General features: G+C 40.5%; 15 protein-coding genes across 40 annotated transcripts; 7 read left to right on the top strand and 8 right to left on the bottom strand.

Annotated features, from left to right (window-relative positions):
* Positions 1–14,436: 14,436 nt before the first annotated feature.
* On the bottom strand, positions 14,437–20,080 carry ube2v2 (ubiquitin-conjugating enzyme E2 variant 2). Its single transcript, XM_072441647.1, has 4 exons — positions 19,996–20,080; positions 17,028–17,173; positions 15,536–15,661; positions 14,437–15,208 (listed from the first exon to the last, which is right to left on the bottom strand). The coding sequence occupies exons 1-4, from the start codon at positions 20,033–20,035 to the stop codon at positions 15,062–15,064; spliced, it is 459 nt and encodes a 152-aa protein (XP_072297748.1). The 5' UTR covers positions 20,036–20,080; the 3' UTR covers positions 14,437–15,061.
* Positions 20,081–20,485: 405 nt separating this feature from the next.
* On the bottom strand, positions 20,486–29,474 carry mcm4 (minichromosome maintenance complex component 4). The gene is made up of 17 exons (XM_072441644.1): positions 29,378–29,474; positions 28,529–28,600; positions 28,260–28,418; positions 25,648–25,811; positions 25,468–25,569; positions 25,261–25,356; positions 25,086–25,181; positions 24,432–24,570; positions 24,016–24,236; positions 23,756–23,876; positions 22,971–23,230; positions 22,158–22,523; positions 21,956–22,083; positions 21,473–21,680; positions 21,139–21,367; positions 20,920–21,053; positions 20,486–20,854 (listed from the first exon to the last, which is right to left on the bottom strand). Exons 2-17 carry the CDS (start codon positions 28,587–28,589, stop codon positions 20,759–20,761), a joined length of 2,580 nt encoding a protein of 859 aa, XP_072297745.1. The 5' UTR covers positions 28,590–28,600; positions 29,378–29,474; the 3' UTR covers positions 20,486–20,758.
* A 1,804-nt stretch (positions 29,475–31,278) lies between these two features.
* Positions 31,279–32,647, top strand: cebpd (CCAAT enhancer binding protein delta). Its single transcript, XM_072441646.1, has one exon. The coding sequence runs from the start codon at positions 31,462–31,464 to the stop codon at positions 32,323–32,325; it is 864 nt and encodes a 287-aa protein (XP_072297747.1). The 5' UTR covers positions 31,279–31,461; the 3' UTR covers positions 32,326–32,647.
* Positions 32,390–65,129, bottom strand: spidr (scaffold protein involved in DNA repair). 2 transcript variants are annotated; one of them, XM_072441642.1, is made up of 20 exons: positions 64,944–65,129; positions 64,503–64,661; positions 64,365–64,428; positions 64,082–64,273; positions 63,878–64,020; positions 60,862–61,070; positions 60,505–60,599; positions 58,024–58,243; positions 49,413–49,611; positions 48,605–48,828; positions 43,851–44,009; positions 39,880–39,967; positions 37,136–37,276; positions 36,981–37,040; positions 35,950–36,148; positions 34,971–35,123; positions 34,087–34,174; positions 33,898–34,012; positions 33,636–33,692; positions 32,390–33,144 (listed from the first exon to the last, which is right to left on the bottom strand). In XM_072441642.1, exons 1-20 carry the CDS (start codon positions 64,956–64,958, stop codon positions 33,025–33,027), a joined length of 2,700 nt encoding a protein of 899 aa, XP_072297743.1. In that variant the 5' UTR covers positions 64,959–65,129; the 3' UTR covers positions 32,390–33,024. The 2 variants fall into 2 exon arrangements, with proteins under 2 accessions (XP_072297743.1, XP_072297744.1); XM_072441643.1 differs by having other exon boundaries at positions 35,950–36,145.
* A 536-nt stretch (positions 65,130–65,665) lies between these two features.
* Positions 65,666–76,952, bottom strand: mapre2 (microtubule-associated protein, RP/EB family, member 2). 3 transcript variants are annotated; one of them, XM_072441640.1, is made up of 8 exons: positions 76,844–76,921; positions 72,390–72,551; positions 70,511–70,638; positions 69,707–69,852; positions 69,416–69,632; positions 69,194–69,342; positions 68,506–68,664; positions 65,666–66,816 (listed from the first exon to the last, which is right to left on the bottom strand). In XM_072441640.1, exons 2-8 carry the CDS (start codon positions 72,509–72,511, stop codon positions 66,721–66,723), a joined length of 1,017 nt encoding a protein of 338 aa, XP_072297741.1. In that variant the 5' UTR covers positions 72,512–72,551; positions 76,844–76,921; the 3' UTR covers positions 65,666–66,720. The 3 variants fall into 3 exon arrangements, with proteins under 3 accessions (XP_072297741.1, XP_072297742.1, XP_072297740.1); XM_072441641.1 differs by lacking the exon at positions 72,390–72,551 and having other exon boundaries at positions 76,844–76,952; XM_072441639.1 differs by lacking the exon at positions 76,844–76,921 and having other exon boundaries at positions 72,390–72,657.
* A 630-nt stretch (positions 76,953–77,582) lies between these two features.
* Positions 77,583–98,726, bottom strand: dtna (dystrobrevin, alpha). Of its 10 annotated transcripts, XM_072441655.1 has the most exons (23): positions 98,498–98,726; positions 92,773–92,840; positions 92,049–92,129; positions 91,758–91,971; positions 91,109–91,194; positions 90,584–90,738; positions 89,677–89,782; positions 88,735–88,901; positions 87,329–87,453; positions 86,944–86,952; positions 86,007–86,090; positions 85,757–85,822; positions 84,515–84,610; positions 83,410–83,494; positions 82,992–83,086; positions 82,033–82,146; positions 81,640–81,736; positions 80,894–80,917; positions 80,198–80,357; positions 80,044–80,133; positions 79,873–79,969; positions 79,157–79,268; positions 77,583–79,064 (listed from the first exon to the last, which is right to left on the bottom strand). In XM_072441655.1, exons 2-23 carry the CDS (start codon positions 92,837–92,839, stop codon positions 79,047–79,049), a joined length of 2,148 nt encoding a protein of 715 aa, XP_072297756.1. In that variant the 5' UTR covers position 92,840; positions 98,498–98,726; the 3' UTR covers positions 77,583–79,046. The 10 variants fall into 10 exon arrangements, with proteins under 10 accessions (XP_072297756.1, XP_072297758.1, XP_072297755.1 ...); XM_072441657.1 differs by lacking the exon at positions 85,757–85,822; XM_072441654.1 differs by lacking the exon at positions 86,944–86,952 and having other exon boundaries at positions 85,757–85,834.
* A 925-nt stretch (positions 98,727–99,651) lies between these two features.
* ccdc178 (coiled-coil domain containing 178) lies at positions 99,652–114,589 on the top strand. The gene is made up of 20 exons (XM_072440488.1): positions 99,652–99,799; positions 99,995–100,130; positions 101,043–101,179; positions 101,262–101,320; positions 101,402–101,481; positions 101,563–101,766; positions 102,129–102,349; positions 102,434–102,576; positions 102,648–102,801; positions 102,871–102,966; positions 103,055–103,191; positions 103,318–103,501; positions 103,620–103,682; positions 103,897–104,025; positions 104,108–104,221; positions 104,351–104,496; positions 104,788–104,947; positions 107,983–108,132; positions 110,960–111,094; positions 113,682–114,589. The coding sequence occupies exons 2-20, from the start codon at positions 100,070–100,072 to the stop codon at positions 113,808–113,810; spliced, it is 2,502 nt and encodes an 833-aa protein (XP_072296589.1). The 5' UTR covers positions 99,652–99,799; positions 99,995–100,069; the 3' UTR covers positions 113,811–114,589.
* Positions 114,590–115,156: 567 nt separating this feature from the next.
* klhl14 (kelch-like family member 14) lies at positions 115,157–133,468 on the top strand. Of its 3 annotated transcripts, XM_072441636.1 has the most exons (11): positions 115,157–115,539; positions 115,937–115,999; positions 117,615–117,875; positions 124,244–125,140; positions 126,842–126,963; positions 130,885–130,974; positions 131,313–131,391; positions 131,486–131,676; positions 131,867–132,025; positions 132,655–132,812; positions 133,020–133,468. In XM_072441636.1, the coding sequence occupies exons 3-11, from the start codon at positions 117,793–117,795 to the stop codon at positions 133,158–133,160; spliced, it is 1,920 nt and encodes a 639-aa protein (XP_072297737.1). In that variant the 5' UTR covers positions 115,157–115,539; positions 115,937–115,999; positions 117,615–117,792; the 3' UTR covers positions 133,161–133,468. The 3 variants fall into 3 exon arrangements, with proteins under 3 accessions (XP_072297737.1, XP_072297738.1, XP_072297739.1); XM_072441637.1 differs by lacking the exons at positions 115,157–115,539; positions 115,937–115,999; positions 117,615–117,875 and adding an exon at positions 122,942–123,380; XM_072441638.1 differs by lacking the exons at positions 115,157–115,539; positions 115,937–115,999; positions 117,615–117,875 and adding an exon at positions 123,942–124,142.
* A 7,724-nt stretch (positions 133,469–141,192) lies between these two features.
* On the top strand, positions 141,193–221,875 carry LOC140356588 (voltage-dependent R-type calcium channel subunit alpha-1E-like). 5 transcript variants are annotated; one of them, XM_072441652.1, is made up of 50 exons: positions 141,193–141,330; positions 145,103–145,323; positions 161,617–161,834; positions 173,550–173,819; positions 180,154–180,259; positions 180,335–180,474; positions 189,982–190,085; positions 191,282–191,440; positions 192,625–192,815; positions 192,891–192,994; positions 193,077–193,192; positions 194,901–194,954; positions 195,187–195,270; positions 195,824–196,033; positions 196,108–196,220; positions 196,575–196,687; positions 196,759–196,890; positions 197,498–197,567; positions 197,899–198,016; positions 198,164–198,231; positions 198,307–198,341; positions 199,802–200,542; positions 200,741–201,009; positions 205,905–206,067; positions 206,141–206,270; positions 206,544–206,603; positions 206,690–206,796; positions 207,185–207,196; positions 208,771–208,867; positions 209,856–210,016; positions 210,210–210,347; positions 213,316–213,517; positions 213,597–213,761; positions 214,985–215,095; positions 215,175–215,255; positions 215,517–215,636; positions 216,394–216,459; positions 216,547–216,638; positions 216,709–216,883; positions 216,972–217,099; positions 217,859–217,955; positions 218,029–218,134; positions 218,194–218,301; positions 218,372–218,472; positions 218,727–218,833; positions 218,918–219,008; positions 219,483–219,584; positions 220,043–220,181; positions 220,257–220,390; positions 221,228–221,875. In XM_072441652.1, exons 2-50 carry the CDS (start codon positions 145,138–145,140, stop codon positions 221,711–221,713), a joined length of 7,080 nt encoding a protein of 2,359 aa, XP_072297753.1. In that variant the 5' UTR covers positions 141,193–141,330; positions 145,103–145,137; the 3' UTR covers positions 221,714–221,875. The 5 variants fall into 5 exon arrangements, with proteins under 5 accessions (XP_072297753.1, XP_072297751.1, XP_072297750.1 ...); XM_072441650.1 differs by having other exon boundaries at positions 198,307–198,374; positions 220,046–220,181; XM_072441649.1 differs by having other exon boundaries at positions 198,307–198,374; positions 221,228–221,874.
* On the bottom strand, positions 187,055–234,173 carry rpe65a (retinoid isomerohydrolase RPE65 a). 2 transcript variants are annotated; one of them, XM_072441667.1, is made up of 14 exons: positions 233,968–234,145; positions 233,760–233,842; positions 233,476–233,626; positions 233,047–233,154; positions 232,767–232,908; positions 232,538–232,685; positions 232,326–232,407; positions 231,679–231,811; positions 231,461–231,600; positions 231,261–231,390; positions 230,946–231,060; positions 229,101–229,195; positions 228,884–228,995; positions 228,208–228,495 (listed from the first exon to the last, which is right to left on the bottom strand). In XM_072441667.1, the coding sequence occupies exons 1-14, from the start codon at positions 233,976–233,978 to the stop codon at positions 228,350–228,352; spliced, it is 1,596 nt and encodes a 531-aa protein (XP_072297768.1). In that variant the 5' UTR covers positions 233,979–234,145; the 3' UTR covers positions 228,208–228,349. The 2 variants fall into 2 exon arrangements, with proteins under 2 accessions (XP_072297767.1, XP_072297768.1); XM_072441666.1 differs by lacking the exons at positions 228,208–228,495; positions 228,884–228,995; positions 229,101–229,195; ... (4 more) ...; positions 232,326–232,407; positions 232,538–232,685 and adding an exon at positions 187,055–187,071 and having other exon boundaries at positions 232,753–232,908; positions 233,968–234,173.
* LOC140356594 (RING finger protein 11-like) lies at positions 223,330–225,588 on the top strand. The gene is made up of 3 exons (XM_072441668.1): positions 223,330–223,899; positions 224,533–224,702; positions 225,361–225,588. Exons 1-3 carry the CDS (start codon positions 223,777–223,779, stop codon positions 225,530–225,532), a joined length of 465 nt encoding a protein of 154 aa, XP_072297769.1. The 5' UTR covers positions 223,330–223,776; the 3' UTR covers positions 225,533–225,588.
* A 1,524-nt stretch (positions 234,174–235,697) lies between the features above and the next one.
* On the top strand, positions 235,698–241,478 carry LOC140356579 (serine/arginine-rich splicing factor 11-like). Of its 7 annotated transcripts, none has more exons than XM_072441634.1 (11): positions 235,698–236,016; positions 236,574–236,707; positions 238,330–238,442; positions 239,426–239,544; positions 239,623–239,756; positions 239,828–239,906; positions 239,989–240,099; positions 240,178–240,264; positions 240,341–240,394; positions 240,494–240,662; positions 240,940–241,478. In XM_072441634.1, exons 1-11 carry the CDS (start codon positions 235,895–235,897, stop codon positions 241,120–241,122), a joined length of 1,305 nt encoding a protein of 434 aa, XP_072297735.1. In that variant the 5' UTR covers positions 235,698–235,894; the 3' UTR covers positions 241,123–241,478. The 7 variants fall into 7 exon arrangements, with proteins under 7 accessions (XP_072297735.1, XP_072297730.1, XP_072297734.1 ...); XM_072441629.1 differs by having other exon boundaries at positions 240,341–240,424; XM_072441633.1 differs by having other exon boundaries at positions 240,338–240,394.
* Positions 241,479–242,318: 840 nt separating this feature from the next.
* Positions 242,319–262,054, bottom strand: LOC140356591 (ankyrin repeat domain-containing protein 13C-like). The gene is made up of 13 exons (XM_072441665.1): positions 261,209–262,054; positions 260,642–260,683; positions 260,069–260,173; positions 257,982–258,067; positions 257,709–257,754; positions 257,562–257,628; positions 256,356–256,500; positions 256,135–256,266; positions 253,509–253,670; positions 246,874–246,953; positions 246,315–246,413; positions 244,650–244,750; positions 242,319–243,991 (listed from the first exon to the last, which is right to left on the bottom strand). The coding sequence occupies exons 1-13, from the start codon at positions 261,603–261,605 to the stop codon at positions 243,861–243,863; spliced, it is 1,593 nt and encodes a 530-aa protein (XP_072297766.1). The 5' UTR covers positions 261,606–262,054; the 3' UTR covers positions 242,319–243,860.
* A 384-nt stretch (positions 262,055–262,438) lies between these two features.
* On the top strand, positions 262,439–263,593 carry znf830 (zinc finger protein 830). The gene has a single exon (XM_072441627.1). The coding sequence runs from the start codon at positions 262,496–262,498 to the stop codon at positions 263,510–263,512; it is 1,017 nt and encodes a 338-aa protein (XP_072297728.1). The 5' UTR covers positions 262,439–262,495; the 3' UTR covers positions 263,513–263,593.
* Positions 263,594–264,168: 575 nt separating this feature from the next.
* On the bottom strand, positions 264,169–270,164 carry efcab14 (EF-hand calcium binding domain 14). The gene is made up of 11 exons (XM_072441626.1): positions 269,900–270,164; positions 269,473–269,781; positions 268,787–268,935; positions 268,551–268,696; positions 267,825–267,923; positions 267,633–267,743; positions 266,353–266,517; positions 266,186–266,273; positions 265,987–266,112; positions 264,907–265,332; positions 264,169–264,846 (listed from the first exon to the last, which is right to left on the bottom strand). Exons 2-10 carry the CDS (start codon positions 269,646–269,648, stop codon positions 265,160–265,162), a joined length of 1,233 nt encoding a protein of 410 aa, XP_072297727.1. The 5' UTR covers positions 269,649–269,781; positions 269,900–270,164; the 3' UTR covers positions 264,169–264,846; positions 264,907–265,159.
* Positions 270,165–287,473: the final 17,309 nt, after the last annotated feature.

The following is a 287,473-nucleotide window of genomic DNA, read 5'->3' as shown; positions in this document are numbered from 1 at the left end:
CCATTGAGCCGTGAGCCTGACAGGACGTGACACACTTCTCTCGACAATTAAGGACGACAAAAGACGGCAATTGACGCGACTGACGTGCAGAGTGCAGCGGCTGAGTGGCATCCTCACACTCGCATCAAACAAAATGGCCAATTATGAGGGATGCAAAGAGACGGGCCGCTGAAATGTTTTATTCAGAGGGAAGCAGCTTGTTCTGTGCTGAGGCTGACACTGCGACATGATGGGGAAATGTGCGTCCCGGGCTCTTTACTGTAAGTGCCGGTGAATGTTATGGTTGGGAAATGTTGGTGGTGACAGGATGGAAGCGTTTTGGAGGTTTTGAATTAGTAAAACATTGTCATTTTCTGTGCTAATGGCTTGTTTGGGTCTCATTGATGGAGGAGGCTATTCCGTCCACTCACTCTTTGCCCCTATTTATGGTTAAAACCTTCTTGTCCAATGAATAAATAAAGATAAATTAAACGAAAAAGGTAAGTCTGGGTTACACTTTTGGCTGGGATCGTCTTGGCCTTTTGCAAACAGCTCATGGTGATAATCGGAGCGCATTCTCTAAACATAAATCCAAATAATCCTACACCGAGTTATTGCTCTTCGCGTGACCAGTCTTGCCTCTTCAGAAGGGAACTAATCAGCCTGACATCTTTTTAGTTATGCATAATTATCCACGTAATGTATCCATCTTTACTCCTCTTGTGTGCAACCGCCATGAATCAGATTATGATCACGCTCCAACTGCTTTCACCTCAAAAGCAAAATCTCTTTCCTTCTTTAGTTGTGGGTTATATGTTTTAAACCTTTGAGTCATGAAGAGTGATTGAAAAGTTCTTGGACTAGTGCCGAGGCCTTGGGTGTGAGCTCTTGATAATGGTGTTGTCATATTAAAAGTCCGATGCTGTCTGATCTGGCGTCTCCCTAGCGGCTTTACTGGCCTTAGCAGAGGAACACACACAGCCTGCGTTTGGCATTTGCTCGCTCTGAACAGCAGCTTTGTCTATATTAATAATAATATTACCGATGGCACCGGAGGAAAGCAGGATTAGAGCTGGCGGAACTGGACGAGGAGGAGTCGCTGTTTGGCTGGTATACGTGTGGGATTTGCCTCCACTTTCTTTAAACGTCGCAAATGGGAAGCCAAAAATCTTTTTTCATTTAAGAGCAATTAAGTGGATCCCAGAATGACTGGCTCCAGCGTGCCGCCTGCTTTTATTAGCCATTTCCTCTGCCTCACGCCAACACACGGAGCGCTCACTTTTCCCTCACAAAGCCACTTTTCCAAAACCAGAATCGCGCAGGGACCACCGTGATTAAGTGCGAGCCAGTGCTTCCCTAAACAAGCTCGACATTACAGACCCCCCTCCTCAGTGGATCCGTCCCAGGCTTGTGTTCCAACATTTATGTGCAGTAATTAAAAACATCCAGCCGTAATTTAATAGTTCTCACCAAGTAGAGACACCAAGTCTACCCCAGTTTTTTTCCAGTCCACTTTGTATAAATAACCTGGAATGTGGTGCGTACACACAGATTCTGACATATTTTCCCTCCGAGTTCTTCAGTGAGGCCCCTGTTCTATCATTTTGACCCGAAATTGGAGAGATTGTGAAATGACATGACTTTGAAAAATCTCTGTCGTAGATAAAACGAGCCATACATCACCGGGCTGACGGTAGATCCAAATCATAGTTTGCTCCGTACTTTCGACTGTCACTCATAGGTTCTGGAGTCTAAATGCAACAACCTGAAGGGACGCAATAATGGTAGTGTGTGAAGTGCATGTAAATAGCCTGGAGACACAACCATCTCCGCCGCTGCTGCTGCTGCTGCTGAAGACATGTGTTTTCAATCTGTGCGTTCTCACAGTCAGGCGGACCCATTTATTTGTGCCACTGTAAACATATGGGCACTCCGCAGCTCGGTACGGGTGATTAGCATGCTCTCAAAAGCGCTTGTATTGTCTGGAGCTGAATATGATGACAAAATGTATCGCGTTAGAATACTACGAGGGCCGAGGATCAAAAGGTGGTGGTGAAATGTTGTGTTGTGTCCATGAAAGCTTGTGGTGACCTCAATCTTATATCTAACAATCAGAATGCTAAAATGTTCCACAGAATGACACTTCATTGATCTATTTCCATATAGATACGTTTTTCAAACAAACAAACAAAAAACACCCATGATGAATAAATGCAAAGATGAATATTATAAACAAAGCGATGGAGAAAAGCAGGTGATGGAAAAGTTATATATATAATCAGATATATATATATATATTTTTTTTTTTTTTTAGGAATGTCTTGAAAAGTTAATGGCAAAAGGTTTGGATAAACAATACAATGTCCATGTAAGTATTTTGCAAATTTACATTTTTTTGAAATTTTGTGAAAATTAAAAATTTGGGACAAAAGACTAAAGTTAATATCAAATCGTATTCTGTTTATTTTTCATTTTTATTAGAGTCCTTGGAACGGTTTAACATTTTTTAATCAGCTCTCACATTTATAAAACAATGGACAATGTGTAATTAATAAAGCTTTGAACTGAAATGAATGACTTGTTTTCATGTGTCAAGGTTGGCTTGACTTTGTTTGGTGGTTTGAACATTCACATCAGATGGAGATAAAGTGGAATTACTAAATTACAAATGAATATTTTCACAACAGTTTCACTTTTAAATATAGTCACTTGGAAACTTTGTACAGTGCGTCTGGAAAGTACTCACTGTGTAACGCTGATGCTGCCAAACTAGAAACTACTGCTAACTTTTACTCAAATTAAATACAAAAAAACAATATGAACATTAAAGTAAAGAGCACCTGTTTGTTTTTATTTCATAGATGAGGCTAGTTTTTTTTTTTAATGTTTATTTTAATATCCAATACATCTCAGAATTAGCGTGTTGAGTCGAGCCTCGTCTGGATGAAAGTTGAAGTCTCCAATGAAAGTGCTGAAAATACATCCAGCAGCCTTGTGCAGACCAATAGCTGGGTTTCAGATGACATCACAACATTCCATAGGCCAAAATTATTCAATACAGATGGGGGAAGCTGAAATGAATGTAGTTTGTGTGCAGATTTTTGTAGTTACATAGTAAGCATAAAAATCTCTAGCGCAAGTCTTTCTTATCTCAAACGCGCCTATTATCACCCTTTCTCGAACCTCCCCAAACTTCAGCATTTCATTTATTTATTTTTTTGTTTGATTGGCCTATATTATTTCACAATCAGGACAAGGTAAAGGTCAGGATTAGAGTTAAGTTTACTTTATTTAGTCAAACGTATGGCCTTGGAACGCTGAGCTCCAATCTCGCCCCGCATCTCTTATCTCATGTCAACACAGACGTCTCTATCGGTGAAATTATTCTCCTCAACACGTTTAACACTCGTTTTTGAAGGTTTGAAGGTCCAAAAACGTTTATCAAATCTCAAAACAGCCACTCCCGCTTTTGATAACCAGCAGTACGGATGGAAACTGTAGAGTTCACCCTGCACAAACCAACTTGTTACCGCTCTCCAAGTCTGCTAGCCTTCATATGTAGCTCGTTGGCCAACTTCAGGCTTAGATTTGCCTTGTCATTCTGGCCACGTAGCACTCGGCGAGCATGTCAAATGTTATGAAGAGGAGGTAATGCCCACTGGAGAACTGCTCCACCAGAATAAATGAGATTGAACAGCACATGCATAAAACCAAATCAATGAAGCATCGCTATAAAACTGATAATCCCTGGACCTCATCTCCTCCACTGCCCATTTGATCTGGCGTATCGATTCGAGGCAGTTTTTTTTCCGTTGGAGCGTGCACAGATTGGCTATTCAAAGCAGCTCAAAACAGGAGAATTGCCAATCAGTCTCGCACTCTCTTTATCAATTAAATTAGCTTTCAGTGCCAAACGCTCCTTCTTTTGCTGTTGTTGTCGTGTCACTTTTAAAGGCGGTTGGCAGCGAACTGAAAAGGTGCATTTACCGCCACCTACCGCAGTTGTAGGTCTTCAAAGTATGTGTTTTACGCCATACCGTTAAACAAAAAAATTAACAACCAAGTGAAAGAGGGAGAAGGAGAGCAAGAGAGAGAGAAAGAACGAGGTTTGTTCTGCTCTTCCCTGCATGCGCTTTAGGATCGCTCCCCTAGAATATGGTCTCACTATTGTCCTCAATAGAATGTTAATGTAGGATTAGGCACAAGTGATGTTGGAGGAGATGTGAAGGTTTGTGAAGCACCGACAAATCATGAACCTAAGAATGTTACAAGCTCATTTATAACAGGAAGTCTGGTTGGATACAATTGCAAAATAGGCTATTGGGGTAAGTTCTGTGTAGTGGTAAAAGTAGTAGTAGTAGTAGTAGTAGTAGTAGTAGTAGTAGTAGTAGTAGTAGTAGTAGTAGTAGTAGTAGTAGTAGTAGTAGTAGTAGGAGAACATTAGTCAGTGTGGGTGAATGGGTGAATATGATATGATCTCACAGTTTTTTTACTGCTAAAAAATCCTCCAAGTGCCAATATGTGGAAGAATCCATTGCCATGGAGACAAGCAGGTATGGACCCTCAACTGGAAAAAGCCACATGACAGACTTCTTTCACAATTTTATTTATTTATTTTTATTACTCTCATTGGAAAACCCAATGAGAGTCTTTTTTGTGGGTACAATGTTAAAAACAAAATACAACTTAAACAAACATAGGATATCCAAATAAATACTGATAAAACATCCAATAAAACAATCATTAAAATGAACAAATACATAAAAACACACAGATACACTATGAGATAAAAATCATGTAAAACAAGACCATTGGCTTTGTGGATAGTCCCAACAAGTGCTTTAAAAGCATTAAAAGGCGTAAAATAATTGACTTTAAATAGTCTTTGTGTTTTGTTCCACAGGCAGGGAGCAAAGTGACTCTTTTCCTGACTCGGTGTTGAAAAATGTCCTGAGACCTCGAGCGGTGAATACTTGATCTGATATTCAACATACTTATACTGATAATTAAGGAAAAGAGCCTTATAAACAAACTAAAACCCATATAAACAAACTATATGTATATATATATATATATGGGGAGCTACTGGGAGGAGAGTAATGGGTAGCTTTGAACGACAGGTCAGAGATCTTATACAAATAAACACCTTTATTCCTTCCTTAATGCACATAATCTGTCCCTGCACTTGATGAAATGTTCTGTATTGATGTCGTAGCTGTTCCATTGTAGAACTCAACGCTACTTCCTCTCCATTTGTATTTTTATTCTGAACTTGATTTCCTACAAACTGCACAGATACTATTCCACCAAACCAAGTAATAATCAGAAAAACATGAATATGCACTTTAATAATTACCTGTTGGTGTGAGACAGCACTTTGTCCCTTTTATTGACATGAGGTGGTAATTAATGTGGCATCTAGAAAGTGTTTATATCCAGAGTGTCAATAAATAATGTCATCTGATCAAGTAAACGTCCCGTTCTCTGCACTGTGGACTTGGTTTTTACATTTCAGAAACTGTGGCATCTTAAACTTTTTCACTCCACTGCAAATAGCTCCACTTTGGCGTAACAGTCTGTATCCATAGGTTATGATTATGCAAATGTGGCAGCTTAACGCGCTGCTAAACTTTTCACGACTCACCTTGTGGGACTTTCTTACCTACTCACCGCTCAAAATGTAAAACTGTCATCTCATTTCTCTACGGGTGCAAAAACCTATAATTTTTTCTACATTTTGGTTCTATTTTTAAAGTCATGACAGTCGGAGAGGGGGAAACAAATGGCTCCGCTCAGGAAGACAGACATTGTGCCCTGACTGGCCATAAAGCAGACAAAGCTTTTTACAGTATCCACACACACACCAGGCGACCTCTGACCCCGGGGGTAAAGGTGAGCAGAGAGGGGGCGGGGCCTGGTTCCAGCAGTCTGCCGGACTCTCAGACGGCCGGCCCGGACACTGCATTCCTTCCCAGCTTAGATCATGGTGCATCTTTTAGGACGGTCCTCCTCTGGTTCTCTATTCAACTCAGAAATGTGGCTGTTTGGCCTGCAAATATTTGATGAAAGCCGTGTTTGAGGGAACGTCTGAAAAATGTGTGCCGGTCTAAATAAACCCAACATCATCGTGTTTCAGGGATTTTTGTGGTTTGTCGTCACTGTGTCTGTGTCTGTTATTGTCATGTTGTTGATAACCATTACCCAATCATTACTACCAAGTGTCAATCTCTTTTTCAAATGACAGTAACAATTTTATGTTCGATATGGGTTCATTAGGTTTAGAGTTGACTTAAAATTTCCATATCCACTTTATCTTTATTGCACATTTTATAAACAAAGCCATTTCCAAAGTGCTGCATGGGCATAAAATCATATAAAACAGCAAAAGACTGCGGACTGTCTTCAATTCAACATGATGTAAAACTCCATCAGTGGAAACCATACATGGATACTTGTGTAATGTATTTTTGGCCGCAGTAAATAAGAAAACGTTAAAGAGCAGATGGAAGACAGGGACGGAGCCGACTGTCAAGGACTGGACTGAAATAACTTTGGACATTTACAAATTGGAAAGACATACTTTTGCAGTGAATCTGAACATTTACACAACGAGACACATTTCAGACTTTCTTTTTACTACTACTTTTTGTTTTTATTCAGTTTTACTATGCACAAAAACAAGAAAAACAACAGAAGTGCTCAATTTGGTTTCACTAGTCTTAAAACATTTTGATAAAACCGTAAAGAAGCAATAAATGAAAAACAAAAAAACAAACACATGTATATAAATGTCAAATTTAAATTTACGAGGTCAACAAAGCTATTTAATTACCTTTCAGTGAGTAGTAATCTGTGTATAGAGTTAACTATAGAGTTATATGTTTTAGTTCAAATGTACTTCCTTGTGACTCTCTTCCATCATTACTGGAGTTTATCGTGATCATATTATAGGATTCTTTCTAATAAGTGCAACTCACCTCAACTTTCATGACATCATTTAGTGCAATCAATCTTCAGTATGCGCTTTTAAACCCCGAGTTTGTCATTAATTCCTGGTTCGGTTTTGGCTTTTTTTCTCTTTGGTTTCTCCAGCGGTGTCATGTCAGTGAGTGCGAGTTAAACTTCAAAAAACACAAAACCCCAAAACCCCGAGTGAGGTCCTGAGTCAGCAGAAAAGCCAGACTTCACTTCACCAGACTGAGAGACAATCTGTCCGAGAAGGAACCAGGACCAAGGCCAGAGCTTTCAGGATACAGACCCAGCCAAGGACAATGCAGGAGAATGACATTTAAGTTAAGTTGTATCCAACACAGTTGTACGGCAGCTTTCATCACGATTCAACAAACATTTCACATTTGTCAAATATTTCTGTGTTTTTGGTGTAACGTAATATGGTTAATGTGAATGGTATCGATAGAAAAGTCATAGATTTATAGCACTTTTATGGTCTAATTACTAAACACCTCCGTCACGTACTTCAGTTTTAAGGCGAGACATGAATATAGAAGAAAAACTTACATTTAGAGAAAATAATTTAACTTTTTCTGTAGTTTACTCACAAAAAGAAAGAAAAAAAGGAAACTGATCCTGTTTAGTATTTTCATGTAAATTTAAGGTATTTTACATGTAAAACTAGCACATATTTGGGACATATGAAACTGAAAACTGAGATGAACCAGGTTTAATATTCTTTCTTCTTTTTGTTGACATATTAGATCCAAAAATATACACAGAGAGGTCTTGAATATCTTATTTAGTATTCTTGTTAAGTTGATCTGGCTGAAAATTGGCCTAAAAATGGACATTTTACCTTATTTTTGGCGTAGAAAAAAAATACATTTTAAAAGAATTCTGGCTGATCTTTCTGTCTCTAAGGGAGAAAAATGCATTTGAAGTTACAATGTCCCATATAAATCTTGGATGAAAGTAGATTAAATGAATTTCTTGAACATCTTTAGGTGCAGAGTGGGCAATGTTGTCGTTTCCAAGTGAACGCTTTTATGTTGAGAGCGCAAACTGACAATAAAAGTATCACCCATTAACAGAAAATTCCCAAGTAATAAGTTTCTAGGTGAACACATTAAAACTGAGGAGCCTGTAGCTATTTACTTTTGAGACAAGTAATTATTTCCTACTTTAAGCGAGGCACTGGCAGCTGGTGTAAATATACATGGTTGCAAATATAAGCTTGTGATGCAACTCAGGGATCTGCTCCTTTTTAGTAGTATTTGTTGGCCACGTCTGATTTGGTATTCATGATTTCCCAGGACAAAGGGAGAGAGGAAAAGAAAAATAAACAGCAGCAACAAACATGAAGTGAGAAATGATGCAGCCAGAACTGTCCAAGTCAAGTATTTTCTATCACAGCAAGGTCAGAGCCTCCACAGCACCACTGAGTCATCCCACCCACTCATAGAAATCAGGAGAATACCAATCATAACAGTGCCAAAATAAGCAGAATCACCTTAGCGTTTTGGAGCTTCCACGTCCGCAAACGCACCTAAAAAAGGAGGATATTTGGACAGAAAAAGGTTGACTACCACGATGGAAAGTCCTCAAAGCAAACAGGCAAACACTGTTCACAAGGATGAAACAAAAGTGAACAAATGTAGCCCCAGGAGTAGAGTAGTGTGGTAGTGCTGGTTCTAAGCTGCTGTGTAAGGAATAGAAGGCCCGTTACATAGAAATAACATGGGGATTTGTGAGGGGAGGGTGACCCCTAGTGGACAGAGAGGGATATGGAGTGGAAGACGACAGTTTGGGGTGATAAATGGGAGCAAAGATGGTAGAATTGGAGCATCTAAAATAAAAACATACTGTCTCAATGTTACCTGTTTGTCTGAAGCAAAATATACAGCCATTTGTACACAGAATGCATCTGCAAAGGACAAAATATCATAGCTTTTTATTGTGAAATCCTGTAATTTAGACCTCTGCAAACATGTTAAGAAATTGTTGTTGGCCTATTAGTTTATTCATTCATCTTTTTTAAGTTGTTTACAATGTGCACATAGAGTATACTGCAAATTCACTCCTTTCTACTGTACAATAACTGTGTTTACTTACCCTTAGCTCCTCTTGCATAGGCCTTAGTATATATTTACTGTGGATATATGTTTTATTTTATTTATTTGCTTGACTCAAATTGCTATTTTTGTTTGTTTAAATTGTGGTACCACTTTTTTATCTGGTTGTTGTATTGCAGTGTGTGTGTAACTGTGTAATTTCCCTTGTGGATCAATAACGTTTGTCTGAGTCTAATTGCCATATGTGTCAGAAAAATACCAATTACATTTTTTGTCCCTGAAATCATGCATCGATTATGGAGAACGCCCATACATTTTCTGGAATAAGAATGGTGAGATGGTGCACGCTTGACTTTGCTTCTTTGTGGCATAATGCATTTTTGATGAGCCGTAACTGCATTACAAATATTAAAGATGCACTACGCAACTTTTCGGCTTGTCTCCATGAATAGAAATATGATATGGTTTTGACTTGAATGTTCCACAGTACGGCATTCAACTTTCGCAGGTTAGAAAGTCACAGGGCAGTTGAGAAGTAATGTTTTTCATTGATTTGATTTAGCAATTAAACCGTAAAAGTGAATAAAGTCTAGAGGATTATGCTTAATGCTCCACTGTGGAACAATCCTGGCAAAGCAATAACACGTTTATGGTTAAATGTAGGTAGCTGACAGTCAACTGTATTTTAAAGGAGCATTTAAACTTTTGGGGAAGGAGCCACAGCCTGCTCGTCTCCATGGAGATATTATTGGGTTTTTTGGCTAATTCTGGAATATTTACAGAAATGCTAATTAATATGCACTGTCCCTGAACAAAATAAATCTATGCCTTGTATTGATTCAATTGAGGTTTAAATATGCTACAATAATACCCTGTAAAACCTCCCTTCTTACTGTGAGTGCGCTCGCCTCGCCACAGCTCATTTATAAAGTGTTACGCACGCAACTTTCCATGTTACGTTTGTGATCTGTATAAAGACAACTTGAACATAGAAATGAGCGGTCCCGTCCAAAAAACTTTGCTCATCAGGGTTTTCAGAGTCTAAAGGACGTTTTTGAAGTTTGTGTTTTGTCTGTACATACACTATTATTAAGAATTCTATGTAAAGTTTTATAAATGAGACCCCAGACTTGTAACTTGATCCGGTGGGGTTACCTGCTTCTCTCTGATCTTCAAGGAGACAAAAAGGTGTTGGGCGTTATACCAGAAACGTGACATAGTGCACCTTTAAAAGTAGCTTGTAGTATTTAGTTATAGGATGTAGCTCAAACACTTAAAGAATAATTCTGAACTCATGTGATTGCGTATTGCACCAGATCTGATCTCATTGTGTAATGATGTAAGTGCGGGCGATGGGCCATACTATGACCATATTGTAAGTAAGTAAATTTATTTCTATAGCACCTTTCACAGACAGAGGTCACAAAGTGCTTCACAAAACACAGAATAAAACAATAAAAACACAAAAAAATTACAGTGAACAATACATATACAACAATATACAGTAAAATCAGTCCGTAAAACAAGTGCATTTAAAAGGCTTGACTAAATAAAAGGGTTTTAAGCTGACCCTTAAAAGCAATAACTGAGTCCAGTGACCGTAAGGAGAACGGAAGATCGTTCCAGAGTCTGGGGGCAACAGCCTGGAAGGATCTGTCTCCTCTGGTCCGAAAACGGGTGCGAGGAACCAACAACAGTTTCTGATCCAAGGACCTTAGTGAGCGAGAGGGAGCGTATGGTTTAATCAGATCGCTGATGTACGATGGGACCTGACCATTTAAAGCTCTAAAAGTTAAAACAAGAATTTTAAACAGTATCCGGTAGGAGACCGGCTCCAGTGAAGGGCTTTGAGAATGGGTGAAATGTGGGCCCTTCTATTTGTGCGGGTTAAGATCCTCGCTGCAGAGTTTTGGACCAGCTGCAGACGAGAGAGTTCCTTCTTGTTAAGACAGGAAAACAAACTGTTACAATAGTCTAAACGTGAAGACACAAATGCATGAATTATAAGTTCCAGGTCATTTTGAGACACTATTTTCCTGAGCTTAGAGATTTTCCTCAACTGAAAGAAACAGTTCCTCGTCAACAGCTTAGAGTGGTGCTCTAAAGACATGTCTTTGTCAAAGACAACACCCACGTTTCTAAGACTTGGTTTAGAAGTCTGACCTAAAACACCCAAGTACTGGTTTATCCCTGTAATGGCATCATCAGGGGCAATAATCAGAGTTTCTGTTTTGTCAGTATTTAGCTGCAACGAGTTTTGACTCAGCCATTGTTTTATTTGCACTAAACAACTGACCAAGGAGTTCAGCTTCTGGATCTCAGAAGGTTTAAAAGAGCAATAGAGCTGAATATCGTCAGCGAACAGGTGATAGGACACATCACTAAACTCTTTAATGATCATTCCCAGGGGAATTATATAAAGCAGAAATAGGACGGGACCCAAGACGGAGCCCTGAGGAACTCCACACAACAGATCAGCTGAGTCGGACATTATTTGGTTTGCAGCAACACTAAAGCTCCGACCGGATAAATATGAGGAAAACCAATGAAGAACTGACCCCGACAGTCCAATCAGGTCCCTCAGTCTGTTCAACAGGATATGATGGTCGACAGTGTCAAAGGCTGCAGACAGATCCAACAGAACTAAAACAGTGCATTTCCCAGAATCAGCAGACATCATAATGTCACTGGACACTTTCAACAATGCGGTTTCCGTAGAATGATGTTTGCGGAAACCAGATTGAAAAGAGTCGTGAATGTCTGACTGATCAAGGAAATCTGACAATTGTTCAGAGACCACCTTCTCTAGGATCTTGGACATGAACGGGAGCTTTGATATGGGTCTGAAACTTTTGGGGTCTGTCGGGTCCAAGTTAGTTTTTTTCAGTAAAGGCTCAACTATGGCATGTTTAAATGGACCAGAAAACACACCAGTAGAAAGAGAGAGATTTACCATTTTGGTAACCCAGGGGCCAATAACATCAAACACTTTGAGGAAGAGCCTGCAGGGAAGGGCATCTGATGTACAAGAGGAGGGTTTCATCTTGGTCACCAGAGCTGAGATGTCTCCTAGAGTGACAGGCTTAAAAGAAGACCAGTTTTGGGAAACAGGCTCCACAGAAACAGGTTTATCAGACAATGGGAGTGGGATTTGGTCTTTGATCATCTTGATCTTATCGATAAAGAACCTGAGGAATTCATTGCTGTCAGCTTTGCAGGAAACAGGAGTCACTGCAGCTGAAGGACAAACAATAGAATTTATAGTGTCAAACAACACTGTGGGGTTTTTCTTGTTGGATGTTATTAGCTGACGGAAGTAATCAGATCTGGAACTTTCCATCATTTCATTGTAAGATGACACAAGATCTCTGAGGTGTAACCTATGGACCTCAAGACTAGAGGTTTTCCACAGACGCTCAGTTTTCCGACATAGTCTCTTTAGGTTTAGGATATCTTCATTTATCCAAGGACAAGCTTTTTTCTGTGATGACACAGTGGATTTTACAGGTGCCACCTGATCTAAAATTGATAAACATTGGCTGTTAAAGGAATTAATTAAACTGTCCACATCAAGACAATTCATAAACAAATGAGGATCAAACATAGCAGAAAATTGGACGGCTGTATTTGCAGTGACGTATTGTATATTGTGACATATTGTGAAATTAGCAATAATCCATTTACAGACAAGGTATAAAAATAACCACCATATTGAGTGTTAGCAGCAGCAGGTGTGACATTTTGTAATTTTACATGTAGCGCTTAATCACAAGCGTTTCATATGATTAATTTCACCCCCAAATGTTATGTCCCGGGGAAATACAGTCACTTTTTCACATGCGGTAGAAAAAATAATATATAACTCAACTGTACTGTTGTTATTGGACTGCTTTTTTTTTTAATGAGAAAGCTGTGAAAATGTATACTCACGTTTTTAATTGTTTTAAGATGCTACAATGATTCGTAGCAAACAATAAATTAAACTACAGTATTTATCAAGGACAGTGTACATTTCAGAACTTTTAATTCGACTCGTCTTACTCTCAAGAGCACACTCCTAGGACAATGCATATTTTATAGTCATTTTTATACTTTATTAGTATATCAAGTTTAATTAGGCATCAAGCGTCAAGTCTTTTTTCTGGCTGGTTGTCTTGTTCGATCTACTTCTTTCTACAGAGACTCTACTGTAACTGTGATGAATGGGACAGGGTCAAAAGGTCAACTGGAGAGGCAGGTCCAGTTCATCAGTCTCCTTTAGCCTTGAACACTTCAGACGACACAAAAGTTGGACCGAATCAGCAACAATCCACTATATTTCAATGTAAATGTGGCTTTCTATAGACGCAACATATACACAACATACTTATAAGTGTGTGGATGCTTCAATTTTTGTAAATCAGATCATTTTTTAATCATATTTGAATAGTTTAATGAAGCAAGTAATAAAGCATCTAACATTATTTTAAAGGGCTGTTACAAAGCAATATTTACTTACATTTGGCCTGTCCAAAATGTGTTATTTAAACTGCAAACATGTTTTTTCAAACAACAAATTGAGAAAAATTTTAATTAAATAAAAGAAACAGATTTTTAGTTGTTTGGCAAATTTGTCCTCTTAAAATAGCTACTATATTGTATTTACACTCTCCAAAATGAGTTTAAATGATTAATGTGTGTAATAAAAGGCCTTTGTTGTATTGTATTTTTACTACTGCAGCATAATGTAATGAAATCTGCATGTTTCTCATATAAATGGATGAATTTACCGGTGTAACTTCTGCATAGGCCGGCCACAGTAATTACTATATATAACCCAGAGATGTATTGGTTTAATAGAAAATGCTTGTTTTGTTCTTAGTGGATTTTCTCTTTTCAGTACAAGCAGTGACAACGACAGGAATGTTAAGACACGAGAATTACTAAGAAATATATGCCATTACTGTTCGAAGAGTAAAACTACAGCATGCTTCTTTACATTATACACTTAAAATGAGCCGTTTGTCCTTGACTCAAACTAAACGCACTAAAACGTTGTTTGGTCACAAGACAGATGAAGCGTAGGTAAATCCCCTTTAAAATCCCATTTGTCGTAATTAACTTATGAATAATCAAACAGATGAGGAGGCATCAAAAGGTCATGTCTCAGGTGGAATGGTGCTTCTCGTTTTCCCTGTGGAGTCTCCAAAATGTAACAAAGATTTACTGATAAACAAGTCAAATAAAGGAAAGACGAGGGTGGTTTTAAAAATAATAAAATAAAGGCATTTGGATTGGATTATTCCAGATTGTGACAAGGGTCAAGGTCAGGCTAAGACTACTCACAAACGAATGCGTGACAGAGTGACGTGTGCATGATTGTCCACTAAGAGGGCGCCCCCTAGTGGACCAACCAGCAGGTGCAAGGTCAAGAAAATAGACTCAAGATTGATGGTTTTGCAGAGTGACTTTAATTTCAGAAAATTCATATACCTGTCATTTCCACTTGAATTTAAATGCAATTGTTTTTGAGAACAAAACAGGCTTCAACGTCTGTTACAAGTCAAAGAGCTGCAGAACAGAACGAATTGGTGTCAAATACAGATATAATAATATATATTTATTTAAAAAGAAAATCTCATACCGTGTGACACTACTTTTAGACTACAGCCACTGCTTCAGCATCTGCATGATATTTTGAAATGAACCTGCTATATTGAACTAACAAACTCAACATGGCTTCTCTGACTAGATATTAGTTACATGCCTTTCTTGTCGTAAAACTAGGATTATTTGGGAGGAGTCGGGTACAACCTCTGCGTGGTGTCATGCTTCCCACTTCCAGCCCACTCAAACACAAAGCAGCCGTTCACATCTTTTGTTAAAGGCCGTGGGCTTGTAGCCTTTCTATCGGGGGCCGTTTTTTAAATAATATGAGCTATGTACGAAGAAAAAGTCCAATGTCGCTCTTGCGGACGTTGATACTGTTGATTTGCGAAGTGAGCCTCTTGATGTTTTTACACAAAATTTCTAAGAGTAAGGTTTTTAAGACAGAGGGTCAAAACAATCCATTATGATTAAGTGCTGTAGCATTGTCCTTCTGGAGGCTGTGGAAGCTTCATGTTCTCTTTGGACATCATTAGACGCCTTAGCTCTTGAAGAATAATTTTAATACTATAAGAATTCTGCCATTTGGCTAAGATTGGTATGCTACGTGAGTCCACCTGCAAGACAGCAGAGAAAACACCTTATCAGTCATGGTGACAGCGGCAGACACTGACTTATTGCACATCACACAGGCCTGTCACTTAAGTGCACCAGTTACAAATATTAGACTGCACAACTTTATATAATGGCATTTAGAACATGCAAGAGAAAACGGCAATGCTGCAATATAGTTTGGAAAAAGATCATCACTTTAGAAGATCATGTGATATGTAATTATAACATTTCAAAGTGTACTTCAAATTCATTGTTGTGTTGTATTAGAGAGATTTTGAATAAAGGACAAAAAGACACAATAGTAATCAGAACAAGCAACAGTTACTTACTGATCCGTTTGAATTATTTATCCCATTCATGCTAATTTTAGTTTCAAATCTAACAGTTGGGGCTGTGTCTGGGTATCCAGGTCCGCACTCCACCTTCAGGCTGTATATTCTGTTCTCATAATTGGTCTGAAACAAAGAAGAAAAACAGGGGTGTTTAGATGGAGATACAAATGATTTGTAATATATATCTCTGAGATCTTCTACATCAGCGTGACAGGAGTGAGCACAATAACACTCCAAGCAGGATCACACGGGCTACTTCCTGCACAAAGTCACTGCTGTAGTTCAAACTATGCCGTCATAAACGTGATTCTCCCAAACAAATTAGGATAAAACATGCTGTATACAACTTACTTACTTATGTCTACAAAAAAGTGGACAGGCCAAAAGAACATGGCTTATGGAGTTAAAGGTTATTATAATTATTAGTTGATTCACTGAGGGTGTGTGTGAATATAATCGCACGCACACAAACTAATGTGTTTTTCACACTGTCACTGTTAGGCCGATGTGAAAGCTCTGGATCTGACAGCACTGCACTTGAGCCTGTGTACACCAGAGTCACAGTCTGAAGCACATTAAACCACCACCTGTTTAAAACGCTCTCAGAGCTGCTCTTCCCACACTGTGGAGCGGGGCGAGTGGAGTGCGAAAGCCGACGACCTCAAGACGACCGACTTCCACGGCCCAGTCCGTGGTAATGGTAAAAGTGCTGGAGTTTGATCATAAAAGTGCTTGGATCATGTATATATTTGTTTGAATGGGCACTGCAGAGCTGCTGTTTGAAACCTGTGCCTGTCGTCATGGAAATACGTGTAGCGGTCAGCTGATCGCCTCTTACAGCGTTTGGGGTGAATCATGAGAGCTGCATGTGAACAGCACCGACCCAAAAGTAAAGTAAATTGAAACTAAATCTCGTGTACACGTGTGCCGCTCCTCAGAGCGCTCCAACATGTGTGAAAACAGGTCTACAAAACTGTACAGAATCAGCTATAGATTTGAGACAGGCTTGTGAATGGTCCAGTGATATGTGTCCTCCACTTTGTTGTAACAATTGTAAATTACTTTGGATGAATTCATATATTGTAATATGCCGCGCTGCCCAACCACTCTAACACTTTACTTCCACATATCCATCTTTTGCTTCCACGAGCACAAAATGTGACACAGTAATGTTGAATATTGCAATAACAATACATCATCATACTTGACTCTAGAGTAGGTGATACGGCCTAAAACTCTTATCATGCATAACATTTGCCTTAACACTACACTGCACGGCAATATAACAGGCTAAATATGATACTGATGATGCAATATTTCCCAACCATGGCCTGTAAAAACAAGCTCGACGGGACTCTCCTCGGAGTAAATCTGCAAACACCTGGCCTTTAGTTTCATAACATTTACTTAAGCATATGTGGTGCAGTTTAGTGTAATGTGGCCACCTGTGTTGTGCCTGGTGTACTTTTGTGGCAGTGGTAGTACTCACACGTGGCGGTCCGATGATCATGCCTCTCCACTTGGTCAGGGTCATGTCGTCATCGTCCTCCAGGCCCCAGCTCACTGTGCCATCGCCCTCGCCCTTCTGGCCCTCCTCCAGTTCCTCCAACAAGCGGAAATTGCGTGGGACTTTAACTGATGAAATATAAAGGAAAATACAACATAACATTTTTGCATCGGAAGTTTGGGTTTGAAATAAAGATACAGGAAATAAAGATCTGAAATAAAACAATTTATACAAAGAAAAGTACGAGTAAACATCTTCATGAGTTAAAAGACAAATTAAACAACCCAGTAACTCCAAAAAAGCTCACTCCATGCTTTCTTCAGTGATCCATTAAAATCCTTATTAGAATCTTGAGCGGCACAGTATCAAGTGCAGGTGTCAGTCCAAATGCAAAAGTTTGCTTAAAATAAGGCTGGGCAACATGGCAATAAACATCCTGTGACAATCTGCTATTTTTGTCATATTGTCGAACAGTAATTCAGTCTCAGTTTAATGCAGCTCTACATCAAACACAGACAGTGTTCCCCACCCAAAGCCTCAGTCATGCTCTGACTGAGTGACAAGTAGGTTTTGCCAGTTACAATGAAGTGTGATCTTTCAGGAGAAGCACTTCTTAAAGTCAATTTAAATATACAAAGTGTGCATGAATTGTGATAAAATTGTAATTGTGATCTGGCTCCAAGAATCTGGACTGCCCTGAGCAAAGGGCCCCCGTACTCCAGGAGCCCCCCCCAAAGGACACCCCGAGGGACACGGTCGAAAGTCTTCTCCAGATCCACAAAGCACATGTGGACTGGTTGGGCAAACTCCCATGAACCCTCAAGCACCTGAAGAGTATAGAGCTGGTCCAGTGTTCCACGACCAGGATGAACACCACTCTGCTCCTCCTGAGGTTTTGGTCGGATTCTCTCCTCTCCAGTACCCTGGAATAGACCTTACTGGCTGAATTCCCTCTGTAGTTGGAACACACCCTCCAGTGAGAGACCTGTTCCCAACCTGAACGCGACACTCTCATTCACTGGGGTGAACTCCAACACGTGGCAGCTGATCTGTGGGGTTATAAGCACACCAGCTCGCCACCTCTCCCTGCGGGCAACACCAGAGAAGTGGAGCGTCCTGCTCCTCTCAGGGAGATGGGTTCCAGAGCTCAAACTGTGCGTGGAGGTGAGGCCGACTATATCCAGTCGGTACCCCTCAACCTCCCACCCAAGCTCAGGCTCTTTCCCCGCCAGCGAGGTGACGTTCCATTTTTATGAATTATGGTCAAACACAAGTGTGTCTGAAATATTGGTTCTAAATTAAGTCTAGTTTGTTTTGTTGACTAGAACAGCTCAGTCGTTAGTGTATAGTCTAGAAAGTTCTTATAACACTAGAGACTGGGGCTGAGCATGCCATCACTAAAGTCATCACTCCAGCCGTTAGCGCAGTCATGTGGCATGGATATAAAATGGAATCGGTGTATGGGAAGAGACTTAGCTAAAGCGAAATCAACAACAAGCCTCGGTTCTGCTTTTGTAAGGTATAAACTACCATTTGACCCTCTCGATAGATCAAATGTTGTGGTTTGCATGTCATTTCCATAATTGTTAAAATCCATAAATTAAATAATACTAATATTTTGGTGTGGATTTGTTCAGTTACCGGTAAATACTGTCAAGAACATGCTATGTGAATATTGTCAAAATAAAACTAATACTACTAAAAAGGACTATACAGTATTTTTCTTTCTTTCTTATAAATGATGAGTTATTGAAAAGTAGATTTTGCTTTCCTTTTTGATCTAGGTTAAAGCAAAAGTGGTTTAGTTATCCAGAAGAGGAGAATAAGACATGTTTGGTCAAAAATCGGTTCAAATGTAACCGATCCCATCCAAAGAAAGCTCCCCATAGTTTTAGTAATGTTTAGTAGTAATGACAGTGTCCATGTGTGTGGACTGTGTTACTACAGACATGAGATACAGGTCTAATATATCCGGGGCCGCCGCCACCCCCACAATGTTATACGACCCCTGACCTGATCCATGTCCGTGCAGCTTTAAGTAACAGCAGTGGGAGTTTAAAAGGACAAACCACCACGCGTTACAAGTCTCAAACCAATCTATAAAGGGGAATTTAGCTTGCAGTTTATGTAGCCAAAGTTTAGTTTTATTTTTGCATCATCATCAGCCACATTTCCTGCTGAAGGGGCAGCGGCTCCGTCTATTTACTGAAAGCACGCATGGCCTCCAAAATACCTCTGATTCTTACATTAAATGCACATTATTGTGATGTGCATATAACGTTAGTTTGTTAAGCGTGACGGGGGTGAATTTACGTCATAAAATAGTGTCGTGAATGTGAGCGTTTGCCGCGGCAGTGAGATATATTTGGCCCAAGCATGTCACCCACAATCTGCGGGTTTTCACATATTAACTACCCCCAGTGTCTCGCATGCGATATGATTATTATCAAAAACTTAATTTCAATGATAATGCACTGCAGAGGGGACAGTAGTACTGCACAAGGATGAATGGACAGAGCTAATTTCGCTGCGCTTTATTAGAATATTCTAGTCGCTAACTTAGCCGAGGCTAAAGCTAACGGTAGCTACTGTTGTCTGCGGCCGTTTTGTCCAAACAGAAAATATCACGACATTATTGCAGCCGTGAGACATTTAAGACTATTAATGTGTATGATTTGCTAACGCACGCACGAGCTTTGTTATTCTACCCTCATAATATAGTGGTCCAAACTCGTGTGAGCCGCTACAATGAAGCTAGGCGAGCTAACGCGGGGCTCCAGAAAGCACTGCTGGCTCAAAAAACAGGCTCCCGAGAGAACTGCAATTTGGATCAACTTTCCAAACAGAGTAAACACGACAGCGTTTGTGAGTCTAAATGACAGGCCTGGCGTGGATTCGCCCCCTCACTGCCCTGCTTTCCAAGACTATTTAGACGTGGAGGAATACAGACCTGAGGTGGCCATCTCCTTCTGCGCACAGAGCTGTGACATCAGCGGCGCTCAGACCAAGCCCAGCTCCAGCGGCGCGCGCGACACACGCACGCACGCGCACAGACACACACGCACGCGCACAGACACACGCGCTGAGACACACACAGAGACAGACACAAAGACACAGGCCTAAGAGACAGAGACACACACAGACGCTAACACACACACACACAGAGACAGAGGGCTGATCATTAGTAAAACACACTTCACTCGCCAGTCTGCAGTCTGAACACACAAGACAATCCAGAGTATTTCACTTGTCTTATAAACGGTAGTCAATTAAATGTCTTATGTTATGAACTATGTCAATTGTGTTGTCGTGTAATTGCAAAAAGGAAAGGATCTACTTTATCGACATTACAACTTAATTTCTTGTCAAGCGCTGAGATTTCTTGAGTAGGTCAAGTAAATAATAGTAATTTTGACCAAATCAAACTGGTTGTGCAGCAATTCTTCCACTTTTATTTTATTGCATACATTTATACAATTACTGAACGCAAGTGACACGTCAAAATCCAATTAATTCAAGTGTACTGTTGAAATAAGTACTTAATATACAGTGGCTAGTGCCTGAAAAAGCTTTTTACAATCATATTTAAAGTACCCCTAGAAATGGGTGTTTACAGTAAGACAAATAAACATTCAATGAAATATATACTTTTCTTGACAATGCAATTTCAATATACAACATGGTAGGAAAAAGGAAGCTAGAAACTATCTTTTTTAGGCAAGCAGGCGGACAGTTTTCCCAGTCACGGTCAAATAGTCCTCATCAGCCAGAGCCCGCAGTGCCTCGTCAAACAGCTCCTTGGTGATGGCCTATAGACAATTTAGATTGTGTGAATTGCATGTAGGTTGAAGAAATGGACAGAAAAAGTATTTACCACTTCAGACTGTCCTCGGAGGTCCTCAAGCAGCACATGGTACTTCATGGCTGGGGTCTTTCCTTTGGCTTGGATAAGTTTCTTCAGGGCTTGGGCCACCTCTTCCTTGCGCTTGCGTGCTGTGGCACTCATTCCTGTAACGTGTCAAAATCACACGTAATCAAAATGTATCTTTTCATTTAGTTCTTTGAATCGGTTCATTTGGTCTCAATAGCCGACCTGTTGTAAGGATGGAAATGTCCACAAAGCCGGTCCTGGGATCTGTGGCGGACTGTTTGAGGGCCTCTCTGTGCAGCCTCTTGGCCTCCTCTACGTCGATGGTCTCCACTTTCTCAGAGAAGCGCACTTTGGCGTGGGCTTCTGCCAGTCGAATGAGAGACTCCAGTTGTCTAGGATAAGCAGACACCATGCCACGGCCGCTGCCAATCTTCCTCATGTCCACATAGGCCTGCAAAGACATCCATCAAATCATAAGCTAGAACCAGACGTGGAAGAAACACGCTATAGAATTATTGCTTCATATTTCATTTCAGACTTAAGTGTGTGGACAAACCTCAATCAGAGCCTGGCCGGCCTCCTCACTCAGTCGAGGATTTATGTATATCCGTGCATATGCGATGTAGTCCCTCAGCACGGCCATGTCGAGGTACTCCTCTTCGATCTGCTCCTCACTCTGGTAGTACAGCGACACCAAGTGGTGAGCCAGTCTGCGGTCGTATGCCTCGTCTTGGGGGTCGAGCATCAAGAAGATCAAGTCAAACCTAGAGAGTAAATGTGGTTCTGTCATTCAATAGGGAGAGCTACAAAACGTCGTCAAAAATATTATCCTCAAGTGTCGTTAACTTGAGAAACTGGAGTGAAAATAATTCTTCTGAGCCCACCCAGTTACGAATACACCTAATAATTTATGTTCTTGTTTATTACTACAACTTCCCCAGCCTTCTGTTGTCCCTGTAAAACGTGTTCCCATTATGAAATCCAGGAGAGTCTAATATGAAATGTAGAGTTAACAGCTGCACTGGTTTACAGCCTTTACCTGGACAATAAAGTGTGAGGCAGCTGAATATTCTCAATAGTGGTCTTTTTGGGGTTCCACTGGGATTCCACAGGGTTAGCGGCAGCCAAGACGGCAGTACGGGCGTTCAGCTGACAAATGATACCAGCCTGTAGACAAAAAAACAAACCTTTTAGAAACAATGCTCTTGAATGTGGCGGCGTGGAGGAAAAGTGTGGCCTACCTTGGCAATGGAGAGCGTCTGCTGCTCCATGACCTCGTGCAGCACCGAGCGCGTGCTGTCGCTCATCTTGTCAAACTCGTCAATGCAGCAGATCCCATTGTCGCTCAGAACCAGTGCTCCGGTCTGCAGGACCAGCTGCCTGGTTTCAGGGTCCTTCATCACGTACGCTGTGAGACCCACGGCACTGGAGCCCTTTCCTGAGGTGTACTGGCCGCGCGGCACCAGGTGGTGAACGTACTGGAGTAACTGGGACTTGCTGGTACCAGGGTCTCCACACAGAAGGATGTTAACCTCAGCCCTGAAGTGGCCTCTACCAGTCTGACTGAAGTCTTTGCGTCCGCCGCCAAAAAGCTGCAGCAAAATACCCTAAACATACACGAAACATTCAATTCACAAAAGGACTAACGATAACAAGCCTCACGCATATACACTGTTCGTTCATCAATCTAGGCCTACATGAACTTTGATAACACCGTATAATTGTAGAAAATATATGTTTACAATGGATAGTTCTAAATAACAAAAACATTAACACTCTTTATAAATAATGTTTGTTATGCGTAATGAAGTTGCGTTTTGTTTCCTCCACACACACACACACACTTCAGTAATACCGTTCCTACACATTTTGCTTAAAACACCTGCGTACAGGATTCAAGACAGCCTATGATGCCTTTTACTATATAAAGTTTTGAAAATTGACAGCTGGAAAATTAAAGCAATAAGCAATATGCCGAACCCCAAAATAGGCCGATGAGAGTGCCTTGAACAGCGCTGGCTCGTGTCCATCACCGCCCTCTCTCACACACACACCTTTTTAATGTCCTCATGTTCGTAGATGCTGGGAGCCAGAGCAGAGGAGAGGCGCTCGTACACGTCTGGTTTAGCTGCCAGTTCCTTCAGTGTCTGCACGCGGTCCTCCGTGAACAGCTTCTGCTCGGTGTCCTCGTCCAAACCGTGCAGCCTCTTCTCGTCAGTCTTACGAAAGTGGATGGCGTCTATGTGTGTCTTGTATACGGATTTCACGTTGCTCTGACGCGGGTTCACTCGCATGGGGACTGCCCTGTATACGCCTTTGACAAAGACAAGATTGAGAAGTCAAAGTTAATTCTTAGTCTTTTGCCTCGTTTCAGAATTTCTAAAATTCAAACCTGAAAATAGTAATTGGAATTAATACGATTATTCAGAACAAAACAATAGCGGTCTCCTGAGCAAACTTACATAATTAAGTTTACCTGTACAGTAATATGTTTTAAGTATTCATTCCACATTTTCATGCGCATATATGGCTGGGACATTATATTGTCAGTTTTTTGCATCAGATCATGTGTATCGCAACACTTTAATGACATTTTGTTACTGCTGTGCTTCACTGCTTTTGCAGTAATATGACATGAATGCTGCAGGAGAAAGTACAACCAATTACATGATCTGCCAAACGCCATGACATGATTAATTACTGTAAGACCGGTTTGACTTTAATGCATGAAAAAGTGTGTATTGTTATACCAAATGGAACAACACGGTTCAGCTGAAACATTTAATAGTTTAGAGTTTCTTCACTCCAGGCTGATGCTTCGGCATGTTCAGTTGCTTACCAGTGATGTTGATCCTGTCTCCAGGCTGCACCTTATCCACCAGGTCGTTGTGGGCATACACCACAGTGGTGTGCGGCGTCTGACCCGCAGGCATGTCTTCAGGAGACTCTTGGACTTTAACCTGTTTTGCGGAAGAAGAATAAAAACAACAGATGTCATGACCTCAGTCGTCACATGGCCGATTAGCACATATCATATTCTCAGACTAGGTGTCATTCACTGTAAGCAACCTGCCCCCGCTTCTGCTCCCCAGCTCTCACCATCTGCTTGTCTGAAAAGACTGAGCGGTTGTGAATGAGTGCCAGACTGTGGGTGTTGTTGCAGTGGCGGCACACAGCAGGCTCAGCAATGCGGCCGCGATCCACCTCCACCCGAGTGGTGTAGGCGCACACCTGGCACTGGAAGAAAGCCTCCTGCATCTCAGGGATGAGCTGCGAAGTGCGGATCACCATACCGCTGATGGTGATGAGCTGATCGATGTCTGAATAGCAACATAAGGCAGACAGAAGTGTTACCATGAGGCCTGTAACTCACACTTCACAAAACCAAAAAAAATATTCTCTTAATTCCCATACTGAATATGGAGAAAGGATTTAGCAAATGGTAGCACTAATAGGTGTGATTTCACTTTATTGGCACCTGATAAAAGACCGGCTGGGCTTCTGAACCCACTCACCTTCTGGGTTCAGGCTCCTCATGTTTCTGGTTTTCAGGGCGTTGTAGGGGCGGACTTGAATCTGGAACTCCAAAATAGAATCGGGAAAGCGCTCAAAGAAGAGCTCATTTACGGCCATGTCAAAAGTGGGGATAACTTCCTGTGAACAGACAAAATAAAAGTGTTTAATCCCTGGCAAATCTTGGCTAATCTGGCATCTTCTTGCCCTTATTCGGGGCCGGGTCGCTGATAACCAGATACTAATCAAATCACGAATAATGAAACTACATCCTAGATGACATGGTATATACACTGGGAGAAAATACTATATATATCAAATCTATATCAGGATTAGAATAAGACCACATGGTAACATTAAAGAAACTACTATTGTGCGTCAGAAAATACATTCTAACAATTGTGTTTTCATTCATCATTGTCGTATCCATTTACTACTGCATCATAGTAGTACTAAATTGGTATAATCAAGATTTTTCTTACAAGTGAAAAAAAACAAAAACATCCAGTGTGACTTATAGCTTGACTCGAGAGCAGTTTTTCTTTTGGGCAATAAGAAACACAAGTCATACGTTCAAGTCAAAACAAAAACATCTAGATGGAGACAGACAAGTTGGGAATCCCCAAAAGAAAGTGTATATTAAAAACAATATATACCTGTGGGTAGCTGATAAGCTGCCTGTACAGCTCTGCATCAAAGGTCTGAATATGCAGACAATTCACATTTAACACTGGATCCCCCACAACGCTGATCTATTACAGCAAAAAAGAAATAAGTTACCAACATGCATGAAACAAGAAATAAAGCTGTCTTTACATGTTATTGTTTTACCTCTTCCAGCTTTTGCATGTAAAGAGGCTCACTGAGGTCCAGGCCAGCATTTTCATCTTCAGTAGAGGTTGGGTCAATAAACCTCTGCAAAAATCTCTAAAAAAAAAAAAAAAAAAAAAAAAAAAAAAAAAGGGAAAATTTTCATTCTTTAATTTTGAAATCAATACTAAAAACAATTGAGTCGTAATTTCAAGTTTGGAATCATACCTGGAACTTCTCCTTGCAGGTTCCAACATTGACATCGGTTCCCCAGATGACCACCTTCTGCCCTGTATTGGTCTCACTGCCCACAACAGCGCCCTCTGTGCTCTATACAAAACCAGACAGCGTTTACTTAGCATCTTCTTTGTTAAGATTAAAACGTTGGGTAGATCAAAGTGCACTGACTGGTTCTGACTGCAGATCCACTTGCGGAGCCTTCCTCACAGATCCTAGGTCAGGGCGCTGTCTGGCAGGGGTCCCCCGGACACAGCTGCGTGGAGTGGCATCAGCACGAGAGCTGGGGGTCCCGTACATGAGAGGTGAGCTCATGTCCACTTCATTTGGAGCCACTGTTAGTAGAAAAGCATGACAATTTTAAAAGATGAAATTAAAGATGGTAAAAGGAGTATCTAGAGTTGCAAAGGGGACAAATAATACAAGGCTCTACAATGTGGACTGATTAAAGCTCGTTTCACCCTTGATTGAGGGTGAAATGAGCACCTTTGCATCAACCTCCTGCCAAACATAATATAAAAAGGATTTATAGCAAAAGAAAATTGAATTCAACTAGTTTGAACAAGTTTTAAAAGGCGAGAGTTTTTTAATTTGTTCTTTCACCGATTTTTCTTGGCATTTTTAAAAGGGGAGGACGAAATAAAAATTCAAAATTTTATTTTATTCATATCTCGACCATCCAGAAGTCAGAGTTGAATTTAAAAATAAAATTTTATTGTCTTTGATTCTTAGAATATAGGCCCAACTTCAACCTCTCTACATTATCTACATAATTATAGTCATCAATGCAAGACATTGAAAATAACCCTTATTATACTGCGGTGTACAAAAATACCTTCAATGTCATAAACTAACTGTTTAATGGAAGGTGGAACTCAGTGATCAGACAGAAAGTAGTCCCAGACTGACAGTTTCTCAGAAAATGAATCATCCTGTGAACGAACAAGTTGATTTGATAAACTTTGAGTCTTGACAGGAACACAAAGTGCGCAATGACTGAAAATGTCTTATTGAGCTCGTTTAAATTTGGCGTAGAAATTTATCACACACTCGAGTAGTGGACACGCAGCTTAGATCAACTCATCGGGACAAATAGCGGCCTTACAATTCGATCAGAAGAGAACGTGTGACGCCACAGACGAGCTGGACATGTCCACATGAGGACTTGTGCTACTTAAATGGCAACGACAAATGATATAATCGGTCAAGATGCGTATTCTTCATTTCCTCGTTCGAACACGACGAGTTCAATGAATGCGGCCCTCACACCGCATCCTTCATGTTAATCTACCGGTCGATCTCATGGAATTATGGTCGATCTAGGAAGCCGTGAGTTGCGAGAGTTTTAAAGCTCTCTGGCGTTCTGACGGATTGTGCAGAAATGGTCGGAGATGCTGGTGCAGAATACATTTTTATTTTATTGAGGTTTTGGCCAAAAAAAACTGCGGAAAATCAGCGAAAACAGGAAAAATATATTTTTTAGAATTTCCGTTTTTGAGGTCGGGGGCTCGCAAAACTACTATTAAAAAACTCTCACCTAAGAGTGAATAATTTTCACCACTCATCCAAGTCGATGCTTCATCTGACAAGATTCAGACAACTTTCACTGCCTTATATTTGTCTGAGGGGCCATCTACCGTACTTTTTGGGCTATAGAGCGCTCCCAAAGCATAAACGCGCCAAGAAGATTTACAACAAAACAAACTGTACCTCTACGGGCTGCATCTGTCAATAAACCACAGGTGCAACGTAGTAACATGAGATATTTACACAGAAACTATAAGTGATGCACCGGGTGTCTATTGAAGCGGGAGTCTCGCAGTTCACCCACGGGATGCTGTGCAGAGGGTCTAATTAGACCAATTTCTCAGTGAATATGAGTTGGATTGTAACAAAACTGCATTTTGAAGCTTAAACAGAAAACACATCACAGCTGTCACTATACTGTCCTTGACTCTGTGTGAGCCGATTTACCCGTGTCTTCACATCTGGTTCCCCTGCTCCTGAGCTTGTGCTTAGCGAGTGAGTGTTAGGTTGTAACATGAGATATTTACACAAAAAAACTTGTTCCACGGTAGTGATTCACAGGTTTTCCGCGGGAGTCTTGTTTCAATGCGGCAGGTTCTAAACTGCAGACCGCCGTATATCGCATGTCTGCGCTTCGCGTGTGTCTTTGCGTTCAGCCGTGGCTAGATTCACTTCCTCATTAGACTAATTTCTCAGTGAATTTGAGTCTGATTGTAATAGATATCAAGACGGTGCTCCGCACATCAGGTTCTGTGCCAGGTGGGTAGGAGAAAGGCGTACGTGACGCCAACTGTAATAGGGAAAGAAATCCCGCACATCGTCTTACTTGCAAATAAAAATGTATTAGTAAAGAGGCAACGTTTCGGCAACTGGGCCTTCGTCAGGCAAATGGTTGACGATGGTTGACCCATTTGCCTGACGAAGGCCCAGTTGCCAAAACGTTGCCTCTTTACTAATACATTTTTATTTGCAAGTAACAGTGACAGTGTGCGGGATTTCTTTTCCTATTACAGTTAAGAGTCTGATTGTTTTTTAAGCTTCAAAACGCTGTGCGTTTCATTACAGACAACACGACGTGTCCCCTGGTAAGTGCTAGTGCTTCGTCTACGTCTTCTGCACCGTGTCAAACGCTCGCGCTTCCTGCTGGTGTGACCCCGGTTGCCGCATATTTTTCAGTTTTCATATTTTCTGCTACGATTCATTAAATAGTTTATAGCGGTTTAAAAAAAAGAGGTGGTTTTAAGGACCAGCCGTACCTGAAGGGCGCGGGCTGGAGAACAGTGAGGTGTCCTGAGGGGCCGCTGGACTGAGCACGTCTGTGGCCGGAGAGGTGGGCATGGCCATCAGGTCCCCAGTGGAGGAGTCCTGCCCTCTGCGGCGCTGGGAGAGGGGAGAGATTGGACCCTCACTGCTGGCTGTGATGACAAGAACAAAAAAAAAGCTTTAGAATCAGTTGCTAAAGTTAAGAGTGTGCAAAGGAAATGATATTGAATTCAGAATCAAATGTGAGGTAATTGCTACTTACGAGTGGAAGGGTTGGCATTCCTTCCACGTTTGCGTCCAGGAGTTGAAGTAGGAGAAGACATGGTTGATAATTCTTCAAAAAAATAAATCTAAATTTACTCCATATTGTTAACATAATCAAGGTGATTTATGGTGTTGAAGTTGCAAAGTCCATTGAACGCAGCAAAAAAAAAAAAAAATTAAATCATTTTATGTTTTAATTTTCTTAAATAAATCAACTGGTAAAAAAAATATATCAGTAAAATATGCATAATTTTTTTGTAACCTGTATAGATTTTCCCCACTTAGGATGAATTCATTGAAGGGCTACACATAATTTAGTATAATAGTAAGAAAATTGAACAAATTACACTATGACTATATGTTTTCTCAAAAAATCTCAACTAGGCAAATTAATCACATGAAAATATCAGCAATTGATTATTCCAATTTATTGAAGGACCGCAAAAAAAAAAAATAGGGCAAGAATGTAACAATTTTAATTTCAGATCTACTTTACCAAACTAAATCTGTACACAGGCTTAGCAGCAAAAAATGTCGTCAAACCAAACTTCGTGCAGGATCGTAACAATATTTTGACTCGTATGACTAGTTTGATTAGTATTTAGACTAGAAAACAAGGCTAAAGTGGGTTTCATCTGGACAAAGAGCGATCCGTGCAGTACAACAGCCTCCATAACCTGACATGTGGCATCGGTGAAAACAATTAAACCCGATGATACAAACTTCTACCAGAACCTTTACAGGTTTCCATGGGAACATTACAAGTTTAAAGGCTGTTATATGGACAGATGCATTGGTTTGACAACGGATATGTCTGAAAACTTGATAGAAACAGCATTATTCTTACCTCTGGCTCTGAAGTGTTCCGTCTACAGCAGATATGGCGCGAAACTCCGGGTGACGTTGTTTTCGCGCGGAACTTTGCACCAATCACGGAGCAGAGTTGGACACTACTTCCGGACTACACCATTTCTGTAAGGGGGTTGTGTGAGGGTTCCACAACTTATATTCCAGAGTTTTTTGCATATTTTAGGTTATATGTTTGAATTATGAATCCAGTTGTATTAAAAAGGTTTCAAATTATTGAGTTTTGCCAACAATTTAAAACACATTATTTTTGGAGTCAAGGTTAGAGCGAGCGCTCTTTAAAGTGGTTTGATCCGACTAGACCAACGCTTTCCTTACGTCCATGTTCCCTTAGATAAGAACTAATTTATTTCTGGGTGTATGGAATTGACTTAACAGTAAAGTAAAGTTTAGCTGTCACCTGCTTTTCAGTTGTATGGGAAAAGCAGTTTGACTCCAGACCATTGGGGGTCATGTGTTATGCGAGCCTACATCCCCCAGATTCTGCTTTGTAATGCAAATGAAGTACTACATAATTATGATTTCTATGCAGCGTAATAGCTACCGAGGGATGACCGAGTGTCAAGATGCCTTTCTATATATGTCAACTTGTAAACATGCCAATAAGGTCGAAATGTTTCTTACCAACACTTTAATTAATATAATCTGTATGGAAATAGGCCTATATGTAGAAAGAGGTTCACTGTACAGGTTAGAACGAATGGTCAAAGCATGCACACCATTCAAAATGCATGACTGTGGCCCTCAGAGGCAACTGTTGTTGTGATTTTGGGCCTTACAAAAATAAATTGATTTGATTTTGATTTGATTTGATGATGACTGTTTGCTTGTTTGCAGCACGGAGTTGCAGGGTTGTTAAATAACCACAGAGTGGCGCACTTTTCCACAAAACTCTTTAGTTGAGGGAAAACTACTACAGAACTTTCCAGATGAGGGAAACGGATGCCAGCACATGGTAGGTCTTTTGAGGACAAGAAGGAAAACGTTGGTCTCCATCAACCCCTAATTTTGACACAATTTTAATCTAATACTGTTACTCGTTAAATTTTTTTAATTGTTTATTGCAACAATAACAACCCCTACCCAAAGAGAATGTGCTGGAATAGTAACATTGTATAGAGCACCTGACACATCTTAAAAGCCTTTGATATTTGATCCCAACACTATATTTCAATTGCCCCCTAGAGATATTTCCATTAAAAGACAAGACATATTTGATATAGTGGGCATTTGTCTGTGTAGCATTAGAGAACAATTTGCAGACTATATTTTGTGTGTATACCTACTATCTTTTAGGAACGTCAAATGTGTAACAACTAACTGCAGACACATATCTGCTAAATTAAACAGTATTTACAACAGAAAATATTCAGTGAGAGTGTTCAATTTACACATTGAGAAGATTGAAAGATATAAAATGCCAAGGTAGTTATGGCAGCGTGTGTCCTATTTATAAGTATGTATAATGTTACAATAAGGGCTCCTGTATGTAACAGCAGTGTGGTATAATATGTAGACTATATTATTTATTTACGATTTATTTATTTGTTATTTAGCCTAAATATAATGTTACGGCTACAGCTGTCTTCCCATAAATATACTATGGCCTACCATTTGATCTTCTGCCAATATAATGTCAGATGTGTCAGTACATTTGATCTGAACACCCACGGCCTATGTAAACAACCCAGGGCCATTCATGCTCTCGTAGAAGAGGGTGTCACGCCGGCAGCCCCGCCCCCAAGTGTCCCTAAATGGAACACCACGTGACACCGCCCGGACTTGACTGGCCCGTGAAAGGGAGGTGCGTCTGACGTCAGCACGGGGAAACGATACAAAACACTCCGCGAAAACTTCAGACGTCTCAGAGAAACAAGAGCTCGTGACACGTTTTTTTGACAACCTCCGTGGCACTAAAACCTGACAGTCAAGATCGAGGGCGAAAAAAACGAGAACTTTACAGTGAAAAGAGACGCGGCCGAGACGTGCGTGAACCGTGACATCTCCGGGTGACACTTTTGATCTATTCTCGCTTAAAACCACGTGGACCCGTCACCAGAGTTCATGTGCGACATATACAGCCTGGACTCCCACTGCGTGTCTCCACAATGCAACATGAGTTGGGGGATGGAACCCGCTAACTTCTACGAGAGCGTCAAGCTGAGTGGCCCCCAGCAAGGCGCGTGCAAGCCGGGCATGCGGAGCCAAGCCGAGGCGGGCGAGGACGGCACCATGGCGGAGCTGAGCAACGCGCCCGCCATCTACGACGACGAGAGCGCGATCGACTTCAGCCAGTACATCGAGTCCATGACGGCGGTGCCCAACCTGGAGCTGTGCAACGACGAGCTCTTCCTCGACCTGTTCAACAACGTGAAGCAGGAGAAGGAGTTCTGCGGGATGACGACGACCCCCGCGCTGTCCGGGTACCCCGCGGAGAGGAAGCTGGTCAGCGGGTTGGATAAGGGGATGTTCAGCGCGCCCATCAAGCAGGAGTCCGACTGGAGTGACAGCGACGCGTCCTCCCCGCTGCCGTCCCAGATCGAGCGGTGCGCGCAGACCTCCGTGAGCCTTCCTACGGGACAGCCGACCCCACCCACCACCCCGGAGCCCGTGTCCAGCGCTGTCAGCTCGACCAAGTCCTCTCCGCGGAAAGCGGGGAAGGAGAGGGGCAAGAAGTCAGTGGACAGATACAGCATGGAGTACAGACAGAGGCGAGAGAGGAATAACATTGCCGTGAGAAAAAGCAGGGACAAAGCCAAGAAACGCAACATGGAAATGCAACACAAGATGCTCGAGTTGGGCGCAGAGAATGACAGACTTCACAAAACGATCGAGCAGCTAACGAGAGAGCTCACGGGGCTCCGGGATTTCTTCAAGCAGATCCCGAACTCCTCGGTTGCGGGCTCCATGAGTGTTGAGAGTCGGTGACAAGCAGGAGACTGGCCTCTTCTCTGATGAACTGAGCTTCAGGACACATACCTCAAACAAACACTTTGTTTTACCATCTGTACCAGATGTAATTTAAGCTTACCATAATGGCACTGGAAATACAGTTTATATGATGTTGCTGCCATACTTTTTTTGGGAATATGTGTCTATATTAAATTATTTTACCACTGCATTTACATGTTGATACCTATTATGGTACATGTTTTTTAATTCCAAACTTTGTATGAGCCAGAGCATGATCTTTTATATAGTTTGTATGAAAGCATTTTGTTTATGATCTATAATAAAACAGAACTGCAAACAGAGCACACCGTCCTGGTCTGAGTTTGTACTTTGTGCATGTAGTTGAGCTGAAGCACATACTTACATAACAAGCTGGAGGTGAACTTACACCTTGAGTAGTTAAAATGAGATAAAGGATAACAGTTACAGAGTATTTATTTACAAACAATTTAGTGTACAAATACAGATAGTTGAAGTTTCTGAGAATCGCACAAACACGTGTGCTGCTTTGACAGGCTGCATGCTATTGGTCCACCCTTGGGCTGTCAACTCCTGGTGCACAGGATCACATATCATGAACACAAACAAGACCTTGTCTTCTGCAGCCCTGTTCACTGGAGTGGAGGCCTCCGAGGGGGTAGAGCCCAGTGCACAGATCCTTGGAGCCAAATGGCCTCACAGGCTGATTTCTTCCAGGCCTATCCACAGAGAGGGCTTCCTTGTGATAAGTCGGACATAAGTGTCGAGGGGGCCCAGCTCCTTCCCCAGAATGCTCTCGACATCACATCCTGAGAACTGAAGCAGAACGCACATCAGACCTTAACAGCACTTTCAGCTAAAGTCTCCATGTTCAAATAGTTTAATCCACTGCAGAGAATATTAAGCAGTTTAGTATTAAGTCTCTGACCTTTGACCCTCTCCCCCTGATCAGCAGTGCTATCATAAAAGCTTTCATTTGCACACAGATTATCTTGTGGGGAAAAACCTACCACAGTCCATGTCTTATTACCGGTAAATATACTGTATAAAAGTATATCAGTTTAGTTTGCAATATGTTATACTGTACAATGCCTCGGACATGGCTCAGAGTAGGGGAATTGAATGGCTAGGTATGTTTTCGGGAACTGCTGGAGCTGTGCGCGTGAGCGGCATGACTCAGGGGTGTTATCAGTACAACTCGGACATGTGATTGTTTCAGGGCTCATTGACAGAAGATCAATTCACCCTGCGGTTCAATGAGAGCCTGGTAAAACCCAGCATTACATAAGAAGCAAAAGTAAACTTACCTCTCCCCCTTCCAGTTCAGCCATGTTCAGCAGGGACAAGATTGTCTTTTTCTGAAGCTGTGGGGGAGGCAAAATAATTTAAGACTTATATAAACAGATATTTGGCAGGACATATCTCTCTTATGAAAAGTTTCTACATCTATGTCATCAGTCTTACTACAAATCACAAAATACCACAAAGTTTAAAATGTATGTACAGTTCCAAGTTGTGGACTTTTTTGTAATTGTTAGCAGTCAGTAAGCAGAAAGTAAGTTTTCACACCTTTATTTTTATAGTGGAATCCTTCAATGAGGGTTGATTCAAGATGACTTCAAGTTGAACCTTTGTCTCTGGTTTGTTCAGAATGGATTTACACGAGACACAATGAAACCCTTGACTGAACAAAGAACAATAATGGGGACTTATTACACAGTTCTGGACATGACTATTGAACTAGTTATGAAAACTTACTGAGTCAGCATTTCTAAGTGGTCACTTCCACAGTAGTTGCACGCAGGCCAAGAATAAGCGGTGCTTTCATCCACACCAACTATCACCCCTGGAAACAGTCACAAAGGTTTATGTTAGGTTATTTTAAGATTATTGCACTAAACAAGAGTGTGTAATTCAAAGTGGTATGTGTAAAAATTTACCTAATTTTTTATCTAAGATTGAGCGATAACTGCAACTTGCTTACTTCCTAAGTCAGCTAACAGCAATACTGCGTCTGATAAAGATGCCTGTACATTCCGGTTTCTTTTTTTCTTCTACAGGTTATTTCCAGATCATAATTTTTTTATCAGACTGCAAAAAATTGTTTGTTTTTTCAGCCACCTGACCAAACATGAAGAGCCAGTGGGGCCTAAAGCCACAGTGTTCTTAGAGCGACCTTCTCCTTAAACTTTGACACTGAGCAACAGATGCGGATTATTATCTGTACTTTGGAGGCAGCATTTGCATAATTTACAAAGTCACATGTATAACAGAAATGATCCCAACACACAGATGGACATACAGCGAATCATTGATCAACGGTATGTTTATCATATTCAGAATTGAGGCACATAAACAATTTCCCTTTTTGCCGAGGATTGTGGTCAATTTAATTTGAAAACACTACACACCACCAAGACCTCCTTATGTTTCCATTTTTTGCACAAGGAAAGCCTGGGGATGTAAAATTACAAACAGAACAATGGCTTTAACCCCACATCATGACTACTTCAATGCAGTAGAGGCTGAAAAGTAGTGTTTCTCCTTTAAGACGAGAACACTTTGGTTTTGTTTGAAAGGATTTCCTTCAAATGGAAATAGTTAGATGAAAACTAGGGGGGCTGAGGGTGAGAGCCACTGACCTGAGACCGTGCACAGGGAGCAAGGCGTGACCTCCGAATCCAGGACATCCAGTCGCACAGGTTTACCAAGTGACCCCGAACCGGACTGGACCGTGGGCTCGGTCAGCAAAGGGCAGAGCTCAACGACAGACTGCTCAGCGCATAGAAACACGCCTGCGGTGAAAGGAAAAGGTTTACTTAAACGTGGTACACGAGGTAGATTTCTTCAGAAAGGATGACTCAAAACTGAAATGATAAAATGAATGGGAGAAGAAACCAGTGTTAAAAATAGAAGAGATATTGAGTTTAAAACAATACATACACGGACCAATCAGACTTCAAATAGAATCTGCTGGTCAGGTTTATTAATTATTATTATTATTTTTAACCTCTAACAAAATCAATCATGCATAAAAAAACAATGTTTAAGGTCTTTGCTGAGGGAAATATAGAAATAAAAAGTGCTGAGTTGCACACATGATGATGCTTTAGGCCATGAAGGCTTTTATGATTGTGCACTTTGTCATTTTATTTTGTTTTGCTTTGAATGGCCCAAAAAGCTTATGGACAGATGTTGAAAGATCACACACGGAACCAACTTGAAACTGGACAAGATTGACAGAAACTGGTCTAAATGGAACCTGGGGACAGGTTTTGAAAATTAGCATTTCTGGTTTGTCCAAAGTAATTGTGACGTCCATATCAGATGAAATACTCTATTATTAAATTACTTTAAATGACTGAAAGTTCTGAATGGCATGGCCCAGCTTAATATTAGTGTTTAAGTTTAATGCAGGGGTGATAATTGTATTATTCAAGCAGACAATGTGTTGCTGTACAGATGCTATACACATTATGACAAAAGTTCACAGCCAGTACTTGGCAGTTCTAATCTTATTAAGCTGAAATGTGACGTCAACCCTATAACACAAAACCGAACACTATTTACCAAGACAATAATCAGTTTTTTTTATGACGGTGGGTTCGCAGAAGATATTACCATGTTCTCTGATGACATCTGTGAATGACATGCGACAGGCGCTGGCGTTGTTCAGAGCTTCTAGGACAGAGGAAGTGAGCACACAGGAAGCACTGACGCACAGGGTCACTGTTCGCTTCAGGGGCCCCTCGAGCTGCTCCTCTTGAAGGCTGGGGTCTGTGAGGGCTAACCACATCTCACCCTGGCCTACATTACTCTTCTGAAAAAGAATACAAAGAAAAAATACCTAAATACTCCATATATAGGCCTGATAGTCAGTTGGTAGGCAGGTTCAAACTCAATGGTAGAATATGTGGTTAAAGCGCAGAAGTCTTGACCTGGTTTATGGTTAATACGCAGAGTTGTACATCGTATTGAACAGTAGAGCCCCTATCCAAACACATATGTACAATTGTTGCAAGTTTAAAAGGGGACAACACATGCAACATTTTATTTTATTAGCTTTTAAAAATGTTCATAAATTTGTTCAGTTGTATTTTTGATTATTTCATGCACGTTTGAGTAATCCTGTATTGTCCAAAATGTCTGTTCTCACTTTCCCGTTTCCCCCCGCTGCTCTGTATTTAGTTTGTGTTTTGTTATTTCCAGTAATAACAGCGTGCCCTCCCATAGTTATAAAGGCCCGTGCCCTCAGTCTAAAAAGATGACAACAATTGTGTTACTAATAAAACCAACTGTTGGAGATGTACTTTATTGTTGAGTAAATTGATCTCGTCAACAACACATTCTAGGGCTGTGTTACTAAGTGTAGCTCAGTGAGTGGTTTTAGTATGTGCCAAAGTCCACTGCTGGTTTCTGATAAGTGCTCATAGTTTAAAGGTCCAACCAATCAATGGTAAAAGAGGCCTGCGCCCCAGATAGAGCGATAGGAACATGGGCCTCACCATATCTTATCAGTGTGAGGCTCCAAATTATCTCAGGAGGGATAAAAGATAACATGTGGACTTCACTGAATTTGAATATTCGGGAAAAGGAAAAAACACAAATGTGTGTGCCTGTACATTTATCTATTAGTTTTGCACAAATCATACCTGTGTTATATTATGCAGAACTTTGGCAATGAAACTGCACCGACAGGATTTCAGCTCACTCTGCAAAAAAACAGAAACCCCCCAGAATTTATCATACTGCAAAATGTACAACAAATTATGATTCAAAATGGAATGGGAGAGTCGTATAATTGAACCTGCATGAGTTCTTTCAAAGTTTGCATTGTTGGAGGGAAGTAAAGGGGTGATGCAGACGGGTCCTCACTGGGCTCCACTGAACTCTCCTGACCACAGAGCAAGTAGCAGAAACTCGGAGGTGGACCTGCGGCGCGGCTCTCCTGCAAAAAGAAGCAAAACTATACACATAAACTACATAGAAAGTTTTTATTTAAGACAACGTAAGTTCCATTTTATATATTTTTGTGCTACAAAACGTATGTATCGAAATATAGTAAATTATCATTTCAATCTGCATGTTGTTCTTATGTGTGCAAAAACACTTCATTGTATGACTGAGGAAATGGACAGCGTAAATATGTCTTTGCATTTTCACTTCCTCAAACTGATCTGAAGATTCTGTATGTGCTAATCACTTTGTAATACAGACGTTTAGGTAGCAGGCTATGTTAATGTATGGCAAATCAATAACCGTCAATGCCAATTACCAATTTTCATTCTATAAAGTCTGAATATTTGGAAATTATAACAAAATTAGCCAATGTTTCAAACTGTTGTCAGGGGAACCAAAGAAAACACACATGAACAACTCATGATGTCCTGAGTCTAATAGAGCTCAACACTCCAGCTAACTCTGACGTTTGCCGTGGTTCTGAAAGTACATTTCTCATTCATTTATGCCATGGAGAGTTTGAAAAATATTAAGTTAAAACGCACAATCGAGGCTAAGCAGCTATGCTTTAACTAATGTCCATAACAGTTTTGTTTTTTTACTGTCCAAAGAACACACGTAAAACTTTAAATTTTGCAAATGAGTTTAACAACTAAGCAGGTACTTTTCAGAAACATATTTTAAATACAATTATAGGTCTGGTGCTCATTACTTACCACATAGTAGATTAGCCCAGGCAAGCTTTCAAACATTTACTATACAGTTTTGGGAGGAATCCCTGAGGGAAAAATGAATGGAAAATATACTCCAGAACAGAGCAGTGGATCCCTGTGGAGCTCCATAATGGCACCACAGAAAAAAAAGATGCAGCGAAGTGTATTTTTGAAGACTTTCACTTAAAGATATTTGAAATTTATATTGTTACTGTACATTTACAGGGATGACAACAGATGTGGCCCACATGCACTTAAGTGTATTTTAATAGTCTATTTAAATTGTTAAATGTATTATTATTATTATTATTATTATTATTATTATTATTAAAGAGTTATTTATCTGTATTTTTGACAGCATATTTTTATTTTGCTGCTGTTCCTGTACAGTACAATGCAACAATGAATTTGAAATGTTCAGTGAGTTTCTTTGCAAGTCATCCCCATTTGAGCAATAAGTACATTGTTGTATTCGTTACTGCGTACTAATACAGAATGACATAATACCAGGGGTCTCCAATAAGCGGCCTGCGGGCCAGGTCCGGACCCCAAAGCAATTTGGTATGGCCCACGGCCCAGTTTCTCACAATTAAAAATATATTAATTTAAAATGTTTTACGTTGCTTATGCGACGCACTGTGACTCAACCGCAGTGCTCTGCGCTGCTTTGCGGCAGCTCTTCCACTGGTCACGAAGGGCCAGAGCACCCAGTTCATCTGAAACACTGCTTTGTCAAAGCAGAAACGTATGATAGGAAGTCTGCTCGACAACGGCACCAGAGGACAGCGTGTTTTCCGGGCTTCGTTGCTGGATTGAAAGGCTTGCGTGAGTGCAAGGTACGTCAGACCGCTGTGCATGATGTGTGGATTGTTCCACGGGTAGTGGACCACAGTCTTGTCCTGGGACATGTGCGCTAATTTCTTCATAAATATGTGTCAGATTGTAATAAAACACACACAATTTGACCTCTTAAATACAGAGAACCTGACTAACGAGGTGAAGGGAAGATAAAAATTAATTATTTCTCAGGTGCAGATCTATCTTCACCAGTTAAGTGCTTTCTGGAACTTTTTCCCGTTGTACATTTTCATTACGTTGCATACATTTCAATGCTCAGTTTGGGCTATTTTTAATAGACGTGAAGCGGGTTGAAAAAAATAGGTCAGGAGCTTTTGTCAGAGAACTCTTAAGAACCTGCATGATACTGTGCATGTGGCAGCTGCGTTTGTTCTTATGCACTAAATAGCAAAGTGAGCTTTTTTTGGCAGCTACTTTAGGCTACTATGTTTTTAACATAATTTGAACCAAATGTTCTAATGACATTTATTTTCTAAAATAATACCGTTTTAGACCTGCTTTAGTCCTGCTTCAGACCTGCTTTAGACCTGCTTTAGACCTGCTTTAGTCCTGCTTTAGTCCTGCTTTAGACCTGCTTTAGACCTGCTTTAGACCCGCCTTAGTCCTGCTTTAGTCCTGCTTTAGTCCTGCTTTAGTGCTGCTTTAATCCCGGTTTAGTCCCCCTTTAGTCCCCCTTTAGTCTCGCTTTAGTCCCCCTTTAGACCTGCTTGTTATAGTTTGTTTGTTTCTGGTAGATATGGTTTGTTTAGTTTTGGTTTGAACCTGGTCTTGTCCTAGGTCTGCTTGTCACTAGTCGCGTCAGGTTTATTGCCTGGGTTTTAGTGCTTTTGTCCTGTTTTTAGTCATGTAATAATGTTATATTTTACTTGAATTGTGCCACTGTGAGTTGTTTGTGGATCTTATGGAGATAAATAAACATAAAATTGTGGTGTGATTTTGTAGTCCGGCCCGGACTTTTGCTCCCCTGGAAAGTACAATCGGAGACCCCTGGTATATACCAATACAACTCAACAAAACTTACGTTCTGCAAGCTAGCTGTGCTTCCATGATGTTTCACTGGCACCAAGGGGGGCCAGAGGCTATCAATCAATCCAAAAAGTCGGGCGTGTCTAAGAAAGACATAAAAAAAAGAGAGAACCAAATTAGGAAGGGGGGTAGGGGTGTAGAGGGGCATTTACGTGGGAGCATATGGGGGTGGGAGAGGGAATGTGGTACTGTGGGTGTGGGGGGGTAGAAGAAACTCGTGAACAAGGCCTTTTCTGGGAAGTTTCATTTGAACTGAAACATGAATCTGTTAAGGCAGAGCTCCTTTTCATGTCATTTCGACTGAGCAGAGCAGCAAGCTGGGGCTGGCAGAGAGCATGAAAGACCAGTGCCGTTTAAAAGCAGCTAAAGGGTGGGAATGAGAGCACACCCACTAACTAGAGTAAAACACTGTTAACATACAGAAAAGTTGATCATTTGTGGCTATATTTCTTCTGTTGGAGCACTTTAGTTCAGCAGAAGTATTTTAAAAAAGATTAAACGTTGATCTATATTATAAACATTATTTTGTATCAATAATCTTCTAAATGGAACTATTTCTTTATCACTTTCATGTGTTTTGGGACTACTTTCCTGTTCATAAATATTGGACTGTGATTAATGAGACACTGCAAACGGTCTTCAACATTGACATTCTATTTGATTTTATACATCTAGGACAATAAACACAAACAATGGAAAGAATTGATGGATACCTGTGGAGCTGACTGCTAAAGGGACAGAACTAGACATTATGTTTAATCTTTGGCCAGCTCTATTTCTTATCTGGTCTTGTCCGGTTTGTTTTTTATATGAAAAAAATAAATTTAATTAAATTAAATGAAGAAATTAAAATATATTACATTTTAGACATGTTATAGTCCCTATTCCGTCATGTACTTCATTGCATATCTGTTGGTTTAATGTAGAAGCATGAAAACATAGGTTACCAGTCAGTTTTCTGTTTTGTTTTCCCAGGGCACATGCAGACACCATACCCAAAACAAATATGTGCTTAGGATTTCTTGTCAATAGTCAATAGTATCTGATTTCCCATCTTTTGTTCACATTCAGAGTCGAAAAATCAAGCATGCACAAATATGAATGCATGAATTAACACCCGTTGAAAGCTATGTCTTGGTTCATAGTCTTTTGGGAAAAGTTCTTGTAGAGTTCAGCAGCCATTGTTACTTATTTATCCATGTGGGTGCCGTCATATCAGCCAGCGGTTAACAACCTGTTCGTCAGCCAATAGTGACAGTGTTTCTTTTGTATGAAACTGGTTCTGCAGCCTATTCAAGTATGGGGTGAGCTGAACTGGGATGACAAACTAAAAGGACAGCCTGATTTGTGATTTTAACCCTCTGCTTATATACAAGCGGACAGAAAGTTTAAGAGCATTAACTTGAAAGTTCAACAACTTTCATTTTTAAGCTTTTAACTGATGTAAAAAGGTCTGAAGATAGATGTAAGGATGTGGCAGGAATAATTTGAAAAGCGTTTAAAAGCTGTGGTCTTGCAGTATTATAATCTATGACTAGAGTAGAAAATAACAAATAAATAAAACAAATCTGAAATTTTAATTTATTGCACATAATTTACTTGATGCTTTATTGGGAATTTTAATAAACCTACACACTAACATAAGCAGAACCAATATGTACAGAATGTTTAAATGCTAGTTATGGGAGTGAATGTATAGCTAAAAGTTTAAACTTAGACATGTGGGTGACAGTGGATGAGAAGAGTAAAAGGTCAACTTTTAAACCAAGAGGTTAGCAGTTCAGATCCCGCTCTCTAAGTTCATTCTAGGAACTTGCCTGAACAAAAATGGAAAGGTGATGGTCAGAGGTTAATTATATATCTGTCAGTATGCCACTGGCAGCTGTGGTACTATAACTGGCTCCCTAATGTGACAGAGGAGGAAATGACGTGTGCATGTTGATGTAAAAAGTATATGAATATATATATATATATATATATATATATATATATATATATATATATATATATATATGTATATATATATATATATATATGTATATATATATATATATATATATATATATATATATATATATATATATATATATATATTCATCTCCTTACATTTTGGAAAACCTACAACACGCTTTATACAGGACTTAAGAGTATACATCAGCTTTCATTCTATTCAACTGGCTCAGATCCATGCACGTATTTGCAGCTGGCGTCTGCTTTTTTTATTTGCAGGCCGCACCTTTACAGGTGGAGTATGGTATGAGCTGTGATAAGATTGCAAATAGACACTTCTGAAAAATCCAACTATATCTTTAACCCGACTAACCTAAATAGGAAGTGCAATTGGGAACACTGAAGGTAGAGCATTCATCACGGCGTGGTCCCAGACAACCACCAGACATACTGCAGGCTGCTGTGGCATTGAAAATAACAAGGATGTAAATATGCTCTGGACCGGCCCCCTAAATGTTCCCCAAACGCTCCTATGTCAAGTCTTCTAACCGTTTCTAATCTGGGCTGTCGCCGATGGAAACTCACAAGGGAATCAGAACATGCACCTCAGTGTCCCCTTTCATGTAAACAGAGTGGCACTTTGTGGCAGGCCGGTGTAATCTCCTTCATGTGAGCTGCAAAGTTCTTATTGTATTGTACAGTAAAAGTTGGCAACGCTGCATTAAAAGGGCATTTGAGGATAAGATGAAAGCTATTTATTGGTTAGACAAAGTTCAAATTGGATTCTTGATTCAGATTTAAGCCAGAAAAAGCCAGAAGGAACCAGCATACAGTATCATATCAGGACAGGCATCAAGCAGTCGCCCCACATACAAGAGTAAACTTTATAGTAAGATAAGATAAGATAAGATATTCCTTTATTGTCCACACATGGGGAAATTTCATTGTTGCAACGCAGGTAGATACAGAGGGAAAGGACAGATAACTTATAGGAAGTTTAAAAAACAAACACTCTTAATAGAAGAACTCTTATAAACAAAACTCTTATAAACAAAAACTCCTATAGACAAAACCTCTCATTTCTTAATAAGGAATGGAGGGGAAAAATAAAGATAAAATAAAATAAAAACAGCTAGCGTAAGACAAGATGATACTAATAATAATAATAGTAAAATAAACACTCACTAGTACTAGTAGTAAACTTTATAGTAGTTTCTCCACTTTAGATAAAAGAATATGTCCTGGGACTTTTTCTTAAGGCCGTGGCTGCAGAGCCGCGGCACGGTCAAATGGCCCAGCAGTTTCATGAACCGCGGCACTGCCATATAGCCTCATGGCTAACGCTAACCCTAACCCTAACCCTAACCCAGACCCTAACCATAACCTTAACCCGGCGCGGTCAAATAGCGCAGCAGTTTCAGGAGCCGCGGCACAAAATAACATGGCAGTTTCGGCCACGCGCCGCGGCTCTGTAGACACTCCCTTTTCTTAATGTATTCCTTTTTGTCTTCCAACTGATAAAAGGAAACCATCAAGCTGATGAGCATGTTAAACATAAAAAGAAATCTGTGACCCAATTATTTCCAGTAAAATCAACCAGTTTGGTCTCCAAACCCACAAATAAATAAAATCATTCAAAAGTTTAAAAAATCCATACATGACTTTTATATGGATTCCACCTTTTTATCAATCTTTATTACTGAAAACTCAAATTTGCTCTAGTTATTAAAGACGAGTTGTCAAACCCCAACAAATGCCATAACAGGTGTCAATCAAATCATCCCTGACACCAGCTGTACTGCTCTTTATATTTACAAAAAGAAATCTGATATTCTTCTATGCAGAGCTTGTTTACTCTTATTATTAGAGTAAATCAGACAACATAAGACAAAACTACTCCGCTTCACATAGAGTCCAGCAAATTGTTTGTAGTCCAAAGGTTTCAGAAACGGCTTTAGTTTGAGTTGGGGCTCATTTTAGGTAATGGTAATTAAAATGCTGTGTCTATAGGTTCACCTGTCTCGTGTGACGCGCTGTATCACTTTGATGGTCCTCAGCAGACAGGTTCTCCCCTGCCACATCTGACTATACTTCTGAGGGTCATCTTTGGACGCCAAAAGGTGTAATTGAACCACGCTGAACATCCCATAGCTGTCCTGGACGAGCACACAGAGTCTGGAGGAGGAAGACATATGGAGGTCACGTTAAAGAAGTCAGATTGTGCTTTTGTCTCTCATGTAGTTAGAATGTATGACACATGTGATCATCATTTTATACTTAAATAGCATTTTTCAGAGCAATGGTGTCTTGACTGCAACAGAAGATTATTCACATGCCCGAATCACTCGAAATATAATTGAGTGTGTAAATGAGAAGAGAAAACAATTATCATGGTTAAAAGCTCCCCTTTGCATAATATGTAATATGTATATAACAGTACTGAATATGAGAATGTGGCTACTCTTAAATTTGACTGATGAAATGAATGGGTGGTTACAAGCTGCAAGAAAGATTCAATGAAAGGAAAGTGTAAGAACAGCGTAAAATCAATATGCGCAATATTGTTTAGAAAAGCATTTTTGGTTGTCAAACTTGATGGCTATAAATGTATTTCAACTGAGAATTTCAGGATATCATGAAAAACTTTCAAAGCAGAGACCAGGCATAGTTAAAGCCTCCTAATGCCTGCTGGCTGGTTTGACAGGCTTCGGTTGACAGAATGGACCTTTGGCCTACAGAGTAGTAAACTGTTCAGTATTCCTGCACTCTACTGCACCCAGTGAGTGAGGTACTGCTACAGGCTGCTTTATCTGAATCATTCAAGCCCAGACACAGCCCTGGTTTGACAAGCAACTGCCAAGGAACAGGAGAAGGAAAACAGAGGAGTGAAGGAGGACGGCGCTGTCTGTCCTTCATGCTCGTGCATGCATGCGCACATCCGAGACGTTGGGAAAGTTTGGAGACCGTTTTCAACCACCTGATTGAGTCTATAAGCGTCTTCAGATGGTAAACATGGGTCTGGTCTGAGGTTGTGTAGAGACAAGTCAAAATAAACATGTTTTTTAAGAGACAAGGTTAATATAGTGCAAACAAGTGGTAGTGTGTGCAATTAAAAAATTATAAAAGACTTACACACTGATACAACTAAAAATTATATACTGTAGCATCACATTTTGATGGTTTATTAGAATAGCAGCAATTGGCTTTCAGTAACTATTTTGTTCGAACAGTAGAAATACAAAAAAGCTCAGGGATCATATATAAGTTTGTCCAGGCAAGACTTCAGGCCAAATCCTGGAGAACTCTGAAAGACAAGACAATAGAAATGGCCATAAGCTCTGTAATCGTTCCCCCCGTAGCCTCCGCGGGCCCACTTCCTCAAACAGAACCCTTCTCTTCCACCACCTCTTCCCACTGTCGCAGTTTTGAGGAATTTGTTTTCAAGAGCAAACACAGAATTCTGGGCACCCTAGTGTGCTTCCAGGAACCACAGTCCAGTGAGCCTGCGCAAACACACACACATGCTCCTTTGCACACGGGCTCCACATGCTGTCCTCGCACATGCATATTACTTGGCAACACACTAAGTAAGCAGAGCCACACATTAAGAATACAGAGCAGAGGCCTCATTGGTGGGGGGTGGACAGGCGGGATTCCTTGCTATGCGCTGTCCACCAATCAGTGCAGAGAAAGTGATAAACATGGTTGTAACAGGATCTGCCAGGCACATTGTGTTCTCTGTCTCAGAAAAAAAGTTGCCTCTCCTCACTTCCTGCTAACAGTTTATCTTCTTGTTTATTCTTAAGCCGAATTTACGGGAACTTTGGCGTAAATATCATACTGGCTGATACTGCGCATGTTAACACAGGCTAAACTACAAAAGGATCAAATGGGTTTGCTGTCCAGAGAGTTGACTCACAATACTGGAGAAACAAACTGTGCATGTTATGAAGAGAATGGGGCCAGCGGGTGGAAGCGTAAACTACACTTCACAAATATGCATATGCAAACATGTAAAAGGAGAAACACAATAAGCTGGAGGAGTTTCAAAAGTTGAATGATGTTTCAGAGTATTAACTGCTCTGGAGGGAAAAAAATAATGTCCTGTGCACTTTCACTTTCACAAGTTATCATATTGTACCTATGAATTATATATATTTTTTGCATTATTTTGATAGTGGGATTTAAATAACTAAAGTAACTAGAATTTTTAACATTTATTTTAGACAGTGATAAAACTGTAGATGTTGGTTAGACAGAAAACCATGACACACATATGCGTGCTATATGGATAAAGCAATAGCACAAATGTGATATTCCAAACAGCCTCGACTCTGCCCCACTTCAGTTCTGGACCTGGCGTCGATGGGGACAAACCAAGCGGAGTTGGGGCCGTTTCCGGTGAGGAGCAGCATTTGTTTACAAGCGCCGGCAGCGGTGGTTTGGCAGGAGGAAAGTCTCACGTTTCAGAGGACATTGGGTTGGTCATGGAGCTGGTCAGATGTCAGATCATGTTGGAGCATCTCCCAAAAGCTCCTCCTTGATTTGAGTTACAGAGAGCAACGCCCCCACACTTATTACTCAGCAAACAACAACACAAACAAGCAACCGCTGGAGGGGCAGGTAACTGGAGGTCACTGGGTGGTTTAAATATCCATTTATACTTATGCTATTAATAGATGTAGAATGTACAGCAACATATTGTATGTATTTTTCATTCAAAGAGAAATGACTTGCACAAAAAACAATCTAGGAATTACATTTAAAATAATCCAGTGTTTTCTACAGGTTTCCACCGAGTTAATGGTGTCACCAGCTATTCTTATTTGACAAATTTGATGTAGTATATTCAGAGTAAAATGCCACATCTTGACTTTGAATATAGTTACTTTAGAATGTTTACAAAAATACAACAAGCTAAAATAAACTAGGAAAAATCATTTGTTAAAACACTTTTCAGCTTGTTTAGACTGGAGGCAAACATGAGACTGCAATAGAGCATGACCCTCTGTATTAATGGGACACAAAGTAATCCCATAAACAAGCCTGGAGATATTTGAATTAAAGAAAGAAGAACTGTTAATAGTTCCTTGATTCTGGCAGCAGAGTAAGAGTTCAACACTGGTTAGTCACTTTACAAGATTTGGAAAAGATCATGTTGTCCTTTGGCCCAAACTGTTCCTAGAGAGGCTGGAATCCATTAAGAAATGTTTGTGCCTTTGTGAAACACTGCCATATGTCTCAAGACAATAGAGGAACAGTGTTTGTCACCAAGGGTACAAATAATGAACGTTCACGCTGTAGTTTGTATTTTGGCTTTGTGATATACTTTTGGACGCCTCTGCCAGTTTTTCACATTTAAATTAACGGAAATGTCTTCTTTTGAGGCAATTGTACTGTCACTGCCAAGAGAGAGTTTGAATTGTTTTTCTTTCCCTTTCACTTACAACTGTGGGTGGCAAAACATGTTGAAATGATTACAGAGCAGTGCAGCTTTTAGCAACATTAAGCTAACAGATACAGATAAAGTGTTTAAGTGATCAGAACGGTTTAACTTTAAGCTCTGCCGAAGGGGACAGTCAGACGTATAGACATATTATAGTTTTGTCTACCATTTAGTTATAATCTATGACTTGTGGATCATCAGTTCAACACAAATCTACAAATCTACATATGTCCGGTTGAAAACTGCAGCGCTGACCTCCGCCTGTCCATTTGTGATGCGTCATCAAAAAGCCATGACAACAAAGCACTGGCACAGATTAAGAAAAAATATGTTGGAGAACAAAGTAAAGATCAGTAGGCATCTATGAGGGGAATTAAGCAATCGTGGAGTATAGGCCGCCTAAATGAAGTCTAATAAAGTCTAAAGAATAAAGTCTGGCGGTAATGTAACACTTGGATACCAGCCGCCATAAAACACCAAAGAAGAAGAAGAAGCAGGAGGAGATGTAGGAGAATAGAGATTACTCAAACAAGCAAATCACGCAAACTCACCGAATCCTGATGTACTGTTTACATTGCAGGTGAGAAGATCAATATAGTGACTCAATATGAATATTTGGGAATTGTTCGAGATTCTAATCTTGCATTTAAGGAACATGAAAGTTACCCAGATAGTGAAGCTACATTTTAAAATGTTTAGCTATATCTGGCAGAGTATAAATCAAGAACCTGCTAAATACTTTTTAAGGCTATGAAAAGGCAGCCCAATAATAATTAAAAAATAAATAAAATGGTCACCTTAAATTATGTTCTTTTAAAATCCTATATGAGCTTGCACCAACACCACTCTCTAATACTTTCTTTAGCCAAAGCAGCTGCTCGACCAATAATCTAGTCGTCCTCCTGAAAAAGTGCCTTGAGCCCACCTGCATTTTCACATACACAACGCTGGTACACACAGAACTTTCAAAAATATGTTGAAATCATGGTTACTTGACAAGCCTGTGACCATAGTTAAGCATCCTGTTTCCCTCTGCTGCTCTTGCGCTGCATCTTCCTGTGCAGAATGCTGTACGTCCGCTTGTATGTGGACTCCTAATTGTTCATAATTTAACAATTTTTACTCATCTTAATTGTAATGTACAGTATACAGTGTAATGTTTTGTATACCGTACTGCTGCATTTTTGCATCTTGCCTGGGACTACAGTTGGAAATTAGCTTTATAGCCAATACTTGCTATTATTATTGTTACTGTGTGCATTTTCTGAAGACTAAAGAACTGCTCTGGCACGACATGGGCAGCAGGAAGTCGTCTTGTGCCCACCTGGTTCGCTTTTCCGCAGCTGGTGGAACAGTGGAGGACTTGATTCTGTGTTTGAGGACAGACCCAGAGCAGGAGTCCGGTACTGGGATGGAGTAAATCCTCTGAACCACCACCTCCACGAGCTGCCCCACACTGCCTGCCTGCCCCAGGGCCTCTATGGCGTCTAAGAGAGACTGGCAATGGCCTGGTCCAGTGATGGAGTCCCCAATGGCAAGATGGATGTCCTGGAAGGGAACAGTGGGGCATTAAACAAAAACACACAAATAAAACGACAAATACAAAAAAGGTTGATTGAGCCACATTTGCAAAAGCATTATTTTTGTTACATTAAACCTGTGATTACTTACTGGAAACATAAGACCAGTAGTGAAAATGTTTTTTTTTAGGTATTTAGAATATTGTGACATGAGTTGGAATGAAAAACGTCATTATTATTATTATTATTACTACAGTATAGTACATTTACAGGTACTTATTAACTTAACTGCTTTGAATCTAAAAGGTGTATCATTTCTTAAGTAAACAGCTAAATAATACGGATTAAAACCTTCAGCTATAAGACCAATACTACTTTATACAAACTTAACATTATTGTCTACTTATATTTTAGTGTACCTCCTGAAAATACTGGCTACCTCTGCTCTATCCCAAAATGTAGCCTAAAAATAACGTTTATGAACTTGTACATATGTAACTCTCAGAACCTGTTCAAAAACATAGTAACTACTGACAGTGATACATTATGTGAAAAGTAAAATCTGAGCATGATTTACTGCACAAATATGACATTGAAGAATAATCATTATACCCGTTTATTATTGTGCCCCTCAGTTGTCGTGCGCACCTCCAGCTGCCCAAAAACATTATCAAGAGAATATGGCGTGCGTTTCAGTGCAGTTAAGCTGGGCAAAGATGTGATGGCTGATTCAGAAGACGAGGAGACTTTCTGGCTGAAGTGAGTATTCAGGATAATATCATAGTCGACGCCTTCTACGGAGAGACTTTGCCTGCAAAAGAAAAACAAAAAACAAATTCTTGTTCAGAAAAATAAAACATAAAGTAAGGCCGCAGTTATTTTATTACTTGGTTTACGGATTTTTAAATTAAATATATTGCACATGCGGACGAAATATAAATATAATCTCAATTTGCCCAAAACGCACCACGGGAGGAGGAGTTTGGCGAGAAATTGCTTCACGCGCTCTTATCTTTTGACTTAAAGGTGGTATGGAAGATTTTTTTCAGCAATTTTTTTATCATATTTCCTCGTGGCGTGGATAAATCATTTGTCCTGCCACGTATCAATCATAAAACGCACCTACCGCTCACCTGCAGCCGCGTCAGGCTCGTCCCCACGTTTCCGCGTGCCTAAGCGCATGGATCTATCATAATATAGTTCCCTCAGTGTACGGGGCAAAATGAAGACGGAGAAAGACAGTTCGAGCTGACGCAGAAGTGAACAGAAATCTACGGGAGACGAGCGATGCGATGTGATCCGTTGCGCTAATAAACAAACGCACGTGTGTGTTGTATCAGTCCGCACGGGGGAGTGCGCATGCGCACTTCCGCCTGCGTTCTCAAATCGCCAAAAAAATCGTCCATACCGCCTATAATACCGCTTTTTACATTTAATCTAATGCTATTTTGCGTTGTCGGCAGTGCTTTATAATTTTTTTTTATAATAATTTGTTTTATTAATATTGTAGAAATCAATAATCTAAGTGTGGCGGATCCGTAAACCAAGTAATAAAATAACTAAGGCCTAATTGGAATAACACATTTTGTACTAACCATGTTCTAAGGTTTATAAGCGGTCTTCATACTGGGTTAGGTTTATAAATGGAACGGATCGTACAACTATGAGGTGACCAGATCAATGTCCATCTTTGGTATGCGAGTTTGGAAGCGGAGTTGGGACTGTTAGTACATGGACGGGAGACGCTGGGAACACCAGGTGCTAGAGTGGCGTAGCAGTGGCTCTAGTCCAAAATGTCATTATGCCCTCAGGCAAGACACTTCACCCACCCTGCCAAGAGTCTATTACACGGTGGGTGGGAGGGTGGCTGAGTGAGTAAATGGTGGTGGTCAGAGGAGCTGATGATGCAGATGTACAGCTTCACTTCAGTTAGTCTAGAGCAGCTGTAGCTTACCATCACCAGGTATGGGGATGAATAATGTACACAAATTGTAAATACATTTCTGGAAGTGGTATATAACACTAACGGATTATCATGTTATTATCAAATGAAGCAGAATGACAGATGTGTCCTGAGAAATTCCCATAATTGCAATTTTACTTACTACCATGCCATTTCTATCCATTTACCATTTTATAGTTAATGTCAAGTAAGATGTGGATTCAGTCAAATACATAGACAAAAGTTTACATTTTGAGTTTTTTCATGCATCAACTATCCAATCAACAAATCGAGCCACCTACTGGATAACTGCTGCATGAGTGTGGACAAACCCAACAACCATGGAAAGACAAATCCCATGGTCATGGATGTCAGTGTGGCTTTGTGCAGTAGTCACTCACTCCCATCATCAATACAAGATCAACTGGTGAAAAGAAACACATCTTTTCATATTGCAGAAGCTTATTGGAACTATGCCACAGCCAATGTGTGCTGTAATCAAAGCTAAAGTCAAAATATTAGCCAAATATTAGAGCGTGTGAGCCTTTTTTTCGAGTGGTGACTTTTTAGATTTAGTTGTGATTGTATTGCTAGTTTGCTTGTTACAGCTATTACTATGGGTAAAACTCTAGTGTGATAAAGCATGAAAAAGTGCTTGTTTTATTGACCAAAGAACAGGAATTAAGCTTTTCACTGTAAATGGAAGGGGTGAGGCTGGCAGTTAGAATGTCACCGGCAGATAAGATGTGTACCACCTCCGCAACTAGTACCACCAAGCACTAAAATGTTTACCTCCTCCATCTAAACTCATGGCTGATCATAGATACATGTTCCACATACTTGAAAAGGCTACACTTCAGCTTTGCACAGCTCAATTTTAGATAGTTTCCTAACGTGACATCAAGTGCGGAAAATATCTTCACGCCTACAAAAATCAAACAAGCCACAAGTTTGCTGAAAAGGCCCAGTTTTGTCTGACCTTAAATGCTCTTACGGTTTTCTTTGGTTTAGTAGTACATGGATTAAATTACAGCCTTATGTGGGCGGGCACGAACATTTCCAGAGAAATTACACTTCGGGAATGTAGAGGTGTTTATTTACTGCTACGGGTAGTTTTGGGCCAAATCTCACAGTAAAAGAACTACAAAAACGCCTGTAAATTATACTATGGTGGTGACTATGTGTAATATTTTCCACATGTGACAGATGCGTTGTATAATACGATGGCCTGACTCACAGTTAAACCCACTACTAAACAAACTATTAAACTAGTCCCAGCCTGCCTCAGACGTAGGTAGCTGATAAAAGCCCCTTTAAATACTTACGAGAAATACGAGAACATTTCTTAGTACTTCGTATGCCCAAAATATAGTACAATTCCAGCAGTTACTCGGTCATTCATTTAATTTAATTTGTTCTTTTTTTTCTTTTTCTTTTATATGTGAATGTACAAAAAGTAATACATTCCACATTAAGAACTAGGGGTGTCTGTGCCAAAATATCGTGATACCAACTTTGGTGATACAGTATCGATAGTGTGGGCTGCTGTATCGATATATCGCCATGAGTCACTTTTCAAAGTTCCCAAATTATTTTGTAACGGCGCTACAATTGTGTTGCTGGTTTAAAGAAACACAACCATTACACAAAACATTTTGACTGTCTTGATGATTAAAATGGGTGTATTTCATTTTGGGTTTGTGCAGGTCGTGGTTTAATAAAGAAATGTTGTTCAAATGTATTGGGTCCTTTAAAAAATAGAGATATATCATAGAATATCATGAGCAATATGCCTATTTTCACATGTATCGCAAAATCATGATAATATCGTATCGTGAGCCGTGAGCCGTGTATTGCATTGAATCGTGAGGGACCCAGTGATTCCCAGCACTATTAAGAACAGGAGTAGGATAAAGACCAAGTCATTCAACCCATACTCCATTCTTCACACAATAGACATAAATATAGATGGCCACTTGTAATTAACTTAAAAAGAAAGACAATAGATGGCTAATACAATTAGATTTTTTTTTTAATTATATTGAAATAAAATACACATTTGTTTAAGTGTAGGTCTTGCAAAAGGCAACTTACAATCAAATGTCCTTTCTTCTCACTTATTATTTGTAGTTTAAAATTATAACAATTGAAAAGAATAATATGTTTGTTTAATTTGTCATTATTCCAAACCACTTCCCGAACTCCTGTCTGATGACTGTACTGTGCAAAGAGTATTACAGTTTGACTAACAACAGTATGAATCGACCATATTCAGGACAAACGTGTTGTTTATTTTGCGACTAAGATGACTCAGTCAATCAACGAACCATTATCATAGGTTCAAATTTGAAAGAAATCCATCAATCAAATGCATTTCAGTTTGATACTAATAGAGTATATTAGCAAACGACAAGACGTGCCGATAACGTTTTATTTATTTCAATGAGCTCATCAGATTTGGGAATGAGTGACATGACAGCTAGAACGCCCTTTGTTACATGACGGGTTAGTGTTGCCAATAAAAGTATAATTTGCAAATATATTTCAAACAAGCATATTAGTCCTATTAAGTGTCCTCCTAATCCTATAGTTTAGAGCTGTACAAACATGTTCGTAATTGCATCAAATTATTATACGAGTTGTATCCATGTTTTTTCTCAACTGTTTAAAATGTGCACTCTGAACAAAACTCCACTATTAAAAACACCATACGCAATTTTATCTAAATCCTTTTTTCAGTTTTTTCCCCCAAAATCTTTCAGTCCCATTGTGGAACCTATTTTGAATTATACCTGGTTTTATTAAGAGCAAATTTGATCATTTTATCATTTTACTGACAGAAAATGTAGTTTTAGTAACCATACTAGTAACAACAGCTTTACTAGTGTCCCTCAGTTTATAATATGTTACTTATTAAACAGGCCGGCAGTATATGAGACTATAACGGGTCAAGAATTAACTTCAGGAACTTACATGTCACACAGATTTCTCATTACAAAATGCTGAGGCAACACATTATATAGAAAATGCATTCAGCTGGTTTTGAGTGACTGTAAAAACCCTAAACAAATGTGTGCGCTTGTCTGAACAAACTATCAATTAGTCATAGAAGAGATACAAATCAGCAATCAGTCCAGCTATAGTAAAATGCTATTGGGGCAGAACATTGTGTTCAAAGGAGCAGGCAGAGGGCAGGAACAGGAAGTGAACAGGTGAGTGGGCAGCAGTCATCACAGGTACAAGGAGTGGCTGCGCCGCCTGCGTCACAGCTCGCAAGTGAATAATCCATTTAAGCATTTCCGCCTGAACATGCACCCACTCAGAACAGCGTGGGACGGGGGCGGAGCCAGCCTACTCACTGCCTAAATTACGAAGGAACTTAACCCCTCAGGTGTCGCGGCGGAAGAGGAAACAGAGGAATTTCACTCTACGCAAACAAGCTCATCATTCTGTGTTTTTCCAGTTTAGGCCCGGAAGTGAATTTAATGTACAAATGTGTCATCAAAGTACAGTGCGTTTTGTAGATTATATTTTAAAATCAACGCTTGCAAACAAATAGTTTTAAACATAATCCATCTTGTATTCTTTATTTTACAATTAAAGTTCTTGGAAAAAGCAGGATCAGGATTGGGTGACAACCTGTGCCTCTCGTAATACTTTAAAGATTTAATTTAAAGAATGTCCCACTTTTTCACACATTTCTTGGGTGCATTGACTTTCAGGGTTACAACATGGTGGCACCTATGCTATTTCAATCCCTCTATGTGCTTTAAAGTTTACAATACTGAAAATAATGTGGCGTTAATGCAGTAATTAATGCCACATTTTGAAATTCAAAAACATGTCCCTCTTGTTCTACAGTTTGAGGTGGTAACACTAGCACCTGCTGAAGTTGAGAGGGCAAACCACCACGTACCACTTACCACTCGGGCTGTGCTCAATATATCGATATCGTGATATATCGTGGTACGCTTAAACAACATAAAGTCATTAGAAATTGCCGAGTTACACTTCTGAATCAACAGACAGCAGAAACTAGGCCGAGTCTGAGGATCTGATGTAACTTCATCATAGGACAGTTGTATTCTGATATTAAGAACAGTGAAATGAAATTCTAATGCATTTTGTTATTCTACTATCATTTTAGTAACATTTTAACACTGGTTTTAAGGGATATCGTGAATCAGGACGTGTATCGTATCGTTTACCCTGTATCGGGATATGTATTGTATCGTGAGGTACGAGGCAATACACTTACCACTTACCACTGCTTAGGATTTCCAATTAAGCAATGATTTATGCATCCTCAAGCCTGACTGATGCTGTTTATTTACACCAAAGCTCCTTTCCCTCCACAGACCTGTGTTTTGGACTGAGGTTGTGGTACTTTCTCTACAAAGCAAGCCACAGGGCAATTACCATTGTATTGTAGAAAACATCCTTTCATTCTCATGCCTTTGAACAAATAGAAATATATAACTGAGTGTGTGTGTGTGTGTGCCTGCATTTGACCAGCCTCACAATAAGGAAACAGTAGTAAAATGAGTGGAGAGTAGTGTGTGCGGTTTTAACAATCGTTCCCAGCGTTTCCCTCAATAAAGCCTTATCTGTTTCACTGCAACGTTAACTGTAATACATATGTAATGTGTTTGCCTGCGACCGTGCGTTCAAGGAACAAGGCTGTGCTTCTTGTGTGCGTAGCAGGGGGTGTTTGAGTATAAAACATAACAAGAAGACACACTCCAAGATACTGTCTACAAGCATGTGTTTTCAATCTATGCTCCCTGCACACACTGCTCCCAAACTCTCCAGAAAATGATCCTAGTGGGTTTTTTCCATGGATTGCTGGAAATGACCTAACAACTGCCAGGAAGAGGAATGTGAAGCATTCCCTGGAGCAGTGGCTGACGTCAGAGCTCTTGAGGAGGCCCCTGTTCTAGGATCTTCCAGCGCTCGCTCCAGTCAAACTCCCAACAGCTGGACTCATCTGCTGCGCTCTCTGACTCCAAAACAACCCCCCCCCCCTCTCCCGTCCAACGCCCCTCTGCTCTGTTTGAACTGAGAGCTGCACATACAGGAACGGAACTACTACGACGGCAATAAAGCCATGCTGACGAATGCACGGGGTGATTATATATGAAGTTACTATGCCGTGACACGATGGTGACCAGGAACGTCAAATATTTTAGGGTCATATTTGTGATTTGTTTATTTTACTTCTGTTTAACTGGACAAATAAACAAAATTATAACTGTTGATATTGGTAGGTGTTAGTGTTGTCACTATACTAATATTTCAAACTCAAATTCAAATTTTTATTTTAAGAGATAAACTTGATGCTCTTATTCAATAGAATTCAATTTTCAACACTAAATAATTCTGATAAAGCCCAAGATTGCCCAAGATTGCCCATTTAATCTGATTTTTTCTTAGTGTTGATACTTGCTCAAATGAGTATGTAATTCAATTTCAAGTTTAGTATTGATTAGACCAGGGGTGTCAAACTCATTGTGGCCGAACGTGACGTAAAAAATAAAACAATAAAAACTATAAGAAAGATAAGAAGATAGCTTTATATAGCCTAGTAATAGTGATATGTGGACAGTGTTGCACAAATCTGCAGCAGGTGAAAGACTGAGTCCATATTCATGCAGCAGGAGCAGGAACAGGAACATGACTATTCTTTTTTAAAAGCTGGAGGTAAAATGAGTAAAAATTAGTTTTGGGGACTTGTAATAAAGCAAAAATGTCCAGGCGGAATCTGTATAAAAGTCCTATTAATTTTTCATTTTATTTTAGTGACATTTTTCACTTGTGGGTTTGGATTACAGACTGACCCTGACGCTTCCCAGAATGATGGATTTGCCTGGAAATACAGCTTTATCTTTATGTACAGCTTTAGAGTTCCCTTTTATATTATAGTGGATAAAATTAAATAAATAAAGAAAAGGTCCAGTGTCCCACGCGTAGGAGGAGAAAGAGGTTAATATGTTCGGCGGGCCAGATTAGAACGTCTGGGGGGCCAGATCCGGCTAGATTTTTTTTAATACTTTGACCAACTGACGTATGAACTTATCTACTTTTAATTTTAATTCAAGACGCTACATTTGGCCTTTTATCCGGTTAACGCCAAATGACCCCGTTATCACACTATTTGACTCAGTAGAATGCGTAGTGCTGTTCCCTGAAAGTCAATATGTTGAATCATATTTGAAGATACAAAGTTCATATAATTGAAATACCTAACTGAAAAAAATCGTCAAACAGAGTCAAATCCTTGCTTCAAATGCAGGAAAGGAAAGGAAGTTGAAGTGGCTAATATGTTGTTTTTTTAATAATTCAGATAGCACATGTTTTACAGCGAGACTAAATTGTAGAATAAATGATGAATCCCCCTTGACACACGATGACAGATTCTGGAGCCGCGTGCTCGAGATGTCAAACCATGATTCACTCGACACCTTCGGCATGTGAGCCCCAAAATGCCCTCATTTAGGGACGTGTGACGAGACAGAAAATTGCAGGCTTATGTTTCTACCATTTTGTTAAAAATGTTGAGGCACGTGCAGTTAACCGAGGCCGATTATATGATGGGAGAATAATACTTTTTCATACTTCAAGGGCTTTAAAATGCCTGGTAAACAAACACAACACACAGGAACATGTAGTATAGCCTGGGACTTTGTTTATCACTGATGGAGAAGCCAATCAGAGACTCTCACATAATCCCTGTATTCAAACAAACATGGCGGCTTGCAAAGACATGTTTGAAATGGAACGAATAAAAACCACACGGAGCAATGAGAAACGGCACGGGATTCTGTTGATTGACAGGTAAAACACTACATGATGCTGCTAATCAGAGAGAGAAGTCACTGATTTAGTTGTAAACGATACGTAGATATTTGGGAGGCAATGTATTCCAGATACGGGAAACAAATTGCAAATAAACAACTGACATGGCGGGTGAAATGAGTCGGATGACGAGTAGTGCAGTCACGATACTAAAACCTCAATTTCTATACCACAATCACAGCACAAAACCCCATTTTTTTAGAATATCATACATTAGATATAGTTACATAACAGGATATAATTTTTAACTCAAAATACTTGTTGTTTTTGTCAAATATTATCATGTGGTATAGATCAAGAACACTAAAACTATCCAGGAGGCCTCATTTTGTCCAATTTATGTGATTCTTTTCAACATCAATATTTGTTCAAGTGAGTATCTAGTTTATTATGTCTGAGGAGCCCTGAATTCATGCTGTAGCTTACCACGGCGGGTAAATGTGGATGACGTCTTTTGGGAGTGGGTTAAGCTGGGCCGCGGTTTCCTTATTGAATAACACCAGTAATGGGGCCCTTTCTTCGGAGGGGCCCTGGTCGTCGCGGTGGCCCTCTGCGGGGGGGCTGTAGTGCTCACATCGCACCAGTCGCATGCTGCACTCCTCTTGGGCCTCCAGAACCTCCAAGACCAGCACCCCGGGCCGGTCCACTGCAAGCACACACACACACACAAACAAACAAACACACACACCTCCATCAGCAACGACGTCAAAGCTCATGTTTGTGTGTGTTTGAGAGGTTTGCGTGGTGCGTTTGAGAGAGGTTTGCGTTGTGCGTTTGAGAGAGGTTTGCGTGGTGCGTGAGAGAGGTTTGCGTGGTGCGTGAGAGAGGTTTGCGTTGTGCGTTTGGGAGAGGTTTGCGTGGTGCGTGAGAGGTTTGCGTGGTGCGTGAGAGAGGTTTGCGTTGTGCGTTTGGGAGAGGTTTGCGTGGTGCGTGAGAGGTTTGCGTGGTGTGTGAGAGAGGTTTGCGTTGTGCGTTTGGGAGAGGTTTGCGTGGTGCGTGAGAGGTTTGCGTGGTGTGTGAGAGAGGTTTGCGTTGTGCGTTTGGGAGAGGTTTGCGTGGTGCGTGAGAGGTTTGCGTGGTGTGTGAGAGAGGTTTGCATGGTGCGTTTGGGAGAGGTTTGCGTGGTGCGTGAGAGAGGTTTGCATGGTGCGTTTGGGAGAGGTTTGCGTGGTGCGTGAGAGAGGTTTGCATGGTGCGTTTGGGAGAGGTTTGCGTGGTGCGTGAGAGGTTTGCGTGGTGTGTGAGAGGTTTGCGTGGTGTGTGAGAGAGGTTTGCGTTGTGCGTTTGGGAGAGGTTTGCGTGGTGCGTGAGAGGTTTGCGTGGTGTGTGAGAGAGGTTTGCATGGTGCGTTTGGGAGAGGTTTGCGTGGTGCGTGAGAGAGGTTTGCGTTGTGCGTTTGGGAGAGGTTTGCGTGGTGCGTGAGAGGTTTGCGTGGTGTGTGAGAGAGGTTTGCATGGTGCGTTTGGGAGAGGTTTGCGTGGTGCGTGAGAGAGGTTTGCGTTGTGCGTTTGGGAGAGGTTTGCGTGGTGCGTGAGAGAGGTTTGCGTAGTGCGTTTGAGAGAGGTTTGTGTTGTGCATTTCAGAGGTTTGTGTTGTGCATTTCAGAGGTTTGTATTGTGTATTTCAGAGGTTTGAGTTGTGCATTTCAGAGGTTTGTGTTGTGCATTTCAGAGGTTTGTGTTGTGCATTTCAGAGGTTTGTATTGTGAATTTCAGAGGTTTGTGTGGCGTGTTCGAGAGTCAGTGTACAGATTGTAACCATGTGCTTTAATTCCCCGTAGAGCTCATTAAATCGTAGAAGGAGAGTATTTTTCACTTTTTGAAGAGCTGGACGTGAAACAGTCATTCTCTGTCGTATGCAAAAAGACTTGGGGGTATTTTGTTTGGTTAACTACGCATTTGGCACACGAAATAAAGTTTGAGATGAGCAAATCAAAGCAATACCCCAGAGAAATAAATCTAACTATGATAAGGAAACAATTTGGCAGTACTTTTTAAAAAAATATTTTCATCAGGTCTGTACTCAGTGCGGTGCAGAATTATTCTTGTTGACGATACACAAAAGAACCCTGAGGGACTATTTTAATATGACATCATAAATCATTGTTTAAGACCTATTGAATCTGAAAATTGTATAGCGATGCATTTTGACATGACTGCTTGTGGGAAAAGATTATTTGCATGTTATAGCTTTGCATTTCAAAAGCCTTTTTTTTTTTTACAACAAACAAAAAAACAGGGCATAATAATAATAATAATAATAATAACTATTGTCCAAGGTTTTACCAGAAATTTAATACATTTAATTAATTTCTTAAATAAATAACTAGATATAATTGAATCTGAAATAACATAGGCATGTTTTAGCTATTGAACAGGTCTTATTGTTTAGAAGAAATAAAAGAATGGTTGATATTATAACTTCACTGTGATTTGATGATTAAAGTGCCTTAACAATTAAAATGTCACTAAAAATGAACTGCTATTCGAGCTACACGGGGCTCATTCACTTTCATCAACTCATAACATCACGGTCATTCCGTCATTTATTTCTAGCGGAAAATATTGCTAAATCAAAACAGTAGTAGAAATACAATAAGAATAACTTGGCGAATGTAAATCGTGGGCGCGTGAAAGAGCGAGGTTGCATCACACCTCTAAAGATGAAAAATTAATAATTAGGTTAATAAATACACACCAATTCAAACTGAAACTGAAAGAAACATTGCTAACATGTCATATTTTAGCCTCTGAGGTACACGCGTACGACGGTAAACCACAGAAATAGAACTAGGTGATCTGCATCCTGTCACTTTTTGCCGCTTCTGACCTCTGCTGTGGAACGAGTTGACAATTGCTCTATGCATTTGTAAATCACGTTTCATTGCTAGTGGTGTGCTTGTATCACCTGTTGTGGCATCAGATACAGACTTGTGTCTCCAGAAGCTTATGGCGGACTTCTGCCTGCACTGTAGTCGCTGAAGCCTCTCTGCCAAGCCCCCGCTGCGGACCAAAATAAAAGGCAAATTCAATGTTTTAACTACACAGACACCAGTGGGAGAAAGCATGTTTTGATCAGATTATGGATCGACGTAGAGTCTGGAGAAGTCAATGACATTTGACACCCACACGATGCGAGCAGGTGTCCCTTTTAACAGTACTACACAGTGGAAATACTGAAACAAAGTGTGTGTGTCGCTTGGCTGTGACAGTTTGGTGTCTGTGTTTGATCGATGTCGCCCAATATTTCAAGACATCTTCCGACCTTTGAAACTTCCTCCTCTTCTTGGCGGAGTCCTCGGGGGTCTTGGACTGCTTTTCTGTGACTTTCTGTGGTGTCTGCAGCAGTGCCTGAGCAGATCTGACCAAGCGGCTCAGCGACCTCTCCCGACCATCGCTGCAGTCAGCTGTATTGAAGGTCACCGTGTCGCTGGCATCGTCGGACTCGTAGCCGGATATTTCCAGCTCCAGCGGCTGTAAATTGTAAAAAGTGTTACAGAATTAAATAGAAAAAGAGAATCAACGTTATTTTGTCTAATTCAACCATTTTATTTTTTATTCATTTGATTCCATAATATATATATATATATATTTTTAAAGCAACAGTGTGAAAAGGTATAAAACAGAAAAAGTATAACTAATGATTTTCCAAATTAATGCTCTTCTCACAGAGTTCAGAAAAGTTTTGCGTTACAATCATTTCATAAATCTTTTTGGCCTTGATTAAAACATTTAAAAAAGGTCCACTATGTGACTTTTCTGGTGACCGATTCCATGTCCATAAAAACAAGAAGGTGACGACGCCAGACAACTTACAGGTCAGCTCGGTGGAGAGGCGAGCTCACTCACCTTAAGAATGCATGTCAAAGTAGTTAAGTCAAAGTTGTTTTCGCAATAGTATAATCCTCTAAAATGCAAAGAAATGTGACTAGAAAAGTATAAACAATTAGATATCTACACTCAACATAACTTAACAAAAACGCTTTTATCCAATTCATTTAAACCATCCATGGCGTTTGAAATGACTTTGTTCATGTGGGATTATACTAAATACTATAAAAATGTAGTGATTAGTAAATAAAGTAATAAAGTACATGATTCAGAGTACAAAACATCCAGCGGCTGAGTGATTAAAACCGTAGATATCACAACAATGCAGTCTTTTTGCTGTCTCACTGAAGCACACCTCAGGGACTCTGCACTCATGGAAAAATCCCAACGAGGCGAGCTCCGGTCATGTGCAGGCAGGACCAGCATACCGACCTGGCTGTGAGAGACAACACGCTCCGCTCTATCTGAATCAACTTGACCCTGCTAGGCCACGTGCCAGCAAACGTCACACTGCAACACACTGGAAAGAGAGAGGGACAGAACGAGGGGAGGAACACTATGTCCCTGGCGTGGTCTCAAAAATGTTTTTAGCAGCTCAGAGGAATTGTAACAACACAGTCAAGTCCTAGAGTATATTCTGGGACAAGCAGTAGTAAAAAAAGACGATTATACTTCCGTCCTGTTGACAAGGCCTTCTCCACCACAACCTTGGGTCAACTTTTCGCCAATGTTCAGTGGTCACTTTTTTGTCCTGAGACAGAGTGCGCCGCCTATCTGCAATCTGCGCCAGTACAACAACACCATGATCTGGCAGCACATTGTGTGTGAGTCAGACTCCATTTATCAGAAGTAGTGAAGTCAAACTGTTGCCTGCTCAGTCCGGTTTGATTTGATGACGAGCAGATTCAGTCATTGTGGTTTTGAAGTTTGTTTTAGTTGGCAATTCCAAAATAAGAAAAAAAAATTGTATACATAGATGTACAAGTTTTTTCCCCCCCAATAGAAAGGTTAACACACTGCTGCGATAACAACGGAAGTCAAAATAAGTTTAAATATTACTGCTCAACATAATAAAGAGAAGAGATTTTATTTTGTTGTGACCACAAGCCTCAATTCATGTCATGTGAAATCTCAACCCCAGAATGCTGACTTAAATCTGACAAAAGGAAGTGGAGTGTCTACATGCTTCCGCTCGTATCGCACTTAAAACTCAAATAACAACTATTAAATATCCACTAACTGTAATATGTTAATATGTATAATATGTTATATGTTCAGTAACATGTAACATGTAATGAACACTTAACATTCAATTTGACATTAACAAAACCTTTTCATTCATGATGAAAAACCACGACATTGTGCACATCACATATTAATCTAACTGATCAATTACAAACAGCAATGTCCAGTGATGTGTGCAGAGTTACACCTCACCAGCTCAGCTCCTTCACCACTCCTTCCCCATTCTCCCCATGTTTGCCCTGCCTTTGGCAAACAATTTCTGAATGACTTCTGAGAAGGAAGAGTTAAAACAGCCCTGATTCAGCCATTTACAATGCAGTGTAAAGAGGCAATGGGACTTTATTGACATCAAACAGTGATTTCTAGTTACAGGACAGAACCTGGCTATGACTTAATTATACAAACTTTTTTAATTACCGGTAATTAAAACTTTATATTTTAATCAAACATAAACCCAATGCAGATCTAAATTGATATAGAAATCTCCAGAGTCATATCAAAGATGGTAAAAAAATAAGAAACAATGTAATGATAAACAGCTCCGGTGAGCAAGTCTGTATTTTGGGTCAACTTTTTTGAAAACAAAAAAAGAGCTAAATCAGACTCCTGACCAAAATACTATAAAAACAAATCGCTGATTTAGTAGCTGTAGCTGAAGAATATTTTATTACAGTGATCTAAACTGCCTGTTCCTTCACAGTCACATCAACCTCAGCATGTGAACTTTGAAACGTGGGGTAGGTTCAAACTCTTCAGTCTAAAATACTTTGGTGCTGCAAAGCTCCATCCAGTTTTAACAATGACAGAAGGGCTAAAAACATCAACATCATTAACTAGACCAGTAGAATCCACAACATATTACTGTTAGGACCAGTGTGAATACAGGCAAACCTTTGACTACACTGCAGCAGGCAGTAACTTTAGGTCAAACGCAGCTCAGTTATGTTCTCAAAGTACTTTGACGCCATCTAGTGGTTGCAGGCCTAGTCACAACCAAGGCGCGAGGACAGGAACACATTAAACTAACTTGGCATTCATTAATTTTATAGTCTTAATCAGTGCTATTCATTTTGAGGCTGGGTCTATTCCTGATGGCCTGTAAATACTGGATACATCTATAAGACCAATCAGCATTGAAACCACAAAACAACCACATGTAATGAAACCTTCTGATTCATAATAAACAGAACATAAATAATACTTACATTAGTTGGGTTAGGAGCGGTCTCTCCCAGTGTTTCATCCGACACATTTGAGTCACAGTCAGAAATGAGTTGCCCACTATCCCTTTCCCCTTCTTCCTCTGATTGAATGATGTCACTGTCCGTGTCAATAACGGGAGACTCTTCTGCAAGAAAAACATGGTTATAGTGGTTATAAACTAAAAACTGTACTCAAAATGTATTTACCATTATTGTCAGTGAGCAGGTTCAGAGCGCTGGTGTATGACTGAAATGGAGCAACAGCCCTTGTAGATTTCAACGACCGTTTTTTAGGAACAACTTTTAAAACATGTTGCTGTTTGGTCTCATCCTCAGACTTGTCGCTGTCGCTCCATGCAATGTGCAATGGCTCTTCACCGTCTTCAGTAACACATGAGCCTGTGTAAAAGAAATATATATTGCAATGTTATGGGTTGTCCTATGCTTTTTGAGTAAATCTGACATGCATTGAAAGAGAACACTGTGTCACCTAAAGCAAGAGCCTGAGGCAGCTTTCTGATTGCAGATAAAGTCCTTCCTGATGGTTTGGGCTTCTGTAACAAATGGGTTACATACATGTCATGGTGAAGTCAAAGGAGAACAGAGCAGAGATCAATATTCTGTTTACCTTTATGACTGGAATATCCAAAAAACTATCTCCACACTTTCCCCAACTCTTGTCTGAAGATGTTACTGAAAGTGCAGTGTCCTTCGAACCTTTCTGCACACTGTGGTTTACTTCATCCGGAAAGAAAACGCACTTAATGTCCTTGGAGTATTTTTTCCTCTGTAATTAAAAAAAAACAGTAAGGGACGCGTTGCTCCAAGAACGTACTGACTGACCAAACTTTCGCAATCACACCACAAAGCACACAAAGAAAGTTAACTGTTATCGTCAGCAGCGTTTGTGACAAATATTAGACAGATGCTTTTGATTGTGGTTGTTGTTGTTGTTATAAGTATTATTGTTTAACATGGCTTTACATGCACACAACTTTAATAAACATGCATTCGGTTCAATTGGCACAGAGTTTGCTAGCGAATTACGCAAGGTCTTACATGATCTTACCTTCCTTGCGGACATGGTGGAGCTTTTTTCAAAACTACAGTGTACATTAAAACTACACCGTGTCAAAATGTACACTTTGATTGAACATTTTAAGGGCCACGATCCATGAGTGACCGGGATGCTAACGTGGGATACCGCGCTAACGTGAACTGACTGGAGTAGCGTGTGTGGGAAATATTTCTTCAACACGCTTATGTTGCGAAAGGAAGTTGTCATAATAAACCAAAATTACAAATTGTGGCATGCAAATCAAAATGGAGGCGTTGTCGCAACATAATTACTCTCATAATTATTACATGTGTCTCCAGCAACTAACTTGAAAGTGCTGTGTTCAGTTTTCCGAGTGCCTGTAAATGTAACATATTTTAAACAGCTGATGCTAACAGAGCTAATGCTAACAGTAATTACATGGAATTTACAATGGTGTCAATGGCCAATTTATTATAGGTAAAATTAAAGTAATTTGTTTTTGATGTCCCAATTTGATGAACAGGTTAATTTATATAAGGGACACATCCTATTAAAACCTACAGCAGCAGAATTACTTCTAATAACCTGTTATTATCGCCATCTTGCGGTTTAGTGCGGTATGAGCGTTTTCCGCACGTCACCTGGATGATGGAAATGTTGATACAAACAACACTCCATTGAACTCAAACCTTTTATTACAGCCCAACCATCCAAATCTCAACATATTTCAATCACGTAAAACAAAGGCTCACTTAACATATGTTTTTTATTAAATATGTAAAAAGCAGGTCAAGTTATTCACAAATAAAATGCAAACATGCAACACATTTTTTGGGGAATGCATGAGAGTGGGACATAAAAAAAAACATTTACCATTCATTAATTATTGACAGTACAAGTTTACATTCCTTATCCTTTACACATGTATGACTTAAGTATTACGGTGCATTGACCAGTTCAATATTAGTAAATGCAATAATAAGAATAGATATACTATGGGGGAAAATGTGGCAACGTATTCAATGTACTGTTGAATAAAACGGTTTAAAAAAAACAGATGAGATTAGCTTTTAACCTCACTAGACGCTGCATTGTAAGAAAAAACAAACCAGAATGTATATTTATCGTACCAATATACATTTTCCACTTTACAGGGCATGAGTAACATTAAGCACAAAGATTACTGGAAGTTCTGTAAATTGTGAGGAAAGGCATTAATCATACACAGATGGCATTTTACTATACATTTTCCTATAGTTTAATGACTGCATTTTCTTCCTTCATGAAGATGTCTTGTTAAGTTAAGTCGCACTAATCCTAAGTCTTAATAATAAATACAGACAAAATGGACAGATTGTTCAGAACTGGAATCAACTATCAGTGCAATAAATGGAGGGAGCTTAAATAAGAGTTGCTATGAGCTTTACTTATTGCATTGTCTGACTATTTACGATGACTTTGAAATAAAACAAATAAAAATACGAAGTTAACACATGGGTAAAAAGCTACCCATCTAAAACTGCAGCATCACAACTAGGATTTGAATTCATTTATCCACACAATCCCCTGGAAACGTGCGATGATCTGAGCTCGTTTGCTGCTGGGGGGGGTCACTTGCCGCCACAGTGTTCACCAAAAGTCACAAAAACACGGAACGGTTGAGTTGAGGGTACAAAATTGTGATGGTGTTTCTACGCCGATTGCTTCGTGTGCTCAGTCTTTGAGATGAAAACAAAACCATGTGGAAAATTAAAATCCTTGTTAGTTCTCACAGATTTGAAAGGTGGTGTGATTGTGGGGGTGACAGTCAGTATTCGTCTTGTTCTTCTTGCTGATCATCTGGGACCTGATGTGCATGGTGGTCCTCGTCATGGCCGTCACCCTCTGCCAGCTCACCGCCCTCCTAAAAATGGAAACAAATTGAATGTGAGCACTACAGAGTCAGTGGGAAATTAGATACAAAGAAGGTTTTCTTGCACAAACCCACAGTCTATCCTCATGATTTTGCCACGAAAATGTGATTTTTTGATTACAAACTCTGGGAAACTAATCAAGCTACCACAGCTATTTGGGTAATAAATTAAATAGGATCCAGCGATTTCCATTATTGTTTATACCTTTGATTACATTTATAGTATTGTAGTTTTGCAGAGCTTCTGTTCACAGGATCCACAACACTTGAGCAGATTCAGGAGGAGTTTTGAACCATCCTCCAGATCTAACATGATTGATGCCCTTTTCCAGGCGCATTCTAAAAACGTTTAGTCAACTTAAAAGTCATAATTTGAATATTTTGCAGTTCACCAACACCATAGTTTAGTAGACATTAATTTAAAAAGTAAAAAAATATTGTTGATGGATGGAACAACAATGGTTAAAATGTAATCAATTGGATTATGGGCTTTATAATGAATTCATTACAGTTAATTTGACTTAAATCAAGTAGTAAAAAATTACTTGTTATAGATGAAGATATTGAGTTTTTCTTCATTGGCTCAAGCCATTCCATGGAATGGAATGCGACGATTCTTTGTTCTTGCCTTGTTTCTTATTATTATTTTTATTCATGGTTTTTGATTCATTTTGCCACAAGTCGGGCATTTTTGACCCCCTGAACATTGATGAATGTCACACATGGGGACATAGACGCGATCGGCTCGGCCCGAACTTGAATAAAATGGAGGTTGCAAGAACGCCCGTCGCAACAGTGCAGACTAGTTCAAAAAAGAAAAAACATGAAACTCTTAATCTTTGGCCTACGCACATGAAACTTGGGACAGTGATAGAGCTACCTTTGATGAGTAAAACGCACCTGGCAGCATCGCTCTATGATAAACAGGAAGTCAGCCATGTCGAATCAAAGTGGCGCAGCCATGTTTGACTTTTTTTCAAAATCGTACTAAAGACATTGAATTTGAATAAATATTCAAAACAATTGACATTCCTTACGGTCTCTGCGTAACACGCCCTTAAAAAAGGCTTAATTTCCTGTTTTTTCAAGGACAAGTCACGCCTAATGGAATTGATCTACGGAGCTCATATTTCACTCACTAATGCATTTTATGGTCTGAGTGGAAATAAATAATACCCATGTAACAAATTTACTCTATACCGCCCCCTACCCATTGTGTGAAAAACTCAACATTGTCTGATTAACCCAGGGTTATATTCTCCTCGAGACGGCATGAAAAAAAGTGCATTACAGATATTGTGTATTTTCACAATTGGCCAGCAGGGGCACAATTATTGCCTTCACTTCCTCTTCCTCTTTTATTTTGATGGAACATTTCCTCTCGTGCCGTGGTCTTAGCATTAGCGTTAGCATCAGCATCAGCATTAGCGGTGGGTCTCTGTTGCTAGGTGACGGCGGTACAGGGAGGAAGGGGTCTAAAGAATGAAGTCTAAAGAATGTTGTTTTATGGCGGTTGGTATCCAAGTGTTACATGACTGATGTGATCCTAAAGCTCTAGTCCCTCTCTTGTCCCGTTTTTTTTTTTTTTTTTAAACAAACAAAAATAGTTAAGAGGTTGCAAGGGTATTTGCTTCCATTTGTCATTGATGGCAGTATAAATGACAAGTACTGTAGACGCACCTGCTCATCTGCAGCATACAGGACCTCCATTAACTGGTCCACAAAAGGGGCGTTTTCTTCTGCCTGTTCTTGGCATAGCTGCTCCACCGCTCGCAGTCGACCAAAGTAGTAATCCCGTTCCTTTTCCACTCCTTCTAATGCCAACTTTAATGTGTTCACCTGAAACAAAGGACAAGAAGTTTACATGATAAACATGATACAAAGTTCAAGCAACATGCAAATATTGAGGTTTGCAAATAAGATAAGAGTATAGATCCAAATGTCTTGAGACTTTGTGTGATTTGATAGTTTGAAACTGATTACTATAGAAATTAGAAACTTATTTGGTCACAAGGTACATTTTAACAAACTATTCCTACGACAGATTGCATTCATAAGATGATAAGTGGTTGCACTTAAATAAACGTCTTACTAGATATTACATAATCTGGTTAAGAATTTTCAACAGCAGCTGTTAAAGATGCCAAAATACAGATGACAGAAGTTGTCAGATGTTATTTGCTTGCTATATTTAAGGCTTTAGAAATGAATAAAAGAAATAATTAGATGCCCAAAACTACTCCAGTAAAAGTACCATTCCTCAGAACACGGTTGATGTCCCTCTCTTTGACTCAATCATATTCAAATAAAGTCTGAACATATTATATAAAACATACATATATATAGATATATAGAGTATAATTTGTACCTGATCTGTGAGCTGTATGACCTGTGCTTCCAGTTCTTTTTCTCCTTTAGCAGTTGTAAATGCTGCTGCTGTGGGGGTCCTTTTGGCTGATGATGGTCTAGATGTTGGTGTAGTAGATTTTGGGGTTGTTGAACTCATTCTTGATGCTCCTGAAACAAGATCAATAGAGTGTTATATATTTTTCACAGTTGACCTTCTGGTGATGCTAAAGTGACACTGTACCTGCAGTGGGGGAGCTCGCTGCATGAAGGGACTTTTTGGGCAGGTTGAAGATCTGCTCTCCCGGGTCCGGGGGAGGGAGTGCATCCTGCCCCTGCCTCGCTTCCTTGGGGTCATACTCTTTTCCGTCATAATTAGCATCAAAGAATTTTTTAAACCACTGGATAAAATCAAGATTGTCCTGAAATCTTCCCTTTACCAGTTTCTCCACAGGAATTATCTATAAAACAAAGCATAGGTCAATTACATAAGCACACTTCTTTACGGAGAGAAAAGCGTGTTTTAAAAACTCACCTTATCCACATTCATCTTTTTAAAAGATTGTTGCAATACTTTGAAGTTGTGAATGTACTCGTGCTCAAATTTAGCTTGAAACTTGACTTTTTTAAGACCGATGCATCCAGGAAAGAGCATGTCCATGAACTGACAATAGGCGGCCCCTAAAAAGCACGAAATGACAAATGTATGAATCATAATGAAACGCAACAAGCAAGAGCCAGACAAGCCAAATTTATGCCACGCTTATAGTCAGAGTGAGACATTACAGAGGTCATAGTGAGAATTTATGATCTAGTTCAGTGGTCCCCAAACTGTGCTACGGTACTTAATCCAGAAGGTCCATTTTGTCTTAATTTGATTACATTTTTTATCATTTGAAGCTCCCGAACTGTTTCATAATGTCTGCAGCGTCCACAGATAGTTTGTGTGCTAGGATATGAGATGCACAATTGGTCATTGCGGTCTCACGGGATGCGAGACTAAAAAGAGTTTGGGAACCACTGATCTAGTTTTCAAGGTGCTCCGACAAAAATAGTCATGAATAACTCATTAAGATTCAATTACTGAATGTATCCCATGTAAAGGAAGCAACATTTCCTAAGACTATTTAAAAAAAAACATGTGCGCAAAAAGTAGGCTGCGTTATCTAAGCAGGGAGTAGTTGAAATTGGATTACATGGTTACAGCAGGAGAACACGGCAGGCTTCAACTTTATTTTTAGATAACTCTGGCAAGGAGGTGTGCGCGTTCCCACAGGTTGTTTATGCCGTTATACACCAGATACTACTAGCTTTATCCGATTTATCAAAAAGTTCTCACCTGAGGACAACTGTTCCACTTTAGTGTAGTTTAGACAGACCAGATCATTGACCCAGGCAATGATATCATGCCTGCTCATAGTCTCCTGGGTTATTGAGGTAGAATAAACGTTGACCGCCATCCCCCAGCTGCAACAGACAAATCAAAACATAGTTGCAACAATAAATTCTCTCATATTCCAAATGCATCCAAATGAGACTCATCTTTTTTATTAAGGCCACAGGACCAGGACTTGTTCAGTTATGTTGTGAATGTGTTGTTTCAAATGCCAAAGTGAAATGTAATAGGCTACAATGTGCTGGATAATGAAGTCAACAATGTTTCATACGGCTGTCACAAACGGTTCTCACGATGAAACTCTTTAACCGGTTACTGACTTGTCACTGCAGCGGACCGTGTTGTTTTGGGTGACTACGGCAAAGCATCAAGTTTCCGGTCTCATCATGGCGGCATATTTTATTTATTAAAGAACAGTAACATTAGATACATGAACTCCTTTCAAAATGATATTATGGATTATGACTTTTGACCCTTTCACAACCGTACGGACCATTGCATGAGCTCAAACCTAAGTATATTGTGACTGACTATTGACACTTTGCTGTGACCTCTCGCTGGAGGGGAACTGCAAGTATTTCTGTGGAGGATAGTTCCACTGTAGCCACGGTGACACAAACACAGCCCCATACAGTTTTCGATGGTCTGAAATCTCAAGAAAATAAAAAATAAATGATTTCAACGATACATTTTCAGGAGCCTGGGATCAATCCAAGCATGTATAGTCCGGTGAGTAAAAACAGTTGGCTAATGCTAGCTAGCTTGACTCTAAAGTTATTTGAAAAGGACTTGTTTAACAGCACAAAATCAGTTAATCTGTTGTAGTTTCAACCAAGTCAGCAGTTTATGGTCAGATTGTGTTGAAACCAAGCTCAGACTTTAAAAGTAACAGAGCTTCAGACAGAGCAGTGCCTCCAGTTAGCTTCACAAACGTTTAATGACACTTTCCTTTCCACGTGATTCATTTAGTAGGCCTATCCATGACATTCAGAATGATGAATTAGAACAGTTTCCCATTAACCATTTAAAAATAACAAATCTTTTGAATGGGGGGGGGGGAGAAAGTCCTCAAAATGAGAATTATTGTTGCATTTCAGATTCATCTTCTAGGTTTTCTCAGATTTAACCCTGGATAAAACGCCCTCGGTGTTAATAATGGGGTCGTGCAGCAGGAGGGAGGCTCGTCTGAATGATTCTGTGCGACAGGAGGAAGGAAACTGGGCCATCCTCTGCTCCCATGTCAACAAAGCGGATGTGCGCCGTTAGCAGGCTTTGTTAGCCCGGAGACAAGCGGCCGACACCGGTGGGCAGGCTCCGGGACCGGACCCCGGGCCTCGTCCACGCGCCTCACAGTATAAATGTGGTCTTGAACATATTCTACGCGGTATTTCAGGGCTCGTGTCACAAACGGAAGATGCTAGACGCGGGGACGAGGGGCCGAGGGCGTTGAATCCCCCCGAATGAACCAGCGGGACTCGGAGCGGTGTGACGTGCGGTTACTTCTGTGCGCGCCGCTGATTCACGGCACAGTTTTAGGAACATGACATCGCCGCTAGCGCCACAAGGGCGTGAGTGTGGCCGGTAACGGCAGCGGGAGGAGACATGATGCCCAGTAATACTAACGGTAAAGAGGAGCTGTGAGCCGTGAAGGGGCGACATGACAGTGGGCTGAGCGCGGGGCTGGACACGGGGCTGGACACGGAGACATCGCAGCTGGGTGCAAAGCTACACCGACACAAGCGGCTAAAAGAGGGCAGTGTCTGCTTCTGTGCAACGGGCTCCGTCCTAGAGTCATTTCAATGCGGCATGTTCGCGTATTTACCTGTACGTGCGCTCGCCCCGCACTGTGTTTTTCCTGTACGGAATGATGTTGGTGCCGTTGTCCTGCACGATGTCGTTGTTATTCTCTCCATTTGGGGAAAGGGCTTGGGTGGGACCGGGCATTTGGGCCGCTATAATGGTGAACAGACAGTCTGTTCTGTCTCTGACCGGGAAACAAAAACAAAGCAGCGATGCAAAGGCTAAGAACGTGCCGCACCTCAGGACTCGGGAGCTCCGGCGCTTATTCTTCACAAATCTCTAATGACGCGGCCGTACCCGGGACCACGTGACCGATGGGGCTGGCTGCTTGTTCCTTATGGAGGTGTTTGAGGAGGAAGGACGCCAAATTATATTGATCAAATAGATTGTAACAGCCTAATCAGTGTCTTACTCAATGCAGAAAGCCTTTTGAGCGGCAGTGTAAATCCCCGTAACAACAGCCATAATCAGGCTTGATCAAGGAAAAGCAGCCCACCCAGCCAATCCTCAATGCGCATGCAGAAGAAGATGGCACTTATGAGATTATATTTAGACTCCGTTTGATTACCAAACATGCCATTAAGAACTGGTAAAACGTCGATTTTGTCCTATGCACATTGCCCCCATTTGAACACCTGAATAACACATATATTACAATCTAATAGTTTAGTAGCCAAAGGCTAGGGTCCCTTAATTATTGTAAATTAAACTACACGTTTTGAATTTGTTTGATTATTAATTTGACTAGAAATTATTCACTGGAACATCCATTTATATTTCTTGGTTTGGGGTTTGTTCAGTGTTTGAGGAGTCAGCTTTCACTTTGTGTAATGTGACCCAGTTCAGATGCTTCATTGACCATTTTAAATGGTTTGGCCCCAAACATTACACTTTTCAAATGTGCTCATTAAAATCGTGTAATTGCTCATCTGACAAGACTGAATGTTTGTTGATGTTAATAAAGGGCAGAGGTTCCTCAAACCTGTCACAGCATGTCTACTTTTAAGACAAGTATGTCTAAAAAGGCACAGATTTGGACTAAGCATATTCTAAAATAAGACTAAACCAGGGGAAGTCGGCTCATAACTGTACTGCAGCATGGTTAGCAATCAAAACAAAGGGCTTGATGAATGATGCTATGGGTATGCAGTAAATGTCATCTTATGTATTTATGATGCAATGGTTTCAAAATGCAGTCTGGTGAAGGAAATAGCATTTTTAGGGCAATCATTTATCGTCTCCATTTTCCAGTTATCTGATCTTTTTCTTGTGGTGTCGTGTAGACTAGAGAATCCTTTAAGTATGAGTCAGATAGTTTCAATCAAACATCTGAAACAAATCAACTTAACCTTAAGCACCGCTGTATTATTGGAAGCAACTACATGTTTGTGAATAAGTAGCCTCGTCATCGTTTCTCACGTTTGATAATATGAAAAAGGCAATAAATTGTAGATTATTGGTGTGAGCTTGCACATAGTCAAGTCTCAATAAATGTGATAAAGCAGGTTCAAACATTCTTCCCTTCACATTAAGTTGGTATTAGAAAATTGAAGCAGTGCTGCCCCCATATGGCCAAGTTGAATATAATTGCTTGATCTTCAGCCAACTCCATTCCGTTAAGTGCTTCAGTAAATTATGTATTATATATTATTGACTAAATATATATAATCTTGATTTAACAATTAGACGTGCAAGTTAAATATTCACAATTTTAAAATAAAAATGTATGCCTATCCTACCTCTCTAACTTTCACTGAAGCTAATTTGGCACAACCATAGAGAATTCCCAGATGTGTCTTTGGCATTTTAGTCACATGTCTTTGGGAGGAGGCGTGGATTGTGACAACCGTTTGGAATATATTTTTTAGGAATGTACAAAATAAACGTATTATTCCTATATGGGAAATAGCCAATAAAGTCTGTATGTGTGTATCTTATTGCCATGAACAGTCAAAAGATAGAATCAAAATAATTGTGCATTTTGATTGTGTAGCAGTTGAAACTTAAGGCTGTAATAAAAATGTCAAGGGCACACATTCCTGCTAAAAGCGTAACCAAGAAGTAAAAACTAGACTCTGGACACAGTCATGTAATGTAACATTCTGGCAATACTGTACTAATAACCCAAAGTGAAACAAAAAATATATAGTATTTTTCCGTAATCAAAGACGTCAGATCTTACAAAATCACAAAAATAAAGTACACTACAACCTAACATTTGTATAGATTAGCTAGCTCCATCTTTATCCGAGTAGGTTTGCTAAAGCAGCTTTGATCGGCTCAAGAAAAATAATAAAGAAGCTATGCTTTTTCCACTGTTTTCCCTTGTATGAGAGGGAAATATCTCAGTATTCAATAAGAGCTGAGGCTGCACTTTAAGGACACAACAATTATGTGGTACAACAATTTGCTTTTACATCTTCAGAGACCCATCTATGGGTTTCAGAAAGATGAAAAATTAGGACTGTTGCCATAGCAATCGACACTTATATATATATATATATATATATATATATATATATATATATATATATATATATATATATATATATATATATATATATATATATACACCCGTAAAATATACCCTCACAACACACTTACATATTTAAATTATTATGTACAATTTTACAAGTGAGCTTGGATATGCATCTCTCCCAAAGTAATGTTCAAACTAAATAAATATATTACAAACAGCAAACTAATGTCGACTAAACCTATTATTCATATATGTTCTCAATATCAAGTTGATACAAAGTATTTGTAAATAATTATGGTTTCCTTTCTTATGAGCTGATTTATGAAATATCAGAGAAACCTTTCTATTTTAGATTAGTGTGTCTCTACATGGTCCCTAAAAATTAAATTATAAACTAAACTAAATAAAAATACAGATCTGAAATCATGAAAATGATATAGGCTAACATTACAGTTTAAGGTGAATTTATAAGTAACCCAATGAACTAATCGTACACTGTCCAAGCAAAAGGCTTGTGAACATACATTCAAATTCACTTAATCTACAATTGTTTATTTCTTCCATACTTAAATGACTGTATGGAAATATACACTTACAAAAGTAACATTAATCCTATTATTTTACTCCAATAGAAGGCTGTTAAAATTGTTAATCCTGCAGACTATCTTGCACCAACAAATCACATTTTTGTTAACTTAAAAATATAAAGAATTCTTTGATCTTGTCAATACAGCTGTAGAGTTGTAGGAGGCGTATAATCTCTTGCTCCCTCCCTGTATACAGAAGTTATTTGAACATAGAGAAAGTCAATACAACCTTAGAAGAACAGGTCTATACAAACAATTCAAGACCAGAACTAATTTAAAGTAACAGTATTTCTCTTAAAGGGGTCAGTATATGGAACAAGCTGGGTGACCAGTAAAAATGTCATATTCAATAGATATCTTCAAAATGAGATATAAAACGTTATTTTTTGAAAACTACAGAACTCTAGAATTATCCATATATATTGTTTGTATAAAGTAATGCATAGAATCTTATGTGTTGTCCTATTGATGCTGACACGCTGCTTTTCTCAGAATTCTGCACTTTCAAGTGAAATAGGCTTAGGTATTATACAATTTGTGTTTTTTTACTTCAACCTGAACCCTTTCGGTCATTTCTCTAGTATGGTTGTTATGTGCATTCTTGTTAAGATGTAAAATTACTGAATAAACCTCTACTACTACTAAATATCATACATAAAATGACAAAAGTGAATTGCAATATTGGGACAGGTTCAATGTTCTTTCCACACTCGACCTACTTTTTACTGAAATAAATTAAAGATGAGGGACATGAAATTGCTGCAGGTGGCCCATTGACCTGTCTGTTCTTGCATTTCTGTGAGCTGAACACTACTTTATGGTACATGCAGCCTACTTTATACAGCATGCCAACTTAAATAAAATAGAAGCAAATGTGCACTGTCTGACATAAAAGGCATCTTATAATGGGTGGAATCTGGATCTTTCTATAAATAGATGAGGGTCCATTTCGGTTCAGTCTGCAATGATAAAAACTATAGAGTGTTTTGTAATGATCAATAGATTTCCATTGTAGTAGAAGCAGTGGTTTTAAATGAGACAGGCTTGCAGTCGTTGCTGTGTGAACCAGATGTGTGCACGCCTATAATCTCATCATGAGTAGCCTAACTAGCTAACTTCAGACAGAATCATACCTCCTTCATAGGACTTGAACCACACTACTTACTGCACAAGAAAGAGCGACACTTAAGGAGTGAAAGAGTACGTGTCGTTCAGGATTATGCTGCTGGCTGATATGGTTAAAGCCAAGACTTTGTCCCAGCAGTGACTGGCGACATATGCCCTGACCCTACAACATCATGCACTGAAACCGGCAGCGACGCAAAAGAGCCGGAAGCCTCGCGTTTCTATCAACAAAATATGATATTTGCATTTGGCTAAAGCATATCTAATTAAGGTTGTGTTACTCACCCGTGAAGTGTCCCTTTTGCAGAATTACAAGATGTCAAAAGAAATGCTTTTCCGGCTGAGTCACCACACCCTCAAACGCCCCTTTGTTCGACTCACAGAATACGCTTTGCTGATTGGTCAGAGTCACGTCACTCTATCTGTTGATTGGCTGAGTGGTGGCAGCTGCTCTATTGGCGACCAATCATGTTTTTGTGCGTTGATCATCCACGATGTTCCGCGTTGAATACCTGTGGTTTCATTTTTATTATTATTTTTTTACCCAGATAATACAGCATTAAAATAATCAATTATTTGTGTTGCATTATTCATGTTTGTTTTAAGTTTTGGATGTGACTTTTCAATTATTTTTTTTCAACAAAAAGAATATCCACGCCAATTACTCCAAATGCTTTTCTCCTTATCAACACTAGAGGTCAGACAAGCACCCTAAATGTTCCTGAAACTGGTTTAACCCAAAAATAATAAATATATAATAATTTAATATATAGGTCTAGTCTTGATCCAAAACAACCTACATAAGAAGGGAATGTGGTACCAAACATGTATTATAATAATAATCTAAGAAACTGTCTTATAATTGGTACTTTACAACAAGTTCTGTCTATGTACACTTAAAAGTGCCAAAACAGAGTTATGTGATGAATTGCAAAAATATCGGTCGAGGGAAATAACTTATAATAAATGTGCAGAGCCAGAGCTTCTGGAGTGTGACGAATAAGGAAATAATACTCCAATAGAGTGGTATTATGTCAACATTTTATTACGCATCACCACCATGCAAAATCACTGCTATGAACTTGCTCAAAAATCAAACAATGTATATTTCACACATTTATGATGTTTCTTTTTTTGAGTGGCTTGTCACTTGCCAAAGTGACTGTGTTTCACACACTCACTATATAATAGGTGTGTAAATGTTATGTGTTTAATTTCATGTGAGCCATAAAGTATTTTATGTTATGTGTAAAAATGGCACTTGAGTCATAATCAAAGCTTAAAGTAAACTTAAAGATCCTTATTTTTCAATGCCTTCTCTGGGGCGATTAGTGTTTCTAAGCACTCAACATAACTAAGTGTACTCAAGTACACTTAGTTATGTCACTTTTACAAAATTTACTTTGGCATATTTTTCAGACACCATATTTTTACTCCTGCTTGAGTAGATGTTTTGGTTACTCTTCCGACTGTGATTAAGTCAACAAGTGACAGAGGTTAACGTTTTAAACATTTGTATAACTTGTACCGCTCCTTCAGACCAATGTGTGTGGTCCATCCTTTGAAAATACCATCTAATGTTTTGTCCTTCCAATTACATTAACTATAAATTATAAATCAGATGTTACATCTAGACAGTTACCCAGTTTCCACAATTACCTCTGTACTGTTACTTTTACATTTCTTGGACCAACAGTTTATATTTCTACTTGAGTAAAATATAATTTTCACCTAAGGGTACTCTTACTTGAGTAAAATGTTTGGCTACTCTACCCACCTCTGTTTCTAACCACAAAGGAAATATGTTTTGTTGAAACCCAAAAGCATCACATCCAGCTTTAGACTAAAGAAGCAGAACATAAAACAAGGAGCAGAGCAGTGTGGGCCACATACTGCAGTGCGACAGGTTGAGAGACGTTTTCCCCAATCCCTCAATCAGCAAAGGCAGAGTGCAATTTTATACAGACATCAAATGAAATCACAAAAGGCCATGATTCAAAATCAAAAATATAAATAAACATTTAGAACACTTAAGAGCAATGGTATAAAATCAGTTGTGAAATCTATTCTGTCTCTATGAAAAGTTACATGAGTATTGCAAGTGTCATAATCTTTGATCTTAGATGGCACATGAAGAAACATCCAGGTTGAATGTGTTCAAACTAACTTTTGCCAATTGGCACTGGCAGTGTTATAATTATAATTACTAACAACTTAACAAAAATTATATTGATTTTTTTTTTTTTTTTAATCCAAATTGTGTGGTTTTATGGCACCTGTGGTATAATAGACAGCTCAGGAGAAATCTCTTTACATCAGCTCACAGTATTAGCTTCAATAGCCTATGTGGTTGGTTAAAAATATATATCTTTACATAAATGTCTTCTATGGTTGGATTCAGCAGTGCTTATCATCATTGCTTTGTATCGATCCAGTGTTATATCCAGTGTCTTGGCTGTTATTGTTGCTTTTCATATTGCAGCCATGGTCATTGCTGCAACGTGACCTGCACAATACAAACACAAAAACATGCAGTAACAATAAGACAATTAAGAATATTTTCAGAATGTACTTTTGTTTACTTAACTTTGCACTCACCATGCATGTTTTGTCTCGTTCCGGTCTGTGCTTCATTAGTTCCCCAAACTTAAGCTGGTCCTCCAGCTGCGCTTCCAGATTGTTCTCGTAACTGTCGGCACCACTGGCAGGTCTTGAAGACAAAATGGCTCGTTTCAAAACATGCACTGACAAGGCATCAACAACTTATGTATGTTTTTGACAGTAAATAAGTAAAAGAAAAGAAAGAATAGGGATTCTTGAAGAGATCCATTATAAACAAACGTTCCACTTTAATAAAACAAGACTATAATGATTCTGTTCATTATGGCCAGTGGTTCTCACCCCCATCGGGTCGCAAAATGATTTCTGGGGGTCCCCAGATGATATGAGAGACAAAATTAAGAGTACGGCTTGACACACTTCAAATCAAGTGGTAAATGGTCGATAAAGTGGTAGATTATTATTTGTTGACTCAAAAACGATATACTCAAAATAAAATCAAACATTAGACATGAGGCTACTTTCTATGTCAGGGATCACTAATGCCAACGATATTGGCATTGGTTATTTTGGGGGTGACTGGAAAAGGTTAAGAACCACTGCAATAGTCATTAACATTACTAGCTCAGATATACAATTTTTTTTCCTGATTTCAGAATTAGAATCAGGAGTCTATTTCCAACCTGGCCAGCAAGATCAGTTCTCACGATATATCCACTAGATGGCGCCAGTACAAAGGGGTCACTTTGGTCTACCTTGGTTTATAATTGAAGAAAGGATCTGAAGACGTTGCAGCCAAAAGTTCACGTCCAAAGTCTGAATCTACTGTGCTCTCTGTCTCAATTCCACCCTCTGTAAGACCAAACAATTGCATCTTATTCACTCCAAAAAAAAGTTTACTTTTTGCTTTTATTTCAATGTATCACCTGAATTCAGCTCTTTAACCAGTGATGACATTGTGTTGGTGATGGAGTCAGCAGCAATGAGCAGATCAGTCCTTAAATTTCGCCTCGGACCTGTGAAAAACATCAGATCTGTTATTGTAAATGTTTTGTTCAGTTGAATTAGCTTGTGTGTTACCTTGAGAGAAAGCCTCCTGTACATCGCCTCCTACACCCATGAGGGAGTCCTGGGGCGTGTGGGTGGGGGTTGTGCAGGTGGAGTCAGACAGAATAGGAGTGGGAATTGATCGACTGATGGTGTGGCTGGGAGAGGAGCGTGGAGAGCCTGGACCCTGAGTCTACAGAGAGAACAGCACATACTTTAACTCAAATGAAATCAGAAAAAGATTTTTTAAATGTTTTAATTATGTATCTACTCTCTGTAACCTATTCAAGGACAACTTAGTGGTTTTCATTTGTAGTGAACAGTGTATTACTGTGCTTTCCAGGGCCGGCCTTGGATGAAGTATGTGTGGGAACACTGACATACTTTAATTATTGAACCAAATTGTTTCTTCAACTGGCTATTTTGTTCAAATTAAGAAGTAGTAATTTATTTTGTTCTCTGAAATTCCAACATGAGCATTTATCTAGGTTTCTCAAAGAAACCATGTTAAATGCATGAAAAATATATATACATTTATACATACCATGCCCAGAGAACTACAACTATTTATTAATACCTAATGTTACATTCCAGTGACATGAAATTATATCATTAGAACATGATTAGTTTAACATTAAACTAAGATGTTATTTTGACTTGCAATGTCCATGCAGAACGTTCAATCTACAAAGCAAGCATTTGTTTAGTTCGTCTGATTTTGAGACTTACAGCCTCCTTCTGTTCCTCTTCAATCTGAAAAATAATGGTTTGTGAAACCAAAACCTCATTGCATTGAGTATTTCTAAAAATCCAATTGTGTTTGCTTCAGGATGTAACAGCAGGTGACTTTCTCATGCATCTTTAATGGATTACTATTGATCCTTTTAGGCTAATTAGATTGATATCTTCCCCACTTAAGCCACATCAGTAAGCAGTGTATACTGGCTTTAAAGACGTCCTGTCTTGTTGACTGCAGATAATATTCTCACACCAGAGGTTACCCATCTCCGTGAGGGGCGGACGCTTTCTCTTGTAAGGTGTGATGATGCGTAATCCTCCAGCTCAGCGTCCTGTTCTTAACTCATCTGTCCAGATCGTTGTCTCGCAGCAGGAGGTCTTTTAACTAACAAGGCTAATCTGCATCATGTATGTTCATTTGTTTCATAAAGGTACGGTATGTATTACATAATTCTATCTAATAGATGGATCTACCTTATGCTCACTAGTACCTTTTTACCCAAGAAGAAAATGTCTTTACTGGTACGTTATAGTAAACTATGTCACAGTCAGCTGTTATAGCCAAAATTATTTTAGGCTAAAACAGATTAACTAGCTCTTAACAAAAAAGAACTCTGTCATATTTATCTTTGCATAAACAACTCATATAACAATGTCTGTTCAGAATAAAGCCTAATTATAAATCAATACACATGAATATTAATGAAGTGAGGTGTGTGTGTGTGTGTGTGTGTTACCTTGAGAAGCATCATTAGTTGCTCTAGCTGCACCATGAGTTCCCTGCGACTCTCCTGCAGTGAAGACATTCTTTGTTCTAGCTCATCTTTGCGTTGCCTGACAGAAAGAACAAGCTGTTTAGTGTTCACAAAAATGTACTTTTACATTGAAAACTAAGATTCAAAAGTAGGTCTCAACCAAAACAATGAACGATATCTGTGTAATCCCTAAGTCGTCCAGGGAGGTTCCATAATACAAAACAAAGAATTTCAACAGGAAAAAACATTTACATTTGTTTTGTGTATCACTGGACGGATTGATTAGGTATTTATCGAGATCAATTGAGAATATGGTAGAGTAAGTTCAAGCAATGTGAAACTGCAGCTCCAAATACCAGTACGTGTGTGTTGTACCTGAGATGTCGTAGCTCAGCCAGAAGGGTGGGGTTCTGCTGACCTCTGTCTAGTGGTGGCTGGGACGCCGCTTCATGCTGAAGACGTAGACGTTGGATTTCTAGGAGGATTTCTCTGAAACACAGGACATTTATTTACTACCACACAGCCTTTCACAGCTCTGAGTTATGGGCTGGGACATAGCTCAGCTGCTTTTGGATTGGAGGGAGGGTAGTTTGCACTTAATAACTGCTGACAATTATGGATGGACAGTTTCTAGTATCGTGCCATGTTACAGTGAGCAAATCATCTATACTTTATACTGCTATACTTAAGTAAGCATATGACATTAAGTATATTTTAGGGCTCCCACAGATTTTCTTTTGAATATATATAATAATGATGGTGGTGATAATAATAATAATAATAATAATAATAATAATAATAATAATAATAATAATAATAATAATAATATTTGGATAGTCAGAATCATTTCCTTAAACGTACAGACTCGAAAAAAATGAAATAATAATAATAAATACTTTATTTGCATATATTGTCTTATCTAGAAGCCTTCAGTCACACATTTTAACCTCTATTTGGATGATAATGTATTTAAAAACTCTCAATATACAATCGGAATAATTATTTGACTCATCAAAAAAATAATTGCTGACTAGTCAACCACTAAAATAATTGTTAGTTGCAGCTCTAGTACATTTAACTACTAAGTCATGAAGTAAAATCTTACAAACAGTGTGACTGACAGTCATGATTGGGTTTATGTTAAGGTCCCTGAACAGCTAGGGAGGCCTAATTAGCATTAAATATTCATAACCCTGTCTTATTTCTCCCCTTACTGTGTTCTTACTTAGTTTACATACAATAAAATACTAATGGGGAAATAATGGGAAAGGTGTTTGGATTGGCTTTTAAAATAAACTGTACAACACAACTGCCACTCGCAGCAGCGGCCTCACCTGTTTTTGCTCTCCAGCTCGGCGATGAGCTGTCTCTGCTGCTTGTTGGCATCCAGAGATCCGGGCAGGTCAGTGGGGACCCGCTGCTGCTGAGCCTGTCGGGGAAAGCAAGCCGGAGAGATCACGTGAGTGGCTGATGTCATCCATCCAGCTTATCTCATATCTCACCAGGAAACAAAAACAGTCAGGTCACCAGCCATCCATCAAGACCCCATCGGGGCAAAGACCGGTTTCCTAGTCTGCCTATAAATGATCTCTACCTGAAAGTCCCTTCTTCATCTCGACAATAACAGGACTGAGAACTCCCTGGGGTGGATATAAATGTTGAAACCTCTTCTATTGTGTGATATATTCCTGGCACTAGACGCAGATGAAAGATGTCATGATAGCGTGTGCAATAATGTAGGTTATATCTCACCGCAGCATCAGCAGCCAGCCTTGCAGCGTAGCGAGCAATGAGGCTGTGTTCCTCGTCTTGGAGGTGGTTACTCCTCTCCAGCAAACTGAACACAAGGAAATTGGAAAGGCACAGTCACTCCTCTGCACGGTACAAAAACAGAATAAGAAATGCAGTTAGTTTCTAGGTGGATAAGCATTAACAGCGGAGATCCTTGCAGATTGTCAAATGAGCAGTTATTATTCTTGTATTGATAATTTGATCATGAGGAGATTGTTATCACTCTACAGAAGTTGATCTCCTACACAGTAAAAATGATGTTTATGCTTTCATGGGAAATGCACTAACTCAGGGTGGTAAAAGTCACACAGCTGCAGAGATAAAACAGATGGTAAACTTTATTTGCAGCACTGCATTTACCGTAAAATAAATGCACAGCGGGATTAGTACTGTACTGTATGAGAAAATACTAATGAAAATGATAGTATGAAGCCAACATTTTATGTAAGTACATGTGTATTACTGGGGCTGGCCCATCACATTATTTCTGTTTTAATTTTAAACACAAAAAAAGCAACAAATTGTGTCCGAATGTAAAAGAAGAGCAATTAAACTACATATTGGCAGCACCAAAATCCATATTTAAAACATATTAATGGCAACCAATACATTTATCTTTGCAGTTTATAATGTTCAAAATACCGGCAAATACAGTAATCTACTCTGTCCTAAACTAAATGAAAAAGATCCTTTCCAACAAATGAGAAACATTATAAACTGCTTAAAAGTTTAGTCCATTTCCTTGGATTTGCTTAGTCTTAAAACACTCAAAATCAAACAATAAGACCAAGAGTGACAGCTCTGATCTGGAAACACACTGACCTCTGAGCTCTGATAAGGTTATATTATTATTATTATAAGATTATATTATTATTGTTTTGACCAGAAAAAGTACAGCAGTTCACAACTATTTGTCAGTGGTTAGCAGATACAAAAAGCAGCATGCAGTATTAAAGCAGAAACCTCTCCAGACTTAGGGTTAGAGTTGCACAGTGAGCATTCAGCAGAGCACATGGTTTCCACTGCTGCTGGCCACACACATCAGCAGCACCACACGCCCACTAACCATGATTTGGGGTTGTTTTGGAGCAGCCTCACATACAGACCAATGAGAACATGTTCATCTGCAAGTCTATCGGCCACATCCAGGTAGTAGTTTAACCTGAAAGAGTGCACCATTCCACAAAGACATCAGACATTGCACAGGTGACGGTGGATGGGTGAGGCGGGTTAAAGGAGGGGGAGACGGGGTAGGTAACACCGGGGACGGGAGAGAAAACGCAGACAAAGGGGCTCGGGGAAGAATGAGCTGAAAGAGAGCTCTTCATGGGTGACTAGAGAGAAACAAGGCCATATTATGTGTGGGAGAGACAGCATCGATAAAGGCTAACAGAATGATTAAGGGCATGCTCAGCACAAGAGGGGAACGACATGCACTGCTTATATTACACAAGCATTAATCACCCGTACTGCATTATTGAAACAACGCTCCCTTTAAGATTGAACTAATTCAATGTAACTATGTAATTATGATAGGTACTGTGTGTTGTTCATATTATTCAGGAGAACTGAAACCACTCAAAACTTAGTTGTCTTTAGGTAGCTCAAATACTGTATAGTTCATGTTGATGAGATATTTCTGAAAATATTGATTGTAATGCATTTTCTGCACTTGCTTTTTAACTCAATAAGACATATACAGGTCACAATAACACATTTTGCAGCAGAAAAATGTCACGATAAACAATGATAATTACCGGCAAACTACTTTATACCACTAACACAATCATCTTTAAGCAGTATAATCCTTTCTAGATGTACAATATTGTTTAAAAACACTAAGTGCAATAAATAAAAAGCCAAGTTAAACACTTTTTTGGACCCTCTACAGCTCAAATCTTATCATTCTGCAATAAAATAACAAATTATCCCAACAAATGCAGACAAAACTTGCACAAAATAGAGATTGAGTCCTAAAATAAATTGTTCCAGATATAATTTACTGAACGATGAGTTGATATAGTAATTATCATGACAGGGCTAGACATATACATTCTAAATATGCTTGATTATTCAATTTAAATCGTACTTATGTTAAGTGGGAGTCTATGTTCAAGGCCTTATTTATAAAGCGATTGCAGCAAACAGACCGTTGCTAGAAACTTCATGCAGTCATAAAGAGCCACAAAGTTCCAGTCAAATAATCTTACTTCTTGCATCCAGAACTTTGTGATACTTTCGACCCGGTTACCTACAGTTATATCCTATACATGCACTTTTTTGTTATTTGTGCACCTGTGTCACTTACCCTCTGCCTTTCAACAGATGGGAGGCAGGCACAGTCAAGGGGTTTCTTTGTTCAACATTATTCCTGCTGTAAGGTAAGCTATATACACTCAGTAAAGGAAAGTACAAAGGCAAAAAACACACAGAAGAAAAGGCTACAAAATGAAGATAGTCTGGTTCACAGAGTCTACAGGGCCGGAGCCTTTAGGGAGCACCCCGAGCTGAAAAGATCTGCTTTCAAATCCAGGACAGTCATTGTTCGGGCGACTCACTTTTTGGTGGAGTAAGGGTTCCCTGATGTAGGCATGGAGTGGGAGAAGGCGTAGTCATTGGGATAATTCACTGGTCTTGGAGGCCTACGTGAAAATATTGCACAATTTAAGGAAAGATAGGAGGTTTTTTTGGTTTATTATATCATGTTTGTGTGAAATGAACAACAATAAACCATGCATTAGGATTGGATGTGTAACATGACAAACAACATAATGGTTATCAGCGTTACAACAATCAACTGTATACAATTTTAAACAATCAAAATGTTAAAAAATCAAGAATGGAGGTGACTGGAGGAAGTTTACCATAACAGACATATCTAAATGCTAATAAAAACAGTGTCCAGATGACTGCAACTGAATCTTTTTCTACACTGGAAAACTCCTGGACGAATGAGGAATTACACCGACCTAAATGCTAATTGTTTTAAGTCTTTATAACAGAAATTTAGGCAAGAATGTTGGCATCCCAGGGTAGAAATGGCAGTTTGCTTATCTTTTAAAGGTTGAAATACATATTTTTAAGTCTCAGCACTGTATTTCAGCTTCATAAAAAGTATAATATATGGTAACGCATGTAATCCTGTGTCTAGCCTAATCTCCTCTTCCATTTTAAATACGCTATAAATGTAAAATACATTTGTAAACGTCTGATATCACTCACGTGTATCAGAGTGGTTCTTATTTACTTGATTTTTCATATTTTGCCCTTTTATGATATTCTGCACATAATCCCAGTTCCTCTATTGAAATATATTCCACTTTACTTTTTCCTGCATTCCAGAATTTAGAATGTATTTATTTACAAACTTTGAAAGAGTCTATAGAATGGGTAATACTAGTCACAGCGTATAGGGCTGGTGTGGTTAGAAAGAATAGAGAGAATATGTTATAGAAGGAATGGAAAGGTTAGGCAAAATAAGCAAATTGCACTCACCATGTATCTCTATTTTCATCAAGGTAGCAAAAAAAAAAGGAAAGTGCTTTTATTGTTTTTGTAGAAAACATATGCCAAATGCATTAGGGAGATACACAAAAAATGTGCATTATAGTATATCACAGTATATTAAAAGGCTATTATGAAAGCTTTTGTTTATCAGACATTACTGTGCAGCAGATGCAGCAAACGTAAATTACAATCACTCCCAGGGCTAGAATTAAGTCGTATTGATCGGTCGCTTCAAATGACTGACTGAAATTACTTCACATCCAGCACAGCCTTAAGGACAATAAACAGCCAGAGGGTAGAAATCAAACACTTACAACCGGAACGAAGAAATGAGAGGCGCTCCATACAGCATGATAGACAGAAACAGACTTACACAATGTGAGCGAGGTTGAGAGGTTTTTCTGGCATTTCGGGAAACAGGGGGTGGAGAGGTTCTCTGCTGGACGCACAGCTGAGAGACTTACTCAGAGCATGGGACAGCTTCTTAGCCGGGGATTTCTAGGAGGATCGAGAAACAGAGAGTCAGAGTCAAGGTACAGAAGTAGCGCTGTGCAGTTAATCGAATTTAAATCAAGGCCGGTCATGATAGCAAATGTTGTTGTGCGATGTTTTGTTCCAGAAAATGTCACGACAAACGATAACATTAAGCTGCGCTGACACAATAACCTGAAAGTGCTAGTAAACCCTTTTGCAAATGAAGCTTGAAACTCAAGAGCTGCAATAAATAAAGCGAATAATGAAGGACTTTCATTTATTAGTCGTATTTTTTAATTATTCAACCCTCTACAGCTGAAACCTAATTCATGTAATACCCAAAAACAACACACAGATACACAGACAAATATTGAGCCCTAAAAATACTGTTCCTTCTTACAATTATTGATGGATAAGTCAATATAGTAATGATTGTGACAGGCCTCGTCATTTCAAATCGACAAAATGTCTTTTAAACAGAGTTCAGGAAAAGCATTAGGTTTGGAGCAGAGTTTAAAGGAATGAACTTGACTATTTAATTGCAAAAGCTAAACGTCTATATTATTTAGGCTCAGAAAATGTACATTGAACACCATTTAATGTGTTAGATGAAATGAAATTGCATTGATCAATATGAGGAACAAACTTGTGAGTAATTTCTCTGTGGTGTAGCTTAGCCCTGCACAGAAGGGAAAAAAGTGTACAATAATATATGCAGTATACAATATATATTATATGTATATATTCAATGCACTTCACAATCCAGTTAAATAATTGTGTGGGTTTGATTTTCCTTGGCCTGGGTTTTAGAATTCAGTATTTCATTCTTGTGTCATGCAATGTAAATGTATTTTAATGCTTTCCTTTTAACTAAACTATGTATGATTAAATGAACCCTGCGACGAGTTGGCCACTGTCCAGGGTGTACCCCGCCTAAGGCCCAAAGTCACTGGGATAGGCTCCAGTCAGCGGTAGAGCTGACTGGTAAAGCGGTAGAAAATAATTGAATGTATGATTAAATATCTATTTTGTTATCGGGTTTCCACAGTGTTTATTAATTTTATCCCGGTCAATCAATATTGAGGGCCTTGAATATAGCCAGAATTTGAATTACACTAATAAGAGACAAATGCCATAATTATTTAAACTGTAATTCCCTCCTGATATGGTTATTTGTATTTTCTCCAGTCGGGGGAGGTAGAATCCATACGTTACACTGCAGCAAATAACCACAACGACTGGTTTACTACGGACACACCCCCTACGCCCCGCCCTCGCTCCCCTCTCCCGCTTGTGTTTCTTTACCCATGATGTGTACTCCTTCATTTGGTGCTGGTTGCTATGGGAACCGCTGGCATGCCCCCTCCAGAAGCAGTCCTGACAGAGCTGGTAATTATGACATTGCTGGCAGCGGTAGCGGAAGCCCATCATGCTCTCGGTGTGGCAGTAGGAGCACTCGACCGGGTGAAAGACTGAGAGACAGAGAGAAAGCAGGGGTCAGACACATAAATATAAATATAAGTATAAATATAAATATAAATATAAATTAATTAAAAAATAATATAAATATAATTAAGCAGGCATTACGTGGGCAGTGTGTTATGGCACTGAGCTGATATTAAAAAAAAAAGAAAAAAACATATATCAACAAGCAATAAGCAAACCAGACAGGGGTTTCCCATTTGTGTCTGAGAATAGTTGGCAAATGTGATACTGTTAGTTTTATACATTTTGAAATAGATATTTTCCACAGTCAATCATATATGAAAACTGCTGTTGTGTAAGGACTTATTTGGGCATATTGCATTTTCCCTCTGTTTAGTTATAAGGAAGCAGTTACAAAAACATTAAGATGCTTGTAAAGTAAGTTCAAATCGCTGTGGAATAATACAAGTGAATCTAAAATGCTCACAAGACACAAGAAAAGTCAGAACCGGTATTGGTGGTGTTTACATTGTCTCAAATTTCACGTAATCCCCAATTCAAACATAAAGAACTACATCAAAGAGTTTCCAAGGAGAAAGAAAGTCTCTCTCTACTTCAACAATGATTATGGAGAAAGAGCGCCATGCTCCGGGTGTGAGGTCCCTGTGGGTGATTTTAGCTGGAGGAGTGGGCATCTGGCAGAGCACTGTCCGTGAGAACTGTGATTCAAGGTTATGATGCAGATCTGCACTTCACAGCCACAGAGCCAGTCTGTGCAAAGTTTCAGCTTTGAGGTGGGAGTTAGTTTGTGTTGCTTCGTACCGTTCTCCACGTTGGTGAGCCGATGCATGAGTGGTAACCAGACCAGACACTGAGGGGGCGGGTCTGACATCAATGTATCCAGGAATGTGTTGAGGGAGACTTTTTTCTGTACAAACAAGGGAAGAGAAAGATCGAAGATTATAAAGCGCTAGGGAGAAAATGTACAATAAAATACAATTTCTATTGCCAAATTCTTATTATACAAAATATCTTAATTTTCCTAGAAGCTATGCTCAAGATAATATCACGCACAGATGCATTATATAAATAAACATAAGTGACAGTAGCTACCAAATTAGTGTTGATTTGTACAGATCATATTTTGTGAATAATGTTAGAAGATCCATCCATCCATCTATCCATCCATACATTTTTTAAGAAAAGAAACAAATCTATGGAGGTTCAGAGGTTAATTTGTGAGTGACAAGAGGGAATATGTTCCTTTATCTACCTCATCTTTATCGCAGGATTCCCAAAAGGCTAATGATTAGTTAACGTAATATAAGACTTAATAACATATCAGTTCCCTTACTTTATGTTTCCACTCGATACAAAGGGAACCCAGAATACATTTTTGTTCCATTACTTTTTCCTTGATAATTTTACTGATGAGAAGAATACTGAAAGAGCAATCTAAAAAGACCACTTGTTTTTTAAAAATCAATAATACTTTTCCATCTAAAATGGTATGAACTGGTCTAAAGGCAGTTAATTTTCCAAATACAGATCCCAGAACGTAATTTAGAGATGTAATTTAATTTGTGTTCATGTGTTCCTCCATTTGCCACTCAAATCCACAGAGACCGAGCTAAATAAATAAAGAAACTACAGAGCAATACACGTACATGTCAAGAGATGCGCAGAAGTTTGAATAAGTCTATTGTGAAGTCGATGTTTACGACCTTACCTGCGGAGAAAAACATGTTCTAACAGCTTGCTCAGTGTAACCAAACGAAGGTCCTTCAAAAACCGCCATTGGCAATTTCAGCGCCTCCCTCAGAAACTGGTCAAACTGTGAGTGCACCATGATTCCGTCTGAGTCTGATATCTGGGAAAAAATATCTGGGAAGAACGCAGGGAGACACAACAAATGAACTAATTGTAACTTGCCACCACAGTCAACTAATTACAGTATAATACAACGCAATTTACTCGGGAAAACAAATCGAGGAAAGCTGTTATTCAAATCATTTGTTATGATACTGCTGGCATGGTGCAACTCCCACAGACTAAGCAGATTATGTAATATGGGCTATCTTAAGAAAAGGGAAAACGACTTCTCCCAGACACACGCAGCCAGGCCTGTTCCCATCTTAAAGACACTACACAGACGCAGCCTTTTAAGAGCGTATGAGAAAAATGTACCAGTATATGTCTTTATGATGATAACTGCAGATAAAGTTGGAATGTTTCTAAAAGTCAAACTTCTTACATCTTAATTTGTCCAGGATTTTCCCTCCACACATGGTTGCCAAGGCCGTCTTCAACACAAAGACAGACATCTTGCCATGGCCCTCCCTAAAGAAAGCAAAAGCAAGTTACATTACAGCCATCGATCTCCTTATCTCTCCATCCCGTCTCCTTTGTCCAATCGTCATTAGTGCCTGTCCCCTAACTGTCTGGTCCCTTTAAATGACCACTTTCACTCTGCATTGGTCTATCTGTGGTTCCGGACACAGCTAAAGGTCAATAGTTCACCTTGCCTTTGTCTAACAAAGAGGGATTTCTTGTTAAGTGACAGCTTTGACTAGAAATAAGGATTAAAGCAGCTGTAAGTGAAATGTTCCTTTGTCAAGACACCAATATCTTTCCACAAACAGCAAATCTACTTCATTATTTTTAGATTTTCAAAGTTAAACAGTCATGTTCATGTTCCTAGACATCTTAACAGACCTTAATATTTATAAATGAAGTGGTTGACGAGTATGCTTAGATCACTGGTTTAGACTGGCATGTATGTTGTTTACAGTATATGTAGTAAAGTATATTTTCATCCTGCTCACACTACATTAGCTCAGGTCACAAACCCAGACGCTACCCTCACACAGGCCGCCGCCGGCGTCACGTGAGCGGTTACTCACGGGTCGTAGGCAGCGAGCAGAAAGTTGAGCAGCAGGCCAATGCACTGGTCCACGCCGATCTGGTGCGTGGTGGGCATGCGCTTGTTCAGCTGGTAGAACATGGTGGACAGAACCACCTCCAGGCGAGCCACGCTCAGCTCGGCGTTCATCTCCATGGAGTTGAGTCCGCTCTCTCGGAAAGCCTCAATGACGTTCCAAATGTCAACCAAGTGCACTGCAGGACACGCGGCGGACTGTGATTTTGTGTGACATTAATGCGCTTTGCTTTGCCTTGCCGTGTGATGTACTCACTGTTGCATTTCTTCTGAACAAATCGCAGTTTGCAAGCTGTTCTGTACGTCGATAACCGAATGGAATCCAGATCTTGCGCCCCTAGGAAATATTTCACACATTTATTATAAGTATTGTAGTGTTTCTGAGGTTGTGTTCTGATGATTGTTTGATGGCAAAAATGCTGATGTTTCTGTCCTTTGCTGCAGAATAGGAACCTGCTGAGTCAGGCCTGGTTATGTGTATTTTAATATTTTCCTGTATAAAAAATAAAATTAAATGAATTATTGAATAAGGTCAGAAACAACTGCAAAAGGTCAATTTTATTTTTGAATAGTTCTCGTCCAATTAGTTGACCGCCTGCTGCTTTCCTGAGAATAAGTAGCGGTGCAATCAAAGAAGCATTATATTACATTTACAGCGTGCCAATTGCAATTGTAAGGCATAAAATGAGTTAGAATACACCGATAAAAATAAAATGTAGCTAGAAAGACTTAATACATCTGTAATATTGAATTAAAAGGAAAAAATGATTAGATTTTCTAAAGTGCCACTGTCTTAGCTATAAGTTATATTTGTGAACATCTGTAAAGGAAAGTGTCTCAAATGTACCTGGACTTTCAGTTACAATGAATCTTCATATGCTTTAAAAGGAGGTCACAAAGTGGTGGTTGTTGTATTTTTATGGTCAGTGAATAAAAGTGCCCGGAGTACATCACAATGAAGCGTGGTCCTGAGCACTTACTCATCTCCACAAACAGTTGCCGTCTATCTGCCATGTTGTCACCGCTCTGCCTGCAGCCCTCAATCATTCTGATGGAGAGGAGAGAAAGACCGTCATTCTGTGCACATCGATATTTAACAACACTCACGGTGAACTCATCATTTGGACATTAAGGAGAGGTACGGTCAAACAATGCAGACCGATGTAGCACTTCGAAAAACACTTCAATTTCTGCCTGCACCTCATCACATTCTAATTGCGGACCTGGAAAGAAAACAAGATTATTGTAAAATTGGGTCAATCTTGACATATCTAACACGGATTCAAGCGGAGAAGAGACAAACGGCATGAAGCACATTCAAGTGCTGCGTGCGACAAAAGCTGCGCTAAGGTATCTGAAAAACTTGAGAGCGAAGGCCCGGACTTTGAAAGGACCAGTGCAGGCGAGAGAACTCTCACACCACGCCTCGCTGCACACTGTCCAAGGCAATCTAATACACCTAGTCATGTGGTTTGTTTCCATGGCAGCAAAGATTCTCGTCGCTCAGTTCGTAAAAACATAATGACCCCCCCACACACACACACCCGGGCAGCCCACACCTTCTACTCCAGACGGTCAAAGTTTGGACACAAACTTTTATGCACATGGATTAATGCCACTTTGAGGGTGAGTGGCTCCAAATAATCATTCACCTGTGATATTTAATAAGACAGTAATGATTACGATGTGAAAATGATTGGTACAAACTGATTCATGTGTATTATGGTGGAGAAACTAAAGTGGTGACAAATTTGGATGAGCGACATAGTGTTGGCCAAGTTTGAATTCACCCTCGTTTTTTGTGTAAAAGTAAATCTTATCTTATTTGTTTCAACCCCACCAGATCATATTGAATTAAAAAGAGACATTCAAGGCAAGGCAAGGCAAGGCAAGGCAAGGCAAGTTTATTTGTAGAGCACATTTCATACACAAGGCAATTCAAAGTGCTTCACACAGCAGGAAAAATGCATTCAAATCACAAAGAAATTACAGAAACAGAAATACAATAAAATTAACTAAATTAAAAATTATCAATCCAACTGATTTTCTAAACTAATAAAATCACAAACAAAAGAGAAGAGTGCAAAGAAAAAATCCTTTCAGTCATATGCGCAGCTAAACAAAACTGTTTTTAGCTTAGATTTGAACATTGTCAGAGTTGAAGCCTGTCTCACATCTTCAGGAAGACTGTTCCAGATTTTAGCTGCATAAAACTGAAATGCAGATTCCCCATGTTTTGTCCTGACTCTGGGCACCAGCAGGAGGCCGGTCCCTGAGGTCCTCAGAGTCCGAGATGGTTCATATGGCACTAACATATCCAAGATGTACTTTGGTGCTAGGCCATGGAGAGACTTGTACACAAGCAGAGCTGCTTTAAAGTCTATTCTCTGAGCCACAGGAGCCAGTGCAGAGACCTGAGAACAGGACTAATGTGATCGTACTTCCTGGTTCTAGTCAGGACCCGAGCAGCAGCGTTCTGGATGTACTGCAGCTGTTTTACAACTCGTTTGGAGAGACCAGTGAGCAGGCCGTTACAGTAGTCTAATCTACTGGAGACAAACGCATGGATAAGTCTCTCTAAATCTGGTTTTGACACTATATTTTTGATTTTGGCAATGTTTTTTAGATGGTAAAAAGCTGCTGATGTTATTGATTTGACGTGGCTATTAAAGTTCAAGTCTGAGTCCATTATTACCCCCAGATTTCTAATTTGGTTTGTAGGTTTTAGAGCGAGACTCTGGAGGTGACCGCTAACACTTTCTCTTTGTTTCTGTGGGCCAAAAACGATTATTTCAGTCTTGTCTGAGTTCAGCTGGAGAAAGTTGTTTTGCATCCACACACTGATCTGTTGGATGCAGTGACAGAGTGAATCGACTGGTCCATAGTCACCTGCCGATAGTGTAACATAGATCTGAGTGTCGTCTGCATAATTGTGATAGGACACATTTTCACTGCGTATCAACTGACCTAACGGCAGCATGTAGAGGTTGAACAGAAGGGGACCCAGGACTGACCCTTGGGGCACTCCACAGGTCAGGGTCATGTGGTCTGAGACACAGCTACCAATTTCAACAAAGTACTTCCTGTCTTCCAGATAGGACCTTAACCAGTTTAGGGCAGTGCCAGTGATGCCCACCCAGTCCTCTAGTCTCTGTAAGAGGATCCCATGATCGACAGTGTCAAAAGCAGCACTCAGATCTAACAGAATTAAGACTGAGGCTTTGCCCGTGTCAGTGTTCAGGCGGATGTCATTTGTCACCTTGACAAGAGCAGTCTCAGTGCTGTGATGAGGTCTAAAACCTGACTGAAAAACATCAAATGAGTTGTTTATTAAGAGGAAATCTGTGAGCTGTTGGTAAACAACCTTTTCAAGGACTTTGCCCAAAAATGGCAGATTAGAGATGGGCCGGTAATGACTCAGTACTGCGGCATCAAGACTGCTCTTCTTTAGGAGAGGCTTTATGACCGCAGTTTTCAAAGACATTGGGAATGTTCCAGATTGAAGCGACATGTTAACTATGTGAGTGAATGGTGCTAACAAACTGTTCAGCACAGACTTTAGAAATTTGGTGGGTAACACATCAAGGCAGCATGTAGATGAACTCAGACTGGTGATGATCTCATGGACAGTTTTGTCAGTTACTGGTGCAAAGTGAGTTAGCTCTAAGTGTCTTGGTGGTTTTAGGGTAATTTTTTGCATTGTGGGATTTATAGCATTTTTAATGCCCTGAACTTTGTCATTAAAGAATAATGCAAACTCATTACACTTGGATGTGGAAATGAGTTCTAACGGCAGCTGAGCTGGAGGGTTTGTTAATCTGTTTACTGTGGCAAACAGGACACGCGAGTTGTTACTGCAGCTTCCAATTATTTCAGAAAAATATCTTTCCCTAGTTCTACATAAGATTAGGTTGTACATGTTCAGCTTTTCTTTGTAAATCTCTTTTTGAACCTGGAGCTTTGACTTGCGCCATTTCCGTTCGGCCCTGCGGCACTCCCTTTTCTGTGCCCTGACCGAATCATCATTTCTCCACGGCGCCTTCTGCTTATTTTTAACCATTTTAGCCTTTATAGGGGCGATGGTGTCCAGAACATTCAAAACACTAGATGTAACAGAGTTCAACAAATCATTTACATTAGAACATGAGACATTTTCAAAGTTTATCATTTCCATAAACAGTGCACCTGTGCCATCACTTATGTGTCTCCTCTGAACAACTGCAGGACCAACCGGAGGTTTGGGAGAAACAGACAGGTCAAAGAAGACACAGAAATGATCAGACAGAGCAACATCGATCACATTAACATTTGAAATATTTACCCCCTTTGTAATTATGAGATCTAGAGTGTGTCCTTTGCTGTGGGTGGGGCCTCTCACATGCTGAGTAAGACTGAAGGTTTCAAGGACAGCATCAAGCTCTTTAGCGTTTCTGTCACAAACATTATCAACATGCACGTTGAAATCACCTGTAATGACCAAACCATCAAAGTCTGTGCATATGACTGAAAGCATCTCAGTAAAATCATCAATAAAACTTTGGCAGTGCTGGGGAGGCTTGTATAAAACAATGAAGAGAATGGATGGAGACCGTTTTAGCTCCATTTTAAAGGATACATACTCAAATGATGAAAACACCCCAAAAGACAACCTGCGGGTAATTATTTCATCTCTAAAGACAGCACAGACTCCACCCCCTTTTTTGTTTTCTCGTGTTTCAGATTCAAACTTAAAGTTGGGTGGAGCAGATTCTATCAGAACTACATTTCCTGTGTTTTTGTCAAGCCATGTTTCAGTTAAAAACATAAAATCAAGATTATAAGAAGAAATAAAATTATTAATTAAGCAGCCGACACAAAAAACACACACAAATAAACCCAAACAAACAGAAAACGGCCAATGTAAAATAATCATAAACATGCAAATTCACACGAGGCCCCGGACAACTACAAGAATATATATATAAGAAAATGAAAATATGTTTACAGCCACACACAACAGGCACAGATTTATAGATTCACACTGGCATCCACTCGTCACAGGCAGACAGGTGCTGAGTGCCAGCTATGTCACCTTCTGCTCCTTGTTTTCATAATCTCCAATCACTAAGAATGGTGCAATCTTTTTGGACAAATGAGGCCATATTAAACCAGATACAAACTGTGCAGGTGTAGAGCAAAATAAGGCTTTAAACAGACTGTACAGCATCTTAGTTGTGTTGACTGGCACATATCGGAGTAAGCTAGGCAAATCCTCCTTTTTTATCCACAACACAATATTATCACAACTAAAACACAAATAATTGAGTCTGTCAGTGTATACCTGAATTTAAAAGTTGTCGCCTCAGATACAGTGTGGGCCGGCTCTATCTTTAACCACAAATGTGAAGGCCCCACATTCTTGTCCAGCTTTACAGGCGCTCTATAGTTGCAGACTCCAAACCCCATTCCGGGCAAGTTCCCAGCAAACATCACCTTTCTTTTGTGGCACAATCTTACAAACTGAACATACTTTGCATTTCCAAATAAAGAAGATAAGCAAAGGTTTAACAGTTCAGACTTACTTTATCAGCTGGCTCAAGTGCTTTTTCTTTACACCTTATTAATGTTATGGTTCTCCTCCACACTACAACATACTAGTGGACAGAGCGAGTGATGCATGTCCTTGTAGCCGTGCTCGGGGAGAGGGGAGCAGATTGTCATTTAACATTTGCAAACACAAGCACTTACTTGAATTACAGTGCAATCTGTGTTCGCCGGGCCCGCTACACTACACGGCAGCTGTTGGCACTGATTGGCCCAGGTTATTTTTACATCCCGGGACTATAAACACCACTGGCATGTGAATCGCAGGCCCCTGACAGGATAAAAAAACAAAACATGCAGCGTAAAGTTTAAAGTCAATGAGTTGTGGCTTAGTTGTAGCACATTCGGAGTGGGATATTCCACTTCCTGTCATCTGTACCTCCGGTGAGTGGCGTCTGCAGCCCTTGTCTCCAGTTCATTGCCATGGTTTCAGGTGCAAAAAGGCCAACACTGTGAGGGTCTGGTGTTAAATAAGGACTTGGACGGCATTTTTACAAGTAAGACTGTTAAACTGCTATGAACACAGGATAAAATGTGCCACAGAAAAACAATACGACGTAGCCATGTGACATAAAGTTTAGATTAAGTTTAAATAATGTTGTTTTTGTTGTCAGTCACTATTGAGTTGTGATCGATTACAGAATTGTCCAGATTGTGGCATCTTAACAATAATAAAAGATAAAAAATGAACGTTATTAACAAGAAGTTGATGCAAAATGAACAAATCAAATAATAGTAACAAAACCATTGAAATTATGGACATTTTTATATTGACAAAGAAGTTGTCCTAAAACACATGAACTAGGCTTACACATGAACAACTGCTGGAGCTGTAGTGAGAGTGAGATGGGCAACAGGCAGAGCATGGCACCAGCTTTGCCCTGGCATCACCTGCCACTCACAGAGACACCTGTGAGGACCACAGACAAAGCGCTCCCTGTTCCTGAATACCTGCTGCCCGCATAAACCACCACTCCTGCTTTATTCTCATCCCGCATTAGCTTTTCTCCTTGTAACTTGATCTCTAAACTCTTTTTCTCCTGACTGACAAAGTAGGTTGAGGTCGGCAGCCTCCACAGCAGCTGCAGCAGTTGTATTGTAGCGCACTTGCACAAGACTTACCACTATTTATTCCGAGACTTGTCATGCAACATCGCTGGTTTTTCCTCCTCTCCGTCCAGAAAGCAGACCACAAGCAGCTCCAAACCCGGCCGTGTGATCAGGATGTCTTTGGTGTTCGCTGCTGCATCGTGTCGCGCTCCTGCCAGAGCCTGGTGTTGTGGAAATGTTCGGTTAGCGCACTGAGCGGCGCAGAAGCGCACAGCCTCAGTCTGCCTCCAGTGTGTGGCCTTTGAGGTGACGTAATGCGGAGACTGTTCACTTGCGTCAGTCCGCAACGGCTGCAAAAGAGAAAGGAGAAAACAACCCTGTCAACACAACAACAAATACAAACATATGCTTCACATATGCTGACATATACTATGTCACTGTGATTGTGCTCTGTTCATTGCAATAATGGAAAGAAGAATTAGAAAAAAAGAAAGTGGATATTCAGAAATAACTGCAGTGCAATGATGCAGGTGCAAAGAATGTGGATTTAAAATTTGATTGTAAATAAGAGAAAATTAGACGGAAATGCTCAGAAATCATGCAGTAACGTATGAGTTAGTGTTCACCATTAGGCCTCTACATGATGGGATAGGCTATCACAGTAGTATTATGTTAACAATGGCATAAAACATTAAACATGTACTAACTACCACTACATTATATAAAATCAGCTTCAAGATAGCAAAGATACTAATGAGCCATGTGATTGGGGCTTAAAAATGAACATGTTTAGCCAGTTAAATGGGCTTTACAACATGGTTTACTTGAATTTGACAAAAAGGGCGTGGGAGCAGAGTAATATAATTATTTGTAGCTAATGTCTTCTTATTGCATTCACTTGGGGACTCTTACCCCATGAGCTCACCTCCGCACATCTCCGACTGTCAGTGAACGCACCTCCGCACAAATGCGCGGTCTTTCCCAGTGCCCCTGAACGCACCTCTGCAGTCACAGCACGAGCGCAGCCCCTTGTTGCCAGGCGACCACCTCTGAACATTGACAGGACTTTAGTTTGAGTCATTCGTCCCAAAAACTTTTCCAAAAAGGCCGCTTTTCCAGGACCACGTGGTGTTTTAGCACAAGAAAGAGTTCGGCTAAAACTCAAGAAGAAGAAACAAAAGTCTAACGTCAATCACAGGTGCACTACAGGAGAAAGTGGATGCCATTTTTCGCTTTCACTTCCCTCCATGACAACGACCCCCTTTAGCTCATTAATAAGTAATAAGCAAACATAATTAAACCTGAACCTGTCGTTGGCCAAAGGAACATGCGCATATGTGTGAAGGCATCAGCTCCAAGTCCAGATGATGTTAGGTAAGTAAACAAACCTGACTAAAATGTAGGTGTTTGTTAAGATTTACACTTATTTACACTTTGCAGCAGCAGTTCTGTTGTCATTATGTTGTGCACTAATGTTATACCGTTACACCTTATAGAAATATTGTATTGAACAAGTGAAATTACCTCGGAAATTACACACAACTTCTACTTTTTCACTTTGTGTTTTAGCCTTGGCAAAGTGAAGACTGCTTTTACTTCATTTGTGGAGGACTCAAAAGGCGTTAAGGCTAAAAAGGTTTGACAATGCCAGATATTGAACCTCTCAGATTTCCATCAAGAGAAGAGAGACGACCTGCTCAACCAGGTAAACATCATTTAATACATGAAATAACCTCTTAGCGTTTCCACTTTGACCTTTCATTAGCTAGTATCAAGCTAAGTTACTTGTAACGTTGCATAGTATTTAAGAAAAAACATTGGATTTTTGTCTAACTAAGATGTTTATAGAAACCCGAATACAAATGTTTGAAAATGTTTTCTTCTTTAAATACTTCAACTCTTTATCCTCTTTAAGCTATTTATGAAGCTATTCCACTTCTTGGCCACATGGGGGCGCACTTCACAAAGAGCTGCCAAACAGGCCTATTCTGTAGCCTACGTTCAAAGTTTGAAGTGATGTGCAAAGAATCCTGATTTTGGATTCTTTAACCTGTTTTAATCACAATAAAAACGTCGTAAAATGTACAATGACTAAATAGCATTACACATAAAATAAAATAAACTACCGTAGGTTACAGAGCTCAGCATTGCAAAAAATGCACAAACAAATGTCATTAGAATTCAAAGATATGCTCTTGTTAGCCCGTATAGTATAATATGTGTTTGTTTTTCACTTGTGAAAAGTTGTTGCTGTCGCATGTGTGCTTTTTAACGTTTGCCAGCCAGATGGCGTCATTCCACCACCAAGAACGATACCCTTGGGCTTGTCTTGAAATGTTCAAATTAGTGCTCTGCTTTCTCACTGATGCTTTCAATAAATTGCAATATGCAGAGAATCACAAACATATTTTTACAGCCAAATGAGTTTTAGTAATTACTTTGCTAAATAAAATGAAAAAGTAAGCTTTAGCTTGTTCCAACTAATGCTTATTCTATTCCGCAGTACTGTATGTATGCCTTGTCAGACAGCAACTTCTGTCTTTAATCCCACACATTCAGTGAAGGGCATATTTTGTATCTGTTTACTTACAAGTTTTGTTTGATTTTCTCTTTGAAGATCAAGTTGATCTTCAGGGAGCCTGTTCTGGTCGACGCCGCACCTGTGCTCTGCTCAACAGTCCCTCGCCATGTGTGAACAGTGCTATTCAACATATTCAAGAGCTGAGAGCCAAAGTGGACAAATGGTTTCAACAGGTTAGTCGACAGAACATCATGGAGTTGTATAGAGACGTGTCCTTTTACATGATACATTCTGATAACAACTCCTTCTAAAAAGCCAGGGAAGTACCATTCCCAAAAGGACCAGGACAAACACCCATATGGTCAGAATCTACGGTGTGTGCACAAAATGTACTTGTTCATATTATCTGTGTCTGGTTTAATCCTTGATGTTCATCACTTTTTGGTTTTTTTAAGTTTTCAACCTGGAGATTCAGACAGTGAATCAGTCATGTCCACTGAGTTAATAATTGAAGGCATTGGACTGACACCAAGAGGTGAATTTATAACAGACTTTTAATGTTTTAACGGATCAAAAACAATGCAATTATATTTAATTAACTTGTTTTACTGTCTAGAAAGCTCCTCATCATCACCACTACTCAAGAAAATAAATGATGTCCTCAGAGAGGTTGTGTATCTGATAGAGCGTTTGGAGGCAGATCGACAGTATGCAGAGGAAGCTTTGCTTGTTGAAAAGAGAAGAAAGACGTTTTTGGAAAATAAATTTGACAGTATTTCTTTGTGGATGCAGCAGGAGCATTCATCTGTTGTCCAAAAAGGTCAGTGACAATAGGAAAATAGGAAAAGTCTATGGATGATGCTCTCCCATTCCTTAATGGGTACTGAACTAATATGGAATTAATATGATTTAAATATTAAAATATTCCAAATTATATACTTGTTAAGGATACAAAAAGAATACATTGTGCAGACAAATTTGTCCATTCTTATTTTTTCTTCCTCTTGTTGTGCATTTGTGCAATCTTATCAACGAATGGCTTGAGGTGGGGTGCAACCAGTCTGTTACACCCTGCTTTTTCACATTCACTCAGTTTGGGCAATTTAAAATATGGTTTGGTTGTGTTAAATGTTCATAATGAAATAAAAATACCCCTACATAAAATAATATGTTTCTCTTCAGAGCATGAGGCTTGCCTTAGAGACATCACTGAACTGAAGTGGCAGCTGCGGTTTGAAAAGGACAGACTTGACCAGCTCCAGGAGACACTGGCTCAGAGTGAGATGAAGAAGCAGCGCTTACATGAAGACATAATCTTCTGCAAAGAACAAATTCCTATTGTGAAGGACAACATGGACTTCCAGAGAAGCCTCATAGTTCAAATCAATACGGAACAAAAAGAGGTCACTGCATCGTGCTCTCCAGACTAAAATATACAGTAAACTATGTATTTCATTTTCTATTTCATGCATTTTCTGATAAAACAGGCTGACAAATGTTGCTTGGAGAAACGTGAAAATCTCGCCATGGTTGAGAAACAGTACAATGACACCAAGCATCTTGTTGAAAATGAGAGGAACTCCATGGAATTTGAACTGTTGTCTATGAGAGATCAGTTAGCAAACAGAAAGTGAGTATCAACGTAAGCTTTTTGATTGATTGTATGGTATGGTCTTTTGCTATTTATATCATTGCTTTTAGGGGCGATCTAGAGAAGTTCTTAGCAGTGCAAAAAGCAGTTGATGCTGAAATAAGGGAAGCTAAAGAATCCCTGGCTCAAACTAAGGAAACATGCACAACTGCATGTTATGATATCACAAAGTTAACAGGAGTAGAGAAAACCTGTCAAGATGAGGCGAGTATTGTATCATACATTATAAATACGACATATATTATACGTGCTATAATATAGTGTCCAATGCAGATTTTAAAAATAAAGACCCAAAGCGAAGAGGAGATGAAAAAAACTGAAATGTTACAGACAAAAATAAGCTCACTGATGGAGGATATTGACAAAGCTGTAAGTATGGTGTTTGTGGTGCAATTTGCGGACTTTTCAAAGCTGAATGTGTGTGTGTGTGTGTGCGTGTGTGTTTGTGTATCTATAGAGACTCAGTGGAGAGGCAGAAGTCTCTCTCACCACAGACCAGCTCGTATCTGCAGGTAATGCTTTTAATGCTCTTCGTGATGAAAACTTGGAAAGCGAGGAAAAGATAGAAAACTACAAGTCCAACATTTCTGAAAGGTACAACATATTCTAATCTCTGACATGGCCCAGTCTTGTACATGCATGAGCAGAGCAGTCTTACTAAAATATCTTGTTGGTGGTTTAAGTGTGTTTACTCATAGTTTTCCATGTAATTCCTATCAGCAAGAAAGCAATAAAGCAGATGTGCGAGGAAAGGAAACAGATGCTCCAGAAAATCACCGACAATGACGAGCAGTGGGAAAGGGCCAAGGAGGAAGTGACCCTGGTTGTAGCGCAGCACTGTGCCACCCAGACTAAGCTGGAGGAGCAGGAACAGCTCACCTTCATGGAAGAAGAAAAGGCCAGGGTCAGAGGAAACATATGTACACGTTTTATGTAGACACTGCATGAGGCGCTCTCCGGGAGAGAACTGTGACACTCCAGCTGCTGCGTGTCACTTACTGTCCTCTGTCCTTTATATGCAGAAAGTTATCCAAAGCCTCAAGAAAGAGCTGCTAAATCAAATAACTGCGATGGAAAACATTAAGGTACAAAAAAAGATTTAACATATATAACAAATGTATTTAATTATTGAACCCCTTAAGATTTACTCATGTAACTCGTGAGAGATATTCAGTCTACAAGAATTAACAGAATAAGCATAGTACATCTTGGTTTCATATTATTAATTAACTCAGTAATATGTCATTGATTGGTTTTGCAGAAATGTCTTACTCAGTTTAATCCGTGTATCTTCATTAGGCTCAATGTGCAAGTATCAAAAGTGAAACGTACCATCGTCAAAGAGGCGTAGAACAAACCAACCTCAAACTTCAGAGAGAATTCGAAGCGGCTTCATCTGCAGTGAAATCCTTAGAATCTCGTACCAAAGTATTTAACATCCCTCCACTTTTAGTCATTTTTCAGCGGTTCTGACAATCTGAAAATCCTCTATTGTTTCTTTTTTTTTAAGGAATTAAAGGCACTGATCAGACAGATGGACGACGTGGAGAATGAGCACAGAAAAACTTTGGACAACCTCAACAAAGAGAACTTAGTGAAACAAGGACAATTACAAGCTGCTAAGGTCAGTACAATTATGACATAAGTGATACCAGCGTGCATCTCGTTGTCTTGTCACAGGACGTGATTGGGATGTGGTTCATTCTTATTGAATCGCTTTAGTTGAATAAATAATCTGTCCTGTTGATCTCAGGATTTACACGCCGCTACAATAAAAAGATATGACAGCGACGTGGACAGGATCAGCAAACTCATGAAACAAAGTCGAGAGTTCCACCAAGCTTCTGATCAAATAGAAACAGAATTGGAGACAATGCCAGCGGTCATTGAAGAACTTGAGTGAGGTTTTTTAATAAATAATGTGCCTTAGTACTGTAAGTTTGTGCCTTCTAAATATTTTGTAAATCAGCTTTCTATACTTTTGATGTACAGTACATACATTTGCATAATTTAGTATCCTTTCTGTCAAATTTAGAAAGAAACCCAGTCGATTATTTGATTCCCCTTAATAGCTTTCCTACAGTAGCTTGTAAGACATTTGAATACCATTTGTATCACGTTCTTATGGTACATTTCAGCTCACTATTTAATGTAGAGGAACTATCTCTCACATCTTTGCATTTTTTTCAGGAGTGTTTTTGCTGTGGTAGAATTCAAAAACAAATCAGCTGCTCTCATAATGAACACCTTGCAGTCTGATATTAATAACTGCTTACAACGAACACAGCGATCCATGCAGGTGCACACTGCTCATGTTACAGCAAGGAAAAAGAAAATGGAAGACACCCAGGTAACAAAATAACAACCTGACATTAATGTTGTTCACTGTAAATCTGGCAACCCATGACTTTCCTTTCCTCAGCCGCTCCGAACTCAGAAAGCGTCTCTGAAAAATATTGCATTGTATGTTTGTTTGTGGATTAGTGTCAGCACATTGCCTGTCACAATACTTTCCCTTAAGATGCCGGGAAAAGAAGTGCGTGCAATTAAAATTACAAGCCATGGTCAATCTTGTTTAAGTGCTTTTCCCACAAATGACAACTGGCGGTGGTTATAGGCTTTTGTCTGGACAAATTTGATGATGCGTGACACTGTGAGATTGTGCTCCTCTCTTGACCTGTAGGGCCAATTTTTGAAAGGCATATTTTATAAAGTAAACATATAGAGATGTGATTACAGAAAGACAAAAGGGGAAGGGCGCAGACCAAAATAGCTGCTGCTGTCTGAGTGCTCCTTTGTATGAAAAAGGCCTATTTATTGTAAGGTTTTCATCTGCAGGATTATCAGCCCCAGCCAGAGCCTCTTTGCTGATGGGGGTTTCACATGGCTTATCTAATGTGAAATCGCCATGTGGTATATAGTTTCATTAAACGGTGATCAAGAATGCATTAGTTCAAAACAAGAAAAGGCAATGGAGCTTAAGCCGCCATGCATCCAAGTGCAACAACTTTAAAGAAGTTGTTGGCGTGAGACAATTTAAGAATTAGAAGTCTTCCTCTTAGACACAACTCCCATTAGCCAGATAAAAGTTAGTCATGCAAAAAAGGGTTTAGTGTTTTCACTTGACGGAATAAGATGATATAACAACAACACTCCTCATCAAATAAAAAGATTTCAGATATTTGCATGTTCTGAAGGAAACACTCAATGTATAGGACATAAAGCACTATAATGTCTATGTGACCGTAACATAATAAGCAACATGCACATTCAGCACAGTCACAGTGCATGACGTATATGGATAGGACACACACCATGGTCTGGTTCCTTATGGAGATGCTGACCACATCATGTAGTTTCATCAGAACACTAACAATGTATGTGATGGAATATGATTACAACATTTCTTATATGTTGTAGAAGGTTCAACAACAAAGTTTGAGTTTTTGAGTTTAATTGTCTGAATTCTTTAAAATGACATGTTCATTAAAGGTCATTTGTTCATCTGCAACATAACACATGTGCTGAGGGTCATCTGCACAATACACATTTGTTTTTATAACATTGTGCATCTTTAGTATCACAGTATAAGCGCTGTAATTGAGGTACATGTATTTTCCTAATTATTTCCAAGTAAATCAATTTTTGTCTTTCTAAATAATCTCAGGTAATACCCTTTTAATCTATAAGGAAACAATTAAACACTAAACGTATTCCACTATGATGCACACCCATTTTTGATTTGATCAGAGTCTGACATTTGGCGAGCACAAAGTAAACAATGCAAACTGCCGATGTTATCAGTTTCTTATGGGCAATGAAGTGTAATTTGTTCCATTTACACTTCACAACAGCATCAGATGGGCTTTGTCAGTGCGGCATGGAGTAATTAAACCTGAAATCAATAGCAGGCATTTGTCATGTTTACAGCCCCTCTTTCTGCTGGGTTAAACTCATCACTTTAGTGCTGTTCTGTTTTACTGCAGAGACACACTTCATTATGTCGGCAGGTAGAGTTGAGATATTCTGTGGGCACATATTCCATAGTTGGTGAGACTGTATTCAAATCATTTAAAAACATATAGACACACTCTCTATGAAATGTATGTAGCGTTATGCTTGTTTCCAGTCTTATATCTTTGCTTTTAATCATGACCAATCAACATACCAATGGTTTCAAACTTTTCTCCCAGCAACCTCTCTACTGGCATAGGCGACTCTCAGGGGTAAATTATACTTTTTTATACTTATTACTTACTTATATAAATGTACTTTTTAATCTCTTTGAACATGGCTTCAAAATAAACATGTGCTTTTTAATCAAGGCCAGTGAAGTAAGAGTACAAAAAGTTTCTCACTTTACTGCATGGTATAGTGGTACACATACTGTGGAGCTTGTATTGTACCATTGTCAACCTATTTAGCAATTATATTAATTGCTTGTATTTAAATTTGCACATTTCAAGCTTGAGCAGCTTCTTAAAGTGTCACAGAAGCCTTTTATTCCTTTATTCTCCACACTCTGCTTTTGTAGCCACTGTTGTCCGGACAGAAATGGACCATGCCAAAGTCCTCTCTGGCTATGTATGAACTGGCTAGAGCTAGGTGGCATGGTGGCACAGCGGTTAGAGATTCAGCCTCACAGTGTGGAGTTTGCATGTTCTTTCCGTGTCAGTGTAGGTTTCCGCCAGGTGCTCCAGTTTCCTCTAGCACTAAACCCTCTGGGACCAGGGCTCTTCTGAAAAAGAGTCTGAACTGGGACTTTCTGGTCCCAGCCAAAGGCGGTATGGACGATTTTTCGGCGATTTGAGAACGCAGGCGGAAGTGCGCATGCGCACTCCCTCGTGTGGACTGATACAACACACGTGCGTTTGTTTATTAGCGCAACGGAGCGCATCGCATCGCTCGTCTCCCGTAGATTTCTGTCCACTTCTGCTTCAGCTCGAACTGTCTTTCTCGTCTTCATTTTGCCCCGTACACTGAGGGAACTATATTTTGATAGATCCATGCGCTTAGGCACGCGGAAACGTGGGGACGAGCCTGACGCAGCTGCAGGTGAGCGATAGGTGCGTTTTATGATTGATAAGTGGCAGGACAAATGATTTATCCACGCCACGAGGAAATATGATAAAAAATTTGATGAAAAAAATCGTCCATACCACCTTTAACCAGAAAGTCCCAGTTATAAATAAATACATAGATTTATATTCTTGAAGTGTTAATGTCCAAGAGTAGCAGTATTATGGTGATAATAGATTAAAAGTACAGACAGTTGTCTAGGAGGGACTGTGCAGTCCTGATGAGGGAGAAATATCCGCACGCTGTCTAAACTCTAAAGTAAACTTAATGCACTCGTCAAAGTTTCACCTTTTTCTTGTGCCACAGGATGAACTGAAAGTGACTCTGAGAGAAAACAAGCATTTGGCAAGGACCTACGAGCATCTCACTAAAGTCCTCTTCGAGTGCAAACAAGAGGCTGTGTCTGCCCTGTCCGAGAAAAGCAGTGCTCAAAGATCTTTTCTCTACTACACCGAGGTACAGTATGTGTATAAACGAGTACACTTTTCCTTTCCATAGGATTTCATTTTGGTTTGAGAACAAGCTCCAGTGAGGAGGTTACTGCAGCAATAATGATGAGTAAGGTTGTGTGGAGGAGTATGATGGATGTGACATGTTGTAATGATAGCAGTGTAGTTTTGCTAAAAAAGGGAGTAGTGCTTTTGATGCCAGATATTAATATTTAAACTTTAAATTTTGAGTTTTATTGTTGGGCTGTAAACGTTAAACATCTTAACTATTCCTGTTAAACTAAATCTTATGCCAAGCTAGAACCAAATGAATGTCGGCAGTCCTTACATATTCTGACTCGCTGCGGAGGAATATTCAGCAGCTTCTTAGCATTTAATCTTTATAGTTTTCGACATTATTTAGCAAGAGTGGAATTACACATGACAGCCATAACATCAGCAAGAAACTACCGCTCACGCAATAAGAAATACGTATTATTTCTTCCAAAATTACTAATACCTTGAGCAATTCCTCATCTAACTGCTTGAATGTTATCAAGTGAAAAATGCATGCAAAAATAAAATCCTGTGGACAGGATTTTCCACGCTCATGATCAAAGCCTGATTTTCTTTTTCTCCGGATCCGGTCTTCACCATTTTGTTTGTTTCAGCTCTACACTTGTATAACAGCATTCTGCTGGGCAATTGCATGTCTTTAGTTTTTACATATTATCAGGAGTCAAAGGATATGTAGATGGTCGGCTATTGAATCTGATTTATATACAACCATTCAAAAATCTCTTGCTCTTTTCTTGTCCTTTGTCATTTGTAAGCAAAAGGCACATTTTGTACTATTTTACTGTAATTTAGGGTAGTAAAAAATCAGTACCCAGATAGTAAGCAATACTAAAACTAGTGTCGGAACTAGATACTTAGTTGAGCAAGTATTGTCACTGAAAAAAATTGTAAATATTATAGTAGTAATAGTATATAATAGTTTTTAAATGCTAAAGAACTAGTATATAAAGGCCAATGTTGAAGACACAACTCTTTTAGTTAGACAGAAAGTCCCTGTTTTAACAAAGGATTTTTATATAATGTCAGAGTGCCTCAGACCTGCTCTCTTATTTAGTGTTGAAAATGCTTTTGTGTAAAATCGTATCATTGGGATATCAAACCTTTTCATTACTACTTCTAATGTTTGTCACACTTATGCATAATCTAACACAACATTGGATGAACATAACTCACAAACTGTCCCGTCTTGTTTGAAGATGTCTCTATAGTTGTCCTTGAGCTTATAAAAAAAAGCCAAGTTATACTGTAGATAGTAGTCCATTAGCAACTGCAGTAGTAGTATCTTTCTCCATAGTGACGTCACTAGGCCAAGTTACTGGTCAGCTCTGTGGACGTGAGCTCAGAGGAATAAAAACATTTGGAATTGAATAAAAGCAAGATGGATGTGTTAAATGTTTATGGAATTTTCTAGATAAAGCATTAACATGAAGACAAACAGGGGGAAAACATGGGACCCCCTTCAATGTTCTAACCCTCAAAATGAAATGCAGCTTTAGGGGGCTTTCTAATAACAAGAAAAAACAACAAAATATACAAAGTGCGGTTCAAACACTGTTCCATTCATTGCACACTGTCCTTGTGTCCTTGTGCTGGACACTTCACCCTCCAGTGTGAATGTGGGCGTGATTGGTTGTTGGTGGAGCCGAAGGCGCAGATTGGCAGCCTCTCATCTGTCCGTCTGCCCTAGTGGAGCTGTAGATTCACTTTCCACCGCTTGTTCCCGTTCGGGGTCGCGGGTGACTGGAGCCTATCCCAGTGACTTTGGGCCTTAGGCGGGGTACACCCTGGACAGGGGCCAGCACGTCCCAGGGTTAACACAGAGAGACATAGACAAACATTCACTCTCTCATTCATTCACTAGGGCCAATTTAGAGTGGCCAATTTTGCCTAACACCTGCATGTCTTTGGAGCTGTAGAGTCCATGATGATTATTGTTGTTATGATTAACTTTTTAAGATGTAATTATACTGTGTTTATCATTTAAACTAAGAAGGGTTCAAGGGTTTCTTAAGTAACTGCGATTAGTAATTCCAACAAAAATCTAACGTGAACTATTAAGTATATGCCTCTCCAAACCTTCTTGGCTGTACTGTATGTGGTGAAATGACTTTGTTTATGTGGGAGCTTTCAGCACTTGAATTTAACAGGCTCCACCATAAAGAGCATTCTTGTTATTGTCTTTCCTTCAGGAGCTGATGACTGAGCTAATTCGCTTTAGTTTTCAATGCACTGGGGAACACATTGCCAAGCAATGATAAGCTTTGTAGGAAGAGTGGAGAGATGGAGGGGAAAGAAAAGCAATGGCATCTATCAGAATTTAAACCTCTTTGCTTGAAACTGTTTTCAAATAATAAAGCAAGCAGCATGTCTTTCCAAGAGACTAGGAATAATTTCTGGTTTCAGTGGGGGGTTCATGACTCTGTGTGTATGTGTAAAATATGTCTTGAGGGGATTGGTATAAAGTTAAACTGGGTGAAGTAGAAATATTTTACTCATCAGCTTTGCAGTCACAGAGTTTGCCTCGGCTAGAACAAAACTGCTGAAGCATTTAGAGAAAATTAACCCCCCATCCTGGCAGCCAGATGTGACTGGATTCTGATGAGTGCACACGAGTGGGCAGAGAAACCAAGAGACTGTGAAATTCCTGTCAGGCCCGTGTACTGCAGAATGGGCTATTGACTGCTTTCTCTATTCCCCTCCATCATTCTTCTTGAACACTGCCATTAATTTCCTCTCCTGCCTTACCAATTCCTTTTCTCTGCCTTCTCTCCCCCTAGCTCTCTTTGTTGCAGAAGAGGATGCACAAAGCTTTGGTGAAATACTTCAAACAACGCAGCCTCTACAGCCAGGCTGAACTGGATCAGTGCCAGGCTCTTTCCCAAGAGACAGACCAGAAAATAAAAACAGCCCAGGTATTTATACCTATACGTGTAAATCACAACAATAACTGCACAAACCTTCATCTGCCATTTATATGGTAAATCCTTTTATTCGTCTTCTATTCCAGCCTAGGTATTTCACTGGTTGGTGGCATATTCTTGTGCATACTACAGTAACTCCATGCTACGCTTGGCATTGTGTTAGCCTCATCCGGCTAGTCAGTTGTCTTGTGTCTTCTTTGCCAAGCACGGGCAGCCAGGCAGTGCCAGAGTAAAACATCCACCAGGGTTTTATGGCTCACTACGGTGGTGGGGCTGAGGACACCACTCACACATTATGGTCTATACATTCCCTCACTGACTGATGTGATGAGTGATGTGATGGATGAGGCGTCTGCTGGGGCGCCAATCTGGTGACCCCATGTCTGAGTCTAGCTCTGCTACAACAGATAACTCTATAGACATTATGTTTGCTCACCCTGTGTTTTTACAACTTATTGTGACTTAGTGGTCCACATATCAGGGACAACAACCTTATGTCTACATACTATAAACTAAAGTGGCATATTCTGCAAGGTTGAAAACGTAGGCTTCTTCAATTAGAGGATAATCGGTCTCTAATCTGCGCTGCGCTTTGAGATGAGGTCAAAGCGGACAGAGGGACAGTGATGAATCTTTATGAAATGTCTTGTCTAGGTGCATTACTTTTCAATACAACATTAATAGGAAGCTGGAGATAATATCTTACCCCATTGCATTTTATTTTAAATTATGTTTGTATGTTATTATTAATTAGGGAGGCAACAATACATTTTTTTTCACAGTTCATTATGCATCTGTATATGGATCACAATATTGACATGCTTTTGATCATTTTTAGGACTCAGAAGAAGACAAACTAATGTTTCCTCCATTCTTTTTCAGGTGATTATCAAAAAAAACATTTTAACATTTTTAATATTCAATTACTCTATGTCTTCTCTATTTAAATATAGCAGAGTCAGGCCTTTATGCCCATTGTCTTCCTGTATCTATGAAAGTGTAACACAATTAATGTGCTGAAGTAGTGACATTTTTTGTATTGTGAGGGTCATATTGAATATTGTTGCATCCCTAATAATAATTGAGACTTGCTCAGGTGGTTCTAGCCTGTTGAGTTTGGATGTTGTGTGGTTTAAATAGGCCAATACTAGGTTCTAATGAGTAAATCATCTTCAAATGTTCATTCATGGAAATTACTAATTCTTCTGATTTAAGCAGGACACATTCCACCAAGCTTTGCATAGTTTGCATAGTTTTACCCTTCATGAATCAAACCTGCCAAATTATTCATGTTTGGAAACAGCACATACAGTACATTCACTGTGAAGTGTGAATACTATTATACTTGAATGTAGTTGTTTGAATATTACATTCATAATTATCAGTAAGTAATTTAGAATATGTTTTCCAAAGAGGTTCAATGTGAAACATCATTAAGTGCTTCTTTCTCACTTCCTGCTCCCTTACGGCTGACATGTTTTTTTGATGAGTCTGGTCCAGACATTACAGGCAACTGGCATGTCTCAGCGGCCCAGCCTGAAAAGGCCCCTGCAGATCACAGCTCAAGGCAGGGAGGAGTGGGGCACAGGGGGAGGAGCTATCAGAGCGCTACAGAGTGTGAAGGACAAAAGAGCTGGTGTATTCAAGCGCACAGCACCGTCACCCGTCACAGCTCAGCACAGGGTCCATCAGAGCAGGCAGCCCTCACTTTGAACACTTTGGATCACAATCTTACAAAGTGCATGTGGAGAAGGACAGTAAAATAAGGACAAATTATGATAACCAGGATATGTTGGAACTTTTAATATATCATCAAAACATTTAGATATGTACTGCAGGCATGCAGGTACATGTCCTAATCAAATATGGTAACTCATTAGATGTGATAAACAGGTAAAAACAGAAGGTAAATCAGGCTAAATACTGATGAGGCCTGTGCTAATTCATCATGTCCACTTAACCTCATGAGCCTCGCATAAGAGGTCAGGTTAGTTTCACAGGGAAAGCCAAATGGCAGTTTGTTGTACTCCAGCTTGTGGGGAAGAGGCCGGGGAACCCTGGGGTGGGCGAGTGGGTGGGATGTGGGAGTGGGGGCTGGCGGGCTGTCATCCTGTTACACTGCTGCCAGAACTGGCAGTTCAGCTTTGTGTTCTGCAAGTTTACACTAGGGAAGGCATAATTGACAATGGCTAACAGCAGAGAGCACTGCACAGCCTTGTTGAATGGCCAGTAATGATTGGAGCAGACGCCCACTGCCCCATTCCCAAGGGACAATAATCCAAGATCCTGTTTCTGATATAATTGTTAGTCAGAGAATTTCTGCATGGCTAGGTTGGTTCAGATTCCCAAGCTGGTTGACAGTGCCAGGCAGTTTAATAGAAAAACTGGATGCTGAGGTTTTTAAAACAGGCGCACTGAACCTGGACATGGTTCACCAGAAGCTTCTTGTTCCTCCTCAGAAAAATAAGAACAAAATGGTAACTCTCACAGGTGCTCATAGAGCAAGCACAGTTTTAATGCTGCACCTTTTAAACAAGCCCATTTCATAATTGCACCAATTTCTTTTCCTTTCTTACAGGAGTGGTTGGCCGGAGAAATCCATGCTATTTCAGCATTCCTGCAGTCTTTGACAGATGACTCCACTTCCATGGATGAAGCCAGGGTGAACAAACAGGCCAGTTCAGATGCTACTGAATCAAATAAGTAGATTCCTTGAATTCTGAGTGTGGAGTGTAATTGGACATTCACCTGTACCAGACAACTTACTTACCACAGCACGCTTCACTATCCCCCTCTACTCGCCGCACATCCATAACAATGAAACAGGTGACTTTCATGCTGCTGTCAGGACTGATCTAATTTTAGCTGGGTGAATGATTGCAATTGGCTTTGCCTCATCAGATAATTAATCTATGTCACCATTAATTGGAAAAGAGAATAATTACAGGCTGTGTTGACAGAAATTCTACGCTTCTCCAGATTCCAAGATCTAATTACAACTAGTGAAACCCGGTGACCTTAACTAGCACTTAGTTCACTGCCACCTTGACCATGCCCATGCCATGTCCAGTATCTCTTTAAAAACTGTTTTCATGATCATATATGCACTCCTTCTCCTCGCTCTCTGAAAGCTGTCTCTCTCAATCACTTTTCAATATTCAATCTTAATTTTGTGGAGGTTTAGCATTTTCAATGAGCTGGAGATGAATGATTAATGAATAAATTTAAATGCTTCATTTTGTCCATGGATCATTAGTTAAGTCCTTTGTGGGAAGGACCTGAGAAAGGAGTGAAAATTATTGAGACATTAGCCTGAAGCAATCCAGGGGTAAATAGTGTGCACAAAAGAATGTTGTGTGCGCACTATCCAGTGGCTTTTGAGAACCCTGGGGAAACTCTGTTTTCAATTTGAGCTTAACTAAATTAAATAGAACGCTTGTGAAAACATTTTGTGTTAGATTGTTTTTTTTTAGCAATGTCATACTTATATACAATGTACACTGCTTAGAAATGAAAGTCAAGTGTTATTACTTAAACTGTTTTACTAAAGCTGAGAAAAACAAGTTATTAAATATAACTGATATTTTATTCTATTCTCTTGATCATACTTTAAGGTGTGTGAATATGTGAGCAGGAGTTTTGGTGATGCAGCTAGGAGATGCCTTTCTGACTTGTGGGACTGAAGGGGGCAGTATACTATAAATATTATAAGGAACAACAATATCTGGCAAGTAACGATTACAAATACAAACACGATGTCAGGGTTTAGAATTTATAACTCTTAAAGCTATCATCTTGCAGATTTCAAAAAGCACCTTGGGGAGAAGAATGCACAGTCTAGCTCATATTCCTTAAGGCTTGATGGTAATAGTTCAAATGAACGTGTCCTCTCATCACATTTATCTGGGTTTTCTCATAATCAATCCTTTAAATGAATTGCCGTGTGCCACACCACCTTGATGTCATCACATTCATCTGAAAGTGCAGAGTCCTTCTCTGAAAAGGCTTTTGCTTTTTATATAAAAAAACAAAACAAAAACATGGAGTCAGTTTATGCAACTCAAGTCCATACATATGTATAATATATCAAAAACTGTTAAGAATATACATTTGATTTGTATAGGGGAATATATGTGCAAGAGCAATGTTGCTAAGATCTGATTTACAGGCAGCCCGATTCTCAATTTCAGCCCAGCGCCATCATGCATACGATGGGTCCGTTTCATTTGGATGCACGTGGGTGATTCCCTCTGATCGGTGACGTGAAGCCAAGTGAATCAGAGCGGCATTCTGTTTTCCGGATCTAACCCAAATTCTGTTTTTGAGATCTCCCTACACCCAGGAAAATGGAAGGTAGCGCTCCAAACCACCCTGTCTTTGTTTGTGAGAGCAAGAGGAGAGTCGAGCCACGGAGCTGCTGGAGTCAAGGAAAGAATGTGAGTTGAGAGAGGTGCCACTGTGTCTAAAATATCAATGAAGGGGATACTGCCAAGATTTACTGAACACAGGGGAAGTACAGTAGGAGTTAACAGTGGGAAGAAGTTTGGGAAGGTGGTTATGGAAAAGGTTCTTGTACCTTGACCCGGCTTAGAAGTTATTAAGAAGTTATAAACAGAGCATTACATTATACAGTAACGCCAGTAAACTGTTGGACGGTAATATGACACTAGGTTGTTGTAAAATAAAGTATTTACACATGTTTTTCTTTATAGCCCTAGATATTACGGCAAAATAGATACTGATTTGTTTAGTGATTAACTGATTACTAATAGAACATAATGCCATGATTAATAATAGAGTATAGTTCATTAATAAAGAGTCTGTTCCTGTAAGGTTTAGCTCAGCATCTGTCATTCAGTCCGACTGCATTCCTGCACTGGAACAGCGCGTACCCAGGTTAGTCAACTTAAGTTAAACTCAGCACAAACATGTCAAACATATTCATCACAATAACAATACATGCTCCTTGTGTTTCCACACTCGTATGATTTCAAAGATATTTATCTTAACAGGATAATAATTTGTGAAACTCCCTGACATTTGTGGCTAGCTAGCATGGTAATAAATCCATGGCTTGGAACATTTTTTAGTTAATTAGAGTCAATCAATCCAAACTTTGCTCACTTACCGGTGTGAAACCGGAGTATAATGAGCAGAAATCAGCATGGTGATTGGAAAACACAAATTACAGCTGTTAAAGAGAAACTCATCCACTTTTCTTCTGTTGATGCCAATGCCTGCTGCGAGGATTTAAAATTAGCATGGCATTCCTTTAATGGATGTTTGGGGAATGTGTGCCTCTATAATTAAAAAAAGTAGTTAATATCCTTGAGCACAAAATAAGAGAGGTTAGTATGATTACATGATAACTTCCTTAAACCGCATAGTGACAATGTTTGTCTGGATATGATCCAAAGTTATTTAAAATGATTCACCTTAATGTTAGTGAGGGGATCCTTTGTGATAAAATGTAGATGGGACTTTTGAACAAGGTCTAAATCCAAATTATTCCTGACATATCCCATGCTCCTTACATTCTTGGTGTAATGATGTGAGTAATAACGTGGTGATGTTAACAGTCCCCTGTTACGACCTTTATCTGATCTGGTTTTGAACACAGGCTCTGGGCTGACCTGACTGTTAGTGGCCATGTGACCCACTACTAGATGTCATTTCTCCTCCAGAGTTCATAGAAGAGAGGGACAGCTTATGTTGTTGAGCTCATGTCGTCAGGGCTGCTAACAGCAGCTTGCCATTGTATTAATTATTGTCAGGGAATCCAAGGGGTGTAGATAATACAGAATGCACTGGTTGGTCCCATTTGTTTCACTTGTCAGTGGAGTGAATAATTGGGAGTGCTGACCATATTAGACGCAGAGAATTTTGAAGATACGACTCAAACAATTTCAACACAAAAGTATGGCTCGGAAATTAAAAGCTTAATTTCTGAACATTTGGGATCAGTATGGAGTAATTTTTTGGCTCTTGTTGGCTGTTGTTCATTCAGACAGTTACCAATTATAGCAATAGCAATAATACAATTTTACATTCTGTTCTCTCTCTCATTTAACACAATATGCAACATTTGAATCAATATCAAGAAGACACTTATTCTTAACACTATGTTAGGCTTTTTTATCAACATAAGACAAACATTAACTTTTACTAGGCAAGAGAAGACTCTGAATCATATTGTTTTAGGAACTATTAAATAAAATATCTAAAGGGGAAAAAAAGTTGCTCTCTTGCTCTCGTTTTCAGAGAAATGGCTCATACTGGTCAGAATTGTGCTTTTATTTTTATTGCAAATATAACTTCAATTTCAAATAGTTTCAAAAACATTTAGTTATTTCTTAAAAGGTAAATGGCAGGTATTTGCCATGGATCAGAGTATAATGTTTCATGTGCAGATGCATATTTTCTTTAACTTTGCCCATTTGCTTGAGGACTGGTACGTTTTGCAGAATGAGGTTTGCTAATACAATGGGGCTCATCTTGCAATTCTCTCAAGGAATAACTATCAGTCCTGCAACAGCGGCTGCAGCGTCCCTAGGTGACCGCGCCACTGAGCCTGTGCTCGCTCCATCGCACCCCACTCCACGCCTGCTGCCACCCTGAAGGTAGATGCATCACGCTGGGGAGAGCGCTCAGCAGAAACCCCCTCTCCTCTCAACCCTCCAACCTTCTCCATGGCACAGTGGCCTCCCGCGGCCCCCACACACCGAGGGTCCCCACTACAGCCCTGGTCTCTGTCGCCTGCACTGTCCCTCAGGTGAGTCTCTCTTAAAAGCACCCCTCCCACAAGCCAACAATTGCTCTGCTTTTGTCATTTGAGAATGCCACACACAGACACACACACTCCTGCAGTGACTCTGGAGGGGACACCGCCTGTTCCTTTCCGCTCACCTCCCGGCTGCCGCCTGACTCTCTGAGCCGTGTCTGTGGCGTCTACGCCATGTGTGGGGATCTAGGGGCTTCAAACAGCAGGCTTTCTATACTCCCATAATGGCAAATAGAAAAGCTTCCAATTTATTACACACTGGACAATTTATGAATTGTCTTTAAGTAACTTTCATCAAAGTAATGTTAACACAAACAGCTGTTATTTATTATAATTTCAGCAGATTTGCTTGTTGTACCACTGTTTGACATTTTACATATAATCCAAACTTTCTTAAGCCCAAACAAGATTTATAAGTATAATAACAGGTCATCTTGAATTTCTATTAATTCTGTTGTGCTTTTGTCTACCATCTGTGGTGTGTTGTCTGTTTAAACAAAACGTGCAGTTAAAACATTTTTTAAATGTTTTGTCTTTAGGAATAAGTAGGCAAATCATGTTGTCCCTCATATTGATTGATTACAATTTGTGATTTGATTTAATTTTGTCTGATAGTATTCAGTATTAATTTAACATAAACTATACAGATTTTAACATTGCCATTTAACAGAAATAATTGTCTGAACTCTGCTCCGAAATAGAAATAAAAACATTTTCAAAATATTTTTTTGCAAAGCACTAGAAATTGTTTATAATACATATTATATTTGATGTGTATTGCATGTGTCACTGTTGTAATGATGAAAGACCCTAACCTTAAAAGTATTTTTTTTTTGTTCAAAATTGTGTGGTAAAATGGTTTTCTGGCTAATCACATTTTCTATAGATTAGTTCACTCTTGTCAAGTCTCCTTATGTCAAAGAATATGTGTTTTTGAGAGGCAGGATCGTTGATACAACAGCAAGACCAATGTTCTGTCTGTGACGATACAGGACAATTCTAAGGCTCTCACTGTTGGTGACTTTAGCCTGATATGACCAAAAGAGCTTTTCTACCAGAGAAGGTCAGACCTCCTCCTGATTCTCCAACATTGGAAAAGTAAAGAACTTGTTTATTCTGAAATGAGACAAATGTAACAACTGGTCCTGGTGATTTTGATGTTATCGACTTGAGAAGGACTCACCAGAGGAGATCTTTTTACTTGGCACATTGGAGTAGGCTCCACCATGAGCTGGAGAACATGTTCCATCAAGTGACCAATGGAGCTTCAGGTTGTCCCGGGGCGTCAAACAGCAGCTGTGCTGTTGCTGCGGAGGGCATCTCTCTCTTTGCTGAGGACTTCACAGTACATCTTCGGATCAGAGACTTCCTTTGGGTTATTGGACTATTCTGTGTGTTCCCTTGATCTAAATCAGACAGGAAAGGTTTTGGGGATATGTGACAAGAGAAATAAACAAAAGGAGACGTGAGTTTCAGACCCTGATGAAGCAATCTTCACCTCATGGAGTAATGTTCCTCCAGAAACTCTGGCATCAAGCAACTCAAACATTGTGTTAAATGATCAGCTAGAACAGTGTGGCAATTAAATAGTGAATATTTTGTTTTACTTTTTGAATTTTTTGTTTTTGTTTCATTTTATGCCCATTTTCAGTAGTTTGTGCAGTGCCTTAACCTCTCGACCACCGAGCAGCACATGTCCTGCTTCAACTTCTTCAGTCTTCCAGTTTCTGCATTCTGAAGTACCTAAAATCTGGTCTTTGGCAAACTTGAAATATTTGTAAGACTTTGGTTCAACTCTTTCTGTGTAGAATTTGCACATTCTCCCTGTGCGTAGCTTAGCCGACCAGTCAGTCCCTTCTTCATTATTTTCAAAGTGTGTGGTCTTGGCTGGTCAGGCAATCCAAATGTTGCAGTTTCCACTACCACTAACATCATGTACTACAGCCTCCCCTCTGGGGCCAGGACTCCCCGGAAAAATGAGATTACAAATCTAAGTGGGACTCTCCTGGTTAAATAAAGAAAATTATATTCATATTTTCACAAGGATTACATTGCATTGTAGTAAATAGAATATTAATTCTTACAATGGCAGTGCATGTAACTGCACACAATTAGTTTGTGGTAGTTTTTCCAAATAATGCACATTTTGTTAATTATGTATATAAAAAAATAATTTAAAACATAGATACAATTTCAGTTATATTGTAGATATCTAAATTGCAGCAATATGAAGTGAAACAGTCTGATATATGATGCCATAGCGCACCACACTTAGTTAACAAAATATTTTACAAACAAGATGATATCAGCCTCTCCATGATATTAATATGATATGTTCTCTGATCTGTAAACAGCTGGTTATCTTGCTTTTCCACGATAAGAGAAAGTGCTGAGGATTTACGCTTGGTGAGCACATTTGGGCTGAATCTTTCACACGTCACAAATTGCAGATGGGAAGCAGTGATCTTGAACAGCCGATCACATTTCCGTGACCATCTGACACCTTCCATTTAGGAAAATAATACTTTCTATCTTAGCATACCCCTCTGCAGCAGCCAGCAAGAGGAATTATGCCTGCTACACTTTTGCTATTCTGAACTTTGGAGCTGCTACTTTATATTGTTTCATTACACTGATTAGATTAAAAGCCCACATTTTAATCAGGCCATAAAAATGCAATGATTTAAGAAAAAATGCTGCATGCGCATAACAACAAGCTACCTGCATGTGCTTATTGTCACTGTTGTATTAATTTAGCCATTATCACAAAAAATATATATTATTCTTTATGTTAGCAATGGAAACAGAATCTTTATCTGCAGAAAAGGGGCAGAATCTGTGTAATTTGACAGATAACTATGAGTTTGGTTAACTGGTAGCGAGAGTTGTAAATCACTGTAGTGTGATTCTTTGTCTCTGAGGGTTTAATTAGTCTAGAAATTCTTCTCTTATCTGATGACCCCCTCCCTCTGCACACTGCAACAACTTACAACCATAAACGCCCTGCAATCTGAAGACCAGTGGCCTCGGGAGACCAAGTTGCTACAAAGAGCTGAAAGAGTTAGAAATGGTCATTTTATTGTGTTAGAATAGCACGCTTGAGACTTTGGGCAATGTAGTGCTGGTAAAGATAACAATATGCGACTGCAATGTAAATTACAGCGAGCTACTGTACCAGACTGTCGATTCAAAAGCTTGTCTGCATGTGTACCGTGTACTGGACAGCAGTTGTATCTACTTTTACTTTTGAATATACTGTAAAAATCATACTTTTACTTTGGTAGATTTATGTATTTGGTGGTAAAATGAATTAAAAGCTAGAGTAATAGTAGCAGTTATGTTATTGCTTGAATAGTATTGGTGGTAGATGTAGAATATAAGGTTTTGATGTGTTATTTAGTATACCGATAAATAGTACATACAGTATTTTGACTCTAGCCTGCACTTTAAGGTGCACTTGAGTAGTCTAATGCGATTTTAAAGTAATAGTACTCTCACTCCTACAACACCATCTCTTCACCTACCTATTTGTATATTTAAATCTTGTCAGAGCTACTACATCAAACAAAGTTGTGTTATTAATCCTATCTATGCAGGGCCTGTTACTGCTTTACGGTAGCCTGGTGTTGCTCTATTTCATAGTACATGAACAAACCCATTTATCCCTATCTGTCATTTCATAACTGGCGAGGTATCTGTCACTTGTAGTCCCATGGGAGCCCTGTATGTATGCTTTTTTTTAGCCTAATTGAGCTCTTTATTTAATTGACAGGTTCTCTTCTAATAAGTAATTCCACCACCATTTTTGATTGGAAATGCTGGAGAGCTTTAAATAGCGGCGTCTCACTAACATGGGTAAACATTAACTTAATCCAGACTGGACTGTAACTGAGTGAAATGGTGTGCACATGAGTCATTTCTGAAGAGCCTGTCCTAAAAAGACAACATATTGACAAAAATGTTGATGGTATATTTACTGGACGTCCTGCAGCTTATCTCTACTGATTATGTTTACATGCACATGACCAAGAATAGTTTTTATTGAGAACATTGTTATTATAGTCTTGCTCCACCTTTGGGCGATGGCCATTTAAAGTTCTATTGTTACATATGTACTTGGATTTATGGTGAGCAGCTAAATATTTGATACACTGACACAGCTATTCACTATTATAATATGTTTAATATTTCATTAAAGTGAATAAACTTTCACCTTACTTGATTGCAATTACTCCTTAGGCTGCTAGTATTCCCATACATATGCAATAACTTTAAGCAACTTCTTCTATTACACATATCAAGTATCTGATTAATGGTTGTTGCCAATACTCCTGAGTGAAAGCACATGATAAATACGTGCACCAATCAGATCCAAGATGGCTTTAATTTTGCACAGTGGTTTGGGTATAAACATGTAGCTTTAGTGCATTTGGGCAGGTTAGGCCAACATTCATAGGGTTCATTGTGGGCTCGTGTGCACTGGAGGCTGCCCAGGCTCAGGTTTCACTCCTTTGTATCTATGGCCTGGAGCTAAGTGTGGCCGGGGGATAAGATTAGAAAATAAATATGAAAACATGGCGACTTGAATTATGTTTCTAAACTTTGCATCAGTGTGGTGCTTTTGCTCGCTTCACATGTGCACTCCTTGACATCCCACTGTGAACATGGCTGTGTGTATGTTGGGCTTTCATAAAGATGCAAAGCTGTAGTTTTTGTGTCGTGCACCTTCTTCTTTTGAAGGACTAGTATGAGCAGAATGAGATGAGGGGTTATTTTGGCGATGGAGATTAAGGCAGGGGCTTTTTGTCATTTGTGCGAGACAAGCCATTCATCCATCCAGTTCACAGCCAAAAAAAGGCTGGTCCCAGAAATTAGCAGTTTCAGCTCAGCAGCAAAGTCGTCGGGCTGTGAAGGCAGAGAGAAATTGACTAATTAGCAATGCGCACTAAAACTTGACGGTTCTCTCTATAACGGCGAGGGAAAGACTCGCTTTTTCTCCCCCTTTCTCTTTTCTTTCTTCCATAGATGTTTGAAATCGCAGTCATTTACGCTCGACAGTTTTTACAATAGCCTTGAGCCATAATTTTGCGAGTCTCTCCAGCATCCATACCCCTGCATGGTCTCTCTCCACCGGCCATGCACGACCGTTTCTCTCCCCAACCGTGGATTTCCTATTACTCTCGTTACGACTCACTGAGCCCCAGGCCCAAGGATAATGATGTGTTGTTTCTTGGTAGCATAATTTGTCACACGTATATTTCTTCTTCTTCTCTTGCAGAAAGCACAGCTCCCTCTCACACTCACACACTTCTTGTTAATTCAGAAGAACAAATGATCAACGTCAACAAATAACGCCAAATAGTGACTTTAAGAGTTGGAATCAATTGTTATTCCGGTGAGCATAGACTTTTTTTTGTGTGGAAAGAAGAACAAACGGGATTTCAAGTGACATTACTGGAAGCTTACTTTCTTTCTTTTGTCGGGAGCTGAAGTCAGGTAAGTTTGGTTTCTTCTCTGAGCTGTTCTCATCATTTAGCGGTGACAGGCGCTTTGACCGGATCCGGGCGACACCGCTCACGCGCGCTCGGGTTAAGTTCATACGGATTACGCGCGTTAAAAACACCGCTTTTTGCTGTTTGGATCATGCATGTTTTTCTGCGCGCAACTTTTGGCTAAAACTGCATCGCAAACGAACATGTTACTCAGCCGCGTCCGCGTAACTCCGGTGCAGATGAGAGCCCCAAACGCACCCGCGTCTTTCTGTTCCTGCTGCTGCTGCTGCTGATGCTGACGGAGGCGAGGAGACAAACTAATTGCTTTTGTATGACTCTCCGCGAATGCAAGAGATGTGCCATGTCTCCGTTCAGTGAGTGTTAGAGGCTGGTGGTGTTGGAGGGGATGCAGCATCTGAGCGCGGCGGCGGCGGCGGCGGCGGCGTAGCGTCTGCGCCTGATCCTCTCCGCGCCCGGCAAGTTGCGTGCGTTGTTGGGGGTAAAAAAAAAAGCTCTGCAGCATCTCCCCGCACCTTCGCCCGGTGTGAGACCCGCGTCCCCATCGGAGCTCAGCGTGCGTTATAGCTCCCCCCAATGAGAATGAATAAGTGCGGCACGCTATGGAAACTACTGCGTTTTTGTTTGCTGCTGTACGACCAGAACTTTAAAGTGACGGGAGATTTACTGGACATACATCCACGCCGTCTGCTGCTGGTCGGTGCTTATTTTGAAACGAAAAAGGGAGTGTTTGGTTCTCTTAACTTTTGTGAGAAATGTTTTTTTTTTGCTGACTGAAGCAGGCTAAGGTGGGTTGTAATTGAAATAAGTGACCTAAAGTGAATGCTTGCTTGCTTGTTTGTTGCTTAGGTGGCGTTCACATAAAGTCATGTCCAGATCGGGTGATAGAACGTCCACCTTTGACCCAACTCACAGTGACACCCTGCTGCACGGGCTCAATCTTTTGTGGAGGAAACAGCTTTTCTGTGATGTGACTCTCACTGCCCAGGGACAGCAGTTCCATTGCCACAAAGCGGTGCTGGCATCCTGCTCCCAGTACTTCAGGTCTCTCTTCTCCTCTCACAACGCAATCAACAATGAGAGCAGTAAAGGAGACCAGGGTAGCAGCGGGACCCCCTCATCCTCCCCAGATGACAAGCTTGTGACCCCCACTGCCAGGCCCATTAATAACCTGGTACTACAGGGCTGCTCCTCTATTGGACTACGCTTGGTGTTGGAGTACCTCTACACTGCCAATGTGACTCTTTCCCTGGACACAGTGGAAGAGGTGCTGTCAGTGAGCAAGATCCTGAATATCCCTCAAATAACAAAGCTCTGTGTGCAGTTCCTCAACGACCAGATCTCTGTGCAGAATTACAAGCAAATCTGCAAGATCGCTGCCCTCCATGGACTGGACGAGACAAAGAAGCTGGCCAACAAGTACCTGGTGGAGGATGTGCTTCTGCTAAACTTTGAGGAGATGTGTGCCATGCTGGACGCTCTGCCACCCCCTGTGGAGTCAGAGCTGGCACTCTTCCAGATGTCAGTGCTGTGGCTAGAGCATGACCGTGAGACTCGTATGCACTACGCCCCGGACCTCATGAAGAGGCTGCGCTTTGCCCTCATCCCTGCCCCAGAGCTGGTGGAGAGGGTGCAGTCGGTTGACTTCATGAGGAGTGACCCGGTGTGCCAGAAACTGCTCCTCGATGCCATGAACTACCACTTGATGCCCTTCAGACAGCACTGCAGGCAGACCTTGTCCAGCAGGTGAGACTGATTAAAATATGGCTTGGCATACACTCTGCAGCACTTTTACAAAGTGAAAAAGTCAATTGAATGCATCCCACCAGTTCAAACTGAATAAACAGCTGACTCAAGTTTTGCCCAGCCCTGTACTATCTATCGTGTGATCGAAATCATTATAGACATTTGGCATTAGAGCCAACCAAGGCCACTTCATCAACCATTGATATCTATGGTTCTGTATAGAAGCCCATTCCTACATTTGGTCTTATTTCTTACACAAGTAATTGATTTCTAATCAATGGAGTCATAATGTGGCTAACCAGATAAAGGATGTAGTTAATTCATGGCAACTCATGAATACAATTTGTAATGCTGTGATTACAGTGGTACCAGAATTACATGGTAATTTAATCAAAGATCTTGTAATGGCCTGTGAATAAGTACTAATCTGATACAAGACTGAAATTAAATCGATATCTACAGATTTGGTCTTAATTATTTATTTGGTTACAGTATTAAGTGCTCTGTTTATATGTCAGGATAACTAAAAGCACAAAGGAAAGATGTAAAGCCCTAGTCTAAAATAGGCCACATAAGCAGTTGCTCCATTGTCACAAATTGATTGATTGACATTGTTGTTGTCACGTTTTGTTTACCTGACAGCTACATGAGTGTGTACAAGAGCAACAATCTATTAGTATTATGAATTGCAGTCCAGCCATGAGTAAATTGTTGAAATTGGAAATACAAATGTGCTCTAAATTTTGAAGATCACTTATTTCCAAGAGCATTCATTTCTTCTTTAGTCCAATAACCTACTGTATCTATTTCCGCACACGGGTCTAAATGAGCAAGGAATAAGGAATACTCATAATTAGTTTCACATGCCACTGTTTCTCTCCTCTCAATTAATCACCATTATCTATGTCCAGGGGCTCATTTGCATATGAATAACCCCAAAACACTTCCGAGTGGGCCAGTAGCAGGGCGAATGTCTGAGACAATGGTTGCTTATCCAAGCATAAAAAAGTAAAATATGAATCGGAAAAGGTGACCGTGCTTGAATATAAATCCAGTTAGTCTTAATATTTGAGCACATATTGTGATAAATTAGACTATTTCCACTACAATCCATTAAAGGCTAAATAATGGTGGCTAAAGTCTTGTAAAGTGTGAGATGATATTTCATATAGAACAGCGGGAGATACTTCGGCACTGGCACACAAATGTCACATGAATCACAGCAGCCAATGAAATGGTGACTCTATAGACAGGTTTATGTTCTCAATTGCGCTCTTTGCCTCCAGCATGGCACCCCACTGGAGTGACCTCACTTCACAGCTAATTGAAAGGATGTCTTTTGGGAACCATAACCATTCAATAACACACCTGAAACACAAGAACTCTTTATATTGGTTAATTGTAAGAAATGCTGTCAGAGGATTTATTCAAACTACAAGGAATTATTACTGATTGAGTAATAACATTTGTTTCTCCCATCATTTCTCAACAGTATGACATTATAATATTAGTGTACTAATCAGTGGTTCAGTAGTTAACTTAGATTAAAGAATTCAGTTATACATTTTAAATTGCAAAATACAAGGTATGAAAAGAAGGAAAGTTTTTTATTATTGTGCCTTTTCTTTATTTTGTTCTTGTGCTGTTGCTTTGTCCTGTTTTCTAACATGCGTCCACCAACCCACACTTTGTGACTTTCAGAATCCGTTCCAATAAGAGGATGCTGTTACTGGTGGGTGGCTTGCCTCCTGGACCTGATCGCCTCCCCAGTAATTTGGTCCAGTTCTACGACGATGAGAAAAAGACATGGAAGATCCTCACAAGTAAGTAGAGCCTCTGCCTTGTACCCACCGCATCTTGTGTTAGTAACTTTATGATGAGAAATAGCTTTTCCTATGAATGACTTTAACATAGGTTAATTTCCACACAAAATGAGGGAAGGTGTTCCCTAAATCCTTCAGGTAATAATGTATCACTATCACTTTTAATATAAGTTTTTAATCAGAGCGTGACTTTGCAGCACTGTGGAGCGTCATGCCCGGTTTCCCTTGTTTTTGCTGAAAATGCTTCCAAGATGCATGATGAGATTTACTTGAATGTAATGATCTATTGTGGCAGAGCTACAACAACAGTGAATCACTTATTTTCTCAATAGTATCTTAACACAGCTTAATTATTTAATATCTATCAATACCTTAATAGAATACAAATTATTATTTTTTATTTTTATGGGGAAAAAATAGTCAGAGGAAACAACAAAAAACTAAACTGTAGCCAAACCATCCAGATAATGCCTGGCATGATGCTTGGCATGTTTGTCCCACTTATTCCAGTGATGAGTAAATGTTTTAATTTTGAAATGAATTGCAAAGCTATATATTTTCATATCATATAAATGTTATTAGAGCCAAGTCCTTGCCAGTTGGTTCCTTCTGTGACATCCATTTCTTTGTGACAGCCTTTTTTTCAGCTATCCAAAGTATGTTCCAAAGGTATCCATCTATTGTTTCCATTTCATGAGTTTTAAAGTGGGATGGTAAAAATAATTTAGTGCTTTATTACTAAATACTATTACTAAATCGGAAAATTATTTAGATTTTATTATTTTTATTATTAATAATAATACTTATTATTATTTTATTTTATTCTATTCTATTCTATTTTATTTTATTTGTATTCATTATTTCTATGGTCATGGAGTTAATAAAATTCAGAGATCTATAAAGTGAATGTAGAGTTTTTTTTTTTTTTTTTTTTTTTAGAGAATGACCAAACACATCTATAATGTTTAGAGAAGCATCTCTGAGGAAACCAGCAGGTCTTTTCTCTTTGTCATCCATGACCTTTGAAGGCCCACCACCATATTGTTGTAGTATTGCAAAGGTCAAACCAGAGCTAATGGAAAACCATAGTCGTTCTTTGCATCCTCATCTCTGAACTTATTGAGTTCTTGTCCCTTGTTTTGGCTTGAGTCATATCTCAGCACTGTTTCTCCATTTGTACATATTACTCTGCTAGACTGCCCCATTACCCCTAATCTTTGTGTTTTATAAGTTTGTAGTAAATTTGGTGAGATTTGTGTTCTTAAGGACTCAGGTAACAGTTTTGGACAGAGTTTCTCAATTCATAACATTTCTTGGCAGTAAAGTGGGACTCAGCTTGTGTTTGGCCAGATTTATCAGGAGGCTTTCTGCTAAAGGAGGCGTGCGTTCACAACAGCCTGAAGCTCGCTGGTGTCTGTATTGTTATTTTCTCATTACACTCACACTCATGGGTATAAACTGCAACAAGCAAAAGGTCAATAGGGATTTCCATCAGTCAAAACTAAAAAGTTAACACTCAAATGGTCCGTGGCCAAATGGAAGGACAAAACTGCAAAATCATCCCCTTAACACATCAGTGGCCATCTGATGTAGCTTCCATACAATGGATGTGGAATAGAAGATTATTAACATTCAATCATAACTTTTCAATGAGGCGAAACCTGAGAGGGACAGGCTTTGATTAAGACATTCATCAACACAATTTGGGGAGAATTTGATCCGTCTCTTCAGAATCCTCTGCCTGGTGATTCCAGTGTAAAGTTTGCCATCTAGTGTACCCACTGTAGCGTGACAAACAGCAGACAAAGCCTCGGACTCTCTCCCCTGTCTGTGCTTATTTAAAACAGGCCCATATTAAAATCACAAGCTGGTGTACACTGCACAGCCCGGAACAAAGGATTCAGCTCGACAGGATGCGGCTGTAATGTGTTGAAGGCACGTCAGACCTCAGCAGCAGTGGTGCATTAGCTGAGGAACCAGTCAAGCGGCCCAAACTGCGTCTCTATGCAGAGGTTTCTGCCTCCCTCTAGTGAGCCCTGCAGCTCACTGTAGTCCAGGGACTGATGGCTTCCATCTCATAAAGACATGCTTCTAATGCCCTCCTATGGCTGCTGCGGCTACCTGAGGGTTTACCTGCAGGATTATTCTCTTAATACTGCTATAGGTGGCTGTATAGACAGGGATTTAGTATTTATCAATAAGAGGTTAACCAAATCTTTCATAATTTTGTCATATCAATTATAACCATTTTACATTTACATAATTAATAGATTTTATAATGTATGTACAATTTTTAACATTGAAGTGCAATAACTTCAACGCTTCAGCCATTATCAATACAATCTTAAACCTGTCAAAATCATTGTATGCTTAATTAGCTGTGTATGCAGTGAACTACAATGGACTGAAAAACTCATTAATTAATCAAAATGAAATGTTAATTGTGATGATAATGTGAGGTCTTATCGCCTAGACCCACTGTTAAGTAATAATCTTTTTACATAGGCACCAGATTATTTGTAGCATTAGTGTAAGTCATAAGACATCATGGAGAAGGGCACCCATCCATGTCATATACTGCTGACTGAGTGATAATTTAAATAGCAATAGTCGTCTTGTGGCACTTGTCTTTGAGGTGCACTGGAGTCGGGCAGCTTAATCCCCTCACTGTAGATAAAGCTGTGTTTAGAGCATGTTGTATCGGAGACCTCCTCCCTGGGTGGAGCAGCACATGTCAGCGTGCCAGAGTGAGATTGCAGGGAGAGGCCAATTGGAAAGAAATGAGATTCAAGGCTGTCTAATTTTGCAGCAACTGTGATCCATCAGGCAGTGGGGAGGTGACAGTGGAAATGACTGATGGAGACAGACAGGTGGGTTTTAACATTCCACTGATTTGTGCTCAAAAAGCACCCGGCCCGAGATTTATTGAGTGAACACGATCATGTTCATTATGACTGTCACCTAAGACCATTTCTCTACATCTCAATGGGGTCACTTCAACAAAAAGGATTGAAGAGAAGGGGACCACAAATTATATACTGGTGGTCTTTCATCCAAGCGTTTATTATGCCCAAACAGTAGAAGATATTGCAGAAGTCCAACTTAACCTTGAAAGATCTAGTTTTGTGCCAGTATTTGGAAATCAAACATTATCTACTGTAGTTGTGAATTATCTATTTTGGTTAATTTTAGGCCAATTACATAATCCAATAAAAACAAAATCTATATGCAGAGAAATCAGCAGTAAGTAATCTTGACTAATTACTGTCAGCCTCTGAGTGGTGGTCACAAAAATATTACTATTCATGCTCTACACTATTTGGAGAAGTTTCTTTTTTGCAGCATAGTTTTAGTCTCAACCAAATGCTTTTGAGCGATATTTTGAAGTTAACTGCAAGGGCCATTTGACCCATCCATCCATCCATCCATCCATTTTCTACCGCTTGGTCCCTTTCGGGGTCGCGGGTGACTGGAGCCTATCCAAGTGACTTCGGGCCTTAGGCGGGGTACACCCTGGACAGTGGCCAACTTGTCGCAGGGCCAACACAGAGACATAGACATTATAGACAGTTCACTCTCACATTCATTCACTAGGGCCAATTTAGAGTCACCAATTTTACCTAACACATACATGTCTTTGGACGGTGGGAGGAAGCCGGAGAACCCGGAGAGAACCCACGATAACACGGGGAGAACATGCAGACTCCACCCAGAGAGATCATGTGATGTTGGTCTGGTCCGGGAATCAAACCCATGATCTCATTCTTGGGAGGCAAGAGTGCTATCCGCCTTTGCCACCGTGCACCACCATTTGACCCATTTAATATATTGTTTTTGTTGAATGTGTTGTAATTATGAAGCTATGACTTACATAAATATATATATAAACATGTGGTACTGTATTTTATGTTTTCTCCACAGTAATGCCTTACAACAGTGCTCATCACTGCGTGGTGGAGGTGGAGAACTTCCTGCTGCTGCTTGGAGGAGAAGACCAGTGGAACCCAAATGGTACGAAAGACTCCACTTTACAGAGCGAACATGCTTTCGTTCAAACCAATCAGTGGTAATGTAGCACTCCCTCAGCGCCAGATCAGCTTTGAGTGGACACACACCAGATAAAAACTGGCAGAAAACACTGAAATATTTGTTGTGTGGAACTGTTAAAAGTGCTATTTGTGAAAAGGTGTTTACAAGCCACAAAATAAAGACTTTAAATGGTCATGTAGTTATTTGTGATCTGTAGTTTTATATTTATTGGCCTGTTCAAATAAAAACTTGAATTAAATGTTACCATAATATTCTATTCAACAATTTGTATTGATTCTATATAAAAATGTCTTCTGCAGGAAAACACAGCACTAATTTTGTGAGCCGCTATGATCCAAGATTTAACAGTTGGATCCAACTTCCCCCAATGCAGGAGAGGTGAGTTCAATTTATGTGCAGGTCCAAAAAGTGCAGTCAAATAAACATAATCACTGTGGGTTTATGGAATAATCTTGTCCTCACATCCTCACAGGAGAGCCAGCTTCTTTGCCTGTCGCTTGGAGAAGCACATGTATGTGATTGGTGGAAGGAATGAGACAGGATATCTCTCTAGTGTTGAATCCTACAACCTGGAGACCAACGAGTGGAACTATGTCTCCTCTCTCCCACAACCTCTGGCTGCTCATGCAGGAGCCGTGCACAATGGAAAGATTTACATATCAGGTGAATTTAACAATTAGACTTCTGTCCCTTTAACCTACTGTATTTTCACACAGCTTTACCTTTTGTATGTTACGTTTAGGATTTAGCCTAAACATAAGTTAAAAATTAATGTGTAATCTCACTTAATCAGACTCAGCACGTATTATGAAACAGTATATTGCAGCTTAGATAAGTGTTTACCTTTTTGTAGGGGGAGTGCACAATGGGGAGTATGTGTCCTGGCTCTACTGTTACGACCCTGTAATGGACGTGTGGGCCCGTAAACAGGATATGAACACAAAGCGAGCTATTCACGCTCTGGCTGGGATGAACGACCGCCTCTACGCTATTGGTGGAAATCATCTCAAAGGCAAGTACTTCATCATAGATCCATGTCGAGTCCACTTTATTTATTTGGCATCATTCATTACAAGAATAAGGTCAGGGCTAAATAAAAGTACTGTTATATAGTGTGTACTAGTGATTATCATGCTGCTGTTCCAGCTGGGAACATGTAGCTTTGGCTACATGATTTAAGACATTTTGAGTAGTTGCACAAAAATGTATTAAAAACTTTGTCCTCACTGTGAGCAGACTTGCCACAAACTTGACTCGTACTTGGGTTAGAGGAGCCTCCTCCTGCTTGTTTCCATGGAAATGTTGTTCCTTCAGCTATAATATCTATCTGCCTGGATAATGTTCTGAAGTACGGTTTTAACTTTCTATTTCCACGGATTTTCCACTTTCCACCCCCAGAAAGTAACATAGTGTGCCTTTAAGTCAATTTAACTTGTTTTTGCATTATAATCAATTCCGTGATCTCTTTTCATCACAAACAAAAAATATATAGACATAAAAGCATGTTAAAGCGTTTACATACACCTTCTAGTTTCATCTCTGGTAAATAAAATGTTATGCTTTCTACCATGTCACATGATGTAATCAGTCGGTTGTAATTTGACAAACCACTGTGAGAATCGCTGTTCCGTTTCCACACAGGGTTCTCTCATTTAGACGTTATGCTTGTGGAGTGCTATGACCCCAAAGCAGACCAATGGAACATCCTGCAGACGCCCATCCTGGAGGGCCGCAGTGGGCCGGGCTGCGCAGTTCTGGACGAGAGCATCTTCCTGGTTGGAGGCTACAGCTGGAGCATGGTACTTTTTGCACAGCCACACATTATTTTTATGTTTTTGTGATGTCTTTCTATTATCCAGCAGCTCTGGTGTTCAAAGCCTGTAAAAGTTACGTGTTGTTCTACATCATATGTCTTACATTAAAATAAAATAAACACAATTCAACAACACAACTTGTTATTATAGAATGTTATAATAAAATGACTATAATATGTTGTTTCTTCTCAGGGGGCCTATAAGTCTTCCACCATCTGCTACAGCCCAGAGAAAGGCTCATGGACAGAGTTAGAGGGAGAGGTGGCAGAGCCGTTAGCGGGCCCCGCCTGCTCCACAGTCATACTGCCGGCCTGCCTCCCTTTTAACAAATGACAACTAATGCCACCGACGCGCCCTGATGTCAGGGAAGACGACTCTGACTGGGAGGAGTGACAATGAGAAAAACATCAGCAACGTCCAGTCACCACAACGGGGTTGTGTATAAATAGTATTTTTTTACCTGTTTGATCAGAGCACTTTCACAATCTTCCCTGCTGAAGATTTGGAAAAAAGTAAAATTGTGTAAGTAATGTAACTCACAGTATTCCAACAAAAGAGTTGGTTCATATTTCAGTCTCTGTAAGTGTTTTGGCTTCTCTTCGATAGCACATGACTGAATGAAACCATGGTATTCTATTGTGATGCTCTAACGATGGACTCCTAAATATCTAGAAGCTGAAAAAGAGCAGAGGTCTCATTTATTATATGTAAGTTTGGAATTTATAAAAAAGACAACTTGACCTAAAATTACGAACGAAAAATGAAAGCTTTCAGAGACGAGGCCCAAGTGCTCAGAGAGATGAACATTTTGTGAGTTTGGGGCAGTTTCTCTTTTGTCTGTCACACCTTTAGTAAGTATTCCACGGCACGTTTTATAAATGAGACCCCTGGACATTACAGAAAGGACATGTATAAATCTCGTTTATTGCTCATGACACATTCATGTCTGGGTGGATTGTGCACTTATCTTGATTTTCACCTGGTCAGAATATGCAAATATTTGTTTGACAGAGACAGTACATTTCTTGGCTCAGTGGTCTGTAGATTTTAGTTTGAAAGGGTAAGACAAAAAACAGGTCATCTTCACCCAATGTGGAAAAATTATTTAGACAAATTATTATGAATCCACTCAACTGAACCTTCTTTTATTTGTTGATGACAAAGCAACAACAACAAAAACAGTGGTCTAAGCATTATGTATGTGCTAGGAGATTATTATGTGCTTATTTATTATTATTTGTGTGATAACTTCAGATTTTGAAAAAGAAAAATTAAATATAGAGACAAAATAAACTAACCGCAGTTCATGAGTCCATTAAATCTACTGTCTTTGTGTTTTGCTTTCATTTCCAAAGGTTTTCTGCTCAAAACCGCACACAATGTAAAAAGTGAAAAATATGGTATGTGATGGCCAATTCTCATACTTCATCTAAACTTCTGTCAAACTGTTTCTGGAGACGTTAATGCTTTTCACCAAAACTTGCCAAATGTTTGTTGCAGTTTCAAAAAGAAGCTGATGTTGTTGATATAAAATACTAACATGTAAATGTATTGATGGTACAATCAAATTGTAAATGTTGTATTTGGTGCATAGCATCAATTAGGGGACATTTTACTGTTCCATTCAAAACACTGCTGTCCAAAATGCACTATACGTGAAACTTTATCCCAGAAAATGAAGTTCACCTAAATGTAAATGACTAATAATTTTGAATCTAATTAAGCCTGATCTTTTTTTAATTTGGTTCAAAGAGTTTACTAAAATATGGACGCAGCACCTGTTGCATTCTGTAAAGATTTACTGATTTCATTCTTGTACATAGTTGCTTGCAGTGAAACATTTTTTTGTGCACTCTGGATTTATTCTCAAATCCTGTCCTTTGCATTTTAGAATATAAAAATAAATACACTCTTGATAATTCAAACTTGATCACTGTTTTGCTGTCATAAACTTGATCAAAAGGTCACAACTTGTACATTTTGTAATTTTATTTTTACCATCGCAAACTAAACATATTTTACACGTACATTTCCTTAATTCAAGAAGAACTCTGACTTTTTAGATAGGCCTTTTTAGCACACAACAACTACAACATCCATCTACAACTACAAGCAAAAACCTATTCGGTGTGAACCAGAACAGCAGATAAAGCAAACCTGATGTTTACCTGCAGGGCACTCTCTCATGCCAGACCGGATTCGATTTGCAAACCGTTTACCACCACCTGTCTCGCGCACCAAACAGCATGCACGTCCCGCTATGTGCACGCCTGATTTCTCCTCCGCTTTTAATGGCACCACTCTCTTTCTGCTTGGCATATTCACTTCATGAGTATCTGCCTGCACTTGGCCACGCGCCTGGAGGATAAGACGGCAATTATTTTCTCACATTGATGATTTGGATAGATTACATAAATCCATATCTAATCTGTGCAGTGCGTTATGGGCCCCTCAAAGTTGCTGTTTTTGTTGCTGTTTTGTAAAAGCCTCGGACCACGAGAAGTCATAACATTCTGAACTGCCTATGAACAAGAGCAGGTTCGATTTGTTTTGTAGAAATGGCTTTTTGGGAAATGTTCTGGCATGTTTTTGATAAATATTTCTATATTACTGGAATTAATCGCATGGGGGAAACTGGCATGAAGTTCCATTTCTGTTTACAATATCAAACGATTTGCTTTTTATATTTCTTCTAATTTTTGCAGCCTATTATATGGAAATCCCTAGATCCATGTATTACTTAATGTTTACATTAACGTAAAATCATACCTTGAGTAATAGTTTACCAAATACTTTTTTTTGCTCTTATAGTTTTAGCAAGTTTATCAACCCAATCCATAACAGAAATAACTAGAAAATCTGCAATGGCTGAAGCCATTGCTGGAGTGTCTGCGTCTCTCCCTCTCCCTCCCTCCCCCTCTCCCTCCCTCCCCCCCTCTCTCTCCCTCACTCCCTCTCCCCCCCTCTCTCTCTCTCGCTCGACTGGTTCCGTCACAAAATTCTAAAGAATAAAGCCTAAAGAATAAAGCCTAAAGAATAAAGCCTAAAGAATAAAGCCTAAAGAATAAAGCCTAAAGAATTCCGCAGACACTCATAATGTCCAAATTCATTCAAATGGGGAAAAAGTACTAATACTTTTGAAAATTCTGCAAAAAGTACAAGTTGTTCAAATGTCAAAAGTAATAGCACACGTACTACTGTGAAAGCGATCGTAATGAGGTATAACTTGTTGAAATCGGTTGAAGCGTTAATGTGTTGAAACTGGCTAAATGAAAAATCATCAAAAATATAGTAATAAAAAATACGTGAAATACAAGAACATATAGTGCCTGCGTGACATCACGCAGACACTCAATAAGGTTCAATGTAGGGTTATGAATTGCAATTTTGGGTTATTTCTTCCAACAAATAGTGAAATCTTAAATTATGACATCAAATTCTAAAAAAACATGATTACAGTAGTAAATGTGATCGTATGTGCCACCTGTGGGGACTCAAAATACTCAAAGCATAAAAATAACTATTGCAATTTGATGAAGACACGCAGAGTTAAATAGCCCAGTGCAAAAATGAGCAGACAAATCCATCCCTAATCTGGTGGATTTTAAGTCTTTATTTACTCCGTGTTGGTGGTTGCGGTGGCAGATGGTCCCAGTCCCAAAGCTGGGTCCTTCCTGAAGCTCGGGGAATAACGGGATTGGTTAAAGAGAAGCGTAAGTGACCCTTTAATTAACTCTGGCGAACATCAAGGTGCAGTTTTAATCAAAGTTATGCTATCTTTGGTTTTGTGGAGGCTCTGGGAATAAGGGACGTCCTGGGAGAGGCTGAGGTGTAGTTATGAGCAGAGGTGGGCGGAGTAATAGGCCCATAAACATTTTATTTCAACTTCTTTTCTTCATCAATGTATGGCCAAATTGAGTTTAATGTCATCATATATGGCATTTCATTTAAAGTGCTTATGACAGGTTGGACTACACATTTCAACAAAACACACTGAACATGATTATAATCAAAAATGTTCCTAATTTTCCCCCAGGTTTAAATTGTCTTGTTTTGTCACTTTATGGTTAAATAGCAGATATGACATTTATTAGGATGTAATAACTGTTACCGAGCAACCATATTGTTAAAAATAAAAAGGCCAAAAACCAAATACATCACACAATAATTATGATTTAGCAAATAATAATACCCGATAACACTGAAAAACACGAGACGCTGTTCATTTGAAGTTCAGTAAAGGTATTTGAACCTTTACTATTACTTGTTGCCAGAGTTTGTTTGGGTTTTGCTTATTGACTCTCAAAACAGGAAGGACCCTGATTTATTTGAAAAGAAAAGTATGGGACCTTTTCTGTTTGATGTTATTGATATTTGTTTATTTGGAGGCAACAGTGCAGAACTTACATTGTGTGTCTGGTGCGTTTCCTCCGGGTGCTCCGGGTTTCCTCTAAGTGTTCCTGACCATGAACCTAGCTCAAGGCGCTCTGCAGTTACTCCTGCCAGGTTTCCCCAGCGGTAAAGGTGGTAGAGATATCGAAAAATGTACAATATCAAATGCAAAATTAGAATATCGAATATTGTCTATAATTATAACTGTTAAGAATAGTGATACTGCTGGTGCATTTTATGGTCCATTCACAGTTTGTCATACGTGAACCTTCAATAAGACATTTACAGGGACATGTAAGCATAAGAGTGGATTATTTTGGGTTAATATTGCACATCCAGCGATATTAAAGGCTGGGTCAAATTCAGTCAACAACATTTCCTCGATTCATGAGTTTTAGCTTCCTGTTATGACTTTTTCTCCTTCAAAAGATATCATATTTAAAATTGTTAATTGCATTGGCAACTGTCCAAATTTTTCATCATTCTGAAAACCCATGTAAACTAAGCTTTCTTTCCCTGAGAAACCACACATAAAGTCCTGAACATGAGGAGGTGGTTACATATTGATTTGGCCGACATGTCACGCCTGATGCACTTCTTAGTTCACATTGGATTCATACCAGTGCAGTTGCTGGATTTTTTATAATCAGAAGTGGGCAGAGTATAGCCAAAATGTGTAATCAAGTAAGAGTAATGTTACTTTAAAATAATATTATTCAAGTAGAAGTTGAAAGTTGTCCTCCAAATTATTACAAGAGTAAAAAAAAGCCTTTGCACAAACTACTCAAGTACTAAGTAACAGTTACCTACCTCTGTTTACAATTACCATATAGTCTGAGTGATTTAGTCATTTGTAAGACACAGTGACAAAAATGATATGAAACTTTGGATGTAATCCATTATTATAGACCAACTGTTAAACCAAATGTTGAAGTCTGCTCGACAACTTCTCAAATGTTTTCACTAGCTGCAAATGAGCTCGCTTCAATCACATAATGAATGAAGTCTAATCAATCTATTATATTTTTCTGACCCAGAATGACTCCAAAAGCACAATCTAGAAAGTTTACACTTGTACACAGTATACTGTTCTTCTGTTATTTTTAGATTTAAATCCAGTTGTTTCTACTTGTTTTTCTCTCCCTCTTGTACATAACCCCATGCTGCTTCTGAGCTCTGGGGTAAAACTGTCATTTCAAACTTCTTCTAAACCAGCCTCGGCTTCAGGAGATACAGTTTTCATTGCTGTTGGTAATGGTCACGATCAGTAGAGTTCATAAGCGATGAATGTGTTTTTCATTGAATACGAGCGGCTGGGGTTAACATTTCTGTCAATGATATTAGCCTTTGTGGGGATTGAATGGTCTGCAAGCTATCCCTGGGTTTCAGAATGATGAGAAAATAGACTGTTGCCATAGCGATGAACAATTTAAAGACAAAATATCATTTATTTTGAATGGGCAAATGACCTCAAAATGTTGTGTAACATCTTGCAGTTTGAATGCAGAGACAGAAAGTGCAGACAGGTTAGACTTGTCATTTCACTAAAACATAACTAACAAGTATGTCTAAGATTTTGCGTACCATGGTTTCTCCCTAATTTGACAATTTTAATTTAAGAATTTTACTTCCTGGTTGGGCAGTTGACATAGGTTGGACATAGGACAACTGTTACCTAGCAACAATACTGGAAATAAAGGCCAACGCTAGTCTAAACAATAATAGAATATATGATTCAACCCATTTATTTTGTACACTCAATTTTTGAATTATCAGAAAAATGTGTTTCTTTAGGGCTGTGACAATATATCATTTTGCTATTAATTGTTGCACTATTTTGTTGTAATGCATATGTCGTATTGGAAACCACGTATCACAATACTTTAAAGGCATCTTAAATGTAATAAAGCTGCAGTACAGAGCAGTGTTATAATGACATGCCAAAAACTAGGTCATGTGGTTTTATGTTAGATGTACATATTTATTTGCTCTGTTACAGACAAAGATGGTGTCGGCATCAGTATGTTAATATCACATTTAGTGCTGATTGATGGAAAAAAAAACTGAAAAAAAAAAAAACTGAAAACATTAAAAACCATTTGCACTGACTGATTTACAGCTTCTAACGACTTTTGAATCCCATTAACATTTCAGGGAAAACAGTTCCTTATAACATTGAATCATAATATAAAGTGTACTGTATTGCAATGACAATCAATGTTTTTATTTATTATGGAATAGAATCGCAATATATCGAGTTTTGCAATATATTGAAGTCGCAATACGTGACCAAAGCGTATCGTTCCAGCTCTAGTTCCTTCTGTGAAAACTGTCCCTGCATTTTTGATGGAATTGTGATGTATATTCATGACATAGATATAAGGATAAAAAAGTCAGCGCTACTTCCTGTATTTTCCAACGTTGTATACTATTTTTCAACACAAACTGCCTTTTCGCTAATGCTAAACTATGATCAATATCTCACGACACAAGTAAATGAAACAGAAAAACATGAAAACCATATGCATAACCACAAGATATCTTATTATGTAAAACACTGCTAACCCTGTAGTTTTACACCCAAGACCTCGGTTCAGAAATGCATGAGATTATTTGAGTTTATCTGTTCATATTTCAGTTCATTGGCTGCAAAGATTAATTGAGTAATTGTGACTAGTCGACTACAAAAAATAATTGTAGTTGTGTTTTGTCATTATATGGACTATACAGACTCTAAAACACATAAGAAAATACATTTTCATAACAAAGACAGTGCGATTATTAAATAAATATATAACATCTCTATCTCCATTCTCTTTCTAGAAGCCTTCAGTCACATATTTAAAAAAGTATTAGATTGATAATGCATAAAAAAAATGCTTAGTGTACAATAGAAATAATCGTTTGACTGTTTGAAGTTTAAATCTTAATCTGACCAGTCCAGTAATAATAGGATACTGGCTATGTGCACCCCAAACATCTGATCATGATCTGATTTCTGGAGTTGTCAGATTATTGAAATGTCATAAACAGATACATCTGATGTGAGTAATCTGATTTCTGTTTTGTCTGGAAAATTATGCAAAGAAAAAAGGCAAAGACGGGATTGAACGAGTTTTTAAATGAATTGTAATCAACCTTGTCTTCAAAATACAACAATTAGACCTAATAAAACAATGTATTGATTACCTGACAGCATTAACTTTTCTGGTCAACCTTTCCTTTCTTTCTGCATGCAAATACGCACCAAAAACCCGCTCTAAATATTCTGTTATCTGCTTATTCTCCAGTAGATCTGATTTTCATGTAATAACACACAAACATGCTTTTACTTGGAAACCCACAGCTCCTTTCATGTTTTCCCTTCATTTTTAGGAGCTGAAAATATGGTGATGGTGAGCGCACTGGCACAAAGGAGATAGATCTTAATATAGAGCTGGGGACTGGATGTCAACACCATTCACAGTGAATCTCTCTCTCTCTTTCCTCTGAAGAACTTCCTCTCTTCCATGTCTCACCCATGGATCTTTTATTTTATGGCCTCACCAGGTACGCGACCGGAGTCCACCACCTAGCGGCAAAACATCTCCAAAAAAACACCCCAAACAAACGCAAAAGCGCTCCACGATCCACTTTCCAGACCTGTTGCGTGCTCAGTCCTCTCAGTATTTACTCCCCTCTCACTCATCGCCCGCTCCAAACCTACAGCGTGTGACATTAACTTTGGACCAGCGCGCGCTCAAGAGGGTCCACCGCCACCGCCAACGCAAAACGCCGGCGGAGATGCATGCACGCGTCCTCCCCCCGTCTCTCTCTCACTCAATCCCGTCCCCCCCGTTTTTTTCTTCTTCTCTCCACGTCTGTTTGTGTTCCCGTTTCTCATCTGTGTGCCACACGCTCCTCTGGCTCCCGGCCACATCGCAGTATTTATAGCCATCATGCAGCGGTCTCATCAGCACCGCTGCCGCCGCTCCTCCTGAAGGAATCCTCGCAGCTCAGCAGCCGCGCGTCAACTTGGAGCTAAAGACCTGGGAACAGTTTTTTTTTTTGGGGCGGGTGGGGGGCTTATTTGAGACTCTCTTGACCATGAAGAAAAGCGCTGCGCCTCAAGGTAAAGTGTTTTTTTTTTCCTCCCCCCCCCCGTTTTATTCCATTTGCTAATTGTCTTGTTTTGGCATTTTTACGCGCGCGTCACTTTCCGCTTCTTGGTAAGATCTTGACATTTGTGGTGAGTGTGGGTGTGCGCGTGCGACTTGTTCATGTGTTGAAAACTCTCCCTGGGAATAAAAAAAAGAAAGAAAAAAACAAAGAAAAGGTTCTTAATTAGCTTTACCTGTTTCCTGGCGACTTAATAAACCGTATTAGTGAAAGCCTCGGCGACCCTCAGCTGACGCGCGCAAATGAGTCGAAAAGGCGCAGACTAATTAAAGCGCGCGGCAAGGGACTCATTTAGATATTTAAAATCTATACGTGCGAGGTTTTTTTTTTCTTTTTTCTTTTCTTTGCTTCTTCTTCTTTTTCTTTCAAAGAGACTCAGAGCCTCCAGCTGCTCATGAGATCATTCCAGGGTGTTACAGTCCAGTGCAGATCGATATCTCAGAACAACATGGCATTTTGAGTCCAAGATGCACCCTGCAGATAAACAAGACACTGATCCAAAAGATGTGACATTTCATTCAGTGTGTGCTGAAGATGGAGTGGACGTTTTTGGATCAGCGTGCAAAAACAAAACAAAAAAAACTGTTCAAAATGACTCATAATGACACTTTTTCCCCTTCAATTTAAATTAAATATAGAATATTTTCACTTTATCCAAGTGTGTAGATGCCACAGCTCCGTGTTGTGACTCACTCTTGTCTATTGCACCAGCTAATGTTATGAAATGGATCATTATAATAGGTGTAGGGTTAGCCATGTAGTTTAAAGTCCAGCCGCTGTGTGCAGAATAATGAGAAGCTTTAGTGCTGTTCATCAGATACTCAAGTTTGTCATTACTGTGTGAAAATGGCTGACCCATGGCCTAGTAACTGCCTTTGGTTGATTTGGTTTGTTATAAGGTTTGGAATTGCATGGTCATTCACGATCTGATATACTGCACGGTACATGGCTCATTCGATGTGATAATCGATATATTGCATATGATATTCTGCGATATGTCACCATTTTAAGAACATTTTATTGACAGTGTCGGTGTAATCCCTCATTCGTCCAGGAGTGTTCCATTGTAGAAAAAGGTTCAGTTGTAGTCATCTGGACTCAGTTTAGAAAAACTGAGTCCAGATGACTACAACTGAACCATTTTATTGACAGTATTTCTTTGTTAAACCACAACCTGCATCTACTTACTATAAAACGCACACATTTTAATCATCAAAACAGTAAAAATGTCAAACGTTTTGTATCATGATATACTAATATTTGTGTATTTTAGCGCAGACTAAAGTGTCTATGCCATGGCTCTCCAAGCTTATGGCACATTTGATGGAACATGGGATTTTGTAATCATTTTAAAGCTGGTGCCTGGTGTGAAACAGTAAAAACACAAAAAGGCAAACTTTTCAGAGCAACTTAAAGTGCAAACCTGCTGTTGAATGAATGTACTGTAGTTGCATCATACGCAGCCTGCAAAGAAGAAGATTTAAAATAACTTTGATTAACCTTTGAGCAATCTTTCAGAATCAGTGTGACTGCAGGGCACGACAACACTTCCTCAGATCTTGTGCCAGTGTATTGATCAGGATGATGGAGGAGGAGGAGCCTGTTATCCATGTAGAAACAGATAAAATATACACATTACGAAACTGGCAAGACTGTTACACAACTAATGATGTCAAGAGACGTTACTTTGAAGATGTAACATTACTTCAAAAGCACGGTGCACATGGACCTGACCCAAGAACGATTTGTTTTTTCCAAACACAAATTACTTTTTTCATAAGAACTTCTGATCATGTAGCCAAAACACTTCTTTGCCAGTCTGCGAACCCAAAATTTGGATTGAACTTCCTGGCGCCAGGACAAATGCTCTGTGTGTGAATGTGCTTTGACCTTGTACACAGCTGCAGGACCAGAGTAAAACCTGTCCATGTCTGAGCCCTGCAGAGCTCCAGGTAGCACAGACGGGTGACTCACATCTCCTTGTGCGCCTCATTCAGTCATCGTCCCCTCAGCTGCACTTCAGTCGCAACAACTATTTAGTCCTTGTCCAGCTCCTTAAGACCAAATAAAAAAGTGTGATTGTATGTAAAGAAAACGTGGTCAAATCTGTATCGCTTTCTAGGTATGTTGCTACCACTGCTACACCAATCTTTACCCAAAACACACTTTTTTTTTCATGGTCGATGCCGAAGTTTTTCTTTTTTTAGATATTGTATATATTGTAGGGCTGATTTGAGCATTTTCCACAAATTGCGGTGTATTATATTACTGTCAATTCTCAATACTCATTAAACAGGAACATAATATCTATTGCTTCTACAACATGTTTTGCATTGCTCACTTGGAACAGGCCTTTATGTAACTGTTTTTTAATCAGGTGGTCGACCAACGCAAACTATAGTGGAGGTGGTGGCTAATAAGTGTTACGTAAAAAGCTAATACCGGTCTATCTCTAGGTCACAAGCTTTTCTAACTAGGGATGTCACAATACAACATTTTAAGTAATTAGATTGTCACATAAACAAGATTAAAAAGTGCTTTACACATACTTTTTTTTGGGCATATCATTTAAACAGATTTTTTTCTCTGTTGCTGCCTACAATTCACACTATTCAATTTTTGTAGTTTTTACAGTTACATTGTGACCTGAATAATTACGATTATCGATTAACTGAATAATCTTGACAATCCTACTTGTAATACGTGTTTCTAATTCATGAATATTTCCCTCCAAAGCTTCTCTAGTCTCACACTGTATACATTCTCCCACCACAGACCCATTGTGCAACCAAGTCTTCCTCGTAATGGCATAACTGTCCCCTCTTTATTGCTAACCCAGAACATTAACCACAAGGAATTACACGGTGCCACATTCACACATAAAGTACAGACGTCTTCCCCATTAATTCAACTCGTCCCGCTTTTTCTATACATCCTTGAGACTTCTTCCACCCACTTGTACTATTACTATCTCTGCATGGCTGATCATCAAAAGCCTCGGCTCCTCCTAACATATGCACTGGATGGTAATAAGCCGGGAAAAGAGCGGACGATTTGTAGCTTTTGTTGCAAATTTCCGAATGAATTGTTCGCCTTGAATAGACTGCTTTTGTTCTGCAGACGATCACATTGAGCTTCATGCGTCCCACGTGCGGCATGGAGGATGACTATACTTTCCAGGATTAAACAGATTGGTTAAGAAATAAATAAATAAACACAAAAGACAAACAGGGGTGCGGCACTGTGCCAGATTCACCAGGTGGAACAAGCAAATACTGGGGGAAATGGGTCATTGGGCGGATATATATTATAATATAGTATGTTCATGGGGACGGGCAGGTGACTCCACAAAACAAAAAAAAACAAAAAATATATATAACATAATAATCGAGTAAAGTTTATAGCATACTGTGGAACATTCCAGGCAAAGCAAATAACATTTTCATGACCCAAGCAGATGACAGACCCTTCACCAGGAAATGATGAATGACTTTGAGATCGTCATTTGGGCAGAATTATCCGGATTAAAATCAGATATTTTTTCTTTTACATCATCACAGAACAACATAATAAGACTGAATATAGTATAAACAATTGTGATTAAGTTAAAAGTTAGAACAAATAGAAAATGTTGGATATTGCTTGCTACATATTTTCTGTATTGCACCAGTCATAGCCATTCTTCTCTAATCAATGGCTGCCTTTTTTTTCTCTTCTATTTATAGCACTATGGTGAGGCTGCCAGCGCCCAGCCTTCAAGATGCTCACCAACTCAGACCAGTCCCTGCATGTGCCACTCACGGCCAGTCTGCGCCCGCTGCCCGGCTACAGTCCGGCTAGAGTCCAGTCCTCCCTGTCCCTCCCAGAACCAGAGCCATGGAGGAAGAGCAGCCCCCCCACTGTGCGCCCCGGGCTGGCTCAAGGGAACCGCTCGTGCTCACTACAGGTACGTATGTAACAATGTCCCGTTTCTGGGGGTTTCTCAGGGAAGAAAAAGGAACATTTGCTATATTCACATTCAGATTTAATTACTATTTTGGGATTTGGGAAATGCTGTGATTTTATTATAATTTCATGATTGTTGGCACCATGACCAAACAACATTGGAATCCTTAATAGGCTTTCTTTCACAATTGCTTACCATTCTTAAAATCAAACTTCATCATCAGACAGACAAAAAATAAAGAATTGCTGTTGCCTACAATTCTCACAATTCTCATTTTCTAGTTCTTACAATTATATTGTGACCACAATTATCAATTTATTGAATCATCTTAAAATATTTCCACAGTATCATGAATTTTGGTTCATTGTTTATGCAATTTTACAATAAATTACGATGAATGACATCCTTCACTTTCATTAACATGGTGTAACCCCACTCCTCTAGTACCAGCTTTATGAAATCAAACTGTGACATTAACAGCCAGATAAAATCATTTATCATACATTTATTGTTTCTCTTTTGTAGTTCATCATCAAATCAAAATATCTTATTTTTGCTTCTGAAATTGTTGAATTATTGTATTGTTATTGTTATTGTGAAAAACATACAGTATATACCGGTAATTAGGCCCGAGCCCCAGCAGGGCGGAGGGCCTATTGCTCCCGCAACGCTGCCGCAACTGTCTGACCAAACATGTTTGGTACCCCGTCGCCCCTGGCAAGTACAGTGAACTTGCCCATGCCGAAGGCATGGATCATGCATACTTACTCCTACTATGACAGAAATATGACAGAAATAGGAAATATGACAGAAATAGGAATGCAGCGCAAAGCGCTGCATTCCTCCAAAAACCCTCCTGGCATCGTCCCGTACGCGAGAATCCATGCTGCAGGCATGGGCCATGCTTGTATCTGCTCAAATCAATGGAAGTCTATGGGGAGTGGGCGGGGCATCCCGACGGAATAGGGAGTGACGAGGGCGTAAGCGCTCGTAATGATGATTCCACCCCATGGCGGCATGGGGAAGGCTTAGAGCTTTCAAACGATGTATAATTTGTTGTTATAGTGGAAACGGCTATATTGTTTTTGCTAAAAATATTATTATTAGGCCCGAGCGCCACAAGCTGGCGAGAGGCCTATTAATCTTGTAAGGCCGTGCGAAGCACGGCTGCGAAAGTGCGCACGTAGTGCGCACGAAATCGAGCGCGAAGCGCTCGCCCACTTCCAAACACTCACTAACGCACTCCTTCACTCATGCACGCCCCGTGCATACTAATTAGTAGTAGGAAAATGGAACATTACCGTTGTAAACGGGCAAAAGTGCGCACTAAACGAGCACTTTACTTTCTTTACTTCGCGGTCGTCATCCCCATATAAAGCACTCATTTGCGCTAAGTAGCTCACGAATACGTTCCCCATCTCTTGCATGTTCCGTGCATCTAAGCATGTAATGCAAAAATTGAACATTATTACTGTATAGAGGGCCAAAAACACAAAGTGGGCGGAGCCCACTCAAAATTAACGAAAGTACCCGTCAGTGACCAGGGACCCACACCATGAGGTAGGAAAGCGCGAGCGCTTTCCGAAAATGTATAGTTTATGATATTTGAAAAATGGGAAACATTGTTTTCGCATCGGAATATTCTTCTTCTTCTTCTTCTTCTCGGGACCAACCCCCCTATTTTTCACCCAGTGAACATTGACGAAAAGTCACAAAAATGTTCACACCTCTAAAAATCGTGCCTCTCAACATTCTGGCTATTTCCCTTTTCTAAAATAAAAAAAATTGGCGCGTCAGCGCCCCCAAATGTACCAAAAATGCATTGAGAGATGGGAAATGACCCAAAAAAAATCTGATCGTAGAATCATGAAATTTGGCGCAGAGGTAGATGGTGACAAGAGAAGTAAAAAATATTATTACGGCAACGCCGTCCGCCCAACCAAATGTCGGCCATATTGCTTCAAAAATGGCTAAACATGACTTCGGAGTTTTTCCAAACGTCGTACTTTTACGAACTCCTCCCAGGGCGTTAGCCCTAAAAAGCTGAAATTTGGTGAAAATGCTACTGAGGAGTGGGACATCAAAAGTTATCCAAATTACATTGATACCTCTCACGGTCTCTGTGCGGCGAAGCCGCAAACTGTAGCTAGAATTTCAGAAATCTCCCATATTTAAAATTTCTGCCGTTTGCGCGGATAAAGTCCGAATTGCGTCAAATTAGAATCAGTTGTTAAACTCTTTGCCCTAAACCTACTTGAAGTGAAATAAATTCATTTGGCGCCACAGCGCCCCCTACAGATTTTATATGGAGGTTAAATGTTTAGTTTTGCGAAATTATATGAAATTTGACACACAACTCAATTTTAGCATCCCCATCAAAAAAGTCAATGAGACCCATGTCATAATTGTTATGGCGTTGCCGTAACGATGACCGAAACCTTTCATGTTATTCCAATGGGGAAATCGCCAGAACATGTTTACACTTTAGACTTTCACAAACTCCTCCCAGGGCGTCAGCCCTATTAACCTGAAATTTGGTGAGACTCATCTTCAGGACCATCAAAAGTTATCCACATTTTCATTCAAAGAGTCACGGTGTCTGTGCGGCAAAGCCGCACATTTTGCCAAGAATTCAAAATAAAATAGCTTTTTGATGGTAAAACAAAGGGGAGAAGATGTGACAGCGTCACAGATTCAGCAGTAGGCGTAATAAAAGGACAATTGGGGCGCGTTAGCGCCCCCTCCTCTTGCGGTGTGGCGGCGGCGTGGCGGCGTGGCGGCGTGGCGAGGGCCGATCATTGCCGCTTGCGGCTATATTTAGGCCCGAGCCCCAGCAGGGCCGAAGGCAGCGTTGCAACTGTTCGACCAAACATGCGGGCGCAGCCCGCATGTTTGGTACCCCGTCGCCCCTGGCAAGTACAGTGAACTAGCCCATGCCGAAGGCATGGATCATGCATACTTACTCCTGCTATGACAGAAATAGTCAACAATTAGTGAATGGGCGTAGCCCATTCACTAATTGTTGACAACAGCAGCGCGAAGCGCTGCATTCCTCCAAAAACCCTCCTGACATCGTCCCGTACGCGAGAATCCATGCCGCAGGCATGGGCCATGCTTGTATCTGCTCAAATCAATGGAAGTCTATGGGGAGTGGGCGGGGCATCCCGACGGAATAGGGAGTGACGAGCGCGTAAGCGCTCGTAATGATGATTCCACCCCATGGCGGCATCGGGAAGGCTTAGAGCTTTCAAACGATGTATAATTTGTTGTTATAGTGAAAACGGCTATATTGTTTTTGCTAAAAATATTATTATTATTAGGCCCGAGCCCCAGCAGGGCGGAGGGCCTATTGCTCCCGCAACGCTGCCGAAGGCAGCGTTGCAACTGTTTGACCAAACATGCGGGCTGCGCCCCGTCGCCCCTGGCAAGTACAGTGAACTAGCCCATGCCGAAGGCATGGATCATGCATACTTACTCCTGCTATGACAGAAATAGTCAACAATTAGTGAATGGGCGTAGCCCATTCACTAATTGTTGACAACAGCAGCGCGAAGCGCTGCATTCCTCCAAAAACCCTCCTGGCATCGTCCCGTACACGAGAATCCATGCCGCAGGCATGGGCCATGCTTGTATCTGCTCAAATCAATGGAAGTCTATGGGGAGTGGGCGGGGCATCCCGACGGAATAGGGAGTGACGAGCGCGTAAGCGCTCGTAATGATGATTCCACCCCATGGCGGCATCGGGAAGGCTTAGAGCTTTCAAACGATGTATAATTTGTTGTTATAGTGGAAACGGCTATATTGTTTTTGCTAAAAATATTATTATTATTTTTCTTGTTCTTCATCGCTTTGAACTCTAATTTGACCCCCTGAACATGCTCAAAAACTCACCAAACTTTGCCCAAAATTCAGAATCGGCGAAAAATTTTGTTTTTTCTGGGCCATTTTTTTTTTCGTTAAAAAATGGCGCGACAGCGCCACCGACAAAAGTCAAAATACATTGCGCCTATGGGAGACGCCCCGAGGTAAACTTTGTCGTAGAGCTACGAAATTCGGAACACACATTCCTCTCGTGAGGACAAAAAAAAAATATTATTGTGGCCACGCCCCCAGATTTACCCTATGGCTGCCATCTTCCTTTGAAAATGAAAACACGCTGTGTTAGCCATTTTGTTCACGTCAAACTTTGACGAACTCCTCCTAGGGCGTTTTGCCCACCGACTTCAAAATCGGCGGACGTCCTCTGGACAAGTGGGGCATCTAAAGTTATCCAATTTTTTGAGATACCTTTTACGGTCTGTGTGAGGCGCAGCCGCAAAGTTGGACAACTTATTTTGGAATATTGCAGATCTAAAAATTGCTCCCATTTGATCAAAACAAGTCCGATTAGGACCAAATTTGAATCAGTTGTTAAACTTTCTAGTTTGGACCAGTTTAGGCTGACAAAATTGAAATGGCTGCGATAGCGCCCCCTACAGAGTGACCTTTAAATTAACATTGAAGGTCTAAAATTAGTTTTACCAAAATTGTCTAAACTTTACCCAAAATTCTATTTTGCCGTCCCGATCACAAAAGCCAATCAGACAAATGCCTTAATTTTTACGGCGTAGTCATAGCGATGACAGAAACATCCCATGTTATCCCTATGGGAAAACCACAAAATCTCTCAAATTACCACATTTTTATGTTTCACACTTTAACAAACTCCTCCTAGTGCGTTTTGCCCACCAACCTCAAAATCGGTGTACGTCCTCTAGACAAGTGGGGCATCTAAAGTTATCCAAATTTTAAGGATAACTTTTACGGTCTCTGTGCGACGGAGCCGCAAACGTTTCCCAGAATTCTGACTATTTGGCCTTCAGAGTAGCCTATAAACAATAGAGTTTTTCCAAATGACATGATATTTTGCACAAAATTCTAATTTGCCATCCTGATCATACAAGTATGAGAGCCAAAGTCATATTTTGTACGGCGTAACCGTAGCGATGACAGAAACATCCCATGTTATCCTTATGAGAAAATCGTAGAATCGCTCAAATCACCACATTTTTACGCTTCACACTTTAACGAACTCCTCCTAGGGCGATTGTCCGATCAAACTCATATTTGGGGAAAATCATCTACACAAGAGGGGCATCAAAACTTATCCATATTTTTATTCCAAGTGTCACGGTCTCTGTGTGGCGGACCCGCACATTTGACCGACATTTGTGTTCATTTCCACTGGATTGGCCATGTCCAATGTGTCGCCGTCTGTCAAGTTCTTTTTTAATTCAACACACAATAAGGGCGCCATCTTTATCAAGTCGAAAGCGCAGAGTCGGAAGGCCGGCAGCCCGCGAGGGCCGTTGGATGCCGCTTGCGGCTTTAATTTTTCTTGTTCTTCATCGCTTTGAACTCTAATTTGACCCCCTGAACATGCTCAAAAACTCACCAAACTTTGCCCAAAATTCAGAATCGGCGAAAAATTTTGTTTTTTCTGGGCCATTTTTTTTTTCGTTAAAAAATGGCGCGACAGCGCCACCGACAAAAGTCAAAATACATTGCGCCTATGGGAGACGCCCCGAGGTCAACTTTGTCGTAGAGCTACGAAATTTGGAACACACATTCCTCTCGTGAGGACAAAAAAAAAATATTATTGTGGCCACGCCCCCAGATTTACCCTATGGCCGCCATCTTCCTTTGAAAATGAAAACACGCTGTGTTAGCCATTTTGTTCACGTCAAACTTTGATGAACTCCTCCTAGGGCGTTTTGCCCACCGACTTCAAAATCGGCGGACGTCCTCTGGACAAGTGGGGCATCTAAAGTTATCCAATTTTTTGAGATACCTTTTACGGTCTGTGTGAGGCGCAGCCGCAAAGTTGGACAACTTATTTTGGAATATTGCAGATCTAAAAATTGCTCCCATTTGATCAAAACAAGTCCCATTAGGACCAAATTTGAATCAGTTGTTAAACTTTCTAGTTTGGACCAGTTTAGGCTGACAAAATTGAAATGGCCGCGATAGCGCCCCCTACAGAGTGACCTTTAAATTAACATTGAAGGTCAAAAATTAGTTTTACCAAAATTGTCTAAACTTTACCCAAAATTCTATTTTGCCGTCCCGATCACAAAAGCCAATCAGACAAATGCCTTAATTTTTACGGCGTAGTCGTAGCGATGACAGAAACATCCCATGTTATCCCTATGGGAAAACCACAAAATCTCTCAAATTACCACATTTTTATGTTTCACACTTTAACGAACTCCTCCTAGTGCGTTTTGCCCACCAACCTCAAAATCGGTGTACGTCCTCTAGACAAGTGGGGCATCTAAAGTTATCCAAATTTTAAGGATAACTTTTACGGTCTCTGTGCGACGGAGCCGCAAACGTTTCCCAGAATTCTGACTATTTGGCCTTCAGAGTAGCCTATAAACAATAGAGTTTTTCCAAATGACATGACATTTTGCACAAAATTCTAATTTGCCATCCTGATCATACAAGTATGAGAGCCAAAGTCATATTTTGTACGGCGTAACCGTAGCGATGACAGAAACATCCCATGTTATCCTTATGAGAAAATCGTAGAATCGCTCAAATCACCACATTTTTACGCTTCACACTTTAACAAACTCCTCCTAGGGCGATAGCTCGATCAAGTTCATATTTGGGGAAAATCATCTACACAAGCGAGGCATCAAAAGTTACCCATATTTTGATTCTAAGTGCTACGGTCTCTGTGCCGTGGAGCTGTAAATATACTGTCACAAATGGGAAAAACGCTAAATCTATGAAATGTTCACATTTACGCTTCACACTTTAACAAACTCCTCCGTGGGCAATAGCTCGATCAAGCTTTACTTTGGGAAATATCATCTACACAAGCGCGGCATCAAAGTTATCCATATTTTTATTCCAAGTGCTACGGTCTCTGTGCGGCGGACCCGCAAATATATGTCAGAAATGGGAAAAAAGCGAAATCTCTGAAATGTTCACATTTGCGCTTCACACTTTAACCAACTTCTCTAAGGGCAATAGCTCGATCAAGCTCATATTTGGGGAAAATCATCTAAACAAGCGGGGCATCAAAACTTATCCATATTTTTATTCCAAGTGTCACGGTCTCTGTGTGGCGGACCCGCACATTTGACCGACATTTGTGTTCATTTGCACTGGATTGGCCATGTCCAATGTGTCGCCGTCTGTCAAGTTCTTTTTTAATTCAACACAATAAGGGCGCCATCTTTATCAAGTCGAAAGCGCAGAGTCGGAAGGCCGGCGGCCCGCGAGGGCCGTTGGATGCCGCTTGCGGCTTTAATTAGGCCCGAGCGCCACAAGCTGGCGAGAGGCCTATTAATCCCGTAAGGCTGCGAAAGTGCGCACGTAGTGCGCACGAAATCGAGCGCGAAGCGCTCGCCCACTTCCAAACACTCACTAACGCACTCCTTCACTCATGCACGCCCCGTGCATACTAATTAGTAGAAGGAAAATGGAACATTACCGTTGTAAACGGGCAAAGCCCGTGCAAAAGTGCGCACTAAACGAGCACTATACATTGACATATAAAGCACTCATTTGCGCTAAGTAGCTCACGAATACGTTCCCCATCTCTTGCATGTTCCGTGCATATAAGCATGTAATGCAAAAATTGAACATTATTACTGTATAGAGGGCCAAAAACACAAAGTGGGCGGAGCCCACTCAAAATTAACGAAAGTACCCGTCAGTGACCAGGGACCCACACCATGAGGTAGGAAAGCGCGAGCGCTTTCCGAAAATGTATAGTTTATGATATTTGAAAAATGGGAAACATTGTTTTCGCATCGGAATATTATTCTTTCTTCTTCTCGGGACCAACCCCCCTATTTTTCACCCAGTGAACATTGACGAAAAGTCACAAAAATGTTCACACCTCTAAAAATCGTGCCTCTCTACATTCTGGCTATTTCCCTTTTCTAAAATAAAAAAAATTGGCACGTCAGCGCGCCCAAATGTACCAAAAATGCATTGAGAGATGGGAAATGACCCAAAAAAAATCTGATCGTAGAATCATGAAATTTGGCGCAGAGGTAGATGGTGACAAGAGAAGTAAAAAATATTATTACGGCAACGCCGTCCGCCCAACCAAATGTCGGCCATATTGCTTCAAAAATGGCTAAACATGACTTCGGAGTTTTTCCAAACGTCGTACTTTTACGAACTCCTCCCAGGGCGTTGGCCCTAAAAAGCTGAAATTTGGTGAAAATGCTACTGAGGAGTGGGACATCAAAAGTTATCCAAATGACATTGATACCTGTCACGGTCTCTGTGCGGCGAAGCCGCAAACTGTAGCTAGAATTTCAGAAATCTCCCATATTTAAAATTTCTGCCGTTTGCGCAGATAAAGTCCGAATTGCGTCAAATTAGAATCAGTTGTTAAACTCTTTGCCCTAAACCTACTTGAAGTGAAATAAATTCATTCGGCGCCACAGCGCCCCCTACAGATTTTTTATGGAGGTTAAATGTTTTGTTATGTTTAGCGTAATAAAAGGACAATTGGGGCGCGTAAGCACCTCCTCCTCTTGCTGCGTGGCGGCGGTGTGGCGGCGGCGTGGCGAGGGCCGATCATTGCCGCTTGCGGCTATATTTAGGCCCGAGCGCCACAAGCTGGCGAGAGGCCTATTAATCTCGTAAGGCCGTGCGAAGCACGGCTGCGAAAGTGCGCACGTAGTGCGCACGAAATCGAGCGCGAAGCGCTCGCCCACTTCCAAACACTCACTAACGCACTCCTTCACTCATGCACGCCCCGTGCATACTAATTAGTAGTAGGAAAATGGAACATTACCGTTGTAAACGGGCGAAGCCCGTGCAAAAGTGCGCACTAAACGAGCACTTTACATTGAGATGACGACCGCGAAGCGGTCGTCATCCCCATATAAAGCACTCATTTGCGCTAAGTAGCTCACGAATACGTTCCCCATCTCTTGCATGTTCCGTGCATATAAGCTTGTAATGCAAAAATTGAACATTATTACTGTATAGAGGGCCAAAAACACAAAGTGGGCGGAGCCCACTCAAAATTAACGAAAGTACCCGTCAGTGACCAGGGACCCACACCATGAGGTAGGAAAGCGCGAGCGCTTTCTGAAAATGTATAGTTTATGATATTTGAAAAATGGGAAACATTGTTTTCGCATCGGAATATTATTCTTTCTTCTTCTCGGGACCAACCCCCCTATTTTTCACCCAGTGAACATTGACGAAAAGTCACAAAAATGTTCACATCTCTAAAAATCGTGCCTCTCTACATTCTGGCTATTTCTCTTTTCTAAAATAAAAAAAATTGGCGCGTCAGCGCCCCCAAATGTACCAAAAATGCATTGAGAGATGGGAAATGACCCAAAAAAAATCTGATCTTAGAATCATGAAATTTGGCGCAGAGGTAGATGGTGACAAGAGAAGTAAAAAATATTATTACGGCAACGCCGTCCGCCCAACCAAATGTCAGCCATATTGCTTCAAAAATGGCTAAACATGACTTCGGAGTTTTTCCAAACGTCGTACTTTTACGAACTCCTCCCAGGGCGTTGGCCCTAAAAAGATGAACTTTGGTGAAAATGCTACTGAGGAGTGGGACATCAAAAGTTATCCAAATTACATTGATACCTCTCACGGTAGCTAGAATTTCAGAAATCTCCCATATTTAAAATTTCTGCCGTTTGCGCAGATAAAGTCCGAATTGCGTCAAATTAGAATCAGTTGTTAAACTCTTTGCCCTAAACCTACTTGAAGTGAAATAAATTCATTTGGCGCCACAGCGCCCCCTACAGATTTTATATGGAGGTTAAATGTTTAGTTATGTTTAGCGTAATAAAAGGACAATTGGGGCGCGTAAGCGCCCCCTCCTCTTGCGGCGTGGCGGCGGTGTGGCGGCGGCGTGGCGAGGGCCGATCATTGCCGCTTGCGGCTATATTTCTTTCTTTCTTTCTTTCTTTCTTTCTTCTTCTCGGGACCAACCCCCCTATTTTTCACCCAGTGAACATTGACGAAAAGTCACAAAAATTTGCACGCCTCTAAAAATCGTGCCTCTCTACATTCTGGCTATTTCCTTTTTCTAAAATAAAAAAAATTGGCGCGTCAGCGCCCCCAAATGTACCAAAAATGCATTGAGAGATGGGAAATGACCCAAAAAAAATATGATCGTAGAATCATGAAATTTGGCGCAGAGTTAGATGGTGACAAGAGAAGTAAAAAATATTATTACGGCAACGCCGTCCGCCCAACCAAATGTCGGCCATATTGCTTCAAAAATGGCTAAACATGACTTCGGAGTTTTTCCAAACGTCGTACTTTTACGAACTCCTCCAAGGGCGTTGGCCCTAAAAAGCTGAAATTTGGTGAAAATGCTACTGAGGAGTGGGACATGAAAAGTTATCCAAATTACATTGATACCTCTCACGGTCTCTGTGCGGCGAAGCCGCAAACTGTAGCTAGAATTTCAGAAATCTCCCATATTTAAAATTTCTGCCGTTTGCGCAGATAAAGTCCGAATTGCGTCAAATTAGAATCAGTTGTTAAACTCTTTGCCCTAAACCTATTTGAAGTGAAATAAATTCATTTGGCGCCACAGCGCCCCCTACAGATTTTATATGGAGGTTAAATGTTTAGTTATGTTTAGCGTAATAAAAGGACAATTGGGGCGCGTTAGCGCCCCCTCCTCTTGCGGCGTGGCGGCGGTGTGGCGGCGGCGTGGCGAGGGCCGATCATTGCCGCTTGCGGCTATATTTATTATTATTTTTCTTGTTCTTCATCGCTTTGATCTCTAATTTGACCCCCTGAACATGCTCAAAAACTCACCAAACTTTGCCCAAAATTCAGAATCGGCGAAAAATTTAATTTTTTCTGGGCCATTTTTTTTTTCGTTAAAAAATGGCGCGACAGCGCCACCGACAAAAGTCAAAATACATTGCGCCTATGGGAGACGCCCCGAGGTCAACTTTGTCGTAAAGCTACGAAATTCGGGACACGCATTCCTCTCGTGAGGACGAACAAAAAAAATCATTGTGGCCACGCCCCCAGACTTACCCTATGGCCGCCATCTTCCTTTGAAAATGAAAATACGCTGTGTTAGTCATTTTGTTCACGTCAAACTTTGACGAACTCCTCCTAGGGCGTTTTGCCCACCGACTTCAAAATCGGCGGACGTCCTCTGGACAAGTGGGGCATCTAAAGTTATTCAATTTTTTGAGATACCTTTAACGGTCTGTGTGCGGCGCAGCCGCAAAGTTGGACAACTTATTTTGGAATATTGCAGATCTAAAAATTGCTCCCATTTGATCAAAACCAGTCCGATTAGGACCAAATTTGAATCAGTTGTTAAACTTTCTAGTTTGGACCAGTTTAGGCTGACAAAATTGAAATGGCCGCGATAGCGCCCCCTACAGAGTGACCTTTAAATTAACATTGAAGGTCAAAAATTAGTTTTACCAAAATTGTCTAAACTTTACCCAAAATTCTATTTTGCCGTCCCGATCACAAAAGCCAATCACAAAAATGCCTAAATTTTTACGGCGTAGTCGTAGCGATGACAGAAACCTCCCATGTTATCCCTATGGGAAAACCACCAAATCTCTCAAATTACCACATTTTTATGTTTTACACTTCAACGAACTCCTCCTAGTGCGTTTTGCCCACCAACCTCAAAATCGGTGTACGTCCTCTAGACAAGTGGGGCAACTAAAGTTATCCAAATTTTAAGGATAACTTTTACGGTCTCTGTGCGACGGAGCCGCAAACGTCTCCCAGAATTCTGACTATTTGGCCTTCAGAGTGGCCTATAAACAATAGAGTTTTTCCAAATGACATGACATTTTGCACTAAATTCTAATTTGCCATCCTGATCATACAAGTATGAGAGCCAAAGTCATATTTTGTACGGCGTAACCGTAGCGTTGACAGAAACATCCCATGTTATCCTTATGGGAAAATCGTAGAATCGCTCAAATCACCACATTTTTACACTTCACACTTTAACAAACTCCTCCTAGGGCGATTGTCCGATCAAACTCATATTTGGGGAAAATCATCTACACAAGCGGGGCATCAAAACTTACCCATATTTTGATTCTAAGTGCTACGGTCTCTGTGTGGCGGACCCGCAAATATATGTCAGAAATGGGAAAACAGCGAAATCTCTAAAATGACCACATTTTCACGCTTCACACTTTCACCAACTCCTCCTAGGCCGATTGCCTGATCAAGCTCATATTTGGGGAAATCATCTACACAAATGGGGCATCAAAAGTTATCCATATTTTGATTTTAAGTGCTACGGTCTCTGTGCCGTGGAGCTGCAAATATACTGTCACAAATGGGAAAAACGCCAAATCCTTGAAATGTTCACATTTATGCTTCACACTTTAATGAACTCCTCTGTGGGCAATAGCTCGATCAAGCTCATATTTGGGAAAAATAATCTACACAAGCGGAGCATCAAAAGTTATCCATATTTTTATTCCAAGTGTCACGGTCTCTGTGCGCTGGAGCTGCATATTTGACCGACATTTGTGTTCATTTGAACTGGTTGTCCACATGTCCAATGTGTCGCTGTCTTAGTTCTTAGATAATTGCGTTAGCGCCATCTCTGTAAAATGCAGAGAGCAGAGTCGGAAGGCCGGCGGCCCGCGAGGGCCGTTGGATGCCGCTTGCGGCTTTAATTATTATTATTTTTCTTGTTCTTCAGCGCTTTGATCTCTAATTTGACCCCCTGAACATGCTCAAAAACTCACCAAACTTTGCCCAAAATTCAGAATCGGCGAAAATTTTTGTTTTTTCTGGGCCATTTTTTTTTTCGTTAAAAAATGGCGCGACAGCGCCACCGACAAAAGTCAAAATACATTGCGCCTATGGGAGACGCCCCCGAGGTCAACTTTGTCGTAAAGCTACGAAATTCGGGACACGCATTCCTCTCGTGAGGACAAAAAAAAAAAATCATTGTGGCCACGCCCCCAGACTTACCCTATGGCCGCCATCTTCCTTTGAAAATGAAAACACGCTGTGTTAGCCATTTTGTTCACGTCAAACTTTGACGAACTCCTCCTAGGGCGTTTTGCCCACCGACTTCAAAATCGGCGTACGTCCTCCGGACAAGTGGGGCATCTAAAGTTATCCAATTTTTTGAGATATCTTTTACGGTCTGTGTGCGGCGCAGCCGCAAAGTTGGACAATTTATTTTGGAATATTGCAGATCTAAAAATTGCTCCCATTTGATCAAAACCAGTCCGATTAGGACCAAATTTGAATCAGTGGTTAAACTTTCTAGTTTGGACCAGTTTATGATGACAAAATTGAAATGAGCGCGATAGCGCCCCCTACAGAGTGACCTTTAAATTAACATTGAAGGTCAAAAATTAGTTTTACCAAAATGTTCTAAACTTTACCCAAAATTCTATTTTGCCGTCCCGATCACAAAAGCCAATCAGACAAATGCCTTATTTTTTACGGCGTAGTCGTAGCGATGACAGAAACCTCCCATGTTATCCCTATGGGAAAACCGCAAAATCTCTCAAATATCCACATTTTTATGTTTCACACTTTTAACGAACTCCTCCTAGTGCGTTTTGCCCACGAACCTCAAAATCGGTGTACGTCCTCTAGACAAGTGGGGCATCTAAAGTTATCCAAATTTTAAGGATAACTTTTACGGTCTCTGTGCGACGGAGCCGCAAACGTTTCCCAGAATTCTGACTATTTGGCCTTCAGAGTGGCCTATAAACAATAGAGTTTTTCCAAATGACATGACATTTTGAACAAAATTCTAATTTGCCATCCTGATCATAAAAGTATGAGAGCCAAAGTCATATTTTGAACGGCGTAACCGTAGCGATGACAGAAACATCCCATGTTATCCTTATGGGAAAATTGCAGAATCGCTCAAATCACCACATTTTTTATGCTTCACACTTTAACAAACTCCTCCTAGGGCGATTGTCCGATCAAGTTCATATTTGGAGAATATCATCTACACAAGCGGGGCATCAAAACGTATCCATATTTTGATTCTAAGTGCTACGGTCTTTGTGTGGCGGACCCGCAAATATATGTCAGAAATGGGAAAACAGCGAAATCTCTGAAATGTTCACATTTACGCTTCACACTTTAACAAACTCCTCTGTGGGCAATAGCTCGATCAAGCTCATATTTGAGGAAATATCATCTACACAAGCGGCATCAAAACTTATCCATATTTATATTCCAAGTGCTACGGTCTCTGTGCGGCGGCGCAGCAAATTTGACTGACACTTGTGTTGATTTGCACTGGATTGGCCATGTCCAATGTGTCGCCGTCTGTCAAGTTCTTTTTTAATTCAACACACAATAAGGGCGCCATCTTTATCAAGTCGAAAGCGCTGAGTCGGAAGGGCGGCGGCCCGCGAGGGCCGTTGGATGCCGCTTGCGGCTTTAATTTTTATTGTTCTTCTTCAGCGCTTTGAGCTCTAATTAGACCCCCTGAACATGCTCTAAAACTCACCAAACTTTGCTCAAAATTCAGAATCGGCGAAAAATTTTGTTTTTTCTGGGCCATTTATTTTTTCGTCAAAAAATGGCGCGACAGCGCCACCGACAAAAGTCAAAATACATTGCGCCTATGGGAGACGCCCCGAAGTCAACTTTGTCGTAGAGCTACGAAATTCGGGACACGCATTCCTCTCGTGAGGACAAAAAAAATATTTCATTGTGGCCACGCCCCCAGACATACCCTATGGCCGCCATCTTCCTTTGAACATGAAAACACGCTGAGTCAGCTATTTTGTTCACGTCAAACTTTGACGAACTCCTCCTAGAGCGTTTTGCCCACCGACTTCAAAATCGGTGTACGTCCTCTGGACAAGTGGGGCATCTAAAGTTATCAAAATTTTTGGGATACCTTTTATGATCTGTGTGCGGCGCAGCCGCAAAGTTGGACAACTTATTTTGAGATATTGCAATTCTAAAAATTGCTCCCATTTGATCAAAACGAGTCCGATTAGGACCAAATTTGAATCAGTTGTTAAACTTTCAAGTTTGGACCAGTTTAGGATGACAAAATTGAAATGGGCGCGATAGCGCCCCCTACAAAGTTGCCTTTGAGTGAACATTGATGGACAAAAACTGGTTTTACACAAATGTTCAAAACTTTGCCCAAAATTCTATTTTGGGAAAACGCCAAATCTTTGAAATGTTCACATTTACGCTTCACACTTTAACAAACTCCTCCGTGGGCAATAGCTTGATCAAGCTTTACTTTGGGAAATATCATCTACACAAGCGGAGCATCAAAAGTTATCCATATTTATATTCTAAGTGCTACGGTCTCTGTGCGGCGGAGCAGCACATTTGACTGACACTTGTGTTTATTTGCACTGGATTGGCCATGTCCAATGTGTCGCCGTCTGTCAAGTTCTTTTTTAATTCAACACACAATAAGGGTGCCATCTTTATCAAGTCAAAAGCGCAGAGTCGGAAGGCCGGCGGCCCGCGAGGGCCGTTGGATGCCGCTTGCGGCTTTAATTGTATTTATTCTTACAACAATATTAACACTTCCCGTGCAAAAAAGAAAGTTGCTTCTTGGATTAAACTAAGCAAATACAGCAGGTCCTCTCCTCCTGCTGGAGAACTGCTGCAGGTGATGATCCTTCAGCTCAGATACAGTATTTAAACCTGACTGATGCAGTGAGTGGCTTCTCATTTCTGAACCAACCATGTGGAAAGACAAATCCCGTGGTGATGGAAAAGATGTCAATGTGTTTGAGAAGGGTCAAATTATTGGCATCAAGCAGAGAAAACATCTAAAGCGAAGCAGAAACTAATCTACAACAGCTCTGAACCTCAGTGAGAGTGTTTGGGACGAGCTGGAGAAGGCTTTGTGCAGTGGTCACTCTCTCCTTCATCATCAATACAAGATCAACTGTGAAAATGAATGAAACAGGATGGAAATAAGTCTTTTAATATTGCAGAAGCTTATTGAAACTATGCCACAGCGAAAGTGTGCTGTAATCAAAGCCACAATGAATGTGTGCAAAGCTAAAGGCGGTCTAGAGCTTGTGCCCCTTTTTTTCTGTGGCAGGCTGAATATTTTCCTATATGATACAAATATAAACAGTACAAACTTTTAATTGACCCATTTCTTTCTCAAAAATCTAAACTCTGCTCCAAATCATATGCTTTTACAGGCAGAAGATTGGCTGTGCATCTCATCATCTGTGCATATCCAACGAATTGCTCATCCCTATAATATTGTGTGTTATCACAATTATTGATTAAACCACTTAATCTTGGCATCCTTACTTACAGGTACCCAACTGCGGGCCGGAGCATTTAGGACTTCCCCCCCGGGCGGCCAGCTTCGACATAACCAGCCCCCGGGACGACTCTGACCAGGGCTCGGGGTCCCTCAGCCCCCACAGCACGCGCCGCAGGAGGGGCGGGCTGGTGGAGCAAAAGGATGTGATCATGGCTCACCAAGCGCACAAGATTCAGAGCACGCCACAGGCCCGCAGGAAAGAGTGGGAGTGAGTAGAAAGGAAACAGCGCCTTTTTAAATTCTATGTGTAAAGATGATAAGTCTTCATGGAGCTGCATCAAATAGTGCCGTAAAGAGATCGGGGCACATGTGAAAAATAGACACATTTTGAAAGGACACAGTAAGAAAGCCACATCCTGCTCTGAAAGCATGTTCGTTGTTACATAGCAATTTTTCATCCATTATTATCCATTAAAGTTCATTTTATTTTTGAGAAAATTGCCATTCGACAGAATTCTCTATTCTCTATTTCTTTAGCAATTCTTAAAAGTAGTCCATAATGTACTGTATGACAGCTCTGATACTCCACTCACATATTTATAAAAACATTGATAAAGGAGTCAGTTGTGAGACACGTGCTTCTTGTTCAAGGGTGATATTTTGAGGAGTTTTTGCACATTCAAAACATGTGTCAAAATATATAATAGTTTGTTCTGAATTGTTAATTGCTATGGCAACGCTTTTAGATGTTCTTTATGCTGAAAACCATTGATACATTCAACTTTACTTTACTGTTATATTTTCCTTTTTTGGGGGGGAATCTTAAACTATTGAGTTACATTCCGGTGGTACATCGAGATCACTGAAGATATCACCTTTGCACCGGATAAACTCTCCAAGAAAGTATGTTCATCATTTTAATTAAAGTAGATTAAAAATGTAGATGATGCCCCTCAATTCCATTCTAATAAAATATTGCATTAGGCTCTTGGTAGGATAATCATGAAAAACATTATGCAAACAATGTTTAAGCCTGTTTTTATTAAAGGAAATTGTTGCTTAACATTAATGGTCGTAGAACAAATGATTATTACTCTACACACATTCATGCACGTTTGATCTGTGATGAAATAAGCGACGAAGCAAAAGTATTTCAGTTTGTCTGCTTTTCCGTCTTCTACTCTGTTATAGAGTTTTGATAAAAATGTGAGTTGCTCTTTCCAGTGACCGTGAGACACACAATAATCAGCTTCTGTTTTTTCCCCTCGCATTCGGTTTGACAACAAACATTGAGGGCAATTGATTGAAAAACCCTGTGATTGAGTGGTTCAAGTGATTGACCATCTGAATGTATGGTGCTTTGTTGCTTGGTTACAATTGGGATTGCTGCACATATAGCAGTCAAACATATGTTGATGAGTCATATCCATAAAAGCCCCACAATGACCGTTCTATTTCGCGTACAATTTTGTTTCCTGTAATCACAAGCTGGTAATGTTCCTGAACTCAACAGGCACATTTCCCTGATTATCTGCCTTCCAACACTTGAATTTGAAGAGGTACTTTATCAGCATAACCCCCAAGCCCCCGGCGTGCCCCCGCCCCTGTTTTTTTCCCACAGTCCTCTGCGTTTCCTGCCTTTACCGCCCACTCCGCAAGCTCTCCACCGCGCCACTCATCCTCTTCATCACACGTGCTCCTCTTGGACATTTTCATTGTAAGGATGATAACTGAAGTGGCTAAAATCATGTCTTACTGCTCTTTGAAACACTCTAGACAAAGCAATAACAGCTCAGAAAATCAGGTGACAGACCCTCCTCCAGAAAAGTTACACTGTGCCCCTTTAAGTTATATCACAAGAAAAAATATTTTGCTCAGTTACATATGTTTATTTATTTATTACTGGTCAAATAATTGTATCCACCACCAGCTGTGAGGTTTAAGGCTCTTCCTGAATATTGTATTTTATTTCAGTTATATATGCACAAAGCCCTTAACATCTCTGTATTTGTGTATACTGGATAAACTGCAATTGTTTTAGAGTTATGTTGATTCAAACAAAACCTGAAAATTGAATTATCTAAAATAATAACCGTTTATTGGTCAAAGATCTATGACTATTCTTTTCTGAAGGTACTTTCTTGTCCAGCTCAGAGAAGCAGACTGAAGCAATTAAGCTGTTATTAGCCCTAATGGAGCCTGTGAAATGACACTAAATTACTAAGTGACCGTCTAACAGCTTCTAAAAATACTACAAGTGTGTATTACTGTTAGATACTGTACAAGGTTATCTCTAGCACTCTTTATTCTTCATACTTTTCAACTTCATTTTACTCAAGAATGCCCGGACTAAAATCCTATGGGCTATTCATCAACCCAATTATTCTTATAAAGAATGATGTTAATAGCCTATTATATTTAAGCATCTCTGTGTAAGACTCTTGGTGGGGGGCACGCCACCTGAGTGTATCCATGGAGACAGAAAGTGCAAACCAAACTTTGGAAGGTTTCATGCCATTCTGTGGAAAGCAAAGCTAGAATATTTCCATGGAGACAAGTTTAAAAAACCTGGAGTTTCAAATTGAGCTGGACCAGGTCAGAATTCAGTGGTAAACTTTGAAACAAACATTTTTTTTCTCAATTCGCCTCAGAAACTGGAGCCATTATTCAACTCTAAAAGTGTGATTGTTGTCAGTTGAAAGGAATTTAAGCTCTTTGATTAATATGACAAATATGACAAATAAATAATGAGAATGCGGATTTCTATTTTAGATTTTTATTTCAAAAGCAGTGAATATCCCATAGAGTTACATAAGATCTCCACCATCTGAGATTATGACATCATCAGATTCTAGAGCGTCAACGCCATCTGTAACAAAACAAACACTTTCATTCTAGTTTATTTTTGGGCTGAAATGTTACGTGGTGGAGCTTTTTTAGCTATCTGCACAACTGGAGTATTCTCTGACCTCACTCACAGCAGTGTATGATCTCTGACACTGTCCTCGCTGAGCAGCTATTGTTTTTAGCCACGTTCGAGCTGCTTCACTGAGCAGTGCTACAGCTGAGGGCGAGGCAACTGTGTCATTTTGTGTGTTCAGAAATATAATTTTCTGACTTGTTTTTTTTATCCTATACAGTATCTGAAACGTGAAATGTGAACTTAGTAATGCTACACACAGCAGAGACTAACAGATATAGGACAAAACCGAACAATTACTTGAATATTATCTTTAAAAAAAACTATGGAATACAGATAAATTGAGTAATACATTATGTAATATTATATGTAAATGAATTGACAAATTACTGATGTATAGACCTGCCCCTCAAAAGGATGATTGTGACTTTTAAGTAGGTTGCAGGGGGTTGAATTAATTGTACCACTGGAAATATTTGTATATGTACAGTATAATCAAATTCATAAAATGGCATGTTTTAAAAATGCATTACATCCACTGTAAAATATTCTGCAAATAGATTAGGTGACCCTTTTATAATCATTTTGAGAAAGAAAAATGGAAGTTACAATAATATCTCTGTGTAGACCATGTGGCTACATTGCATGCACTGTGCTATTTTGTCCATTAGGGGACGCCAGGGAATCAAAGTAGAGATGTGGTATAAGAGAGCTGCAATATTTATCTAAAGCTATGCAGCAAATCTCATTTTGCATAACGAAATGTAGAGAAAGCAACATTTAATTACAAAAATACCTAAGCCACAACTTTTTACCTCTGCCAGGTAAATGTATTGCCTGTATTATAATTTCTCATCTCAGTGTCTTCTTTTAAGCACACTTTAGTAATATCTCTGACATTCTGATGTGCAGTGATATAAGCTACGGTTATTGGTCAAATTAAACAGACATAACTCGGTACTAGAAGATGACGGTTGCTAGGGAACAGAGAGAAAAATAAATGCTAAAATCACTCCTGTCGATGCCGGCTGAAAAAAAAACCTGTTCACAATTATATAAAGGCTCTTCAGAGTTCTGCGCTGGCACAAAGAAGTACGCCCATTAACTGTGTGTCATCTCTAACCTCAGTTCTGGTTCACTAATACTGAAGCGCTGATTGGAAAAACGATGACAGACGGGAGAAATGACCTCTCTGAGTGGTAAGACACAAGGCCAACATTTAGGCGTTAAAAGGAAGGTAAAATGGATTTCAAAAGTCCAGAGGTAAACATGTACAAATCAGATGTTGCTTTGAATGAACGCTTGTAAAGTTTTATTTCTAATTACAAAACATTGGACATGATGCCAAGTTGTTTATGTTGTCATTTGGTGTTTTGGTACTCATGCATTACATAAATGAGTCTCCCTTTCGGTTTACCAGCTCCTATGAGTAAAATAAGTTGGAGATAAACCTAAAAGGTCGGACTGCAATGACTAATCTGAATAATTATGATCATAATCTGGACTTTACAGACTCTCCTTTCATTTGTTGATCTAGGCCTAATAGTTCATGGGCAATTTCTCCTCCAATTGAAACAAAAAGTCCCTGAATAGAAAGTAAAATAACGGCATTGTTTTAGGTTACATGTGACAGGCAGCAGTATTCCTCTGTCCGGTCTTTTTTATAGTTTATTATTAGAATTTATACAACAAGTTCTGCAGGGATTCATTTTGCTGTTTTGTTCGGTTTGAAAAAAAAATACCAGGACAAAAACACCTCATCAGATTGGTTGGGTTCATGCTTTATAATTTGCCCAGATTGGTTCAAATGGAGGACAAGGGCCAACATTATTGCTATCGGTGAGGCCATATTTTCACAAATCCAAATAGATACACACATTTTGAGTCTGGTGGGGTCAAAACACTAACAATAAAACAATAAAAAGAGAACGGCTGCGTGGGTACACATATAATTACAATAGTAGACAGGTACTCTTTGGAAAGCGGTTATTTTTCCATTTAGAGATAGTGAAATTGTTTGTCTGCAGGGTTAAAACTTGTGTCTGACAACACAAAAAAACAAGGCACTCTGTCCGTTTTAGAAGTTAAAAAGCCTTTATTCCATCATGGCTATTCAAAATAAAAAAATATATGCACATGTTTTGGGCAAAAGCCTTCATCAGGGCACAAAGACAAAATATATACTGTACGGTGCAACTCCCACTTAAAGACACAGACTTTAATCTTTGAACATGCTCCATAATGTTATTTAAAATCAATTGAATACACACACAAAATCCAAAAACATTGAGTATTAACAGAAAATGTGATATACAAACTATCATGTTCAAGCAGTAAATATAGAGCGGGCACCAAAGCCAGATAGCCCTGAAATGCAACTAGTTCTCTATAATTATGACATATACAGTATACCTCAGAGACTCATTTATTAATGTAAAAACAATAACAATGTCCTTTTTCCTGCCAACAATTTCTATTAACACTAATTATTGCTGAAAACATTCAACTTTGTGCCAGTTTTTATTTCTTGTGGAGGCACATCCAGAACGCTGCTGCTCGGGTCCTGACTAGAACCAGGAAGTACGAGCACATGCACTCTGCACTGGCCCCTGTGGCTCAGAGAATAGACTTTAAAGCAGCTCTGCTTGTGTATAAGTCTCTCCATGGCCTAGCACCAAAGTACATATCGGACATGTTTGTGCCATATAAACCATCTCGGACTCTGAGGACCTCAGGGACTTGCCTCCTGCCGGTGCCAGAGTCAGGACTAAACATGGACCAGCCTCCTGCTGGTGCCAGAGTCAGGACTAAACATGGACCGGCCTCCTGCTGGTGCCAGAGTCAGGACTAAACATGGGCCGGCCTCCTGCTGGTGCCAGAGTCAGGACTAAACATGGACCAGCCTCCTGCTGGTGCCAGAGTCAGGACTAAACATGGACCGGCCTCCTGCTGGTGCCAGAGTCAGGACTAAACATGGACCGGCCTCCTGCTGGTGCCCAGAGTCAGGACTAAACATGGACCGGCCTCCTGCTGGTGCCCAGAGTCAGGACTAAACATGGACCGGCCTCCTGCTGGTGCCCAGAGTCAGGACTAAACATGGATCGGCCTCCTGCTGGTGCCAGAGTCAGGACTAAACATGGACCGGCCTCCTGCTGGTGCCCAGAGTCAGGACTAAACATGGACTGGCCTCCTGCTGGTGCCAGAGTCAGGACTAAACATGGACCGGCCTCCTGCTGGTGCCCAGAGTCAGGACTAAACATGGATCGGCCTCCTGCTGGTGCCAGAGTCAGGACTAACCATGGACCGGCCTCCTGCTGGTGCCCAGAGTCAGGACTAAACATGGCAGTCAGGACTAAACATGGATCGGCCTCCTGCTGGTGCCAGAGTCAGGACTAAACATGGATCGGCCTCCTGCTGGTGCCAGAGTCAGGACTAAACATGGATCGGCCTCCTGCTGGTGCCAGAGTCAGGACTAAACATGGGGAATCTGCGTTTCAGTTTTATGCAGCTAAAATCTGGAAAAGCTAAAATCTGAAGATGTGAGACAGGCCTCTATTTTGACAATGTTCAAATCTAGGCTAAAAACAGTTTTGTTTAGGGCTGCATATGACTGAAGGATTTTCTTTGCACTTTTTTGCATTTTGTCCTTTTGTGTGAAGCACTTTCAATTGAGCTCTACAAATACTTTGGCCTTGCTCAAAATGGTTGGTAACTTTAAAGGTGCTCTATGTATCTTTTGTGGTAGATGGTCCACCAGCTGTTTCCATGGTGATGTTATTGCTTTTGTACGGTGCGCTGTATGGCAACATGGAGAAAAGCAAGTGACATCAACAGGCCAAGTTGAAGGTCAGATCCAGTAAGAGTGACTGGTTTTCAATTGATTAAACGCAAGGTTGTTTTTTTTTAAATGCACTTTTAAGATTTTGATTCTTCATTTAATATTATTATCATTGTTTTAGATTTGTATTATTATTACAGTGTATTTATATAGTGCTTTTCCACTCGCAAGGCACTCAAAGCACAGTTTGAGAGGAAAATAAGTAGCTAACCTGTATAAAAAGGATTATTAATAATAAAAATAATATACATCCTTCCATCTTCTTCCGCTTATCCGGGGCCGGGTCGTGGGGCAGCAGTCTGAGCAGGGACTCCCAGACTTCCGTCTCCCCAGACACCTCCTCCACTCCTCCGGGGGGATCCCGAGGTGTTCCCAGGCCAGTCGAGATACATAGTCCCTCCAGCGTGTCTTGGGTCTTCCCCGGGGCCTCTTCCCGGTGGAACATGCCCGAAACATGAGATCCTGTGGTCCCCAAACCGAACACCAAGGAATTCTGTCGGTGACCCTGAGCAAAGGGCCCCGTACTCCAGGAGCCCCCCCCAAAGGACAACCCGAGGGACACGGTCGAAAGCCTTCTCCAGATCCACAAAGCACATGTGGACTGGTTGGGCAAACTCCCATGAAACCTCGAGCACCCGATGGAGAGAATAGAGCTGGTCCAGTGTTCCACGACCAGGACGAACACCACTCTGCTTAATAATAGAGAAGCATTGTTTATGTTAACTGTTATTTAGTCACGATTATTCAGATTAATTGTTGCAGCCCTAAGACATTCTTAAAGCAAAGCCATCCCATTCCAAGCAATCAATTTCTCCCCTTTTTGAGTCCAATTTTTGCAGTTTTTATCCAAAGTAGACCAGGGGCAGCCAACCCCAGGTGTCGCTTAAACAAATGTGTGTGGTCATGTCTGTGTGTGGAGTGGATTATTGTCTGGCCTGTCTTGTAGTGCGTTGGATTGTCCGACAAGGGCCCTATGCAACCAAGGGGGATTTGTTGGATAAAGTAGATTTCTGTAGGAAGACGATCGCTGCAACTATTGTGCAACATGGCTTTTGTTGGCAGAATGAAAAGAAGTAGGAATGGAAGAGAGAGCTATGTCGCTATGGAAACAACAGCAATGCGAGCTTGAAACGGAACGGTAGAAGGACGTACTGTTTGCAAAAGATGAAATATATTTTTCTGTTTGTTGTTTGGGAGTAATGAGTACTTTTACATGGGAGGCCGGTAAATGCAGTGCTTAAATGTGTTAATTATATGCCGGTTTGAAAATCTCCACTTGACAGGTCATTGTGCCGGCCTGTTTTGCATGAGGTGCCACCCCACGCAGATTAGGAGAAAGCAGCAGTTTTGGGAGCTTAGTTAAGGGCTTATTCATAGATCCTGTTAAATCTTTTTTTTCCTTCCTTCCCCCAGATCTCGACTTGTTTGCCAAGCATAAATTTGCCACTCTCTTGGCTGCATGCGTCCTCAATCCCCGTCATCGGCGTTGCTCAGTGCCCATCTACACACAGCTTTACCACCTTTGTGGTGCGCCGACCAGACTGTCAGTCTCAAGCTTATGTCAAGACACACTTAATGACTTCTACCTGACACATATGTAAAGCAGGGCAGGAGGAGCGTATTTGCAGGGGTTATTTTGAGTAGGCTGTCTGCATCCCAGTACAGCTAAATAAAGCTTAAATATACACACGAAGGGTATTGTCTGTTGCTATGAAATATTGTTTTACAGTAGTGTATAGGGCTGTAGTCGTCTAAAGAAAGTCATGCGCTGTGTGTTGATTTGTTGAGTAAAATGGGCGGGGTGGTGGCAAACCTTTTAAATATTCCAAACGCACTGACAAAAAAATTACAAATACAGAGAAATACTGAACAGTGTTTTTATCTGTACAAGGTTTATAATTCACACCAAGATAAGTAACTGTCCTCTCGTTTCTGCTGACTATATTTCCCCTTAAAATAATTAGTTGACTAATAAAAAATGGGGTCAACCAAGACAACATCAAACAATTAATCGACTTCACAACTAAAGCAACAAACTGGAGTTCTTAAAAAAACAACAACAACAAAATTAACGTTGCTGGTTCACAACTACAGGTTTATAGTCCTGATACGATGTGCCTCATATTTATCTGTGCAACCAATTGAGTAACAATCTGGAGAAAATGTCAATGAATAAAGTCAAAATTAGGATAAATTGCACTAAATATTGCTGAAAGTTGGGTGTGATGGAACAGTATATAATCAAAGATCTAGGCTGCAAACAAGGTTAAATTTCACTCTAAAATGACATCAGTTTCTTTTTGTGACCTAAAACCTTACAGTAAATAACAGAGAGACACTTTTCTCCCCTTGTCACAACAATAACGCATTGTCTCATTATTTTCTCTGTAGTATAATCGCGACTGCAATCCCTGAAGCTAGTGCTTGACTTCAAAAATAAATAAAGTGATGATCTTTTCACATAGTCGTGCACTACCTGAGGATATTTCTCTCATCAAGACCTTTTGGGATAATACCATTGTGATTGTGTTAAATTTCAAGTACCATGGTTTTTTTTTAACTGTCCCAAAGCCTGTTTTAGCCTTCAAGCCCACAAACGCCACCTTTTACCACTCACTGGATTATGATGCTCTTCATGCTCTGTATAGTTTGTTGATACCTCGTGTGAGGACTGACTGGGGGAAGCGAGCTTATACGCTGCTTCTGCTGCTTGGAACTCTCTTCAATTTGACTTGAGGTTTTTAAAAAGATGTTTGAATTTAAATATGTGTTTGTTTGTTTGTTTGTTTGTTTGTTAGTTTGTTTGTTTGTTTGATGTTTTTTAATGTATGTCTCTTGATTGTGTTGTTGTTTTTATGTTTATGATTTGTGTGCTGCTATATTTTTCACTTTCCCCGAGGTCACCCTTAAAAAAGAGGATTTGATCTCAATGGGTTCTCACCTGGTTGAATATAACACAAAATAAATAAATCTCAGCCCCAGATAACTTTGTGTCAACTAAAACCAGGAGGATCAGAGCCAGTTTAAATTATTGGTGGAGAAAATGTGTGGAAAAGATTGTGGGAAATTGAAAGAAAACTTGGTGGAATATTAGTGGAAAATTGAAAGAAAACTAACAGATATTGTTCACACTGGGAAAAAGGTGTTCTGCACAGATTATGTTCAAATGATGATCAGTACAGGCTTTGGACAGAACGATTCCTCTACGTCCCACATCTGCGGCTGTTGCTCATGCCTTTCACATTCTATTAACCACTGCTGACGAGTTGACTCAATATGGTCTTCTCATTAAACATTGTGGAGGAAGCAGCAGTGCCATAACGGGGTTAGTAAGTCACTACCTGACTCAAAAACCTGTGCCCCAATGGCCCGCTAGTATTTGGGTGTGGGGGGCGAGGTGGTCATCTTCAGGAAGCAATGGGGGAGCGAGCGAGTAACAGATGGTGTGAGAGAGAGAGAGAGAGAGAGAGAGAGAGAGAGAAAGAGAGTGAGAGAGAGAGAGAGAGAGAGAGAAAGAGAGTGAGAGAGAGAGAGAGAGAAAGAGAGTGAGAGAGAGAGAGAGAGAGAGAGAGAAAGAGAGTGAGAGAGAGAGAGAGAGAGAGAGAGAGAGAGAGCCCACGGCCAAACTAGGTCTCACTTGTGCCTGTGAAGACGAACCTGCCTTCCTCCCTCTTTTCTCTGCTTTCTTTCCCTCTTATTCTTTCTTTCTCTCTCTCTTTCTCTCTTCCTTTCAATTAACTCCTGTTGTCTCTCTCTTTTCCTCTATCTGTCGTTCTTTCTTGGTCTCCCTCTTTTTTCCTTCTCTCTCGCTCCCCCTTTCTCTTTTTCTTGTCTTTCTCTTACATTCTCTCTCCTGTCTTCCTCTCTCATTCTCTTTTCTCCCACTGTCTATGTATATCTCCCCATTTCTTCATTACTCCTTTTTAATACTTTCCTTCTCTCTTTTTTGTTTCTCTCTCTCTTACTTTCTCTCTATTGTCATTCTCTCTCTCTCTCTCTCTCTCTCTCTCTCTCTCTCTCTCTCTCTCTCTCTCTCTCTCTCTGCTTCTTCCTCACTCTCTCATTTCTCCCTCTGTCTATGTATATCTTCCCTTCTCTTCATTTCTCTTTTTTAATACTTTCACTTTCCTTCTCTCTTTTTTGTTTTTTTATCTCTCTTTCTTTCTCTTACTTTCTCTCTATTCTCTCTCTCTCTCTCTCTCTTTGCCTCTTCCTCACTCACTCTCTCATTCACTCTCTCCTCCTCAAAAAGGGAGCAGCCCTAAAATCTATTTCATGCGCTATTTTTACACCAGACTTTACTCCAATATTAGCACAATGGCCCACTTTGGACGGCTCTAATCGCGTCTGACTTTTCCAATGGCGACAGTGACGACACGCACTTATCAATAACGTGCGCACTTGCGTTGCACCTATAGATTTGTGTCTCCACTTGTTGCCCATTGTTTATGTTCCGTTATGCTTTCGCGTGCCTGAGCGTTTTGCGCCCACGAGTGTCTCTGCGTAATGCTTTTAAACCACAGTAACCCACGCAACCTTGAACCTTTTTTAGTATAACGGGATGTTTTCTCTCCTCTCTCTCTCTCTCTCTCTCTCTCTCTCTCTCTCTCTCTCTCTCTCTCTCTCTCTCTCTCTCTCTCTCAGCCATAAGCAAACTGCGATCACCATGGAAACGTGCACATATACGGTCCCTCCTCCATCGCTGTCTTCCACTCTTCATTCAGATCAATTTGGAAATCGCCATCATGAAACGTTGTGGGAGGGGGCGAACTGTGCAAATGCTGCTGCCGCCGCTGATAATATCCACCAAGTGATACACGCGCGTTAGAGATTACAGCCACTTTCCTCCCTAAATGATCTCCTCCTGCTGTTGCCGACCAGGGGAGATGCGTAAACTTTTGGCAACAGTTTTAGCGGGAGACTCGTGCCCTTTGCGGGTTGGTGGCGGCTCAAAAGCCACAGAAAACGGCTTTCGCTGATGTTTTGAATAGGTTTCTTGGACCAAAGGCATGTTGAAAGTTAGTGCGTGTTGTGCGTGAGGCTGTGCTCATCATATGGGATGCCGCTGGAAACACCTGACTCCCCGGCCGTGGGGGACTTTGACCTGTGATCTAAGAATGGAATAGGACCTAGTGACTTTTTTGGCGGGAACTTGGTCGCTGTTTTTTTTTTTTTTTTTTCCTTATTCTTTTTTGTAAATCCCTTTTGGCGGTTTATCTTTGTAGAATGGCTCGCTTCGGAGACGAGTCGGCTCCCAGCACCGTGGACTCCGGGGATGGCGACGTGGAGCGCGGTGGAGACGGTCAGGACGCGGCCGCGGTGGCTGCGGGACTCACCGCTTCAATGAAGCAAGCCAAGGCTCAACGGGCCCGGACCATGGCCCTGTACAACCCCGTGCCCCACCGGCAAAACTGCCTCACCGTCAACAGGTCGCTCTTCATCTTCTCTGAGGACAACATCATAAGGAAATATGCCAAGCGGATCATCGAGTGGCCATATCCTTCCAATGTGTTAAGTAGTTTTAATTTTTTAATTAAAATCAATTATGTGCATAAAATGCATTTTGTTTGTTCACCAACCATACTTAGTCTCTTGAGAAAAACTGTCCCTCTAACAAAGTCTGCAAAAGACAGAGTTCAGGCACTTTTGTAATTAACATCATTTTGGCATTTCTTAGTTATTTCTGTTGAAAATTGGGTTTATAGTCACACGAGGCATGTTTTTCATGTCTGTATGTTTAAAAAATACAAAATGTCTGTGTTGTAAACTTAATAGGTTTTGTAAGTTGTCCATTGTACCTTTAGTATAACATCTGTGTGTTTTTGGACCTCGTCTAAAGTAAGATGATATATCTCAAGAGGAATTCCACTGATACATTTCATATGGAAGAGTAGTGATTGGCTGATATTGTGTTTTACATTGTCATAAGCCATATCAGGTCAGAGGACGGAGCTTTTAAATGCGGCAGATGAAATTTACAGTTTAGTTTTGAAACATATGTATTTATATCAGTGTGTCAACAATATGGCTGCTGGCAAGCCTATACTTTCCATCCTAATTTCATTTAGTCTGTTCAGGACCATGGAGAGAGCTACCGTTACTCTCAGCTATTAAAGCTAAAGGATTCTGAGCTCTGCTCAATAGAAGAGTCAAGGTACTTGTAGGGATCAAATTTCAAACACATTTCCTTCCTCTTAATGTAGCTCTTTTATGAGTTTGAAAAAAATCAGATTAATTAACATTTTTACAGCGTCTATACCAAACCTTTACAAACTCATACATTCAAGACAGTGTTTTCCTATTTCAAACTTCTAACATTATATCTAATTCATTTTATGAGCTTTTTTATTATATTCCAATTTAGTTTGCACCTTACAGTCATACATTTCTGTTTGTATCCTAAATAAAGAGTAGATTTCACATCTGCATGTCACATCGCCCCCTACAGGAAGTGCCCTTGGTGTTTAGAATCTCACACACCTTGTGAGAGCCACAGTCATTCCAAACCTCTCTCTACCTTCACTTTTACGCACATGAGTGTAGTCTGATAAAGCATACTATGGCTGTTTTAATAACAAAAGATTCTGTACAAATCTTAATCATAACAGTCTTTTAAGGTTTTGACCCCTCTTTGCATGTTGACCATATTTGCGTTGGAGCCCACTGCACTGGTGCTGGGACGCTGGTGGGAGAGTGGAGAACTAGCATGTGGTGCTGGTTGGAAGCAGCTCGTCTCACTGTGGGGGAGGCATGTAGGCACATCTCTGCTGCCTTAGTGCTCATTGGAATATGAACCTGCTCCTGTGTAGGTGTCAGTTCAAATCCAACACGCACTCTTCTCCACTTCCTCTCTCATCAACTTCCACACATCTAACAAAGTCCAAATAATGTAGTGTGGGCATGCTTTGTAACTGCAGTGCTATGGAGACCAATGAGAAAGTTGGGGCTTGGGTGATTTGTGGCTTGCATAGTGTGTACATTGCTCTTTTAGAGCAACCCTGGTCTAAATGGTAACAGGGAATGTGATCTAGTTATCCACCAAATGAAACTAAATAGCGTCCTAATTGGTTACCACAATTATTTTCCACCACTATTTGATACACATGTAATACTTTGATTGGTGCAAATGTCCTATCATAGCTCAAACTCTGGACTTTCTATCCATGGGTTTCAGAGTTAACACTTTTAACACAAATTAACATATAACGAAACGTTGTATGTTAACAGAAAGCTGACATCCATGAATATCTTAAACTTGGTGTCAGATTGTGATTTTTTTATCAGTTGCTTTGAAAGGTATTACCAAATGTCTTGTATTTGTAATTCTACTGCCAATTGGAACTTAATGGATGTACCCATTGCTCCATATGTTTTGCTCTAATTTTATTTACAGCCCCAGGAGTAAAAAAACAGAAAATAAATGGATGATATTCTAAAAACCAAAATCAATACACAAATTTCTTAGTGAAAAATCCAATATAAAATCCCACACCATTTTTAGATCCATCACTGTCAAGCTTTCTCCTTGTCCAAAGAAGGTTTCCTGACTGAATAATTGCCGGCTCAGTAACATCAGTAGTCAGTACGTTGCCAGTCTACCCACAGCTCCTCCTGTCTTACACACCCACCAGTGCAGCGCGCCAGTCTTTTCAGTGTTACCTAACCGCTGAAGCTCCATAGTTGTGTGGGCGTAGGGCCTAGTGGTCAAGACTGGCCACTGGCAGTGAAGTTAGCGTGTGGGAGAAAGAGAGAGTTGGCCTATAGTACCACCATGGCTTGTGGGCTGGGAGAAGCAACTCTTGTTTGGGATTTGACATGGCCAAACCCTTATCCAGGAGGGCTTGTTTGTAGACCGTAAGGCGTATTGTTGTAGTTTTAACTTTCTGCTTATGTAATCCATCATTACACCATACTTGTGCTGTTGAACCTCTTGACAGGGAACTGCTTTGGTTTTCAACTGAAGGCGTGAATATTTAACGCCATTTTATCATTTTCTTTCATTCCCGTTGTCTAACATGTAACCATTCCTCAGGTTTGTAACCTTTAGTAAATAAAACGGTCTAAATAAAAAAAAAAAAATAAATATATATATATATATATATATATATATATATATATATATATATATATATATATATATATATACTTTAAATATAGTTGAACTTTTTGGGAGGACTACAGTCAATGTTGAAGTCTGCAGTGCCTCATTGATCTCAGTCCAGTATTTATGAATAACATGGCAGTCCAAAATACATGAGAGGGATGAGTTACTTGACAACCACAGTGTCTCCAGTAACTAATATTTATCTGTGAATAATGCTACATAGTTTTATAGAATACATTGATATATTTTTCATCAGAATTTAATCAAAAAATTAGATTTGGTGCTTCTCCTTTAGGATGTGCGTATATGTTCCCATTAATTTGTGATGGAATCGAATTATTAAGCTCAGTAAAACATTTATAGTTTGGAGATGATTCCTTCGAAGAGTTGTGATTTATATTTAGAAAAGCATGTGAAGTTTGCTTTAAAACGGCATATTTTCACTTATAAACGGACTACTGTGGCAGTCTTTACTGATGTAAGTACACTTGAATCACTAGAGCTGCCCTCTCCAGACTAAAAGCTATGCAACGCTTGTGGAAAACTTAAACTGTGGATTCAACCAGTCACAATCCAGTGTAAACTCATAAGAAACAAATAGAGTTCATGTGAATTGCAATGAAACTACAATAGATGTTTATTTTGGCACAGGGCTCTGTCCAACCTAAAGTATTACATAATTGTTACACGGTAATATAGAGATATCCATTTGAAACTTCTGTTATACCTGTAATTTTCATATAATGATTTTGTTTGTATAAATAAGGCATTTTTCACATTTTTGGGACATTTACATCTGAAAAATGTATAGGGCCAAGTTCTTTTTGTTGAAATTTTAGACACTAAAAAAATTTACGAAGTGGATTTTGATTATCTTATTTAGCATTTGAATAAACTAGATCTTGCTTAAAATTGGTGTAAAAGGTTTGGATAATTTTTTGTAGTTAAAACTTGAATAAATCCGGCTTGGAATTCTTATTACAAATCCCTCTGTGCAATGCAATAAAATCTTGTTAAGTACAAGAAGTGTTACTTCAGTGGTTGGTCTTGACTGCATTTACCTGCGTTGTAAATGCGTTGTGAGAAAAATGTGAGAAAATGTGGGAAAAATGCATTTGGAGAAAACGGCCTTTAACATAATGTAAAAATCTATAGTTGGAAATTGATTAAATCAAATATTTGTTATTTTTTATGTGAGTGCAATCTGACAAAAAAGAACCCCAAAATATATATGAAAAGACTTGTCGTGCCTTAAAATGCATGACTGTGACGTGATTGTATTTGCCAGTTGTGTCTTGTCTAAATATAGCCATTGTGTGGGTTAAAACGCAGGTAAATGCAGTCAGGACGTTGATTAAGCGTTACCCATTTAAGCTATTTTGAAGCTTTGAACAGCCTCAGTGTGGAATGAGTGAATGTGCCAGAGTAGCTCCCAGGGGCCCTCATCTCCGCTCCTCTGTGACTCAATGACCTCATTTCACTCACAGCATCATGGTTAATAAGGGCGGCCAGGGACAGCAACACCAAACGTCTGGGACTGAAGTCTGGGGGATGTATATGAGCTCCCACTGGACTAAACACACTTACAGTCGGATAGAGCGTGTCGGTGATCAGGTCAGATGCAAATACAGAGCTTAGATTAGAGAGGGGCTTAGAATGAAATATACACGGCCTGCTAAAAGTACAGGTTATAGCTTTTCTTCTACCACATTTTAGTTTTTGTCACATGATTATGGTCGCTTAGAAAAGATGTGTTCAAATTGCAGTCTGCTGGATGTCTGTTTACATACCCCTGTGACCCTTATGGACAAAATCATAACCACATTTTTTTAGGGTTTGTAATAGGAGTCCCCTTTATTTGGAATGGTTATGAAAGATAAAGTTGAAACTCATTCATTATCAATGTTTTGTGACAAATGTTTTAAAAGTCACTGCAGTTTTAGAGAGCTGCTGTGCTCCAGGTTTTGAGAGGCGATACAAGTGTTTGCATAATTTGAGCTATAATTTATTTGTAATGATAAGCACAGCCCTAATTCCCTAATTTTTTCATATTTTCAAATGACTGTGCATGTTATTACAAATTATTGTGTCAGGTGAAGGTGAGTTTGTAGCACTTTGTCTCCCACTGAACTTTCTCTCATGAAAAGCACTTTTAAAAGCAGGTTGCTATGGAGACGACAATCTTTCTAATAGATTGCTTCCAACAGAGTGCAATGCAGCTGTCATAGGCTATAAACATCAAGCAACGCTCAATTTCATTAAGGGTTAATGAAAGGCACACACTCCCTCACCACATAGTTTGTCTTTGTCTACACAGGAAATACAAATACGTTCATAGGCTTTCTCTACATCCAGGTAATCAGCAGTACCTCAGCTATACATACAACTAAAATATTTTCAGGTCGAAATGTAGTTTAAACAACAGGCAAATGTTCACTAAAGTCAATGTCAACCACGCCATTTCTAGTGTTTTTGTCAAAAAGCTTTGAGTGAACCAATGCTAATGCAGCTGAAGCTAGACAAAGAGTATATCTACATAAAGATAATAAGATGAATCAAACCATACCAAAGGTATAACTCTAGCGCCAAAATCCAACCAAATCAGCTGGGATTCATTTTTGGTGTTTTATTCCTCCCCTCTCGTCTAATTTTCTTGATTAATTTTCATTTATTTCCTATTTCGACTTTACAATTAATGACCATTTACTCAAAACAATGAGTTCTGACTCTCCCAAGTATAAACAGAAGATCGTGGTCATTGGTCTGGTCTGCACATTGATACAAATGTACACATTTTATACAATGTGCATTTTTGTGTGCATGAATAGCACATTAACTATTTGGACATTGTAAATCAGTTTGTAGAGTGACCCTCATTTGTCAGAATGTAATATTTTACCTGTATTTTTGATTTATGTTCATTAATCCGCTGATGCCACCCACAGACAAGACTTTTCTGCCAAAAGTGTGCCACATAAACAAAATCAAATGAAACAAAAGGTCAAAATAATCCAAGGATGAAATTCAAAACTAAACAAGGCAACAAGACACAACAGATGTGAAGAGAACTATAACAGTGGACCAACCAAGGACACAGGGAAACAATGGGCTTAAATACACTAGGTGACACAACAGGTACGACACATGAGGACAATGAACATACTGGAAATAAAACAAGCACACAAGAGACATCTCAAAATAAGACACAGAGGACACGAACGGGGTAAAAACCTAAAAAAAAACACATAAAGAAACAGAAAACAAGGAAACAAAACATAATCCATGACAGTTACTCTGCACAAGTGACCATCTGATGTGTTTTTACATTATCAGATGTATTAGCCTTGTTCCAAAAAATGTAGGAGGTAATTTTTTACATTTATTTTTGTAAGGCAGAATTTAAAAGGTTGTGTTTGATTCTCATTTACACCTTTCCAGTGTCATATATCTGCATAATGACACCCGAAAGAGCATTATCTTCATCATTTAGATTCCAAGACCATGTACAGGCTGATTGAGCACAGCATTTTATATGGACTTTTTTTTGTCTCTCAAAATTTCCATAGACTCGCTAATGTTTTATTTTGATTTTCTACATATTGTATTTGCTAGCCACTGATTCCTATGACTGTTTTGACATTTAAAAGCAATGCCATGAAAAAAAAAAACAGCCTACACGCTTCATGTTTGACTTCTCTGATCATTCCTTAACTTTGTGCCTCCACTCCGTTTGAGTACATGATTTTGGCCACCATCACTGCCAACTGTGTGGTCCTGGCCTTGGAGCAGCATCTCCCTGGCGAGGACAAGACGCCCATGGCAAAAAGACTTGTAAGAGCTCATATTTTTGTTATGGTTAATTATGCAAAACCGATCAAAATATATTTCGATGTTTTACTTCAACAGGAAAAGTCAGAGCCGTACTTCATTGGGATCTTCTGCTTCGAGGCGGGGATAAAGCTGGTGGCCCTGGGCTTCGTGTTTCATAAGGGCTCCTATCTGAGGAACGGCTGGAACGTCATGGACTTCATCGTGGTGCTCAGCGGGTGAGTAATAGCACCTGGTTGCCATGACAGTATTTATAATCTGTCAGTTTACTGCTTTAAAGGTGAACTCTGTAACTTTTCTGATAAAGTGATCGCCACGTGCTTGTCTGCTTGTTTGGACTACTACAAAGTTACATAGTACCTTTAATCTCCTCCCAACAAAGCCTGCTTTTTCCAAACCCACTTCTTTCATCACTTGCTATGGTTGGCCTGCATCAAGAATTACAAGCATCGTTGACTTAACTTCTTAATTTTCTGCAAGGGATTTTACAATTAGTTTCCTTTCCCATTCATGGCCATTGAACCAAGAGATTAATTTTGCCTGCTGATTGTTGTGTTACGTTGTGATGCACGTGCGACTGTTTACGTCGCCCCTACACACATTCATGACCTTATATTTGGGACTCTATTGTTGCCATTTTCGACGTGAGATTTTAAACACTTCATACATCAACAGGGATACATAAATGACTGTTTCCATGGTGCAGTCGGGCTCGGCAGCAGTCAGAAATGTGGGTGGATAAGTGGATTGGCGGTTGTGTCTAAAAACCTGCTTCGAATCGCCTCCAGGACCTCTGTGAATTAAACGTGAATGCGCCACTGCTGCTGGAGATGTTATGCAAAATAATAGCTGGGGAAAAGAAAACATAATGACTGATTTAATTTGTTCTTTGTAAAGACCAGGTTCAGGATGTGAATTGCAGAGGTTAAATGTACAGTGTTGCGTGAGATTGCTGTTGGCGCGTTGACATCACATCTCAACCCGACTCCCACATGTTTCTTTTTCTCTTACTGGAGCAGTCTCTTACATAAAAGGGAAACGGCGGCATCACGTTTGCAGAACAAGTCACGCTGGACCCAACACTGAGCAGCTGTGATGGACACGTTTGCAAGGAACACAGGGAAGAATACAAATGAATTCAGAACAGGTGTGCGCTCTTGTGTGTGTTTGGGAGGTTTGTCGCTAAGTATTCTGTATAATAGGAGTAAGTGAGTAAAGGATTGTTTTCTGAGCCAGGTGTAACAAAAAATGATTAGTGTAAACTGATGGTAAGCTACTTGCCACAGCAGCCCTGGGGTAGACTGACTGAGCAAGGCTGCAGCATCAGCCCCTCTCACGCATGCAACACATTCAAATAAGCAAGATGGATGAAGTGTCTTGCCCTAGAACACAATGACAGGATACACAGGTCTGAGCAGGTTTCAAATACTTTTGGGTTGATGGACTGAACATAATCAACTAGTCTAACTCTTTTGTTATTAGATACTGACTCAGTACGTTTACATGCAAACGAAAAAACAGAATAGTTGCTTTAATCCGATACAATCAGACATCTTCGTGTGCATTTAAACACCTTATTCCGATAGAAATCAGCGTTCAAAATCTCCGATTGAGACACCCAGATTATGCGGTTGTGTAATCGCACTGAAACTAGACAAGGCTTGTGCGCATGCTCCACGACCCACGTTGACCTATGACCCCAGAAACAAAACCATACAAGGAAGAACAAAACCATACAAGGAAGAACAAAACAAAACCATACAAGGAAGAACAAAACCATACAAGGAAGAACAAAACAAAACCATACAAGGAAGAACAAAACCATACAAGGAAGAACAAAACCATACAAGGAAGAACAAAACAAAACCATACAAGGAAGAACAAAACCATACAAGGAAGAACAAAACCATACAAGGAAGAACAAAACCATACAAGGAAGAACAAAACCATACAAGGAAGAACAAAACCATACAAGGAAGAACAAAACCATACAAGGAAGAACAAAACCATACAAGGAAGAACAAAACAAAACCATACAAGGAAGAACAAAACCATACAAGGAAGAACAAAACCATACAAGGAAGAACAAAACAAAACCATACAAGGAAGAACAAAACCATACAAGGAAGAACAAAACCATACAAGGAAGAACAAAACCATACAAGGAAGAACAAAACCATACAAGGAAGAACAAAACCATACAAGGAAGCCGGTCGCTTACAATGAAGAACACAACACCAGAGTTAGCGTGCACTTTATCTGCACAATAACTAACGCGGACATTACATGCGAGATGAACAAAGGTGTACGACTATCCATCTTGCTGTTGTTTGAAAATACGCACGACAGTTGTTTATATGTGACGCAAAAGGTCAACCGGAATGGGGGGGCGTATTAGTCCGCTGAAACACGCATATCGCCATCTAGTGTTAGGAGGACGACACGTTCTTGTCAGAAACTTGACTTTCTCGTCTGCGTGTATACTTGGACAAGGACAGAGTTTCGTCAAAACCGAATGTTATAAAAAACTTTTTTTGTTTGTTTTCCTAATCATGTAAACGCACTGAGTGAAACCATCATCACCTCAGAGCTGTTAGAGATTGTACCTGGTCCTTTTCAAATCAAGCAAGGACACAAGAAGGGCCACTCACACTGTTTTTGTTAAGTGACCGTGGCTGATTGTTGCCTGTAACAGAGCAACTTTGCATTTGAGGCTGTGTTTAGCCTGTGTTTGATAGTATACATGACCTAACAAAGAGACAAGTCACTTTCAGATTCATACACTATAAGCATATGTTAAATTAGGTCCAGATTTATAACAAGTCAGTATTTTTTGTAGGTATTTTGCATGTCTAAATTTGGCCTAAGAGCATTGTAGTTGAAAGGATAAGCAACAGGTGTCTATAACACTGCTTTGTGACTCATTCTTTATAATGCAAATTAAGTCATAAGCATATGTAAATTACAGTAAAGACATCATTATTTTGATGGGTTTGTTGGCTTTAAATGCATGTTTGTCAAGTAATCCCTAGAGCAGGCTTTGAAATGTTCCCCTTGGGAAACGGCTCCAGCAAAAACAATTGAGTTCTGAAACTGAACCAAAATAGCACTATTTAAATTGACTAAAACATTTTAAGCTTGAACTGCTCTGTGATCAAAGCTTGCATCCTGATTGTGAGTTGAAGCTGGTGCAAGTTTACACAGTTTAGTTTAAGATAAGATAAGATATTCCTTTATTGTCCCACATGGGGAAATTTCATTGGTGCAACGCAGGTAGATACTTTTGTTCCAGTGTCACCAGTGTGTGCATAACATCCCCACATCACATTCAAACGACGTGACTGCTGCTTAGTGACTACTCAGAGCTGCTGTTCACGTGCCCCAAATACATTCACAAATATATTTTCCCTTGGCTTGTACAGCGGTTCTCTATCTGTTGTGCTGTACAAATGTGGAGTTTGAACTTTGGTTAACACCTTTTCAAGCATTTTTTTCATCCATTCATAGAGATGTTGTGGTTTGGATGTTTTTGAAGATAATTGTTATGATCGTATATGATATGTTGCACTTCAATCATTGGAAATGCAACTTTACCTATGTTGTGAAATGCATGGTGTTCTTGTATTCATGTCTTTATATATTTTTTGAAATATTTTTTTACAACTACAGTAGGTGGCGGTAATGTAACATGTAACACTTTATGGATACCAACCACCATTAAACACCAAAGAAGAAGAAACAGTCTACAGTATTCTTGTTAAAGGCCCCTCAACAATAGCACTCTGAACTAAATCTTGATATCAAAATAAATAGATCAAATAATAATCGCAATCATATAAGTCGCAGCTAATTTATTATTTCCAAAATTGTTTAACACTATCTTTCACTGTTGTTAAATCACACATCATTTAACCTCTGCATCCAGGTGTTAAATTGCACTATGAATCCATTTCCACGTTTAATTTGTTGTTGTTTTTTAACCACAAAGTTGCTGTTGTTTCTGCCTTGCACGTTCCATCAATCTGAACCACAGCTGCATTGGGAAACAGACGACCTGGTTTCTTGCCTCAGCTCTGACACATTTTTATGGTTGCACATATGTCACCCCTTCTCTCACCCCAGAGCAGTGTAGTGGAGCAAGTAAGTCAGACTTTAAAGAAAACCTACATGTGTCACTGAAGACGAGTGGGAATCAAATTGAGGCCACTGGGCCAAAGCCGCCGGCATTTATTCCACTTCGTATTAACGATTTGCTGTTTGAATCTACTGGGACTTGGCGTTCAATTAAAATTCCTAATCTGAGTAAGGAGTGTGTGACAAAATGGACCACAAACCAAATTAATTCTCTGAGATTCCAAAAATGGGCAATTATATCCCGCGGCGAACATTGTGAGTCTACAAAGGTGGTGGGTCTGGGGCTTTGATTAGCAGCAGAAGTCTCACTAATGACTAGGTGATCATTTTGTCCAATGGTCGCAGTAGATTCCAAGAGACGATTTCAACATTTGCTCCTTTTGGCTCCTTTTAAGAGCCTAAAGTTAACATACCAGAGAGTTAACAATAGATTTTTGAGAATATAAATTCATACCTTAAATTAATATACATGTTTTTTGATATATGGTCCCCCGCCCACCCTGTGATATATCATCCAGAGTCTACTGTCCCTCATCTAGAGTCTACTGTCGCTCATCCAGAGTCTACTGTCCCTCATCTAGAGTCTACTGTCCCTCATCTAGAGTCTACTGTCCCTCATCCAGAGTCTACTGTCCATCATCTAGAGTCTATTGTCCCTCATCTAGAGTCTACTGTCTCTCATCTAGAGTCTACTGTCCATCATCTAGAGTCTACTGTCCCTCATCTAGAGTCTACTGTCCCTCATCCAGAGTCTACTGTCTCTCATCTAGAGTCTATTGTCCCTCATCTAGAGTCTACTGTCTCTCATCTAGAGTCTACTGTCCATCATCCAGAGTCTACTGTCCCTCATCCAGAGTCTACTGTCCATCATCTAGAGTCTACTGTCCCTCATCTAGAGTCTACTGTCTCTCATCTAGAGTCTACTGTCCATCATCTAGAGTCTACTGTCCCTCATCTAGAGTCTACTGTCCCTCATCCAGAGTCTACTGTCTCTCATCTAGAGTCTATTGTCCCTCATCTAGAGTCTACTGTCTCTCATCTAGAGTCTACTGTCCATCATACAGAGTCTACTGTCCCTCATCTAGAGTCTACTGTCCCTCATCCAGAGTCTACTGTCTCTCATCTAGAGTCTATTGTCCCTCATCTAGAGTCTACTGTCTCTCATCTAGAGTCTACTGTTCCTCATCCAGAGTCTACTTTCTTTCATCTAGAGTCTACTGTCCCTCATCTAGAGTCTACTGTCCATCATCCAGAGTCTATTGTTCCTCATCCAGAGTCTACTTTCTCTCATCTAGAGTCTACTGTCTCTCATCTAGAGTCTACTGTCTCTCATCTAGAGTCTATTGTCCCTCATCTAGAGTCTACTGTCCCTCATCCAGAGTCTACTGTCTCTCATCTATAGTCTACTGTCTCTCATCTAGAGTCTACTGTTCCTCATCCAGAGTCTACTTTCTTTCATCTAGAGTCTATTGTCCCTCATCTAGAGTCTACTGTCCATCATCCAGAGTCTACTGTTCCTCATCCAGAGTCTACTTTCTCTCATCTAGAGTCTACTGTCCATCATCCAGAGTCTACTGTTCCTCATCCAGAGTCTACTTTCTCTCATCTAGAGTCTACTGTCTCTCATCTAGTCTACTGTTCCTCATCCAGAGTCTACTTTCTCTCATCTAGAGTCTACTGTCCATCATCTAGAGTCTACTGTCCCTCATCTAGAGTTTACTGTCCCTCATCCAGAGTCTACTGTCCCTCATCCAGAGTCTACTGTCTCTCATCTATAGTCTACTGTCTCTCATCTAGAGTCTACTGTCCCTCATCTAGAGTTTACTGTCCCTCATCTAGAGTTTACTGTCCTCATCCAGAGTGTGACGCCTTATTAAAGTGGTTGCTCTTTCTGCAGGATGAATAATTGCAGTAGGTGGAGACGGGGAGTGACTCATTAGCCATCTGACATAAAGACAGCAGAGGGAGAGGAGTCGCACTTGGATCTGTCAGGCCAAAGCTCTTTCACTTGAAGCTTGGTGGTTGCACATATGCACAGAGCCAAAGGAGTATATGGCTGTGTAATTTAATTTTAATTTAGTTTCAGTCTTTTCTTATCAATGAATACTCGGGTCCCCAGGATGTAACAGCATGTGGTTTGGAGCAGATTTACATTTTTTTTTGGCACAGATTACTAGTTTGTACTGTTTAAGTCAGTCATTCCCAACCTTGGAGCCGGGGCCCAAATTTGTGTCTCGAAAGATTCTTACTGTTGTATAACTAATCTATAATTAATCATAGAATAATAAAAATTTTCTCATAAGACAGTAGCAGGAAGGAGAATGGCGTTTGTGTCCCCAATGTTCCATAGGTAAAATATGAGTCACTGGGAGAAAAAGATTGGGAACCACTAGTTTAAGTTAATACATTTAAAATCCCACATCTAGCCTTTTGTAACTTGACATGGTAGTGCCTGCTTAGTGCAATACTGTGTATTTTTAAGAAACCTCATAGACACATATTAACTCATATTTGAATTGAACCAAACAACAGACATCCCGCCCACCAACTCATTATTGTCTTTCATACAGTATAAATGCCTGTTTCTATTCCCACTTCAGCGGAGCAATGTCATCATTTGTCGCATGCTTGATATCTTTGTCATTCCATTCAAAGCTATTAATTTGTTGATGTTGTTTCAGCTGCAGCGCCATATGGAGATCTGTTTTCCACTGGTTAGCAACATGATGATTACTGTGGGTTTTTGGTGATGTTTGAGTGTAGGTGTGTGGGAGAGCCTAGCATTCTGTGCATGTAATGAATTCAGCCTCTTATCTGACGGTTTGCATCAGTGCTGAGAAAATGCGCTTCACTTTGTTCACACTGTTGTTAAGAGCCTTCCAGCAGCACTAAATATGTGGGATGTTCTATATACTGCTGTTGCATACAGTGGGAGTGAATCTATAGTTGTTAGCTTCTGGAAATAAGTGGGAATATAAGAAAATAAATAGCAAGGTAGAATCGAGTTATGTGTGAGCAGGTTTGAATGGGTGAAGAAATGGGTCAATGGTGTGAAAGTTTAGGTGAAGACCTTTTGTTACAGCATGTTCCAAAAACAACATATTACCATCTTTTGCAATATATAGCACACCTCTTGGTTAGGTTTTAAAATTGACTGACTCTGGGCACCAGCAGGAGGCCGGTCCCTGAGGTCATGGGGGACCATGGAACTAACATGTCTGAGATGTACTTTGGTGCTAGGCCACAGAGAGACTTGTAAACAAGCAAAGCTGCTTTAAAGTCTATTCTCTGAGCCGCAGGGAGCCAGTGCAGAGACCTGAGAACACGACTCATGTGTCATCCTTCCTGGTTCTAGTCAAGACCCGAGCAGAAGGGTTCCAAAATAACTGTTTACATTAGTTAATGTCGGTGTAATCCCTCATTCGTCCTGGAGTGGCCCATTGTTCCATGTGCTCCTCACTCATCCAAAATATCAGCTGATAATATTGAATTTTCTACTTCTGTATGTCCTCACTCACAGATTTCGTTATTTTGTTATTACTTCTTCACTTTGTAAAGTGGTTTATGATGAACACGAACACAGTATAATATACAGACGCCTAAACACCCGCAGTTTAGTACTTAATGTGTATTTAAAAGCCTTCTGATCTTTCAACTTGTAACAAAAATGCCTGCACTATATTGCTCTGAAAGCAAGCATTTCTTTTCACATTTTCTCTGAGACCAAACAAGTGTACAGCATATTCAAATTGCCTTTTAAATCCTCATATGCGTTTGTCTTTGCCTTGGCTCGCCCCGTTACTAAACTTCTGCAGTCAGCCGGATGAATGTGAACATATGGTGGCTTGACAACACTTCAATATGGATTGGAGTTGTCTGTGTGCTGGTGTCATTGAGCGGCTGCCTACAGGAGAGAGAGAGTGTGCGTGGGCCTCCTCTTCAGAACCGCCATGTGCTTCCACCCCCTCCTCATCACACTCGCCCACTATCCCCTCACACACACACACACACGCACACGCACGCACGCACGCACACACACACACATACACATACACACACACACACACATACACACACACACATACACACACACACACACACACATACACAAAACTGACTACAAGAATCAGATACATGTCCCCTATATAGTGGCGTAATAACATTTATCAAGTCATCAACCCTGCAATTCAAGACCGATTCAGTCCAATGAATTAGTTTAATTTGTGTTTTTAAAAATCAACGACGTGAAAAACTGTGAAATTGAGGTTTATTATGAAAACAAGTTTACTCCTGACTTTCTTATCAGCAGAGCAGGGTTATTATGCTTGTTATTATTATAGAGTGCAAGATGAATATCCAGTTACATTTCAGCATAGAATAGATTGAGCTTGTCTTGTAGTGCCATCATGCCCAGCCCATGTTGGTATGATACAAAGGATCATGGTCTATGTAGTTCCCATTTGCATTTTAACAAATCCACGTGTGTGTGTGTGTGTGCTTCTTTTGTGATGCCTTTTTCAGTCCCTGTGTGGGCAGTGGGACATCACTGTTTGTGTGGGCACTATACTATATGTGTCTTTGCATTCCCAGTCTACAGCTTGTCACATTACAAGTGTTTTATTTATCCAGAAGGGCGCCCTTGGAGTAGCATTTGTTTTTGCCCTTTTGCTATTTTCTATTTTTACCCTGTAATGACAAAAGCATCCATCTCAGGAAGAAAAATGACATTTGTACTAGATTTAGCTATGAAATCATTCAAGGTCACATAGCAATCAATCAACCTTTATATATAGAACCCTTTACAACCATATATATATGTCTGCAATACAACCAGTCTTCACTTTTTTTTCCCCATCACTTTTGTCTGAAAACACAGGTAAGTAAATCTGCAGATCGTCTGCATAGCAGTGAAAAGCAAAACTGTGCCTCGCTATAATTGACCCCAGTGGCAACATATACAGAGAAAACAACATGGGGCCGAAAGTAGAGTCCTGGGGCCCTCCACAGACCAGCGAGGCAGCAGAGGACAGGTCCCCAATCATGACAGAAAAGCTTCTGCTGGTCAAATAAGACTCAAACCATGCACAGATGCACAGATGCACATGCCACAGATACCAACATACTTTTTAAGATGAGACAACAGAACTGAATTGCCGACTGTATTAAAAGCTGCCGTTAAATCTAACAGAACTAGGACAACGGAGCGCTTTGCATCCTCAGACTGGGCAATATCATTGTACACTAGAATAGAGTTGTTTTCTAAAAACAGGGAGGAGAGTAAGACTGGTTCAAAGAGAATTGCAGAATGTACAGCAGTAGCAGGAGGGACTGGACAAATGCTGAAAGTGCTCAGTTGTCTCACAGACACCACTTTGTCAACAAAAAAGTGCAAAAAGGCCTCACGGTGGAAACAGAAGCGTTAATCATCGATGTGTATGGTATTCAACAACACACGGGGCAGTGTCCGTTACTACAAATAACATCAGACAGAACATATCTCCTGTTACAGATACTGTTTATTGCTCTCTTTCAGGAACAGCAATGAGATTTTAAAAAAGTGTAATGTACAATTACAAAATCTTGAATTTTAGGATCTTGGCGACAGCTGGGGCCCATATGAACATCCCAGTGGATCTGAGAACCCTGCGGGCTGTGAGAGTGCTCCGGCCTCTGAAGCTGGTTTCTGGAATACCAAGTAAGTCAGATAACATAGTATAACACAGTATAACATAGTATAACATAGTATAACATAGTATAACATAGTATATTGGATATGAGTTATATATCTCATAAACATCGTTTATGAGATATATTTATGAGACGTTTATATATCTCATAAACGTCTATGTAGTGAACATGTAAAATATATATATTATTTTACTGTAATTTATGTGGTTGTTGTTTATGTGCTGCATTTTGTGTTTTGTCAATCTGATTATCCAATCAGAAAGCAGAATAAGCTCCTCACTTTCAAGATTGCCCATTGTCAACTAACACCGACGCAGAGACTAAAACCTGCATTTCTTTTCTTAAACACAAATAACGTATGGTAATAATATGACAAAACAGATCAACATTTATATGTAATTGTTTGCATGAATACAAGTTGAGATGATTATGAGATGCTCTGGGTCAGCAATACCTGATCTGAATATATTTTCTGGATTCGATACCAGTATTATATTGGTCCATCCCTAACTTAAAACCAGTTTGCAGTATATTTTTGATCGTGCCCTCATATGACAGCAGATGGTATAGCCATTTGCCTTAACGTATGCAAACATTTATCTATTCAAAACAAGAATTGTAAACCAGTTTTGTAAAATAAGTATTTTTCAGTAGCTTACAGATTGTTGTTGTTTTGTGTGAGGGTAATCACATCACACACAAACACCTCTCAACCCTTTAGTTCTTTATATGTTTCTTCAATAAACCAGCTACATCCCACATATGCATTTGTCACAGGCTTAAGCTTGTTTACATTAAGCATTTAGAATTTGCAATAAAAAAAGTGTAATCATACCACAAATGGTATACCTACCAAATCATTTTATATCCCACTTATTGTTATTAGTAGAAAAGTGAAAGGTTAATTGGTAATTTTTACTATAACTTATATGCATATGTGGTCTTAATATATAAGTATCTGCTAATATCAGTTATCAGCCACAGTAAACTCAAAAATTCTTATCGGACCATTCCCTTATCTATGTTTTTTATTGTTTTGTTGTATCTAGATTTTACATATTACTTGTAGTTAATGCAATCACCATTCGTCTAATATTCACATATGGTCTAATGTCATTTGTATTTACCCTATTTCTTTCAATTAAAGGTTCATTTTCATTGTCTAAAGAGTCGTGCCTGATGTTTTGCCTTGCTCGCGCGCAGGCCTGCAGATCGTGCTGAAGTCCATAATGAAGGCCATGATCCCCCTGCTCCAGATCGGCCTCCTCCTGTTCTTTGCCATCCTCATGTTCGCCATCATCGGCCTGGAGTTCTACAGCGGGAAGCTCCACCAAACCTGCCTGCCATCCTTTGACATTCTTGGTACAGTAGAACATACTTTGCCCCTAAAAAAAGACAAGCAGAGATGATAATTGCTTTCTCAGTGTGTGATTGTTTTGCTCTTGTCGAACTTTGGAGCGAGTCCAAAAGGAGTGGGAGTTTGCGTATGTTTAACCAGTGTTGCGTAATATTGTCTTTTTACTGAAAACTGTCTGATGAAATTGTCTGTATTAAGAAGACTTTAACATCATTGTTTTAGCTGTTATAAAACTGTGTCAACCGCGAGAAGAGCGGGCAACCATCAGAAGAGAAAAAGCTGTATAGCCCTTTTATTCAATGCATTCAACACTTTATTAAAGGCCTTCAGCACCATTTTACTAGTGCAGAAGTATGCCAGCGGGTTATCTCCAGAGAGGTGTTATTGCTTTACCTGGAATATGCCATAGAATTGTTTTAAACTTTCTCTCTTTTATTCAATTACAAGTGGTTTTATTACCAAAAAATAAATCGAAAATCACCTGTAATTCTGCCTGGATTTAGATTAAGTTAGTGGTGTGATGCGTTCTATCTAGGCAGTGCAATAACGTCTCCATGGTGACAAGCAGGTGGCGGACTCTGCATCAAAACTTTAATTTGAAACTTTAACTTCAAATCAAAACTTTGCCCCTTTAATTGCATGATTAGGCAAAAAGTGCTCTTTTTTATGATAATGTAAAATTTTGATCAAACCTTTTGTACTATCATCATGCTAATGTCACTGTAACTTTAACTTAGACTTAATTTGAAAATATTACTTATGTTACTTATATTACTATGATTAAATAGGTCAAATTATGGTCTGTGTGTCATAAGCACATCAGCGCTCAGAATCATATAACTTACTATTGTTAATGAAATACCAAAGATATATTGTAATACATATTTAATGACAATTTCAGCGACTTGTTTGTGCCTCCAATAATAAACAATTTAAATCTGTGTATTTCTTGGCATGAAAGCAAAAAAGCAGAACAAAGGCTGCCAGATTGATAGCTCACAATAGCAGCTTCGAGTTATAATTACAGATGTTGTGGACTGAATTATCTACCGCTTAATGATTCCACATGGACTCTATAATCAGAGGCCACACCACATCATTTACTGTATGTCCCCGACACAACTCTGAGACAAATTAAGACAATAGAACCCGCTAACTACTGGCTATAACAAGCTTTTCCGCTTTCCAGAAAATGAGACGGTGGATTCGTCCGAGCTGGCGTTCGCGTGCGGTGTGAGGAAGTGTCCTGAAAAATACGACTGTAACGACACCTGGATCGGTCCAAACGATGGCATCACACAGTTTGACAACATCCTGTTCGCCGTCCTCACTGTCTTCCAGTGCATCACGATGGAGGGATGGACGGCCGTGCTCTACAATGTACTCCAAATATCTCAACTTCATCTTCTCACTATGAAATCCATGGCATTGAATGTTGAAATGTTTACTTTCTAGACCAATGACGCGTTGGGCTTCACTTGGAATTGGGTGTATTTCATCCCACTCATCATCATTGGTTCATTCTTTGTGCTCAACCTGGTTTTGGGTGTGTTGTCTGGGTGAGTATCATTGTTTTTATTGTGTATACATTTGTTTGTCACGATGAGACGTGTGATTTAACGTGTGTTTGTTTTCTTACAGTGAGTTTGCCAAAGAGAGGGAGCGGGTGGAGAACAGGCGAGCCTTTATGAAGCTGCGTCGCCAGCAGCAGGTGGAGCGAGAGCTGAATGGTTACAGAGCCTGGATTGACAGAGCAGGTACTACTTACTGTACACCTTTTATAGTTGTACTGTATTTATAGCCGTTTTTTGCTTCTTGTGGCGCAGGAGTGCAGTTCTGTATAGGTTTTTAGCCATCAACACAAACATCCATGGTCTAGGTTTACAAGGTAGAGTGCAAAAAACAAACAAATAAACTATAATTTTTATCTTTTCATTTAGCTTGAATATATTTGTGTCCAGTTTATATGAAACAAATCTTAAGTCATTCAAATCCGTGCTTGGTGCTGTTATTCTGTGGGAACAAGTACTTCTCTGTGTTATCATGTGTCGAGTGTAAACCAGACCTCAAAGTCTGCACTTGCTTTTCTCCATAGAGATGTTATTACTTTTTCGCATCTCCATGGAGACAAGCAGGTCCGTGGAGAGGCTACCCAGCTCACAACAAGAAAGCATGTAGTTACTTATTTGCAATAGAAACACTTGTAGAGAATGAGATGCTGGGAGTGCTCAGGTAACTAATAGCGGAGAAAAGCAGGTGATTAGTGAGGAAAATGTTACAGAAAACAATTAGAAGGTCCAAGGCTATTGGGGCAGGAAAATGGCTTCTGACCAAAAGGTCTCACAGCGGCAAAGAGCGGTGGATTTCTTTGTACAGTATGCTCCAGTTCTATATAGGAGGAGGGGGGAAACGGTTTGCTCTGAAGATGGTGTTTCTCTCACTCAGTTTTCTATAGAGAAATGTGGAGCAAACCTCTTTCAGCAAGAATTATTTTGAAGTTTATAGATATTTTGTTATACAGTATTACAATCTACTAATACAATTATTGCCATTCATAAAGTATATTTATAAGGTCATGATTGTCTGCCGTACCACTGTAATGTAAATCCACGTAAAGTATTAAAGTGACAACATCTGCATAAAGACAACCAGAAAAGTCACATAGTGTACCTTTAAAACATGCTGTCTGGTTGTATGACTCAAGCTTTTCAATTTTGACACTATTTGGGTGGTTTTCTTGGATGGTGGATTATAAAATAAGTAACTATTGATGCATTCTTGCCCAGTTTAATCCTGTTGTAGACTTGCTTTGGTCCCGATCTTGTGGCGTATTAGTGCGAGTTATCCTACGTTATCCAAGCTTCATGTGACCCACTTGTAGATCTCTGCCCCTCGACCGGCTGAAACAGGTTTTCTTGTCTCGTATGTTTACCTCGACATTAAAACGCCTTTCAAAGATAACCGTGTACATCCACAGGAGCGTTCAGTGCACTTTGATTGAATCCGCTGGTCAGGTGTTGTTTCTCAGGTGGTTTGGTGGTCACTTTCAGAGCTACTGTATTTCGGTTTGAGCCGCGCACACATTCAGCGCCATTGCTGGTCACCCACGCAATCGAGGGTGAGGAAAAGGTGATATTGACTCACTGACTTAAATGTGTGTTTGTGGCTATGCAGGCGTGAGAGAGAGAAAGAGAAAAAGATAGAGCTCGCTGTTGTGTATGTTAGTGAGTGCAACTCGTGGGAGAGTGTGGGAAGGTAGAGACAGCAAATGGAACAGAGAAGAAGAGATTTTCTTTTTTCTTTTTTCTCTAAACAAGGTCATGCAGGCCTGTGGTTGCAGCCTTTGCACCACTTGTTCTCTGGTGTTTAAAGTGTTTGCAGACAGCCTAAAGAATATTACCTCTCGTGTGTACAGTAGATGTGTGCGCTTGGTACACTATATTTATGTGTGTTCTTATCTTACAGAGGAGGTGATGCTGGCAGAGGAGAGTAAAAATTCGGGGCGATCACCATTAGACGGTGAGTTATGAATGTGAATGAGTCTGCTGTAGCTCATTCTTCAAAATTGTATATGAAGATAGTAATGAATGCAATAAAACTTCCTACTATATAAAAACAATCTCACTGTAATATAATGTATATAACAACATACACATTACTATATAGTTTGATTTTATGTAGATAGTTTATTAGGTCATCTTATACCTTGATGGGCATTTGTTTTATTTGATATTATGCCCCTGTATTTTAGTGCTGAAGCGAGCCAGCAAGAAAACCGGAGCGAGAAGAGGAGCTCCAGGGGACGATAAGACGTACACCGATATGTCCACTGCCAGTGAGTCTGTCGGGATCCTCACACATCATCACAATCTTCTGTTATCTTAGTCGTAAACCAGTGGTGATTTTAAGATGATAAATACAAAATCTAGCGTTCATTCAAACAAGACTATTGTGATTATTGTGTCGGGACGCAGCCGTTGATCAGGTTGTTCCACCGTGTTTTCATGTACTTTTTAACATTGTTTTTGAAACTCTCTATGGACATATTGCACTGCTGCCAAAAAACATGGCACATTTTGTCAATTACTTTTTGGCATTCAATTCCGAGCTCTAATAACTTTTATTTGATGTAGTTACATGGGAGATATTGTATTTTTTGGCTTGGTGCTAGACTATATATATATAGACTGAATTAGACCACAAGTTGTAAGGGTTTTTTTCAATTTTGCATAATAATAAGGATTTTTACTCAAAATTGTGTCATTTGATTTCAGTCATTGTAACATCTACAATGACTGAAACTGACTTATTATGTCGTATTTATTATTTTCTAAAAAAGTATTAAAAGATGTTTTTGTTTCTGATAATTCCCCCTGTTTGTCCCTGAGGCATGTCCCGGTGCAGGATGAATTTCCGGAGTGGTCGCCGTGGTCCGGCTGCATATCTACGGCGCAAAGAGAGGATGTTACGCATCTCCATCCGACGCATGGTGAAGACCGACACCTTTTACCTGATGGTGCTCAGTTTGGTGGCTCTCAACACCATCTGTGTGGCCATTGTGCACCACAACCAGCCCGACTGGCTCACCATCTTCCTCTGTGTGTACAAGGAAACTTAAACAAAGCAAACATTGATAATAATTGCTAATATCTGATGTTTTATTTCTCTGCAGACTATGCAGAGTTTGTTTTTCTGGGGCTGTTTCTGGCAGAAATGTGCTTGAAAATGTACGGTCTTGGATTCCGGCTTTATTTTCATTCATCATTTAACTGCTTTGACTGTGCGGTGAGTTCAGATATATCTCCTTTAGATTAATAAAAGGGACTAGACAAAACATATAAACATATTTTTCCCAAATCATGAAATATTTTGTTTTACCAAGTTAATTCTAAAAATGATCTCTTTTGCACTATTATGACCAAAAACATATCCATGGCTTTCAAAATGATGAGAAATAAGGACTGTTGCCATAGAGACAATTTAAAACCAAATAGATTAGATCTTTTGAATGGGAAAAAAATATAATGCATATAACAGGAAGCTGAAATCCCATCAATTACTCTTCTTTACTAACAAATGTACTTTCATAAAATAATAATTGTTCCTATTATTTAGAAAACATGCTTTATACTTTTGCAGGTCATTATTGGCAGCATCTTTGAGGTGGTGTGGGGTTTCTTTCGTCCTGGGATGTCTTTTGGCATCAGTGTAATGAGGGCCCTTAGACTGCTGAGAGTTTTTAAGATCACAAAGTAAGTACATAAGTGAATACAGTACAAAACTGGATACTTACTAGTAACTAAAAGGTGCATTTATTTTGCAGGTACTGGGCATCTTTGAGAAACTTAGTGGTTTCCCTGATGAGTTCCATGAAGTCCATCATCAGCCTGCTGTTCCTCCTCTTCCTCTTCATTGTGGTCTTCGCTCTGCTCGGGATGCAACTCTTTGGTGGAAGGTAAACGAAAACCACATAGCACAACCCAAATCCGCATAACATAATTATATGCTAGGAATTTGAATGAAGTGAATATCAATCAATCAATCACTCAATCAATCAATCAATCAATCAATAAATCAATCAATCAATCAATCAATCAATCAATCCAATTGCTAAACTGTGAGTAAAAGCTCAAAACAGCATGTGCAATTTGGGGGAGTGTTGCACATGATTTACTACTGGAAACGGCTCATATTGTTTCTGCCACAAAACTGATATGTAAATGAGAAGTATGTTTGCCTCTGCGCTTATATTGAGTCACGTATAAAATGTTATGATGGCATCCAGAACCCCCGATTAGATTCCGCAGTCACCACTTTAGGACTTGTGTGTATTTTATAAGTGGGTCCTTTTAAATCATTTAAAATCACAATCAAATGCCCTATTGGTGCACACATTTCAGCACCTATTTGTGGTGAGTCAGTTGAGAACATGGCAATTTGTCATCACAGGTTTGCATCAACAACAGGGAAGAAGAACTATATACTATAATAATAAATGGGTGATGAGTCCATGAGCTGTCTGACTGAAAATACCCCTGCTTCTTTTCTCGTTTCCTCTTTAGGTTCATCTTTGAGGATTACACTCCCACCAACTTTGACACGTTTCCAGCTGCCATCATGACAGTGTTTCAGGTTCGCCTCTTTCTGAATGCCTCACATGACACATTGCACCTCTCTTTTTTTTCTCTCGCTCTCTCTCTTTTTCTCCCTCCTCCCCCTTCCTCTGCTCCCCACCCACACATCCATATCTTCACAAATGTGCACATGACCAATTCCACATCAGATTCGCTCAATTCAAAACCAATCCTCTGTGTTTGATTTACTCACATCGTAAATAACTTCTAACTGTAGTTTTCATAACACGCTGCACACCCAAACGGGAAAATGTCCTTGTTAAATATAGTTAATGAAGACTGTTAATCTAAAACATGTTTCAGTCACTAATGTGTGTTTTTGTCCACAGATCCTGACCGGAGAGGACTGGAATGAGGTGATGTATAATGGGATTCGCTCTCAAGGGGGAGTGCAGTACGGCATGTGGTCATCCATATACTTCATAGTCCTCACGCTGTTTGGAAACTGTATCCTTACGCAGGCATTCTTACAAAAAAGTGGGAGGGAAAGCCTCTTTTTGGACTGCATAGGACCCACAGTGTAGTGATGAGTTTCAAAAGGACACTCATACAGACCTCAGTGACTAGTTATATTCTTAACAATCCTATGAACAGACACACTGCTGAACGTCTTCTTGGCCATTGCTGTGGATAATCTGGCAAATGCACAAGAACTTACAAAGGTCAGTGTAGAAACGCAGATGTAGTGAAACTTAAAATGCTCTATTGCTTTTCATGACACTGACATATTTTGGTAGGATGAAGAAGAGGAAGAGGAGTTTTTCAACCAGAGGTATGCCAGAGGCAGAGACGGCTTAATATCGGAGTAAGTTGCTGGTTCTATCAAGTTGTGTGAATGTCATTCACAGCATCCACATTCCTTGGCATTTCTCAGTGACTTCTGTCTGCATGCTGTAAGCAAAACACAGATCTGTAAAGTTAAATTGAATATGTTCATTATAGTTACAGGTGACCTATGTCACTTTTATGGGGAATCACCTGTTTGTCTCCTAGGAAATATTTACAGTATGTTGTCATTGTTTTGCCCTGAATGACCACAGTATCTATCTCCATGGAGACGGTTGAGAGGTAACCCAGCTTACGATAAGACTGCTTTTTTTGTGTTTAGCAAAAACAACAACAAAAACTATAATGAAATTGGAACAATCCAGGCAAAGCAAATATATCTCTATGGAGACAAGCAGGTTGGGGACCCTCCACCATAAAGGTTACAAAGTGCACCTTTAAATTATACAAATATCTTTAAGTTGTGGTCGCAGTTCAAATGAGTGCTCATTGTAATGCTTTGTCTGGGCTTTATCTGCATGGACAAAGGCATGTTTCAGACATTAATGATGCCATAAACACTGAATGATGCCTGAGAAAAGCATGACTACATGCATATTAACTACACCAGTGTTGAACATGTGTTTCTTGGCTTGTGATTGGATGCCATTGGTGGTTGATGACTTCCTGGTTCCACACACGCCATGATGATCTTTTCATTTAGTGAGATATGATGTTTTTGTTATACAGAAGAACTAGCTCCGTTTATGTGATGACTCCTTTTGTAAATCTGACTGAATGTTTCATCTGTCTGTTGTTGTTTGTCTATTTAAATGTTGGTCTTTGTTGCAGATGTTTGAGGACTGACATTTCTGTGCTCTGCTGAATTCATCATGTCTTGTTTTATGACTGTTTTACTGCACTGACCAAAATAGTAAATAGTACTATTGGCACCTGGAAGCTATGTATTTACTGATCAAATTTTCCTCAAATATTGCCCAACGATGGGAATGCTGCAAAGACTGTATTTTGGTCAGTGTCAGAACAATGTTCTGTGTCCAACACTAATGTCTTGTTTTCAAATGGTCACTCATTGATTTCATGGACAACAAGAATCTGAACTCCAGTAAGTAAAACTGTATGCATCTCTGTCTCACCGGCATTCTCCTTCTTTTTCTATTTGCCCGTCTCAGATATTGTTTACATTGCTAGAACTTCAATCCTGCACTTCCCTTTTGATTTTGTGCTATATTTTTTTCAAATATTATAGTGGAATATAATTTGGATGAATTTATGTTTTGTATTTCACATTTTTATGGATGATGTTCGGTTTTGTTTCCACTAACATGACACTAACCTTATGGTTAGTCATGGACGTTTTATTTTTGTTTAGTTAAAATAGTTTACCAAAAAGGAACAATATGACATTGTGTTTCTTTAGAGTAATAAAGACTTCTGTTTTTATAGTGGGAGACGAAGACCGTACCTGTACAGGAAGCGGGCCATCCACAGAGGCCGACCAAACTTCCCAGAGGAGGCTGATGGCGGGACAGGCGCCCCGGAGGAGCAGCCCCTGAACAGCTCCAAAGCTTTTCCCAATCGTCGTGAGAGACGGAGGAAAGTCAACATGTCTGTGTGGGAGCAACGGGCCAACCAGCTGCGCAAACGCCGTCAGATCGCCAGTCGAGAGGAGCTGTTAGCCAACCCCACAGAAGACACAGCCGAGACCCCCTCTGTCCCCCTCCACCCCCCGGGCCTCTCCTCTGAAGTGAGTCCAGCCCACCTGCCCGGGTCGCCCATGTCCGAATCAGAAGCAGCCATGTCTATATCCATCCCTATCCCAGAACCCCCCACCTCGGAACCTCTGGTGAACATCTCAGAGGAGAAACCACCGGCGTCCAACCATCGCGCCACAGGGGGGAGCCGCCACAGGATGGCCCGCAAGTTCAGACACACCCAGGGCCTGGAGGATGGGGCGAGGCACAGGAGACACAGGCACAGAGAGGCCCGAGCTGAGGCCAAGAGTCTGGACTGTACGCTGGCTCCGAACCAGGAGGGACGGGTTAAAAGGTCCCTCAGCCAGGACCCAAGGGTGCTGGACGAGCAGGAGGAGAAGGAGGAAGAGAGAGAGAAAACAGATGTTGTACAGGATGAGGATGAGATGTGTGTCATCAATCCATACGCTGATGTGGGAGAGGAGAGCGGAAAGTAAGCCTTGTTTTTTTTTGCTTCCAAAAAAGAAAAAGAATAAACTTGATAAAAATGTTGCATCATGTTTATACATGTTTTTTGCTACAGATTACATTTAAATCCGTCTGTGACACCTTTAATCGTAAATAAGTTGGATTTGCATCTGATATGTGGATATGTCATCGCGGTACACACACTTTCCTGTCTGAATTCTAGAGCTTCCAACCTCGACTCGGACGTCCCGGATCCCTCGGAGCCGCTGGTGGACTGTAACTGGTCGGGGCGGGCCGATAGTCAGTCAGATCAGCACGAGCCAATACACAAAAAAGTCTCCTTAGACGGTGCACAGGGGGCCTCCGAGCACACCACCGTGGAAACTGGAAACCACCCCAGAACCACCGGATCTTTCAAACATCACAAAATGGAGAGCAGCGTGGCCATTGACATGTCTTCACAACCACTCCTGGAGCTCACACCAATGACAGGTAGCACTTTTCTCATCACAACACCCCTGAACCATGATTGGAGGTTGTTTGCCAGTCTTCTCCTGGTCTGTTCAATACGCAGCCTGTAAAGGAAGTTAGCTGGATGCGTATAGAAATTGTGCACACACTTAATAATTATATGTTCATGTGCCACTTGAGAAAAGGATTTTTGGTAAAAATTTAGATTAATTAACAAATGAATAAAGTTCAAATTTGGTGCCGGTACACAGTATATCACAGTATTTCACAGTTTATCACTGTATATCACTGTATATCACTGTATATCACTGTGTTCTCAATCTATCAGAGGCACAACTTAACTAAGCAGCTAAAAAGCACAGTTTGAATGATTAAATTCCACTCACAATGAGAGAGTGAGAAAGTGCTGGGGTTTAGACTTTAATAAGAGGTGGGCAATATATTGAAACTTTAAAAATATTGTGAATGTTGGTTTGAAGATATGCAAAATTTGAATATCAAGTGAAATGTTTATAGTAAAAAATGCTACAACAAGAGCTGATTCAAAATAAAAAATGAAAAACACTTTCAAATCAGAGTATAAGGTAATACTTATGTGCACTTTTGTGATTAACTTTCCAGACATTTCACATTTGTCTGATAATTAAATCTGATGATGGATCACCCCCACTCACAAACACTCACAACAACCAGGTTCACCTGAAGTGTCCTGGAGGGATCTGGGTCACTCATGGGATAATTGAGTCATTTTACTGGAGAGGTCCACAGTCAGTCCTCACACTTTAATCACTATTGTATTTAAAAAAATATACTGTATTTTCCGCACTTTAAGTCACACAGGAGTATAAGTTACACCAGGAAAAGAAAATGCATAATAGAGAAGAAAGAAACACATATAAGTCGCATTTTTGGGGGAAATTTATTTGATAAAATCCAAGACCAAGAACAGACATCCATCCATCCATCCATCTTCTGCCGCTTTATCCGGGGCCGGGTCGCGGGGGCAGCAGTCTGAGCAGGGACTCCCAGACTTCCTTCTCCCCAGACACTTCCTCTAACTCCTCCGGGGGGATCCCGAGGCGTTCCCAGGCCAGCCGAGAGACATAGTCTCTCCAGCGTGTCCTGGGTCTTCCCCGGGCCCTCTTCCCGGTGGGACATGCCTGAAACACCTCCCGAGGGAGGCGCCCAGGAGGCATCCGGAACAGATGCCCGAGCCACCTCAGCTGGCTCCTCTCGACGTGGAGGAGCAGCGGCTCTACTCCGAGCTCCCCCCGTGTGGCCGAGCTCCTCACCTTATCTCTAAGGGAGCGCCCAGCCACCCGGCGGAGGAAACTCATTTCGACCGCTTGTATCCGCGATCTTGTTCTTTCGGTCACTACCCAAAGCTCATGACCATAGGTGAGGGTAGGAACGTAGACCGACCGGTAAATAGAGAGCTTTGCCTTTCGGCTCAGCTCCCTCTTTACCACAACGGTCCGATGCAGCGACTGCATCACTGCAGCCGCTGCACCGATCCGCCTGTCGATCTCACGCTCCATCCTTCCCTCACTCGTGAACAAGACCCCGAGATACTTGAACTCCTCCACTTGGGGCAAGGACACCCCACCCACCTGGAGAGGGCAAGCCACCTTTTTCCGGTCGAGAACCATGGCCTCGGATTTGGAGGTGCTGATTCTCATCCCAGCCGCTTCACACTCGGCTGCAAACCGTCCCAGTGCATGTTGCAGGTCCGGGTTTGATGGAGCCATCAGGACAACATCGTCTGCAAACAGCAGAGATGAGATCCTGTGGTCCCCAAACCGGACCCCCTCCGACCCCTGACTGCGCCTAGAAATTCTGTCCATAAAAATTATGAACAGAACCGGTGACACAGGGCAGCCCTGGCGGAGTCCAACATGCACTGGGAACAGGTCTGACTTACTGCCGGCAATGCGAACACAGCTCCTGCTCCGGTCATACAGGGACCGGACAGCCCTGAGCAAAGGGCCCCGGACCCCGTACTCCCGGAGCACCCCCCAAAGGACACCCCGAGGGACACGGTCAAAAGCCTTCTCCAGATCCACAAAGCACATGTGGACTGGTTGGGCAAACTCCCATGAACCCTCGAGCACCCGATGGAGGGTATAGAGCTGGTCCAGTGTTCCACGACCGGGACGAAAACCACTCTGCTCCTCCTGAATCCGAGGTTCGACTATCGGTCGGATTCTCCTCTCCAGTACCTTGGAATAGACCTTACCCGGGAGGCTGAGGAGTGTGATCCCTCTGTAGTTGGAACACACCCTCCGGTCCCCCTTCTTGAACAGAGGGACCACCACCCCGGTCTGCCAGTCCAGAGGCACGGTCCCCGAACGCCACGCGATGTTGCAGAGACGTGTCAACCAAGACAGTCCTACAACATCCAGATACTTTAGGTACTCAGGGCGGATCTCATCCACCCCCGGAGCCCTGCCACCGAGGAGTTTGCGGACAACCTCAGTGACTTCAGCTTGGGTGATGGATGAGCCATCCTCCGAGTCCCCGGTCTCTACTTCCTCTTCAGAAGACGTGACTGAGGGATTAAGGAGATCCTCAAAGTATTCCTTCCACCGTCCGACGACATCCCCAGTCGAGGTCAGCAGGCCTCCACCCGCACCGTAAACGGTGTTTGTGAGACACTGCTTCCCCTTCCTGAGGCGCCGGACGGTTTGCCAGAATTTCTTTGGTGCCGACCGATAGTCCTCCTCCATGGCCTCCCCGAACTCCTCCCAGGCCCGGGTTTTTGCCTCTGCGACAGCACGAGCCGCGGCTCGCTTGGCCTGCCGATACCCGTCGATGACCTCCGGAGACCTACAAGCCAGAGTGGCCTGATAGGCCTCCTTCTTTAGTCTGACGGCATCCCTTACTTCCGGTGTCCACCACCGGGTTCGGGGGTTGCCGCCACGACAGGCACCGGAGACCTTGCGACCACAGCTCCGAGCAGCCGCATCAACAATGGAGGCGGAGAACATGGTCCACTCGGACTCAATGTCCCCAGCCTCCCCCGGGACATGGGAGAAGCTCTCCCGGAGGTGCGAGTTGAATACCCTACTGACAGAGGGCTCCACTAGACGTTCCCAACAGACCCTCACAATGCGCTTGGGTCTGCCAAGTCTGTCCGGCTTCCTCCTCCGCCAGCGGATCCAACTCACCACCAGGTGGTGATCGGTTGACAACTCTGCCCCTCTCTTCACCCGAGTGTCCAAGACACGCGGCCGGAGGTCTGATGACACGACAACTAAGTCGATCATTGACCTCCGGCCTAGGGTGTCCTGGTGCCACGTGCACTGATGGACACCCTTGTGCTTGAACATGGTGTTCGTTATGGACAATCCGTGGCTAGCACAGAAGTCCAATAACTGAACACCGCTCGGGTTCAGATCGGGGAAGCCGTTCTTCCCGATCACCCCTCTCCAGGTGTCACTGTCATTGCCCACGTGGGCGTTGAAGTCCCCCAGTAGAACAACGGAGTCCCCGGTCGGTGCACTGTCCAGTACCCCTCCCAAGGACTCCAAGAAGGCCGGGTACTCTGCACTGCTGTTCGGCCCGTAGGCCGCCACAACAGTGAGAGACCTGTCCCCCACCCGAAGGCGGAGGGACGCGACCCTCTCGTTCACCGGGGTAAACTCCAACACGTGGCGGCTGAGCTGAGGGGCTATCAGCAAGCCCACACCAGCCCGCCGCCTCTCCCCGCGGGCAACACCAGAGAAGTGGAGCGTCCAGCCCCTCTCGAGGAGATGGGTTCCAGAGCCCAAACTGTGCGTGGAGGTGAGGCCGACTATATCTAGTCGGTATCGCTCAACCTCCCGCACAAGCTCAGGCTCTTTCCCCCCCAGCGAGGTGACATTCCATGTCCCCAGAGTTAGTCTCTGTGTCCGGAGATCTGGTCGCCGAGGCCCCTGCCGTCGACTGCCGCCCAGATCTCTCTGCACCGGCCCCCTATGGATCCTCCTGCGGGTGGTGGGCCCACGGGAGGGCGGCCCCACGTCGCTCTTTCGGGCTGTGCCCGGCCGGGCCCCGTGGGGTAAGACCCGGCCACCAGGCGCTCGCCATGGAGCACCCATCCCAGGCCTGGCTCCAGGATGGGGCCCCGGTGACGCCGATCCGGGCGACGTGAACTGCCTTGATTGTGTCGTCGTCATAAGAGGCTTCTGAACCGATCTTTGTCTGACCCGTCACCTAGGACCTGTTTGCCTTGGGAGACCCTACCAGGGGCATGAAGCCCCCGACAACATAGCTCCCGGGATCATTCGGGCACTCAAACCCCTCCACCACGTTAAGGTGTCGGCTCAAGGAGGAGTACAGACATTTCATCTTGAAATGCAGTTTAAAATAATAACAGATTAGAGAACATGGTGAATAGGTGTACGTATGCTAAAATAACACCTTCAGCTACATGGCACACAGACAACGAACTGTCATAAGTGTCTGGTATGTAAACGTAACATATTAACAGTTATTCAGATAACTATAGCATAAAGAACATGCTACAAGTTTACCAAAGCATCAGTATTGCCCCAAATCACTAAATCCATTGAATTCTTCTTCCTCTGTGTCACTTCTAAACAACTAGACAAAGTGCTGATTGCTCTTCTGCGTTGCTGAGAGCCTAGAGCGCCCTCTTGCAGTTTTTAGTGTGAAAATAATCAACATGTGAAATGCGGTTGCCAGTGTGAAAATAACGAATGATATCGCATATAATTCGCTCTGGAGTATAAGTCCTATGTGAAAAGGTGCGACTTATTATCTGGAAAATACGGTATACAAGGGATTTTCTCGTGTGTCTGACTTTCGATAACCGAACCAACCATGCACTGGTGACTCACTGGCTCTTTGTCATAGCTGTTCACATCTAACTGTAACATTTTTACAGCTATTTTACAAATGTCTTGTGGCTTTAGTGAGCAGTAAGGAGCTCGAGGCTTACCAGTGCGAACACAAAGCGAACAAAGACGAGACCACGGACGAGGAGGAGGAGGAGGAGGAGGATGACGAGTCACCACCCTTACCTCCGCCCAAACCTCCAGCCCCAGACAGCATGTTCATCTTCAAGGCGTCTAACCCGTAAGACAGTGCAAAGCCAAAGCGACCTCACAAAACGCTCCAGGTTTGTGAGTCTACTTTGTTCTATCCACAGCATAAGGAGGATGTGTCACTATGTGGTGAATCTCCGATACTTCGAGATGACCATCCTTCTTGTGATTGTGGCTAGCAGCATCGCACTGGCAGCCGAGGACCCAGTCTGCACCAATTCAGAAAGAAACAAGGTGCGAAAAAGATAATCACTACTAAATTATTCACAAATTTACAAGATTGTTTGGGGCCGCCCATAACAAATGATGCCATAGTTCTTCTTTTCCGAGCATTAACTGCAACCCATTTACTGTCTTTTTAAGGTCAAATCAACTCCTTTATGGTTTCATTTCACTGACTAGACCTAAAAAGGAGAGCCATGTAAAAAAAATAAACTTGCTTAACAGGGCTAGTCAATTTGCCTTACTCATTTTCCACCACATTGTCTTCTCTTTTCTTCGCACTAGGTCCTGCGCTATTTTGATTATGTCTTCACTGGAGTGTTCACCTTTGAAATGATCATAAAGGTGGGAGCTCGCCTGTACACATCTCCTTTCCGCCCCGTCCCTTTGTTGGAGTTAGATTGAGCATGTGTGTGTGTCCTGACCCGCAGATGATTGACCAAGGCCTGATCCTCCACGACGGCTCATATTTCCGCGACATGTGGAACATGTTGGACTTCATCGTGGTGGTGGGAGCTCTCATAGCCTTCGCCCTAACGTGAGTCATGATGATGCTGCTGCTGCTGCCTGCTTATGACTAGAGACTGACTCACTGCACCATTGTACTCAGCGACCTTCCTTTTAAATCGTCGATCTGATTTTCTTTTACCTCAAATACTGGTTATATTGATATAGTGTTATTACAGACATTTTAGTGTGCTTTCTATACTATTAACTTTACTAACCATGTGTAATGTAATTTGACTGTCGTCTTTTGAGATTTCAATGTGGCAAATGACTAATGATTTTTTTGTTCCTTTTGTCGCACTGTAGAATTTTTTTTGTGATTATATGTGTTGTGAATATAGCTGTGATCCTCAATTTCTCTCTTTTGCTTCAATTTTCTCTGTTGTTCCTGTGGATTTTGTCACTGTTGGGGCTTCCAGGAATGTGATGGGGTAAAATTTCACACTAAATGTTGTGAGCTGGACCGTTATTACCATGTCTCTGTGTTGTGCTGCTGTTGGTTTGCATTACATTACTCATGTTGTTCAATAGTTTAGGGACAGTGGCAGGTTTAGAGGTGAGTTGAAGCCTGGAAGATTTATCACACAATCAATTTTTTTTTTTTCCTCACAAGCCTAAAAGAGTTACAGCAAGATTGGAAAAGAACAAATGACAGATCAAGTTTATCATTTTCACAACTTCTCACTTATTACAGTCAACATTAACCTTTATAAACAGACACAAAACTTACTGTACCATTTGTACACATTGCACACGTGATAATAAATACTCACATAAAGTAAGCTTGAAAGGGAGAGGGAAGTAGTCACTCTTTTTGACTCCCACCCCCACTTCACTAGCTCTTAAGTGGTTGCTTTTACCTAGTTACATCACAGTTGTAAGTGTTGTTTCCTAGATTAAATTGAGCAAATATTTGACCTTTATATTTTATTTTAATGTCAATGCAATACAATTGATAACATATTTGATAACCTGATATATTATCATTATTATTGTGCTCTTTAACTACTGTCTACAGCACTGTACTGTATCGCTTTGTATTTAGCGTTGGTAAATTGTAGCAGTCGCACTCCACATAGAGACACATTCATACTCTTATTTTGTTGTTTGTACAACAAAATATGATACAAATGGTTTGTATTTACAGTAAGTTTACCACAGCTGCATTTGTCTTTGAATAGATCCTGAATATTGTGCGGCAGTGCATTCCTACTAAGTATAAAAATCAGCCAAATCAAGGACTTTTAATCCCAATCTGTTAGCATGTTGCAAATACTCAGTCTTACAAATATTTCTAGCTGCAGTGCATGTTTTTGCAGTATTGTTTGGGATTGAAGTGAACTTCTGTAATCACTGCTCCATTAAGTTAAATAAGGACAAACAAAACTAAAATAGAGTAAACAGAGAGCACTCTAACTTTGATTTATTGACTATTGAATTTTTTTTGTTAATATTTTAATTAGTATGTAAGAACTGTGGAATTTCCAGATTAATTTCTTATCAATAATATTTTTTTTAATTTGATAATTTGTTAATGTTCGTCCACGTTTTAAGTTCAATTAATCATTTACACAATTTAGTACCTTTTCATAACTTTCATCTGAATAGGAAATATCACTCATGCAAAATAATGCAAATAATATCAGTTTTAATCATTTTGACACGCTTAATATGTCATTTATGTATTATGAATTAAATAGTTTTGGACCCAATATGGAACCACATGTTACATTTCGTACGTACTCATCTTTACAAACTGTTGTCTCTCATTTAATCAGTACTCTGAGCTGTTATAGTACTATTACTTTCTATATTACTGGCTTTAATACTTTCTACACCTGCTGAATCACATTTAGAGGCATTAGCTTCACAATTGTGTCTTAAATATGTTAACATTAAACCGATACTTAATCCAAATCTCATGTTTATGTTTTATGTCTGTGACATGTGATAAGTCAGTGTCACCACAAATCCATGTCTAACTTATAATACATCGTTTTCCCAGGAACAATAAAGGACGAGACATTAAGACCATCAAGTCGCTTCGAGTCCTCAGAGTCCTGCGCCCTCTGAAAACCATCAAAAGACTTCCAAAACTAAAGGTACTCATTTGAGGTTTATAGAATATATATTTGCTGTAAAATGTTCATCATCAGATTGTTCCAAATTCCGTAATGGAGGCAAAATGAAGTAGTTCTTATAACATTTTTACAGATTAAATGGCATCAACTCTTAATACTAATTGTTTAAGTTTTCACAACTAGAAAAAAGTAAACATCCTGAATATTCCAGGGTAGAAATGTGGGTTTGATTTTCTATTACAAACAGCGGTAGAAATGGATGGATCTTATTTTCTGGCCTCAAAATTGAGCTTCACAAAATGTATACTTATTATATACTTTTTATTTATAAAGTATATAATATATCTGTAGATAAAATGAAAGACTATTGTGCGATTATCACTATTGTCATATGTCTGTGTATATTTGTCCAGTAAAGCAGAATTATCAGGATTTTGTCTTCAATAAAAATAAAAAATTGTCTGTAATAGTCTCCAAAACTCACTATTGCCTCTATTCCTTTCTTTAGAATGTTTTGTTAAACCTGAATCAGATTTGTTCATGACAGTGTGAAAAGCCTCAATCTGATTTCTTCAAATACGACCCTGGCCACTTTTATATGTGGCATTAAATCTGATTTGAATCTGATCTGTTGTAAAGATCACAATAATCTGACTTCTGCTGCTCTGAAATACAACAGGAGACACATTTAAAATGGGAAAAGATGGGAATTAAAAAGATGAAACCTTTAAACACTGCCAAACAAGGGCCAAAAATATACAAATACAAAATTAAACTGAAATGTTATGGAAAGTGTGACAGAGCTAAAATATAAACCTTTGCCTCCAAAACAAAAGATAAAAATGACTACAAACAGACTAAATGCTGCTTCGCCATTATAGTCCGTCTCATTATGTGATTTCACCAACCGCCTCTCCAAAACTGTCTGATTTGTGAAAGAAATCTGCAGCGTGCCGTGAATGCATCTCAATTGGTGATTTTGCAAACTTGTGTTTGGACTCTTCTTTAGGCCGTGTTCGATTGCGTGGTCACGTCCCTGAAAAACGTCTTCAACATCTTGATCGTTTACCAGCTCTTCATGTTCATCTTTGCTGTGATCGCCGTGCAGCTCTTTAAAGGGAAGTTCTTCTACTGCACCGACAGCTCCATGAACACAGAGAAAGAGTGTCAGTAAGTCCTAAACTCACACTTTCGCTGTTTGGTGTAAAACAATCTGCTACAACTTTTCACTGGCACTGTTTGTTGTGGATCTGTGGCCTAATACAAAGAGGTATTGTGTTGTTCGCTCTCCACGTCATGGCAAGTGCCAGTTTAATCAGTGACGGTGTGAAGGCTAACATCTGGGCTAATATGCTCCCCACAGAGGCTACTACATCGACTACGGCCGAGACAAAAAGGAGGTGAAGAGGAGAGAGTGGAGGAGGCACGAGTTTCACTACGATAACGTCTGCTGGGCTCTGCTCACGCTGTTCACTGTGTCGACCGGAGAGGGCTGGCCTCAGTAAGTTTGGATCGACCTTTTATTATCTTAATGGTTTCTTTATACTAGATACATCGTAGAAAATGTCTGATTTTCTTTTATGTTCTATTGACCACACTTGGGCGCATGAGGGATTACACAGACTATACTTAGATGTGTTGAAAAATGAATAAATCGTGAATGTTGTTTTGAAGATGTGCAAAATTTGAATATCATCTATAGTTTAAAAAAATGCAGCTAATTCATTTTTTATGTTCTAATCTTTCAAACAAGAGGATAAAGTGCCATTTCTTTACTTTAGTGGGTCATTTTACAGTCCATTCACATGTTGACATGTTTTTAACACATGTCTGTTTAATTGACAAGCAAGACTAAACCAGAGAGAAACCAGGACTAACCCAGGACTAAATCAGGACTAACCCAGGACTAAACCGAGAGAAACCAGGACTAACCCAGGACTCAACCAGGACTAGCCCAGGACTAAACCAGGACTAAACCAGGGAGAAACCAGGACTAACCCAGAACTAACCCAGGACTAACCCAGGACTAACCCAGGACTAACCCAGGACTAACCCAGGACTAAATCAGGACTAACCCAGGACTAACCCAGGACTAAACCAGGACTAAACCAGGACTAAACCAGGACTAAACCAGGACTAACCCAAGACTAACCCAAGACTAACCCAGGACTAACCCAGGACAAAACCAGGACTAAACCAGGACTAACCCAGGACTAACCCAGGACTAACCCAAGACTAACCCAGGACTAACCCAAGACTAAACCAGGACTAACCCAGGACTAACCCAGGACTAACCCAAGACTAAACCATGACTAAACCAGGACTAACCCAGGACTAACCCAAGACTAAACCAGGACTAAACCAGGACTAACCCAGGACTAACCCAAGACTAAACCAGGACTAAACCAGGACTAAACCAGGACTAAACCAGGACTAAACCAGGACTAAACCAGGGAGAAAACAGATCTTGATTTGTTTGTTCATTTATTGAACAGGAACATTTCAGAATGAAAATATTGCACAGTCCAGAGACAGCTGAGCGTATATTCCGCTGAAGGCCCTGGGCAGAGGCAAAGTGACAGCAGGTTCACAGTGTAATCCATAAAGTTAAAGCGCATCGTCACCATGTAATATTTGAAGGTCTTCTATGTCCTCTTTGCGTTGAGCGGATAAGCCTATGAAGTTATAAGTAGGGACTATCCAATAATGGTTCTCATTTTCGTCCTCGCTCCAGGGTCCAACAATTATGTATAGGGCACAAGAGCATTGTTTGTATTGCTATACAGATAAACGATAGTCCGATATGTCCCATGGTGATGTGCACTGAAGGATCGAGGACATCCTCTCCACAGCAGTGCCCTTCTCTGCGCTGCTATGAGAGCGCTCCACTCACTGCTTTGCCCCTGAAAAGCAGTGCCTGAACCCCAGAGCGCTCTCAGGCAAACATGTCCCCTCTGTCTTTTACTATGCATTCACTTTAATGCTGCTGTGCAGATTCGGTTGTGTCATTCATTCATTGTGTCACTGGGTACAGGGAAATGGAGGCCACTCTTCAATTCAGTGCATCAGAGGACTCCTGCTGAATTTGAGGAGATGCACAGTCAAGTGGATGATAGATCCTCCCAGGTTTTCCTCTAATGTGTCGCCCTTCTGCTGTGCCACAAACAAGTGTCGCCTCTCGTTCACCTCTCACACTGCGTTTGTGGGCTGAATAGATCCAGTGCGCTCCATGTATAGTTAGTACACACCATTGGCACGCTGGTGCACGCAGTTAAATCGTGCCAATCCTGTTTCTACTTTACTGTAGTTACATCTTATGTTTTTGATTTCCTGCGTTGCACACATGCAGGGATTCGCCCACTCTATTTTACAAACACATTTTCCCAAAACACACACATTAGTGATTGAGATGGCTATAGGTCAATGCTGAGCTGAGAAAGCAGCGAGTGTGAGACATTATGGTTTATTGGATGTATTGAATGTAAATAGTCATTATAGTGGCACTGGCACAGGACGGGTGTGAGGTGAAGTGGCACCTGGCACTGCGTCTTGTGCTCTTGGATAGGAGGGTTGAAGGGTCAGATCCAGCCCCACATAAAGATCCAGCACGCGTGTTCATTGTTTGCAGCCCTGAACTGCTAAAGATCAGCATGTGGATTAACAGTTTGGCCAGGTCACTGATGTGCTGCTCCGTGCGCTTTAGAGACCCATTTGGAGATAATGGGAAAATGACGGACAATATTTTGCTCCTTATGTTTTATTTCTAACATTTTAACAAACAGAGTTACAAACATAACAGCTATAAATGGGCTACAGTGATGACAGTTTTAGATTTCATTAATTTTAACTTATGTAGCCTAAATAAAAGGATTCACATTGACCACACTTCAGATCATGCACATGCACGTGTACTTTCTCGGGATCCTGACTTATAAAGGCGAGAGCATGAGAAAGACTAATCTAATAAAGACTCTAATAAAAATTAAAACCAACTGTATGGCATGACAGAGCTTCATACTCTGGATACAGCCAGATTAGGACAGGCTTGGCCTCGAGTTAGTCCCTCAGCATGGTGAATACCTTTGGTTTCTGCTTAGCAACAGAATCAATGTGCTGTGTTTTTTTACTAATTGTTTCCATTACCTCTGCCAGGACGTTATGTTGTTGCTCATGTTGGTGCGGCGAATATTATTTGACAAATCTAAGGGCAGTCCTGTCATCAAAGGGGAAAAGATTAATTAAGAGTCGCTCCAATATATTACTGGACACTAAACACTACAACACTAGAAGATAAATCAGTGGCAGACTTTATGAAGGAAAGTCCAGCACTCTGACTTTCTATGAAGCATGGATGCTAATCACTAGCTGTTTGAATTCCATATTAATTCAAACTTTTTGTATTAGTCATAGCATATGTTCTTGTGAACCGGCTTGTTTAATGATCTTTATGTGTTTGTTGTTTTGCTTAGGGTCCTTCAGCACTCCACAGATGTCACTGAGGAGAACATGGGCCCGAGTCGAGGGAACCGCATGGAGATGTCCATCTTCTATGTGGTCTATTTTGTGGTTTTCCCATTCTTCTTTGTCAACATCTTTGTGGCTTTGATCATCATCACCTTCCAGGAACAAGGTGACAAGATGATTCAAGAGTGCAGTCTGGAGAAGAACGAGGTGGCCTGTGTTTCACAAACTTTCATGGCCAATTGTTGATGTCATAATTATTTAATTTCTCTTTTTTAATCCTTTTCAGAGAGCTTGTATTGACTTTGCCATCAGCGCCAAGCCCATGACCCGCTACATGCCTCAGAACAGACAGACGTTCCAGTACAGACTGTGGCACTTCGTGGCCTCGCCCTCTTTTGAGTACACGATCATGGTCATGATCGCTCTCAACACTGTGGTGCTCATGATGAAGGTGAGTTGTATTCACAGTCGCAGGCTGAAAACAACTCTTATATTTGTCTATTTAATGCTACCTGAAGTTCAAACTAATTATTGATAGACATGATTAAATGTTCACAGTTACAAATTGAAAAATATATATATGTATGAGCAAATAAATAGACCCTTCCAGGAGATACACAACAGTTTTGTTCTTTCCCTTTCATTTAATGAAGCAGCAAAATAAATACATTCATTTTGACTTTCGTAGACAAAGCGGACATTAAGTGGAGTATTGATCAAGATCTAACTTCCAGCTACATTTTCCATTGGCAAACTTTTTTTTTTGTGCTATTTTTGGAACAATTTTCCCAGTATATTGTTATACTTAAGACCTGTTCATTTCTATTGAGGCTCTGGTCTTACTGACTGTGGTCGAGTGGTTGGTCAGTTGCCAAAACAGACCAGATTTTTCATAGTTCGCAATGTTTATCATTTAAAATACTTCATATGGACCTGTACCCGCCATCAGAATGCAGCTGTTCTGTTACAAACTCTTGAAGGATCTATATGTCAAGTGTCATGTTAGGTGCGTTTACTCTTGCACTCAAACCATTAGAATTTAGATTTCCCTGAGATTAAACTGCGTAGGACTAAACCTTGACAGGACAAAAGCAAATCTTCATCAGGACTAAACAGACTCAACCAAGACAAACTGTGAACTATTAAGAGTCCATTTACAATTAAATCGTTCCCTTACGGGCTATAATAAAACACTAAACTGCATTAATGCCAACGTGCCATGGAAGTAATTGATTGTGACTGCTCCGAGAGTCTCTACTTAACATAAGACAATACAGCGGGGTGTTGAGATCTTGCTTTTCATCTGAGTCTTTAGATGTAAATCCCACTGAGACATGAACCTTTTTTGCCCTCCAAATGAAAGGCAGTGCTTTTCAATGCGCTCCTGCTCCTCGCAAAACATTTACCAAAGTGCCTGAAAGCGAGATGACTGTAGGAGATTTACAACTCTGTGGGGAATATTCTCTAACGCAAATCTTATATGATTGTATCTTCAAACAAAGGTTATTGAATTGTTGTTATGTATGTTTATTTAGTCCGTTTTAGCATCATTCATGCCTTTATGCTGTGCCTTCCCTTTTCTGTTCTTTAGACTTATATTTGACTCTTAAGTAGTTGACCGAGAAGTGAAAGAAAAAAGTATTTAGGCTAAAGTTATGTTTTTGGTCATTGCAGTACCACTCAGCTCCGACTGCCTACGACTTTGTTCTGAAGCATCTGAATACTGCCTTTACTGTGCTGTTCTCTCTGGAGTGCATCCTGAAGATCATGGCTTTTGGTTTAGTGGTGAGGCATTACTGATTGTGAAAATAAGTCTTGCCTTTGCACTGAATAATTAAAGGCAATAATTGTTCTTTTTCCACAGAACTACTTCCGAGACACTTGGAACATTTTTGATTTCATCACTGTACTTGGCAGCATCACAGAGATAGTGGTAGACCTGCAGGTATTGTTACTGCCACATGTTTTTTTTGTTTTGTTTATTTTATTTGTATTTTGACCCAAAAATCTGACTTGGATTTCATTTGTTTTGCTCTGATCATGCTTCCCAAATTGGCTCATGTATCACTCACTGAATTTGACCATCTGTGTTGTCCTTCCTGGCTGTGCCTTCTGTCTGCCACTCTGGCCCTAACGTTTGTTTTTTTTGTGCCTTCTCGCCTTTTGCCACGCTCTCTATAACCGCTCGCATGTGTGACCGGCCCAGTCTGTCAACACTATCAACATGAGCTTCCTGAAGCTGTTCCGAGCGGCCAGGTTGATCAAGCTGCTGCGACAGGGCTACACCATCCGGATACTGCTCTGGACGTTTGTACAGTCCTTTAAGGTATTCCATCCCTGTTATGAATAATTGTCACCGGCTTGTTTCCATGGAGATGTTATTGCTGTGTCTGGAATATTCTTGTCCTGATAAATAGATATGTTTAGCAAGATTGTGAAACATTCCAGGCAGAGCAGCATCGCCATGGAGATCAGAAGGTAGAGAATGCCATTGTCTGATTTGGCACTGGCTTCATTTAAGTTCTGTCCATCATGCTCCCAAGTTGTGCTCGGTTTAAATGTTGGACTACTTTGAAGTTTGTTCTCAAAAAGAGAAATTAAAATATAACGTAACGTAATTTGATTTTATATCATGAAGATAAAAGAAAAAGGGACAAAAATGATCGTTTTAGCTCATTACTATCAAAATTAGCATTCAGATTTTACTCAGCGCTGCTCTGTTTTCTAACAACAGTTTAAATAGTCTGAGCAAATATGTATCAGACAAACAGTTATATATATCCCAAGATTAAGTTTGATCAAATGAATCTCAAAAATGAGGTTTGTCCCAAACGCGGTTACTCTTGCTACTTCAGCGCTTGTGCCAAATGATCTGGGCATGAGCTCATTGACAGAAGACAAATCACCAAGTTACACTGTGTAATGCAATGTGTAACAACCTGTAAAGCAATGTGTAACAACGTATAATGCAATGTGTAACAACTTGTAATAACCAGTAATTACTTGTATTAAAATGGTTAAAGTGACACTTCAGAGCTAATTTACCTGTGATAATGTATAATCATTTGTTTTTTTCCTAACAGGCACTTCCTTACGTCTGCCTTCTGATTGCAATGCTTTTCTTCATTTATGCCATTATTGGAATGCAGGTATTCAGTCCTACAGGCATCCGTAGAATCTGGTCTCACATTTTAGACCAATTTAGAACCACTTCATGACTAAAATCCCTTTTGCAGGTGTTTGGAAACATCAAACTCAACGATGACAGTCACATCAACCAACACAACAACTTTAAAACGTTCTTCAGTGCACTCATGCTGCTCTTTAGGTAAAACCTTTCTTTATTCAAATTCTAACTCATTTTGGATGAATAGTAAACACATTTGATATGGCTTTAGGAGTGCCACAGGAGAGTCGTGGCAGGAGATCATGCTGTCCTGTCTGTCAGGTCGGGAGTGTGAACCGGACACTTCCCTCGCGCCCTTCACCATGTCCCCAGACCACGAAGGAGGCTGTGGGACGGACTTTGCCTACTGCTACTTTGTCTCTTTTATATTCTTCAGCTCTTTCCTGGTAATTCATACTTTTTGCTCCTTAAATTTGTATATGATGGCTTTGATTATGTTTTAACTTCTTTTTTTTGACATTCTATCATTTGTAGATGCTGAATCTATTTGTGGCTGTAATCATGGACAACTTTGAGTATCTGACGCGGGATTCCTCTATCCTCGGCCCACATCACTTGGATGAGTTTGTCAGAATCTGGGGAGAGTATGACCGTTTAGCTTGGTAAGACTTTTTTTCATACAAAATGCTTCAGTTGTTTAAATAAAAGACTGAAACTGGCAGACAATGCCCCAAAACCACCCCAGGTCTTCATATCAGTGCATGATTTGTTTTAGCCAAAAGTTGACATGAGCAAAAATCTGATTTTTGCCAGGACCAGATTGGCTCAAATTTGACAACATTTCATGTTCAAATAAAAGACTGAAACTGGCAGAAAATGCTCCCAACCAGCCCAAGACTCTTTCTAACATGTAAACATGGACAGCGGTACATGTAGTCTGTGGTGCTATTTTTTGAGTAACTGTCAATTATTTCACGCCAACACCACCTAATTCAATGGCTCCTATCATAGCATAAAAATATGAAATTGCTATCAAAATTAGTCACTTAGATAATGAACCTGTACAAAAGCATTATGTATCTGAACTAAGATTATGCAAGTTCAAAGATAAGCAAAAGAAGGCTGTTCATCACAAAAGGACATTATCATTTGGACTGTATACAGTTTGTTACATACAGTCTGTATTTTAATCTGTTACACTGGTACAGTATGTGTTGAAAGAAACAGTGCTGACTATTGTAATGTAGCCTGCTTAATAAATAAAACCTAAATCTTACTTAGCAGGCACTATAAGCTGACTGACCATGTTCAAAAATGTAATGTTTTTGCAGTCACTTCTGCAGTTCAGTTATTATCCAACAGAGGGCAGTCAAAGTACAGCTTATGCTTGGACGCTGACTCTTTTCCCTTCCTTTCTTCAGTGGCCGTATTCACTACACTGCTATGTATGAGATGCTCACACACATGTCACCTCCACTGGGACTGGGCAAAAAATGTCCAGCCAAGATTGCATATAAGGTAAACTGCCAAAAGACTTCAAAATATTGTAAATGTCCTGAAACTTGAACGTCTGTGTCTTTAATCTAATCAGAGGCTGGTGTTGATGAACATGCCTGTGGACGAGGACATGACAGTTCACTTCACCTCTACACTGATGTCTCTCATCCGCACAGCTCTGGATATCAAAATTGCCAGAGGTCAGATGTCACAAATTTGCAGTCGTTTTAGCACAAATGTGAAAAATGTTGTTCTACAGGTGGTGAGGATCGCCTGGCTCTTGATTCTGAGCTACAAAAGGAGATCAGCATTATCTGGCCCTACCTGCCTCAGAAGAACTTAGACCTGCTGGTGCCCATAAATAAAGGTAAAAGAAGAGTAAATATTTGAATATATTGTTCTCAGGGATACTAATACTTGTAAATACTCTCTCGCAGATACTGACATGACTGTGGGGAAGATCTATGCTTCAATGATGATCATGGACTACTTCAAACTAAACAAGGCCAAGAAGCTTAGGCAGCAACTTGAAGCTCAGGTAATAAAAAGCAGGAAACCACGTCAAGAAGTAATGTTTTGAAACATCTGGTTCAGCCCCTTTAATCCAGACCTGCACTAACATAAGTGAAGTCATATATAAGGCAAAGTAGTTTGATCTTAACTTTTTGCTCTCCGGTCGCCCGTGTTGCTGACAGGTTATCAATCAGAGAACAGCTTTTTTTATATCGAAACAAAAAGGTCTGCCTAAACCTGAATGTAAACTAATATGATGTGTTTCTATCTGCTGTTCAGAAGAGTAGCCTGATGTTTAAACGTCTGGATGGTTCTGCTCTCCCTGAAGACATTCTGTCCACCACACAGCCTCTGCCCATGATGGCCCACAGTGCAGGCTCTGCTTTGTGAGTTCTGTGCATCATTTGATGGCACTTACATGAATGGGCCTGTTTTTTTTTTTATGTTGATTTGGCCTTTTTCAAATGCAGGACCAGAGGAGGGTTTGTGGCACTGAGCCCCATCTCACCACAGGAGCTATTTTTGCAGCCTGACAATGATTCTAGTCAACAGGAGAATATGGTAATAAACAAAGAAAATTGTTAAACGTTCACCATGTACATCTACACTGACACAATATCTTGCATATTCAATATGAGAACTTGCAGGTTGTGTGAAAACCTTTTCCCATTTTGGTGTTTGACAATTTTTCTGGCATATCAGCTCTTGTGTTGTCTGGTTCTGTTGTTTATTTCTGTGGAGGTCAGAACATAGTCTCTTGTTGTGTTCCATAGATTGAAAGAGTAGAAAAGTTTGTCCAAGACAAACAGGCAATGTTACAGCTCCTCAAACATAATAACAGTGGTATGAATAACATATACTCGGTATCTCGCACTTGTTGTATTTGTCTTGACACGTTCATAATTTGTCTCATTCTTTTGGCTAGTTATCTCTCTGGGCTAAATGATAATGGTGTGTGAAAGGGTAGCGGTCAGTTTGACATGGCCTGAGACAGACCACATGTCTCGATGCCCTGCTCTCTTGTCTGTGTGCCAGGTGGTCCAGTGCACACGGGGCCTTGTAGTCCCCTTGGAGCTTCTAGGCAGGGGCTTGTGTTTTCGGGCCTCGTCTATGCCACGTCTGGCTGTAGACCTGCAGGTACACACTGAGATCACGTGTGCATGGCTTCAGAATGCCTTGGTTACGATGTGAAGACGTTTAAAGGACGCTGCTCGGACAGGAGATGTTGGAATGCTTTGACTGCATTGTTTTTCCTGCATTTTCACAACCTGTCTCCCAATATTTCAGAATGCACCATATTGCAATGAAAGCATGATGAAAGGGTTCAAAAGAAATTGAGTTGTTGCCTGTGCAAGATGCAAGACGTTTTTTTAGCCAGCCCAATGACAGCATGTCCACACCACTCCTCTGTGTGAATGACTTTTTATTTGGTGAACTGCAACCTTTATTTATTGATTAAGTTTCCTATGAATTAATTTGTAGATTTATTACCCTGCAACTCTAAAATACTCTTCTTTAAATCAGAATATATGTACTGAAATCACCGTTGTGTGTGTGTTCCTCTTTTATTTGCTTGTTTGCGTGTAAAATCCCAGCAGGCTGAGGGTGCCAGCGAGTCACTGAAGCGCTCGGTGTCAACTGTGGGCGACGAGCGGGTGAACGGGCTGTGGCAGGACGAGGAGCAGAGTCCGGCGAGGCTGTACCGGCCCCGTCACAAGAGCTACAAGGCTGCTGGTCAGTGCTGTCATTTCCAGGCCGCTGTCCTCGGCTAACAAGGCTCTTATTTACTGTGTGTCACGGCTCTTACAGTTTCACGGTCCGAGCGGCAGCAGTCGGACAGGGAGCGTCGTCACCTGCTCTCTCCTGACAGAGGAGGAGCAGAGAGGAGCCAGCAGCCCTCACGCTCCTCCAGCACAGAGCGAGCCAACCCAGACGACAAACAGGTAAGTTTACTCACTGCCCATGGAACAAGTGGAAGGACTTAAAATATCTTCTTAGTTTCAATGTAGTTTAGATATATTTAGGTTTAAAGTTTTGTATAGCAGAAATAAAAGAGGGAATGCAGTTGTGTGATACATGGGAATAAAGGGCATGCTTTTATTTATTACATTTTTTGAGTGGGTGTTTTGGGAAGTGGTCATTTGCAGAAAGAACATTAGCATTTTGAAAATAGTAATATTAAATATTCACAAAAACAAATTCAAGTTCAAAAACACGCCTACAAAACATGCCAGTATCAAGAACTTATCTTCCAGTGATCAGCTTATTTTAACAACTATTGTAGCAAATACTCCATATATTTAACAGACAGTACATTTAACATTTATTATATTAAGCATAACTTGTATGTGGTTAAAAGTTTAGGATAGCAAATACACTTAGATAATGCTGATCAGATTTCCAAACTCTATAAGATGGACATATGGTATATAGATGGTGGATATACAGTAGTGCACAGAAGCGACCCAGGACAAGAATTAGGAACAAAAATGTCAGTTAGAACCTTAGAACCCAAGGTCACCCTTGAAAAAGAGTCTTGATTTCAATGCGGTCTTACCCGGTAAAATAAATGTAAATGAATAAATTGTGGTCACAATGTCAGTAGCAAAGGTAAAATCACTGAACTTCAGATCAGAGCAGTACCAACAAACTATTTGCTTTATAGTGTAATTGTATTACATTATTATGTTTAGAGACTTAAATGTGAGAATGCTGTTGGCGGGAAATGAGTTGAATGACAAAACATACCTGTACTAAATCAGCTGTTGTTTCGTTCCCAGGGCAACAGCTCGGACAGCCCAGTGCCCTCCACATCAGAGTCAAGCACTCCCAGCGGTCGGCAGCCTGTGTCCCGACCACACATCTCCTACTCTCCTCTGGCCAGCCGCCCTCAGCCTGAAGACGAGGACGAGCCAGGCAGTCCAGAGACCATCAGGAGAGTCAAGTCCAAGAGGGAGTCTAAAGAGAGCAAAGCAGAGCGGAGGAGAAACCCGTCTCCTCCGCGTCGCTTCCCTTCAGAGCCCTTCCTGGCCTCACAGGAGCAGGACGACGAGCAGAGCCCTGACCCCACCGGGCCCATAGAAACACTCACTTTTGAGGCTGCTGTGGCTTGCAGCTTGGGCCGCTCCAACACTATCAACATAGGCGCTCGCTCTCGGACTGGCTGGCAGGTCCCAAACGGACACTTCCGAAAGCGTCTGGCACAAACCACATCTGTGACTGGGTGTGATCCCCTTAGTGACACAGAAGAAGACGACCGGTGCTAGGGAAAAAGCACTTCAGAGGAGACCCCCGAGTTGCCCCATTAAGCAGTAATATTTATAAGGTTGAACATTTTATGTGGGATGTAGTGTTTATTTGAGACTGGCAAAGTTAACATTGTTAACTGTTATTGTTTACATTGATTTTAAGTTATGGTTGGATACTTGGATATAGTAGGACGTTAAAATGCAATGGATAAATTCTATCTCTCTAGTGGAATCATAGAAATGTTGTATTCCTGAATTGTTTTTAAAGGGAAAGCATGTTTTATAAGTGTACATGGTAAATATTTACTACCTTTAACAACCATAGTTTACTTAGATACACAGAGAGTTGTCCAAACTAAACCACTAGTAACTACACCATCACCCGAGTACCAGTAAATTAAACTTCTCACTGATAAGACTTGGGATGTTTAAAATATGCATCCTTCATAAATCCTACATCCTACATCCTATATGCATCCTTCATGCATCCTACTTCCTGAAACATTTTTCCTGATGAGTACTTGATAAAACAGAGTAATAATATTTATCAAGGGGATCAGATATTCATTTTTCTGTTTACTTGTTTTCTTTTCTCAAAATGTTTTAAATGACTTGGTATTGCGATAAACAGTATTTTATCTGTAAGGTGTGTGAATATGTAACTACATTTTCTTATAAATATCCTTTTTGTAAATACATTATGATCATCATATCATTTTCACAAAGCAAAGAAGAAACCCCGACACGTTCTGGAGATGAAGATGTGGACACTAATAGAAATTATTCAACAATGCTGGACTTTTTTTACAGTGCAAATGAATGTGTAACTTAAACAATTAAATATTGTTTCTTTTAAAATTTCTCCTTAATGTCTTACAGAACGAAGAATGGATATTTATTTTATAATTATTTCAACACACAACTTAGACAAGTTTTAAAAAGCAAGACCTTTAAAAACTTGTTTAAAAACAGCCTACATTCTCTCTTGTTTTCATATTTTTATATTAATTTCTATGAAGCATATCACTTGACTTTGAGAGCCACCAGCTGTGTAACTAATAGCAACAAGACATTTTCTTGCTGTCCTCATTTTCAAACGGAATTACTGTAGAAACACAAGGAAAATACATGAATTGCTTTATATGATGAGTCAATTACTTACTATTATGAGACGTAACATATATTCTTTAACATTGTCAAAGAATAAACTCAGCTGATGTGCTTTAAAACAAAGGGGTATGTGAATGTTTATTTTAGGTTTGTGTATTTGTTTTATTGATAAAAGGACAATTCTGTGAAACCCACTTAACCAAATTGTATCATAATTTCCTGGAATGCAAATAAATTGTGTTTTTATGTGTATCATAGGTGTAAATATAAATAAAGGTGTCATTAAGTTAATGTGGCCAAATTTCTGCTCATTATCATAAACAGTACAAATGGTGTTCAATGATATAGTGCATTACATTTGACATCACAACATTAGATGTAGAACAGTGGAGTTTTATATTTATACTAAAATATACAAAACACGACGAGAAAAAAATGTGTGGGACTAAATGTATAAACTGGTCTTATTGGTCAGTATCAAAGTCAGCAGCCAATCACCGTTGGGATTTACGTGCGTAAGTGTACGTCATTTCCTGATAACATGTCCTCCTGTTAAAGAAAGAGCTAACAGCTGAGAAAACTGTGTATCTTTACTAACTTGCTTTAAACAGCGGGTTGTCGCGAGATCTGATCTCTTTCATGTCGTAGATTAAAAGTCACAGTTTATTTTTAAAGAGCTATTCAGTGAATTTACTGATTATAATTTTGTAATGAGCGATACTTGTCGAGGAAGTATCCCAGCTGGCTAGCAGAGTTAGCTAGTTGTTAGCAAAGGAGTTCTTTGTTTTGTTTTTCAGGATCATGCACAGAAACTGTTGTTGACATTCTCTAAGTGGCCGATCGTTATGGGCAGAGGACATCTGGACACCGCCGCCTTGTAAAATAAAACATTCGCTTGCAAGTAGCTTGCAATTCGTCGTCAAACTTAAGAAAGAAAACAGTTTGTGGTTCTCGCTGGACAAAGATAGACCATGGGAAACTGTCTGAAGTCTCCGACCTCAGACGACATTTCTCTGCTTCACGAGTCTCAGTCTGACCGGGCCAGTTTTGGAGACGGGATCGACCCAGATCTGGAGCCACCTCCACCTTATCAGGTCAAATATGACTCCTGTATTTATCTGATCAGAAAATGTTTACAGTCCTCGCAATAGATTAGTTGATCTAAGATTGGATTACTATTTGTCCTTTTGAGTAAAACTTTTTCATGTAGCTTTTGAATTATTTAATTTTGTAAACATATGCAAGTTGGATTTATTGTAAAGCTGTGATTAACGGATTAGTCAAAATACAGTGCTGTAGTTATATGCATGCTCAATTATCAGATTTTTGAGTTGTACGATTATTAAAATTACACGTAAACAAGAAAATCACTCGATTTCTCTCAGATCATGGTGGATTGTACATTAGCATTACCAAGTCACACTTTGTTGCTCATTGTGTTGTCTGGAACAGGGACTTTTCAGTTCAAAACAAGACTGCTTAATATACACAAGAAAAACATTACGATAAAAGTTGGTGTTCCACTGTAGTCTGAAGTAAATGGCAGACAAACTTAGATAATTTAATGTATACAAAAGTGTAACTTTGATACTTTCAATATGTATTTATTGAATTGACATGACCTATACTCTAGAGTGAGTCATATCCAGTTTGTTTTTACTGTCACTGTATCACTGAAAGGATCATGTGAGGTGCAGTGGGTCATGGTTGTTGTTTGGTTTCCACAGGAGCCGACTCACATGCCACTGTACCACCCCACTCCCAGCCAGAGCCGCCTGGCCTCGCAGCTGACTGAGGAGGAGCAGATCCGCATAGCTCAGCGCATCGGCCTCATTCAGCATCTCCCTAAAGGTGTCTTTGATGGAGGTCCGGACGGCTCAGAGAAGAAGATCAGAGAGTGAGTTGTTTGCACTTTTCACTGTGATCGTGTGGGAAGTACTTTAGCTCCATCTACACTTTTTCCTGCACGTTGTCAGCAACAAAATTAGCAGTAACTCTCATTGATAATTGATGAATCACATTTTAGCAACACATTTTCAGAATACCACAATACTTTAATTAATAAGGCGTTTTCAACTATTTGCAGGCCAAGAATATTCACTTTTGCTGAATTTACTGTTGTGTTTGTTGTAAAATATAGAGCTAATAGAAATATAGGGAGGCTCGTGTAAATTTATAATTACTACATCGACTTATCATTCAATAAATAAATGGCTGGAACAATATATTTTGGGGCCAAATACCGGTATTTATCATGGTTTAAAATGTTTGTATTTTTTGTAGGGTTTGAGCTGCAGCAGCTTCTAAGACTAGTTATAAATACAAAATGAGTACAAAGTGTTTCATTCTGGCATTTATTTAATGCAGCTCATGTTTTTAATTATATTGTATATTTTGAAAAGGGTTTACTGGGATTATCTGGCTATAAATTATAAATATTATTGTGTATTTTTTGTAACAACATATAGCGCTTGCAAGTTTGTCCTACGCATAAAATAAAACTATAATTGACTCTGCGATTAAAAACATACATTTCGCTGTGTTTTGCTTGACAGGTGCGTGATCTGCATGCTTGACTTTGTCTACGGCGACCCCATCCGGTTCCTGCCCTGTATGCACATCTACCACATGGACTGTATAGACGACTGGCTCATGAGGTCCTTCACCTGCCCCTCCTGCATGGAGCCTGTGGATGCTGCCCTGCTCTCCACCTACGAAACCAACTGAATACACCCCTCCTTTACCCTTAAGCTCCAATACGGCTGCTCCTCCCAAAACACAAACCCTTATACTCTTCTCCTCTTGTACAGCGACAAAAGAGGAGTGAAAATATCTTTGCTGTTGTCTTGCACTTTCAAAAGTTACTCACCTAATGTTGGCCTTTTCTGCCCCACTTCATCATGTTAAGAAATAATCATGAAATAAGCTGGTCTTGCATTTAAAGTCCACCATTTGGTAAGAAAGTGCTTCCAGACAACCCTGCATGATTGTGTAGTTGTGAAGCAGTGTTTGTCGTGAAGGGACACGTTAGAATGTGAGCGTGTACTGTACGTCAGGAGGACTGTGGAACGGCCCACCTGAGCCGGACTCAGGGGGGCTCCTCCTCATTCATCCCATAAACCACTCACATTCCCTGTTACATGACGGTTCAAAGACTGTATGTTGATGAACAAGCTTTACAGTTGTTCCCGTTTCCCATCATGCCTTTGATGGAGAGCCAACATATGAGCAGTGAAAGGTTTCTTGGAGGTCACAACTTCAAGCAATTGATTGTCCAGATATCCTAGTTACAGTTTTTATACATGTCTACAAATCTTTTAGCTGGAGGTTTTACGCTTTGACCATTTTATTTATTTATATATATATATATATATATATATATATATATATATATATATATATATATATATATATATATATATATATATATATATATCACATTTAAGAAGTCAAATGCCTAAAGAATTAGAAAAAGCTTTACTGCCATTTTCAATGAACAAAATTCACAAACTAGGAATGTTCTTCTGCAATTCAGTGCAACATTAAAACAAATGGCAAAACATTGTAAAAATACAAGATAAAAGTAATGCATAAAATAAGGTATTAGACAATAAACTTTGTCTAAATATAAACGGGATGAAAAATGCCTTACATTGAACTTGAATTGAGATTAAAAATAAATACACAATATTTAAAATATAAATCTCTTGAGCGAGAGAGAGTGAATAAAATGGAAACACTCGCCACGCTGACTGAATATGCTTCTTCTCAAAGTCAAATAGTTTTTTGACATCAACCATCAAGTGAATTCTAGAGAATTGCATTGAAAAGTTTATTGAATTATGCAAAGAAATGCTGTAGCCAATTGTCAACATACAGTCATACTTATTTTGATACACATTATTTCTAAACAAATTATTCAGTAAAATGACTAAACAATGTTGTACACTGAACTTGTTTGTTGCAGTGACAGATTACAAATATATTATGCAAACTAAAAGATAATTAACCCAAAGTTGAAGCTGAAGAGGATGGTAAAACCAGCGGTGAATGTTTGTAGTGAAAGAGTGTAAAGTCAGTACAAAGGGCTCATTCGTGCATGAGCAGGCTAACATTTACAGCGCTTGCACACTCTTTCAACTCATCCAGAAAATTGCACTTTACTCGTAGGACAGTATCTAAAACAATATATTAATATATGTACCTTATAACCTTGCACTATCTATTTAATTCATTTGTTTTGTTTTTCCTGAAATGCAAACATTAGACAGCTGATAGATCTTTGTCACTTGTCACAGTAACAATAATTCTGATGTTATGATGAATATGTTGTGCTTGAAAAGACTGTTTATTGTAAGTCAGTGGGACAGGGGCTTGATGCAAATGAAAGACAATGCTAATTGAAATATTTAACAGATTATTGTGTTTGTTTTGCTGTGTTTTGGAGCCTGTCCTCTCATTCATTCACAAGGAATCATTTAGAAAATCCCCAATTAGGGTTTGATAATTGTACAGCGTAAGAATAATAACTCGTATTAGCCATGACTCATCAACACAACGTTTAGGGCCTTGAATTGCTCATTGTTACATTTTCACTTTAGTTGGTTTGTGTGTCTTCAATGTACTGTACAATCCTCTGTCCCTTTTGATTTCAATGTGTGAGAATCTCTTTTCCCGTGTACTATTTCTACTGTTGTGTTCGTCTTTACGTTTTCTGACAACTAATGGTCCCTCTCACTTTTTTTGTTCTTTTTCTGAACCATTACAAAACAAAATAAAGCAGGAACATACTGCAGTTGAACGTGGTTTCGTGTCGCTTCTTCCAATGCCAGGCTGGACTGACTCATGCGCGCGAAAGGACAGATTTGTGGTGCCATCGTCACCACACATTGGGAGATTATGGAATTATTGGCCGAATTGCAAAATATTTAAGCCATTTATTGATGCAATCCTAATAGCTGGCATAAACTGGGAAACGTGACGTATCTACAGTGTACTCTGGTAATCTTGAGTGATTAGCTTGTTTTTGTACAGTGTTAGACTAATACAGACGACAGGCGCATCACGCCATAACTCTTCTGTGAAAAGGGTATTTACTTTCGAAATGGTTAATCCGCTTTTCAGTTTTGCAAGCTTCATTAGAAACTTAAATTGGAAAGGTCACTTGTTGAAGTTTGGCCGTAACGCTGTGGTGTGAAATTCTTCTTCTCAGGTCAAATATTCCAGGTATTTAGGGATTATGGTCGTTTTACACTCGCTTTACTTACTTTTGTTTTACTTTGTTGTGTATTTTTTATGTAGAAATACAGTTTTATTTTATTTCAAAAAGGTCATTTACAACCCGTGCTTGATTAAATATGTGCTCCTCTAAACTAGGTTATATCAAGAGTAAAAAGAAACAGTTTTATTACTTTTATTTTACTCAATTTATTGTTACAGAACATGCAAACAACAATACAAAATCATGTATCCTGACATGACCATATGTTTTATTATCCTTATATCAAGACCAGTGGATTGACAGAAAACGTAATGGTGGAAACTTTAGGACTTGTACATCCCATGGAAAGTGACGGGGAAGGTGCACTCCACCTCGGCTCTGGCGATCTCAGACAGGTCCTTGGCGTTGAGGATCAGGAGGTATCCAGGCCTCTGAGAACCTGGGGCCACCACGATGGTCAGCAGCACTCCTGAAGTACACAAGGGGTATGGTTACTGTATGTTAAGTGTGCTTTTCTTTTAGATGTGGGAAACATGTAAAATGCTCTGCACAAAACACCACTATTTGCTAATATGTTAAGTTACAATATCAGATTCTCGGGCTGTGTTCAACATGACCTACATTTTAACCCACAAATCTATCAATATTTATAGATCAGATTATCCATCCATATATCTCAAATGCTTTTTTCCTTGGAAAGACATTTGTTATGATGCCAGTGGTTTAAAAGTCACACGTGTAGCTTTCTACAAAGTCATACCTTCAGTATTCATACTTATTTCTGTTTCTCAGTTGACCTTTATATTGTGACTTCTTGTACAGAATAAATATTTTCTTGTGGTTTTGGAATTATTTACCATCGTCCTCATCCACTCCATCAGGGGTCTGAACAAATATGGGCTCTGAAGGGTAAGAGTCCGGCTCCTGCCAAATCCAGGTCTCCTTGGTCTTCACATTCAGCTTGATAATCTAAAATAAATGTACAAATTATTAATTATAGCCTCTCCACAAATGTTTCCATCTGCCGATCATGTGTGGCATTATTTCTCCCATAAAAGTGACCAATGAACTTACTCTGTCTGGTACAAAGTGGTTGAGACCCAGACCATAAGCAAATGTGTAGTTCTTTCCGGAAAACTTCTCATAGTTGATCTGAGGGAACTCAAAAGCTGAAAAGGAAACACATTTTTTGAGAGGAAAATAATGCAATAAAAATAATAGGAAATATAGCCGCAAGCGGCAATGATTGGCCCTCGCCACGCCGCCGCCACGCCGCAAGAGGAGGGGGCGCTAACGCGCCCCAATTGTCCTTTTATTACATCTACTGCTGAATCTGTGACGCTGTCACATCTTCTCCCCTTTGTTTTACCATCAAAAAGCAATTTTATTTTGAATTCTTGGTAAAATGGCAGACACCGTGACTCTTAGAATAAAAATGTGGATAGCTTTTGATGGTCCACCCCTGAAGATGAGTCTCACCAAATTTCAGGTTAATATGTCTAACACCCTAAGAGGAGTTCGTGAAAGTCTAAAGTGTAAACATGTTCTGGCGATTTCCCCATTGGAATAACATGGAAGGTTTCGGTCATCATCATCATAATCATCATAACATGGGTCTCATTTACTTTTTTGATGGGGATGCCAAAATTGAGTTGTGTGTCAAATTTCATATAATTTCGCAAAACTAAATATTTAACCTCCATATAAAATCTGTAGGGGGCGCTGTGGTGCCAAATTAATTTATTTCACTTCAAGTAGGTTTAGGGCAAAGAGTTTAACAACTGATTCTAATTTGACGCAATTCGGACTTTATTTGCGCAAACGGCAGAAATGTTAAATTTGGGAGATTTCTGAAATTCTTGCTACAGTTTGCGGCTTCGCCGCTCAGAGACCGTGAGAGGTATCAATGTAATTTGGATAACTTTTGATGTCCCACTCCTCAGTAGCATTTTCACCAAATTTCAGCTTTTTAGGGCCAACGCCCTGGGAGGAGTTCGTAAAAGTACGACGTTTGGAAAAACTCCGAAGTCATGTTTAGCCATTTTTGAAGCAATATGGCCGACATTTGGTTGGGCGGACGGCGTTGCCGTGATAATATTTTTTACTTCTCTTGTCACCATCTACCTCTGCGCCAAATTTCATGATTCTACGATCAGATTTTTTTTGGGTCATTTCCCATCTCTCAATGCATTTTTGGTACATTTGGGAGTGCTGACGCGCCAATTTTTTTAATTTTAGAAAAAGGAAATAGCCAGAATGCAGAGAGGCACGATTTTTAGAGGTGTGCTAATTTTTGTGACTTTTCGTCAATGTTCACTGGGTGAAAAATAGGGGGGTTGGTCCCGAGAAGAAGAAGAAGAAAGAAAGAAAGAAAGAAAGAAAGAATAATATTCCGATGCGAAAACAATGTTTCCCAGTTTTCAAATATCATGAAATATACATTTTCGGAAAGCGCTCGCGCTTTCCTACCTCATGGTGTGGGTCCCTGGTCACTGACGGGTACTTTCGTTAATTTTGAGTGGGCTCCGCCCACTTTGTGTTTTTGGCCCTCTATACAGTAATAATGTTCAATTTTTGCATTACATGCTTATATGCACGGAACATGCAAGAGATGGGGAACGTATTCGTGAGCTACTTAGCGCAAATGAGTGCTTTATATGGGGATGACGACCGCGAAGCGGTCGTCATCCCAATTTAAAGTGCTCGTTTAGTGCGCACTTTTGCACGGGCTTCGCCCGTTTACAACAGTAAAGTTCCATTTTCCTACTACTAATTAGTATGCACGGGGCGTGCGTGAGTGAAGGAGTGCGTTAGTGAGTGTTTGGAAGTGGGCGAGCGCTTCACGCTCGATTTCGTGCGCACTACGTGCACACTTTTGCAGCTGTGCTTCGACTAATAATAATAATAGGATGAATTTACCCTGACGTGGGCCGGAGAACAACACCTCGGGCTCCAACCAGATCATGCCGTCAGCGTGCATCACAGCCGTGGCCGTGGTGTAGGGCAGGCTCACCAAGTTCTTTCCTTGTTCCTCCTACATTAGCAACAACAGTAGCTTTTCAATATCATGATACAAGCTCAGTGCAGTGATAGGATCTGTACATGATAACGTGTGTTCTTCAAAGGCACTAGAAATATTAAATGAGCAGGTAAAAAGCATAATCATTGTTGTGTTTTATTATGTTATAACCAACGTGCTGGTTCTATTAAACATGAACCTGAACATTTGGTCACCTTGTTCACATCCAGAGGAATCACATATCGGCGCACTTCAGGTTGAGGAGCCATCATGGCCGCCTTCTTCACCTCGTCCCAATTGGCTCGCAGGTTGGCCAGCCACAGGTAGTTGTAAACAAACTCAAAGCTGCAAAGAATATAGTAAAAACACGTGGCAAAAACACCAATACTTGGAATACGTTGTACACAATTCTTACCCTTTCCATGCACAAAGATCCACCACCACAAAACCTTGGTCCTCGTAGGTGTTGATGTGGTGGAACATACCGATGGGAGCTCCTTTGAACTTGAGATCAATGTACTCCGCGGGCTCTTTGCTGGCGATGTGGAACAGCGTCTACAACACAAAACATCGTTGAAGCTTCAGACAGAATCCTTCATTTGCACCCTTTTCACGTGTGTGCGTTTGCCTTACTCCTTGGCTTTCATTGGACTCGAAACAGTCCATGTAGTTGGACCCTCGGATGCTCCAGGCGCTCAAGAACTTCAGCAGGTTGATTTTGACCGGAGTCTCCACAAACACAAAGTAGTTGTCCGACATGCCAAAGCTGAAGTGAATGATGTGATAAATAAGTTAAGAAAAAGATACATTTTGGCAGAAGGAAACAAAACCATCACAAAGAAATGGATGTGAAAAACTAAGCCAAAGATCAAGGACATTTATATACTATTTTTAAGTTACTTATGGGTTTGAAATTCATGATCTTATTAAAAAAATGTTCATTTCTGTTTCCTTTTTTTGTTTAAAATGATCTGTTTAACACTGAGCACTTTGGGGCAGTGTATCTTTTTGTAAATGTGCTGTATAAATAAAATTACGTTGGACAAATTTGACAGACTTTGGACCAATCAGGACTTTTATTTCAATTTAAATATGCTGTGATTTTGTTTCTTTTGATATTCAGTTGATGTCTTCTTATTTTGATTTTGGTTGTATTCTGTATTGTTCTGTGTTTTATGTTTATTCTTTTTTTTTATTGGGAAAAAAAAAAATATTGTAATAATGATGATAATAATAATAATACAAAAATACATAATAATAGAACATATTGTAAAACATACCTGTGGACATAGGAAGGCTTGAATCGCTCATGACTGGGGAACTGGACCCAAACCTTGGACTTCGCAATCGGGTCAGACTTGTCTAAAATATTAATGGGACAATGCATTATTTCACAGGTTTATCTTAAATTTAAACAAGTACGACCTAATCTAATTGCTACAGCAGTATCATTTTGTAATCACTGCCTAACAACGCGTTGATAGTAAAAAACCTTTCTGTGTTGGTGGAGTCCGGACGATATTGTAGGCCAGCGTGGCTCCTTTCCCCATGCAGTTCCCAATATTCCAAACAGTGCCGTCCCTCTCGATGTGAGGGTGGGCCGTCACGCCGTTGATGTTGATGTAATTGCACAAATCGACCTGAACAGAAAAAAAGAAACAAACAGACTCTGTAAAACTGTTTGAAATCTCATGAGATACTGTCTACATAGAGTGCTGTGCCTTCTTGAGGGTGTCCAGAGTGTCCGTGTCGACTTTAGTGATGTAGTTGGTTTCTGTCACGGCATAGTAGTCCTCTCCTATGGGATAAACGTTCACCAGGCAGTTGTCTGTCACCTCCACGCCCTTGAAGTAGGAGAAAAACCTGCCAAAAGTATACAACATCGTCACACAGAATAGTCTTGAATGCAATGCAAGTTCCCAATGGAAATATACAGTAGGCACCACGTTCTTGAAATTTACATGAACAAGTTCTCGAATCATTTGGACTTCTATAACTTACCTGGAGAAAATGTTTTTGCAGGGATCTGGGTAAGCAAAGGTTCCGAACTCAGTGATCACCACACGCTTTTCAGTTATGGCTCTCACATAGGCATCTGTTTTCACAAACCTGACGAATAAAAAGAGAAAGTTGAGATGATTAACGGATACCTGTGGAATGCACTTTTGGCTGCAGCAAAAAAAGGGCAAAGGCGACTATCAAGGACTGGACTGAGCTCACGTTGGGGGGAAATATGCCGGACTTTTCTTTTAGCAGCTGTAGTTCTTTTTAATTTTGCTTTCTACTCCCTGGTTTTGTTATGTTTGTGCTCAGTGTGCTCTGTATGTGCTTAAATATGAAATGTAAAAATGTCAAATAAAGGAAACGTTTCTATTTTCCTATACAACTATGTCATATTGATGATAATAATAATAGCACATTGTTTCTTACTTTCTGTAGTAGGTGACTTGGCCATTCTTGAAGTCAAATTTGTGCATGAGAGCCTGTCCGTCGAAGAGGTGGTAAAAGGGCTCATCTCCCACTTCAAACAAGCCAGGCCCCAGACGGAGGAGACTTCCCTTAAGAAACGAGGGAATCCGACCTGTGCACAGTATTACATGGTGAATATTTGGTGAAATTTCCCCATGTGGGACAATAAAGGAATATCTTATCTTATTTGGATCTGATGAATGAATGATGAGAGATGTTTTACTATTGAGGAAAATGAAACTCACCAGTGACGGTTGCTGGAAGTGGGTCAGACAACTCTTCGCATGTTTCAAAGATCTTCCTGTAGCTTCCAGCTGGATGCTCAAATCTGTCAAATAAATGCATATATATAGTTTGTGCAGTTTGTCATCTTTCAAGTGTTTAAAAAAAGAGCTGAATAATTGCATTTAAAGATGATAATTAATAAAATACATCATAAATTAAAATACTTACCGGCTGACCATAGTTGTTCCTTGTTGCTGCACCACTCAAAGCTACTTGTTGGTCACTAGTGAGCTGGACTCCTCTGACCCTGGTGGATTTAGCCTTTTTATCCGTGAAGGGCCCCCTTAAACATTGACTGCAATCTTTGGTGTAAAACCTTTGCCTGGGCCAATCACATCGCAGCGTGAACAAGAATGCCATTGTGCCCATATCCTCTGTTGGATGGCTCAATGGCCCACGCTGCTGAAACCGGATTTATTTATTATGGAGAATATTTATTTCTGGGGCTATGCTTTGTGTTGCAACGCTCCATGTGATCGCTCCTGTGTCGTACTGACTGTTTTAGTAAATGGCATTGCTAATGCTGTGTCATGCCCAATAGCTTTTGCTGCATAAAGCTGTGTTGCATTTATGACGGTGAATGCATTGCACAAGACATTAAGATTATTTTTGTTTTGAAATTTCATAACTTGGCTATTTATTGTGGGTAGATACGTTAATCAGCTTACAATAATATCAATAAAAATGTATAGACTTCAGGGAGAGGTAAAAGTGTGTTGTTAACGTGTTACAACTCACTAAATTATGTGAATTTTGGAGTCATTTTGATGGTCATGTGTAAGATTGGGATTGAAATTTGTTTTAAAACATCTTCTGCAACTGAAAGAAAAGTAAGGACAAAGTCAAAAACATATGAAGCGTGTCCAGTTTTAATTTGCTTGTCTCTGTGCAGCTTTAATCCAGGTGTGGGGATTATGATGAGTGAGGCCACAAGACAATTGTTCTTTGTTTTTCTCCTGAGAACAAACTCTATTAGTGTCACCAATTTAAATGATGGAACTTCTTGTACATCATGTCTTTGTGCACCTCTATCATGCTTATTAGTTAGAGATTCATAGGAATGTTTGTCTTCGAGGTGCAATTTTAGTAAATAGGCTATTACTTTTAAGACCCAGGAACATAATTATTTAAGGGGTTTCACAAAAAGTCATTATGCAGGTCTAACGGTTGTTTTGAATGTTAACCCCTTCTGCCTTTTCTTTAATTCTTTCATTTTGTCCACCATCTTATAAAAGGGAACTCTCAAGCTGCTTGTTAAGCTGTACATAAAAATAAAGCTGTAGCCCACTTATTGCCAGTCAAATCAATCATTCTGGGAAGAATCAGGGTCAGTTTGTATTCCAAACCCACAAATGAAAAAATTACCCTAAAGTTTAGGGGCCTGGAAAAATAGGCCCCTAAACAAGAGGGTTAAGTAGGCCTATCCAGATTAATATATCTTCTTCTATGTCTCCCAAAATATCTTACTAACCAAGTTTTAGCCTGCACATAAGACACATGCTTATGATGCAACAACAAAAAATTACATGTGTAATTCAAGGCAAAATTTGCTAAAACTGCAGTAAATGATCCAAAATAAAGCCTCATTCAGTCAAGATAGTGAAGTCTAATAGATCCTTGAGATTACTCATGGGTTTGATTCACCTGATATCAAACTGTGGGGAAAAATAGGGCGACATCTGCTGGCAAATGAAAACATGACTGGCAGCCATCAGGCACTTCCACGTTTAAAAACAAACAATTAAAAATCGAATTATCTGTCTGCGTTTCTGTCTTCGAGGTCTTAACTGAATAACGTGAGGTCACAGTAAAATACGATTTAAAGTTAATAAATAAAAATACGGATTTTTTGTTTTAAAACGCCGAGTTTTACCGTGTTTTCTGGTTTACATCCCGCGCATGCGTATTTTGGACTGGAGAAGGCTAGCTCAAGATGGCGGAAAAGCGATTGGGCTGTTGCCTGTAGTTTACGCTACAAAAATACATGTTTTGTGCTTCTATATTGAGTGCTTTTACACTTAGATCCTGTTTTGCGAGTCCTTTTGGTTGTTTTTGTTGTTACGTACAAGTCTAGTTTAGCTGTTTATTTGGGAAAATGAATTTCAACACGAAGGTGGTGCAGGTGACCAATGTGTCCCCGAGCACCACGTCCGAACAGATGCGCACACTCTTTGGTTTTCTCGGAACCATCGAAGAACTAAAGTTATTTCCACCAGAGTAAGTGACCTTGAATAGACCGTATTCAATTGCCAGCCACTATTATTGTGACTTCTCTTGTTCGAGTTGATGTGGTTTATTGCTCTGATAATGGCGTGGGCCTGGTGTGCTAATGTTAGCTTAGCTGCTTTCAATGGCGCTGGCTCTGCGGGATGCACAATTGTACTTGCATCTTCTTACAATAATATGTTTCCTCAATGTGCAGGTTTCTATTGAACGGAATATGAAGTTTAAAAACAATGGAAATGCCCGTTTGTGTGCAGTTTACACTATTCAACGCTGTAAAACAAAGTGTAAGCCTTATGACAAAGGTTAGCTACAGTGCCATTGTTGACCTATTGACCCAGGAAAGTAGTTCAGGCTTATAATAAGAAGGAGAAAGTAACTAAGCATAGATCTTTGTAGTTTGTACCATAAACATCAGGTGTGAAAGGGACTCTGTTCTGAAAGGGACCCTGTTCTCCCCCTGGTTCAGATCAACATCTCAGCCAGGACACGAGTGTAAAACATGTCTCTGTCTAACATGTGTCTTAACATGCCTTGTCTCTGCTCCACAGTGACTCTCCGATGCCGGTCACGTCCCGGGTGTGTTTTGTGAAGTTCCAGGAGCAGGAGTCAGTCGGAGTGTCTCAGCATCTCACCAACACGGTCTTTCTGGACAGAGCTTTGATTGTGGTTCCTTTTGCAGAAGGTTGGTATAAGCCGTTCCCAAAGTCGTGTGTGTCCTTTGATTGAATGGCATCATTATTCATCACCATCTCTTTACAAAAAGCCGAGCTCAGATTCTGTTGTAAGGCCCGGATTAAAGTAAACTATTTGTTTTCTTGTCTCCAAACCACACAGTAACTTAACCAGGTTTGGCTCTAAAACACCTCAAATCAATATCAACTGCTAAATTAAGCAATTGTTTTGATACTTATAAATGCATTTTATTTTGTTCACCCATGTTGGACTTTCCTCTGTTAAACTTCTCTTTGTTATTTGTGTGTTGTGTGTATGTGTGTGTGATTTTTGTAGTGAAGAAGGCAAAAGGTGCCCTCGTTGATGGCTCACAGTGCTCCTCTGCTGCCAACAGGGGACTCTAGGCATTTGCAAAGGCCAGCACCATTCAAGCCCCACCCTGTCTTTTTGTCTCTCTTTCCCCCCTCTCTTCTGTCTTAATTTGTCTTTTCCAGGTTATTTACCTCATTAATGCTGGAATGGTTATTATTGCTACATGATTTAGATTCAAAGCCATTAATTACTACCTAGTTAAAACTACCTTTATGGCAAAGTGGAGTGCAGAAAAGACGGTCTCAATAGAAGCACTTTGGTGGTAGATTCAACACTAGGTCGAAGCATGAAAAGTGACATTTTATACAGTGTTTGATTTGTAAATCAAATCAAAAGTATAAACTAGAATCTCATAATTATGGTTAATAACATGCTGTGTATAAGTAACCACTAAAGCACAATGTACCGTTACAGCCATTGAAACTTTGGCTAAAAGCTAAAACTACCATATTCCTGTGCATTGCAACATTCAGTTGTTTTATTTGATCTGAAATGAGCAGCCCTGGTGTTGGTACAATCCCAGTTAACGGTGGTCTCCTTTTGTTGTTGTGTTTTACAGCCAGTCCTGTAAACCAGGCCCTGCTGAAAAGGCCATCACTGCAGATTTTCTCCTGTGTGTCTTTTATTTTTATGTTGTCACTGTTTGGTGCCTGTAAATGCCATGGTTTCACATAGAATAACAAAATGTTAATTCTGGTGATGATTTCTAATAAGTTCCACTTATGACACACAAATTCAAATTTAACATTTTTAATCATATACCTTTTGATATGCTAAATTGATGCAGTGGCAGGTAAGAAACCAGAACAATGATTTAATGCAGGCACTCTAGCATTCCCCATTAAGTGTCAATGTCATGCAAGCACATATTTTGTTTTGGTATCATTTTTGACAACTCCCTAAATTTCTCTTTTGTGTGTATCTCGATTTTTCTCTGTGTGCTTTTTAGTAGCCAAGCCGCCCACGTGAGTCGCTTGTTTGAGTCTATATGAAAAGTGAGGGCACACCCAACTGGAGAAGCAGCTGTGCTTGCTAACGTTTGGTTCATGACTTAAAAAACACGTTCAGGTGATTTTTGGCAGTGTTCATTGGAGTAGTGTGGTACTTTGCAGCAATAGTTATGTCCCAGCAGTCATTATTTTGGGACCCAGATCTGTAAGGTAACCATGTATTTGAAGAAATGCAGTGTGAGGAGTTTGTATGCCTCTGCTCTGTTGTGTGAGCAGAAATGTTCTCGTCTAATGCTACTTTGTTCTCCAGGTTCCATCCCTGATGAGAGCAAAGCTTTGTCACTGCTGGCACCAGCTAATGCTGTTGCAGGAATCCTGCCTGGAGGAGGACTTCTTCCCACTCCCAACCCCCTTACCAACGCGGTATGTATGCTAATATACAAACATTTAGTGGTATTTTACACTTGATATGCAATGTTTACTTTGACCAGTTTTATGTATTTATTTTGTTCCTATGGCCGCAGTTATTTTATTACTTGGTTTACAGATTTTTAAATGAAACATATTGAACAGGCGGACGAAAAATAAATATAATTTCAAAATATTTTTTCTTCATAAAATATTAATATAATAATTCAAGGAAATATGGCGACAGGCAGGAAAGATATAAATGTCAAAGAACACATTTAAGATATGAATAGCATCCACTTTGGAGGAGTCCAGAGGCTGTCATCGGTGCTGCTGCAGGTGATTTCCATGACATTGCGGTCACATATTTTGTCGGGCAGGTGTCTGTTTAGTATATCTCCAACTGTATCATCCGATCACCACTTGCATATTTTTTCAGGACAATATGGCCTCATGCATCGCCCATACGCACATGGCGTCAGGCTTTTAGATAGGATTTGAAAACACGGCGTCCAAATAATTTTGTCCGCAAAAAGTACTTAAAAAATTTGCACGCCCGCCGTAGGAGCCGAATGTAGAAAACCAAAGTTTTGATCACACTCCACCACTTAGGAGCGGCGTAACGCTTTTACTAAATACCTCGTCCAAATATACCCCGTATATTATACCCCGTCCAAAATACGGGAAGACGGGCATTTATCTAAAAGCCTGCATGGCGTCAATTCAATGCTTTCCAAAATAAATCATCCCCGCAGGATTTTGGCGAAAAATTGCTTAATTGCTCTTATCTTTTGACTTAATACCGCTTTATATTTTATTTAATGCTATTTTGCATTGTCAGCGGTACTTTATAAAAAATGTGACAATAATTTATTTTATTTGTAAATTCGAAATCAATCATCTAAGTGCGGCGGATCCGTAAACCAAGTAATAAAATAACCGCGGCCTACTGTAAAAAAAAAAGTTTTTTTCTGAAGAACCGATTGCTCTATTTTCAGTTGGGTGCAAATCCGTTCGGTGCCCCAAACATGGATGCACTGGCTGCGTTTGGATTTCCTGGAGCCAACATGAACCCACAGGCGGCGGACCAGTTACTGAAATTCATGACGGATCCAAAGTAAGTCAGTGAATGTAAGACACATGGCACCACCTCCTTTGTGGCACAGCGAGTAATCTAAGGCCTCTCTTCACCCAGACTGAACCCACTGGCAGTTGGTTTAAACCTGAGCGCGAGCTTGAAAGCTGATGCCTCAAATAAAGAAATTGAAGTTGCCATGAAGAGAGTCCGAGAGGCGCAGTCCCTCATCTCTGCTGCCATCGAGCCTGGAAGTGAGTGTGATTAGCACCAGTGCAGTGACAATGAAAATAAGGGTCTCTTAACGGTCTAAAATGTTTTTCAGGCAAGGACAGCAAAAGGCGTCGCTCTCGCTCACGGTCCAGGTCCAGAAGGAGGAGGACTAGATCTCGTTCACGACACAGGTATTTCAAGTTAATGTTGACCTGCTCACCTGACGGACAAGAACTATTCATATTAATTTTCTACATGAATCGTTGTGTGCAGGCGCACAAGGAGCAGATCAAGGCGACGATCCGGATCTCGAAACAGGAGGCGATCGAAGAGTCCTCGCAGGAAACGCAGCCGCTCTAGAGACCGCAAACGCACCCGCAGCAGGTCGACATGCGCTTCATGCTTTAGGTCACTTCAAATGTGAGAGGACTGAGTAAAGTTAATTGTTTGTTGTTTTCACAGAGAGAAGAAAAAAGACGAAGGAAGGAAAAGATCCAGAACCCCTCCCAAAAGCTACAGCACAGCAAGAAGATCACGCAGCGCCAGTCGGTAAGTGCTATTATAATTTGGGCCTAGATATTTGGTCTCTTTCCAGATTAATGCAACTTTAATTTTCCTCCAGGAGGCGAAGAAGAAGTCGCACTGTCAGCCGATCTCCTCCCAGAAAGTCTCCTAAGAGGTCTCCATCAAGGTCTCCCTCTCCTCTAAGGTCACTACTGTGACTTAGAGCTCATTCATTTTAGAAATCTCTATTCCTAATCACTGTATTTTTCTCTAGACACAAGAAAGAAAAGAAACGAGACAAGGAGAGGGACAGAGAGCGCAGGAGTGACAAAGACCGCACCCGTGACGACCGCGAGCACACCAGCAGCAAAAAGAAGAGGAGGAGCAGCAAAGAAAAGGACCGTGACCCAGAGAGAAAGATCGACGCTGAGAAGGATGTCAAGGTTTGTAACTTGGACAATAGTGTTTTATTTTAGATGTTTGGCGGTGATCTACTACTAGAGACTGCTTTTTAAAATCTAGTACACTAAAGGAAATGAAGATGACTATTGGTATCATAATCTGTAGAGCGCCTCTTGTAGAATATTGATGTTTTACAGTTTGATTTGTGTAAATGTTGGCAAGACGAGACCCTTTTTCCTCTTATACTAAACTGTTGGCTCTTTAGAACCAGTAGATGTGGCTGCCTCGCCATCTCACCTGCTGATTGTGCGGTTCCAGGTCACCAGAGACTATGATGAAGAAGAACAAGGCTACGACAGTGAAAAGGAGCGCATGGTGAGGAAGGGTTCCGAGGACTCCGCGTCTCCTCACGCTGAAGATAACGGCACACGGCTGGTGAAAGCGGTCAAAGTGAACGGTTCTGACGACCACCACGAAGAGGACATGGATGTGAGCGACTAGTACCGTCCTTACTATAACCCAAATGTTTAGTCCGTCTGAAAAATGTGATAGATTACAACTGTCGTTTCTCACACAATCGCCATCTTTTTACAAAATACAATGCAGATTTTAAGTTATTTTGGCCTAGGGATTCCCCAGTGGTTTGTCAAGTCGCTTTTTAATAGCTGTGGTTACAAACTGCCTTTTCTCTGCTCGTCGGTTTTGTCCTCTTCATATGCGATATCTTTACATTTCAACTTTGTCATGTATTAATCTATCCTCATTCACATTTGACAGTTGTATTATTGCTTCATGTTATTTGGAAGTGTTTTATCAATGATTACTTTTTTTAATTAAAGTCTTTCTGGACAAATGGACTGTGGATCCTTTATTTCTTTACGCATAGTAGTCATTGACAAAGCTTGTACGTGTATATTGTGTATTAGGTGTATATACACCTCTCTGTACTGAGCTGAGACTATTAAGCTTTAACCTTTTTACCACTACTTGAATTTGCCTTTTTTTGTATTTATATTTTATTTTCGCCCAGCAACTTCTGTCTTTGGATAAGTAAGCGGTCGAATCAACCTTCCGTTCTGAGGAACTGTTCAAAGATTATTTTCTACTTTGGAGAATCTTTAGTGGCCCAGATACGGGTTGTGACCCTGTATCCATCAGTCACTCTGATTGGCCAGAGCTCCGAACACAGGTTGTGGTTTACAACAACTAAATTCACATGAACATTTTCAGTAATCAAGTTTAGTATAAAAGACCTAAAATCACAGTTGGACATTTTGCTCGCAGTTATGGAATTACTGATGCATGTGGCAAAGCGGTTAGCGCTTTCACCTCCCAAGAGGAGATCTTGGGTTTGATTCCTCGGCCAGACCAACATCACATCTCTGGCTGGAGTCTACATGTCCTCCCCGTTACCGTGGCTTCCTCCCACCGTCCAAAGACATGCACGTGTTAGGCAAAATTGGCAACTGTAAATTGTAAATTGATTGAATGTTAGTCTGTCTCTGTGTTAACCCTGCGACACGCTGGCCCCTGTCCAGGGTGTGCCCCGCCTAAGGCCCAAAGTCACTGGGATAGGCTCCAGTACCCACAACCCCGAACGGGAACAAGCGGTAGAAAATGAATGATTATGAAATTACTAGCGTTTGAAGATGAATCAGATACTGTGGAAGATGTGACAAACAAGAAATCAAAGGATCTGAGTTGAAACATGATGCTGGTGCTTTATTAAAGGGATGTGAAGTAGGTATGGTTGCAGAAAGCCAGAGACAACTAGGTGGATTGTAGTATTTTTTCCCCACTTTGAAATATCCAGCAATTTCAACTTCACAGCTTGTACTCTCTGGATTACAAAAGTAACTAAATAAAACACAGAAACTACCATAGAGGAGAGCTTTATATGAGCACTAGAAATGTGTTTCAAAGTATTAGTGTTACAGTTACTTTAGGTGATATAACAGAATATATAATATAGCTTAGAGATGCATGTGTGATCCTTTAGGCCTCCACAGCCTTAGCATGCCTTATATCAGTGCACTTATAAACTAAATATAGTTTACCTGATTCCCAAAGACGCTCTCTCAGTTACAGACACACAAACAGACCTGGTACAGTACTGTTCACTCACATCATATTTGTACAACACAGAGGTAAGATGAGCTAACCTGAAGATACAGGAGGTTCACCCCGCACAGGGAAAGGCGCGGATATTCAACTGTTAGCAATGTGTGTCTGCTAAACCTTGTCCCAGCGGTGTAAAAACATTCTGAAGTACTGGAAATGTATTGCTACACAGTGTTACTCCATCGAGTATACCATAGAATTTTATAATACATCATTTATTAACAAACTTTGAGAGATGGTGAGGGATTTGGCGAGTGTATGGGGCAGTGACAGTGGGCCTTCTGCTTTTAGAAGAAAGAAAATACTGTGCTTAAGCGACTTTACTTCAGCGTACACCAGCTTCTATCATTAGACGCTTTATGTTAAATGCATTTAGATACACGCTGGTCACTTTGATGGATTAAATAGCATTGGAAAGTCACTGGAGATTTAAAAAAAACATTGAAGATTACCAGAATTTGACAACGAACCTAGAACACAACATACTGTCAACGGTGCATGTTTAAAACCTCAACATTTTGATAGATTTCACATTTGTAACACCAAAAATTGAATTGATTCCAGACTGTACCGCAGCACCAGTACAGAAAAGCCACACGGAGCTGCCTCGGGTTCTCCAGAACACGCCTCCATACGCCGCCACGCCCCGCACCATCCCCCTTTGCATTAAACGAGACCACTCAGAAGTATTATTCTTTTGCTCTATGGGCTGAGATGACGTATTTACAGAGTGTCAGTGCAACCTCGAAGTGAGAATCCAAATATCATAGCAGTCCAATAGTTACACTTGATATTATAGTTCTTGTTACAGGAGGAAAAAGTGGAAAAGTCCAGCGGCTCGAACAGCAGCACAGCACGGACGACCAGCTGCTCACTTTGTGGATTGCAAGTACGATGGAAAAAGCTAGCAGTCTTTTATTTTTCCTTTTTTTTTTTTGACGACAACTATTATTACATGGCACTGTCTTTTGCATTGACTTGCTTTAGGATCCGTCAAAAATGAAATGCGACCGACCGCTGCGACCAGTTCCCTTTAAACATACACATATTCATATAGAGAAATAAGAAAACAAATACGATTTTTTTTGTTTTGTTCCTCTGCCGGTCCAGAAAACAGGTCAGAGGTCGGGGAAGCGGCAGGGGTCTTCCTTGTACTCTGCGGGGATGAAGAAAATGGACTCGTCGAATTCGTCGTAGCGGAACTCCTGGAAAGTGACTGTTGCGGTGATGGTGGGGAAGACTGGGATATCTGAGGAGGAGAACCCAACTATAAGTACACAAGTACACGATTTTGATGAAATGTCCACAAAACAAAACGGAAGAGAATGTGCCAGATGAGACCTATTGTACAATCATTTTAATAATATTTCAAAAAGTGTTAAAAACCTTCATCTTTAGCTATTTCAGTGTAGCCAAAATGAATTATTTGTGTTATTTTGTAGGTACAGTAGCAGTAAAAGTATGACATAATTTGATCTAATTAAGTAAAAGTATTGAAGTACCCGTTTGAAATACTTTTACTCTTTACACTAAAAGCACATTTTCAGACAGATTTTGAGAACTATTAAAGTGTCAAAAGGCTGGATAAAAAGAAAAAAGCTGTTTTTTATTCAACAGAAAAAAAATATAATAATTTTGTAATTGTCCTAGTTGTTTTATTTGTATGTTTTTAAGCGATGTAAACTAGGAACATGCTCAAAATAATCCTCAATCATCATCAATCCTCAAACAGTAAAGAAAAAAAGTATGTTTTCTCAAATGTAGTGAAATAAAAGTAAAACGTACGTTTTACTTTTACAGTGCAGATGACATAAAATGATACTTGAGAGCAGTACTTTTACTTTTGTGCTTTCCACCCCTGGCCTTAGCTTAACAGTACTGATAAAGTGCAATAGATCGGTTCATACCAAGTTTGACTGGAAACCCAGGAGGGAGTTTCATCTGGACAAACTCTCGGAGCTTGTTGAAGTGCTTAAACGGGGCAACGACTTCCAACACATTCAGCAACCTAAAACAGAAAAGGAAATAAAGTATTGACAGCATTAAGTGTATTTTCCTGTCACAGCTACATAACTAATTGTAGTAGAGCGAAATGGAAAGTATAATTCCCTTTATGAAAAAATTGACATAGGATTAGTGAAAAATACACAAATTAAACTAAAAATAACCCTGTGTTTTATGATACATTGCTACGGTTAAAAGCTCCATTTTAAAACATATATTCTCCACAGATACATTATTTATCACGGTGGTAATTTATTAAAGTGAAACGTAACATCGTAGAGTAGAACATATCGAGGCATATTTTGTCAAAAACACACGAGGGAGAAAGATCGCATTAAAAAGCCATTAGGCGTGTTTAGGAGGGCGTTCGGAGCCGGAGCGCATTAGTGCAGAGGAAGAGATCAAGCCATTTAACTGCATTATACTGAGCTCATATTTTACAGCGCTGCATCTGAACATGACAGGCGTTTCATCAAACCACCTCCACAAAACTTTTACAGACTCCATTTGAATTTGGAATGGGTCTCTCTCCGTTAGGCCGTTACATGCACCCAACAGCAGCAGAGGACGTTATGACACGGTCTAGTTACAGACGCTTTTTAATATGAGGTTACACAGGACATTTCCTTAGACGGTTTTTATGAGATATTACCATTTGGGTGTTTCTGATCACCTTTTGGAGATGGAAATTGTGATGGCTTTTGGCTAATCTCAGGAGGCAAATTGCCAAAAAATGCATAATAGAAAAGAAAAAAAATATGTATAAGTCGCACTGGAGTATGAAATGTGGTTGCAAGTGTGAAAATAACAAATAATATCACATATAAGCTCCGGAGTATACGTATACAAGTATAAATATAAGTCGCAAAACTATGAAAAAAGGTGCAACTTATAGTCCGGAAAATACGGTATTTGTATTATCATCTTTAGCATCTCAAAATTTGTGTTAAAATTCCATCTACTGGCAGCAGGTGGGATTACCACAGGAAAATAAACAAAAGCTAGCTCGCCCCCAACATGCTAATACAATTTGATGCTCAGATCTGAGTTTGCTGATGATGTATGGACTTCAAACGGTGCAGGAGCCCTCTGGAGCTCCACATATCTGAGAAATTTAGAACTGAGGCTCAGACAGAGATGACCTACTAAGCCACAGTATGCGTTTTTGATGAGGAAACAAAGTTCTAACATGATTAAAAGTACATTTTGCAGTAAAAGTGTCCTTTGAGGTCATATGCTCATTTCCTTTTTAGAAATGATAATGAGGCAGGTCAAGCAACTATGAGGAAACTAATAACCGACTATAGAATAAATCATAAATGAATATCACTTAAAAACACAGTAACATGTATAGCTTTGTGGTGGTGAAAAGTTTCTTCTACATAAAGTTTTGTGAGGAGGTTCCAGCCCACAGTTACGCAAAAGCCTGCAGACTCGAGTGCTCCAACTACCTGTGAATGGCTGAGCTGTGGGACGGTCGCATCTTTCATCTCGAGTTTAAAAACACAGCCCAAGTTCAAGTTTGCTGCTGGAACCCAAACGATGTGAGAGAAGTGGGCTGTACTTACGACTCTATGCCCAGAGGGAAATCCTGGCTCATGGCCACCGTGGCTTTGAAGTTCTTCTTGCTCTCCTTACACACAAGCTCTCTCCCCAGATGAGGAGGCCTGGAGGTGAAGAAGATGCTGCTTTTTCATAATGCATGAACTTCACAGTCAGATTATTTCACTTCTACTGCTCGGCACAATGTATCACTAATTTATTGTTGATGGGGACTATAATCATTTAATTACTGTGAATTCAAACGTAACTTGTTCTGGTTTAGTTTCACAGAGCAGGTTTAGTCCTAGATCTGGTTTTGGCTTTGTTGTCGCCGTGGTGCAGAAGGATTCGGGCACAAGCTCAGTCCAGAAGTACATTTGGCTTTATAGTTCAAGCGCAGCCATGAGCAGAACTGTCTAAGCTCCAATTTAGACCTGGGTTAAGGCTGTGCCCAGTCATAAAATATAGTTTAGGCTAAGGTAAAAGTACAGAATATTATTATTGTTATTGCACTTCCTACAGTTATCCTAATGTTCCAAATCACATTTTTCAGTACTTAGTAATGCTGTTTAAGGCGATACTTACTTTCCGTGCTCGGCCGTGATGTATTCCTCCCAAGAAATGGTGTTAGGAGCCGGAGCGCTGAGGGACAGTCTTTTCACGGGCTGAGGGAGAGACCACTGTTAACTAGAATCACCATATCCATTTATTAACAAATGAAAAAATGAATACAATAATGGCTTTTGTGCTCAATATGCTTATTGCACAGGTGGAGCATTTTATCCTTCTTCTAATGGGCTCTGTGCACAGCAGCGCCGTAGCTAGCTCAGTCTCTCACAGCTAAAACCTAAAATAAAAGATAAACAACCAATAAAATGTAAAGTAAAGACAAACTGGTTGTTTTGTTTATTTGTAGATTATTTACGTTTGTTCGTTTAATTTATTTTAATAATTATTAGGTCTCAAAATGAGCATTAGCATAAGCAATGACACATATTTCACTTTGTGTCCTCCAGTGAAGTATTGTCTCAAATTAAACACAGCATTATACTTTACAAACCGTCTTTTTTTACAGGAGAATGACTGCAGATTGGCATTAAAATTAATTCAAAACTGAATTCAAATCACACAAAATAAAATGTCCACACAAGCTGCTAAAATGTTCACATACTATCCACCATCTGGCCAAACGATATCTGGTCAAAAGAACAGTCAAAATCCTGGACAAAACCACACCACACTCACCATTGCCCCATACGACACAAACGGTCTACTCAGCGTGGAGAACATGGTCTAATACTCTAATCTCTGTCTATTGTTCAAAGTCATTCATGTCATCTCCACCATCAGTTTATCAAGATCAGAACCACCAGCCACAGAATCAGAGGAGCGGGAGAACCAGAGGAGCGGCAGAACCAGAGGAGCGGCAGAATCAGAGGAGCGGCAGAATCAGAGGAGCGGGAGAACCAGAGGAGCGGGAGAACCAGAGGAGCGGGAGAACCAGAGGAGGGGGAGAACCAGAGGAGTGGAAGAACCAGAGGAGCGGGAGAACCAGAGGAGCGGCAGAATCAGAGGAGCGGGAGAACCAGAGGAGCGGCAGAACCAGAGGAGCGGCAGAACCAGAGGAGCGGCAGAATCAGAGGAGCGGCAGAATCAGAGGAGCGGGAGAACCAGAGGAGCGGGAGAACCAGAGGAGCGGCAGAACCAGAGGAGCGGCAGAATCAGAGGAGCGGGAGAACCAGAGGAGCGGGAGAACCAGAGGAGGGGGAGAACCAGAGGAGTGGAAGAACCAGAGGAGCGGGAGAACCAGAGGAGCGGGAGAACCAGAGGAGCGGCAGAACCAGAGGAGCGGGAGAACCAGAGGAGCGGAAGAACCAGAGGAGCGGGAGAACCAGAGGAGGGGGAGAACCAGAGGAGGGGGAGAACCAGAGGAGTGGGAGAACCAGAGGAGCGGGAGAACCAGAGGAGCGGCAGAACCAGAGGAGCGGGAGAACCAGAGGAGCGGGAGAACCAGAGGAGTGGAAGAACCAAACGAGCGGGAGAACCAGAGGAGCGGGAGAACCAGAGGAGCGGGAGAACCAGAGGAGCGGGAGAACCAGAGGAGCGGCAGAACCAGAGGAGCGGGAGAACCAGAGGAGGGGGAGAACCAGAGGAGTGGAAGAACCAGAGGAGCGGGAGAACCAGAGGAGCGGCAGAATCAGAGGAGCGGGAGAACCAGAGGAGCGGCAGAATCAGAGGAGCGGGAGAACCAGAGGAGCGGGAGAACCAGAGGAGCGGCAGAATCAGAGGAGCGGGAGAACCAGAGGAGCGGGAGAACCAGAGGAGCGGGAGAACCAGAGGAGCGGGAGAACCAGAGGAGCGGGAGAACCAGAGGAGCGGGAGAACCAGAGGAGCGGGAGAACCAGAGGAGCGGGAGAACCAGAGGAGGGGGAGAACCAGAGGAGCGGGAGAACCAGAGGAGCGGGAGAACCAGAGGAGCGGGAGAACCAGAGGAGGGGGAGAACCAGAGGAGTGGAAGAACCAGAGGAGCGGGAGAACCAGAGGAGCGGGAGAACCAGAGGAGCGGCAGAACCAGAGGAGCGGCAGAACCAGAGGAGGGGGAGAACCAGAGGAGTGGAAGAACCAGAGGAGCGGGAGAACCAGAGGAGCGGGAGAACCAGAGGAGCGGCAGAACCAGAGGAGCGGGAGAACCAGAGGAGCGGAAGAACCAGAGGAGCGGGAGAACCAGAGGAGGGGGAGAACCAGAGGAGCGGCAGAACCAGAGGAGCGGCAGAATCAGAGGAGCGGCAGAATCAGAGGAGCGGGAGAACCAGAGGAGCGGGAGAACCAGAGGAGCGGGAGAACCAGAGGAGGGGGAGAACCAGAGGAGTGGAAGAACCAGAGGAGCGGGAGAACCAGAGGAGCGGCAGAATCAGAGGAGCGGGAGAACCAGAGGAGCGGAAGAACCAGAGGAGCGGCAGAACCAGAGGAGCGGCAGAATCAGAGGAGCGGCAGAATCAGAGGAGCGGGAGAACCAGAGGAGCGGGAGAACCAGAGGAGCGGCAGAACCAGAGGAGCGGCAGAATCAGAGGAGCGGGAGAACCAGAGGAGCGGGAGAACCAGAGGAGGGGGAGAACCAGAGGAGTGGAAGAACCAGAGGAGCGGGAGAACCAGAGGAGCGGCAGAATCAGAGGAGCGGGAGAACCAGAGGAGCGGCAGAATCAGAGGAGCGGGAGAACCAGAGGAGCGGGAGAACCAGAGGAGCGGCAGAATCAGAGGAGCGGGAGAACCAGAGGAGCGGCAGAATCAGAGGAGCGGGAGAACCAGAGGAGCGGGAGAACCAGAGGAGCGGGAGAACCAGAGGAGCGGGAGAACCAGAGGAGTGGGAGAACCAGAGGAGGGGGAGAACCAGAGGAGCGGGAGAACCAGAGGAGCGGGAGAACCAGAGGAGCGGGAGAACCAGAGGAGCGGGAGAACCAGAGGAGCGGGAGAACCAGAGGAGCGGGAGAACCAGAGGAGCGGGAGAACCAGAGGAGCGGCAGAATCAGAGGAGCGGGAGAACCAGAGGAGCGGCAGAATCAGAGGAGCGGGAGAACCAGAGGAGCGGCAGAATCAGAGGAGCGGGAGAACCAGAGGAGCGGGAGAACCAGAGGAGCGGCAGAATCAGAGGAGCGGGAGAACCAGAGGAGCGGCAGAATCAGAGGAGCGGGAGAACCAGAGGAGCGGCAGAATCAGAGGAGCGGGAGAACCAGAGGAGCGGGAGAACCAGAGGAGCGGGAGAACCAGAGGAGCGGGAGAACCAGAGGAGCGGGAGAACCAGAGGAGCGGGAGAACCAGAGGAGGGGGAGAACCAGAGGAGTGGAAGAACCAGAGGAGCGGGAGAACCAGAGGAGCGGCAGAACCAGAGGAGGGGGAGAACCAGAGGAGCGGGAGAACCAGAGGAGCGGGAGAACCAGAGGAGCGGGAGAACCAGAGGAGGGGGAGAACCAGAGGAGTGGAAGAACCAGAGGAGCGGGAGAACCAGAGGAGCGGGAGAACCAGAGGAGCGGGAGAACCAGAGGAGCGGGAGAACCAGAGGAGCGGCAGAACCAGAGGAGCGGCAGAACCAGAGGAGGGGGAGAACCAGAGGAGCGGAAGAACCAGAGGAGCGGGAGAACCAGAGGAGCGGCAGAACCAGAGGAGCGGGAGAACCAGAGGAGCGGGAGAACCAGAGGAGCGGCAGAACCAGAGGAGCGGGAGAACCAGAGGAGCGGAAGAACCAGAGGAGCGGGAGAACCAGAGGAGGGGGAGAACCAGAGGAGGGGGAGAACCAGAGGAGCGGGAGAACCAGAGGAGCGGGAGAACCAGAGGAGCGGCAGAACCAGAGGAGCGGGAGAACCAGAGGAGCGGGAGAACCAGAGGAGCGGGAGAACCAGAGGAGCGGGAGAACCAGAGGAGTGGAAGAACCAAACGAGCGGGAGAATCAGAGGAGCGGGAGAACCAGAGGAGCGGGAGAACCAGAGGAGCGGCAGAATCAGAGGAGCGGGAGAACCAGAGGAGCGGCAGAACCAGAGGAGCGGCAGAATCAGAGGAGCGGGAGAACCAGAGGAGCGGGAGAACCAGAGGAGCGGGAGAACCAGAGGAGCGGGAGAACCAGAGGAGCGGGAGAACCAGAGGAGCGGGAGAACCAGAGGAGGGGGAGAACCAGAGGAGTGGAAGAACCAGAGGAGCGGGAGAACCAGAGGAGCGGCAGAATCAGAGGAGCGGGAGAACCAGAGGAGCGGCAGAATCAGAGGAGCGGGAGAACCAGAGGAGCGGGAGAACCAGAGGAGCGGCAGAATCAGAGGAGCGGGAGAACCAGAGGAGCGGCAGAATCAGAGGAGCGGGAGAACCAGAGGAGCGGGAGAACCAGAGGAGCGGGAGAACCAGAGGAGCGGCAGAATCAGAGGAGCGGGAGAACCAGAGGAGCGGCAGAATCAGAGGAGCGGGAGAACCAGAGGAGCGGGAGAACCAGAGGAGCGGCAGAATCAGAGGAGCGGGAGAACCAGAGGAGCGGCAGAATCAGAGGAGCGGGAGAACCAGAGGAGCGGCAGAATCAGAGGAGCGGGAGAACCAGAGGAGCGGGAGAACCAGAGGAGCGGGAGAACCAGAGGAGCGGGAGAACCAGAGGAGCGGGAGAACCAGAGGAGCGGGAGAACCAGAGGAGGGGGAGAACCAGAGGAGTGGAAGAACCAGAGGAGCGGGAGAACCAGAGGAGCGGCAGAACCAGAGGAGGGGGAGAACCAGAGGAGCGGGAGAACCAGAGGAGCGGGAGAACCAGAGGAGCGGGAGAACCAGAGGAGGGGGAGAACCAGAGGAGTGGAAGAACCAGAGGAGCGGGAGAACCAGAGGAGCGGGAGAACCAGAGGAGCGGAAGAACCAGAGGAGCGGGAGAACCAGAGGAGCGGCAGAACCAGAGGAGCGGCAGAACCAGAGGAGGGGGAGAACCAGAGGAGCGGAAGAACCAGAGGAGCGGGAGAACCAGAGGAGCGGCAGAACCAGAGGAGCGGGAGAACCAGAGGAGCGGGAGAACCAGAGGAGCGGCAGAACCAGAGGAGCGGGAGAACCAGAGGAGCGGAAGAACCAGAGGAGCGGGAGAACCAGAGGAGGGGGAGAACCAGAGGAGGGGGAGAACCAGAGGAGTGGGAGAACCAGAGGAGCGGGAGAACCAGAGGAGCGGCAGAACCAGAGGAGCGGGAGAACCAGAGGAGCGGGAGAACCAGAGGAGTGGAAGAACCAAACGAGCGGGAGAACCAGAGGAGCGGGAGAACCAGAGGAGCGGGAGAACCAGAGGAGCGGGAGAACCAGAGGAGCGGCAGAACCAGAGGAGCGGGAGAACCAGAGGAGGGGGAGAACCAGAGGAGTGGAAGAACCAGAGGAGCGGGAGAACCAGAGGAGCGGCAGAATCAGAGGAGCGGGAGAACCAGAGGAGCGGCAGAATCAGAGGAGCGGGAGAACCAGAGGAGCGGGAGAACCAGAGGAGCGGCAGAATCAGAGGAGCGGGAGAACCAGAGGAGCGGGAGAACCAGAGGAGCGGGAGAACCAGAGGAGCGGGAGAACCAGAGGAGCGGGAGAACCAGAGGAGCGGGAGAACCAGAGGAGCGGGAGAACCAGAGGAGCGGGAGAACCAGAGGAGGGGGAGAACCAGAGGAGCGGGAGAACCAGAGGAGCGGGAGAACCAGAGGAGCGGGAGAACCAGAGGAGGGGGAGAACCAGAGGAGTGGAAGAACCAGAGGAGCGGGAGAACCAGAGGAGCGGGAGAACCAGAGGAGCGGCAGAACCAGAGGAGCGGCAGAACCAGAGGAGGGGGAGAACCAGAGGAGTGGAAGAACCAGAGGAGCGGGAGAACCAGAGGAGCGGGAGAACCAGAGGAGCGGCAGAACCAGAGGAGCGGGAGAACCAGAGGAGCGGAAGAACCAGAGGAGCGGGAGAACCAGAGGAGGGGGAGAACCAGAGGAGTGGAAGAACCAGAGGAGCGGGAGAACCAGAGGAGCGGGAGAACCAGAGGAGTGGAAGAACCAGAGGAGCGGGAGAACCAGAGGAGCGGCAGAACCAGAGGAGCGGGAGAATCAGAGGAGCGGGAGAACCAGAGGAGCGGGAGAACCAGAGGAGGGGGAGAACCAGAGGAGTGGAAGAACCAGAGGAGCGGGAGAACCAGAGGAGCGGCAGAACCAGAGGAGCGGGAGAACCAGAGGAGTGGAAGAACCAAACGAGCGGGAGAACCAGAGGAGCGGGAGAACCAGAGGAGCGGGAGAACCAGAGGAGCGGGAGAACCAGAGGAGCGGCAGAACCAGAGGAGCGGGAGCAGCGAGAGGGGACCGCATTATCCGCTTCAGGAAAAGGCTTTCTCTGCCTATGATTGGAACCTCACACTCACAACTATCACAAATACAAACTCGTATCAGCCTTTTGGCTAATCCTGGCATAGTTACAGACATGTTTTTAATATGCACTGTCCCTGAAATAAATACAAAAAATCACAACATTTGTAAAGTCTTGAACATGTTGTTAGGGACATCCACCCTAACAGTAGTGAGGCTAACACTGAGCTAGCCGGGCCCTATTGTGCACAGAGACACCACAGGATGAAAGGGCTTCAGTAGCACGACGCATTACCACTGGAAACATAGTAAAACGTTGTGTAAGAGTGCGTTTTATATTCAATGCTGCCATTTTCTGTAATCATATTTGATGGTACTTTATCAATCTGTGTGAAACCTCACCTCAAAGTTGTGCTCCCCGATGCTGCCTCCTTTACTCAGGCTCTCCATGATGGCTTTGTTTCTCAGGATGTCCTCCTCGCTCAGGTGCTCGCGCCGCTTCCTCGACTCCAGCACCAGGCCATTCACCGAGTAGAAGTCGGCCAGGAAGTTTCCGATGCGCTCCTGCACGCACACACCCATGTGACACACGTGTGAGAGCAGTATTCCCAAAGCCAATTCTGATGTAAAAGATCTGTCTGGAAATGTGTCAAAGAGCAGCTTCAGGCGCTGCCGTCTTAAAAACACACTCTTTCTGCTTTTTACAAGAGTGAAGAAAACACCCCGAGGCGGTCTTTATTCTATTCTTTTCATTATTGCAGAATCTACAAGAATTGTTTACAACACAAGCATCAAAGCCTCGTGTTTTTGCATCACAATATAAACACAGTAAGAAATGTATTTAATTCAAAAGGTGTTTTCTTTAGCGTGTGCTATAAAAGTCTACACAAAAAACATTTAAATAATTTGATATTTTATACAGAAATGATGTTTTTGTACAGAAGAGTTACTATTGTCAGCGTTATCAGAACATGTGGGACTGTTGCATGTTCCTTTTTCCCTTTTCAGATGAATAGTGTGTTCTATAGTTGCCAGGTTCACAGTTTTCCAGCACAAATTGGTTTAGTAGAAAAAGTTGCAGCAGGGAAAAGTATGCAAGAGCGACAAACCATAGCCAATAACATAAATAAACCAGATTTGAAATATAGGGCAGCATATAGTTTGTGTTGAATGAGTCGAGAAGAGTCATGTCAATGCCGATGACTAACTGTGAAAACCAAGTGACCCCTATTTCACACTTGGATATGTTGATGATCCTCTTACCCGAGATGCTACTGCCTTATAACGAAAAATATATATGGTTTCTGGTTAATAAATATGTAACAGAACAGTATTGATTATTAAATATTTATAGAAGCAATTAACATGCCGCATTCCTTCATTAAAATTCACACAACCTCTTTTCTAAAAACCTTTGGGACTGGTGTAGTTTTATTTAGTTTTGAATAACATTTGCTTTTAAATTGTTTTCTGTGAAGCACGATCTAGGCTGTTGTAGGCAGGGCTGATTCAATAGATTGAAATTGCTTTTAATCAAGATATTTTGCGCCAAATTTCCACATCATTTCAGCTTAACTTGACCGTAATCAAGTTGACATAAAAGGTTCACTGTCTTTTTCTTAACGATTTATTACACACACGCACACATCATGGTTAAGTAGTTTGGAACATAATATGAGTCAATTCAATTTAATATCAGCGTTTCCTTTATTCTCAGATGATGTGCCGAGTTTATTTACCCAAACATGGATATTTGATTTTCCCTGACCGTTTACTTCCTGGAACAATCAAACCGTCATTAGAGTTACAAGTTCCAGCTGCTGCGTAATTGCTTTTATGACTTACACCTGTGTTTTCCCGCGCTAAAGGCCCGGCATAATGACCACTATTCACTTCAAACGGAGTCTAGTGACCGCAAAGAGTTCAGCCGAGCCCACACATTAAGAACACTTTGATTTGCATTTCTTAAGTAGTCCAAACACATTTCCTGGGTACAAAATGACTTCATTTGGGAAAACAATGTCTACTCAACTTTCTGTTTATAAGAGATTTGGGGACGTTCACCCATTCAAAAGGTGTTGATCACTGTAAAACCCATGGAGAGTACATTTGGGGCCTGTATATACTGTATGTGGACGAAGTAAAGCTGCAGAATTCCAAATCCTGCAGTCTGGCTCCCATTCACTTTCTATTGATACGTCTCTTTCTCCGTAACTGCTTTGGTCAGGCTCAACAGTCTGACCTTAAAAATGTTTGTTTTAAAAAGCTCTACACGTTCTAGGTGTATTCATTTTGCCTTTTAAGATAAGATAACAACAATTAACTGACCAATCTAATGCCTTCTTTCGCTGAGGTCTGCTCCAGCTTGTGTTAGCAACAGGTTTGATTGACGGCTAGCCTGGCTCGTTGCCAAGCACCCGCCACCAGCCCCGTCGAATCGGTTGACATTAAATTAGACCCCAGCTGGCTCACGGAAGTCAGAATTCCAATATGGCGGCGACCGAAACGGAAATTACTGGCCCCAACATGGCGGCGACCGATATCAGGCAAAAATGTTCTCTCTTGGGTCCGAATCCGCTCTCTTGTCCCTAACCCAGTGTCTGAAGCGTATTGAGGGCCGCCATATCATTATTGTCTTTTTGGGCCGCCACGAGGGCCGCCATATTGGAGGCAATTTTGACTTCCGTGAGCCAGCTGGGGTCTGATCTAGTACTGACCTTGTCGAATCCAGTGGAGCGGGCGGGAAGGGGCGTGTACATTTTACATTCCAATCATGGAACTTAGCGTCAAATTAGCCGCTAAAATTGCTAGCAGTGATTGGCTTCAATTGGCTGGTAGTTTTATACAGTCTGAGTCAAGTACGGTATTCATGATGGCTTGATTTCACAGAAGGATTTGAAAGGTCTGGTAAACAGCAATGAAACACTGTTAAGCACTGTAAAGCTGAACCCTTGGACGAACCATGAATGAGGATGGAACTGGAACAAAATCAGGCCTAAACCAGTCGTCTGAGGTGGAGTTTTCCTACCGTTTTATCCTCTCTGAAGAGCCATCCGATCTGACTGCGAGAGAACGTGATGGACTTTGTGGACAGCGTGGCCGAGTAGACGTCACTGCTCATGAGAATGTCCACCTCCTCCTCCGTCTCCATTTCAGACTCCTGTGGACAGACCGTCGTCAACAACAGCCGAGTGTGAAGAACGTGGCGTTCTTGAATGAGAATGAGAGCGAGCATCTTTTCGTTCAAACCTCGTGGTGTATTCTTTGGTACACTTTGGTCTCGTTGTCCAAAACCACAAAGGACCGAGCGGGAGCAGCGTCGCCGTCAAAGATGAAGCTGAGATCGCCACGTTGACACTTCATATCGTTGAAGTCTATGAGTGTGGTGTCCAGTCTAAAACGCAAAAGTATTAGAACAGGCCATTTCCTCATTATAAAAACTATTACAACACAGTATCTATTTTTTTCAAATAGTGAAAAACCATATAAACAAAAGCTCAGTAGTGACGAGCGATACAATGGAATCTGACACCAAAAGCATTTAAACTCCTCCACTACAGGGAATTTAACATCCACCCCAGCTTGAACTGATCTTATAAATACAGTATGTGTGTATAAACTAAAATAATTCAAAATCATTTCAAATCCTGATTTGATTAAATTAAAAAAACTGGTTTGATTTTTTTTTTTTACTGCAATTTATTTTTTAGTAAGTAGTTAGTAAAGTATTGATATTCCTTGCATGCGAATGAAAAATAAAAATATGTGCAAATAAATTAATAAAGAAAATGTCTAAAGTCAAACTAAACTATTTTATCAGAAAAAGGTTTATTGCCAGTGTCAGTGAATAAAACAAGATTCACAACCAAGGAACTTTCTTCAATGAAACGGTGCAACATGAAACAACAAATGGTAAATGGTCACATTTATATAGCGCTTTTCTACCGTCAAGGCACTCAAAGCGCTTTACATCAAGGAACCAGTCACCCATTCACACACCAGATGTACGCAGACACTGGGGCGAGTTGGGTTAAGTGTCTTGCACAAGGACACAACGGCAGTATTCACATGAGGCAGCTGCGATCGCACCGCCAACCTGCGGAAGACGAGCACTCTACCACTGAGCTACTGCCGACCTCCAAATATATAGAAATAAAAAATATAAAAACAAAGAATAATAATGATAATAATAAGGCATGAACAAAAAATTGGGTTAACTAAATAAGATAACAAATAAATGCATACTAAATACTTTGACTGAATATATACACACATTTCTGGCATGGATCTGCCCATCACTAATGCTCAGTTACTATAGATTATTTTTTAAGTCATACCGAGATCCTCATGTTCTTATGCTTCATGAATAAGTAAACATAAATTAATCATTTTCTGTCAAGGTCACACTGCCCTTATGCTTTATACATCATATGCTCTTAAATATTTAAAACTCACCTGATATTGGTTCCCTGCTTGTAGATTTTGCAAGCATCAGAAGGCAGCATGCGAGACAGCAAAGGCACTACAACACAAAAAGACAGGCCGAATGTGGTTTATTGGACTGCAGCAAAACGTACATTCTTTCTTAGAAATAAAACTTACCCCAGCTCTGAAAATCCCAATGCAACTCCAGGTAGAAGTCTCCGAGCTGCAAAACGAGCACATTAGAAGTTCACGTGTCAGCGCTGTGGGACTCTGAGGCTGTTAACATGTGCGATTAAAACACACATGTATTCAATGTATTCGGAGTGTGCGGCGCAGTGGTGCAGCGATGACTTGTCCACATTAGCATACAGGGAGTGCAGGAATAATTAAGCTTTAATAAAGGCGCGGCGGGGGAGAAGCTGTCCAAAGTGAAAGCTGGTGTGAGCTCACCTCGCGCAGAGCCTTCAGTAATTTAGGCCTTTTATCCTCCACGGTCTCTCTGGACTGCTGCTTCAGTTTACGCAGGATCGCCGTGACTGCAGAGAAACACAAGGGGACGCCACAGGGTTAGACTCGCTCAGAGTATCAGCCATTATTGTCCATGAGCACCAGTATCATAAAGTTAACAAAATAAAGTCCTGGTAATAAATCGTACAAGACGTTTTTGTAGCCGCTAATGCAGATAAATGAATCCAAGTTGTTCAGAGAAGATAATGTTCTCTGCAAAGAACAAAATATCTTGTATCGGGAGTGTAGACCTCTAAAAATGTGCTGATACACATAGAATTATTTTATTAGTTTAGCAGTACATAATTCAGTCTTCTCTCATGTTAACGCTTCTTTTTAAAATGTGCACTCTGAACACACAATACTACTTTTGAAACGAAAATACTTGTTCAGTTTTTACATTGTGTTGATACTAGTTTTTGTATTGAATGATCTGGGTACTTCTTTAACTCTAAATGACCACAGATTTTTCCTGTATAATTTTCTTTGATTGTAATGTCAGGAAGAAGTTTCACAAAATAATGATCATAAATAACAGTAAAGACTGTTAAGCCACTAAAGAGTTGCCAGTTCAGGCCAACAATCCCCATTCCAAATCAGAATATATTATAGGTCAATATATTAAGCTGAAAGGCTCGTTGCAAGAAGAATGCCATAAAAATCTGCCCAATCGAATCTGAGGACATTTACCATTAGAATCACTCCTCAGAGGTTGCACTCAAAAATCACTGGTTCTATGTCAGTCCAAGTCACAATGATTTCACAGAGATGGCCTGTTATCGCTGAGTATTTGCAGCAGAAACACATTTGTACAGAGCAGTGTATACTGTACACCACTGTCAGAATGTGAGAGCAGAAAAGCACAAAGGTCAGTGGAGTGAGAATGCACAGCTGAAAGTCGTGACATCAGGTGAGAAGCCCACGGACGAAATCCGCTGAGCCTTGTACAACCTTGTGTTTGTGAGCTGCCGGACACTCATTTAGCCACTGAGCTGGACTTTTTTCAGCGGCTGACCTTCCTGTCCCGTTGTGTCCACCTCCTCCGCACCTCCTCCACCCTGTCCCGAAGTGATGTGACCTTCTCAGACACGCGCAGTCCCCAGTCTGTCACCGCGGGAGCAGAAACCACGCTCCGCATACCAAACAAGGCGCAGGGTCATTTTGTACAAGCCACACAGTGCAGACAGGAATGACTTCTGCGTCGTCACCAAATCAGAAATAAAGGACTTCGAGGAAAGGTATGTAGCAGCCTTAGAACACAGTGGCCCTAAAGCCATTATAGAGCCGGCTGCCTTTCACGTGTCATTTGGCTCGTTTCTGTGTCAGGTTTAGAAGCAGCAGCATCATTAGGCGGGAGAGTGACCCAACCTATAAGCTCTGGGCTTTCTACGCTAAGCCTTGATTTAGGAACTGTTCCAGGCCCATCTGGATGACGAGCACACACAAAATCCCTACCTCTAGCTTTTTCGCTGCAATAATCATCAGATAGCATTCTCTGCAATTAAATATCCCATAAAACAGTCAATGCTTTGTCCTTTAAAAGTCCTCTCTGCTCAATCACACAATTGCTCATGCTTACTGGTATTAAAGTGAGATGACTGCTAGAATTAAAAAAATACCAAGGTAATCTTTTCTAAGCGTTCTACGACTGCACAGTATCATAGAGCAGTGTCTCTTAATCCTTTGTTTGGTACAAGTGATTGGTAAAAACAGTGACACATGAAGCACAATAAAAGATCAAATTGTAATAAGCTGCCTTAGTGCTCAATATTCCCCACAGGAGACATGTTTTTTGGGATTAACATGATCAATCATTCAATGAATACATTTATTTGTGAATAGATTATCAGTGTTATTACACACGTAATAACTTTAAAAACAATATAAAACAATACAAATAAAATGTTATTGGATGCTCTGTCAAGGTGTTCCATAATTACAATAAACAGGAAGAGCAGCTAATACATAAATAAAACAAATATAGAATTTAGTAGAGTCATATTTACACCAGTAAATGAAGTAGCACTTACTCATTTGTCTATCTCCGTAGCTGATGGCTTCTGCCAGAGGACTCCATCCTTGGGCGTTTTTCACTTTGACAGGTGCATTGTGGGCCAACAGCAGGAGGGCACACTCTGATAAACAACACAATTAGCAACAATTAGCTTTCCATATTTCATGCTTTTGAGCAGTATTCATAATATTAAATACAAATGAGGGTCAGTTTATTAGTTTAAAAGATGTTCCTTTGTGTTGTTTATCTTGTTGGCGAGCATTTTTCAGCCATCAGATGAAATTGTTCTTATAGGTATTAAAATAAAAGCTAAGCATATTCATTAAAAGACTTAATTTAGACGGATACGGGGTTGCAGTTAAAGGATTAGATCAGTTTTTATCGCGACAGATGGCTAATAGAGCTCAGGATTTTGTCTCAAATAATTTTCATTTAGCCTAATATTAAACCAATGGATATTTTAGGGTAAATACAAAATTTCGCAGGCATTCAAAAGTATTCTGGCAGCACTGAGAGTGCTATTCACCTTTTACGCTCTTTTGACATTTGATCCATGTTTCTATACAATACAGTAGAACTAATAGTTTACCTTTGTGTCCGAGCATCACAGCAAGATGAAGAGGTGTGTTGCCTAGAAAAGACAAAAGTAAAACATGAGTAGATTGGCCATAGGATTGAGCTCAGAGAAATTTGACAGTTACAGTATTGCTTAAAGTCTCTACTAAAGCAACAAAGTTTGTGCACACATGTGCAAAATGATCTCACATGTTTGCATTTGGCAAGACAAACAAGCTATAGTTCCAAAAAGTGTGTTACAATGATAGCAAAACAAATACATCAAAATTGTGAGACTTGAGCCCACATTTTTTTTTAATTATAGATTTTGTCAAAATATCATATTTTCTAGTTCTTGTGGATCCAATCTTGTGTCTCATCCAATCTCTAAAAGACTGACAATTCTTCAGAAATACAGTAGCAGTTGGATAAGTATGCCATTCCACTTGAGTGTGAAAACGTAATATCACTATTTTTAATTAATGTGAAAGTCAAAATAACCTGATATTAAGGTCACTACCATCCAACCTTGCTCGGATTCTGCTTCACAACTTTAGAGTGGACTTTAGTTAGAAGACCTTTAAAATCCAAATGCACTGACCGTGGACATCTTTCTGCAGGATGCTGTGGCTCCTGATGAGGGAGGACAGGCGGCGCACGTCTCCTCTGAACACGCACTCGTGGACGGGAAAGTCCAGAGTCTCACTGGTCAAAATGATCGGGTTCTTGTTGTTGTCGTTCACAATGGTCTCCACAGACGCAGAGTTCCCATTGATGTTGTTCTCGTTGAGTTGTTGTTGTTGTTGCTGCTGTTGTTGTAAAGCCGATGCTTTGTAAGATTTGTGAAACAGCTTGTTGGACTTGAAATGGTTACTTGTACCGTTGGGGATTGGTGCATCCTCGTACGTGTCCATAATCTCTTCATTTTTGTTTGTTTTGTTGTGGTCTTTTCGCGTGGTGCGGATCTTCTCGCCGGTCATGATGTTTTGATCTTTCATTATACTAACTTACGATGAAAACTAAATGATGTTTTGATGCTAAAAGTACAGCTTGATCTTTCCCGTGACGGCTTTTAGTTCACAATATGGGTTACGTAACAAAATATTCCGTGTAGATATAAAGGTGCACCTGCTTTATTCTGCATCCGCATCAACATTGGCTACTAGCATAGGTTAGCTACCTAGCCCACAACAAAATTGAATATGGTGGGTGCGGTGATGTAAAAAGAAAATACGGCAACACGAAATGGGACACAGACAGAAACTAAATAAACACATAGGTAAAACTCGAGTAAAAGACCGCTACATTGTTATCGGATTAAAATCCTCTTCGTCGGATGATACGATTAAAATCTGTACCGTTTATCTTCGCTTTGCGGCAAATTTCATGCAGACTGTGCCCAATCTGCCCCGCTGCCCTTTCTGCTTCAATACGGGCAGTACGCATGCGCGAGTCATGTTTGAAACGGAAACACTATTGGGTCAATCACTACACACTTCGCATTCAAAATATTAATTTAATTACTTTCCACAAATAAATCTTTGACAAAACGGTGCATTGGATCATATAAGATGATTTACTTATAACTATAGCATGTTTGTTGGTTTACGTTACTTTCACCACAATTACACATCTATTATCACAATTTAAATAATATAAATAATGATAACCTATGACATATATGCTAAAATAGTTCTAATTAACCTGAAAGACAGTTTTTTTTTTTTTTAAATTAAGTATTATAGAGCGAAATGATTCAAATCGGGTTGCGGACACGCCTCTGAAATGGTTTTCGTGTTCTCGCGAGGTTGTAACGAGAACAACGTGCGTGTCATCTTCATGGGACGAAAGCTTCAACGCTAGCTCTTCAAAAACATTGAATGTAAACATGGCGCCGTCGAAAAAAGGGAAGAAAGTAGTAAACCAAGAAGAACTCCGGCGCTTGATGCGAGAAAAGCAACGGCAATCGTCCGAAAAGAAGCGCGTCGAGTCTCCGTTTGCCAAATACAACAGCCTCGGCCATCTGAGTTGCGTCCTGTGCAACGTGCAGGTAAAGTCCGATCTGCTCTGGACCACGCACATCCTCGGCAAACAGCACAAAGACAAAGTTGCTGAGCTCAAAGATGCAAAACAAGAACCGAAAAGTCAAGCTGTGAAGAGGAAAATTACGGAAGTGGACGATTTCACTTTCAAAAAGCCCAACCCGGTCAAAACTAGCCAATCTACGTCGTCGTCTGGGCTTCCTACGGACTTCTTTGAGAAACCCACGGCTCCTCCAAGAGCTGCTGCTGGTTCGATTCTCTTGGGGGGAGCGTATGATGATGACGACGACGATGAAGAAGATGATAAACAATCTGGATCCACAAGTTCTCCCAGTCAAAACGAGGAGGAGTCTTCCGGGCTTCCATCCGATTTCTTTGACAACACGATCCCATCCTCCGTGCCGGCCATCTCCCACTCGGGATCCATCCAAAAAGCAGAAGCTCCAGAGAAAGCGAAGCCCGAAAAGTCTGACAAAAACGCCGAAGCTTTGCCAGAGGGCTTCTTCGACGACCCGGTGACGGACGCCAAAGTGCGCAACGTGGACGCGCCCAAGGACCACATGGACAAGGAGTGGGAAGAGTTCCAGAAGGAGATGCGACAGGTGAACACGAAGTCGGAGGCGATCGTGGCCGAGGAAGACGAGGAGGGACGTCTAGAGCGACAAATAGATGAAATTGACGAGCAAATCGAGTGTTACAGGAGAGTGGAGGTGCTCAGGGACAAGCGTGAGTTGGTGAAGGCGAAAATGCAGATGAAAAATGTGGAGATGATGGACACAGATGTCAGTATGGAGGAAGAAGATGATGAAGATGAACTGATGGGACTTCTATCACAGGACTGGAGGGCTAAAGGGGCACTGTAATAAACACGCATGTCCTGTGCAACATTGTGGACTGGTTCATCAACACTATGTGTGCTGTAAATATATTTGATACTAAGATAATGGTTGTTCGGGTTAGCGTTTTTCACCGGCCACATTTAAAAGTGTTGTTAAGTGTAGTACTGGTAAGGACGACACTGATTATCTTATTTTCTAAAAAAAAATCCATCTGGTGTGATTGAAACATGGAATATAGTGTTGAAATGAGATAAACGCCAATACCAATGAATGATTTTATTCTCAAACACAATATTCTAAAAGTTACACCAATATGAGGGAAAGGGGATGCAAAACGGTATAACTCAACACTTGAAACAAATTAATAACTAATCGATTTGTGAAATAAGTGTCAATTTGTTTAGTAATTGAATAATTGTTTTCTGGGCTACTCAGAGATTTTCTGACTGAGGAAATGCAACCAAATGATATATATGTTAACTGTTTGATTTTCATTATTTGAAGTATATTATATGGCGTCTTGTTAACTCAGTCAAATTGAGTAAAGATCCCAAGAATACGCAGCAGATGAATTGACGATAGGTAGTTGCAGCCCCAACATTTCCAAAAAAAAAACTGGAAGATAAATGGGTTTCAAATAAACAATTTACATAAATGATGGGACACTTAAGCATAGTGAAGTCATTTAAACTGTATTTATTCATAAGAGTTCACACAAAAACATTCATTAAATCTCCAATATACAATAGCAGCAAAAACTCAAGTCAAAATGACAAATGATTTGAATTTGAACTCAAATAACCATTGTCCTGCAAAGTAGTTGAGTATGTAATTATTATCATAAATAATTGTGTTCATGTTATAAGCAACATGCAAAGCTTCTTAAATACACATTATTTACCAACCCAACATGGCAAGGACATGAATCAAGTACAATGTGATGGTCAGTGCTTTAACTACCTGTTAGATTGTGTGATCTCGGTGCAGGCAGTTTTAAATCTGCATGGCTAAGATATATTGCTACACGGCGTATATTATCTGTGGAGTCCAATCAGACCATTCATTATGTGTTTATAGCCCTTCAAATCGTACATAGATATTTTCAAAAAACACATATTACCCTATTGTACACACACAACAATCCAAACAAAAAGTAACTACTTGGGAATTAAAATAATTACGAAAGGGGCGATATTTTTTAAGCTAAAAACAATGACACATTGTGGCAAAGTTAGAAATAGACTACAAACTTAAATCTCAAAATTGAGTAGTCTTCGGTTAATGTATATACACCAGGCTATATAAATAATGTAAATTGTAATAGGTGAATACAAGTGTGTTTGCATTTGTAATATTTGCTAAAACTACCTAATATTCACATAAACATACATGAAGATAAAAGTAAAAGAAAGAAAAACAAAAAATCAGGAAAATCGGTCAAGTTGTACCAGTAGTGTTTTAAGAAGATTGAGATCGGAATTGTTCATAAATGAGGATTATTTTAGTAATATGAAAAAAACAACGAAAAGTGATTTTTGAGGCCGTGCCACATCGTCACAGTCCATTTGACGAATATTCAGTTCATCAAAGTGCAGCAATTACTAGATAAGAGGTCAGTAAAGTCAAAGACCACAAACCCTTCAGGGCTTCAATACTGTTAATTGCATAAGCTCAAAAACCTACAGCCGCTCTCAGCTCTGTCAAAGAGTAACTGTGGTCCCAGTCGGTGTCAAAACAAGACAACGTACGAGCGCTAGGAATCTGCAGTCCAAATATTCGTTTCATGTCCTGGTAGGAGAGCGGACTGGAGGGCACGTCTGCACGCTGGAACACGTCCTCCAAGTCTGGAAAGAGGCAAGATTAATTTAATGCATTCAAGAATATATTTTTCCCTTTACCAAGATTATTAGATAGTAATAATACACACAATGGGGGAGACAGACTATTCTTTATCAGTTCATATTTTAGGCCTTATGGTTTATGATTATGCTACTATAATATAAGTAGATCACATTACATTTTTTTCATTTTAAACTGCGATGTTGGTCTAAAATGTCTTAGTTAAAAAAAAAACAGGTCCATTGACTTTCTGTTCAAAACTGCAGAACTGATAAACCCCGCCTCTTAATAGTGACATTTCATCATAACAAGTAGCAGTCAATTACGTATTTTTATTTTTGTGTTGCTATCTGACATTTTAGAAACTTACTTGTGTCACCTGGAGTCTACTTTTCCAAATAATTGCAAACGAAATACGAGGATAGGTGGTAGGTGAGCACTTGAGCCTCAGTTGCAGGACACCACAGGATTACTCAGTTTTGCATTATACATCCCCTTTGTTGTTTACAATGTGCACTCTGGACAGAATCTAACTCTTTAAACATACTGCAAATCTAATGGCGCTCGAAAAATAACAATTCGTTTGAAAACATGAGGAGCACGACACAAAACATGTCATTCCTGAGGCAATGCAGAAAAAAGTGACACAAAGCACACACCTTTTAATGTATTGACGCCGGGCAGGGACAACCACTTCTGACATCCCCTCCGAGCAGCTCTCCTGGAGCGCTTTAGCGTGAGGGAGCGCGGATGTCTGCTTGTCTGCAGCTCTGTAGTCGGCGTCGCTATTTAAGATTCAAGAACAAATATTTAAGTAGAGAAGGCAATACAAAATGCACATATGGCCCTGTGTCTTACCCTCCGTAAGGACATCGGGAGGTGTTGCTTCGGTTGCTATGGGATCATTCACCTTCTCTGGATTTTGAACGATGACTAAAGGGGTTTCCTGTATCAGTAAAGAAACATGAACTCAATAGAACTTAGACTGTAGTGATATCAATAAGTGATATAGGTAGAGTTCTCACAGCTGGCTTTGGTGTTTGGTTGGACCTGTTCTCCACAGAAGACAGTCTGTGGGAAAGATCGGCCACAGTTGAGAGCAGCAGGTGGATTTGTTCATCAGTCCAAGTGTGGTGCAGTTCCTCCGTCTTATTCGCTTCACTTACAGCCTTTTTTACATCTGTTAGATCCTATAGACAAAAGACAACACTCTTTAGCCTAGTACATAATAGTCAATTAAGACCTAACATTATCTTATTTTAGCTTCATTTTTACATTTCAAGGTGTCAAAAAAACAGAAGGATTCAAAAATAAGAACATCCACTGCAGATGTTCACTTGTATTACAGATTTAACTAAATAAATAAATAATAGTAATGAAAGATTGTTAAAACTAAATTCTGTATTACATAATTAAAATGTTTACAATAGACTACTAAAAACAAATGCCTCAATTAAGTATGCGCAGAATCTATAATAAATTATGTATAATTCATGTTTTTTCAATTCAAATTAATTTCTGCAAAGCCAAAATCACAACAGCAGTCGACATGCAGGGCTTCAGCTTGAGCTTCAATTCCACATCTTATTTACTTGCAACTCTATCTGAAGAACAATGCTCTCAGATAACTGACCTACTTTTCCTGGGAAAAAAGAGCATCTGAGCTCCCAAAATAGATTGGCACTTGTTTCATGCATTATAAATGACAAGTGAGCGCCTGAATCTTAGCAATGACAGGACCTGCTCAACCCTTTGACTCGACGGGAGCAAACCTGACAAAGGCAGCCAAAAGTTTCAAGCGAGAGTGGATAACAAATAAATAAACATTTTAATCATAAGTTGGAACAATTCTTTGACCTGGATTCGTGCCATAGCGAGAGCAAGGCAAACATAATCAGTGTAATTGAATGGAAATAGAAATGTAGCACTTCAAGTTCTGCAAGTGGAACATTTCATATGCCTATTGACAATTAATCTGCCAGAGGATAATTTAATCTTTTTAATTCCATGTTACATTCAATACTTTCATGAATGATGATGTAAAGAAAAACAAGCTCCACACAGATTTGATCACTGAATGTAGATATGTAAATAAAATAGACAAACTGTCAAACACAGCGAAACTCTGCCTTGGATCGTTTTCAAGTGAAAAACAAGAGTTTAAAGCAGTTTTCCAGATTTGAAGAGAAGCACATCAACTTCTTATGGCAATATTTGTCAACAGCTCAAAGCATGAATTATTCCACACTTTTTGAATCCAAGTGCATATGTTTAAAATATGTATTAAAGTGAGATAAATACTTACCATAGTTTTCTTCATTTTATTATCTTCTTTTTTCTCTGTTTCAATGGCATCCTGCATAGTTTTCACATCATGCTGGACACTTGTGAGTGTGCTCCCAATTGTAGCCACACTCTAAAGTACAAGTACAGATTTAGTAACACAAAAAAGAAAATGTTTGAGAATCATTTTGTATAACATTTTCATATTGTCTACCTTCTGAAGCTCTTCTACTGTTGTGGGAAGACTGATTAGGTCTGCTGCTGATTTGAGGTTAGCTTTCAACTGATTGACAGCAGAATCCAGTAAACTGATCTGGAGGAGAGACAAGCCATTAGATTCAATGTATTACTTACAACTACCTTGGGGATTAAGTATACTTTAATCTAATATGATACACCGCACAGTTACACAACAGCATATTATGTATATTTGTTGAGTAAGCAATATCAAGCTATATGCCTGTTGTTGTCAAGTCGAATGTTGACTTGCCTAAGGATAACGGATTAAATGTTGCTATTGTGCTAATGTTGGCATATTTGTGTTGAAGCTGGTGATGACACATTGATTAATATGCACTGTACTATATCAAATAAATAAATATATTCAGGGAGAAACTCATAATGTATGCACTTAATTTAGGTTGATTGGTATAATTGTTCCAACTGAATAAATGTTATTCATTCTTTGCGGATAATTGGTTTTAATCTGTTTTGTTGTCACTTTACCAGCTACAATTTGTCAAACTTAGCACCAGAGCATATTAGACACCACAACATTTTTGCAGTTCAGTCTTAGTGATATGGACAAAATATGTGCTGGTGTGTTCATTATTCAGGTGCATTTTTCCACTAAGCAGTGCAGCACTAATTCAACATTTATCTGTCTACCATTCAAGTCAAGTGTGACCGTTGTAAATAATTGATGAAGTGTTTATAATACCTTCTTGTTAATTTCTGTAAGGTTAGACCAGAGTTTGCCGAGGCCTTTGTCTCCTTTCGCAATATCATCAAGCTCTCTCTGCTTGTTTTTCAGGTCCTCATTTAGTTTAGGTATTTCACTTGAAGACACCTTTTGGCTCGAGTCCACTGTCACATATAAAAAAAAAAAAAAAAAACAGGATCAGAAGTTATGTACAAATGTCAAAGGGTTTTTGAACAACTTTTGCAACGTCTTACTGTTGTGCATCTTTTCTTTCAGTGCGTCCAAGTCCTCTTTAAGTGCAATCTGCATCCATATTAGCCCAGCACAGGCCATGACACAAGCAGCGAGGATGATGAAGAGAAACAAGGGGTAGCACACGTTGCAGCACTGTGCGTAGCTTCTCCTGAGAAGGGATGAAATGCAGTAACATTAGACATGCTCGCTGCACCGCCACGTCCATTATTAATGATGCAGATACAGTATTTTCTGGTGGGAATATGAAAAGCTGACTGATGTGTAATGGTGGTTGATTTTAAATATCTATAATTATATCAAGTAAACTAACCGGGGGAGATATCAAGATAGTAATGTGTTTTTGTTGTTGGTTCTTGATATTAGATCATATTGGCTAAAAGGAACTGAAAAGGCACTCTTACTTGTATAGGTAGAGACTTTTTTATGCCAAGATTGTGTGAGAATTGTTGTGACATTAATAAAGTAAACTTTGAAAGTAGGCCAAAGTCAACTTGTTTTAACAACCACTAAATACATTATACCTCAACTTATAATAACTAAGTAATGTCGTAAAAGAGAAACAAATATGCTTTATTGAGGCTCTATCCGGCCCAGGCGCCACATCCTGCTGCAGCTGTAATGGCGTTATTATTGTTTTATTATGGCATAATTACAGCGTTATTCGCGGTCAGACTCGGATACTCACTTTCCGAAGCTGGCCGCTCCGTTCATGTTGTTGAACTCGTCATCTTCAGAGCTGGACTCAGACTCTGAGCCCGGCGGTTCGGTTCGGAGGAGCCGGTGTCCAGAACCCTTTTTGGTCTTCTTCCGTTTGCTCTCCCCAAGTCCAATTAATGCATTCAACTCCTTCCTCTTCTTCATTTTCTTCTGAGGAGTCAGCGAACCCGCCGATCCTGATTTAAAGCCGACCAAATCCAATGTTTTATCCAGTTTGGTGGCGGTTGTCTCTTCCTTGATCAAAGGCTAGGCTAATTTTAGCCACACAAGAGCGGCGCTGAGACACACAGTACAGTGTGTTAGCACAATCAATTCATAAGATCACACTTTGTATAACACACACATTATCAATCATATAAACTGATCAATAATTTCAAGTTAGACGCGGTACTCACCAAAAGTAATCCAGGGTTATATATGTGTAACTTCCCCCAGCCAGGTGAGCATACTGTACACGGGAGCTAACTTAGCTAGCGTTAGCGGCTGTCATAACTATGCTATCAGGAGCTGCAGCGCTTCGGTCCCGCGACCATGCGAAGCAAGGGGGTCTAATTAGTGCATTATTGAAAATATTACATAGGCAAATAAATAATATGGAACAACTAAAATGTGCCTCGGCCTGTGTCCAAAAGGCTTGTGTGTGTATTGTTGGGCAGGCGTCACAGTAAGCTCTCAGCTGATTGGAGGAGAGAGGAGGAGCTTCACGTAATGTGCTCTGCCCCGCCTACTCTGTTTTGGACCAACTAGAACCGACTGTTTCATTCTGATGATCAGAACACGTGAAGCAACTAGATCACTTGGATGTGTGGATTCAGTTTGATTTTGATAGCCATAAAGCTAATTGGCCTGTTTGTGACAGTACAGTGATTTTGTTGATTTCTGTAGGCAATAGAGGCCTTGTCTTTCTTTTCTGACAGGAGTGTAAGTCACAATCATGTCTATAGTATTGCAATCATTTGTTATCCTAAAGGCCTATGTTCACATATTTACCGCTCATGTATGTGCAGACTATGGTGATATGCATTTCAGACATAATAATACTAGATAGATAATAGTGGATGGTGCACTGATTTTTAAAGGAGGCATATTATGCTAAATCAACGCAGCGTTTTTAACCGTGTTTCAGGGGTTTTTGCTCACTTTCTACTCAAAGAAGTCTTTTTAATTGATTTATTGATTCATGCATGTCTGAACAATCCTGTTTTGTTCTGCAAATTAAGTTTTGCTGTTCAGAAAATTTCCGTTTCACCTCCACCATCCATATCCCTCGCCCACATCCCTGTAATGGTTAGGATTATTTGAAAAATGAAGACACATGTAGGGTTCTAAAATATGATGTTGCTACTTTTCAAAAATAAAAATTATGTAAATGAAAATCCAGGAAGTCAATGACATCTATTTCTAAGCTGTTTTAGCTCAATATTGCGGTTTACAATGAACAAAATGTAAAAGTATTATCAAAAATGTAAAATTATTATCAAAATTGAAAATGATTATGTTATCGTTCAATACTATAGGTACCTGGCATATAACTGCCTTTAAGATTCAAATAGCTTTTGCAGCATGCTGATCTTTTTTACCTCCACATTTTACCGCACACCTCTTTAGCCACAGTCCCATTGGGCCTGTGGTGCTATTGGGCTGACCCAGCGCGACAATGGCCCTGCTTTGGTACATAAAGCGCACTTTGGCCTTTAGCTCTTTTTCACTGAGCTTCGATTCCCTACCGGCCTGCCCTGGTTTGAAAAATGCATCTCTTTTTGTGCTGTTCCTCTATAACATCACAATAGTCATAATAACAACACTGTGTGAAAACCTCTGCAGTGGACAGCTTTCCAAAAGTACAAAGCCACATCTGCGTCACAGGAGAAGAGGCCCACAGCTGGTGCTTTTTTTTAACCAAAATAATAGATTTATCATGCAATGTCTATCACAGCCCAATAAAGACTCCCCCACACAAACACAAAGTTAATATCACCATAGATTATAGTCTTATATAACAGAGCCTCAGCTGTCGATATATTGAAGCGCTGTAATCGTCGGGGCGGCAAGCCCATATTGTATTGCTCGAATGTATTTACCATGAATAGGGCGGTGTCGTGTAGCTACAGCAAAACAAAATTCAATCAGAAGCTTGCCTCTATCAAGAACACCTGGTGGGGGGGACAAGCACCATGCTGGGGGCATGCGCAGACCCTCTCAGCGTGGGCCCAGAGAATCAAAGAACCAGGAGCGTTTCATGTCCTCACTCCAGCCTCCTCACGTTTTCTGTCTCTCTTTTTTTCCCTAATCCACGGTTAAGTCTGCAAAAGGATGCCACTTCACCTTCTGCCTCCATAGCTACTGGGCGGGGAGAATAAGGGTTGGTGTGGCCACCAAGGAGAGCTCCAAAACACTTGTTAGCACACTTTGTTCACAGTGAGGGGGACTCAGAAGTTATCCTTGCTGCAGCTGTTCGGGGCAGGGCCTTTGGGTGCTGACAGAGAATGAAAACAGGGGAACATGGGTGTAATCAGAGGCTAATTGGAGGTGTTGTTTTGGCACACAGGTGTGTGAGTGTAAACATGTGCATGTGTGTTATTCCGCAGCCAACTTCTGACTCCAGGTGATCTGTGTTTATTTATCATGTTGGGTGATTCAACATTGCATGATTTTTGCCACAATTTGGTGAGCAAGCAATATGGCAGAAACATGCACAATTCCACATCAGAATAATCCTCCAGCAAATACTCCTGACCATTCTGAGGTGCTGCTGTCATTCACTTATTCCGAAAGGTAGCCCAAGATTATTTTGAGGCGGGTCAAATGGGTCAATTATAGCTAATACCTTGAACATTACAACCTTGCACTTTATTTTAGATGCTGCTGTATCTTCAAGGGCGTTTCAAAGTAAGTCATTTGGAACCATTTTGATCAACACTTTCAGAGAGACAATCAAAACAAAGTAAGAATGCATGTTTTTCAATGACTTTCTGAGCAAAGAAAATTAATGCCATACTGTGGAACATTCCAGGCCGAGCAATGTCAGCTTAATGGAGACAAGCAGTTGGCGGATCACCCCATAAAAAAAGAGAATGTAGTGCACCTTTAACAACTTATGAATTTATCTATGAAAAAGCGGATCTTGAAATTATCCAAGCATGGGCTTGCACACACGCACACGCACACGCACACACACACACACGCACGCACACACACACACACACACACGCACGCACGCACGCACGCACACACACACACACACAAACACACACACACACACAAATATACATATACTTAGATATACTAAATAGATGTAATAACCTAATTGAACACTGACATACTGACCTATTAAGCCTTAATATGACCAGAAAATCTAGTGTTTAGAAATATTATGATAATATGATTGAAATTGCATCGTGTATTATGGGAACGTGACTGCTCAGTTATGACCATAGAAATCTCAGCTGAACATTCTCGAATGTGTCTCAGTATCTGGAGTTATTTACGGCACATGGGGATATGAAATATTAATCAACCAAACCGTCTCTGATGAAACAGCAAATCCCTCCCAGTAAACAAGCCTTTTTTAACTTTAACTTTGTTCCACTTAGCCATAAGTAATGCACTGATGAGCGGAGCGATTTGAAGGCACATTTTCATGAGGCTGCACTGAGACTGTGCTTTTCAGAGCAAATCAGTTAGTCTGTTTTTATTATGCAATGAATATTTATCTACGTAAATTATTCAGAGCAACTCTCTTTATTCTATGTTTTTGTAGCTGCTGCAAATATAAACTTATGACAAATAAGCTGTTAGTATGGTCAACGCCACAAAATCTTCAACATAATTACTTCTGCTTTGACCAATAATTGTTATGGGTTATAATAAAAAAACTTTTATATGACCAGATATGTTAATTACTCTTTTGCATTTGACACTAGAATAATAACACTAAGAAAGTGAAATATGCATAACCCATGCTATATGAGACGACGACTACTACTATTACTCTATTGTTTCAGATAGTTTGTTTTCAATATTTTCTACAATAGAATGTCCAAATATGTAGATTACCCAAACATATAGATCCAAAACCACATAAAGGAACAGCTTAATTTTATGTTATTTTTCTTCTTCAAATGCATATAACACATACACAAATAGTCTGAGTCAAACTTTTAAGCTGTATTTTTATCATCCATTTATTCATCTTGCCATGTGTCAATCAGCGGCTGTAGAGAATCAGCAGGGGGCAATGTTCTCACATCAGAGAAAAAAACACAGAGGAGCAGTTGAGTCAAGGACAGGAGCAGAAGACTTACTGGTCCAGCGCCTTGGTCCCCCTCCCATTGCATCGGTCATGATTGTAGTTGTCTGACCATAATATCCAGTGCAGGGGGGCTATAATTGTACTAAATATTTTACACGCAGCCAGGCCCAGCAATGACAACATTAGCTCCAGTGAGCTATGTCAAAAGAGCTGAATGCATTTAAGATCATGTAGTCATCAATAATGGACAGGGCTGTGACCATTATGGGCTGCAGGAAGTCCATGCGTGTGCAAGCACAGTGACGGAGGGGAGAGAAATGGTGGCGTTTATTGGAGATGCAGTAATGTCTCCCCTGATGCACATGTGTCAGTGTAGTATGTGTTTCATCTGAGCTTCAAAGCAGGGGATGAGCTTGTGACAAATTATATCAAAGGAGAGTTTCAAAAGGGGGAAAATCACCAAGTAACAAGAATCTTTAAACATCCTACAATAACGTTCAAATTCTATACTGAAAATTAATGTTAATATTGCTACAGGACTTATATTTTAGCTTCCAATATTTTAGTTTGTAGCGATTCCACGCTCCAATAGTGTTGAATTGCCAGCCGATATTGCCAGCAGAGGGTGCAAATCACTTTAAAAATAAGTCAAGAAAATGTAGTTGCTATAGATCTTTGGAGACATGCTTGTCTGGTAAAGGCATATGCAGGAGATTACCATCTCATGATACAATGGAACAAAGATTCATGGATAAAACAAACACAACTCCAAATCTGTTTCTGATAAGGAAACAAAATCACATGTTTTTAGTAAACTAATTAGATGAATCATGACCAAATCAAAATTCTCATCTCAACAGCAGAAATACAACAATACAACAAATACAACAAATACAAAATTGATCTAAAATGGCTTGGTAATAGAAACGGGTCCATTGACTTTCTGTTCAAAGCGGCAGAACTGAGAACTCTACATGTTTTGTTTTAGTTACTAACCCTACAATTATTCATTGTGTAATTATTTAATTTATCAAATAATTGCAACTTGTGCAGGGCGGGGCTATCCTGGGCGGGGATAGTGGGTAAGTGAAAACAAGTCTTTTCTGAGACCTCCAGCCTCAGTTTCAGGGCAGTGCAGGATTAAGTCAAACATGTAGGAAACAATAATGACGAGGGGCAACGCCTTTGTAACATGATTTATATAATATGCATCCTTTGAAATCTGTTTGTCAGTGCTTGAATAAAGTAAAATGACCATTATTTATTTTCCAAACAGTAGGTTATGCTCATGATGGGATGTTAAAGCAGGACCCTGGTATAGTGCATGTTTTAGCTTGTTGAAAACGTAACACATATCACAGAAGCCCTCCCAGACACAAAGACGAAAGAGACCCAGACTAAACCTTTTGCAAAATGTCTCAAACAAGTTCCAAGTCTGCTGTGGCGTGGTAAAACTCCAGCTCTGATGATTTAGCACCGACTTCTGTTCCGTCTGCGCTCAGAGCTGCCAGGTCCCACAATGTGCTTGTGCTTATAGTGTCTGCTTAGTGATACAGCAAAGATCTGAAATCATCTCCAAAGCATAAAAGGGAATAGATTAATACATTAAGCAAATGAATGCGGGGGATTGAGGACGGGAAAGCGGGCGGGCAACACAGCCTTGATTGAATTTTCTTTGCTAAAGTTGAAACCGTATCAATTCAGGCGCAGCTGTATTTCTGAAGCAAACATTTTTATGCAAATGAAGACTTTTTGTGACTGTTGCCTTTGGTTATAACAAAGCCACATGTTCCCCGGATGGTGTAATAGGGCTAATTTCGTGCAAGAAATATCACAGATTTTAAATTCAATGGATTTGTGGATTTGGTGCAGAGACAGACAGCCAAAGTTTGTCTTCTGCTGTGCATTAGAGCAGGATTAGGATAATCCCTGCCTATGAAATATAGGGTCCTGTTTTTTTTCCTTTCTGTTTCACTGCACATTGCACTTCTGGTTCTTTTTAAGACGATTCGTATTCAGCGAGTTGCTTTGACTTATTTTTGGAAGAGAGTTTGCGCTGGGTTATAGATCTATAGTGGAGAGCAGGAGAAGCATAAACAGTTGACGGAAAGAGAAAATGAGGCCAGCAAAACATCTAACGTGTGAAAGAAGTGGTGCAACACGAGCATTGATCTACTGCAGACTTCACTGAAGAAAACAACAAGGCTCGGAATGGACCGGGAATTCTAATACTGGGTTATTATGACTTTATAGTCTCTGTGTGACAAGGCGTCATGAAAGTAAAGGGAAAAAAGTGAACCGTTTACAGAGAATAAATCAAATATACACAGATTTCTTGACTGGTTTGAGTTTATGCACAAATGTTATTCAAATGTGTTAGTGCCTCTCTTTTTCTCTCTTTTATTTTGTGCCTGTTCCCATGTCAGTTAAGGCAAAAATAAAGTCAATATTTTGCAGATTCACTTCACAAGAGAATTCCAATGATATGTTGTTGTTGTTGTTGTTGTTTTATGGCGGTTGGCATCCAAGTGTTGCATTACCGCCAGACTTTATTCCTCAGACTTTGTCGTAGTCCTCAGACTCTGTCGTAGTCCGTAAAAGTACTCCTTCCATTGCTTTGGTGTTACAAAGCCCATGAGGTCATGATATGTCTTTGTGACTGTCAATGATAAATTGTAAACTTAAAGTAGGGTCCCAATTTATCGCCTCAAAAATTTATCTGAATAAGAACATTTTATGCATAAGATGTTTTTATTGGATGTTTGATGAGGCAATATTTGTTAAGATGGTGCAAGATAAAGTAGCACTTATGTTTACACCTTGGTTATAGACATAAACAAACTTGAATGCATATATTACATCGTTAATTGCTAAAACTTCGTAACATTTCCCCATAGGCTTTAGAAAAATGTATCCACCAATCATATGCTGCACGCTCTGCCACATGTTGCCACTCAGGAATAGTAAAGCAGTGCATAAATTGACGATGCAAATTAATTGAATATTGTGGTTAATTATCCGTGAATAGATTTTGCTTTTATCAGGTGCGATCGTGCTTATCTTCCAAATGCATGTGTTGTTCTGCAGAATCGAGAGCAGCTACACTGGCTTTTCCTGTCATGTTGAGAAAATGTGGGTTAATATTAGAGCACAATTACTTTAAGAAAAATAATACAGTAACGTTTTATATTGGTCAGTCCTCTAGATTGTTTAATTGTTATGTATTAATTATGCACCTCATACAATCCCTTTTTTCTAGATCTAAAAAAGTCCAAAACTGACATAATTCATCTGGCTTCATTGGTGTATGATAGAAAGGCCTGAAAAAAACAAGCAGAAATTGTTATCTCAATTTTTAAGATTATTAAAGTGAATATGAATTAGACATTTTTTAGCTTTTAATTTTTTAGCTTTTAATTTACTACCGGTATTTGCAAAAAAATGCCCATTTCATAAAATCAGATTTATTCTGTATTTTGATTCAATATTATTGATTTAAATTTGACCATTGGGACTTTTAAAATCAAAGGTAATTTAGACTTATAAATGCATTCATATTTTTCATTAGAATTCTGACAAGATCTACTACCGGTAATCAATTTTAGAATTCTGATATTTTTTATCCAATTTTGATTTGAGAACATGCAAATTCTTAAGCCTATTATTTGACAGACTTCTTTAAAATAGTTGGAACCTCTTTGAATTAATTCTATTTTTGTAAATCCCAAAATCACAACACAGTGCTGTACAAAATACTTATAATAATTTCACCAGCAGAAGCAGTTAGAAAATAAAATCATAAAACAGTCATTTGTCAATAATATAGAAAAATATTGACCAACATTCACAGAATTAAATACATTGATGACTCATATATAGTTCATATACTATTCAACAGCCTCCTATAAATGTCTTGTGCCTGTGCCATTTCCCTGTACATTTCCGCAGTTAGAATGTCTTCATTGTGAGTATAGGGAGCGCAGTGAGGATAAACCATGGTAAACACACTCCTGCTCTGTCCTACTTTCCTCTCACACATTCTATTCCAACAGCTCGCTCTGCTTTTTTACTGCAGCTCATCTGTGACAGGCCCTGATGGCTTTTGTGCTGTGGAACGTGCCTCCACATTTATCTGTAATGGGAATTCCAAGTTTGTGTTCTGTTGGTAAACTTGCATTTCTTGTCCCTATCGCCAACCCAACATGAAGTCTTAATTTTTTTTGCTCTTCCGAATCTATATTAACAGCTCACATCTGCTGCCGGTAGATGAATGGTTTGAAAACAGGCCCGAGGCGAAGAGAGGAGGAGATATTTTTGCCAGAGACGTGACATCCTATATTCCACACGCTGTACGATGGGAGCGTATTGGCAGTTGCACAAAATGGATTCTCTCTGTTTCTTTGACAGTTTGAGGCAGAGTTAAACAATAGTGGCACAAGTTTGTCTTCATGTGCGCACTTACAACTGGAAACAGATCAGTATCTCAAATTGAATGCTCGCAGCTACAGAAAATGGTTTCCAGATAAGGTACGATTATTTTGTCATCTTTTATTATTTTGATTTTCTTTTTTATACAAATTGATAACTACCGGTATTTGCAAAGGTAAAGGTTTTATTCAGATGACAAAGCCCTAAGGTTGTATTTGACAAGCATGAGACATGACAAGCAGGATGAAATGGGAAGAGAGGGTAGAGACATTCAGAAAATGGTCAAGGCCAAAAAAGTGAACCCACAATTCTGTTACTGAAGCGGTAACAACCACATTAATAGAAAAATGCAAAACACAGAACACAGAACATATAACAGGACCAAAGGGCACAAATCAAAGGAAAGTAATAGCAAATACAATAATATTACAGCATATCTTGTCCAACAAAAACGTTCCATTTTGTCTATTGTTTTTCAAATATAGTCCAAACGTTGATGAATGAAATGAATTTTGCCTATAATTTGGGTCCAGTCATCCACGGCCTTCTTTCCTGCTGCCAAAAGTTCCAAAAGTATCCATTTATTGTGTCGATGACAGGAGTTTTGAGGCCCAAATACATCGTTCTGAAAGTCTCTTGGCTCTTGTTTACGGTGCGGTTGCTTGGGAGCATCTGTTGCTCACGTTCAACCAGCACATTTTTTTTGTTCTTTGCTGGAGGATACAATCCACTTGAACCTTTTTTATTTTATGTACTCTTTCAAAATCACTCATAATGTCTCGCAGAATGTGTTGCAAAAGTTTGCCTCATATTTGGAACACTTCATGAATTCCAACATGTGGCAGTGGAAGTGAGACATCTGCTGTGTGTTAGTGTCGCCTGCACCTGATTGTCAGACAAGGCTAATAGGATAATTGCATCCGCCGCATTTATTACTCCATCATTACCACCTGAAGTGTAAATGGGACATCCAATGAAACAACTTTGTACTTGTATAACATAACATTTTCATTTAACATTTTCATTGTACGCACACATATATGCAGCTATTTTTAATACACTTTCCATTTGGATTCGCTGGTGGATGTCTTCTTCTGACGGAATGCGGAAAGACGCATTTTTGCATGATTATTGTCAACATGAGGTTGATGGATAGATGCTTTGTTGTGAAGGCAATTTAAAGGACAAGCATTGTTCAAAATTGACTTTTTTGAGCTTTAACCATGTTATGACAATGTTCCCTCATCAAAAATATACCTGGAGTTTTATTTAGCTTCATTCACACTAGTTTGATTTATTGTGTTTAGAGAGTCCTTTCCACCCTCCAACACACCATTCTGAATCTCCTCCATCCGTGATGTCATAGATCTACATTAGCATGTCAGGGGAAAGCTTGCCTTTGTTTATCTCACGGTTTTGTCTATAGGAGTTTTTGTTTATAAGAGTTCTTCTATTAAGATTGTTTTTTAAACTTCCTATATGTTATCTGTCATTTTCCTCTGTATCTACCTGCGTTGCAACAATGAAATTTCCCCATTTGTGGACAATAAAGGATTATCTTATCTTAATTCCCTATGCAGTCAGTAGATAGAGCTCAAAAGTCAGTTCAAGTCTTGGGAAAAGCCAGAGTGAAACTAGATTCTTCTTCTTCTTCTTCTTCTTCTTCTTCTTCTTCTTCTTCTTCTTCTTCTTCTTCTTCTTCTTCTTCTTCTTCTTCTTCTTCTTCTTCTTCTTCTTCTTCTTCTTCTTCTTCTTCTTCTTCTTCTTCTTCTTCTTCTTCTTCTTCTTCTTATTCTTCTTCTTCTTCTTCTTCTTCTTCTTCTTCTTCTTCTTCTTCTTCTTCTTCTTCTTCTTCTTCTTCTTCTTCTTCTTCTTCTTCTTCTTCTTCTTCTTCTTCTTCTTCTTCTTCTTCTTCAAGATGACAAGATGCATAACACGTGTCCTTTAAGCGCAGAACTGCACCAAACAAGTCCACAGTCTATCTATGATACAAATATGCATTAATGGTTTCATTTGATAACATAAACGTTTACATTGCTTCAAAACTATAACACAGCTTTATACCACGGCTAAAATCTCAAAATGTTCATATGTCTCCTGTAAATGTAGACTATGTGGAAACTTTCTCCTCAATTAGCAGTCTCAAATACTTGTGTACTATGTTTGTGTGCCCTCTCTCCAGAACTCTCTTTCTGTCACTTCTGCCTTCTGTTGCGTTTGGTCCCCTGAAAGAGAAGCTGGCATGCAGACTATTTCCTCCACGTTCCTCAGTGGAGTCATGCGGTTCGTCCAAGCTGTATATTCTTATTTACTTGTTTTTCTGCAGCGTGCCGCCGGTCTAGTCTGCCACTCTCTCAATTTTTCCCGTTAATGAGCGAGCTTTTGCCTCCAAATCCAGTGCAGACAGGGACTCTTCTGGCTGCCTTTATGCTGCGCTCATAAGAAGTACTCACGGCTAAGAAAATCAAAAAGTCTGCGAAAGGCACGCGCTGAGAATCCAATAACAGGCTCATAATGTTTTCTAATTATTACAAGAGTGCGTTTCACTTATGAACAAGCCCTGGCGACAAATGGGATGTACGCACTGTGTTGTTTTCTGCCGGCATCATTTCCTTTATGTGCCTTATATTGGAAATGAGAAGTCTGTGTATACGTTGTTGTTGTGGCTGTGAATGGGGTGTTTTCAGGAAGTAATTGTCAGGTTGTAAATCTGTCTGCAAAGATAACTAATGAGCTCAGAAAAAAAAGTTGTGTTGGTAAAGAGTGAAAACAAGCATCTGGCATCAGGGTTCTACTTTGTGTGCGATAGGGCTGTCATCCAAAATGTTGCTAAAAGTGGCAGTAGAAAACAATCAAGTGTTTTAAAATGCTAGTGTGAAAGTTAAGTAAAAATTCAATAATTCAAATTCTTGACAATTTCAAAGGATTACACTACAATACGGTGCGATACAATATATATTATACTCATTACTTGTATCTATTTCACTGCTCAGAAATCTGGGGAAATGTCTGTAAAACATACTTAAATCCAAAACTTCAAAAAAGTGCAACATAAATAGTGAATAAAGCTGGATTAAATAGTGAATAAATAGTGAATAAAGCTGGATTTTAAGATTCTACTTTTTTTTTTTTTTTTAATCAAATCAAATATATTAAAATGTGTGGACATAGTTAAGTAGTTAAGAATGGTGGAAATTCATTCTTTGGATTAAAATACTGTTTCTGTAACCTCAGGTTTGCTTCAGTTTGAATCAGGTAAAGTTAGAACTTATGGCAAAGATGTGTTAATACTCAAAACAAAGCAAAAAACTAAAATAAAAACATGTAAATAGGTCATTATTATTAACTACTGAAATTCAGTGGATATTGTTGTCTGAATTGTCATTAATATGCTTGGCTCATACATAAGAAAGTTAATTTAGCCCAATCCTTTTTTGGTTGGGACATTTTTATTGTTATTTTCTACTGAATACAAACAACTAAAATAAACTTCTTTCAGATTTTGTGTCTCCATTTTTCCAGCAGTGGCATGATTTTGAACACAATTAACTGTTCTGTATTTAACCGTAGTCGTAGCCACTTTTGAAGCCTTATTGTTTTACTCTTTTCTTTTTATGCCTTTTTGTATCATAACTGATAACTGATTTGATTAGTTGACAAGTCCAACAATTATTTTCTGAATATTATTATTCAGAAAATTATAAAATAATAATAATTATTATTATTTTAATAATGTAATTTTAATATAATGTGGCTGAACGTTTATATGTTTTACATATATTTTAACCAAATAAACTTGGAATATGGTGGCAGAAGGCTTAGAGAATATTATATGTATATATGTATTATGCGTTTTAGAAAAAAAAGGAAAAGAAAATCATGCTCTTCTTGTCTACCCTGTTTTGCAACATTGGAACGAATACATTTTCTCTTATCTCATCTTTACTTTGAATAGTGAGTGTGATAAGACAACAACACTTTACATCCTCTACATTTCAAGGCATTTTTTCCCATAATGCCTCTTAATTATAACATAAACACCCAAGCGACAAAACAAGCACTCCGACACGATGACAAATGGCACACAAACACGTAGTTAGCGCGTTCCCTCTCAGCGCCCTGCATGCTAAATGTACCCGACGTGGCTGTTTAGTTTCTTTGTGCTTTCGGCCGCATTCATCTACTGTCAAAGACTCCCGGGTTGATCTGCTATTCTCTTTGTAGGCAGCAAATCCAACTCCTCCGCGCACTACCAGGGAGGAACCCTGATGGAAAAAACAGCACATTTGGATAAAACCTTCAAAGCCGCCAGCCGCCATCTTTAACCCATTCATCCTATAGCAACTCTTGTAGATATTTTACATTTGCGGTGTCCTCTGTAGCGTGCGTTATGTTCACTTCTAGACGCGTCACTGAAAATGAATTGTAAGCAGGAGTGTAACAGCTGCCAGGCGGCCATGTTAGAACTGAGGTCAGGAGCAGAGACATGTTATAAAAGCTGGATTAAGCCGGTGATGTACATGCAGTGAGTCTAGCGCGGCGCTGTCAGTGAATACCTGTGGCTTGTGTGAAAGCTCGCGTTGTGTATGAACAAAGCAGGTGCACTTTGATTGGCTCTCTGCGTGGAATACTTCACAAGCAGTATCAAATATAGACGCTTGGCACAGCCTGAGGCTAATGATGCTGCAGCCAACATGTGTTTGGATTTAGAATGCATACGGCAGTGGTTTCCTGTCGATGCACAGCGCAACACTATTGAGTCGCAAGTCAGAGAAGAAGACTAATTAATGGTTGAGTAAGTTAGGATGTGTTAAAGGAGCTGTACCGGATTTGTACTGTCTTAAAAAACGTGAAAAACAGATCTACCGGTGGTTCATTTTTGCTGAAAACTCTTTGCAGCAGTCCACATGTATTCCTCGTGTATCTAATTTCACCTGAGCCGCCTAGATATTCACAATGATGAGTTTTTAGGTGGTTTTTACAACTTTCTGACGCCAGAGCGAGTTTTGTCGGTAAGCTAACAGCACACTTCCTGCTTCTTGGAGAATAAAACGCTCTATATGCAATGGACTCATTTTTACATTTTGGAATATGCCTCGTGGATCTGCTGCTGTTGGTCAGGTCTAGGTTCAACAGCACTATATGCCCAAAGAATGAGATCACTGACTGAACATCCTGAATGATCATGTTATTCCATCAGTGGACTTAAGCAAAGACCCTGATGGCACATATTCCAAACTGACAATGATATAGGATTCATTGGACGCACATTGTTGTCAAGGGAGGAGTCATCATTTAACACATTGATTGGATGCCACAGAGTCCAGATCTGAGCGAGATTGAGAATCGTGAGAGTCAACAAATTATAATGAGATTATAGGGAGTGTCTGGGGTGAGGGAAGTCTTGGAGTCCCTGCTTAGACTGCTTCCCCTGTGACCCGGGCCCCGGATAAGTGGAAGAAGATGGATGGATTATAGACTAATAAGCTCCAAACCACAATGACAGCAACATCATTTGATAATGTATGAAATAAAAAACAAACACATTGAAAAAAAACACGTTTCATCAATCTGTCATCAATGAAGTTCAATTCATTTTTTGCTTTTTTTTAACCATACTTAGTTGTGTTTTCTACCATGTCTTCAGAAACTCTCACATATCTTCATTCTGCTAACACATCTGACCTTTCAACCTGTTTCCTTCATTTTCAAGCAGAAATAAAGCATATAATAGGAAGCACAGAAACTGCTAATATTAACCAAATAATCACCACAAAGTTAACGGTAAGCAATGATTATTTTGCACGTGTATCTCATTTCCCTAAATATTATTAATGAATGAATTAAGTAATCATTGGATTTATACAGCGCCTTTCATGACACTAGACATCACTGTACATTGCATAATTCCTTCACTCCACAGCTGCCCTGGGACAGACGGACAGAAGTGAGACTGCCAATCAGTGCCACTAACCACTCACTCACATGCATGAGATTCAGCAATGTGGGTCAAGTGTCTTGCTTAAGGACACAACATCAGTTTCCTCTAGCGCCTCCCTGTGGTGTTCCAGCTCCCGTCCAAGCATTAACTAGAACCTGACAAGCAGGTGTGGACTCGTGGTAATGGTTTGTGGTCCTAAATGTGAAGTCTGGCATATTTGTCCGGTTCCAAATTGTGTGCAAACGTAATGTTTTCAGTTTTTCAAATATTAATCGATAGAAGAAAGTCTTTGGATTGATTCCTGAACTGGGCGTGGCCTTTCTGTGTGAAATCTGCATATCAGAGCTTGGATCCATCACTGTGATTCAGGCCTGAACCCCTCCACCTACATCTATCAGACATTCAATCAGAATCCAGCAAGTTAACATATTTTTATTATCAAAATAAGCGAAATAGTTTTGTTACTTCAAAGCCCCACTGTAACATTCTCCAATAAGATATACATAACTTATGCCATATGGACATCAGGCCAAGTCACACGTCAGGTCCATGGAGAGGCAAGCCCACTCACAAGATGAATGTTTTACAGCCTTAATTAAATAAAGCCTATGCATATTTTATTATTTTTTATTTTTGCACTAATAACTTAATAAATAAATCATCTAAATTGTGGTGCAATTCTTTTTGTTGTGCGAACTTGACCTTGAAGGCCACTGTGCAAATACCCGGAGGTAAAAAAACCACACCTCCTGTTGCTAAAGCGGATTTTAAAATGCCAAAATGATGGAGCTTTTTTGTTTTTGCCACTACCACCTAATGTGTTGTAATTAACCAAATTAGGAGACAGCGTGGCCTGGCTGCACTTGCCCTTACGCCGAGGCAAAATATTTAAAAGGCAATCTAATGGCCTGAATAACAATAGGAAGACTGAATTAAACTATGCTAATTCTTAAAGCAAGTCTGATGATTTAAAGCTGAATTTTTCTATTCACGTTCACATTTACACAGGTTTTTGTATAGTATATTATTTTGTTACTTTTGCTTAAGCCACAACACACACACACACACACACACATACGCACGCACGCACACACACACACACACACACACACACACACACAGACACACACACACACACACACACACACAGAGACACACACACACACACAGAGACACACACACACACACACACTCACTCACTCACACACACACACACACACACACACACAGAGACACACACACACACACACACACACACACTCACTCACTCACACACACACACACACACTGCCAAACGTGCTTGTAAGTTTCACATCTTTAAACATTTAGGCTTTGGAATATTTATTTGGAGACCTTACGTTTAAAGTGGCACATCACCTGCATAATTACATGAAAATAAAAAGTTAAAACCATCTTCTGCACATTCTCCACTGAGATACTGTAGATAAGTTTGATGCCAAACTGTGGAATAATATAGCTAAAGGCCAAAACGTTACGTACTGTGCCTTTAAATGAAGCTCTGAACAGATGTACAGAACAGTACGTTTGGAAGAATTGGTAATCATTTATCAAACTGGTTCAATAGTGTTAATACTTTACAAAACTATCTTACTTTAGAAATAGACTTTCATGTAGCAAAAAATAACACCCATGGCTTCTGTTCATTGTGGTTTCCAGCTAAAATGTGCTTCCTTTCCATGAATATCGCAATCCAACCTGCTCAATCCATTCTATTGTATCTGAACTTGTGTGTATTTGCTTTTGAATCAATCCGCAGCCAAATGTAACACTACAATGCCAGAAAACCCAAAGTGCTTCCACATTTGCATCATTGTTCTAAAAACCTTTGATTAACGACGTCCGAGTAGAACGTTCTCTTTGGCCACATTTCCCATAAATCATGGCCTGCCGAGTGAGCGACTTGGCATTTGCGTTTTTGCACAAACATTAATAAGACATAAATAAATAAAAGCGGGGCGAGGTGATTATGGACGTCTGTGGGGATTTACTGTAGCAAGATGGCCGCCCTGACAAAAGAGCTCCGTTTTTGTGTCTTTGCCAAAGCCCCTATCAGTGCTCTAAGTCGCATCAGATGTTTGGGCTTTATTGGGTCTACACACAGTTATTAGGCCGCGCACCCGGACGGATTTATCTGCTGCGAGAGAGACCCCACTGCCATTATGAACTCCGCTGCTATTTCTTATTGATTGCTTTTGTGATGAATCTCCAGTTCACACGATGGAGCATGTTTTGTTACCATGCTAACGCCCTTGCTATCTAGGCCGTGCGAGCGAAGGCTGTACGATCACAAAGCAGGTACAGAGTGGAGGTTGACAATGCAAACTAAATGTGACAAATCGTAAGTGTGAAGCCGAAGAGGAGGATGAATGCAGGAAGGGTCTTTCAGCAACCTTTTCCCATAGAGCACTACGTAAGGTTGAGGGTCCGAAGTCTTGTAATATCCTTGGAGATGCTGATGTTTTTCCTAGAATCAATCAATCAATCAATCAATCTCTTTCGTTATCCTTGAGGGGTAAATAAACAGCATGGAAATAACTGTAATTGTTTGTAATTGAAAAATGGAAGATAGAGAAGTTTGTACCATACTGTGGAACGTCCCAGCGATAACATTTTCATGAGACAAGCAGGTGATGGACCCTCTAGAAAACTTACATAGTGCACCTTTAAATGAGTCATCCTTTTCTTTTTGTACTTAAACATATTTAAAATCAATACGTATTTTTAAACATGTTATAATGGTGTACCTTCATCATTAATTTAATGAATTTAAAGTTGTGTTTTTGTAATGTTTTTGTTTCAGTAACCCAGTATTGTCCTGCCTTCAAGGTTTTAGTGTTTAGAAAATCTCTGTTTTCACCTGCCCCCTATCCCTGCCCACTGCTCTGTACTTACTTCTGACTCTGGGTAATATATGTAGGGTTCAAAATGCCTCAAAGACATTTATCAGCAATTATCCATCCATCCATCTTCTGCCGCTTTATCCGGGGCCGGGTCGCGGGGGCAGCAGTCTGAGCAGGGACTCCCAGACTTCCTCCTCCCCAGACACTTCCTCTAACTCCTCCGGGGGGATCCCGAGGCGTTTCCAGGCCAGCCGAGAGACATAGTCTCTCCAGCGTGTCCTGGGTCTTCCCCGGGGCCTCTTCCCGGTGGGACATGCCTGAAACACCTCCCGAGGGAGGCGCCCAGGAGGCATCCGGAACAGACGCCTGAGCTACCTCAGCAATTAAAAACACTGAAAAGAATATGAAATAACATTTCACTGTGAGAAGGCGGGGCTTCTGGAAGTCAAAGAACCTGTTATTACTGTTATGACTTACAATGAACAAA

The sequence above is a fragment of the Eucyclogobius newberryi genome, unplaced genomic scaffold, assembly GCF_026437365.1.
Source record: "Eucyclogobius newberryi isolate DKJ021-1_F unplaced genomic scaffold, fEucNew1.0.hap1 SCAF_12, whole genome shotgun sequence".
NCBI lineage: Eukaryota > Metazoa > Chordata > Actinopteri > Gobiiformes > Gobiidae > Eucyclogobius > Eucyclogobius newberryi.
Note: the sequence above shows the minus strand (reverse complement) of the source record. Positions and strands in the feature narration are given on the sequence as shown.

Excerpts from the sequence above, each read along its gene's own strand:
- ube2v2 (XM_072441647.1), bottom strand. The coding sequence starts at position 20,035 with ATGTCACAGCTCTGTGCGCAGAAGGAGATGGCCACCTCAG. Across the intron at positions 17,174-19,995 it reads GAAGGAGATGGCCACCTCAG|TTAAAGTCCCACGCAATTTC; the intron begins GTCTGTATTCCT and ends ATATTTCATCAG. Across the intron at positions 15,662-17,027 it reads TGATCATCGGACCGCCACGT|ACCAATTATGAGAACAGAAT; the intron begins GTGAGTACTACC and ends TCTTTGTTTCAG.
- mcm4 (XM_072441644.1), bottom strand. The coding sequence starts at position 28,589 with ATGTCTTCTCCTACTTCAACTCCTGGACGCAAACGTGGAAGGAATGCC. Across the intron at positions 25,357-25,467 it reads CCTGCAAGGAGAAGTTCCAG|AGATTTTTGCAGAGGTTTAT; the intron begins GTATGATTCCAA and ends TTTTTTTTTTAG. Across the intron at positions 21,368-21,472 it reads CCGGCCAGGCTCTGATTGAG|GCCTATGTGGACATGAGGAA; the intron begins GTTTGTCCACAC and ends ATGTCTTTGCAG.
- cebpd (XM_072441646.1), top strand. The coding sequence starts at position 31,462 with ATGTGCGACATATACAGCCTGGACTCCCACTGCGTGTCTCCACAATGC.
- spidr (XM_072441642.1), bottom strand. Across the intron at positions 48,829-49,412 it reads AGGGGCACAATAATAAACGG|GACATCCATCTTGCCATTGG; the intron begins GTATAATGATTA and ends GTTCCCTTCCAG. Across the intron at positions 36,149-36,980 it reads TTCTGCATAATATAACACAG|AAGAGTAATGTAGGCCAGGG; the intron begins GTATGATTTGTG and ends ATTCTTTTTCAG.
- mapre2 (XM_072441640.1), bottom strand. The coding sequence starts at position 72,511 with ATGCCCGGTCCCACCCAAGCCCTTTCCCCAAATGGAGAGAATAACAAC. Across the intron at positions 70,639-72,389 it reads CGGGGCGAGCGCACGTACAG|CTGGGGGATGGCGGTCAACG; the intron begins GTAAATACGCGA and ends TGTCTGTTGCAG. Across the intron at positions 66,817-68,505 it reads TGTATGCTGCAGATGAGCAG|GAGGGCGGTGAGCTGGCAGA; the intron begins GTGCGTCTACAG and ends TTCCATTTTTAG.
- dtna (XM_072441654.1), bottom strand. The coding sequence starts at position 92,839 with ATGATTGAGGGCTGCAGGCAGAGCGGTGACAACATGGCAGATAGACGG. Across the intron at positions 91,972-92,048 it reads TGTTCAGAAGAAATGCAACA|TGCACTTGGTTGACATTTGG; the intron begins GTGAGTACATCA and ends CGTGTCCTGCAG. Across the intron at positions 80,134-80,197 it reads ACAGGAGGCTTTCTCTCAAG|GTCCGAGGCGAAATTTAAGG; the intron begins GTAACACACAAG and ends TGTTTTTCACAG.
- ccdc178 (XM_072440488.1), top strand. The coding sequence starts at position 100,070 with ATGCCAGATATTGAACCTCTCAGATTTCCATCAAGAGAAGAGAGACGA. Across the intron at positions 103,683-103,896 it reads CTGCGATGGAAAACATTAAG|GCTCAATGTGCAAGTATCAA; the intron begins GTACAAAAAAAG and ends TATCTTCATTAG. Across the intron at positions 104,948-107,982 it reads AGAAAATGGAAGACACCCAG|GATGAACTGAAAGTGACTCT; the intron begins GTAACAAAATAA and ends CTTGTGCCACAG.
- klhl14 (XM_072441636.1), top strand. The coding sequence starts at position 117,793 with ATGGCACAGTGGCCTCCCGCGGCCCCCACACACCGAGGGTCCCCACTA. Across the intron at positions 117,876-124,243 it reads TCGCCTGCACTGTCCCTCAG|GTGGCGTTCACATAAAGTCA; the intron begins GTGAGTCTCTCT and ends TTTGTTGCTTAG. Across the intron at positions 126,964-130,884 it reads GACATGGAAGATCCTCACAA|TAATGCCTTACAACAGTGCT; the intron begins GTAAGTAGAGCC and ends TTTTCTCCACAG.
- LOC140356588 (XM_072441649.1), top strand. The coding sequence starts at position 145,138 with ATGCTCACCAACTCAGACCAGTCCCTGCATGTGCCACTCACGGCCAGT. Across the intron at positions 206,271-206,543 it reads CCAATTCAGAAAGAAACAAG|GTCCTGCGCTATTTTGATTA; the intron begins GTGCGAAAAAGA and ends TCTTCGCACTAG. Across the intron at positions 220,182-220,256 it reads CAAGAGCTACAAGGCTGCTG|TTTCACGGTCCGAGCGGCAG; the intron begins GTCAGTGCTGTC and ends CGGCTCTTACAG.
- LOC140356594 (XM_072441668.1), top strand. The coding sequence starts at position 223,777 with ATGGGAAACTGTCTGAAGTCTCCGACCTCAGACGACATTTCTCTGCTT. Across the intron at positions 223,900-224,532 it reads AGCCACCTCCACCTTATCAG|GAGCCGACTCACATGCCACT; the intron begins GTCAAATATGAC and ends TGGTTTCCACAG. Across the intron at positions 224,703-225,360 it reads TCAGAGAAGAAGATCAGAGA|GTGCGTGATCTGCATGCTTG; the intron begins GTGAGTTGTTTG and ends TTTGCTTGACAG.
- rpe65a (XM_072441667.1), bottom strand. Across the intron at positions 232,909-233,046 it reads TGCAAAAACATTTTCTCCAG|GTTTTTCTCCTACTTCAAGG; the intron begins GTAAGTTATAGA and ends TACTTTTGGCAG. Across the intron at positions 228,496-228,883 it reads TGGAGTGGATGAGGACGATG|GAGTGCTGCTGACCATCGTG; the intron begins GTAAATAATTCC and ends TGTGTACTTCAG.
- LOC140356579 (XM_072441628.1), top strand. The coding sequence starts at position 235,895 with ATGAATTTCAACACGAAGGTGGTGCAGGTGACCAATGTGTCCCCGAGC. Across the intron at positions 236,708-238,329 it reads TGTGGTTCCTTTTGCAGAAG|GTTCCATCCCTGATGAGAGC; the intron begins GTTGGTATAAGC and ends TTTGTTCTCCAG. Across the intron at positions 238,443-239,425 it reads CCAACCCCCTTACCAACGCG|TTGGGTGCAAATCCGTTCGG; the intron begins GTATGTATGCTA and ends CTCTATTTTCAG.
- LOC140356591 (XM_072441665.1), bottom strand. The coding sequence starts at position 261,605 with ATGAAAGATCAAAACATCATGACCGGCGAGAAGATCCGCACCACGCGA. Across the intron at positions 256,267-256,355 it reads ACCAAAGAATACACCACGAG|GAGTCTGAAATGGAGACGGA; the intron begins GTTTGAACGAAA and ends GTCTGTCCACAG. Across the intron at positions 246,954-253,508 it reads TCGGGGAGCACAACTTTGAG|CCCGTGAAAAGACTGTCCCT; the intron begins GTGAGGTTTCAC and ends TCTCTCCCTCAG.
- znf830 (XM_072441627.1), top strand. The coding sequence starts at position 262,496 with ATGGCGCCGTCGAAAAAAGGGAAGAAAGTAGTAAACCAAGAAGAACTC.
- efcab14 (XM_072441626.1), bottom strand. The coding sequence starts at position 269,648 with ATGAAGAAGAGGAAGGAGTTGAATGCATTAATTGGACTTGGGGAGAGC. Across the intron at positions 268,936-269,472 it reads GGAGCGGCCAGCTTCGGAAA|GAGAAGCTACGCACAGTGCT; the intron begins GTGAGTATCCGA and ends ATCCCTTCTCAG. Across the intron at positions 266,274-266,352 it reads ACCAAACACCAAAGCCAGCT|GAAACCCCTTTAGTCATCGT; the intron begins GTGAGAACTCTA and ends TTACTGATACAG.